The sequence below is a fragment of the Vanellus vanellus genome (genome assembly GCF_965231255.1).
Source record: "Vanellus vanellus genome assembly, chromosome: 2".
Classification (NCBI taxonomy): Eukaryota; Metazoa; Chordata; class Aves; order Charadriiformes; family Charadriidae; genus Vanellus; species Vanellus vanellus.
This window is the reverse complement of record NC_138906.1, coordinates 66,381,293-66,603,065: the sequence shown is the minus strand read 5'-3', so window position 1 is coordinate 66,603,065 and position 221,773 is coordinate 66,381,293. Positions and strand designations below refer to the sequence as shown.

Sequence of the window (221,773 nt, the reverse complement as noted above, 5' to 3'; positions counted from 1 at the left end):
AAGGGATGTCAGACTGCACACACAAGGGTGGCTTCATCACCCCCTGGAGCAGCAGGGTAGGGATGCGGCAGGCATCCACCAGCCATTAATGCACACATCTATTGCTAAAGAAGGGAAGTGAGGAACAACTCTTGCAATTAGAAGCACAGAGGTGATATTAAGTAGGTAAACTGCTGGAGCTGGTGACGTGCCAGAATGGGATTTGGCAGGACACAACAGCTAACACCTGCACGGATACAAGAAATGCTGTGGGATCAATGACTTTGAGCGCTCAGAGCCTCCCACCTCCTGTGTTGCCTCAAAGCTCTCCCTTCCAGTGGCACACAACATCTGGTCTGCAGTTGACACCAGAAACATCATCATTACGAACTGGTCCAGTGAAGACTCAGCCTGAAAACCACAGCCTAATGAACCTCCAGCCCCTCACTGAGTGAAGGCTCTTAGCCCGGCGCGGGCTGATCTAGGGAAGGTGGAGACTAATGGAAAACCTCCCCTGCACGCAGGCAGGCACAGCTATCAGGCCAGCTTGGTTACTGTAAAGGGTGAGCTCTGACAAGAATGTAGTGAAAAAAGAAAGAGCCAACCACAGGCAGATTTCTTCCTAACTGTGTCACTGGTGAACACCGTAATTCCAAGCCGGAGGTAGGAGAATGTGTCTGTTTTTACAAGAAACCTGTTGATGGAGAAAAGAAAAATTTGAGGAGCATTTAGCAACTGGCTGGATTTGGCAAATAATTTCAGCTGGAGAAAATAGCTAAAATAGTTCAAACTTGGAGGGGGGAGTGGGAGAAGAGAAATTCTGAAAATCCATTATTTGCACAGCTCTCCTCCAAAGAGCTTATATTATACTGCCCGCTACCAGCTGGCCTGAGACTTAGGTTGCCTAATATTTTCCGTTATAAAAGATTCTTTCAACATTTTTATTTTTTTAGAAGCTCTAACACCTCCATTGTTTGCAGCAGGCCCTTATAATTTGGCAGGGACAAAGCCCCTGGGCTAGAGAAGTGCCTTTTCTTTCATCCGTGAAATTCCAGTCAGGTTTGGCTGGATAAAAAAAAAAAAAAAAAAACCCCCCAAAAAACCTGTTAGAAATCACCATTTCCCTTCTCTCTCTTATGTGCCTCAAGAAAATATGCTGGCGGCCTGCCAGCTTAGCAAGTGAACGTGAACGTTCTCATTAAATTGAGCCCAGGTTGTCACCAAAGAAGCCGTCCAGACTCTGCTGGGAATGTCTGGGGGCTTCCAGGGCAGCTGCAGCAGCAGGAGAAGAGTTGAGAGAGACCAAGCACCAGCCCAAGCAGTTTCCCCAACAGGAGAAGGAGCCAGAGAGGGGAAGGAGCTCCTCCTGCTCCTCCCGTCGCTGATTTAAAAGACTTGGCAAGCCAGTCTTTGAGCCTTGGGGCTCCCATCCCTACTTAGGCTGGGAAGACTAGGCCCAAGTTCTCGCTCAGCCAGCTGTGAAAGAACAACACTAAGCCACGCTCCTCTTTCTCCAGCATCTTGCTCTTCTCCTTGGGAACAGCAATCTTATCCTGCCCTCCCCTAATATAATTAACCCTGTGGTCCTAATTGTATCAGTCTATTCTGCGATGCTGAACAGAGAATGGGTTTGGTGGTTGATGAGGAGGGGGTTGCAGCACTGAAGAGGGGATAGTTGTCTTGGAAAAGTTTCTGGTCTACAGGTTGGAATGGGACCAGGCCAGAAGACTGTGCAGGAAGAGACGAGAGCCCAGGAGCCAGACTTACTAGGGAAGCAGCTTCCAAATGGTGGTCAGGAAATAGAAATGGGACCATGTGTGCAGAAATGAGCCCAGAGAGCTAATGGGAGTGGAACAGGAAATGAGAAAATTTGGACATCATTGTGCGGCAGACCTGGTGAAGGCCTGGAAGATCTTTAGTAGCCAATATAATCCACTCCTGGCAGAGGACACTGTATTATGAAAGTCAACACTGAGTGGAATAAAGCAAGATGAGCACTAAAGCAGAAAGGAACATAGAAATATATCATTTGGTGGTCCCCTGGTCTAGTTTTTGGCCTCTACAAGTGACATTGGAAAGGATGGCATACAGAAGCTCTGCGGCCAACAAATTCTTGCCATTTGTGAAAATCCTAGTTCAAACCTAAATAGCAAGAAAGTGGTTTATGCCACAAAGTATCAAGTTTTATAAGTCTTCCCAAATCTGTTAGTATTAACTGAAAATTGGATTGAAAGCCAAACACCACACAGAAGAAGTTCAGCTTGCCTGTGCAGATCTCTTCATTTCGATAGATGTGTAGCTGTCAAGAGAATCTAGCTGACTTTGCAAGGGAGGTGCTTATCCACAAAAAAGCTGTTAGTGCCCATTTAAAAAGTTTGGGTTTTGCCCGTAGACATCAGGGAGAGAACAGAAGGTTGCCTCAGCTTTGTCACCCTGTCCCTGCTCTGTTGGCCATGTGTGCAAGGTTCAGGCACGGTCTGACCCTTTGCTCCATCCAGAGATGGAACACAGTGAAAATCCACTAGCTAGTCAGTCCCAAAGCTGAGCTTTGCCAAGAGGTATAACTTATTCCAGTGGGCATAGTGGACCAGCGCTACACTGCTTTTGAAACCTGTGCTGCTCTGTGTGCAGAGCATGGATGCATGGGCTAATGGGCTGGTGCTAACTTACAGTCCTCTGCATGGCAATCCATTGTGCCAAGTAGACACAGTGATAAATATGTTGATAAAACACAAAAGAAAGAATGAATGGTAGCAGTGAGAAGGCGAGAGTTGGTACCTACCCCTCTGCTTAAGCATTGCTTTATCCTAAAAATAGGTTTCAAAGTTAAATGAGAGATGGGTGGCCAAAAATATGCCAAAGCTTGGCTTTGCTTTGATGCACTTTAGAAATAAAACTCCACTCTCACATCTGAATTCAAACAGAGTCAAATTTGTGCCCCTCAAGAGAAAGTGGCAGTTCAAAGATGGGCCTTGGTACTGCTTCAAATTTGAATAGAAAAGAATGTATTTTCCGCTTCAGCTGGATATCATATTAATTAGCACGATAACTTCTGGATTGCTACTAATAAACCCTACGTTCAACAACTTTGGCAGTAAAAACCATCGAAGCAAGCATCAGCAATTCTTGAAGACAGAATATAACTATGAGTACCTGAAGACTCTTTCTTTGGATTGCAGGAGTGGGATAACTTGTCAGGAATTAGTAAATTGGCATCAAATATGTCCAGAATTCAGACTAGCTGAAGACGGAATAATCAAAACCATCAAAGCTTGGTGCATAATGGTTTGAGACAAGTGGTCCGGCAAATATTGTTCTAATATCATCTTAACCACAAGGGCTGCTCAGATGTGTTTCTTGAAGACGTTTAAGTTAGCAAAGAGTACTCATCATTAATCTTTTATAATGGCTTTTGGGAGCCACAGTTCATTTAAACATTTTACATTTTTATTACTTATGTATGCAGGGCAGCAATTAAAGCTGTCGTGGTCATATAATGAAGACTAATGAAAGCAAGACGAAGGCCGGTTTTCATTTTCTGTCAACCTGAATATCCATCTGCTGCTGCCATCTCCCTGCCCCCTTCCCCCCAAATAATATTTTTTTTCTTTGCTTGAAAGCCAGCTCCCCAGTCCCTAGGCATTTAACCAAACACCTTCATAACTGTCCAGGATGAACTATGAAGACAAGTGGTCCTTTCTTTTCTTACATGGAAGAAGCATATTTCTTAGTAATCGGACAAGTACCATAAAAGTCTCAGTCTTTCTCAATGCAAGTAAATGTGAGTGATGCAATAACAACATCTTTATGGTATGTTTTCCTGGTCACTGTGAAGTAATAGTTTTGGAGGGGAGACAGGGATTAGTCACCCCACAATTAGTCATTCTGCAGTGTAGTTTGATACTTGAGAGCTCTGTATTTCCGAAATGCGGTTCTGCAACCATAGGACCTATTTTCAAGTACTTTCTGCTTTCTCCCTCTTGTAATTGGGAAGAGTTTGTAGAAAGAAAAAACATTTACTCTTTACGTTTAATGTGCGTCTGCACTCATGTGTCTCTATTTCATCTTCATACAAACTTTGCTTTCCCTTTCTCAGGAGCTGGGACCACAACCTCAGTTAGGGAAGTGCCTCCATCCTATCTTGTCTAAGGGAGACCCCATCAGCTTGGCCAGTCATCCTAATGCTAGTGCTACAAAGGGCCGGGGACGGGGAGTGATACACATAGGGACAATGCTCCCTCACATGTGCCTCCAGTAGCCTGGGAGCCTGAGGGGGACCAGTGCTTGTTAGCGCTTGGTAAGGTCACAGCCGCTGCAGCTGGTGTGCCTGGATGGAGCTCTCCGTGAAGGGAGCCATGAACTGGGGCACCAGGAGACATGTCCTTCCCAAAGGTGATCTGCTGCTTTGGGAAGAGTAAAGGACAGAGATAGCTGAACTAGAAGTCTCCTCTTTTGTAACAGTCAGAAACTTTGCTCCAGAAAATCGGTTCCCTTTAACTGGAGTTCTTATGACTCCAAAAGGCAATGCAGATGTTTTAAAGTGTTAATCATAAGTATCAGGGGAGAGGGAGCTTAATGGCAGAGCTCCCAATGAGTAACAACTTAATGTTTGGCCTCAAGTATTTCAGCTGGTAAGATGTCACATACTTCACTGGTTTGTACGTGGCAGCTCTGCAGTTCTCTTAACCATTTCATTTTGGAGTAAGTAGTTGCAGTCTAGCCCATATGTTACAGAAAGGGTGCTACACAGCACTAAGCAGCACTAAGCACACATTCATCACTGGTCCAGGCACCTAGACCAGATCTAGTCCTCTCCTTATAAGATGGCTTGTTTCATCAAGTCTCCCCACCACAGTAAGAACCTGGATCTTCTTTCCAATCAACCTTCCTCCCAGCTCCTTAGTATTTCTCTGTTGTCAATCTCTCATCTCCTGAATGTACTCCATGCATACGAAAGCCTGCTTGAAATTTGGCACCAAGGGCCTTTCATAATTCTGCTTGTGCTGGTATAAATAGAGTTAATATCTTCTTGTTTCAGACACATTGTTGTCATTATTACTTACCAGCCCAAACTCCAAACACAAAAATCAAATCTGGCAAAAGAAATACAGAGTGAGTCATGGGCCAAATTGATTTGACTTAAAACAGCATTGAAACAGATGAAATACTGTGTTTCATTTGGAAAAACAGCAGCTGTGTCTGTACAGTAACTACTGTTCTTCTCTAAAGGGTTTTTCCCACATGCAGGGCCAAACTCAACCAAACGTAGCTTGGAGTTAGAAGGTAAAGCTCCCATGAAATTCCTGGATCAAACCATTTGAAGATGTAAACAGGGTTACTTGACTTGAAGTCAGCTGAAAGCGGTATGTGTCACACCAACTATGGGAATCCAGCGTAATGTCCCTGCTGATGACAGTCAAGAACTGAGTAGAAAAACTCCAGCCCAGAGGACACCAGCTAGAGGCAGAGTCTTGCTCCTCTACCCTGTCGTCTCTGTCTATAAGCAGATGCCAAGGTCTGTACTCCGCAGAATAGCAATCATCGTAATTTGCAATGATTTAATATTAAAATGTCAGCACCGAAGTGCAAGGAATTCTGTTTCTCCCACCCCAGTGTGTGGTAGCTATACACAGCTGGCATCTTCCCACAGCCCCGGCATGCTATAGGCTTCTCATGCCAAATGAGTGCAAACAAGCTACGATTACAAACTAAACTGTTTTCTGGTATACTGGAGAGCTCTGTTTGGTGCAAGTGTGCTGCATAGTCATCTTTTCACCAGTGATGTGGTTGAAAAGCTAAGCTAACCAGAAACAAAACTCTGAGTGGACCTAGTGGAATTGGTAGCTGCATGTGTAACTCAGCAAAGAGATTGGTTGTGTGACGCTGTCCTGGGAAGTCCCCCAGAGCAAGCACAATTCAGACTTGCTCATAGTGACACCTACACAAATGGTACCAGGGTCTGAGCAAGCACTTCGATGCCATTGTAATGGAAGCAGCATCTGAAGGGATTGTTATCTTAAACGTGTTTTAAGTTTTAAATCCTGATGGTTTCTCTGAGAATGGGATAGCTAAAATAGCTTGTAGATCCCCCAGGTGAAGTTTCATTTCTTTTTGCTTCACTGGTGAGTTTTGTGCTTCAGAGGGAAGGGGAGAAGCCAGTTTTTTGATGACAACCATAGACCTCATTTCCCTTTACTCAAGAGGGTGCGCATGGCACGCCTGCATTCCTGAAGTTGAACACTATCCTCCAGCTGCCATAGAGTCAAAAAAGGAGGCATATCCTTCAGGCAGCTTCGGCCCTTTTACACAGGAATGATGCAGGGGAGAAAATCAAGGCAGATGCAATTAGTGAAAATCAGAAACTGCAGTGTGGCTTCTCTCTCCGGCTGTGTTCGTGCAGGACTCAGCACAAACAAAGCAGCCTCCTCTGAGTCTTGGACTCCTTACAGCCTAACAGAAGGAAGATCACTACAAGCACCAGGTATTTCTGTTAGCAGGAAGCCTGGTAAACGCTCTTTCCGTGCCAGCAACACCTCCTGTTGGCAGGCTTACTTGGCAGGCTCCAGGCACCGAAGCAAATGCACTCTCTGTTTTGCGAGATTCACCAAAGCGGGGCTTATCCCTGTCATGCCTCTCAAGAGAGTCTAAGAAGCTGGTTGTGGCCCTTTAATGTGAGGGAATGAAGTGGCCAAAAAAATGGAACTGCCTGAAAAAGAGTTGCCCCTTAGTTATGCCAAGCAATATGGAAATAATTTCAGAGTGGGTTGTGTTTCACTTTTTTTTTTTTTTTTCATAATCTCACTGTATTTTAAGTCTGGGGTTTGCTTTACATTTTTTTTTTTTTTTTCACAATCTCACTATATGTTAGAAGAACAGAAAATGAGTACTGTGTAAAGAGGGAGACTGGGGAGCAGAAGATGCAAAAAGCCTGGGACAAGCAGCCAGTCCGAGCTGGCCACTCAGTGGCACCCAGAGGGATCACAGGGTCATTCAGGCTGGAAGGGACCTCAGGGTGTCTTTAGCCCAACCTCCTTCTCCCACCAGGGTCAGCCCTGAGGTGGAGCTTACACTGTCTTCTGGGCTACGCTGAGCCCAGAGCAGAGGCAGGTTACCTGTCACTAAGCTGCTTCATGGGGAATAACCCATGGTATATGAGATCAGTTCACTGATGTGTCATTGGGCATGGGGACTGACCCTTTCCTTCCTGGCTTTTGTAGGGGCTGCCATGCCATGTGTTAAGAAGATTTAGTTTACCAGTTTTCAAGCAGTGCAAGGGAAGGGAATTTGTTCCCCCACATCGAGACCAACCAGGGGTGATCTGTGCTCCCTCTCATCCCACTCATGGCCATGCCCTCTGAGGAGGACCCGGCCAAGGTTGGTGGTGAGAGTTCCCATCAGTGCTCTTCCTTCAAACAGAAATAAGAGCACTGAGGGCCTGTGCATCCAGCAACATCCTTGGCGTGCCCGGCTTATGATAACCAGTTCTTCTTTGTACTAAACCCAGCTGGTGGTAAATGCTAGTACCACACACATACCATTTTACTTTCTACTTGTTTCCTCCTCTCCCTTTTAATGTGTGAGTAAACAGAGGCACTTAAAACCCAGGCGACTTCCCTAAGATGGTCTATCCCAGTGGAAATGCAGGGCCCATTCACACCAGCTGCCAGCTCTTTGTCCTGTCTTCACATCATTAGGCCATTCTGCTGTGAGCACTTCCCTTCACGGTCACAGAGACTGGGGCAGCCATGAAAGTTATTCTGGGGGCAGTGCACAGACTGGGATGGGTGGTCCCACAGAGCGGCATCCCTCCTCCGCCTGGTCTGGATATGGCCTGGCTCTCCTCTGCCCAACCTGCCCCTTTGCCAGTGGCTGCCCTAAGCCAACGAACCAGAGGAGTCACCCCAGTGCTGCTCTATCCAGAAAAGGGTTATCGCTGCAATACGCTAAACTTTGTCTTAGAGTTTGTTTGGAAAGGGTGGGAAATGGCCATGCAGAAAAGAGACAGTGGCAAAAAAAAAAAAAAACCTAGAAAAATAAACTGCAGACAATATCTCATTGATACAGTGTCTGGGGCTGGCACTGTAATTCAGGCGAAACGCAGAGGAGGGAGGAAAGCCCTGGCCCTTGGAGTAGCCCGTTATTTTCACTGGTACTGCCCGTGCTTCCCCACCTCCAGGCATTGCTGGAGCCAGCGGGGGTGCCTTCAGAAGGGCCATGAGGGCATTTTTGCTACTGCTGCTTTGCCCACTCTCTCATTACGGCGAGACCACGCTGCCACCCCCGCGCCACTGCCGTCAGCTGGGGTGCTGCTGAGGGAGGCTCGGGACCATGCTGCAAGCGCATCCTTGTGTCCAGACCTTATCCGAAGGGCTGGGCCGGCAGCCGCAGCCGCAGCCTCCCGAGCGGGGCCATGCACACAGCTGGCTCCTGCGCCTGTTGAGTCACCCCACTGGCTACTTTTTTCTCGTTGCTTTAGCTAAATCAGGCGATCTGCCCTGCCCTGCCCTTGCAGGGCTACTTGGCAGCTGCTGAGGAGCCTGGTCCATGCCAGCCTGCGAGGGGCTTTGCTTGCTCTCGGGCTAAAGTTGCTGCAGTCAAGAGAATGGGCAAAGCTCACACGAGGAGAACTGCAGCCTTGTATATCTGTCATATAAAACTCAGAGCCCCCAGTCTGGCTCTTTATCAATTATTAGCCTGCTGCTAAAAGAAGAAAATAGATTTCGTAAGTGTGTTTCTGTTCCACACACCAGACAGATAGTCTGGCTAAATGATTTACGGGTGTGAGTTAGTGCGTGTGTATGTGTATATGCGCATATGGTTCAAATCCTATAAAACTGAGTCCTGCCTCTGTGTGCGTGTGTGTGTATTTAATGCTTTATATGGTACATCATTCCTTTTTTGTGTGTGTCTGTCTGGTTTTCTTGGGCAGCGCCAGTTAAATTTCTTTTTCTTTCTTTTTTTTCTTTTTTTTCATTTCACATGAAATGTGTGGTGGAAGCCAAGAGCATCTGCCAACTTCGCTGTCCCAAAAATAAAAGTTGACACTCTTCTCCTAGAAACAGTTGTCTCCTCAGTGTAGTCATGGTCAGACACACCCACACCCATCCCTTTCTTGAAACTGAGGCCGAATTTAATAATGTGCTTGGCTGCTTTTATTTCTGACTTGAAATGTCAAAGATTGAAAAGACCATTTTTTTAAGAATGCAGAGGATTTAAGTGATCCCAAGACATGGCACTTACTATTGTAAGTGTGCACAAAGGAGTGGACTGCTCTCCTCCACGCTGGCAGCTGGGAGCAGCACTGCAGAAGCCAAGGGCAAAGGTGGAAGCAGTGGTAGGAGAGTCACCCCACCTACTCTCCAAGTTAAAATTCCTCTCTTCTCTCATCTGTGGTAAATTGGTTGGTACGATTTTCAAATTTACTTGAATTTTTTGTTTTCGTTTTTGAGGTTTGGGACTCCTCTTCTTTCCATGCCTCTAGTTTACTCAGAGAAAGTAAACAAACATTGATTTCACCCCAATGATAAGTGCCACAAACAGACTCTAAGGTGGGAAAGCTGCTCAGCTGTGAAGCCAGTTCATGTCCCTGCCTACCACAATAGCAGGGAGGGGTTCGTAAGAGTTTTGCAGGACATGTCATCTACTCTTAAGTTATACTTGCTCTGTGCAACTTGTTTTCTAAGACACTTGGCAGAAAAGTAGCTATTCAGTGTTGCTGCCATAGGTATTTCAGAAATGGTGCTTTTACTAAGAGGTAGCAACAGCCCATGGAAATGTCTGGTTCAGATAGGAAAACATAACTTAGAAAATGAATGGACAATCTGTTTTCCCGAATCACGCCCATTTCCACCTGTACAATACCTAGACAGCAAGTGAGGTTCTTTTAAAGCAACAGTAAGTCATGAATGCAAAGCGACTTTTACCAGTGCTGTTGTAAAGAGTCATGACAAGATATATTCCTCGGCTTGCAGAGACAAAATATATTTCTTCTTGGCTTGTGGAACCCCTGCATTTATTTCTCTCAGTTTAGATACAGTAGTTTCAAGCTCTCATAACATGAAGACTCTTGGGCTAATTCTTATTCTAATTTTTCTCTCTGTGAGTTCAAGCAACTGTAGCTGTTTGGGTATTTTTAAGCTTCCAGGGTGGAATAGTTCTCAGTTATAGGAGTTGCTCCATGTGGTCAGAGCTGCGAGTGATTTGAAACCAGAGGTCAGATGGAAAAGGGTTGGCACGACTGAAGAACATTTTATGTTTTTCACTCTTTGGGTGATTGCCAGCTGGTGAGACCACTGGATATAGAAGTCACTGACAACAGGCATTTGTCGGTCTAAGTACCTGAGGAGGGTCTTGTGATCCTTCATGGTGGCTATCTAGTGGGGTTGTTGGTTCATTGTCTTTGCAGAAAAGGAAGTGTGTGTTTAAGCCTTTGGGGACAGCAATTAGTTCAGCATCAATTTCAGGATTTGTTTTTTCCCTACTGAGCATGGGAGAACAAGGCTCCAGAGCAAAGGGATGCATTTTATTACCCTACAAAGTAATATTTTCAGCACTGTAGGTACCATTGGAAGATGTGCTTTAGCTCTTGTGCCTGTGCTCAGCATTTGTAAAGGTACCATTAAGTGTGTTGGGTTGTTATCACTTACGTGTTTTTGCAAACAGACAAGAATTGTGTTATGAATTTGTAAAAGTCAAATACCAAGTTAGTCTTGGCAAACTTATAAACCTGGACAAATTAACTTTCTCCATCATGGGAAACTTGCATATTTTGTATGAAAACCAGCTTGGATTCAAGGCAGCTCTCTGCCTAGCCTCCTGTTTTGAGGACTGGGATGAACCCATCCACTTGAGTTGTAAATTATCAAATGGTAATTATCACATTACATAGATTGTGAAAACCAAGAGACATCCACGCTGAGATGAATACTGCAGTTTGACTGTAGACCAAGTGTCCTTTTAAGCATGTATCTATGCTCTGAGTTGCCGTCTGAAAATGTCTCTTTTTCACTTTACAATTAACCTGGGCTTCTAACTGTGGTTCTGCATGACACTCAAATTAGATGTCTGGAGGAAATGGTATGAGTAGTAGTCTGAATGTGTGACTCTATGTATGACTGTATCGTGCAGCATCTTGCCTGTAATGGGTAATAGCTGCTCACCTTTCCCATTTCTTCAATATCCCATCCACATTTCATAGATATTAAACATGTAGCATTTTTGAAGGGTGGTGTTTTCTTCCTCAGAACATGTTTGTTTTAATGAAAGTGGTAAACAGTGTGCTGAATGGGTCTGTTCATCATGGCTGAAAGGTACAGCAGATATGGTTAGGGAGACCAAATGAGTATTTAGAGCGTGAGTATCAGTAAACAGAGTCTGAATCAAACTTTAGTATCTGAGAGTTTTTCTGTGGCATTTTCCTGTGAAAGGTGTCCAATGTTGCTTTCAGTTGGAGATATGACCGTCTTTATATACCAACCCATCTGCGTATTGATGTGGTTAGAAGGAGTATGGGCATTACCTTTGAGTGCTAGCCCAACATCCAGAAGACTTCAAGTTGGTTTCCTGCTCTGGAGAATTTCTGGAAGTTTGGTTACTTTCTCTGCACTGTTTCTGTCCATCAGAGGGAAACTGCGTGAAATATGTTAAAGGCTGTGTGATTCTGAAGGTCAGCCAGATTGTTGTCTAACTTGTCAGAACAAAATGCTGAAGAGAAGGGCAGTAAGCATCTGAATGCTGCATCCCCATCTCTGAGGTGGATAGCTAGGGCAGATAACCTGCTAGTGTCAGGAATTCACAGTTAAAATAGAAATCAGTGACGTTGTAAGCGTGAGTGTTGTGGAAGGAATAGGCCTAGGCTGCTACTGGAGTAATAGAAATAGACTTGTACAGATACTAGTACCAATAAGCTGTGGTATCTCATAGGTGAAGGCACGTGTCTTGGACCACCCATCTTCCAGTAACTGAACCTGGCTTTCATTGCGGACTAGTGGTGAAAGATGATGAATTATGAGCTTACCCTCAGCAGGAGAGTCCATGCTATCAGTATAGTGAATTAGCTTCCCTTTGAGAGCTATATCAGAGTCAATGAGGAGGGTTCCCATTTTGTGAGTTGCAATGTTCCCCATTGACTTCAGGAAGCCTTTATCTAAGCAATCAGGGAAGGCCACAATAATCAAAGTAGAGGTAATGTTTAGGGGAAGCCACAATACTTGGAACACAACTTGTTTAAAAGCAGTTTGAATAGCATGATGCTGAGCTAACCCTTCATCTCTGTGCACTTAGGGGATTGCTGACCTGCATGCGGGACTAACGCAAGAAACCACATTGGTGGGTGGGGTGTTGCGGTGGAGAATTGCCATGAGCTGGAGTTGAGGTCTGCCCTAGCAGTGCCATAAGCACCTGCCTGCAAGAATGTGGGAATTCAGTGGGTATGGGCTACTGTGAGAGCCTAAGAGCTGATACGAAGGGTACCCAGGGGAAAGCCAATTACAGTGCACAATAATGTGTTTTATTAATCCTGTAAAGCCAAGGAGCTGCCTAGGATAGAGACCAATTGCTGGTGTCTCTCTCCTGGCATTTTATCTATTAATAACTATTTGCTTACAGAGTGATATAAAGCACTCCTGTAATGAAAACTGATCAGCATGGAAGGAGAGTGCTGCTGAGTTGTGATAGCATCTCTTTTAAGGAGGAACTTTCTCTCCAGTTTGCAAATGCTAAAGTTGCAAGTTTTCCAGTGTGTGTACACCATATGACAAGCTGGTTTATAGCTGATATTCCCACTAAATGTATTTTTTGAGATGGGCAGGTACTTACTAAAGATGTAGCCTTGTGTTGCCTTCTCCTGATATCTTCTGAAGTGGTTAGTGAACCTGAAATTTTAGATTCACTAACTAATCCTGCAGTGCATGGCTCTGGTGATCTGAATGAAGAACAGCATACATGTGAGGAACTGAAAAACATGTGTCACTTCACCACGAAGATCCAGTGACTGGGAGAAAAGCCACAAGTAAATGCTGAAGCCATGCTGAGACAAAGAAAGAGAAGGAAATAGAAACCCCTCCAAAACTGGTAGTACTTACACGGTAATTTCACAAGGTATATACATGAACATCTATATGTATGTGTATGTGTGTATATACCTTGGCAACAAATCTTTTTGTATATGGAAGGTGTGCCTTGGAAACTACCAACTAGAATTTTTTTTCTTAGGAGTATACCTGCAAAAAGGGAGAAATGTAACTTTTAAAAATTGACAGAAATTGTGTATGCATCTAAAATTCTAAGGTTGATTGTACCCTACAGTTACTTATTTTAACAGTCTGCATCAGGCTGCTGTGGAGTAAGAAGGATGTTTTCCTCCCATTCTAGAATTCTAGAACTATTTTGTACTCAGATAAATACAAAGCCAGTCTGCAGCTTTAATACAAAGCTGATACAAGACAAACCAGTCAAACTGATTTTTTTTTTTTGTAAGTAAATAAACATAGCACTTTGGGTTGCCATCTTTTTATTGTTACTGCACAGTAAAATCCAGCAAAGTCTGCATTCACAATCAGAATTACTTACTAATTGGGTTGAATGCTGTGGTCCCTGTAGTTGCAGAGCACCAGGTCATCAGGGGTGCACATTCCCTGTCTCTAACAGCATTGGCTATATACGCAAGGCTGCAAGATGGACCTTTCTCTTAGTGTTCTGTGTTTCAGCCATATTCAACATATTTTTTCTTTCCGGTTTCAATATTTTAATGAAATTTTGACTCAGAGCACCAATCTTCACTTTAAAAAAAAAATAAAAAGGTAAAAAGTAGTAGAGAAATCTAATCCTGGATTATCCCACCCATTCCTGAGTTGTGCTCTCAGGAGCACAGTGGGTGCTTTTTGCTAATCAAACAAATCTGAGTCATAAGAGCTCCCACTCACTCTCTTGCTGCTTTTTCTTTCTAGCATCCCTAATGTAAACAGCAACAAGAGAGCACCTAAGTAACAGCAGGGGGTAAGTGCTGGGAGAGAACATTGCAGTAGAACAGGCATAGAAAAAGAAAAGGCCTTTTTCTGAAGAATTCTAGTTTGGCATGTGATCCTTGTGCCTCTTAGATCAGCATGAATCAAGAGAAGAGGCTCTTAGCATCATAATGTTGTATGCTATTGCACAGAACTTCATGGGGATAAAAAAATCTCACACATTATCTATTTATTTGGCTCTATAATGGGCACATGGAGGGTATGTGGGAATTGTTGCTTCCTTTCAATGGGTTGCTAAGAAGCAGCAGGAATAAAGTTTTCCAAAGTTTGTTAGCTTTATCCCCTTGGGAACCCACTATGTATTTTATAAAAGGATGGGAGGTTAGTTTCTGTTTGTTTTCAAGAGAGAAAGGAAATCAGAGAATTTAGGTGAGACTTGAAGCTACCTGTTAAATGCAAGTGAAGTATCAAGGGCTACTGGTTAGACTGAGCCTACTCCCAGTATGGAACTGGTCTCCAAGGAGCTGCCACAGGTCAAGACAGCTGCTGTGGTGAAGGCCATGAGAGTCATGATTCACACAAAGAGAATGTGAAGTAAGTCTATTATTCTCTGAGAGTTTCACAATGGCAAAGAATGAAAACCAATATACTGGCCAAGAAAACAGGCAACAATGGGTAAGAGTATAAACATGTAGGGCAGACGTATAGGGGGCAGGCAGCCAACAAAGAGGAAGGAAGAAGCTAAAATAAGCCGATGAATGAACAGACAGGAAATATTTAGCAGTGAAAGAGATAACGTGTGACTTAGAGGGAAATAAGAGGAAAGAGTTACAAGGTTAAATCTATAAAATAATACAGTGGTTATTTAGGGGAAATTTTTCTGAAGTCTTGCTGCAAACAGAAAGGAGAGAACAAAGAAGTACAGGGGAAGTGCTGTAAAAGTACCAGCAAACAGCCGGCAGCATCACCTTGCCCCAGCAAAGACTAGCCAACCCTGCTTGAACTCTGGCTTATCTTGACCAATCACCATGCTGATTTATGCCTTCCCTCACCTGACTTGCAAAGCGCTTGCAGTGATTCTGGAGTCTTTTGAGCACTTCTTTGCTGCCTCAGGTCTAAACCCCCTCTTGCTTGTACTTTGTATAGGTCATACACTGTGCTCCACACTCCACTTTGGGGTTCTGTCAGGGACGACTGCTGGAGTTGGTAAATTTGTGTTCGGGTGATGTTCACATAGAGGGGAACAGAAACAACCATCCCAGCGTTGGCAAAGTTGAAAGGAGGTGAAAAAGCAGATGGGACTAATTGAGAAACAATACTCACTGTTTCAAGCAGATCAGGCTATTTCAACTGCCTTAGCAGAGCACATCCAAAACCAGTTTGGTATCCCTTCTTGGGCAGGGAAGAAGTAATGGCATCTCTTTGTCTCTAAGCCCCTGGCATGCCTCCAGTCCTATGCTTTCCTCCCATGTGGATGCTATGGGCTGGTGGAACCATCCGGTAGGCTGGATTCAGGCAGATCAGAGAGAAAAAGAATAAACTGAAAGGCCTGTTTTTACAGGTTAGTAAATAAGGTAATGAACTTTTATGGTGGAATAGAGCCACAATTCTAGGCAAAATTGCATGTTATAAAGCTGTATTTTTTAGACAACTTAATAGAAGAAACAGCTGGGTCTACACAGAACTCTATTATTTTAGCATAAGGCAATTCATGCAAATATGGGAGGGGGGTGTCCCTGTATGATTGGCCTCCCCCCTCTTTCTGCATTCCTTCCCACTGACTTGAGTTCCAGATTTGAATAAACTTGAACTCATAAAACCTTTAAATGCTTAGGATCTGCATGTTGAATTTGTAGCCTTCTGAAATTAAGCAAGTTCCACATTGTTCTAGTTTGTTTGGATGTGGCTTTTTTGGACAGCTCTGAAATAACATTTTGGGGAGATACCAGAAAATCATCAACCTGAGAAAACTACTCATCCATCAAAGAGGAACATACATTATGACACTAAGAAATAGGGGATGAATATGCTCCAGGACAACTTCCTTTTTCAAAATTAGAAATAAGGAAGTGGAAAGGGAAAAATTAATGACTTTGCTTTGCTCAGCACAATACTGTGATTTGAGTGTAGTGCCTGTCTTTGCTCTCAGTTACCCTGAGAAATTCAGCATAATCACAGTGGTAGGATCAGAATAAGACCTGTATAGTTCTCATATATGTTCACATCTCACAAAGCCTTTTGTGTGGGACTGGCAGCGTGCTCAATATTACCCAAAACACAAAGGCAGACACTGATTTTTGGAGCTTACTGGTTAAATGCAAGCAGCTCTTTCTAGATTCTTTTTCCTAGATTAAAACGAAAACCCAGAATAAGTTGTATGTGGCTATGGGAACTTCTTCTAGTCTTGTGCTTTCTGATTGCCTAGGGACAGGAGAAATCCCTGACCTGGCTGCACAGGGTGCAGAAATCCTGACATCTGTCTGAGACTGAATCTCGTTATCCTGGGCACTAAGAGCGATGAAGACTACCTCACAACCCAGCAACCAAAAAATCAAGGTCTGCGGGGCTTCGTGGTCCTAAGGAAGGTGCTGTGTAATCAGAAGGGGCTGATGCCTTGCCAGCATGTCTTATTGGCTGCTGTTATGTACCACTGCCAGACTAAAGCTATTACAGATACGTCTATCCACACCGCAATCACACCTTCTTTTTGTCGCGTAGGCAAGCACTTGGATACCCTCTGTAAATGGTGGCAGTCTTCCAGCTAACAATGGCGTCTGGACTCTCTGCAGTACTACCTGCTGAGGTGTTTCCTACAACATGCCACTTCTTTATTTACCTTTACTCCTGGCTCTTTCCCTTCAGACAGAGCTTGGCAAACAGCCCTGTGGCCATTTTCTGCACTGAACATGTGCCAGAGGGAACCTGCTTGGATGAGGACTGGGACATTTTGGTTGTGAGTCCCAATGGATATTCTTTTTTTATGTTTGCTAGCATCATTGCTTTTCCTATTTTTGCTGTATGAAATAGTTTTGTGTCCTTGACTAATGCAGTGAGCTATTATTCACAAGCTTTTCTTACACGTCCTTACTTTGGTATTGAGGACATCTAAATTTCATTCATTAGACTTCCTTAGTTCCTTGGAAAACAATATAGCAAAAACTGTATGGCAAAGACTTGAATGTATTTGAAGCAATGCTTTCTCATTTGCTTGGGTTTCTAAAAGTTAAATTGTTAAAAAATTGGTTTTGATAGTAAATGTGTTTTAATGATGAGGTGCTTTGAAGAAACAATTCACACCAGCCAGGCCAGCTTGGACAACCCTTGCTTACATCTGGACAGTACTTCATGTAGTCAGGTGCCAGCTTGAGACCTCCAGATGCTCCTCTGCAAGAAACAGTGCTAACGGTGGTTAGTTGCAGCATAAGAAAAGCTATGCCAATCACCCTTTTGATGAGTTATGTATTGGTATCAAAGATCAAAATGACTAATTTGTTCATAAATGAACAGAAGAGTTGCTGTTTCCATTTTCTTTTTTTCAGATCTAAGCTGTTCTTAAAATCTCTGAGCCCACAGTGTGCAAGTTTTTAACTTTCATTTTCTTGTTTTCCTTTAAAACATTTAGCTAGGAGACTTTGGCAACATCAGCCATGTTTATGAACAGCGATATTTGCTTAAGAAATAGAGTCATTGCCCTACCTTGTGAAGTGATGATAAACATCCTGAACTTGTACACAGAGAAAGGTCAAAGATCAAATAGATTTTCTCACCAGGGAATTGTTCTGTACAACACAATGATCCTGTTGTTTGCATGGTAACACAGGAGTTACGGACTGCAGACGATGATGATATGGAGTGGATTGAGAGATTTTGAAAGACACGTGTAAGATGTTGGATCTTTCAAAGACAAGAAGGTTGTTGCCTTGTCACTGTGGCTCCCCAGGTTTAGTCATCCTCATGATAATGGGGTGAAAGGTGTGTGAAATGAATAATTGCTACCGGCCTGTATCAGAAAGCAGTAAAACAATTCAGCTGGGTGACATATAATCTAAATAAGGCTCTCCTCCACTTCACAGGATAAGAGCTACTTTCAGACAAAAGAAACTTAACCTCTAGTGGTGTTATGAAGATGGTGGTGTCTATAATCATTAAACAAACTAACGGCAAGTGCTGGGCTGTGTCTGTGTGCATTCATGTCAGCACTTTCTTCACTTCTGCTGACTTGATTGCCTTCAGCTAGCTGTTGCTCAGACAGGGGGAACACGTAAAGTGAGACCACCTGAGTGTGCAGACAGCTTTGAGGCATTCCAGGGGAGCAGTTAACTTTAGTGTCTTCATGAAATTCCAAGTTTCAGTCAGCCTGGAGTTTGCATTTATTTTTGGGATGGAGTCAGCATTGGTGGGTTGGACAATTTCATTGTCGAATTAAATGTTAGTCCAAAGCAACTTTAATATTACTTAGTCCTACCTCTCTGCTGACTGTTGTGTAGCCTACAAAATCTGAGGTATGAGCTGCCTTTGCCTGTATTGGGAAAATTAATTTTTCAAACAAGACAAAAATGTTACTTGCCTATAAAAAAAAAAAAAAAGAAGCCAGGATGTTTCTATTTGAGTCTGCTTGGTGTTCATGCTGTCTTTCTCTGTTGTTTAATATTTGTTCACCTGGTGTTCTCATTATATCAAGGCACCATCCTATGAATATATACCAAGTGACAGATATCTCCTCTGGAGCTGAAAATCAAAATTATTACATGATGCAACAAGTTGGTGTGATAAATGAGTAGAGGGAGTAGAAGAGAAATGATGAGGCTAGCAGTGACAGGAAACAGAGCTATACAGACTGTGTATAAAATTTGTAACTTTGCAGTATGTATCAGGTTTGTTTCTCTAACATATAAAAAAAGAGGAAAAGGACTGACGGTGTCAGTAGTTCCTACCAGTGACCTGCTACACTATTATGTTGAAAAGATGAAGGTGCGTTCCTTTTATATATCAGAGTACATTTTATACTTTCTGTACCAAAGCATACCATGATGTTTTGCACAACTGCATCTTCTGTTTAGTTATAAGAAAGTGAATCTGAGAAAATGGAGTAGAAGTCATAGATCTCGAGCACTATGAGCCTGCTAATTTTGTAGTTAACAAATGTCTAGCATGCTGCTTGCTCTTTCCCTTATAAATATTTTCCAGAGGAGTGCTATCTCTTGACTGGACCATCTTGTGACCATTAACAGGGAACGGAGAAAATAGTGATGAGTGCTGTGTTTGGATGAAAGCCTGCCAGAACCAGTAGTACAGCAACACACAACACCCCTGTTCAGACTTAAAAGCAAACATCAGACTAAATAACCAATATTTCTAGGGTGGGATAGTGGTGCAGCTGACAGCTACATGACAGAACATATACACAAGTACATATAATATAATTTTTTGTGTGAGGGGGCCAAGACGGAGGGAGAGATCAGACTGCCGTAAATTTAGGTCCTGGTTCTAAGAAGAGCATGGAGCAGGAAGGAAGGATGAGGCAGGACCTCCTGAGGAAGGCCGGCAGCACTGCGCCCCAGACAGGCCGCTCTTTGCAGCCGATAGCTAAAATGACTTCTCTGAGTACATCACAGGGATTGCCAGCTACGCCAACAGTGGGGACTACCCCAGGTATGTGTAGCATGAAGGGCACAACTCTCTGTTCCCCCAAGCTAGCGTGCCTTTGAAGCACAGGACCACACCACGTGCTCATCTTTTTCATTCAAGCAAAAGGGAGGAGCCCTAACACAATCATAGAATCATAGAATCATAGAATTGTCTAGGTTGGAGGAGACCCTTGGGATCATCGAGTCCAACCATCTACCCTACTCTACAAAGTTCTCCCCTACACCATATCCCCCAACATCACATCTAAACATCTCTTAAACACATCCAGGGATGGTGACTCAACCACCTCCCTGGGCAGTCTATTCCAATAGCCGACCACTCTTTCTGTGAATAATTCTTTCCTAATGTTCAGTCTAAATCTACCCTGTTGGAGCTTGAAGCCATTCCCTCTTGTTCTGTCATTAATTACCTGTGAGAAGAGACCAGCACCAACCTCTCTACAGTGTCCTTTCAAATAGTTGTAGAGAGTGATGAGGTCTCCTCTCAGCCTCCTCCTCCTCAAACTAAACAGTCCCAGCTCCTTCAACCTCTCTTCATATGATTTGTTTGCTAGGCCATTCACCAGCTTCGGCCAGCAATCTGGCCAGCAAAATGGCCTCAGGGAATTACTATGAAAAAAGCTGAAAATTATGATTTCTGATGTGAGAAGTTTGATCCAGTCTTATACCAGTTACGGTTAGACACATCTAGATTTGCTTTCACATAGGATTAGGGTTAGGGTTTAGGGTTTAGGATTAGGATTAGGATTTAGGGTTAGGGTAATTTGTGTTAGGGTTAGGGCTTTGTGTTAAGCTTAGGCTTTGGGTTAGGGTTAGTGTTAGGCTTAGGTTTAGGGTTAGGCTTAGGTTTAGAGTTAGGGTCATTAGGGTTGTGGTTATGATTTAGGGGTAGAGGTTAGAGCTAGGCTTAGGGTTATAGTCATTAGTTTAGGGTTGGGGTTAGGGTAAGGGTTATTAGGGTTAGGGTCATTAGGGTTAGCCTTAGGACTTAGGTTTAGTGTTATGTCTTGGTTATAGTCATTAAAGTTAGAGTTAGGGTTAGGGTTGGGGGTTAGTGTTAGGGTTATAGTCATTACTGTTAGGGCTTAGGGTTAGCAGTTAGCATTAAAGTTAGGGTTAGAGTTAAGGTTAGGATTAGAGTTAAGGTTTTTAGGTTTAGGGTTAGGTTTAGGGTTAGGGGTCAGGGTTAGGATTAGGGGTTAGAGTTAGGTTTAGGGTTATAGTCATTCAGGTTAGGGTTATGTTTATGGTTAGCATTGGAGTTGGGGTTAGGATTATGATCATGAGTGTTAAATCAAGGGTTAGGGTTAGAGACTTCTAGATTTGCTTTCACATAGGACTGCTAAAGTTTCTGCACTCCTCTTTCATTATCTTATATACTTTTGTACTACTGGAAATCTTCAAATGTTAATTTATCTGTCCCTTCCAGACCTCCGTGACCTACTTGTCATCCCCATTATGGTCCACTCTATTTTGAATGTGGACCACGCAGCCCAGGCTGCATGAGCGTTGTTTTGTTCTTGTACGTTTATATCCAAAGAAGAGCTGCCTGCCCTACATATGAAGCATGTGGTACCTAATTCTTCCGATCAGGAGACAAATTTTTCAGGATCTAGGAAACTTCTCAGATTTTAACTGCTGTGGCTTTTGTTTGTGGTAGCACCTAATGGCCTCTGCGTTAGGGCCTTGCTGTGCATGGCACTACACAAATGCAGAGTAAGAGGAGCTGCCCATCCCAAAGAGCCAAGGAAATTGGGCAGAAAAAGGCCAGGCGTGGGAAGAAATGACACAGACTGGTAAAGCAATCATCCTGCATGCACACCACCCTGGGGCAGTGAGAGCCGGCTCTCCTGATGCCAGGGCTCTACCCAGCAGGCCATGCTGCAGGGGAGGTGGTAACGGCCCTTTGAAGAAGAAACTTCTAAACCTCCAGATGAAGGGAGCAGCTGTTTACCAATGATGCAGGACATGGATTCAGTGCAGTGCTTTTCATCGTGTGCCTCCTATTAATCTCTAATTAATCACAAGCTGGATGCGCTTGGCTGGATTGATATCCATGCATCGCATAAATCTTTTTCTTCGCCTCTTTTTTTGGAATCCTTCTTTAAATGAAACCCCTGTGGTAGAAACGTCTTGTGCGTAAAACAAAGCGAGTGGCTCAGAAGATGAAAAGTTCGCCCCTGGGATCTTCTCCCCGCACATCGTAGCACATGGCCTCTTCAGAAGGGTTTCTGCTGGCACTCCACCTGAGGGGCTCTCCATTTCCTGACCAAACACCACATGGAAAATTAAACTTCACAGAAAATATATATAAAATCCAACACCTCTCTATAACAAGCTATATGGAGTGGCCAGATATTAAGTCGTTAATTCTTACCACTGTTTAATACACAGTGTATAATTACCACTATATAACACTGTACAGCACATGATTCTTTTAATGTGCTGATCAAATTGTAATTTATTCCACTTTTTTTTTTTCCTTACCTATTCTGGGTCCTGCCTCCCATTTCCTTCTGACAATAGCTCTCTTTTCTCTCTCTCACTTGCTTTCTGTGCAGTAACATATGTGTTACGCAGTCCTGTCTCTGCAGTGTGTACAAGATTTCCTTAAACTTACCAGAATATGTACCTGGGACCAACTTAACTCTGAAACACCAACACTGTTTTTCTGCCTCAGACCCTTGCCCAGGGCAGCCCTCCTACCTTCAGCCTAAGCATGGCCCCAAATCTTGCTCTGTGGGGGAGGGAGGAATGGGCAATGTGGAATAAAGTATATATATAAAAAAGTTACTGCTTTACTTTCTTTTTGCTATAAAATCTATTCACCTTTATGAGCTTGTGCATCTCTACATCTGTACGGATACAAATGCATGTATGAATACATGTGTATATGCATATGTATGTACCTAGATGCATACACCTAGATACACACAGCTTTTTAAAGGTTATTGAGTACTCAGCCGGTGCCCCCTTCCTCCTTCCCTGTTTTTAAAGCCATTTTTCAGATTCATTAGGTATCTGACCATGCTGATAAATGACATGTCACTGAAGAGCATTCGGTGAATTTTCTGCCACAACAGGAGGATTGGAGCCGGCTACTTTTTTGTGCAGAGCTACTTCTGGAAACTAAAGGAAAACAAAAGGGGTCCTTCAAGGGAGGAGGAAAGAGGAACCCGGAGCAGAAAGACCTCTGTGACTCGCTGTGACTAGCACATGCTGGTGCTGCCAGCTCCGGGCGACCGGCACCCTGTACGCTGAGGGCAGGAGGGATGCCAGCCCCCAGAAGGAGGTGGCTGCCATAGGCCCCAGCACCTCTGCCTTTCATTTCGTTTTTGCCCGAGACTCTCTCCAGCCTCCCTTTTTTATGGCTTTATGTAAACTCTGGGGTTCTGCCGGATGAAAGTGCTCTCTGTTTCGCAGCGGAGCTGTGGCTTTTGGATTTTACAGCCCCAAAATTACTTCACGATGATCCAGAGCACACATCACAGCCCAGAAACCACACGGGAGCCGTGCTGGTAAAGGAAGCCGAGAGTTGCTGAAGTAGCCAGACTGAAATTTATAACCGTGACCTGGGCCTTGTCAGGCCTTTACGACACCGTGTAAAGTGAATTGCTGCTTAGTCACCAATTTGCTTGGCAAGATTGGCTGGATTAGGAAATACATAAAAGGTCAGACAGTAGGAGTTTGTCTAGACATCCTATTTTGGATTATATGCTCTACATGTTTCTGTGGCAACCCCTGCAAAACATTCATATTTTAGCAATATTTTGAAGGCTCCTTTTCTGTAATGAGCTACCGAAAGCTTTTGTGAGCAAAATTAACTTGTTTCTCTACTGCCCGCGGCCCAGCGGCTGCCCAGCTACACCCTTGTAGGAAGGGAAGGGGAGTCACCTTGGCTGGGCGGCTGCTGGAGCACCAGCGCCGCCGGCTTCCTCACCAAGGCAGAGGCCATGCCTGTGGGGGCAGGCCTGTGGACCTGCCACTGCTGAAGGAGCCGAGAGACGGGGACCACGCACTTCCCTACGGCTGCCAGACCGTGATCCGTCGCCCTGCACCGGGCTCCGCCCTGACCTTCCCAGCAGCAGAGGGATGGGAGGGACGCAGAAGCAGCACGTACTACCTCAGGTTCTCTGCTTGCGAGCAGCACACTGAGGTCTGTGAATAAAAGAAGCAGCGCCATGGCTTGCCACCTGCAACCGAGTCCACCAGGATTTGAGCTGGGCTACTCTGAAGTTCTAACAAAAGGAAATGCAAAAAAATGCAAAGTGTTGTAGCAAGAGAGGAAAACCACCCAGTCAGGCAAAAAACGGGCTCCCTAGCCAGGTTTTTTACTTCCATGACATGATTGTTATTTACTCCTTTCCATCCCATCCCTCTCACAAGTGAAAAGTGGGAACAATCTCAAATTCAGTGATCTGGAATTCTTCCTCTCAGCTTTTAAACTGAGGGGAAAAAAAGAAAAGAAAAAGTGAACTCCAGGAGTTTCAATGACACTAATTGGATTTGGCTGGGCTTTCCAGGTTGAATCAAATAGATGCCAATTTAAACTAAATAGAATGTAGCAAGAAATATTTTATGAAAACTAAGGGCAGATTTACTTTGTCTGCTCAAGTAAAAATTAATGAATAAATAAACACTCCAGACAGCACTTTTGACCAGGTTCATTAAAGTAAGTGTATGCTTTAACTTTATGATTCCCATCATCTGATACCTAGAAAACTGGCTTTCAAATTCATTCCTGAAAGGGCTGGTATTTATTAGGACTGGTCAGTTTTCTTTCCTTTTCCTCATAATTATCTTCTGGATAAGTAATACTGTGAAAGGGGTTTTGCATTGCTGTCTGCTGACATAGCCAGCACCTGGAGCCATGGTGGTGCTATTTCTGTGGTGCAGCAGACGTTCCTCTGAGAATATCATGCACCTTCCTTGGGCAGTGCTCTTCCTTGCCGGCCTCCAAGCCCTTCAGAAAAGTGGGTGTCATTATCCCCACTCTGCAGATGAGGAACAGCTGGAGGAAAGCAGAGCTTAGAGAAATAAGCACACAGTTTTGAGGTGTGGATTATTTGCAGCTTCCGTGACGCTCTTGTGGTGAGAGTGCTGTTTCTGTCACCGCTGACTTTTCATGCGTGTGTCGAGAAGGTGTGTAATTAGTTTACTTTGAAAATTAAACTGCAAAATACCATCCTGAGTTATAGCTGAGGTAGACGGAGTTGCTGAACCCAGCAAGATTTCTGAAGTAAGAGCAAAGAAAAATAGCTGCTGTGCTGATACCCTTTGAATTCGAAACCTAATGCTCCGGCACTTCCCAGGCAAAGTGAGTCAACATGCATTTGTAGTTGTCTCTGGCACAGGCAGAGGGATTGCACATGAATTTGGGGAGTGTAGCAACACCCCCAGGGCTGAGGGTGTGTGTGCTGCTGTATGTACTTACATGTATCAGATTCTACGCTCTAAAATAACTGCAGGCGAATGCATATTTCATGGCCTACCTGTTCACTGAGGCTCCCAGCTGACAGCCTATGAGTCAAATAATGTAAGGCTGAAATGCGCAGCGGAAGGGAAGTTCCAGGTTTGACCAAGCAAACACCTCTCCACTTCTAAATTGTTTTCAGCCATCTTCCTTTGGTCATACTTCCTTGGTGATTTGCTTATAAAATGAGCTTTTATTTAATGCTTTGAAATACTGCATTAATAAGGAGGCTATAGAACCACATCAGATATTTCTGAATTCCAGCACAAATCTGTTATCTATTATTATTATGCAAACAGCCATGTTTAGGCAAAGGAGTGTTGCAATGCAATTTGCCAAATGAGTAACAGGTCTCTGCCCTAAGGAGCTTACAGTCTAAAGGCAATTTTGGCAAGGTTTTCAAAGGTGCTGCATACCCACAGTTTACAGAGACTTCAATGAGAGCCTGTGAGTACAATGACAACTTTGAAATTCATGCCAAATATAAATACTTTTTTTTCCTTCTTTGATATCTGGAAGTCACTCATAACATTTTAATTACAAACATATCAAATTTTATTGTTTGACTTGTTTAATCCCCTTTCCACCTTTTAGGACTGAACTTCATTTGGTTGACAGACATTTATCATTTCTTCTCCTACAATGTAAAAGGAGCCTGATTGTCCTCCTATGGTTGGCTAGCCACCACTAGGGAATATCCTACTAAATGTAGCAGCTCTTGGGATGAACTACATTCCTATTATTATAGGTGAATAAAACCAGAAGGTTGTTTATTACTTGTAAAAGACAAATTGAGGGCACAGATTTCACTAATCCTTACAAATATAAGGGACAAGTAGGTGGGATGTTTTAGATGTGTGGTAGTATGTAGAAGTCTCAGAGTGCAGGGAAAGGAGGTTTTGAGTGCTGCTTGTGCATAGTTATTTTAGAAATAGGCTTCCTTGCAAGCTAATACCTTCAAAATGCTAGGGCAATATAATCTGTAGCAAAATATATAATTGAATTTAAAATTTAAGCAAGTTACACACAGCTCACGATGTTTTCCACTATTCATAAAGATAGCTGGTTGTGGGATATGCACTGTGTATTGTGGATGACCTCCAATCTCTCCATCCTCCCTAATGAACAGTGCAATGCAGTACATATTTCTAAAGTGGGGTAAAAGGAATTAGCAGATTATGTCTAGATTAAGAGGAAAGGTTTTCTTTATTTTTCTGGGGACTTGGATGATGTTACTATCACTCTGCTATAGGACTCCGTATTCTTCACTCTTTTTCTTTAATACTAGGCTATGAAATAACAGACTTTTGTGAAGTAGAAAAGTGGGTGCTAAGGTAAATCTATTGATGTGATCTAGGTACTAATCAGAACAGAAAAGCAATGTAGAACATGTAAAAGGCTTGAAAATTAAGAATGAAGTTCTGTGCACACAGGGGGTAAAGGTAATTTTAGTCACACCCAGCTCTTATTTAGCACTTTCCTCTTGTTGATCTCAAAGTACCTTAGCAAATCAGTGATTACCGTTACCTGATTTATGGATGGGGAAGGTGAGGAGCAAACAGGGAATTTCAGATGTTTGAGGCTGCCCAGTATACCAGATAGGAACAGCACCAATATCCTGCTGCATCCACTAGATTGTATTAACTACGAATGCTGATTCAGCTGAAATCCATGCAAAAGCACTGTTGAATTACCACAAATACTGGCATGCAAACTATAAAAGAAATTGGGTTTCTCTGACTCAAAATATGCCACGAGAATGGTCTGTTCCCTCTGACAGTGACAGGCTCACTTGAACCTGCTGTGAGACAGGAAAAGGCAGCAGGGTGTTTTGATGACCCGCTCAGCCCTTCCTCCTCCACAGGTGAGGAAAAAAGTTTCCAAATTTTCCACCCAGGTTGCCCTAGAGAGTTTCCATTCCCCTTCAGGAAAACTGCTGGATTGCTCTCCTGTGAGTTTCCCCGGTGCCTGGCATCCTGCCAGCACTACATTCTTTGGTAATCTCCTCTTCACCTTCACATTGTCCACATACTTAGCTATAGTTACTGTTATTAATGCATATATTATCTTATTTTGGCAGCAGTTTTCTAGAAGATAAAATAAGAAATCTACTGCTTTTGTTGATGTTGCTTGTCTCCCTTGCCAAGTCCTCACCTCCTTCTCTTCTCCTTTCTTGGGTCTTTTCCAATGTCTGTTTTCCCTCCACATAATTTTCCTTTTTGTTGAATATTGCACTGCATTAATACTTTTTCTTCCTATTTCCCTCTGCCTTTTTCCCTCTCCCACACTTTGTTTCTGTTCATGACCTCCATCCTTCTTCTTCTGTGTCTCTTTCCCACATTCCTCCTTTTCTATCTGGTTTGTCACAGTCTCCTCAGCCAGAAACAGATCAATCATGTCTGGAGGTTTGGGGAGTTTCAGAGCAAGTGCATGAGAAGCAGTTGGTCAGGCCAAGAGAAGCAACTGCATTCAGTGGTTTCTCAGCCATTTTTCATCTACCTTCTGCTTAGTTTGAGCATATGGAAGAAGGCACAGCTGCCACATCTGCTGGAGAAGTGCTCTGTAGTCATAAAGGTTGAAGAGGTGATACAGCTGCCCAGAAACTAGAGTGCGCATGCCTCTTCACCCTGTTTGCCAGAGACGAAGCTCACCTTCACCTTCCTTAAGGGTTCAGAAAAAGATTTTGGGCATGAGCTAGGGCAGGGGTGACTCGCAAAATATTTGCAACAACCCTCAACTCAGGTCATTTCTGTGGCTAACCTAGGAGAACAGCAAAGTAAACAATGGTATTCAATATAGAGAAACAGATAAACTGATACAAAATTGCCTGTCTTTAAAAACGTCTTTGGTGATAGTCTTCTGTGTACTTAGAGATACTGCCCAGTCAGTATCAGAAAAATATTATTTAATTAAAAATATTAATCACAGAGAGGACACTTGTGGTTTTAATTGCCCAGTCTGATTCAAAGGTATTAAGAACACAATTTTTACAATTGCCTGACTTCATACCTCGTTGTCAGTCTATGCAGAAGGGTGTATATGGCACAGTGTCTTGTGACTGCTGTATAACAGAATGATTACACCAGCATTGGAAACAGCATTCAAAGAACATAAACACCTCAAAGTCTGACTGTTTTGCAGGCAGAGCCAACATGACCAGAGGATTCACCTGATCCCCAGAACTGATGTCTCGAGCCCTGAGGACTGTTACCCCCCAAGCTAGCTGTTACACCCCTCTGCCTGCAGAAGCAGTCACTGTGGGAAGCATGGGAAAGCTGATGGTGCTTCCTGAACCAACAGCCTTTCAAGCACCTTCCCGTGCAGATGTACTCTCAGTGGGGAGAGATGCTTAAATTGCCTGCAGCCCTGCCTACCCTGACTCCCATCATCACTACAATCAGTGGAAAAGTTGTGGACCAAAAAGAGCTTCATGTAAATAGACTCTTGTTTAAAAGCTTAGTGCCTTCAGCTGTTTCTAACTGAAGCATGTCAAGGTGTAGGAGGGAAGCCCAAATGGCTTACAGGGAGCTGGGAAACACCAACTTCCGTGAAATGCCTGTGGCCAGCTTTAAATGTTTTTAGAGGTTTTATTTTTAACTGTTTCAGTAAGTAAAAGATCTCAAGTGGTTGTTTGGAGGATAAGTAAACGAAGTGTTGGTAATTTAATATCAGCTATGTACTTGGCCTCATAATTTTTCTCTTCTCTGTCTGTCAGTTCTTCATCAAGCCACAGAAACCAAACTTTAATCGTTGTGTCTTCCTCAAAACAATGTGATTGCTTTTGCAGTTCTCTCCTTCACAAGCTGCCAACGGTGCATTATCATATATGCAGGATCTCACAAGAGTTTTAAAAGCTGCATATCATCACAAGCTATCTTCTTGGTAAGAAATAGTGTAGTGTTGCTCTACAGAAACAGTAGTTAGCTGTGAGGTATAAATTTCTAGATGATGACTGCAGAGTTTGGATGATGATGTAAGGGCTGCAGAGAAGGCAGTAACTCTCTGAGAATGCCTGCCCAGGACTCCTCATCACTGAGGAATGGCTAAATATACCATAAATTGCAGGCTGATTGGCTGGAGGAGACTTCAGCTCCTAATTATCTCCTGCTAACGCACACACTAGAATGAGACATCTAACCAAGTTACTGTGATGCACGGGTTATCCTCCAACTGACCCCCCACCAACTTTTTTACATTCTGTTCTTTAATAAAAATGCTTACTGTTTTTCTCCCCCTTCTCAACTTTGCCTTTTTCCATTCTCCTCTCTAACGCTCCTTTGAATGGGTCTGCCTGCTGTCTACACCGAGTCACTAAACAGATCACTTCACAGAAGGTTTCCAAAGGGAAATTGCCCATTCGCTTCATCTGATTGGTGAGGTGAAACTTTGGTCTTTGAAACTGTGTTCAAACCAGTAATACATCCGTCCTCTGACACATATACAGATTTAGTATCTGCTTCCTATTAATGTCATGCTAAGATGCAGGTCATGTGGACTGCTGCTTCTGCTCATACACTTCCATAGAGTTGAGCTATCGGTAGTGTGCTCAAAGGTTGCTTCTGCAGACAATCTCAGGGCTGTAGAAACATAGTTTTATATAGTTTTATTTTGAGAAAGTGGTTCCATCAGTGGAATTATAGAGATCACTTCGGGTTTGCTGGATTTAGCTGTTACAAAGCAAGGTTATTTGTCTCTTAGAATTTGACAGGATATCCCCTTTTAGAGTTATGTTACTTTCAGTCATTTCAAAAAAACTGAGCAGTTAACTACTGTTTTCAGTAGAGCAGAATTTTGCTTGCTTTTATATCTGAAATCTTACCAATTAAGGTTTCTGCTTAACAGTTAATTCCATTCATAATTAGGCTCAACCAAACCCTGGTATATCTTTCCAAGTCATCATACCTCCAAAGTCATAGATTGGGATCCAGAAGGTAAAAGTAAACAGGCTATGTAATGGATAATCAGAGATAACTACAGTGCAGCGAAAGGAGGCAGTGCATGGACAAGAGTTATGTGGAGTAGTGGATATCCCAATAGCTGTAAGGATTTGGGCTGTCGGACACACACACTTTGTCAGCCAGACGATGGTGAGCTACCTGCTGCCATCAGTTCTCTGCTGCTGGACTCCAGACTAGGCAGAGCAAAGTCAGCTGGGCATGGTGCTGACTCCAGGGAGGGCCTTGCCGACCACAGAGGACAGGGGTTCCCCCAGCTCACTGGGGCAGTTGTTCCAGGCTCCCCAGTTTGGGACCACACTTAACAATGCTGAGGCAGTTTATCCTCTTTAAGAATGTCTCTGTAATTGGATAAGGACACAGTCTAAACTGACAAATTAAAACATGGTGCCTAATATTTAGTCAGTTAGAATAAATGATCTGAATTCTGTACCAGTTTCAAACATATCTTATTTAAAAGGCTGAGGAGACGAAACTATGATGTAGTATTGGAAGTGTTACATCCAGACATATTTGTTACTAAGCCGAGAGCTAAGAAGATAGTGCTGCTGTCTCTTCATCCTCTGAAATCTCTCCATGTACATATTTATTCTGTCACTGTCGGAGTATGTCAACATATGTTGAACCTTAGAAAGAATCACTTATATCAATAATTTCATGAATAAAACCTGCCAGGATCATCAAAATCAAGTTAACAGGTAATGAAAAGTTGCCTCAATCATGACCACTCAGACCTGATGCCATGCTTTGGGTCATTCACCTCACCCATATTAGGAATTTGCATAACTGATACAAATTGATTAAGAAGCAGCATGAGATGGCTCTAGTTTCTTCAAGTGCCGATTTAGTGCTTGTTTCCAGTAATGGAAACATATGGTCAGCTGGGATGGAGCTAGTCTTACAGTTAGTGCACAGTCTCCAAGACAGCTTTCTGTCTTCAATCCTTTCCTGTAACTCTGCTGGTTTGCGGGGGGGGGGGCAGCGAGTCTGACAGCTCCAGGCCATTGCACTGCTTGTGGGGTATTTGGACTCCAAAAATAACGCTGCAAAGGTCCTAAAGACATCAGGCAACATGTCTTGAGGACATTGACATTCATTCCCCTGTCTTTCTTAAAAATATTACTGAGGTGAACAGTGCCAGATGGGAAAAGCTTCTTTAGATAGTAGGTGATGGGCTCCGTTAGCACTCATGCCTTAACATTTTTTGCTTTGCTGTTGTTTAAAAGGAATATATAAGCCAGGGATCATTTTAGCATGCAGCTGGAGCTGTGGCTTCCAGGTATAAGGTGCAGTGAGTGAGGGCTGTGTCAGCACATGTCCTAGCTCTAAGGAGCTTCATTCATGTGAGCAGCTGCTGTTAATTTGCATTTGCAGGATCAAGCTCTCCGTCAATCTCCCAGTCATTTCACTTGGGTTTTCACAAGTGAGCGGGGGCATTTTATTTTAGAAGAGGAAAATACTGGTAATGGAAAGTGCAAAAAAATACTTGGAGGGCAGGGTTTTACCATCCAAAATGGTTTATTTCTTCTTCTTCTTTCTTCTTTTTCTTTTTTTAACTCAATGAGAAAGTAGAAAACATTGTCCCTTTGAGCATACTTTATCTTGATAGTTGGCCTTCCACAGAAATTCTCTGCTTTGTTTCATGGCTTTATCTGTTTTGAATGAGTAAAGGAGCAACGGTTGAAAAAAGTGCTTGGGTTTGAGAAGGATATAAGGCCAAACGTTGTTAGAGAGTTTTGCCAGATGTCTGCATTCAGCGATATTTTTTTAACAGAGTTGGTATATTTTCTTGAAAAATAGGATGTAGTTCTACTAGATTCTTTACATGAAAATATTGCAAACCAATTTCACCCTAGGATTCACTGGTGATATATACTTTTAATAAAATGGGTCAATAGAAATGGCCATTGATTTATGGTAGATTGGTTTTGAGTCCTAGCTGTGACACAGGTAAGTGAGGAAATGCTTTAGGAAGAGCTGAGTTAGTTTTCCAAGACAATCTGAAAGAATGAGTTCTGGTATTGCTGCCTCACAGTTATTCACTTACGACCTGGTGAGCATGACTAGGATGGCACACATAGCTGGAGGAGAGGAGGCATACTTGCCTCATTCCTCTTAAATCAAGAGGTAAGGTGGGAAGGATTTCAAGTTGTTATCACCGAGGCATAGTTTGCTAGAAAAACATTTTTATCCATGATCTAAACTCAGAGCCAAAATTAAAAACTTCTAAAGTAAAGAATAAAAAAATCCCGCGGGATCCTATCAAATGTTTTCTTGGAACCAAGACTGAGAGTTAGGCTTCTATTTTGTTCCACTGAAGGTAATTAATAATATTTAATAACCTCCTTATGTTATTGTTGGCCTGCCTCTGGAGGGGTTACCCTGACTGGTCAGTGTGGATAATGGATGTCAGAAAAGGTGCTAGGCTATTTGTATATACCTTGGCGAAGATTTTACCATCCCCATTCAAGAGTGATATGGGTCTTTATGAAGTGTATGATTCTACAGCTTCTTTGGAAAAATAGTCATTGTTGCTGCATTTAGGACAGATAGAAGAAATAATTTGGAGAGCTATCTACAAGGTGCACACAGGGGATAAGCCATTTCTTTAACTGGCAGAGCAGCTTAATCTGGATAGATTTCCCCTAATTATGATGGGGTTCCATGTCAGAGGCGTTGGCTACTGCCTCACCAGCAGGGCTGCAAAGCCTCAGCTTGACCTACAGCACCACCTCTCATGCCCTCTCGCCCCACGCCATATCCGCTCACCATCGGTTGTTCAGGAGCCAGTGGGTAGAGCCATGGTTGTACAGAAGAACAGTAGCTGAGTGCTCAGTCCCAAACAGTTGGAAATCACTCACCCAGCAGCTGTGCAACCAAAACTATCAGAGCTTCTTCTTTCTGAACGAATCCATAAAACAATGTCAAGTACCCCACCTCTGCTCTTGAAATGGTTGCCTGTAACGTAACCAAATGGTAATGTAAACCTCCGAGCAAATTTCAACCTCAGTTTCCCCTCTTCTGAAATTTTAATTTTTTTACAGCAAACAAAATTAAAGCTGTTCAAGTTAAAACAAAATGTCATGATGATTAGCTGGCATATCTCATATTTTTCTTCTTTATTCTGTTTTCTGCAAGTGAGCAAATGCATAGATTCTTTGGATAGCCCAAATGGTGTTTCTTGTCTCACTATGGAGTTTCTGCGCAGCACGTGATGATACAAACCATTCCTGTTCCTTTGAACACTTTCATCCTTTCATTTAGGGCTACTTTCTTTTTTTTTTTTTTATCAAAAGGTGCTGAAAAATGACAGCAAACTGTAACTGTTTTGCCCTCTTTTAGAGGGGACTTTGTATTGTTGCCCTGGGGCCTGCTGATCTGTCACCATATCTCCACAAAGCTGAAACTTTTATTTTTGAACTAAGTCCTCTAGAAGATTCTCTGCATTTCATCGTGTTATGTTTTACTTATGGTGACATAAAAAAAAAATTGCTGTTTCAGCTCCCCTGGTTTTGCTGTTGATCCCCTCATTACAAGGAGAAGGAAGCACCGTTTCATGCCTCTCTCCTGCCAGTGTCTCCATGTATTCCCCTTGGAGAGTCATCCAGCCTTGTAGCTAACAGAGGAATTCGTCTGGGGTCGCATTTTTTGTCCTTTTTAATCTAAGGGGAATTTACACCAGATTTTGCCAGTTTTGTTGTTTAGCAGCTGCAGTTGTCCAGAGCAGTCCTCACTGCCCACTGGCAGCAGGTCACTCAGATGCTGTGGGGTCTGAAGCCAAAGCAATCAAAGCTTCTGCTTTCTACAAAAAGTTCTGTTGGTTTATTTGGTCAGGTAGATTCAGTGAGAGCTGAGCACTTTCCCAGCAAGTATTAAGGCTCCTGCAGTTACAATATTTAAATGCTTACAGTTGCAGCTATCGATGTATCTCACAAAGTACACGTACAAGTTTGTTGTTGATCCAGATATCACTGGTGACTGCACAGAAAGCTCCAGCTGAGCCCAGGGCTTTGCAGCCCATTTAGTAACTGGCATTTTTATGCCTATTTTGGTAGAATGGGTTACCTGATAAGAATATAGTACAGCAGGGGTTTTATCCAGGAGATAGATAAAAGCCTTTTCCATAGATTTTTGCTTGGCGGTCGCTGACCACATTGTCAAAGCCACCTGCATTTGGCAGGCAGCTCCCCTGACTCACCTGCTCCCAGCACCACTTTCACCACCGCTTCTCTCCGCTGCCCTACCACAGCCCTCACATTTCAGCCAGCAGGAAGCTGACAGGTCTTTCCTGAACCCATCAGCCCCTCTTTGATATTCACCTCTCCCCACCAGGGGTGACTGCACCATCCCGCTGGCTGCGGGGCCCCTTCCAGCCTGCTGCGCACTGCTTTCTGCGTCTGCCAGCCTCCCCCGCCTCCGTGGGCAAAGCAGAAAGGGAAAATAAGAGGGTGTGAATGAGTAGACAGATAATGGCATTAGAAACTCCCTTCTGGCAGTGCATTAAATCTTCCTTAAAAGCTTTGAAGAGCTTCCTGAAAATATGAGCGCTAAAACCTGTGGTGGGAATGTCAAACCTCAGGCCAGCAAGGCACCACAAATCACCCAGCCCAGGTCATTGAGCCTACATCTTTTTCCCAACCAATCTTTCTTCACAGCCACTCAAAATTAGAGTGGGAAGAGGCTTAATAAAGTGTTTTGGAAGCCATTCTCTGCCAGCTGCCACCTTTGCCAGAGTACTGTAGCACCTCTGCTGTGATGTGACTAATTATACAGGTGTTCCTTCTGACCCGTGCTTATTCAGTACAGAAAAGGGCTCCAGGCTGTAGCCATGAGGGGCAACATCACTTGCCACAAGAGGACATATGGACGTCCCCGGTGTATGTCTTGCCCTTGAGTGTCAAAGGCTAAAGCTCCTTTTCTTGTGAAGCAACAGCAATGGGATAAATTCCCTGTATTAAATAGACTTTGATTCTCCCAGCTTTAAAATTGCACTGCCATTTGCAGAACAGAGAATACTATGATTTGTTGGTATTATGGTAGTGCTGAGTAGCCTCACTCGAGGGATATGCCCGTACACATGCTGAGTAAGAAAGACCTTAGCTACAAAGCTTAAACCATCAACAGCTGAGAAGATAAAAGAAGACCAAAACAGACAAACAACTAGGCAAAGATTAGAGAATGGAGAAACAAAAAACAGTTGATGATTAGAAAAACAAAACTGTAATTCACAAACCAGATCAGGATTTAATCTTTCTGCTTTCTTGATGGTAATAACTTAGAAGTTCACAAATGTGGAAATCGGTTCTTGCATTGCAAGAGCTATGGCTGTGGTGAAGCAGCTGCAGTTCCTGAACACGCATTCTGGGATGCTCATGGGGACGGCAAGGAGGCACCCTGGAAATCCCCTGCTGCTGCTGTGGCAGGGGTGAGCACAGAGCACTACCCTTTCAGTCTTGCAAACTCACTTCACAAAGAATTTCCCTCCAAGACCGTGCCATGCTTACAGCACCCCGTCCAAGACTGCTCTTGCAACTTAGTTTACGCACTGACCCCTCCTTTGCTGCCCTTCTATTTCTGGTCTCTAGATAACTTTTATGGCTCAGTCTTAAGTCACACTGAGTCAGCCCTTGGCTTCCCAGATGCACACAGGGGCTGCGCAGATGAATTTGTTATACAGCTCAGTGGACTGCACAACCTGGGAGACCTAATTCATAGTTGTTCTTTCGCTACACCCTTAAGTTCAAAACACATGAATCAGGGGAAAAATCATGGGACTCACTTAATGATCCTGAGATTTAATAAAAACAAACATGGGTTTCTTTTTATTTGCTTTTTAAAATTATTTCACTTTTACACTTTTAGATGGCTCTCAGATCAGTGTTCAAAGCTCTTCTCCATACCCATGAGAGCTGTAAGCAGATGTAAATCCAGGACCTGGAGTTTTAATTAAAAAATTGAATACTGAAAGATTTGTAATTAAGTCAGGGGCATTGGCAGACTTGAAATCACAACAATTTAGATTGCTTCACACCCCCCAGCTTTACCGCAGTGCTACCTAATGCCATGTTCAGTGTGAGTAGAGGACCTGGGAAAAGAAAACTAGGCTGGAATTGCAACCTCTGTTTGGTGTCCCTGTTGGAAAGTACAAGCCACATCACACTACTCCCAGATCCCCTGAATGTGTGACGCTGTTCAGAGAAGATACTTTCTGACAAGTCTTTTTTTTCTGGCCCAATACTTACTGTCTCTGCAATGCGAAGAAGCCATCTAATATCTAAAATCCCATGAACACTGCTGTGGTTCTGGGAGAGCTTGTTCCAAATGGGATATAGGAAGAGTAAAATTAATTTGCTTCTATAGCTTTGGGGGGTGGAGAAGAGCAAGGGTTGTAGTAAAATAACAGTAAAAAAATAATGGTTTAAAGTGAAGGTCCCCCCTCTCTTTGGATGGATGTTTCTACCCAGAGAGACAAAGAGCACTGGAAGTCTTAGTGATTTGGATCCATCACGGGAGTAAGACAGGCTGGCTTGTTGCTGAGGTTTTGTGCAAATGAAGATTCATCCAGGCCTTCAAATACAGCCTAATTGGAAGGTGGACTTTATGTAACGCAACTGAATTTGGTCGGACATGTTTCCTGGAAACTACAAATGAGTTCAAACTGCACCACTGCAAGCCAATTTTTAAACAGTTCAAACTCTAGCCTAGTTGATCATCTTCTCTTCTTCCCCCTTCCTTCAAATCCATTAAAAAATTGGCCTCTGCAAGTGCATTACAAAAGATAGGAGAAAACTGCAAAATGCACATTTGGAACCAGCTTTGGCTTTTGGAAACCTGATGTACTGAAATACTTAAACGCTCCTTCCTGAATACTCTTCACAAATTTGAGGTTTCTGATGTCAGTCTAAGCCTGGAATTTGGTCAAACAAAAATGAGACCTTCGCTTTGTTCAGTCTTTGCTATTAAAGTCTTGTGAGCAATGGGCAGACCCTGAACTCCTGTCCCTAAAATAGCAGATTTTATGAATTTTGAAGTTTGCAGAGTGATGCAGAAACTATAGGTGAAAAAATAATTTTTAAGTACAGCCCTAATGTGTGTACAAAGATGGTGAGTAATTCACATGAGGAAAGCAACCTAATTTGAATTGTGGGGTTTGGGGTCTTTTTTCCTGTGGTCATTTCCATAATTGGTTAGAAAATAGCTCTGATCAAGGAATGTTTTTATTTGTTTTAACTATGTCCTACTTAATGGAGATGTAATAATTCAAAACAATTACATTAAGGTAATTATGTTTTAATAAACATAAGCTTGGCACTTCAGACTGGAAATAGAACCTGTACCCTGAGCCAATTAGGAGCTGTGAAATGAATAGGAGACAGTTGATTGCAGTTTGTAGAGTGCATTTATTAAACCAGTAACAAATAATCTATTAATCTTTCTCTAAACATCAACAACATAAAAGAGTTCCTCACCTCAAAGTCAGTTGCATTAAATAATTTCACACGAACAAAATGAGACGCCAGAAGTTTGCATGTCGGGATATGATTTATAGCATGAATTAGCTGCTTTTGTGTGATGAAGGGTATAATTAAACTCCAGTGGCAGCGTGTGGTTGTAGCAAATGGCTTGGCAGAGATCTGATCTCTGGAAGCTGGCTCACAGGGAAAAGGGTTTGTGTGGCTGGTGGCACCGGCAGGTCAGCAGGACAGCCTGGTCCCTGGGCAGGCTCCTTCCTACCTTTGTCATGCACAAAGGAAACGCATGGGTTTACCAGGAGTGAGGCAAACCAGAAGGTACTGTACATGCCCAGCAAGCAAAACACAATAGCCTTTGTAAAAACAGAAACATTTCACAAAAGCCTTTTTACCAAGCCTAGAAATATTGCAGGTGAAAAGTGTAAAGGGAAGCAGTCAACTCACAAATGGCATTACTTTCTGAGTATGCTTTACTTGTGATGCTGGTGTTACCAAACTGAATGATACAGGGAAAGGCTTGTGTATTTTCCACTGGCTTCCTTTCACAGAATCATAGAATCATAGAATTGTTTAGCTTGGAAGGGACCTTAAAGAACATCTAGTTCCAACCCCAATCTGAACAATCTCTCAGCCTGTCCTCATAGGAGAGATGCTCCAGCCCTTGGATCATCTTTGTGGCCTTCCTCTGGACCTGCTTCAATAGGTCCACGTCTTTCCTATGTTGGGGGCTCCAGGGCTGGATGCAGTACTACAGGTGGGGTCTCACCAGAGCAGTGTAGAAGGGAAGAATCACCTCCTTTGACTTGCTGGCCACACTTCTGATGCAGCCCAAGATATGGTTTGCTTTCTGGATGGCAATCATGCATTGCTGGCTCATGTTGCGCTTCTCATCAAGCAGCACCCCCAGGTCCTTCTCCTCAGGGCTGCTCTTGATCCATTCTCCGCCGAGCCTGTATTTGTGCTTGGGATTGCCCCGACCCAGATGTAGGACCTTGCACTTGGCCTTGTTGGACTTCATGTGGCATGGGCCCACCTCTCCAGCCTGTCCAGATCCGTCTGGATTGCATCCCTCCCCTCCAGTGTGTCTACCTCACCACACAGCTTGATATCATCGGCAAACTTGCTGAGGGTGCATTCAATCCCTCTGTCCATGTCACCAACAAAGATGTTAAACAGCACCGGTCCCAGTACCAACCCCTGAGGAACACCACTCATAACTGGTCTCCTCTTGTACATCGAGCCATTGACCACAACTCCTTGAGTGTAACTGTCCAGACAGTTCCTCATCCACTGAGTGGTTCATCTGTCGTATCCATGGTCTCTCCAATTTAGAGACAAGGATATCATGCGGGACAGTATCAAATGCTTTACACAAGTCCAGGTAGATGATGTCAGTTGCTCTTCCCTTGTCCACTACCACTGTAACCGCCTCGTAGAAGGCCACCAAATTTGTCAGGCATGACTTTCCCTTGTTGGCTGCTACCAGTCACCTCCTCTTTTCCATGTACCTTAGCAGAGTTTCTAGGAGGATCTGCTCTATGGTCTTGCCAGGCACAGAGGTGAGACTGACTGGCCTGTAGTTCCCTGGGTCTTCCTTATTTCCCTTTTTGAAAATAGGGGTTATGTTTCCCCTTTTCCAGTCGGCAGGAACATCACCAGACTGCCACAACTTTTCAAATATGATGGATAACAACTTTTCAAATATGATGGATAGCAGCTTAGCAACTTTATCGTTCCTCCTCAGCCCTTTTTCTGCAGCCACATCTCATGGTTCTCCCTATTGTTTTTATTTCTGATGCAGCAAAGGATAGAAAAGCATTTAAAAAGCTCTAATATTGTGAATTCGTAGACTAGGCAGAGAAACGGGAAAGACCAGAGGCACTTGGCATAGCTTTCATTTCAAAAACTGCTTCTCACGTTCCCTTTCTATTGGGCAGGGTCTCTAAATAGCCAGGGGTCATCTAGCAAGGCCCCATTCTGAAGCCTCAAGAGTCTGCCAGAGCAACAGTGTGCACAAATAGCCAAGGCTTGTACGTAAATCTATCAAACGTGCTTATTTGCAATCTATCTGCTCAAGCAGATGATTTCTTCATTCATTTAACACTGTGCAAGGACACACTACTGCTATTGCTGTTGGTATTTTCAAGATTATATATGGATTGCTTTTAGTTCATTAAGATGATCTCTTTCATATGGCAGAAAAAACCAAATAGCTTAAGTTTGTTATCAGTGAATCACAAGCTTCTGATTTATTTGAGAAAAAAATGAAAAAATCTAATATTTAATTGGTCTGATGTACCAATAGAAAAATTGCAAGCCAATACCTTTTCACTGGTAGTGTCATTGCAAGCGATGGAGTTAAACTTCAAATTCCCTATGCAGGTAGCTTTCCTAGTTACACTGGTTCTCTGTCTTCACTTTTTCCTTCTCTAAATCCACATTGATTTTGTTTTACTCTCTGTAATTCCACATGGTCTTTCATGCCTTAGTTAACAATCTTAGCATCTTTGTAGGGTCTCCTATGTCTATTGTCCAAAGGGACTTTTCAGCAGATATGAAGCTGATTTATGTACTATAATAATTTATGTAATTTATCCATGAACTGGTTTTGGTATATCATAGAGGTTACCAGGGCGCTTGTTCTATGCCTATGTGCCATTGAATGCAACAGGGGCTGCTGGAAGAGTGGTTGAGGATCCAGCATGGCATCTCCAAAGACACAAACACTGGTTTATACTTGACAGCGCAGTAAACAAAGCTGGAGAGACAGATTATGGTTTGATTTTTTTTTTTACTCTAGTAAAAAGCATGACATGTGTCACTTAGTTGAAAACCTAGATTTTGAAAGATTGCTGAATACTTAGAAAACCTCTTTTATGAGATGGAGGTAGAGACAACTGCTGAGGAGTTTTAGAGGGACATCTTGCAGCGAGATTTGGGGCCCTTTCTAAGGAATGACAAAGCTCCAGGAAAAGGGAGACGTGCATGTAGATTGTACCGATATGCTGTTAATTATCTCTTTTCTCTCTCGTGTTTTTGTTTTTGAATAACTCTGATTTAGAAAGTCAGTTTGTTTTCCTGACTGCCATTGTCACGGCACCTAAAACCACAGACACTGAAGGTAAGTCAGGCTACTGAGGCAGTCACATGTAATGAGAAAGGGGTACAAGCTGTGGCCTTGCCTGACGCCACCTCAAGGGAGCAGATGTAGGTTAAGGTCTGAGCAGATACAGCTGGAAGGCAGGAAGGACAAGAGCTACAGTTAGCCCAGGAGCTGTGACCAAGGCTCTCTTAATCATAGCCTCAAGTTACTAGCCAAATGGCTTCTGGTATGAGCTGCTGGTGCCTCGTGTGAGGAAATGGTTTTGTTAAAAATGGTGGGTTTGAACGGGTAGCCAAAAACTCCATAACACAGTTTCCAAAAGAGCTGATCTGAGGGCAAGAGAGAGAAGGGTTCATTATCAAAATTGTCATGTGTGGTTTCCATCTCTCTCTTTTAGGTATCTGTCATCATTTATTGGTTAAAACTTAATACCTAAAAGAGAGTATAATTCTGCACTCATTGCCAGAGCTCCAAAAACAAACATTGATGCTATTTTTTTAACCACAGACAGCAAATCTTTCAGAGCACTTTCCTCAGCAGCCTGACACCCGCTCTCCTCTCCCCAGCATCCCTTCCACAGGAGGGCAGCTGAAGTAGCTTGTAGTCTTAACACTCAGCCAGGCCTCCTTGTCCCCAGCAGCAGCAAGCATGGCACAGGGGATCATGGCCATGCTGCAACCTCCTCGCGAGGCAAACACAGGCCAGCGAGCTTTGACAGCACCCCAGGGAAGGCAGGCTAACCCCACAACATCGTAATGAGGCCAGCAGGTCTCCATCAGTGCATTTTCTCCCCTCGTAGCACATGAGATAATAGTGAACTTCTTAACCTCAGTTTATCAACGATTCAGCCAGCTTAAAGGTATTACCACAATACATCCTTCAAATTATAATGAGCAATCTAATCCAAGTTACCTGTCATGTATGAATCAACAAAACAATTTCATTGGCAACCAAGCACTTTATTTTTGTTTTATGGGTTGGAATAAAGTCCCTCTTGATTGAGAGTGAAGTCATATATGTCCATCAATCTTCCAGCAAAATCCTCTGTGAAATATGAATTCTGGTGCCCTGTTACATACAGTTTCCATCTTCTGAACCATCAATGCTACAAGTTGTCATGGGAAGCCTCCCATGGTAAGCCAGGCCAGGAGCAATAATGCCTCAGCCCATTGAAACCTAAAACTGAGGGCAAGAGTGATTTTAAAAATACACCTTTAAAGATTGAGGATTTTTCCCTTTGCACAAAGGTTCTGAGGTATTTCAATCAAGCAGCTATACAGACACTTTAGCCCAACAAAATTTTGAATGGCATAGTAAGGCTGTAGGCAATCAGAATTTTATTTCTAGGTCTGTGCAACCAGTAGTAAGGAACTTACTGCAGCTTGATTTTAAACAGTTCCCAGTCCCCTCTGACTGCAAAATGAGCTACGGACAAGTCCACTCATAGTTTCTGCTATCCTGCAAGTTCAAACCATGTGGTCAAGGGTTCTGGCATCTCATTTGGTTTTTAGTGTCTCGCGTGATTTGCTTCCAGCAACTTAAAGAGGAATTCTTAGCACCCAAAACTGGTAATATCTGGCCAAAAAAAGCATCAAACCAACTTAGAGACAACCAGAATCAATGGTTGCTTTCTCATATACAGCCCTTTATTTCTCAGCATCTTAAGTTTGTCATAGTGACATGGAATAAAAATCTTGTTCTGCCTTCTGGGATGTTGAATGGCAAATCATTTAGGTGTTGAGTTGTGCAGACTCTATACTGACGAATGCAATAATTGACCATACCCACTTAGTGTTAGTATTGTGCTGCATCTTATTTCAGTTCCAGAAATTCTGGCACTTTATCTTAATTTGGACTGGCCTTTTTTTGCCACTTTACTACTTTTGTTATTTACATCAAGTGGATGCTCTGCTCTCCCCCTGCAATACCGACAATTAGTATGGTGCTATACATTTTGCATTTAATTGAATTCCATATACCTCTAACAAAACTGCTGATCTCATCCCGGTGCAGCAACCTCCTTGATATGAAATATCATTGGAAGAATGTTTTCTGTCTTATATGAACTGCTGCAACCAATTAAAACATTAAGGAACCTACAGTTGAATAAATATCAGTGAAAACACAAGAAGAACAGAGTGGTAGTTTTCAGCCAATTTTATGGAAAGTCAATAGGTATCCAGAGGTCCAATTACAGGAAATATTTTTGCAGTATGAAATAAAATTATAAGAAATAGAGAAGTAAATGAGAATGTTATAGGCACCTAGCATGCTTTTGGTCTTGGCATAACGAATTAATTAAGAAGAATCAGTATTAAGTAGTAAAGAAGAAATTCTGCTGTGAGTGCTGTGAGAAATTCTGCTGCTCTTTAAATCTGTCATAATTTCATAGACTTCACTGAAATCACACTGGATATAAAAGTGAGAAACACGGAAAACTCTCGCCCTGACAAGCCAAAATTTATTGTCCCTTTTGGCCTAAGGTCCACCTCCCCCTGCCTATTTAGTGCAGTTCAGGGGCTGGTTCAGAAGCCAATGGCCTCAGTTAGTAGGGAGCAGCAAGATAAAAGGTAGCATTTTATTCCCACTCAGCTACTTCTGGGTGTCTGAGCAATGAAGCAGCTTCTTTCTTTAGCTGTGTTTCAAAAAGAGTGATGAGGAAGTCTGTTGTTCCTCTCCTACATTCATTTTGGGCCATATAGTCTCCTCGGCTTTATATTTCTGCCCTTTCCTCTGTTTTCTTGCAGACAACCTGCCAGCAAGCCCCATCTGTAGCACACATGGGACGGCAGCATCACCCTGCCCCGTCTACCTGCTGTTTGCCTCATCGGCACCCACAGGCGCTGTTTGCTGTTTAGTCTCCGAGCTGCGCACTACTAGTGCTGCCAACTGTGCTTGGAAAAACGTCCTGAGCCATTCATTTGAATACTTGTTAAACAGGAAACTGCTGCTGGAAAGTTGAGCGCTGTTTTATATTTAAGCAAATAGTGGGAACAGGCATGAGTGTCATTTTGTGATGTAGTGGAAACTTTGAATGACGTGCACTATGCCACAAGTATCCCCTTGAAAACAAACCTGAAAGGCTGTAAAGGACCCTGCTCAAATATTTAAGCTTTGCATTGGTAACAGCAGCAAAAGGGTTAACTCGCATAGCTCTTTCACTGCAAATGTAGGCGTTAAGGAAAAGTGATGCACACAATGGTGTAGCATTGGTGTTTCCCTTGTGATTAAATGAAAGTAGTTATTAAGGTCAACCGTGCTTATTTTTGGCTGATGTGGAGCCCCTTTCAGCCTGAACACTCCTAAGGAGTGTATTTAAGGTCAAGAAAGTTGCATATTTCGTGAGTGAAGTAAACAAGGAAAGCAAGAATTGTTGGTGTGTTGTGTACCTCCTTATATTAGCTGTGGAATATTAGGGCTTAAGATTCTGATTTAGCCACTGTCTCCTGCAAATTTGGACATCAGTATTGTCAGGGATGCCGGCGAGGTCAGCTGCAGCTGTGGTGTCTTCAGAAAGTTTGAGGCATCCAGGGGGATGCCAGGCTACAGAGGCGTGGGAAGCTCAAAGATGCAGCCAAAGTGTGCGTGGGACGGGGTCATTTGCGCCTTCTGATGCTCCGGGAGGGCGTTGCTTCGCACCTGCTTTTTTTGCCAGCTCTTTCTGTTCTGCAGGAGGTTTTTGACTCCTCTGGTCTCTTTGCTTATGTTTTGATAGGCCGTCAGTCTGTAGAAAGTGCATGAACTCTTGGAAGAAAGCAGACTTTTTACTCCTCTGTCATCTGGTGATGGTGTGATAACTACCACAGTGACACAGGGTCTATTTTACTCACTGTAGGATTACTCCTTGACAGTGATAGTCATGGTAGTTTACACAGCTGACGGCGCCTGCCAAACTTCACAGCATAGCCAGGAGGGCTTTCCTGAGAATGTATTTCGAGACATGCATCAGGCTATCACGGAGACATGTATTAAGGTGAAAGCAGGAGAGAGTCTTACATTTTTCCTGAGCGACCGAAGTGGTTAGCAGCTTTAGTCAGCTTCCCAGATATATCACAATGTTTTTCTGTTTGTCATCACACTTCATTATTCATGCTCTCCTATTTGCCTCTCTCACTTCATGTTGACAAATCCCATGTAAACTATCTTACTATTAATAGAAAAAAGATACTATATTTATATATTTATAATACATATTCAAATTAGCATTTGAATTCTTATTTAGAATTTATGCTCTACAAATTAAGATGGTTATTGATGGTCCAATGCCATGAAAATACTTTCAATTCTAACCATTTTCTTGTGACTTTTTCTAATAATTTTCTTTTTGTGTTTAGGTGTGCACTGGCATTATAATATTTTGGAAGGATGCCCGTTTTCTTCAGTCTTAAAAGTCCTCTCCGTTTAACATTTAATAGATTCTTGTCTGCTGGCATGTTAGACTGAGCTCAGAAATGCATCACAAACTACAAGCTGAGTTATTTCTCCCATGAATGCTTTAAAGCACACACACGAAAAGAAAAGTTTTTCTAGTCTTGAAAATCTGGCCTGAAAAGCATGCAAAATGATTCTCCGCACAGTGGGTAAGATGCTGCAAAAGCTCATCTGTGGCCAGGTAGCGCCTGAAGCTGCTGGCGGTGTGCTTCCCCCCGGCAGCCCGAGCAAGCACTGATCCCTTTCCCCTGCAGAGCCCACCCTGATCCCAAGATACGTAGGTGAGGTAATGCAGCTGCATTTCATGACTGTGACCCAAGAGGGTGGTGTTTTGGGGGGTTTTGTAAGACTTTGCCAAAACAGAAAGTCAGAATTAGTGCATACAAAACACATCTAAACAATGGAACACATACAAATTAGAGTACCCACCCACAACGCCTAATACATAACCAGTGAGTCATGCCCGGAGCCCAGTGTGAGAAATCTGTGTAGGTGGGTTTTATTTAGTTTTCTTTTTGATTGCAGTTGTGCTTCTCTCTAGCTAATAATTATTGCACTCTGAACTAATAAACATAAGGATCTGAGCTTTCCAACATGTCCAAGCGGTAAATATTTCATTTGTTAGACTTAAAATTTGATCCCTGTGGAAACACAAATGAATTACGTCTTAAGACCCTAAACCCCTTGCTGCACATTTGAGTCCAGGGATTACAAGTGAGATACTAAACCACTGGGATGAACCCAGTTTGAAGTCATAGTGACCAAACCAGCTGCCATTAGCAAGTTATTCAATCACCTATGCAAAACGTGAAACAAAATGAACAGCGATAGTCTCCTCTGGATAAAAGGACCCATCACAAATATCACTGTCAGTACTGGCTTCTTTCTTATTAGGCTCAGCAAAGATGCCAAAGGTTTCAAAGGTGTGGAGCCTGAGCTGCCTTCTCACGCCCAGTGATGGTCCCTCCAGGTCAGGGCTGGGGCCCGCTGGCAGGGCAGCACTGGGAAGCGCGCGATGCCGCTCCCTCCTCTCTGATCGGCCTCTGATAAACAGGGAGAAGCCCAGTCCGCAGAGACATAAACTTGGCACTTTTCCTGAGTGCCGCACTTAGGAAACCAGAATAATGAAAGAGCACTTAGAAGCCTAAGCTGTTTGTAAATGCAATTTGACTTTTAGTGATTTGTTCTTAATTGTTATGAGAAACAGATTTTTCTAAGCTCCAAAACAGTGTATATTTTTACATTATTTAAAACAAGCGGGTTTTCTAACCAGCCTCTGAAGGCCTCAGAAAGTTCCTGAATTGTAATTGCTGCTGGGTGTCTTAATGCCACAGACATCTGAGGTTTTCCAGAACATCTAAGTAGACACTGTCTGTAATTTAGTAGCCATGAGTATTGCTTGACGTCATTGTGCAGCAGAAGTTGTAAGAAAGCAATGTAATTCTAAGGTGAGATTTTTTTTAAGTGCTCATTGCTAGCCTGACTCTGCCACCTCTACTTATTTTTGTTGCCAGCATCAATGGGAAAGTAATTACAACTTTTTAGGACAGCGAGGCACTTTTGAAAATCCTGTCCTTAATTTACTGCTTCTGCAGTGCTTCTACTTCCTTTCTTCTTTACTTCTAATGTTTCCACATCCATTCCCTCCATCTCTACTTCGGTATCACCCTTGCCTTCAATCTTAATGTCTCCTCTTTTTTCTTACTGTCTTTCGTGGCATTCTCCCAAGGTGGTTATCCTATTGCACTCATTATTGTCCATGGCTTATTGCGACCCATCCTCACATTGTGACAAGCCATAAAAATCAATACTTCCTTGCCTCAGTTGGAGCCTCCTTCTTTTTACATTCTCATTTATCCTACATTTCTGATCATATTTGATTGTTCATCTGACCATTAACAAAGTCATGAAAAGCAATGCATAACAAAGAAGATTTATTCCTAAAGTAATTCTAAAAATACAGTTTCTTTCTCAACCACCACTTATTTCAGCAAACTTTGGTGAGTGGATAGACTTGCTCTTGTCTACAGTTGCAGCAATTGAAGTATTCAATGAGACCAGGCTAAGTCCAGTGTTTTCTGACCCATGGAAATGCTCATGCAAGATACACAGACAGTGTTTAGGACCCCTGTAGTTCATGTTTAAGGTCTTGGTGAGAACAGCCCAGCTTATCTGCTGGTATGGCAAAGGCTGAATGGTATGAGTCACTTAGACCCTTGACACTCTGCAAAAATGCACATTAGAGGGAAACCTTTATTCAGTCTCTTGGATTCATGCAGCTTTCCTTTCTCCCATCCTGAATAGGAACACAGCCAGGGCTGACTAGTGTTTCCATGCAGAGTCTCCTTAAGTCATGGTCTAGACTCAGCAGTTTTGGAATGGACTGTAAATTATCCTCTACTACCCAGCCCAAAGCAGACACCACAGCAAGGAACTTGGACGCTGGGACTTTTGGTTCCCAATGAGATTTTTGTATCCCAGAAGGATTAAAATTCTTCCAAAGCAGATGTCTTGCATAGCCATAGCTCTGTGCCTCCTCAAACATTTTTTCAGAGTGTATGAGTTCAATGGAAATCTAATAACTCATTACAAGCTATGGAAGCTCCCTTTCACTTGGACACCTTTCACAGCCAGTCTAAACCATTTTCTTCAAATAGCAAATGCATTTTCTTCCCTCAGTTTTTTCTTGAAAAGAAGTGTCACTTGAAGGAAGATAAACACTTGGCAGCTTTCTCTCAGGCCATGATAGACAGCACTTCTGTGTGCTCATGCAGCTTGTTTACTGATGACCTGCTACACTCTGCACATTCAGAGCTCTGTCTGTCATACAAGCAGAAAAATAACATCTCTGTTGTACTGAAAACTTTAATTTTTTTTTTTTTTTACTATTTTCTTGGGGAGGAGAAAACGTTAGTGCTGCCTGGAAATCAGAAAGACATAGAACAATAAACCTCATATGACTACATATGCCAGATGCAGTCCACAAGTAGCTCTGCTTTTATTAGTTGTACTCTCAGTAACCTCTCCCTCTTGTGCATAGAGGAGTGCTTGCAGGCACCTGCTTCTCTGAGAACAGCAGGTAATTTAGCCTCTCTGTTAGTTATAAGAAGCTCCTCAGCCACTAAGTGGGGACTCATAGTCCCAAGAGTCAATCCCATCTGGAGCACAGTCCTCCTTAAAATACGGTGATAAGTTTAATACATGGTGTATTAGAAAGAAGAAAAGAAAAAAGTACCTTTTTCCCCCACATCCAATGTTTTCTAACTGTCCACAGAAGCAAATACAGGTAATAGGGCTCAATAAGATTATGGAATGCTACCAAACTGTTCCAGTGAAGTGTTTTCCAGATGTGCTGAACAAGACTTTCATTGCCACAAGCTGATTGTACAGATTTCAGCGGGTTGTTAAGGTTCAGATACTACAAATACAAAAGTTAATGGCAGTTTTGCCATTGATGTATAGGAAAACAGAGTATTTGCAAACCACATTCTTCTTTCAGTCTGCCCAGCAACATTACTGGGGTTTGGAAGTAGTATGTCACCTGAATAACACTCTGTCTGCGTCCAGCCTGCAGGGATGGAATGCCTCCAATGCTGGTGTAATGTCACATGTGCAAACACTAGTGAGGCACAGAGCCCCAAGCCCAGTAGTGTGGGTCTCGCTGATGTGGCATAGCTCCTCAAAACAGCAGCCAGCTAAAAGGAAATCAGCAGCACAAAGTGCCTGTCTGGACAGCAATGTCTGAAAATGAGGTGTGCAGGAAAGGACCCGCAGAAGTCACTAGGGATATGTGATTGAATCCCTCTCTGTGGACAAATACAGCTGGAGCATTCATATACGTTCTCAGTCTACCCTCTCTCAAACCATCTGCTGATCTCTTGCACCCTCCAAGCCTGTTGGTCTTTCTTGTAGGCTGCTCTTCATTCCTTTTCTCACCTGTTATTTTAACCTTCCCAGACCCTGCTTGGAGCCAGTTGTTTCCACTTTGATGGCTGCTGGAAGGCACCAGCACAGCTTTCTTGCCCTCTCTTCGTTGATGCACCTCTTGCTCCCTCCCAGCTGGCAGGTTTGGCTATATGAATTGCTAAGGCTGTGGGACCACCAGTTACTTTCCACACCAGTTCACTGGCAGGACAATAGATTTCCCTCAGGTGTTTCAGCCATTTGAACCTTTTGCTAGAGGAAATCCTGTACTCTGCCACTGTACTCCATCACTTTCTGTGACTCTGCTTGATGTCACTTTTATTTGGTTAATTTTTTAAATTGCATGATCTCCTGCAGGGACATAAAGTCTAAAATCAAGTAATGTGACTCTGCAGTCCACCACTGTTTAGTATTTAGGGTTTCTAAGTAGCATAATAAGTACCACACAGTCCCGTAGGGTTATTCAGTTTCTGTGTCTCTGGGCCTGTTTTTAGAAGGAGCTGAGCCAAATCCCTGACCAAAGGATCAAGGCAGTGATGTGTCATTCCTGATGTTCAAGGTCAACATCTGAGCTGGATGATTGGCATCATCAGCTACAAAAAAAACCCCATATATTCCAGAAGACTTCTGTAAATCAAGATGGTGCTGTTCCTGGTGACCCCTGCTAGGGAGAGGATGCTACCTCCTTGTTGTGCTTCTTCCCACCATCCCGCAGAAGTCTTTCATTCCACCAGTGCCAAGAGACAGTCTCAGCTCCAAAGTGCCAGCAAAGGTTAGTAAATACAGGTTCACAGCAATGCTTAAGCACGTTTTTTCAATGAGGTCATCCCTTTGGAGCATCCAATCCTGTTGCCTCTCCTAAAGAGAAAACTATACAAAAATTCTGAGAAAAATGTCCTTGATGTTTCAGCCTGCTGCCCCTACTTGAGAGCAATTGAACTTCCTAATTTATCCTTGATGGAAGAAAACTGGAGTTAGGCCTTAGGGTTTAATATGGCACCTGCACCTGTGCAGGTCTACCAAAAATCTTGGTGCCCCTTATAATGTTCCTCCAGCTGTTAGCAGTCAGGCTCAGACTTGGCTAGGCCTGTGCACAGGAACCCCCTACTTCTCTGGTCAGCTTCCTTCCTGGGTCCAGCCAGGACATATTTATTATGAGATGTGGAAAGGAATGGGTTGAGGGAGAGTCTCTGTTTCACATGTGTAGAAAGACTATCCAGGGCCACTGAGGCAGATAGACCTCAGGAGGGCAGGATTGAGATTTCCCATCTCTAGGCCAAGAATGGAACTAAGTAAGGAAAAGGTAAAAACTGAGGTGGGATCACTCAGTGAAGAGGTTTGGTGTCCATTGTCAGTCAACTGCAGACTAAGAGAAAAATCCCATCAGCTTTGTGGCCCCAAATCAACATTTCACATTGGGCTACCTCAGCCAGCTACATTTACACTTACTACACTTCCACTTCATGAGGTGGCTTACCTCGGTTTGTCCTTTGTGTCTTACAGCATCTCAGAAATTTTAGAAAATACAGTATCTTCTAGGGGTTTTACACCCAAAAATATTTTTCTCCTGTTGCAACTTAACTAAACTTCCTGCTGTCTCTCCTACAACCTAAGCTAAAATATGAAACAAATCACAGATGCTTCCTTGAAATTTTAGCTCATAATTTGCTCACAGTTGCACTTTGCTCTTCACTGGCTACTTCAATGTAATTTTTTTTAGACCATGACTCTCAGGTGGTGGTGAAACATCTTGGGTAAAACACCATGCAAGTTGCATTCTCATCTATTTTAATTTTTTGATTTGCCTGTCCTCATGGCTGCTGCTTTCCAAAATGGTTATTCTTCTAAAATGATGGGGAGAAATGACAATTTGGACAACCACTGAGGACTGGAAGCTTCCTACTTGGACAGAGCTCCCATTCTTCATATTCAGTGGAACATTATTTAATCATGAACTATAGGCTCAGGCGTGTAAATATGGGCTTGATTCTGCAATTAAGGCAAAACTCACATAGGCCTGAGATGAATTTTCACCTACAGAAAAGCTGTAGGGTTTTATTCTGTGCCTAAAACACATACAGCAGCCCTTTCTTCCTCCCATTTAATTAAAACTAATGCAGTGGTCCAAGTTTGTTTTATCTGCCCTTTCCTTCACTGGAATTCGGTATATTTTTCGATGGAAATACTTTAGATCATCCTAGATAGGCCTCCAATATTTTACTGATCCTATAAGAAGTATCTATCTCAGGGACGTTTTGGTTGTTAGAACTATAATCAGATAAAGCAGCACTGTATAGAAACTGTTGCTAAATAAAATAGAATGGGTGGTGCCCTGTTTGGCATCCATACAGCAAGTGATGTGTGTTTTATTATTAGCGAGACAAATACAAGAGGAGATTGTCATCCCAAGGAGTCTTGGGCTATGGGATTTGTCATGCATTTTACTTCCTGCTGCTCCGACGTTCTGGAGGGACGTGCACCCTCAAGTCCTGGAGGCACTTAGCTTGCACTACAATGAGGTGACCAAAGTGCCCCAGGAATGTGCAGCAGAGAGTTTCTTCCTGCCACAGCCCTGCTCAGAGTGTTTTTCTCTCAAAAATTGGTAACCAGCACTTCATGTTAGTGTGACTTCATGCAAGTAAAAGCATGGAAGTGGGCTTTCTGTGCTATATTATTTCCTTCTGTGCACCGTATAGGAGAATTCACTCCATCCCCACATTAGATGAAATGGGCTTATTAAAATTCCTGTTAACATTTATGGTAAACTTCCTACTGATTTTAATGGGATGTGGATCAAGTATGGGAGGCACAAGGATCTGGAACTAGCAGTAATGTGATCATACATTTTTAGTTTGTGTTTGTGTGCATGCTGTAAATACAAGCCAGCAGAGAGGATTGTTAGTGGCAGCAGATTAGCTCAAGCTTTACTGACAGATGAAATATGGAAGTAGAATCCTGTGGTGATGAGTGTTATTGAAAACTTTAAGACAGGCAGAATGAAAGAAAACACAAATGTAGAAAAACAGTCTTGATCTGTGCGATTACTGAATACGTGTTAAGAACAACCACAGAGCACTGGAGAGCAGAGCTGACCCAAAGTTGAGGAGAAAAAAAACGCAGAGGCATGGACAAAAGCCATAAATCACTCTTGACAGACCTATCATTAGATCTGTAGGAAAGACCACCTAGAAGGCCAGAGGGAGGGACTCACCAAGGCTGTGTCTTCTGCTGGAAAGCATTATGGCCAGAGATATGCTGCTTGCTGTAGAACTGCAGCTATTTTGAACATTAATAATAGCGTTTCTTTCCAGTTAGTATAAAGCAGGAATTATTTCCCATATGATAGTAGAACTATTTAATTTACGAGACTGGCCTGTCATAACCCAAGAGCAAAGAGTTATGAGGTCATTTCATTATCACTTCAGTATTAAACTATCTTGATGAGCCAGTAAAAAATTATTAGATGTGTTTTCTCACAGCTTGAAAACATTGTGTATATTTTCTTTCAAGGAGTTGTTATGACCTCTAGTACAGATAGGAGTTTTCCCTGATGGGGATAAAACAACTTTGTTAAATCATGTACCTCAGCAGCATTTAAACAGGGCATTTTGGCAGACAGAGAGAGAAAGAGAGAGATTCTGCCTTTTTTTCCCAGTGGCAAAGAGTGTATCTGACAAAAATGTAATCTTCTTTTCCTTTCTGTTTGTCAAAAAGATGTCTGTTGTCAGCTCAGTTTGTTTATTTACTTATTTCACTGGGAGAAGGAATCATTTATTAAAAAGTTCACTTGGGAAAATTGAAACTATGGTAACTTGTTTACAAATGGTCTATTGACAACTGGCCATGCTTAAATTTCATGAATTATCCTAATATGCCATAGATGACACACTAGGGTGTGTGAGGAGACTATCAAACACAGGCTACTGTTGGTCTTTCTTCCTGAGATGGTTGATAAACCTTGTGTTTTTTTCTCATGGTTCTTGAAGGTGGACTAAGCCTGCTTATGGACATCTTGCCTCTCTAAAAAGAAGAGAGCAAACTGCAAAATGCAGACAAGGGAGCGTGAAACTGAATGTTAATCTGATGTTTGAAAAGTTTAATGAGATTCCTTGTGCGTGGGTCATTCTTCATTCCTGGCAATAAAGTACTCCAGGCTGGGCTCTATATGGTTAAACTGAGTGACGCTCAACATGGGTGTGTAGCAAAGGATGAGGCAGAGCTGAATATTTCCAGCATCCTCATGTGTGCATTACTCAGCAATGGCTTGTCCTACAGTCTCGTACTAATTATGACCTGAAAGAAAGACTAAGGTGGTGTACGCTGGCTTTCTGAAGCATCGGACTATCAGTTCTCTGGCTGGTTTTTCACTGTACTAACTCCTCTGTTTCCAGATTCAAAAGGAAAATGCATGTGACATATGCATCTAGCAGTTTTGTCTAGCAGTACTAAGCATAACAAGATTTTAAGGACAGTGTTTTATGATATGGAGATACTAGTTTTATATTTCTTTCACCACAGGTATTGAGGGCTCCATTCAATACCGAATATAAGCTTCCCAGTTGGCGCTGAGCCCTGTGCTGCTGCAGTTCAAGTGCTACTGCTGTCACACCTGGCTAATTTAAAGCTAGCTCAGGTGTTGCTGTGCTACGCCAGGCATCCACAGAGAGGTTAAGTGACTGGCAGTTTTTCATGCAGGAATAGAACTGCATCCTATAACAATCCATTTAACATCGGTACTGCTTTTGCCACTGACTTCTGCTAAAAGACACTGGATTAGATGACACTGGGACACTGGATTAGATGAAAAATCTTGTCAATAGGCTAAGAAAGAAACAATAGACACTCTGAAGAGTTGACTAAAACAGTTTCCAGTTTAAAAAGACAAATCAATATGTGAAGTAACTTCTGTTTTTCTCTCTCAATGTTTAGTATAAAGTTAGTATAATGTTGGAGGAAAATGGGCAAAATTACATCTAGGAGGCTGTAATACCACAAAAGAGTGAATAAGAAAGGCAGTTTAGGCCTGGACATCAGTGGACCAGGGTGGTTTTTCTTCGTCTCTGCCACTAATCTATTGTGTGACCCTAAAGAAGTCACTTCTCTGAGCTGTCTTCTTGACAAAAGAATTGATAAAAGCCTAATTTCAGACATATAGAAACACATTTAAAGGAGCTCTACAGACAACAATGATCATTTCTCTAAAGTATTTTAAAACTGCTATCCAGTTTGCTGTTGTGCGATCTTAGTTGTGTCTGTCTCCACCACTGAAAAGCACCATTTCTACTTGATCAAAAGTAAAAAAATTTTCTTGTTATGACAGTCCTTGAATTTAATCAGGAGTTATTTTTCCATTTCCTATTAGTATTCCTTTAAAGTAAATTGTAGGTTTTGGTTGTTCTGAGTTTTATATTAATCAAACCAACAATCTGAGCTGGGGAAGGACTGCTCTGACTTGGGCAACCTATAATGCTTTTCCATAGCACGTGAGTCCTTGAATCAGATGAAACCCTCCTGTTGTTCCATGAAGCTCGTACCTAAAGTCACAGTCTGCACATGACAAATCCCCTGTCATAAGGAAGATGGTTCATTTTTTCCTCTGAGTTTCACAGATGCTGGGAAAATAGGATTTATCTATTTGGTGTGTTTGAAGGCAATAGGATCTCCATGTCTGCCCCATACCATCTGCAGTGATCCTCAGGGCTGAACATACCTGATCTGTGCAGCAGCAGTATCTTACTATTGACATCGCCCTGTGTCTGCCTGAACAGGAGCTCCTTGGGCACCAAGTTGAATTGCTTCTCCTTGTAGTAGCTACCTCTCATAATCCCTTTAGTAAATTCATCAGTCCAAAATGGTCTGTGGCAGTTCCAAATGGTAGTGTGGTGCCTGGGCTGCAACTTTGGAGCGAAGGAGGGGAGAGTGTTATTAAGAACTGAGTGCCCATCAGTTTTAATAGCATGAAAGCAGTTAAAACACCAGTGTTTTAAAACTTTTACTTCAGAGAGCAGCTGTTGTAGGGGTTTTGTACCCCAAAGAATATATGTTGCCAGCCACCACTTCTTATGTGTATAAAGTTAAGCTGAAATTGTCTACAGTTGTGAAGCTGTGTGTTAGTGTCAACAGGTAAAAGAAAACAGAAAAGAAAAAAGAAAAAAAGAAAAAGAAAAGGAAAACAGAGAACTGGCCCAGAGACTCCACTTCTGGCTGCGGAAGTCAACCGAGGTGCCAGCCACAGAGTAGGTCAGGCAAACTGAATTCAGCATGTGCTCCTCACCGCTTCACATGCACTCAGCCCATCACAGTCCTCTTCTGCTGGACCACGTCTAACACCCCAGACCTCAAAACAGCACCAAACAGCAAGCTCTTCTTTCCTCCATTCAGTCTGTTGCAAAAAGTGTCATTCTTTTAACCAGATTCAAAATTTTCCTTCTGAAAATAACAGCAACTTGAGATTTGGGCTGGGCAGTATTGAAACTGGGAGGAGAATGACAAAGATAAGACCTGCCATCTAGAAATGAATACTAGGAAGTGAAAAATATCTCTAGCAAGTACCTAGCGAAGCTCTCCTTTCCCCACAAACATAAAGTATTTTATTCTACTTGTAGACTAGACTTCAGTATCATAGAGAGAAAAAAAATCTTTTTTCTTCTTTTGCTCTCAGAGGGTCAGTTTATGTCATGTGTGTCACCTTTGCTTCCTGGACGTTTGACTCACCACATTAACCCTACAGCTTCATTTTCAACTCCAGGAAGCCAAAGGAACACACATTGATGTGGCATTTGGGTGTAGTGGGCTCTCCTGCCTAAACTATTTGTGACTCCGGCATTCTTGAACCACGTGGGCTTTCTCAAGCTCCTGATGAGAGCCTTTACACCATCCCTTCCTGGATCTTCACTCACTGTTTCTGTTCCCTTCACTCACCCACACCCCTCTGTCATTTATATATGTTGTAGGACTGGCAGCTGAAAGTGTTTATTGCTGATGTTTATCTTTGTGTACTGATTGTTGTTCTCTCCTGATGTAATTTTATTGTTTTTCTATCCTTAACGCCTGTTGTTCGTTGGTTCTTGGCAAAGAAAAGCTACTGAAAGAGCAACAAAAAGTACTCTAGCACAGAGAAGTGCACAATGAAAAGAGGGGTTGGACAGAGCCTCTTGTTTACTCTCAGTGGACAATGGCTTGCAGTAATTTGAAGTGGAGCGTTTTTCCCATTGCTCTTTTTCAAAAGCACATCTCGGCAAGGAGCCAGGTGCAGATGTGGTGGCCACTCCAGGACGTAGGGCCAGCGGGGTCCCTGGAAGTGGTGGCGCTCAGTGGAGCCGGGTGGCCAGGGGCGGCAACACCCCCCCAGCACTCCTAGTGCATGTTATTTAGTTAATGCTTTAACATGTGGGTTTGCTCACTTCTTACTTACTTTCATGTGTAAGAATGGCTCAGATTCAGAAATCAGCTCCCGATAATTTTTTCATGAGGTCTGACCTCCAGAAAGGCATCAACGCCAAAGAGGAGAGAAAGTGAGGGCAAAGGATAATGCAGCGCCTGACAGTATGGGAAAATGCCACACAGTTGAGACTGCTGTTTCTGATAAGGAACGACAGACACAAAACCTCATTGTAGATTTTCATTTGAACAGCTTTTGAACAGCTATAGGGTGCAATGTTTGAACCCAAACCTGATCTTCCTTGAAGTTTAGAGGCAGTCGGTTTAAGACCATCTTTGATGTCTGAAGCCTCATTGATCTTTTATTCAAAAATTTTGGTTTAATCTCATCGCTGCTGATCACTCCAGCCATAACCAGTAAATCCTGTCAGTATATATATGCTTAACTTGACTGCAAACACATATGCTGACCCGCAGTTTGCAGCAAGAGCATCAGAGCGCATTGCAGGTTTGACACATTGGTGGATCAGAGATTTTATTGCAGAAGTGGTGGAAGACAGAAAAAGAAAATTAAAAAAGGGTACTGGAAATTATTATGCAGTGACAGACGGTGTTAAACTACTTTGTTTCCTGTTCATACCATGAGCTTTAGCCTGCTGCTGATGTAAACGTTTGGGCATATCCTTAGGTGATGGACACAAAGGGATGGAAATCAGACAGTTTATACCAATGAAGGTGATACGTTTCCAGTAAAATTCCTGATCTTGTTTTCTGTTCACTGGAAAGCAAATTTCAGAATGAGAAGTAATGCTACCACAGAGTGTACTGAACCTTAAAGTTCTCAATAGCAGCTTAGCTCTCTAGAAAAGTCTTGCCCTGGCTCATCCCACAATTTCCTGCTCTGGTTAGGCGTTTTATTTTCTAACATTTGTACTCATCAGCTTTATTCTGAATCCCTTATCCAGCCAGATGCTCTTGTAGAGAACAAACCAGAAGCCCTAAAAAAGTCTATTCCGCCTTAACAATGCATTTAAGTACAGGATTGATATAGAGTATATTAGTAATTTCATGGGTAATAGTACATCAACTTAAGAAGTCTTGGCCATGATTCAGCAACATATCCATGTTCAGCAAAACATTTAAGCATGTACTTTAAATTCTGTGGACTTCAATAAGATTTAAGCCTGTACTTAGAAACCTAAACATTTAGCTAGATTTTTTTCCTTCTTTTCACAGCAGGAATTATTTACTTAGCCTTTTAGTAATTTAAGATGGAAAAGACCGTGTAGTTCATCATAGTTCATCCCCATGCAGGCATGCGAGAGATTAAACGGAGAAGCAACACAGAGCTAGGATCTAGAGTGAACTCACCTTTATTTCACTGTGCTCCAGGGGCGGGAGTCTGAAGCATCTCTTCCTGAGTCTTCAAGTCATCTCTTCATCATCCAAACATCCCATTTATCAGAAGGCTTCATGTGTCTCCCAAGACCTTGATATAAGCAGAATTTTATTGTCAAAGCCATTTGAAGTTGAAGAGAAGCCATTTCTCACTTTTTTAATAAATAGAGATACTGTTTATATGAATAAAAGTGAAAAGTACTTTCCCTAGATACTTTTGAAGCTTCCAAAAATAGTCCTAACTCTCAGCCAAAGTTACTGTTGCTGAGCTTCCCCAGGAGAGCATCAGTACATGGTACTGCTGTGTGAAATATTCTCACTGCCAGTTAAACTGGTGAGAAATCACGTTTTGGTGGTTTTGTAATAAAACAAAATATTTTGTGGCCTGGCCCCTAATTCTTGGCTTATTTCTAAAGAAACAAAAGACTATTTCCATAGCTACAAAAATAGGGAAATATCTCTGTAAAAAAATCAGGGCTGCAGTCTAAAACTAAGAAATTTCACAATTTTGCCCATAGTTAAACAGTGATTCAATCTGCAAATAGAGAACCTTGTTCTGTTTTCAGTAAAACACTGTACTGTTTCAAAGATGTGCAGGTGGGCAGTTTTCACACGAGTTACTGCAGAACCATGCTCTGTCACAGACCCTAACCCTGCAAGGTGCAGAGTGCTCTCATTTCCCAGTGGTGTTAGGAGGAGGAGATGTCACACAAAACCTAATTTTTTGCATTTTTTCACTTCTTTATTCTTTTGTTTTGTATCAAAAAGAGCTAGATTTCGGACTTGCTTCTGCATTCCTTACCTACCTGAATAATCCCACAGGGAAAACAGATAATAGAGTAAAAGCTGTGGTAATGGATCTTTTGACGTAGCAATAACTGTGAATAGGAGAGCCATTTGGACAAACTCTAAGGACCAGGGGATGCAGTCAGTGATACTTGCTTATTATTTTCTGTAATGGAGAGACTATTTACAAGCTAAGCAGTCTTTAAGGCTGGGTGTGTATAATGTGGAAAAATATTAAGTAGATCAATATAGTAAAGTAGAAGGAGATCTGCCGGGCACCAGTATCACTGCCATCAACTTGTTTTGAATGACATAACTTCTACTAGTAGGTAATCATTGTTAAAACTACCTGTGTGTGGCTTTATTTTCAAATATCATACTTATCCACTTTCTCTAAAAATATAGCTTTATGAATGCATACTCGCATGTGAATATGTAACTATTTGTTAAGCAGGAATTTCAAAAATTCCTATCACATTCTAGTGTTTTAAAGTGTGTCTTTAACATAGTGATATAAGCTTCTATGAATGTGTAAGAAGCACAAAAGTTATCAAATTATAGCACCTTCATGAAGCCTCAGAGCACTCCAAAGAACAGCAGTGGTTCCCCTGTAGAGAGAATCCATGATTATTTTTTCACAGGCATGATAGTCCCTTGGGGCAGAACAAGGGCTGCGTACTTCTTGAGCCTTCTCAATATGCAGCTTGGGATGATGGGAACCATCTCCTCCAAACTCTCCAAAGATCTTATGAAATAATTTCACACTTCAATTCTGCTTCATTACAAATGGGATTTTGTTACAGCTGCATCATCATAACTAGGTTCCTGTGCATGCTTCAGCATGCAACTGCCGCTGCATTTCACTTGTCACTGAAGAGAAGCCCCTTTTAGGGAGTAGAAATAGCCATTATTGCTATCAGTTTCTGCCTTGTACAGTGGCCTGAGAATTGTTTTTAACTCTACTGCTGCTTCATACTCAGGACTCTCCTTCAGTAATATGCATCAGTGCATTTTCTATTAGCACTGCGGATGGTAAAATCTAGTATTATAGCTGGGGTCACTTACACAATTCATTTGCTGCCAACATACAGATGCTTGAATGTTCAGCCATTTCTAGCACCCAAGAGAAAACACTGCGTTATAACTGGACTTTACGTTAACTAGCTCAGGTCCTGTTTTTCCACAGGCCAGGTTTGGAACAAGCACTCAGCACACGTCTCTTGTGTCCCGTTGACTTGATACAGACATTTCTCATTGAAGCACAGTAATTAGATTTGCTCTTTAGTACTTTGTAAGGTAAAACAGAGGTTCTGCTTAGATGGGTATGTCAAGCCTGCAAATACAGTAAGCCTTCATCTCAGGTGCTAACTGCAAGCATATTTTAATCTGTTTCAGGTATTGCGGGTTTGTTTACAAAGTGTGGTGAAGCCAGGTAAACCTATCCCAAGCTTTGGAATCAGCTCGTGAAACAGAAAAGACAGTTCATCCCTCAGATCATCTTTCTCCAAATTCTTAAGAAAAAAATCCGAGCTCAAGCAGCACGTCTGGCAGTTTAGTGCAGAGAATTGCTGAGCCAAGTCAGCTTTGGCAAACCATGCCCCACTGGCAGTCTTTGCTATCAGCTGAGCTCTGACTCAAATGCCTTTGCTGATGGCCGTCTGGGAGCACGCTTTGAGGAGAGAGCCTGCATCCAGAGTTTTAAAGGTCAGCACCAATACCTTGAATCCTGCTGGCAGCCAATACAGCTCGGAGAGCGCTGGTGTTACATGCTGCCAACTTAAGCTCTGATTAATATGTAACTGCTGCATTCCTGACTTGCTTCAGGCTCTGAATGATTTCAAGTGATAGCCTAAAGCAAAGCATATTACAGGAGGCTAATCTTGAGGTGACAAGACTGTGAAGAAGCATAGCCAGTTCCATTTAGAAGGATTTTTTTTTCTTAGTCCAGGTGGATCACAAATTGTGGGATGGAAATTAAAATGTGTACACACCTTTTGAACTGCAGCACGTGTGAGTGATGGCTGTTAGGTACATTGAAGTGATTTGATGTTAGACATTCTGGGGATGAAATGAGCAGCATTTCATTTTTCTGCAACTGCTATGGGTTTGCTCTGACTGCTGGCACGTACCTACAGTTTCTTCCCCTTCCTTTTCGACCCACTGTCAAAGGGATTCTGATTCGTACCCCAGACCACTAGTGAATGTTCTGTTTCGTCTTTCCCCTCTGCAAGACAGATGCACAGAGGTTTTTGTTTGGGTCCTGATAGCAGATTGCTGCTATTGTTCCAGCCAGTTAGAACAGACACTGAGAAAATAACATATTAACTCCACTGTAATAGGCTTGTATTTGCCCACAGCAGTAGATGAGTTGTGTATAGAAACGTGCATCTTATGTTACATGCAGCTTTTTTGGAATATAATATCCCACTAATGTTGGCTCAACTCCCATATTCATCAAAGGCCCCTGACTTTTACAAGATAAATGGGGATTTAAATTCTAGGAAGCAATTTGCTGTGTTGCATGAAAATTAATGAAAATCTTGCTGCTTCAACAGTGGTAGACAGAATGGTGGAAAAATATTTAGCTCTGGGACTAATTAATAAACCAAGGGATTTTAATGGATTGGGTAGAACTGAGCCAGAGATTAATTTGGCCCACATTACACATATTTTGTATAATGAAGGATATTAAGCCCCCTTATAATACAGTGGCATAGGGTACCTACACATTCAGTACAGGACTACACTGGTTTCCAGAGCTGCACCAGTTTCCAGTGAAAACTCAAAACTGAGCCTTTTGCAGAGACGGTGGCAGAGGCATGGTGTGTCACTTTTACTTTGAATTGAATTTTACTTTGTATTGAATTTCGTCTATGGTTTTATTTTCCTCTATAACATAATACTTTACGGCCAGAATCTTCAATTCTTTCTAACAAGGAGCAGTAGCTTGCCTTACTGCTTTCAACAGAGCATTACACACAGGTGTTGCTTCAAGACTGTATAGGTGACAGAATCTACTCCTTAAACAGGATCTCCAGTTAACGATAACTTAAATGTTTGTAGAAAAATCTGCAAAGCGCCAAATTGTTGCCACGGCTCTTTGCCTTGTTAGAAGCAAGCCGGTAGGAAAGAAACATGCTTGTTTGCTCTAGAGACCTGCCCCCCAGTGGCAACACACCCTAGCCGGGCTGGAAGAGAAGGAGGGGAACAGAGGCTGAGAAGAAAAAGTCAGTTTTCACAAAAGCAAAAGAAGATGCCAAAAATTAAATACAGCAATATAGCTGTTGCATGGCATTAGGTAAGACGCTTTGGTTACATCTGTACTCAGGAACTATGGGCCAAGAAGTACTGTGAAATTATCTGTAGCACATTTTGACCTGGGCCAACTAACACTCTCCCAGACAATATGTAGGCATGTTTTGGGGTATAAACACAGACTAAGAATCATTCCCAGTAGGTAATTTGAAAGCTGCCACCCTGTTTTGGCTGAAGTCTTTCACCATCTGTGTGGACACAAAATCTGTTCTGCCAGTCATTTTGGTGTCAGAAATTGGGCAGTGGCCCATTTTATTATCATTTTCTATTAATATGGAATTATTGTGTACTAGTTATTCTATGTCTATAGTAACAGGATGATTAGTATAGACATAGCCTCACAGACCTGTCTGCCTCAATTAATTCATTCTGTAATATAGAATCATAGAATGGTTTAGGTTGGAAAGGACCTTAAAGACCATCGAGTTCCAACCCCTCTGCCACAGGCAGGGACACCTCCCACTAGACAAGGCTGCTCAAAGGCCCATCCAGCCTGGCCTTAAACACTTCCAGTTCTTTCCATTGTAAGGATAATAATGTTTGTCTACCCACCTGCCTAACAAGGATGCTGTAAGAATTTCTACCCTTTTAATGCTAAAGCATTGAGGATTTGGGGACAGGAGGACAGGACACACACTAAATAGTACTTATTATTTTTTATCTAACTTTGCCTTTGCTTATAAGTATGCTAACAGCATCATTTCCTGTCTAGCACAGAGTGTATTTTGTTTTCTGATACTGAGTGAAGGGGAAGAGCCCTGGTAAAACATATTAGGCCCTCTAAATGAGAAGTAATTAATTTAAGAATTAGCCTTTTTACTCTGCTCGACAACTGCTACAAAACTGTTCCCAAAGCAAGGATGTGGTATAATGAGTTTGCCTTTGTGAAGGGTCTAGCACATAGACTGTGGGCACAGGGACAGGCACATACATATCCTAGTATACAGTGAGACCTGCTGATGTAAAGGTCACATGACAAATATTAGCTATACAAAATAACAAGTTGGCTATCAACTGTCCCTAGGGTCTACATTCTCCAAGACCTTATGAAATCAAGTTGGCAGAGTATGAAAGGTACGTTGTTGCTCCCACACGTCTCATGCAAAACTTCAGGAAATTGCATTCATGCTTCTTACACCAACACTCACGAATGAGATTCACTTTTTCAGTGCAAGGACACTCAGAAAGACATATTAAAAAACTGCTACCCTCATTCACTCTGAGATTTCACAGTATTAAGTATTGTCTGGAACAGTGAAACCAAGAATATTGGAAAAAGACCAGGAAGAAGAAGAAGACAAGAGGGCAATTTGTTTGCTGAAGATGAGAGAAATAGAAGAGGAGCGAGGCAGCAGGTCAGTCTGTGCAGACAGGCCCAGGAGAAAAGCCCTGGTGTTGCCCCTGTGTCAGGGCAGGACAGGGCATCACCAGGATAAAGAAGGCAGGAGGAGCTCTAACAGGAGCAGAGTGTGTGCCCATGCCTTATGTGGAAGCTGGGGGAGAAAACATGAGATGTTAATGCTCCAGAAAAGGCATCTCAATTTCCTAGTATTGTTGGAGTGCTTAAATGTGCTGTGGGTTTTGCATTATTTTTTTTCTTTACAACATCTTATAAATGCCTCTACTAGCGCTTAATGGAAGAGCAAGTTGAACATTTCCACTTCCCCACACCCACAGATATCACAGACAGTGAGAGGAAGAGTCCCTTGAGCAGAAGACATCATGTAAAGTAGAAGAGACAGGCAGTCTGTTGTGCATCCTTTCTTTCATCAGTTCAGGGAATTAATGCTTTCATTAATTCAGTAATCATAATTTAACAAATCCTCTAATTCTGACGCTGCCTTGCTTATGTTTTTATTTTCTTCTTTTAATCTAACTTCTTCAGGTAACTTTGATGGTCCAGCACATGAGTCATGTATATTTCATCACTGGAAAGCACTGTCTGGAAATTATTAATGGTATGATCTTGCTCAGCCTGGGTGGTTTTTTCTTTTGCACAGAAGCAGACACGGAGTCTTCATATTGCCAATGATGACACCGAGATAAGGAGCAGTAACAAACCAGAGAAGCAGGGAGGAGAGATTAACTTAAACTGCACCAGCTTAGCTGGCGATGCACATACACTTATACTGCCCAAAAAAGGGGTCTTTGCCATGTGAAGCTAGGTTAGCATACGGTTAGCATATACCCTATTGAGATTGCTGTCCCAGTCCAAGGGCTACTTATACACGGGAGAAGTTTAGGTCTGGAACTGTGCTTTAATACTGAGGTGGGGACAGCTGGCAGAGGTAGCTGTGGAGTGTGACCTGTTCCTCTGCTGGTGCTTGGAGATCTCTACAGACTAGAGATGAAGTCCTAGTAGTCTAAATGAATACTCAAGTTCAACTTCAGTGATGCGGTCCAACACAGAGTGTAGGTGAAATCTGTGGCTTAAAGGCCACATGAGATGATGCTAATTGTTCCATTTACCCTTCAAAAATCTATTAACTGCAAAATTTTCCAGTCCCTAGAAATGCTTTAGGAGATTGATTTGTCATGAAAACTCAGTCTAATGCACACAAAGTAACACACGCCTCCCGTTGCTGCCGTATGTTGATTGCTTAGCTCAATCTATTGAATCGCCTGTGTTCTAACGGAGCACTCTACCACAGCATGCAAGCTGGGACAGCCAGGCTCAGAAATTATGTGTTTTGTGGCGGTAGTTTTGCTGCTTGGTTTTTTTTAGGGATGCTAATTTTGGAAAAAAAAAAAAAAATCTTACTGATTCAAACACTGGGTTTCCAGTCTCGGGCAGGCACCTGGGGAACAAGCTAAAGAAACTGGTTTATAATTGTCATTTGCTGATGGCAAAGCTATGAAACAAAGTGACAGTGCTGGGTGTTCAGCCAACTGCTAACTACAGCCACACTGAAAAGAGGCTGAACCACAAGAGCCAGACTTAATTTGCACACTGAAGGAGGCCACTGAGAATGGACTGAGGGAAACTCGAGAAAACAAAATGCTATGATTTCATTTCACATCCTCATTGTAAAAAAAGCTTAAGAAGTCACTGCTGAAAGTCAGCTTTGCCTGGTGAATTTTTTCTTGTTGAACCAAGGGCGACGTAGCACAGGGCCTGAGTAAGAGGAAGGTTTGAAAGGTGACTCACCACCTTGTTTGCGAGCAGAGGCAAGCACTGGGTAATTATGGGGAATATGAAATTAATACCTAGACAGCCTCATTGCTGACTTTTAATAATAAATAAGAGTACTTCTTCTGGTGGCATAACACTGTATATCTGAATCAGCTGCCCTATAAGGAGCGTGTGCTTTCCCCTGGTGTTGGAAAGATGCTGCATAATCATCACGTAGCAATACATGTTCTGAGCTCCTGTGCTTTGTGCTCATAATAGACACAAAAAGGAACAATCAAGACTAATTATGACTGCTACTAAAGTAGGGATACATGCCTTAAGGCCTCTGAGTGCTTAGCTTAAATATAATTAAAAACAAGATTTTAAAGGAAAAATGCAGCCTGGTCCAGTAAGCAGAATGATCATAAACTTATCTTATGTCTAGGTAGATAAAACCTTTCCAGAGTATCAGAATATGCTTAAAATAAACCCCTACTAACCCTACAACACACTTAGATACCTTTGGTTTCTCAGTCCAAGCAGTACGTAGGGAATGAGAAAGGAATCTGGGCTGTTTGTACACATATGTGGAAACAGCACAGTTAAAAATCACTGGAAGTCAACCGTGTGGCTTCGGACTCCCGTCTTTTCAGGATGACACCACACCAGTGCTGGCTCGTCTTCCAACTCAGCTGATCTTAATCACCACAGTAAGAGGTAGGTCAACAGGCAACACCACAGATTTGCCCTATATTATTTTCAGCTTTGCGTGCTAAAATGGCTGTGAACTGTGTTTGCTGGCGACGCTATCAACGGCGACTATTTAGCGCAGCTTTCCAAGCAGTGCCGGCATTGCTGATTCACGGCCAGTGTGCTGCACGCCGTCATCCGGCCACGCTCTGTGCCATCTGCAGTTTGCAACAGCAGCTCCACACGCCGCACATTACAGCAGTCTACTTTACAATAATACTAGATGCAAACTCCTGTGATGAGATATAAATCTGGAATAAAGGCCATGTCTTCCAACATTTTCAAGTTGAAAGAAGTAGTTTCTGACCATACTTGAAATTTGTTCCCATATTCAATTGGTAGATAGGGGAAACAAGCATTTGCCTACCATGACTTGAGGTCCTCTCCAATGTTAGAGAGGGTTTGGTGCAAAACCGAATGCACTTCCTAGGAAAAATCTCTTTTCTGGTTCTTCCAAAGTTCTTTTCAAGGGTCTATCAAGAATTCTTGAGAAAATTAAATGGTGATATAGACAGATTGTCAAATAGCGTTACCTGTGCTGTACCTATCTGTACTGGGCATAGACAAAAAGCCAGTCTTCAGAGCTGTCAGCTTTAGTCATTAGAACATTATTCAGAGAAAACTAATGTACTAGGGGAAAACATTTGGAAGAAATGCCTATATTTCTTGCAGATAATCAATGTGTTTGCTGGCTTATGTGCATATCTTAATTTCCTGTGATTATTGTGCGCATTAAACAGTGTAAAATTACACACCTAAATAATCATGTGCACGGCTAATCTCTTTGTCTGATGAATACAGTTTCAGACCTAACTCTTCTTCATATAAAAATGTTTCCTTTAGAATGTACTTTCCTAAACTACTTTAGACACCTCCATAGAGTAACACATGACATAGGTGTCATTTTGGTTACTCTTCATAAAACTTAAACAGTAGTCATGATGGTAAGGGGTTTCTATGACTGATGTGCTTATTAGATCTTTCTTTTTTTTAATTAAAAAATCTCAATAAAAATGGTGTTTAAAAACCACCAGGGACTTTCCTTGTCTGAGTGTTGTAGCTTCTCTTGCAAAGACATTTCAGCAACCACACAGAAAACTATTTAAAGAAAAAAAGGAAACAGCACGTTTAAAGCAAGATGAAAATAAGCATGATTGATCTGAACTTCTTTGTTTTTAATTCAAAAGTTTGTCCTTCCCATATTATTCAGGAAAATGCGCCTATGTGCAAAAGTCTACGATGCCTAATTGGTTCTGAAAGTAGAATTCATCTGTAAATACTTCAGTGGGAGAAGACTATGACAAATCTCTCCCGTTACTCATCAGGATAGAGCTCTTGCTGATTGTCAGTGCATAGTTTCCTGAGCTATCACAATTCTGTTGGTTAAAGCTGTGTTTCCAGAGTACCAGGTAGCTGTTTCTGTACTTAATTTAGTACAGAATATTTTCAGCTAGTGGATGAGTTAAGTCTGAGAGTGCATTTTCTCCTGCTGGCATTTATGCTGGACCAGAAAAGGTGGGGGGAGGGAAGCAGAAAAAGTAAACCTTAACCTTTTAATATTTTAAAGCAATATTTTAAAAGCAAAATCAGGGAACCACAGTTAACAAAAATAACCAGGGAAATATAACATTTAAAATGCACTAAAGGAAGCGGATTTAGTAATATCTTTCAAAGACAGCGGAAAGTCAACAGAGTTGCAGTATGTATCTCAGTGTTGCATTTTTGTGGTAAAATTTTTAATAGGTTTTCTTATGGCTCAATCTTTCTCATTTTCCCCAAAATTCACCATTTGGGGAAGACTCAGGGCAGTATAAGGGCACTGGCAGATAAAGACTGGACCCATAAGGGTTCATCTCAATCAAAGATTTTTGTGGGACTCCTGTCTGTCTAAAGATAGTTCTTGTATCCAAACACTTTCTCCCAAATATCTCTTTAGAGGCATAACTTAGGGGTGATATAGGTACCAAGGGGTTGGTTTCTTTCCATCTTTACTGTTGGAAATGTTCCATTTCATATAAATTATTAACTACTACTGGTCTAGAAATTGAAGTAGAGGGAAGACAGCAGGGAGAGAGAAGACACCCTGACTCTCTAGCCCATTAGTTGAGAAATACAGCAGAGTTCAGAGTTCAAATACCTTCTCAAATAAGTACTTAATTATTGATATTAAGTGGAGCACCCCTCACAGGAGAGGATGAGAGAGATTTGTCCCATAATAGCCAGTAGCCTGGTCACTCAGGCAGTCACTTATAATACAAGGGACCAAGTTCAACTCCCTCTTTGAAACCGAACATATGAAACTGTGTGGGAGGGAGGGTACACATTTGGGTACCTAAGCGAGGAGGCTAAGTTAGGCTCAAAGGGCTCTACGTTAGGGCTAAATTAGGAATACTTAGGTTAGCAGGTACCCTTGAGAAGCTCAGCTGTTGGCCTATTTTAAGATGGGTCTTGGTGTTTTTCTGGACTCTTAGTAACTAAGAAAAGGTTACTTAGACAAACACTTTGCACAGTACTGGAAACCCACTTTTTAAAACACGTACCTCATGAAAGATATGCAACATTAAAAATGTTTAAATAAATAGCTACTATCTACTCTGCAAAAAATAAAGGTTCATGGGGTCAGACAATTTTCCTGCAACTGACATCTATTAATGCTGTTCTGGGTATTCCCCTGGCATGAGGAAGTGACTGTCATCTTGCTACTAAGGATGTATTCATCATACTCATTGACCACAAGGAATGAGTGTAAGACACCACTTGGGTAACTACATGAGGAATCTTTGGAACAACAGCTGGATTTATATATTTATATATATATATATACACACACGTGTGTATATTTTTTCCAGGTGATTACAGAATAAACATCCATTAAGAATTAGAAACTTGCTGAAGTACTTCCAAGACATTGTACTTATGCAATAAATGTAGACAATAATTCAGCCTATTTCTTGCAGACTTGAACCTGTGAATATTTATCAGGAGGGTCTGTTCACTGGCTAGTTGTGTTCTGCCAAATGCTGTTAAAACATTTTTTATAATGTATGTAAAATGTAAAAGTGGGGGATGTAACGAATTTCTGTTTAGATTCCCAGTAGTGAAACTAATGACAGGTACAAAAACCTCTTACCTTTCTCCTCAATATGTTTGAAATTTAAGGTTAATGTAAAGAATCAGATTGCTATTGGAAGGAGACAAGAGATATACATGTTTCAGCTGATCTACGCTTGCACATAAGAAGAAAGATGAGCCAATGATAGGGAAGGGAATGAAGCTATTAGTGGATTGTCAAAGGAAAGGAAGTGCTGGAGAAGAGGTTTTGGAATTAGGAAACTGATAAACATAAGTTCTGGTCAGAAAATTTGGAGAAGGGATTTCCCACTGGAAAATATACATCTTTCAGCAGAGGAGTGATAAGTTCAAAACTGTGGTCTATAAATGCAACTGCAGTATCTCATTACAGGTCAGAAGTCCCACCTGCCCAAGCAAGTCTCCCCATCAGCCCACACCTCCCAAGGCACAGTACGGCTGTCCCCAGCATTAGCAAGGCTCCCCCAGCGTGACAGGAGCAGAAGCCACAATGGGAAACTCGTTCATAAAGAGAATGGGGAAACCAAGTCACTGCATTACATTTTCTAAGAGGTACCACTGTGCCACATTCAAATGAAATCATTTTGGCTTGAATATGCTGGCGGAAATGTTGCATTTCCTTATATTTTCAGGCACATTTCCTTATATTTTGGGGCATTATCTTTTTAGTTACAGTCAACATTTTCCATAGTAAGCAGATACTCTTCTCAGGTCTACACTGCACATGCACAAAATAAAAAACCTCAACCTTCCACTGAAAACAAATTTGAAAATGTTCAAGGAGCAATCAGATTTAAAAGCTATATTTGAAAGTAAATTATGAAGTACTTCTATTTTTCAAATAATTTCTGAAATTTTGGTTAAGCAGTTGGCAGGCTTCCTGAGGAGTTGAATCAATGACATTGTAATCATTTGACTTTGTAAAAAGCAGCAATCTCCACAATGGATCCTTAAGGTTAGCCACTGAAACCAACTTTCCCTCTGATTGTCTTTCTACTTGCCTGGCACTGACAGAGAGAAGACAACCCAGAACGTGGTCTCTGAAGGTCTTCAGTAAATCATGTGCTTAACCCTTAGGCATCGCTTTAGTTACTTTGGAACAATCTTGAAAAAAACAGTACAGAAAAGGCAAACCCACTTCTGTTCCATTGACTCAAGCATTTGTACATTTGTCACCTCAAGACTGAATATTGCAAATTTGTCATTGGATCATTTCATCTGATGCTTGTTTTTCATTGTTTGGAGCTTTGAAAGTCCCAGTGAGAAAAATCTTTATTGCAGAAGTAAGCCTTGCCATTGAATCAGTACATGCTGCATGGTATGTTTTGCAAAGATGTGGCTAATGTGGGGGTGGCAGGAAGGGGAAGAAAGCTGATATTTGTTTCTTTAATTTCTTACACGGTTCCATCAGAAAAGCCATCTTGCTCTAAAGTTTCCCCTGATGTTAATCTCCTAATAGCTTGGTTTCCCTCCACCCCATTGATTCATTGGTCCAATCTTTCTTCAGATTTGAACAAAGAAAAAAAAAAAAGTGTTTTCCCGTCTGCAATAGAAATTCCTATGCTGGTTCTCTGCCTTTTACTATCAGAGGCCTATGGGTTAATACTTGATAAAAGGGAAGAGGTAGGTATTTGTCTCTTGCCTGGAGAGAAATTCTTTGCCTCTTTGCCAGGGAAAACATCTGATCCTGTTGCAATGATTTTTCTTTTAATTGGAATGCAAAGATCTTATCTTTTTATTACTCCTTTATTGTTGATAACCACTCCACTTGCTCACTCTCCACAAATGTCCACCTTATATATACAACTGGGGAAGCAGTTCATTTTTCCTCCTTTTTAGCTTTAATGATTTGCCTAACAACTGAATTGTGCCAGAGTGGTTCATATATCCCTTCCCGCACTGCAGTCTCTTTCTCAGATGCCTGGTCTGTGTCTGTCTCTCTCTAATTTCCAGGCACAGATCAGCCCAGTCAGTGACTGCCTCTTGCTCTAATAACTGCCTGAGGTGTGGGAGACCACTTTATGGGAATTCAGTCACACGGGCCTATGCAAAAATAACAGTAAATGAGAAATTTGCAGTGAAAGGGAAACATTGCATGCAAGTCATACGCCCACTACTCTCTTAATTTAGCTTCTTTGTGGCTTTGCGTCGCCATACGTTCTGTAATGTCAGATTAGTGCGTGGGGAAGCGACGGCCTCGTGGATAGAGCTGAGGCGCAGGAAATCTGGGTTTTATTCTCAGCTCCGCCTGGCTCCCACAGATGTATGGCTCGACCTGCTGGCTCGCCAGTGGCCACAGAGAGCCTCGCCAATGTCCACCTGCCTGCCGATCCACATTGTTGCTGCAGCTGAAGGATGCTTCAGGAGAGCAGCTGTGGACACCTCCAGGGCCTCAGGGTTCCCACAGCAGCTCAACTTGGTGCAGAGCAGGAAGCATTTGGGGCCACCTGATAACCAAGACAGCCACAGATGCCTTAACCCCGCTTCTTTCTATGTGAGATAGCTTCCCTCCTCCTAATACCCATTTTCTGTACCCATTTTCTGACATGTGTGTGAGCGTATGCTTGTGTAGGGGCAATACCACTTAGTCTGCTGCTCTTTGGTTATTGTTGCTCTTCAAGACCCCCGTCCCACCACTGTAGGTCCTCAGCCAGTATCTTAAGTCTCCGTGGCCTTTGTGTTTCCTGCCTTTCTCCCTTCTCTATCTTCCTCGTTCCCATATTCCTCTTCCCTTTGCATGTTTTCAGTTCTGGTTTTGACCATCCCTTCCCCTCCTGTCTTCAACTCCAAACTGCTCCTGCCAAAGCAAAGTGGTTGGAGGAGGCACTGTGAAGTGCACACAGGTGGAACAGGCATGCGAAATAGCACCTTCCAAGTGGGGCACTAGGCTCCAGCTCGAGTATTTCAAGGCATTAGAGGAAACAGGTAGTGTTTGCCCATGGTTGTGGTCTTCCTCCATCGCCACTGTTCAGTGTCTGCATCTTTCTGACCTCAGACGCCCAGTGCCATTGGTACACCCGTAGTCCTGATAACTACACTGCAACCCCCACCCCACCCACCCACTACTGGCCTGGTCTCTTTCATATTGCAAGCTCTCCAGAAGAAGAACAACTACTTCTACATGGGCTTGTAGGACAACAAGCCTAGTGGGACCCCATCCTAATGGTGTTTTACAAGGAGGCTGTCCCATTCCCCTTCTCCCCCTACCCCGCCGTGCAGCACCCCACACCAGCCCATGGTGGTGGCTGTTCACACTGTGGGTCACACGCTGCTGAATGGCTCCTTGCTTTCCCCCTCGCACTGCGGCTGCAGCCGGCCCTGCTGCTGGCTGCTATGGAAATATATCATCATTAGGAATCAAAATACTTCCCTGTGCCACGGGATTTTTTGTGAAGCTTAATTCCTTACAGGCTGTGTGACGTCCTGGGGGTCTGTGCAGTTGTGAACTTGCAGCATCTCTGTTTTGGGCTACTGCGTCTTGAAATATATGAGAATTTTAGCTGTAGCGCTAAAAGTTTGGTTTTGAAGGGTTACTGCCGTTGCACACGCACATGTACTCTTTATGACTACTTGTTACTGCTTTCCATGTATGAAAGAAGAAAACCCAAATTCTATCATGTCTGGAAAAGAAGAGAAAAGCTTTTGTATAGTTTAGAGTGAACAGGTAAATGTTTTTTCTCAGTTCTATTTAGACAAGATAGAATGTGGCCACATCTTATACTAAGGAGGCATTTCTTTCCACTTTTCAGTTATCACTACACCATTAGAAGAGATAGAAAGAAAGGTATGTCCTGAAAAAAAAAAAAAAGAAAAATGTTCTTTTCAGATAAAAAGGAGATTTGCCTGAAGTTAGCCTGCAAAGAAAAATACCAGATTTCAGAAATGTTACTGATATGGGCTGAAGTCAAAGACTGACATGCAATATAAGAGTAGCACTTCTCTCAGATATAGCTAAGACTGCTGGGTGCTACTAGCTGTGGAAAATGCATTTTTTCCTCCATTAAGTCTTCCAGTGCAGGCTCCTGCTAAGTACAGGCTAATTCTGCACCAGATCATATCAGTCATCCCAGAAACCTTCTGAAACATAAAACTGACCTTTATTGGGAAGGGGAGAAAGAAGAAGTAAGTGCTGCTCTGCTGCGTTTATGTGGAGCCTTTATTACACCTCAAGCAGCACTGCTGAACTGTATGTTTTGTTTATCTGTCAGTGGACTACTGGGACTACTAAACACATGTACACAAGCTTTAAAAAAGTAGCAACACTGACAGATAGCTGCCACTTGAAGAACCCTTTAGTTTTTGTGTATCAAACTGTCTCCAGCAGCGGTCTGAACAAATAGGTGAACATTGCCCATGTCTTGGTTGTGCCTCTCATTTTGCTCGATGAGAACAGGAATGGCAGAGTTCAGACCTAAGAGTGCACTTCTCTGTATTCAAACCAAGACCCTGACACCCCTCCTTTCTCACCCACTGGGATGATGAGAAAGGGAAGAAACCGTGGGGCTGCCAGTCCCAAGGATTAAAAATCATAAAGCAGGTCCCCAGCATTCAAAGCATTACCCTAAAGATGATGAATTTACAAATTAAATATGCCTTCATGTTTTTGAGCCAGAGAGTTCATATTTTCAACTCTTCTGTTGAACTGTGACATTTTTTAGTGACAAACAAGCTGTGAAATTACGAAAGTTGTCAATACAGCACCCGGTCTCCTGGAGCTCACCTGCATAGTCTTTTTGTAGAGATGTAGCTGTGCAGTCAGTGCAATTCACTAGCATGGACATATGTATCAGTAAGAAGTTGAGTGTATGGGTTTGTTTCAGCAGCAGTTCAAAGTAGGATGCAAATCCTGCATTGCCCTTGGCATTAATATAGCCCTGATGATACTTTACTGTAGTGCATACTGACAAAAATGTCACGTTGCAAGCTACGCCGTCAGCTGCGAATGCCATACCAGAAAATAGCACCTGTGATGGCAAGCCAGTTGAATCAACAACCAGCAGAGCACAGGCCTGCAAGTTTTCTTCAGCTCTGCCATCACATTAACCAGCTTGGGCATGAGGTGCGTCTGCAAGGTGGATCCCAGGCTCGCCGCTGCCTCCTCTTGCTGGTCCTGGGACCCAAGCTGCAGGCCAGAGGGGGGAACTAATCAGATTTAAAACTGTTTAGTTTTGTCAGGTACATTTTCAGGCAAACCAAATTCCCCGATTAGCCTCACAAAAAGAAAATGGGAATGTGAAGCTGGAGGCAGAGGAGGAAGGCTGAACTAACTTTCTGGCAGCTGCTCGCAGCTCTGTCGGCAGAATGTACTTTGGGACCACACCGGCAGGGAGTGTGCCTTAGCACGCAGGCCAAAGATGCAATTTTAGGACACTAGCTCCCTGAATTCAAAAGCCATTTAGAATATATCATCTAAATGATCTTGGCAATATAAGTTGTATACTGGGGTAAAAGAAAAGGAAAAAAAAAAAAGGCATCAATTAAATAAATGCAGAGTCAGCATAGGAACAAAGCTAAGGTGCCTTTCTGAAATGTGACATTTATGGCAATACCTCACATGCAGCAGCAGCATTGTTTTCTTATTGGTTTTGTGTTTTCATAATCCAGCTCTATTTGAAAGGAAACTAGTATATCTTTGTATTCAAAATGGAAAAAAGCACTACTGGTTTTAATTTTCTGTCTAACTATGCTGTCACACGCACAAGGCATGTACACATACAATAAAAACAGAAGCTGAAAATTAAAATCTTGCACTGCCATCCTGTGGTGATTGTTAGGAAAACATTAGGTTGTCCAGCTCATAGATACGGCGTTATCCTCTCTGAAACGTGGAGACTGCAGCAGAGTTAGCAACAGCTCAAGGACCAAGAGTTACGCCTGGTGTTACACCAGGAAGCAGAGAGTAGACCTTCAAATGCCATTATTTCTCATTATTCTTTCTGCAATGCCGTATCTTCTAGAGACCTTTCAGAAGACGCACAGTCCATGCCCAAGAATATAGGTTCTTTTACGAGAAAATATTCTGGGTGAGCAAATAGCGAATAACATCTACGACACGGCAGACCAGGTGTGGTAAGCACAGATGGGCTGGAAGGTAGTCCTCGGGAATCACTGAGAACTTGACACAGTTTCTAAAAGGCAATCTGCAGGGTACTTTGGGGGTTGACTTTGGCCTATGAAAAGTATAGTGAAGTTCACTAGTAAATAGGTCATAAATTCCTGCTCACTGGCTAAATGGATTTTTTTCCAGTGAATCACCACTAAGCTTAAAAAGAAGAAAAGGGACAAGCCAAAAAGGCACAAAGTCAGCCAACAAGGGAAAGAGAGAAAAGCTGTCATGCAAATAGTGTGCAAACTATGCAGTTGGAAAGTAAAATGTTTACCAGAAAGTCTTGATCGTTATTGAATTCAGCATGAGGATGGTTCTGACTTGTGTTTTCACACCTGAAGCTTGTTTTTCTACTAGATTATGATTTTGCTACTACAAAAATGTGCATTTAGTATACTGAACATTGCCTCCCCCCGACACATACCCTATTCATTTGCATTGCTAAGACAGAAGCATTTTTGTCAAACTGAGATGTATACAATACATACATTTGTCCAAAAACCAGTGATGGAGTACCCCAGTATACTGTGGCTTCTTAGTTGTTACTATATCTCCTTTGGGCGATTATTCTTTTAAACAGCTTCATATGCTAGGACTGTGCTAATTGAGACCTGGCCTCTTCACCTGCGTGATGCATCAAAAGCTATAAAAAGCTGGCACCCGGAGCAGAGAGGATGCTGATTGAGGCTCCTTCACGGATTGTCAAGAGCTTCTCTCCTTTGCTTTAAAACTGCTCATCAGCAGGATCAGGGTGAGTCCAAACTTTGCCTTCATGAGAACAGAACATAAAAAAGTCTCTCTCCCCCAAAATATTCCTGAAATAATGGAAAAGAAAAATCTCAGAACCATCCATACAGTAAGTTTTCAGATAAAGTAAAAGGGGAAAAAGGATTTAGCTCTCAGTTTGTGCAGACACCCACATTGTTTCTGCATGTCTCAATGGATGATTATGGGTTTCGGTAATGCATATGGACCTCCACTTTCACCAGTTCAGACACTCAGAACTAATGCTACTGCCATAATTTATGGTTTGTAAGATCAGCTTATGAAGCTACTGTGCTTGTCTCTTATGCTAAATCAGTATACAGTATGTCTTCTTTGACAGAAGTTTACGTGGTTGTACCATCTTACCCCTTCCACTTCAGATGTACTTGTTTTCATCCCTGCTTTGAAAAAAAAAAATGGTGCTTGCTTCACCCTGTTCTCACCTGCTAATGACTTCTGTCTCCAGGCACATCTTTCCTCAGCAAGGCACCAGACCAAATGATTTTTTTTGTTGTCACTTCTATCAGCAGCTCCATTCTTGATCACTTTTGATTCTGCTTATCTCCTTTGCAGTGCTATGATTTTTCTCTTTGATTAAAAATCACTGCTGACAGCTTCTCCCCCCCACCCACCCCCTTTCCTGCTTGGTTTTCTGAACTTTTTCCGATCCACCATAAGCAGGAAAGTATTACCTTAATTCCTCTTCTGAACTTTGAATCTTACCTGTTACATTTTGCCTGTGCAAATGAAACAACACACTTTTCATTTCCCAGTTGAGTGTTTTTTTTCCTGTCGCTCTAAATAGATATTTTTTCCCCCTCTTTAAACAAGAGTTGTCATACTCAGTATTTGGAACAGCATTTCTCCTTATGGATGACCCTGCAGCACTCTGCTTGAAGGAGACTACAGAGAAACATATGTCCTCCCAGGCTGGGGAAGCAGTCCAGCTCTGCCATCTTGCATGGACAGGTCATAGCACCACCTGTCCTGTTGCCAAAGGGGGGGGGGGGCAGCATCCCCCATTTTTTCCTTGGGCTGGAGACTCCTGCCAGTGGGAAGAGGAAGGGTAAAAGGGAAGGGAAGGATAAAAAGTTTTGATCCGAACAAACATTTCACATAAGTCCAATAAGAAGAGTACAGGTTTCATTATGGTGGGGCTTTTCAGCTGTTTGATGGTTTTCATGTCTATACGTTTTCCAGTGGATGTGAGTGAAAAAAGTTTCACATTAGTAGATTACTTAGTCAGCAAAGTGTCTTTCTTAATCACTGTCCATGGACTCACCAGCCCCGAAAGCCTGCAGAGCACAGGCTGGAAATCCCCACTCTAAAGTTCTGCAGTCACAAACAGCGTCAGTCATAAAAATTGACTATCCTGTCTGGTTGATGGCCTCATCTAGAGCTCGTATGAACTTCTGTTGTGACGGCACAGGAACCTGTCATCAGCTTCTCTTCTAAAATGAAAATGTTTAGATGTGTTGTCCTTCTGCAGAGGAGGGAAGGGATGTTAAATTGTACACATCCCTGCTAAGAAAGGGAGAAGTGTTGATTCATGCTTCTGAGTCAGGCATTTCAAAACTATGTGGGTTTCAAGATGTGAAACATGACCGTGAAGGCACCAACACAGTCCCCCAACAAAGTAAATAATGGTTTACTTTATGAGTAAGGACAGCTACCTGTAGGGTTTTCAAGGGCAGGACCAGAAGAAGGTGTCTATGCTGGGGTATGTACGAGTAGCCTCACTCAGGTGGGTGTATATGTGATAATCTCTTGTACAGATGAGCTGGCATGAGCCAGTTTGTATACTGTTATACAGAAAAATACTCATCCAAAAGTATCGCGCTGCTCAAAATACACCTGTGCAGATCCATCAGTGTAAAACTAACCGCCACTCATAGAGAAGGAGCTACAGGGAAAATATAACTAACTTTTACAGATGCTTTTTTTTTTATATCCTTTTCTTTCAGGTTGCCCAAGAAAAACAAAAATTGAGAAGCTAAATTAGTCTCCACTATATTTCCACTGAAGAGCACAGAGTTTTGCCAAAGGTGTTTGCCAGAAAAAAAGATCCTATGCGAACAGAGCATGAAAATCACATTTTCAAACACAAAGAGCCAGGTGATGTAAAAGCTGGTGACAACACAATTTAAACTGCCTGCTAATTGATTATTGTGGTGCTAAGAATTTTCATCATCTCCTTTTGAAGTGGGACCAAGTCCCAGATATGCATTTCATTGTATTCCATGTGTTAAAGTCATTCCCTGAGTTGCTCCTGTAAAAGCCAGCAGAAACCCTGGCAGAAGGTCCTTGGCTGAGAAGTCAAGAGTTTAGAAACAGGAAAGGATTGCCACAATGGAAACTACCTGTCCTGGTTTGACAAACCTCTTTTACATGGGGCGCTCACATACAGCAAAAGCTGCTCTAGTTTCTAATGGTAAGTCCTTCCGGCTTTTAAGGAGGGTAAAGCTTCCCTTTCTACTGGAAACACTAAAAAAACAGGATGAGGTTATTTCACTTCCCCAAGTGAAAGCTGTCACTGGTTATCACAGTGGATCCAATGAGGTGAAGAGCTGTGAGAGCTTCTGAATGTCTCTATATTTTGTCGTAATATTTAAATGTGATACTGCTTCGCAGACTTCTTGCACTGAGGAATTATTTATAAATAGCTATAAACTCCCTGCTGTAGGGACTGGCCAATCTGTGACTCTTGAATAACTTGTGCATCACTTCTGAGTAGTTCAGATATAGCTCTCATAATAACATTACCTCATGTAATTGGCAACAGGGCTGTCTAGCACCGTGACGGCTGGTTCATTCAAATCCCCAGCCACGTGGGAAAGCCGAGAGTGACTTTGCCCAGCCACCCTGCATCGCAGCTGCACGCCCAGGCTTCGGGCTGGAGCAGGGTCCATGGATCGCTGGTGAGCTGCTCCCACGTCCTGTCTGCAAGCCACCCCACAGCTCTCCTGGGAGCAGTGAGGTATATAGCGTGTGCTTTGTGGCTCTTGCACATTTGCAGGTTTCTGTAAGCTGCTTGTAGTTTTGGGGAGGTTGGCCACCTTGTGCTCTACAGCCTCACGAAAACTACTATGGAACGGGTATTACTGTGGATTAAGTATGCTGTGAAAGGCTTACAGTATCAAAGTCACCAGTCTGAATAGGAAAATACTCAGCGAAGTCACCTTTCAGAAGCATTATATAATGCATTTTGAATTTTCGTTAAAGCTAGAATACCCAAAGCAGGGTAACGTGTCTTTTATTTTAAGAGAAGTTTTAGCTAAGCATGTTTCAACCTTAAGTAAATAAACTGCAGATTATATCTTCTTTATTTTCTCAGAAGTCAGTTGTACTAAATGCACATATTTTTTAAAATCTATCACTTTCAAGAAATGCTTCCCCACAAGGCTGTATCTGTCACCCCAGTGCTTTCACTTGACAGTTATATGAAGCTGCTATCTACAGCATATGCTTTTGTTCATGCTACGTATTCAAATACAAAGGCGTGGTTAAAGTCTGATGTCCTTTTTGAGGGGAAGACTGGGGAAAACATCTGCCTCTTGATGGAAGCCATCTGGTATAACCAGACATGAAGTCAAGCATTTTAACACAGTGTGTTCAGTAGAGTTATGCTAACTAAAGAGAATTACAGATTCTTGCCCTAATGTTCTCATCACACACCATCTCAGGGATTTTCCCTTGCACCTACCTAGGATTGATCGGTGCAATTACTTTGTAAAGCTTTGTCTCTGCGCAATCAAAGTAACCAGAAACAATAACAATAATAATTAGGTAGACTTCTGTTGTCATTCTCCCAGCTGAGCTTTTCATCTGCACAATTACAGGTGCAGGGAAAATCACAAAACTGTTTCTGTGGAAAGAGGGGGCTGCAGAGGCTTTCTGAGATCAGCAGTACTGTAGAAGATGTGGCACTCCTTCAGTTTGTTTCAGAGATAAGAGTTAATGTATCAGGGTTGGTAAGGTGAGGTAAGCTCTTTTTACTTCATCCCTTACCTGTAACGTTGCCAATTCTAGCCCTGTGTGGCCATGCCGTGTCAAACTTCAGTCACTCAGTTCCTACATGCATCAAACCTGCTGGTGAGGGATCAACTATTGTCTATCCTTATCCATCCAAGGAGGTCTTCTAGGACAGATATGATGTTGAAAAATATAAAAGCTGCGTGGTGTGGCAGCTTTCAAGAAAATGTCAGGTGTTCAGAAAGCTGCATGACTTTAAATCTTAAATCTTTGGGTGAGGGAGATTAGCAGGCAAAAGGAAAACACACTAACCATCGGTTTGAGATATTTGTAGGGCAAACAAAGCCAAATCATTTTTATGACATGGTTCTGCTCTGCTGCCAAGACTATCATCTCCACATACAATAAGGGGACATTCAGTACCAACAAATACAAATAACTGAGCTAATCTTCAAACACAGGGTAAGATTACACTCAGGGAATCTGAAGAAAATTTGCAGTCTTTTCTGGTTTCCTTAAGGAGGTTATTTCCTATGGCAGAAATGGGGGGGGGGGGGGGGCGAAGATATTGCATGAATATAAAGCTCATCCCTGGTGCTTCATGTTATGTTAAGAAGATCCTGCCACTAGTTGCCCAGGGGTCAATACTGGAACCAATACTGTTTATCATCTTCATTAATGACCTTAACAATGAGGCAGAGTGCACGTTCAGCAAGTTTGCAGGTGATACAAAGCTGGGAGGAGTGGATGATAGGCCAAATGGTCGTGTTGCCATCCAGAGGGACTTTGACAGCCTGGACAAATGGGCAGAGAGGAACATCATGAAGTTCTAGAAAGGAAATACCAAGTCCTACCCCTGGGAAGGAACAACCCCAGACACCAGGACAGGCTGGGGGCCAAGTGTCTGGAAAGGAGTCTTGCAGTAAAGGGCCCGGGGACCCTCATGGACACGAAGTTCGCCATGAATGAGCAAATCTAACCTCTGGAGAGAAGAAGGCAACAGCATCCTATACTGCATTAGGAAGAGCACTGCCAATAGTTTTGAGGGAGGTGTTCCTTGCCATATACCCAGCGCTAGTGACACCACTTGGGGTTTGCTGGGTCCAGTACAAAAGAGGTATGGACATACTGAAGCAAGTGAGCAAAGGACCACAAACATTATTAAAGGGCTTGGAGCCTCTGTCATATGAAAAGAGGCTCAGAGAGCTGGGAGTGTTCCAGCCTGGAGAAAAGAAGGCTCTGGAGATAGTCAAAACACAACTGGACACAGCCCTGAGCAACCTGCTAGTCACCCTGCTTTGAGCTGGGGGGTTGGGACTAGATGATCTCCAGAGGTCCCTTCCCACCTCAACTATCATTTCAGTCTTTCCTTGACTAACATACTACCACTCTTGATGGAACAGGGTTTTGGTAGACTTGGAAATCTGTAAGTTTTACCAATAGGAAAATTCCTGATGAATTCTCCAGCTCTTTGAGGCAATCTCTTTTCCTCTGCACTCTTGAGGTAGGCCTCAGCCTTCTGCCCCTGAGCAGAACATTATCAATGCATCCCCCAAAAGAAAGAAGCCTGGGTGCGAGCTAAAAACAACTGTCAGTTGAGAGCTGAGGAGAAATGCTGCAAGTCAGAACTTCCTGGTGGAGCTCCACAGTGGCGTCATGTCTTGGTTTCAGCTGGGATAGAGTTAATTTTCTTCCTGATAGCTGCTGTGCTTTGGATTTAGTATGAGAAAAATGTTGATAGCACATATTGTTTTAGTTGTTGCTAAGTAATGCTCATATTAAATCAAGGACTTTTTCAGGTTCCCATAGAAGCTGAGAGGGAACATAGAGAGGACAAGCTGGCCAAACGATATTCCCTACCATAGACGTCATGGTCAGTGTATATATATGGGGGTTGGCCAGGGGACAGGAATCCACGTTCACTGCTTGGGCTGGGCTGGGCACAATCATCAGGTAATGACAGCAACTTGTGTTACATTACTTTATTTTGTGAAAATTTTAACTTTTTTTTTTCTTCTGCTACAGTTCTATTAAACTGTCTTTATCTCTACCTACAAGGCTTTTTTCCTCTCTCCTTTTCTCCCTCTTCTCCCTACCCTACTGGGGTGGGGGAGAGGTGAGTGAACAGCTGCGTGGTCCTAGGTGCCAGCTGGGGTTTAACCATGACACCTCCTCAGCGGTCACTGGTGGTGTAAACTTCAGTTTTCATGTACAAAAGGATGTGGACATGCTTCCTCAGTGATGATTATTTTTATTTCAGATTAAGAAATAGCAAAGAAGGCAACATATGTAGTAGAGAGATATTAGCAGTCTCCCCAGTGAGAACTGTGCAGCCTTATAAAGGAAGGAATAAAATGCAAAAACTAAACAACTCACCTTTTATGACGTAGCTTTACTGTATGCACAAGACAACATTAAAAGAATATTATTAAGAATAATACACACCAGGGAACATAAGAATTAAGGCTACTAGTTGAAATACAAAGAACAGCTGGGGCTCACATAGCTAACATTCAGTATTCAGTTTTAAATCCAGTGTTCAGTGCGTGGCCTTATCCTCTACTTATTTCTGACTGTTCAAACCCTGTTAACTGTTGTGGTTTGGGCTCGGCTGGCCACTAAAATGAATGACATGCTCCCTTTTACCTCTCTCCCTGTCAGCGAAGAGAGAGCATCTCCCTTCAGAGGAAAGGAGAGAAAATATGAGAGAGAGGCTTATGAGTTGAAAAGAAACTAAACAACTTTAATGAAATATTGATAATAAAATAATAATAAAAAAATACAATAATATTAATAAGAAAATAAAGAAATATATACAATATATACAAAGCCGTACAGAGCTCCCAGGATGACAATCAAGTCACCAGCAGGTACTGGGAGAGTCCCAGACTGGACTCAGTGACAGACGGGAGCTGAACTCAGGAACTGGATTCAGGAATACATGCATTGGGATCAAAGGCAGATGAACAGAGTCCTTAGGTGTCAGCCATTGAAGATAAAGGGCTGACCCTTTGTTCCCTCAGCTTTTCTACTGCGCATGAGGCAAATGGGATGGAATCCCCCGGTGGTCAGTTTTGGGTCACCTGTCCTGTCCGCTCCTCCCCGCAGGTGCGACCCCTCTATGCTTTTCCTCTTCCCACCCTCCAACAGGACAAATAACCAAGTTAGCTGCCTTGGGTGTTAGAGCAACAAGTATAAGCAGGAGCCTCTCTGCATACCATCCCTTGGTATTAATTATAAACATCAGGCCTTATCACTCTAGAAGCAGACACTGTATGAAAAATAATTTCAGAGAGTTCAGTTAGTTAGATGAGACTTAACTGAAAGGTAAAATTACTGAAAAGAAAATTGGTTCTGTTTTACCTCAAACCAGGACACTATAATAACAAAATTTCTTATGAGTAAATCCCTCCAATAAGGGCAAGGCAGTATTACCCCCTCCTCACACACCCCAGGCAGAGCATGTATACACTTTCTTAAAACTGTGTCTGAAGACACTTGCCTTGGACAAGAACTCTGGAGCAGAAAGAGAATGAGTAAATACCCTTCTCCTAAGCAGTGTCCAAATGCCTTCACCCTGAAACTTCACCTCTTGCAGTTCCTTAGCTTCATTCATAACTTACCTTCCAACTTCTCTTGCAAACAAGTGGAGGACTATGCAGCCAACAGCCTCCTTTACTATGTAACCTTGAGGCTTCCCAAAATGCAGCTCCCCTCAGTTCATTGTACAAGAAAGGGATCTAGAAAACACATGTGAACATGCAATGTGTCCATGTGTGATCGTGCTGTGTCCAGCTCTGGGGCCCCCAACATAAGAAGGACATGGACCTGCCAGAGTGTGTCCAGAGGAGGGCCAGAAAAATGATCAGAAAGCTGGAGCACCTGGGCTATGAGGACAGGCTGAAAGAGTTGGTGTTGTTCAGCCTGGAGAAGAGAAGGCTCTGGGGAGACCTTATAGCGGCTTTTCCAGTACCTAAAGGGGCCTACAGGAGAGCTGGGGAGGGACTCTTTATCAGGGGGTATAGTGATAGGAAAAGGGCTAATGCTTTTAAACCGAAAGAGGGTAGGTTTAAATTAGGTATTAGGAAGAAATTCTTTAGTGTGAGGGTGGTAAGGCACTGGAGGAGGTTGCCCAGAGAAGCTGTGGATGCCCCATCCCTGGAAGTGTTCAAGACCAGGTTGGATGGAGATTTGAGCAACCTGGTCTAGTGCAAGGTGTCTCTGCCCATGGCAGGGGGGTTGGAACTAGATGATCTTTAAGGTCCCTTTCAACTTCTAACCATTCTGTGATTATGCCTGCGTACAGGGAGCCGATAAAAGATGCATGGCAACTTTCATTCAGGAGTTTCCCTGTTGCTGATTGTTGGCGATGGTGGCGGCCTCACAACCCAATCTTGTCATGAATTTCACAGCCATGTCTTGCAGGCCGAATTTCAAACCAGTCTGTTCTCGTTTCAAGGTATCTCGGCTGACACGTTAGGAAGAAAAACCTTGGGAGGACCTGCTGTTTACAGACTGTGCGCTGCCAAACACGGCCTGCTCACCAGTCAGTCAAACGCTCCCTGGGAAAAGGACATTTTGGTGGAGCCCCTTGTGCCTGCTGCTCTGAGCTCCAAGGTCCAGACGCGTTAACTCTGGGAGTGCCAACGGGTAACGAAGATTAGGTGTCCCTGCTACACAAGTACCAGACACGCTGAGGAAGGTTTCCCGCGCCACGGCCTCAGAGCGAGAACTACAGTGCCCAGCATGCCCCGCGCGTCCCGCCCCGAGCGACCAGCGGGTCGCTCGGGGCGGGACGCGCGGGGCATGCTGGGGCTCGTAGTCCGCCCCGCGCTCCGCCTGCCACCGCCTACCCCGCCACCGTCCTCGCCCCAGCCCCGCCCCCGCGGCTCGATCTGGGTGAGCCTGTGCCTTTAAGCCCGGCCGGACGCCTTGTGTCCGGCGCATGCGCAGAGAGATCGTGACCTCGCTGCCTCTCGGCGCCACCGGTGACTGTTGGGGCGCCCCCCTACTCCCCCCCCCCTTCCCCGGCGGCAGCGGTAGTGCCAGCGTCAGGCTCCGGGCCCACTGCCGGGACGGCGGCGGCGGCGCGGACGTTGCCATAGCGACCCTCCCCCCTCCCCCCCCTCCGTCTCCCCGGCCGGGGACGATGGAGGGACCGGCGGAGAGGGGCGGCGGGCCTGGCGCGGAGGGCCCGTCGGGGGTGATCACGGAGATCCGGGCGCCGGGCCCGCGGCCGCTGCGGCTGCTGGAGTGGAAGGTGTCGGTGGGGGCGGCGGTGCAGATCGGGTCGGTGCTGGCGCTGTGCGCTCCGCTGCCGCCCGCCCTGCGCCCCGCCGCCGGCCCCGCCGCCCCGTCGCCCGCCACCAGCGGCGCCAGCACCCGGCCGCAGCGGGCCGGCCCCGAGCGCAAGCTGAAAGCGGAGCGGCCCGGCGTGGTGCGAGAGCTGTGTGCGCGGCCCGGACAGGTCATCGCGCCCGGGTGAGTGCGGGGCGGGGGGAGGCGAGCCGCCCGGGGAGCCCGCGTCTGGGACGCGGGTTTCGCGCTTCTTCCGCAGCGGCCGGGGCGGGCCCTGCTCCCTGCCCGCCCTGCGGGGCGCCCGGCCGGATTGCGGCTTGCGCCCGGCCCGGCCCCGGCGCGTCGGGGAGCGGGTAGCCGCTGGGGCCGGGCCGCCGGTGTGACCGGCGCTCGCCATCCCCTCCTTGCCGGCGCGGGGCGGGGAGAAGGCGCCACCGCTTTCTCCTCCGCTCCCAGTGATGGCAGGCGCTGGCGAGGCGGTGTGTAACAGGGGCCTTCTCCCGTCCCTGCGCTTCGCTTCCCCTTGGCGGCGGTCCGTGTGGATCGTAAAGCCCTGCCGTGCTCCGGTGTGTCTCAGCCACGTAGCTGACGGCAGGGGAAGGCCTTTCCTCCGGAGCTCTGCGCGGGAAGCAGCCGTGCGAGGAGGAGGAGGCGGCCGGGGAGGTGCAAGAGACCGTGTTCTACCTACTCCCGTGTTTTAGAGCCGAGTCATTCGCTGTGAGCTCTGCCACAGAGAGCTGAGCATCCCCTTCGCGCGTTTTGGGGTTCTCTGAAAACTGGCAGAACTACTTGGAAATACTTTCTTTTTTTCTTTTTTATTTTTTTTCTCCAGTTTGGCAGTTCACTGCTAGGTCGGTGCAGAACTCGGGTGGCAAAGGGATCGTTTCGTGCCTGATAGGAGGAATTTTAACGGGAATCAGTGCTGGTGTAATTTGAACTTTCAGAAGAGCAGGGGATTAAATAAGAGAGGTTTTCCATAGTTGAACAATGGCTTTGTCTTGATAAGACTGAATGTTGGTCGACTTTTAAATTCTTAAATGGCTAAGATGGGGCCTCCCAGATTTCTAGGTTAAATTGGGCTAATAGCTTGCAACCCTGTACTTCAAGCAGATTTTTTTTTCTCAACAGGAAACCATTGAAACACTCTACTTCCTCTGTTTTATGGCAGCAAATTATTTTCTTTTATTGCAGCTCGCTTGATTTTTTTTTTTTTTTTGGTGGATGCAGCCAGGCCTAAACTTTCTTGGTTGAAAATCACCAGTATATGCAAAACATCTGTGTACGGGGTGTTATCAAAGGTTTGGAAAAAAGCAATCTTTTTTTTTTTTTTTATCAGTCAGTAATGTTAGATGCTACAGAGGAGATATAAGATGTGTTTTGGTTGCTACGTAGAGTATTAATCTTTGTCAGATAAGACTGTGGCTTTCCTTTCATGCCACATCAGTATTCTGCTATTGCATCTTGTGCAACATGGACAATTTTTTGATATCTGATTTAGAACAAAGGTACCATAAATGCTAGGTCAGATGGTTTTACCGTCTTAAAAATACAGACTAAAACTTTAAAACACCATATGTGTGATGAAATTCATTTGATAGTGCTAAGTGGAAGAGGAGATAACTTCATCTTCTTGTTTTTTCATGATGTTTGCTAACCAAACCAAAAGGTTTTAGATGGCAAACGTAAACAATTTAAAATATACTGGTTCTGATGTAGCAGCATTTTTAGGTTTAGCTTTGTTCAATGTAAACTTCAGGACTTGAATGCACCGATTTTTATACAATGCTTTTGTTGGATTTGTATAGTCTTTATTCACTTGATTATAATTAGCAAGTCCTTGCTCTGAGACAATTGGATAATAAATACGGTTCTTTATTACTGTTGTTCTTGCCTTTTAAAACATTTGTATCTTATACTACTAAAAGTTGTTTCTAATATTGACCATTGTTAGACTTTACGCTTCTGGAATTCTGATGTGCATTCTCTGTAATGGTATTTACTGCGTGAATGTGAAAGAAAATTTCAAGTGGAGATGTAGAAGATGCATGACCTAAGGGTAGCAGAGCTGGTCAGCAGTTGGAGATGTAACTGCATTTCTTTGGTCACTGAAAAGATTTTTTTGGTGAGCATTTAATCTCTTGCCTGTGGCTTCCCATTTTGTGAAATGGAAATAATCACACTTCACTACCTATCAACAACATTTAAATATATGTTAAGGTTGTGCAGTATTAAGTACAGGTGTGATTAAGGCAGGTAACATAGCTGAAATTTATTCAGCATCTCCAGAATATACACTTTTTTTTCAGTCCAAACTACCCAGGGTGGTAGGTGCCATTTGCTGCCTTCAAAAGAAGTGGGTTTGGCCAGTTTAGCCCCAAATTATCTATAAACCAAAGATACGTGCAAATATTTGTCAGGCGCTTAAACACTGTAGAAATACTGTTTCTATTCCAAATATTTTTTCCTGTTCGTTAGAACATGAAAACATAAGTTGATTAAACCTTTTTATTTGAGGATAAATAATGTGTCTGGCCAAGTTTCTTCTATGTCAATTTGGTCATCGTTATTTCTGAAAATAAGTTCTCTCCCTCTTAAGTCTCTCAAGAAGATACATTTCCAACTTTTGGATATTTTTCTTTAATATCAGGTGTGACATGAAATCTTTCAATATCGGGAAGTAATTTTCCACATATATAGCACTTAATTTTCTTGTTGATTGATTACCCACTTTTTTGGCATTGGCAGTGGTATAAACTCTCCAAAGGGGAGAGGATGGTATGGGGTGACAGCCCGAGGCAGGCAGGAGGTGGCTTTTGCTTGTAGTAGCAGAGGTAGGCTTGCATCAAATGTCAAACTAGGACTCGAGAGAGGAAGGTGTTTGACCTGTTAGGACTGTAAATAGCAGGGGTGACAGTAAGCAGTTAATGAAAGGTCTTTGATGTTAATGAAGCATGGGTATGATGTTGATGAAGCATGAAGCAAGCTCCTACTATGGGTAGTAGGAGCAACAAATAAAATGTCAAAAACTGCTGCGCTGTTCAGTGTATTATTAATGCCAGTTACCCATCAAGGTTAATCATTCTGATGCTGCTACAGGTATGTAGGTATGTCAGGATTCTAGGTTGGGTCAGTATTTTGTTGTGTGTGAATATTTACATAAGCATTTCTAATATGAAACAATTTTCCCCTTTCAGGCCCTACTGATGGGATAGACTACTGAATGTCTTTTGGTTCACATTAGTAGTCTTCCAAAATATTTATCACCTGCGCATTTAAACTGGGTATCTTTGTGTCTTACTACATAGCTTTAATGGCTAAAACTTGCATTCTTGTACAGAACATAAAGTACACGAGTGGTGTAATAAAAATCTTGTTTAAACCAGTGTGATTCTAGTGAAGCAAAACTTGTATTTTCTCTCTTTGGAGAAGATAGCAGGAAAGAGGTGGGAATTTGTTCTCTAAAACTGTAGAATTTTGTGTTGTTGCTTGACACTTTTGTATCAAAAACTTGATTATATATTAAAAAAAAAATCGTCCCTTGGTTATCTAATGTCACAGAACCTCAGGGCTTAGTTTACCACCCAAGATGAGAACACTTAACCCTGGACCCTGGTACCTTTCATCTTACAGTCTTCAAGGAGAATAAAATGCTGATGAATTACAGTTTATTTTGAAGTGATGACACTTGTAATGAACTGCAGGAAAAACAACTTGCTGTTTCAGTTAGACACAAATGTTTTCATAATATCCTGTCAAATATTTAATGAGCTTATTGGAGTCTACAAAAAACCTCATTGCCAAATACTGAGGGTTGTTGAATAACACTTAACAATCCCATCTCACTACATCTCTCACCTAATTCCTTTTTACCCTTGGATTAATTCAAATTTTTTTTTTATAGTAAGTTTTGGTATGCATCTTTCCAAGCTGTTTCCTGTGTATCACCCCCCCCCCCCCCCCCCCCCCCCCTTTGGTTGGGTGTGATACTGGAAAAAGATCCAAATTCTAAATGAGGGGGTTCTGTCCTTCATTGCCTCCTTCTTCTCCTCTTCCTAGTTCTCTGGCACCTAACAACCTGGGCGTTCACACTATAGCTAATAGTGCTGAGTGGTAGAGTACAAAGTCTCTTTTCTTTATGTGACCATCTGTTTTCACAAAACTTGTAGGAACTTCCTTATCTAAGAGAATCAAGCTGCTCAGTCAGGTTTGGTGGAAACAGGCATCAGGCTCAGAAGTTTCCAGTGGTGTGGTTCTAGCAGCCTTGTGTCTGCAGTTCTTCTTGGTATGGCTTCCTCTGGCCACGTTTTAGTGCTTGCTTCGGGCTAATATGAGAGTTGGCTGGAAGGGATGCTCGTACTTCTGTGTGCCCGCAGCTTGCGTTGAGTTGGGTGTTGGAAATCATGTTGCTAAACGTGACTTGGACTCTCTCCTTTTTTTTTTTTTCTTTTTTTTTTTTCTTTCCATCCTTCCCACCCAGCCTCCTGTGAAACGGTCCATACTGATCAATTCCCTCGTATTGCTCAGTTGCTGCAACAGAGGTGTAGTGTAGAGAAAGGGAGGGTGATTTATCCTTTCAGCAGTAGCCTGTATTTAGGTCAGATCAAAGTGGTTGTGTAAATGCAGTAGAGTCATTAGGGAGATAAATGACATGTTGATACTGGGGAAAGAACGCTATTGAGGTTGTATATGTTCCATATGGCATTTTGTACAATAGTCTTTAGTAACACGTTACTTTTGTCCTTACAAAGTTCCTCCTGAACCAGGGGATTTACTGATCTCAGAGTTCTTACTGTGAGTTGCTTGTCTTACTTGAGCTCAAGGACTTTACCACAGTATATGAGCGTATGCAGAATCCGATGGTCCAACAGAGTGAGATAGCTCATGGGACTATTTTATGCATACAGTTGTAGAACTACAAGCTGGTTATAGCTCTCTTTTAAAAATGTGTATTGTTGTAGATGTCTGCTGGATATCAATTTTGCTTTTACCCAAATTGTAATGGATTTTTATTTAATTGCGGTCTAGTTTCTTTACTGTATTTTTGAGCTTTACTTCAATACTAGAGTTATTTAGAAAGCCATGGCCTTTTTCAAAGGCAAATGTGCATGTTATTTCTTCTCTGAATCTGCCATGTGGTTCTCCCTGATTTTAAAACAAATAGTCTTCTGAAAAGAAAATGTATGGACAAAAATTCAGACTGAGGACTGGAATGAGACCTTTAATTTTTGTGCTGCACAATACCTAGCCCTTTGTGATGGAAGGGATTGGAAAAGTTTGAGGAAGGAAGTGAGAGACAAAACTTCTGCTTTGAATTATCTTAAGAGTTTCTATCTTGACTTAAGAGGGTTTTTCCTTTGAGAAATCCTAGTGGTACAACTTGCACGCCTGCCTGGACCTTTTTGATTTCACGACTGCATGTTTGGTCTTAACTTAAAAGCTGACCCTACTAGGGATCACAGCTGTTTGGATTTTCAAAGTCAGTCTTACCCAGTGGAAGACTCCCCTTATGTAACTTCATAACCCAACACTTGAACTTGGTAAATAAAAGTTAATACGGAGTGATAGTATTGAAAATTCTTAAACATTACCAAAAGTATATAAAAAATATTTCCAGTTGGGACTTTCTAGCCTCAAGGTTCAGTAAAGAGCTACCAGCCTTTCATTTTGTGATCTCTTATTGAGAATGACAATAGACAATTCATTGCAAGTTTTCACCTATAAATATACTTATGAATATCTGTTTGGTGTAGTTAAAAATGTTAATTAAAGTTCGATCTAAAGTCTTCTAGCACATGTGGATAGTTGAATTTGCAGCAGTTGCCTTTTAAAGCATATAGGGGAGCATAAAATGACTTCCTGGAAAGCAAGTAGTATTGCATTACAGGTTACAGTTCAAGGATCTTGGTCATACATTTTGTCTGGGTTTTATTTTGTTGAATCTAGGCCTACGGAATTGAAAAACTCACCCCTGGCCTCTAGGGGAAGGATAGATACTGTCACTAACAGGAGAGACTTACTGGTCTTCAAAAGGCTTTGGAAGATGGGAAAGTTCCCTCTTTTTTGATGTGGACAAGAAAGTGCTGCCATATGTAACGTGTACTGTGAAATTTGGGCGAGAATTTCTCATCATATTTTGTAGGGTGTTACAACAGTGCTCAACAACTGTGTGTTTTTCTTCAGAATCTATATCTCTACTTCTAATGAAGAAGCACTGCTTGTCCGAAAGGATAAAACACTGTTTTCAGTCAGTAGAAGCTACTTGTGGCCTCAGACTAGGCTGTGGATGAAAAGGAATTAGCCAGAGTGAAATACATATGCCATTTGTGAGAGCACACTGTATCTTTTCTGATTTTTTTCTGAAACACTGGTCCTAGTGGGGAAAAAAAGAAAGGAGGGGGGGGGGGGGGAACCAATATAAAACCCTATTTTTGAAACAGAACAATGGTTTTGTGCTCTTTCCAGTGCTATTGGAAGGGAATTTTTCTTTAGTCATCCAATCGAGCTGAAATGATTTAGATTTAGGGTAACTAGGCTGATGCTGGATAATTTATACAAGATATCATTCATCAGAACCATCTATATCCAAAGGACTTTTTTACTTTGTGCGTTACTGTGTAAAAGGTGGCAGTATACCATGTAGATTACTTCTTACAAACATCATTTTTTTTTTTAATGGTATTTCCTTTTTTTAAGGAAAGGATGGGATATTGCCAGGCCACTGTTTCACTAATAATAAACTAATAATAAAAACAAATGCCTTTCTACAAATGTTTTGAGGAAAAACAGTAGAATAAGGGGGTGATTTAGACGTTTAGAGGAGAACTGAATAATGCCCATTTGCTTGTATTGTAATGCTTCCTAGTTTAAAAATTACATCTAAAACTTTGCAGCATTCTGCTGGTGTGTAAGGCAAAAGGTTTCAGTCCAAGATTAGTGGGGTGAACTGCGTGAATCACTAAACAAGAAGGGAACTTAACTAACTTTCCAGGTAACTTTCGTTTTATACTACTTTCCCCTTTATATGCTGAGCAGCTTTCTAAACTGTTGCGCTCTGCTCTCAGAGTGTGTGTCAGGATTCTGGACTCACGTGATGCTGTTAGGTGTCCCAACAGCACGCAATGTCACGTGGCTGTTGCCAAACGTGTGGCTGCTGCTCCTTGGTTTGAATGCTGCTGCAAAACTGTTGACAGTCTTGTTTATAATTGCTTTTAAGGGGGTTAAGAATTATTAAGTTTTCCTATATAAGTGTGTTCATTTGCCTTAACAGCAAGTCCTAGAGGAAAACATATGCTGAAGGCAGTGTCAAGATAAGTTTGCTGCAATATCCAAAGAGGGAAAGGAGGGGAGGAAGCTGTTAGACTTGAGGATTCTGCATCCTGCAGTAAGCCTCTTCCCATTTTATTTGTTGTTTGGAAGTGACAGACAAAGGGACCATGATTGCTTAAATGTCTTGTTCTAATGAAGAAGGCGATGAAACATTTAGAGAAGGTGTAATGTTATCTGTCAATAGATGCCGCTTTCTAAGGCAGAGAGGGAGAGATCACAGGATCCTCCCAGGCTCCTTATGCACAGGAAGAAGCAAAAAACGTATATAGTTTTGCTGCCAGCTGTGCGTGTGTCAAACCGTCTCATCTTTCTCTGCTTTGGTGCCCATGCTGTTTTGTTCATCTGTAGCTGTTCATCTCTATATGTGGGCCTGCAGGTGCAGAAGGAAAACCAAATCTGTTCAGATAATCACAGGTGATCTTGGCTGGGGATAGGAGGAATGCAGTGGTAGGTTGATCTGAGATGAGGAGAAATTATGTACCTTCACCTGGAGGAGTGGTGGGGGATCTGAGAAGGTATACATCTGAAAAGAACAAAAAGGGATCAGAGATGGAATTAATCCAAGACTCTTGTCACCTGGCTTTGCAGCAGTTCAGCTGTGACTACAGTTCTTTTGCAACTGATGTGAGTGTTGAAGTGTTGTTTGAGAAAACAATAATTGATCTAAAACTGCAGTTCTGTCAAGTAGAAGGATGTATAGTCACCACTCTGCCAGTTCAGCTTTTTGGATAAATGCCAGTTGGGTTGGCAGTGGTCATCATATATATGTGTGTGTGTGTGTGTGTATATATATATGCAATGGATTTGGAGTTTTGATCCTGCTGTCAGGTGAATGTTACTGAACCAATGTTAAAAAAAAAAAAAAGCTTCCTTAGAAAGCTTCCTTTTCTTGCCTTGCCAGCTTTTTGTGTGAACCCATATCACTTACTGCTTTTGCCCTGTGATTCTTATACAAGCAGGTGCTGATGGCAGGATACTCATGAAATGCTAAAAGAGGGGAAATTGTAAAAAATGAAACACCTTCTTTAGTGTAACAGCGAAAATCAAGGGTATTAATATTAAAACCACAAGTATGGTTCACTGTTTCTAAATTTGGACATGTTCTTAAAGCTACTATGTTTTAACTATTTTGGGACATCTTTTATACCCTGCGTAATTCTTACTTTTCTAAGATGTGTTAAGTGGTAGAAGTTATATGGCTATATGTGTTAGAGCCAGTTACAGCTGGAAACATAATTAGACTATTGCTGTGATGTTTGTATGTGGAATTTACAGATACCTCCTAGAGATGCTGTCAGCAGTTTGAAGTCCCACAGGGCTTTTCCAATAATATTTCTATAGTTGGTGTAAAGTTCTGATGTTAAGTGTAGTCAAGGAGTCAAAGGAGATGCATTCACTTTAATTTTACTGTTACTGCTTCAAGTGATAGTCATCTGTTCAGTTACGAAAATGTAACCTGTGTGTAAACACAGAAGTAATTTTCCAGTCTTTCTGGCCCTGTGCTGTTAGATGCAGTTTCTCAACTGGAGTTGTGCTGCAAATATTTGAGTGTTATGCGACTGCTAATGCTGCAGTTGGAGAGAGGTGGCAATAGAAAAGCAAATGCATAAAGCAGTAATGTCAGTAGTTGACAATAATGATGGGGGGGTGGACTGCAGAACCATTTGCAGCTTCAGTGACTGACTGAGACATGACAGCTTATTTTGTTCTGTTTCTGTTAGAAGTACTACTTAATACTAAAGACACAAGTTAGAAAAAAATGAGCTCTTAACTCTGTACTTTGAGTTCATTCTGTATGAACCTCATTATTTTGAGGGGTATTTATGTAGAAGTATCATAGAATCATAAAACTATATTCTTACTGTTACTTTTTTTGAAAAAAGTAGTTTTGAATTCTCCCAAATCATAAAATTTTAGTCAGAAATATTCTAAATAAAACAAAAAGCCATTCTAAGTAATTGTTGAAAGATTTACTAGATTTTATGTAAAGGGCACTGCAAACTGTTTTGTACCTTTTTATTGTACACTGTTAACAGTGGCTTTTTGAAACACGTAAAAAGCTGCCCTACATGTGTGTGCATGGAAGGTGGGAAATGAACAGAAATGCTACTAAAGGGCTTGCAAATCACGCAAAACAAGTAGACTTAATTCATGCTTAAGGTGTCTTTTGGTTTATAAATAAAATCCAGAAACTTTGGGCTTAATTTTCTCTTGCTATTCATGACTTATGTAGTGTTGTCAACTATATCTACATCTGATCTTGCCTGAAAAGTAGAAGAAAAATAACTTTTCAGCTTTTCTGTTCTAATATGTTTTTAAGTTCACACATATTTTAACTCATACCTGTGAATAGTTTGTGCTTAACAGGAAAACACCCAATGTCAATACCCATTATTTCCCCATTAGCTTTGAAGATTTGAGATGGTGCCTTGGAGTGTGAACTATGCTTTCTATGAGCTACTACACGTAGCAGTTATTATTATATAGTTGTTATAATTACAAATGTGTCTGTACCTTGATGTCTGCATCATGCTAGGATAGGGTGTGGGTTTGGGGCTTTTTTGGTGTTGTGTTTTGGTTTGGTTTTTTTGTTTGTTCTTATTTATTTCTATCAAAATGGCTGACTTGGTTGTGTTAGACCTCTGGGGCTCACACATTTGAAATACAGCCTTCTCTGCTTGCTTGTCCTTGAGTGTAAGTCAAGTGCCTTCTGTAGAGAGCAGATGAGACAAATTTCTTGCAACAGCTGGAAGAGGCTGTAGGCCATGAGTTGCCCATAGCAACAAGGGCTGTGTGTACTTGTCATCCTTGGTATTTTTAATCAGTTATTCAGGTACTCTCTGCTTCTTCACAGATATTGGTGAGGGTTAAATAAATAAATCTAGTAGTTAAATGTCTAAGGAATTGCTCTTTCATGGTGATTCCAAGGTGATTAAGGCTTTGAAAAATCCTTACTACAAAACTGGAGTCATAAGTAACAGAGGCTGTGGTTTGATGTAAATTGGGCTTGGGGGCTCTTTGTAGTGGTTTTAAATCCTGCAGCCACATACCACAAAATGTTTTTCTGGTATAAGCTAAAAAAAATGTCAGTGTTTCACAAATTTGAGTAAATTAAACTATAGAAAAAGGCTTTAAATTGAATCGGACTTTATCTGTCTGCAGTGCTAGTCTTATGACAGCTAAAAGATTATGTACTCCTATTTGTTCTAGATCAGTTGGTTGATTCAATAATAGTTGGTATTGATAATCACTGATGTGAGATGTTCACTTGGTATTTTTACCCCTTGACAATTTGTTGATAACACCCTCTTGACCATGCTGCAGAACTGGAGGGCACTTTTATTTACCTGTACATTGGAGTCTCACTTTGCTGCATTAGTATGGTTTTATATCTTCTAATGCTAATTGCTAGGGCATATGGCATCAAAATGAGGACAGCAGCTTTAAGTGATCACAGTGACAACTTGGATTATGTGACTCTTGTGGTATTTGATATCTTTCTTTATCCCAAACTGATGTGAGGAAACCCAGCAGTCCCTTGGCCCAAGGTACTGAAATAGCCCTTTCTGGAAGTGCCAAAGGAGGGAGTAGGCTTTTGGAGGAAACATGAGGTTGAGGGGAAAAAAGACAGTAAGGCATTGCCTTTCTTTGGCAGCAAGCATTAGAGCAGTTGTCTCTGGAAGCAAAGGTGAGCTGTAATAGAAGGACATGGCTAATGTGTGTGCTGGTGCAGGCAGGATGCAGGAACAACCACAAAACCATAGATGAAACGCAAAGAGTAAATTTATTTTCGTTACCTCACCAACCAGAGGATCCGTGAAGCAGCACCTGGGCAGAAGCACATAAGCAAGGATACAGGCACTGCTGAGCTCAGTCCATGCTAGAGGATTGCCAACCCTACTGTTTTTGCCTGTATATGAGGGATTCACACAGACATAGTTTACCACTGTCCTTTGGTCTTTCCCACAGCAGGGTAGAATCTCAAGCATCTTCAATAGGGTGCCCCAAAGTCTGCCACAGGCCTGTGCTATCTAACCACAGGTGTTCTGCTTGTCCACACACAAGGCCAAACAATGATTAGTATGATACCTGTGTTTTTCAGCACCCCGGGCTGCAAGTCGCTGAAGCATGTTTACGGTCCTCCTCACCAATCTTCCGTTATTTTCCCCACAGCTAACATACACTCATGTTAGACTAGTTCTGACTAACTAAGATAACATATCTGTACCATGTTATCCTTAGTACCCTTAGGTACAGCTCTTTGTCGTTTTCTCCAGTAAAGCTGTGTCATGGCCATTGCACTCATGTGCTGCAGCTGGCTGAGCGCCCTGGCTGCAGGTAGGTGTTCTCCATGATAAGCTAGCTCAAGAAATTCTTGCCCCTGTCTTCCTGTAGCTCCTGCACTTGCTGCCATCATTCTTTGCTGCTGGAAGTGTTCGATCATTCTGTAAAAACAGATTTAAAACATAATAAAATCTTTAGGGGACTGTTTTTTGTTTGTAGTGGGCTCACTTCTGTTATCTGGTTGACTAGTTGCTACAGGTGAGGAGTAGCAAATTGTAGCATAGATGTGAGAACTTTGTATGCTGGCTTTCCTGCTGTAAGTAAGGTACTGGAAACCACGATGGTGGTTGAGCTTGATACAAAGTTCTTAGACTTGGAGTCAGCACTAATGACCAAGTCTTAGAATTAGCAAAGGTATTGACTTTCTTTGTTAATAAAAGCAAAATGCTTGTGTTGCATTTCATGAAAACTTTTTTTTTTTTTTCCCCCTTTCCTGTAATGGTGATTGAAAGCAGATATTGTTAAAAGACTTGTTTTAGAAACAGGCGAAATGTGGAAGTGCTGGGAGAACAGTGGCAAGGTTATGATCATCATCATCCGGAGGCCATTAGTAAAATGTCTGTCCCTATCCATGATCATTGCAACAAAAATAAAATTTTGCTATAATGGCACACCTAGTGTCTCTGTTTCTTATTTACAAGGACATCTGGAAAGAATGTGAATAAGATCCTAGAGTGGGTTTCCTTATTTACTTGTTCAAGTTTCCCTAAAATCCCATTGTATTTTGTTACTTAAAAGAAATTGTTGGGGCAGTTTGCTGTCCTATTGCAGTCCTTTGGCTATCAGGGTGGGTGTTGGAATGATCTACCCACTCCACAGCCATCCCCCCCAAAAAAATGTGCCTTTCACAGCCCAAAGGCTCTTCCACAGTGTCTGGCTCACTTGTGCAGTTGTGACGGTTCATAAAGCTGGAAAAGGTTTGGGTTTTTTTCATCTTTTTTGGGAGTCTTCCTGGGAATGTTACTGTTGAAGTAGCCAATGAGTTCTGCTTGTCACCAAGTGCATCCTGGAGAAGTTTAAGGAGAAAGAGGAAGATGACATTAATGCTGCCAGCAGTAGGACATATTGTAGTTCTTCAGGCTCCAGGGGTGTGTGTGGGATTTATTTTTCTCTCCAGAAATTGAGTAGGGAGTGGCTCTGTTCTTTAAGTAGACTTCACTTATGACCCAGAGATGAGAACAAGCAGAAACCTGAACCCCTTTGTTATATGCAGCCATTTAAAAATAGATGTGCACACTTTGATACAGTTCACTCTTGTCTGATAATTTTCTTGGATCTTGGCCATTTGGTTTTTAAAATCCCAGCAGAAGGAGTATTCCCAGTTCTGAAATTCACAAAAGTCATTTTACTTGAGTTCTATGCTTGTTCTTCCACAGTATATTCCTTTTTAGCCATTAAAGCATATGTGCTAAATTTGAATGAGCATTTAAGCTTGCTTTAGTACAGTTCAGGCCTTTCTGCAGCATTAAGTGGTTTGTTTGGGTTTTTTTCTCCTGGGAGAAGTCCGCTTAAGATCTTGACAGTTGTACTTGAAACTTGACCAGCTTGGTTGTATGGTGGTCAAAAGTTTGCTGGTGCTCTGGAGACCTTCCTGTGTCCTCTGGGTTAAACATCATCACAGAGGTAGAGGTATGATATAGAGCCCATGGTAGAGGGCTTGGTATCAAGTACCTTTTATCTCCAGCAAGCATCATAAAATAGGTGTTCTGGTCACACTTAAATGTGCAGGGGCAGAACTGATATTTATCAGTGCTGTTTGGTATGTGACAAGATATAGAGGTGCTGTTTAAGAACAATATTGATGAATAATTTAGAACTCTAATTTTTGTGTAAGAATCTTTCCTTTGTTAAAATCAAAAGGACAAAATTATGTGTACCTATACATAAATGGAAACTCTTGCATGCCCTAATTTGAATCTTGCCTGAGCCCAGGAGTATACCACCCTTTCCTGTTGCATTCCTGGAGTGTGACATTATCTTAGATGCAAAGGAGAGAGTCCCTGGAGATATTTTGGCTTCTAAGATGGCATGAAAAAAAAAAAAAAAAAAAAAAAAAAAAAAAAAACCCACAACCCTACTTTTTTCCTGAACTATTGAAAACCAATTAAATTGGGGTAAAATCTCAGTCACTGTAAACTCTTATGCACAGTTGTGTAGCTCATATCACAGTGGGGTTTTGGCCTTTTTAGACGTCTGTGTAATTTAGAGCTCATACACTGAACACAGGTTAAAAATGAGCGATTCTGGCATGGTCCTTAATCTGAGTTGGTAGCCTAAGGAGAAGGAACTTAGTGATGAATCAAGGTAAAAGACTTTGTCAAAGGGTTGGGGGAGTAGAAGAGTCAAATGGAGTAATGCAGACATAGGGGCACGAGAGGAGAACTAAATAATCAAAAAATGAGTTGCCAGTAATGAAGGGCCACAAAAATAGTTTTGCCTCTTGTGTAGTCCTTGTACAAAACCAAAAATGACTATTTATTATTTGTGCTCTATGAAATACATACTGTGTTTAAAAAAAGGAGATCTAAAATGCTTAGACAGGAAGAGGAGGTGTAATTTCCAAGCAGATGATGACTGCCAGTGAGAAGAGACTAGATCTGCACTTTTTTGAATGGGAGTACTGGTAGTATGGTAGCTTGTACTGGTAGCTTGTGAAGACTTTTCTTCAAATAAACTTGACCCGAATCTAGTTTTTACTCACAAAGAAGTAAAAATCCTCAGCATGGGCATCAACTGCAGTTTTGTTAGTGGTGTCATCAGCCTTCTGGTCATTGAGAAATGAGTGTCGCACGGAAAGTAAGCAGTTGCAGGCATCATTTGAAAAGTGGAATTCCTTTTGGAATTCCCAAATGCTTAATAGTCAGATATATGAATGAGAGATTTGAGCATGCAAAATGGTTTTTCTCCTGGTGCTGTCTGCTTATTGCAACGCAGATTTGAAGCTAAAGAGAGAACACTACAACCAACTTATGGAAGAGCTTGGATTTGGGGCATTTTTGTCTGCTTGACTTTTTTATTTTTCTAAAATATGTGAGAGATGCTGCAGCTCATGGTCACAGAGTTGAGGAAATTTGGTAGTAGCTGAACTATATCTACTTATTATAGTTTTTTTTTATAATTAAAAAATACTTAAACTGAAAGATCAACTTTTTCAACTGTACTGAAAAAATTGTATCTTGTAATGACTGCTCAAGTAATTGAGACAAAATAAATTGCGATATTTTCAAGACCCTGAATTTTGGGAACTGGATTTGAACAAAGGAGTGCTTTAGTTGGGTGATTCAACTGAAAAGCAGACTTTGTCTTCCAAGCAGTTTGGAATAGTAAATGTCACCCTTCTCTGCATCTCAAGCTCTAATTTCTGATTTTTTTTTTAGCCATTGTTTGGAAGAAAGAACAAAATATCCTTTTGCATGTCTTTATTTTAAAATGTGGCAATCCAAGGCTTAAGGATCAAAATTTAAAATATTGTTGTGAGAAGACTGAAGCAATATATGTTTCTGCCATGACACAGGAGAATAAACTAAGATGAAATCAGTATATTAGAACTAAAGTTTCCATATTGATTTTCATGACTGTGTAGCTCTAGCATTTTAATGGGGAGTTGTATCTAATTGAATGTAAACTGTTTCTGGATAAGCAATGCTTGTTTTATTAATACAGGGAACTACTTTGCTCAACTAAGGTTTGAAACTGACATTAATATATGTTCTGGTGACTTTGGAAGGTGTGAAATTGAATAATTTGAATACTTAGTTTCTTTTTCCCGATGTTGGAACAAAAGCATGTATCTTAGGGGGCTGACACTCAAATCATAACCAGAAATTATTCTTTGAACTCTTTCAATCTGCAGTAATTAATTTAAGTGTCTGAAATCAACCTGCAATAAATGGAATGACTACATCTTTTTCAGGGGTGTCTTGGTGAGACTGGAAGGATGCAGCCATCCTGTTGTTATGAAAGGCTTGTGTGCAGAATGTGGCCAGGACTTGACTCAGTAAGTATTCTCAGCTATTTTTTCCAACTTCTCCTTGTTTATGATTAGGGATCCAAGCTCTTCCTTCTCTCACTTACTACTTTGCTTCTCCATTGTGGCTCTTGGTAGTTGTGAGTCATACCTATAAGGGTAACTGTGAAGTTGTAGATACTAGTTGGGAGGGAGAACAGTATTCATACTGCCTAACGTAAGTAGGTCTACTTGGAGTGCTCCTATAAGAAAAGTTGAGAGGGAGTTTCCTCTACAAGTTAAATTTCAGTATAAAGTACTTTTTCACATTTGCTTTTTTTAAAAAAACAAATAAATCTATTGAGATTAGCTCATGAACTTGTTGCTTAGAGTGGTCTGAATCTATTAATTCCTGATCACATTATTAATAGTGATATATATGTAATATAGTGGTATATATAATTTAATAAAGTATATTTCTTTACTGAAAAATTGCTGCTTGTATGCAGGAATTGGTATTCCTTGTGGATAAAACCAACACGTGAAGAGGAAATAGGCAAGATCTGTGCCACTGTTGCAAAGTGTCTTAATTTACTTTTGCTGTTTATACAAGGCACTTGTTTTGTCACCCTGGAATCTTCAAATATGTGCCCTCTTTCTCCTTATATGTCACTGTAGTCACAGATGCACTGTTTAGAATTGTATTTCCTTTGAGCCATTACAGGGATTCATAACTAGGAATATGGGTGAATAAGATGCTGCGTGGGTACTTGAGTTACAGTTCACGTTACAAATTTATGACTTAATAACTGTGCACACGCTCTTTCTGTGGAGATAAATCTAGGGTAACTTACTACCTTGGGTAGAAAATGTAAAGAGCATGCATACACTGTGATAAGAATTTATGTCTGTATCCTACTTCGTTTTTTCTGTACTCATAACTGAGGTTGAGAGTTGTAAGGTGTGTCAACAGAGACTTAATAAACCTGAGTTTTATCTGCAGTTGTAAATAGATGTGAGTTAATATTAATCTCATTCATGTGACCTTGCTTCACTTGTACTATGTCTGAATGAGAGCTAGCTTGTTTCCAGTGCTTTCAATTTAAGGCTTCAGAACTGTTTTCAATTTTTTTGTGAAATATTCTGCAATGGAACTAAAGAAATGTAAGCCTTAGGCCAAAAAAAGTAAACAAATTCAAATGATGATTTTGCTATGTCTCCTTGCTAATACAGTTGGTGAAGCTAATGCTGCTTCTGCATATCAAATTACTAATTCAACAGCTGTTTTCCAAAATGGGCTGTATAGTAGCCTGGATTTTAGAAATGAATGTTGCATGCTCATTTCATTTGGAAGGAAATACTTCGGTTTAATTTTAATTCATAGCTCACTGAGAATTATTTTATGAGCATTATCCCATAAATGAGCACAAGTGGACTAAATATTGAAAACATGGAATTGTCTGGGTTGGAAGGAACCTTGGAGATCATAAAGTCCAACCATCAACCTAACACTGCCTAAACCACCACTAAACCATGTCCCTAAGCACCGTGTCTACCTGTCTTCTAAATACCTCCTGGGACGGCGACTCCACGCGCTTCCCTGGGCAGCCTGTTTCAATGCTTAACAACCCTTTCTGTGAAGAAATTTTTCCTAATACCCATCCTAAACCTCCCCTGGTGTAACTTGAGGCCATTTCCTCTTGTCCTATTGCTTGTAACTTGGGAGAAGAGGTCAACCCCCCACCTCCCTACAACCTCCTTTCAGGTAGTTGTAGAGAGCAATAAGGTCTCCCTGAGCATCCTTTTTTTCAGGCTAAACAACCCCAGTTCCCTCAGCTGCTCCTCGTAAGAGTTGTTCTGCAGATCCCTCCCCAGCTTTGTTGCCCTTCTTTGGACATGCTTCAACACCTCCGTGTCTGTCTTGTAGTGAGGGGCCCAAAACTGACCGCAGTACTCGAGGTGGGGCCTTACCAGTGCCAAGTGCAGGGGAAAGATCACTGCCCTAGTCCTGCTCACAAGACTATTCCTGATGCAGGCCAGGGGGTGCTGTTGGTCTTCTTGGCCACCTGGGCGCACTGCTGGCTCATATTCAGCGGTCTGTCGAGCAACACCCCCAGAGCCTTTTCTGCCAGGCAGTTTTCCAGCCACACTTCCGCAAGCCTGCAGTGCTGCATGGGGTTGTTGTGACCCAAGTGCAGGACTCGGCACTTGGCCTTGTTGAATTTTGTACCATTGGCCTTGGCCCATCGATCCTGCCTGTCCAGATCCCTCTGTAGAGCCTTTCTGCCCTCCAGCAGGTCGACACTCCTGTCTGACTTAGTGTTGTCTGCAAACTTACTGAGGGTGCACTCGATCCCCTTGTCCAGGTTGTTGATAAAGACATTAAAGAGAACTGGCTCCAGTACCGAGCCCTGGAGAACACCACTTGTGACTGGCTGTCAACTGGGTTTAACTTCATTCACCACAGCTCTTAGGGCAATATGTAGTCTAGTTAATAATGGTTGGATATAACCGTTAATGGAAAGTTGACTGTTAATATTTTGTAAACAAATATTACTTGGCAAAATGGGAAACCTAACAAAAAGTTAGGATAGTAATGAATAGGGCTTTTTCTGCCCTGAATGAATACTTGATTTGAGATTTGAATACAGTCACATCTAAATATTCCTATACTACTATTATTTCATTAAAAATCTGAATAAATTCAGGGTATGCAGTGAAATCCATTCTCTCAATTAATACTACTCTACTTCAGATAATGTATTCATTTTATACAAAATGGCTTATCCATCTGGTATAACGCGTTAGGTCTGCTGAGCCTATGTCAGAAGGCAATTCAAAAGCATCAATGTTTTTCTTGCCTGAAGAAAAGCAAGTATAGCCAGTTCACTGCCAGCTTGTTGGGTCGTAGTGGTGCATCTTTCTGGTAAACAATTCTTATGCTTATTCAATAAATAGTCTGAAAACAGTTCATCCTTTTTAAAGGCTCATTTAAAATACCATTCAGTGTTATAAATGAGGTGTTCTGAACTCTGAAGCAAAGGATGTAAGATGCTAAAATGCGGGTGTAAACTTTGGACCAAATGAAGTAATCTCTCTTGTTTCTGAGTATCAGTACTTCCAACCACTATGGTACGGTAAAAGCATATCTGTCTGTGAGTGTGTCTACCTCAACACACCTCAGTACCATTTTTTTTCCTCAGGAACTTGCTTGTCATGAAGTGAAAACTGGGTGAAGTTTAACTCTGGCTGTAGATCTGATACCAAATTTTGTCCTTGGTAGGACAACTACTTGGGAGAATTAAAAGTTGTGCACGTGTCACTTAGGACAAAATTTTATGATAGTATTTTAATTTTGGTGAACCATAAATAATGTCTTTAAAATTAGATATCAGAGTTCCCAACACTCTCTCCTATATATATAAGGATTATGTGTTCTGTATGCATTAATACTTATCTGTATATACATAGAGCTATATATTATACAGATATGTACATGAGTAAGACTGTGCATAATATACACGTAAATGAAATAAATACAGGCACACACATATAGCACCTCATTCTGTTTGTGCCAAAGGGAAAAGCATGTATGGAGACTTTTTTGAATGCTTTTTGTGAAGCAGCGGTCACATGTAAGTCGCTCTGCTATGTGTAAAGAGTAACTTTTCCTATCTTTTGCTTAAATTGATTTCATAGTCTAACTTGGAGAGAAAAGGAATTGTTTTAAATGCGAATGATTTGGTAGTTATGCCTAGTTTATAACTGTTTTCAAATGCCAATCAATATATAGATATCCGTTTCATCTTAGTGTCACTTTTCATGAAATAATTAATGGAAGCATACCTAATTACAATTATTTTCTGTAAGGTCATTATGGTGAGCTGCTTTGATCTCTATCCATTTTGTTTGGTAACTTGCATTAACAAGAATTTGAAAGAGTGTATTAGTCAGAATGGCTCTTCTTAATCATAGTTGTTTGGTGGTGTCTAGTTTGATACCACGGATTTTAGCGTGTTCACTTTTCACTAAACTATTACTCTCTTCTAACGTTTACTACTTTTCTAATGTTTAAACTATTACTCTCTTCTTTTCTAATGTTTCTTTTCCCTGTGTGATTAGGATACGAAGCAAGAATGGAAAGCAGAATGTGCCACTATCCACAGCAACTGTATCTATGGTTCACAGTGTTCCAGAACTGAAAGTTAGCTCTGAGGTAGGTACCATCACGCTTTCTTTATTCATACCTTTCACTGTAGCGCCGCAGTTGAGAAGCTTAATTACAGGAGTTTCTTCAGTGTTTTATGTACTTCATACAGAAAGTTTGGCTTCACTTTGAAGAGTAATTTGGTATTGAATATCCATAGCCAAGGGTATTTGTGTGTTTACCCTAATGGAATTTGATTGTTAGCGGGTTTTATAGTGGATTTTTTAGAGCTGTACACTGAAAAGATGGTACTTCTGTGACAGCAGAGTGAAAACTTACTACTTTAATGTTTTTGTCTCTAAGAATTAGCAGTTTCTCGGCAGTTTAGTTTCCAGTAGTTGAAATGTGTTCAAAGCTTACAATGTCTCTAAACCTAGCTTCACCCTTCACCTTGAAATACAGTAAAGCTAGTTTGCAACTTAACTGTATGCTAAATTTATTTCATTATTTTGCAAATATTCCATTCAGCTGAGTTATCAAAGTATGCTTGTTCATCCCTCAATTTCTTTAGAGGAAAAGGTATGTTTATTTTGAAGATAAACACTCTATCTTCCTTATGGACTTCATCTCTTTTTATACTGCTGCTCACTTTTTTTTTTGTTAACTCTTCAAAGAACACCAGTGAGAAGAAATGTGACAATACAAGCAACTAGACTTGTTCTCATCATGGTGGAGCATTTCAAAGGGCAGTTTGCACTTGACTCCTGCTTCTTCATAATGCTTCACTTAACTTTGCTTTTAAGTTTAGCAGCCTGGTGGATAACTGCAGCTTGCTATCAGAAGTGGTTATAGTGAACACAGAGCTTAATATGGTTCTTTGAAAGTTTGTAAATATGCACAAGAGGAGTAAACTTCAACTCAAATTTACAGGAGTATAAGGTCTTTGATATCAGTGGCCAGACAGAACTACATAATCTAACTATTTATGTCTGAAGTCATATATTCTTTAAGCTCAGGTTGACAGTTATAATAATTTCTGTCATTAGCAGCTTCAGTTTAATACTCGGCCTAGTGTTGTCAGCCATATTATACCTAATTGATACAAAATTGCTGAATGTAGCAGCCAAAGTTTTCACACTTCCTGAATTTGTCCTTTGCCTATCCCAAAGCTACTGCTATTTCCTCTTAAGACTCTTGGCCTTAATTTAATTTAGTGGTTACTTATTTCTTAAACTTGGAAGTTGTTGTGTTGATTTTGTCAATTTTAAGAGTTACTAGTGCCACAAAGATCTGAGAGTAGACTATGGGAGTATTTTTCTCCTGCAGTAAATTTGCTGACAAAGCTACCATCACTACTGTTATGTTGAAGCATCATTTCTTAAGCATATAGTTTGTAGCAGAAATTCTCAAGTTTACAATACACAAAAGGCAATAAACCTAACTTATTTCTTCTAAGCTGAGCTTAGTTGTGAATATTTTGTTACAGCAAGCTGAGCAGCTAGGAAGAGAAGACCAACAGCGACTACATCGAAATCGAAAACTGGTGCTGATGGTAGATTTGGACCAGACATTGATCCATACTACAGAACAGCACTGCCAACAAATGTCTAATAAGGTATTTGGTGTTAACTTTTAAGCCAAAGTAACAACAGGAATATTTCTAATGATATTTAAATGATGGTTCTTTTAGAAAGCATTTTGTGGTTAGGTAAATTTGTAGTTGAAGAGTAGCAGAAAATGAAAAGCATGTTTCCTGAAATATGTTCACTTTTTCCCTACATTTAAATTGATGGTTTTCTTTCTTCCATTTATGCTTTTCTGCACTTTTCCATCCCTGGCACTTTAAAAATAGCTACCTGAAACTTCTCACTTAATCTCTGCTTTCTTTTCTCTACAATTCACAAGCGGAGGTCTCATTACTGAGACTTTTTTTCCCCTCCAAGTCTGAGGCAGATATAGCGAATTACTGTTTGAAGTCCCTTTTTGGGTAATCCTGTGTGTTACTACATCTGTCATTCCATGAATAGATCAAGTGATTATTTTTTTTTTTCTTCAACTTCATTTTTGGGGGGGAGTTTGAGTGTTGCTTTTAATTTCTTCATGAAACATCATTGAACTGATAGGGACTACTGGCGTGTAGTTTTAAATTTTAAATTTTCCAAATCAGAAATACAAGAAGCATGTTGGAATGTGTCTACAGTGTGGTGTACAGGAGAATGCAAATTCAAACTCCAGTGTCATGCAAACTGTGGTTCCTTAATTCCTCTTTCTTTCCTCTTGCCATTCTCTCATGTCCAAGTTCAGCATGTGTTCACACCTGCTAGCAAAAAACAAGCTGTAAATGTACTCTGCAGTTGAGGGGAAAGGGAACAGTGAATATTCAGCATAGAGATTTTTAAAAAAATTGTATATTTGAAAGGCTACGTCTTCACCTGTATAAATGCATGGTTTGAAGAAAAACAATTTTTAAAAAGATTTTCAGATTTTTAACTGGGATCTTTATCTGCAAACTTTCTTCCTCGTTTGCTATCTTATGGTATGTTTCCATAGACATAATATTTTTCCATCCAACAAAGTCTGTCTTTGAGCTTGATGCATACTGAAACTAATCTGAGTGAAGTTTTCTGAGTAGTACTGATTGGAGTAAGATCCTGAACTTTCAGAGAAAATTCTCAAGTTGCTTTTTCCAGATTGGTTTGCCATGAGTAAAGATTTCGATGAAAGTTGCCTTGATCATGAACTCTTCAACAGTGCAGCTTCCTGCCTTTGAAAAACTTTGGACTGCCTCACACAGAGCAAAAATGTGCTTTGGATTTTATTCATCCACGTAATCTTTGTGGCCAAAACTTTCTTTAGCCTCATTGGACCGAGTAGAAGTTGTGGAAGTGATGGAAGAGGGCATTTTTGGAATACTGGCGTTTTTGTTTGGTATTTTGATAATATGAAATGTGCTTTTTCTTCTAGGGAATATTTCATTTCCAGCTAGGTCGAGGAGAGCCTATGTTGCATACTCGTTTGCGTCCTCATTGTAAGGAGTTCCTGGAAAAAATTGCCAAGCTGTATGAATTACATGTTTTTACTTTTGGCAGCAGACTGTATGCACATACAATTGCAGGTGAGTAGTACATTACATTTAACAATATTTACATAATCAGCCTTCATACTCCTTTTCTTTCTGTGGTTGTTTTCAAGTATTTGTTCTTTATTTTGTGCAAAAACACTTCATAAATAGTCCTATAAGCAGAATTCTTGGCTTGTTTACAATGCAGTGCCTGTATGGCCTCTAATTTTAGAAATAATCCTTCTTTTTTTGGTGTTTTTTTTTTTTTCTTCCATCAGATGTCCTTTTTCTGCTTCCCTGATGGTTAGAGAATCACATTGTGGCATAAGAACTAGTGCCTTCCTATTGAATTAAGTAAAAAATCATGCTGATGAGATGTAAAAATGATCTGCAACGTCACTTGTCTTAAAAATCTGAAGCAACAGTTCCATAAAAATCAACAACATGAAATTATCTCCTCCTATGGGGAACACCCTCCTGCCCTCCCCACTCCTCTCCCCCTGCTGTTTCCTTTCACCAAAGGAAGTTTGGTGCTATAAATCAATTTACAGCAGTTCTATTTGTGTCCTGGAGCTGAGATGCGCTTATTTGAGGAAAAGCACAGATCTAGCAGTATTTTCACATATACTTCTCAAGAACTTAAAAATATTTTCTCCTAGTAACTGAAAACTTGCATTTCAATTATAGCAATAGTAGTCTATCGTGTGGGTCACTGGCTGAAATGTTTTAGGTTTTTCCAACAAGCAGAAAATTACCCTATTATGCAAGCATATAGGTCAAATTCATGTTAGGACTGTGACCATGTGTTTAAACTGTAAAATTTGCATTCACCCCATCTTGACTCTTCATTGACAGAATAGCATTTTCACATCAGACTTTCCTTTATTAAGTCTGTCAGACTAAGACAATACAATTAATAATGTTGTAGGTTATGACTCTGCAAGTCACACTGTCCTTGCTGTTCTTCCATGTCTCCAAGCTTTTTTTTTTTTAAGTTGTCTTTCACATCTGCTTGCCACAAGTATCTTGAGCAATGCTATCCCAACGATCCCACTTCTTGGCAAGAAAGGAAGATTCCAAAATTGTTAGCTAACTATACTAGTTAGCTCTAGAACAGTTTAGAAAAGAATTGTCTAATTAGAGAATGCTTTGTACATGTTATATAAGACACAGAAGATGCTTATAGTGACAAGCATAAGAGACTTCTGTAATCGGAAAGCAAAACCTACTTGTGGTCTCCAACTAATTCTCCTTGAAAGAAAGTTCAGGACAGGCGTGTTCTGTCCTGCCCATCCAAGTGAACGTTTCTACATTACTTCCTATTTATTGGCTGAGTTGTTTGAATAATGATCTTCCTAAAGCTGTCAGTGTCATTGTTGGATTATACATTGCATCCTGCTAATGCATTAACGCTTTTGTACCCTGCTGTCCTAATAGTGTGGTTATTTCTTGTGTAGCAAAAGGGGAATGGTTTTCTTACACACAAGGTGTAAATACCTGGTAGTAAGAAAGTGGGTGGGCAATCTTCCTCACTTGGATCTATATGCCAAAATCTGCGTGTGGTCTAAGGTCAGATGTATACCAAATAAGGTCAACGATGTGTAGCTTCAGAGCCAGGGGGAAGAATGAGTTGCAGAGGTAGTTAACTCATGGTGTGTAAGTGCTTTTCCAGTGATTCATCTTCTTTCAATGTGTGATTTGGTCCTGTTTGCTTATTTTAATCTCTGAGCTAAAATTTGAATTATCCTGCAGGCCCCATGCTGGCACAGAGTGATACTTAAAATGTGACAAGCCTCTTTGTGGGCATCACACTTGAGCTGCTCCATCTGTTCCATAGAGGAAGTAGCCACCAAAAGGTCAAATTAGGGTATTATTGCTTCCTGACATCCCCAGACTTCTGGATTTTTGCCTGAAGCTGTCTAACCTCATCAAAACCATTCAAACTACGAGTGCATTACTTGTACAGTGATGATGGTAGTTTCAAATGAAATATGTTGTATGGAGAAACAATTGATAGAGCCTTTGGTCCACATACTCACCTGTATAACCAAAATGCAATGATAGAGAAATATATAGCTAATGCATATAGAGAACACTTGATGGCAGTATTGGTTAAGTGATTTCTCACAGAAAGCTGTCAGTCTGATATTTTACTATTATCCCTATGTTACATAAAGGAAGGACTTGTAATAAAATGCTGGGAATCTTTTTTTTATAAGAAAAAGGTTGTTTTCTTAGGCCTTCCATATACACCCTAGATTTCTTTGTGGAATCTGAACTCTGAGCTGGTTCTTCCATGTCCTGAAACATTTTTTCCTCATTTTGCAAACAGATGACATCTTGTCAGTCCTTTTCTCTCATACCAGCTGACTCCTATCGGATGTTAAGTGAGATTGCTGATACTTGTAAGCACCATTTGTGTCTGCTGAAGTCATTTATCCTAAACCCTTTCTTAGTTTGAGACATTTACAAAGTGGTATCTTGTAGTGCGTTTATTAAGATGAGCTTGGAATTTGTAATTTAGAACTTCCTATAGTATTTCCTTTCTACACAATTATTTTGGCCAATTGTTACTTAATTTTTTTCCTAGTCTTCATAAGAGAAATTTGGTGTATTTAATACTGAAGTATTAAATGCTGGTTGTAAAAGTCAATGCCGCTGTGAATTTTGAGTTCAGAGGCCACTAGACAACAATAATGCACTCTGAAGATTTAAAGTGGAATTTAGAAAGTAAGACTCAGCTGAGGGCATTCATATGTATGGTTTGTTCCAGCAAGTATATTACAGTACGTATTTCAATAAAGAATTGACAGAATGCTTGTGTATCTAATCACCAGTGTCTGAAGGTCTCCAACGCTATTGAAAGATTGGGTCAGTGGCTCTTTCCAGGTTCTAAAGTAGGACCTAAAGCAGAACTGGAGATGACCTGATTCTTCAGAAATTCAATTTTAGATTTGTTTTTAAAAGGACTTACTCAAATTCATGTTGAACCCTACTGTTACATCACTTCTACTATAAATTGCTGTTTAACTCAATATGCATCTAAGATTTGAGATTTCCCCAATATGAGTTAGGTGCTTTTGAACATTGCATCTTTTAATAGTTTTTTAACTTTACAAGTCTTATTTACAAGTTTGCTTTTCTAAGAGAGTCTATATAAGATAGGTAACACAGCTTGATAAAACTGTATGTGCAAAGACCCAGTCTGAGATACTGGAAAATAAACAACTGGGTGGGGGGGGATGGGGAATAGCCTCTGCTAGGTAAGTCTACTGAATAGTCCCTTGTAATATTGCAGTCAGGAGATAATGATACGCTTTTTGGCTTGTTCAAGAAACTATTTAGAGGCATCCTTAGCACATTGTCTATTTTATCAGAATAAATGGAAGGTCAGTTTTCATTTGAAACGGCAAGTCTTTGTTTTCAATCATTTTTTACTTCTACAAAAGTCTTTAATTTTTTTTTTAACATGCTCACAAAATGAGAAATTCATCAACGTTTATCCTTCTGCTGGAATGATTTGTGCAAACTGATACTTCGCCAATAAAAAAAAGTTCTGTTAAGGAAAGAATTCATTACCAACAGTAAGGCAGTAGACAGTGACCGTAATCATTGTTCAGGATATGGTGGTGGGAAATGGATAGGAATAAATAAACAAATGAAACAAAGCTAAGAGTACATCTCGGGAACACTTTTGCTGTTTCTGTATACTCGATGAGTTTATACATAGACCTTTTCATTGCTCTTAAGTCATAGAAACTTGCAACAAAATGCTCCCACAGAAAAGTGACATCATCTAAACAGATGGGGATTTTTTGGTGGTCCCTATTGACTTTTCTTGGGGGGAAAAAAAGCCACCAGTACTTTGGAAGCTATCATCCATTTGAAACCCGTAGCTTTGTTATTAAATGTTAAATATCCAAACAGTGCACTATCATCATATTCTAAATCTTTCAAGATGTAGGTTCTGAAAATGTTTTCATTTTGAAGGTAGTAGAGTCTTTCATATTGAGGGTTTCCCAGTTCTTTTTGTTACTGAAAGCAGTATAATAATTTATTATTTTTTTTTAATAAAGAAGTTAAATCTTAGCCTTTGCTTAGATTTATTTTGGAGGGCATATCTGCATCTACTTATTTTTAATGTAAAGTTTTTAATTCTTCAGATTTATGTTCTATTTGCAATTATAAACCAATTAAAAGTTAATGTTTTAACTAATAGTATGTGATCTAGTCACTAGGTGTCTTGTTTGCTCTTGCATGGAGTATTTTTAGTGAATTACCAAGGGGACAAAAGTATTAAAATTAAGTCTTTACGAAAGCATTATTGAAAAGCTCCAGAAGACTACCTCATCTGTAATCCCTGGCAGTCAGGGTTTCTGTGTTTGGGCTTTCTGAGTTCAACTTTCCTTTTCTTACAGTTTTAGCTAGACAACACTGCAAACGAATGGCCTCATTGTGGTTTTGCTATTTAATCAGTCCACTCCTGTCCAATTTAGTGTAGTGAGTCCCTGTGTATTCAGATAATTAGTAGAAACGAATTTGGTTGGGGAGAATAGCAATTTGTGTGACAGCTTATGTAGTTTGTCAAAATATCTGTGTGTATGGCAATAAATCTTTGTAGCTAATTCTCTCAATTCATTATGCCTAGGTACTGCAAGGGTCTCACTACAGGGGATGATTCTACGAGTTTGCAGCAATTCTTAAGCATAGTCGGGTGAGTTAAGGTTGAACCTCTGTCCTTAACTCGGAATTTTCTTGCTTTTATGGGTTTTAAGTTATTCCAATTACACATTATTAAATACATACACGATCAACTTTTCAGAAGTGATGACTGATTTTTTTTTTTTTTTTTTTAATTTATACCCTCTGTTTCTGAAAACCCAACTTAATGTACTCCTAGGAGCTTGACTTCTAAAAGGAGTTGAACATGTGTTCTCATAGCTCCTTGAAAGAAATTAAAGTTGGTCCTTATGGTCTGTACTAATTTTGAAATCTGGTTCTGGCTGTAAGATGGCCACCATATAAAATAAAGTAAAACTTTAAAAAATTATTCCCAGATTAAGTATTGACTGCCTTATATTATTCATAAGAATAACGAGAAGTTGATTTGCTTCAACATAAAATCAGTAAAATTAAAAATTCAGATTAGCATGTAAAATGCCAGTTTTTCTAAGCAATTACATGGCTGTGATCTGCTCATGAAGATGAACTTCATTGTTGGAGGCTAGGTTCAGAAGCATGTGCATGTGTGTTTGTACACCTAAGTCACCATTTTCCTAAATAATGGCATTTTATCTTGCTTTAAGATCAGCTAGCACAGCTTCTCCTGTTTTGTTTTTGGTTTGTCTTTTTTTGAAGTATGCAGTCAGAAAAAATACTGCAACTGGGCCTAAATATTTCCAGGGATCCCAGGATATATTCATTATATGTAAATGTATTAAGGTATTTGTTAGAGGTACAACTTAAAACCTACAAATGCAAGAGCTCCGGCTGAAGCTGTCCCTTAACTTGCCCATTGTGCTTAAGTATTGCAGCACATTGCCGACTCTTGTGAGACTTCTCTGCAGTCCCTAGGCATAATGAGCTAAGGAAAGCATTTAGCTTTAAAGAACCAGCTATAGAGAGATAAATGTAAGTTGCAAATATCATGTGTATCTATAACCTGCTGTATCTCCTTCAGCCTAATCTATTTGGCTGTCACAAATTTAGTTACTTTCATTTCAATGTTGTTGCTAAGTTGGAAGAAAATGACATGGGATTTTTAACATTAATCCCACTGCATTAGTTACAAATACTTGATCCAGTGTGCTTACCCTTTTCCCCATATATCTCTTACCTTAAAGTTATGTGTTAGTTAAACTGCTATTGCACAGATTAAAATAGCTGATTATATAGAACATAAACAAGGAACAAGCATCTTGAACATTAACTTTTTAATTTCTTCTTTCAAAAGGATTTTTGGACCCTGAAAAGAAGCTTTTTTCCCATCGAATATTGTCAAGGGATGAATGTATTGATCCATTTTCTAAAACTGGGAATCTTAGGTATGTATATGGGTCTTATGCATTAAGCAAAACAGGACAACAAAGAGGATATGCTAAATGTAATGAAATTTTTTCCCTCTGTACTGAACATGTTTATAGTCCTTCCTTATCTGCCTCTTAAATATCAACATCATCTCAATAAAACTGAGATATTAGGTATTGCAGCATTTCATCTACTTAATGTGTTCTGTGGTACTAGAACAGCAAGAACGTGAAGTAACGGCATCCTGTTTTTTACTTATACTTTTTGTTCTTGTAATGACCATATTTCCACCTTATGGCCTGTGATCTTGTAGAAGATCTTGTAGGTTGTGGGTTTTTTTTAATTAAACTAAATATAACTTATATCTTAAGTACTCTACCTCATCCATCGTGGTGATAAAATATTAGTACTTTTTGCTCCCTTTGTCTTGGACTGAATGAGTCTACTCTTCAAAAATGGTTCTCATGTTTTTTTCCTAGATATATATATAGATAGTGTATTGTCTATGTGATAGTTGTCTTTGGGCTCTTTGTAGACATAAATTGTGAAAACTAGACTGAAATATTGCAAGATTTTGTTCTTGCAAAGGCTTGTTGGTTCTTGCTTCTAGCTGTTGGAAGAGAGATTTTAAAATAGCTGTTTCCTTTTTTATTTTTATTAGTTCGACTATTGTATATTGAATTCTGCAATATTACTGTCGCTTTTTTTTTCAAGTTCGTATATATGCATGTCCTGCAGGCATACTCATAATAAACCAGAACATCAACAGAAAGTACTTCCATTGATAGTACTGATTTCTAAAACTGGATTCATCTTATCAACTGTTTTGTCTCTTAGAGATCTCTTCCCATGTGGGGATTCCATGGTTTGCATCATTGATGATAGAGAGGATGTTTGGAAGTTTGCACCCAATTTGATAACTGTGAAGAAATATGTATACTTTCAGGGGATAGGAGATATTAATGCACCTCCTGGATCAAGAGAAATTCAATTGAAGAAGAAAGGTAATTATATAATTTTCAAACTGCTTTTACAACTTTTCCCACTTTTCAGTTGTGATTGATTTAAGTCATTGGGGTAGTCTTGCTGTTGTGCTCAGATGAGCAATCCTAGACTATGGTAGTCGACAGAGTGCTCCTGCAGCACAAATGCAAGTAGCTTAGTAAAACTGGACTGTGCTTGTTGTTAGCTTTTCATGGGCGACCACATCAAAAGTGGAGTACTGGTAATAGTACTTTGGCTGTTATGGCTGGAGAGCCGATGTGGCAACACACCAAGTTGTTCAAGAACATGTAGAGAGGGCAGTTTCTCTATTTCCCCCGCCATGTAAAACAAGGCAGTGTTTTATTCTCTGTGGGTGGTCAGGGAACCAACTTCCTCTTCTTTCTCCTTTTCTGTCCCTTTCCCTGCCTCATTTTGGAGCAATAGTTAATAAACTCTGGTATCAACATATTGCTGAAACTGAATATTTTGATCTCTGCTTACCTCCCTGCCTAAATCATGCTAATGAAATTAGTGTGGGATTTTTAGTGTCTACTGAATGTGGCGTTCTGGCATTTGACATGAGAACCTTACGTTCAGCAGCATAATACAAATAGTGGATTTAGATGTACATCACTATGTTAGTATTAATTTAGGGTCAAAATGTATTTGAAAGACAATGGCTAAGAAAGAATTGCAGGATTTTTTTTCCAGTTTAGCCTAGGGTTGTTCGTTTTTTTAATTTAATATATGTGACATCGCTCTTTTTCCCTTGTTGAACTAGAGATGCCTAATATGAAAACACTAGGGTCATAGAATTATCTAGGTTGGAAGGGACCTTGGAGATCATAAAGTCCAACCATCAACCTAACACTGCCTAAACCACCACTAAACCATGTCCCTAAGCACCGTGTCTACCTGTCTTCTAAATACCTCCTGGGACAGCGACTCCATGCGCTTCCCTGGGCAGCCTGTTCCAATGCTTAACAACCCTTTCTGTGAAGAAATTTTTCCTAATACCCATCCTAAACTTCCCCTGGTGTAACTTGAGGCCATTTAGCAACCAATGATAGGACAAGGGGTAATGGATTCAAGCTGGAACACAAGAGGTTCCACTTAAATTTGAGAAGAAACTTCTCACTGAGGGTGACAGAGCACTGGAACAGGCTGCCCAGGGAGGTTGTGGAGTCTCCTCCTCTGGAGACATTCAAAACTCGCCTGGACGCCTTCCTGTGCAACCTCATCTAGGTGTTCCTGCTCCGACAGGGGGATTGGACTAGATGATCTTTTGAGGTCCCTTCCAATCCCTATCATACTGTGATACTGTGATTTCCTCTTGTCCTATTGCTTGTAACTTGGGAGAAGAGGTCAAACCCCCACCTCCCTACAACCTTCTTTCAGGTAGTTGTAGAGAGCAATAAGGTCTCCCTGAGCATCCTTTTTTTCAGGCTAAACAACCCCAGTTCCCTCAGCTGCTCCTTGTAAGAGTTGTTCTGCAGATCCCTCCCCAGCTTTGTTGCCCTTCTTTGGACATGCTTCAACACCTCAGTGTCTGTCTTCTAGTGAGGGGCCCAAAACTGACCGCAGTACTCGAGGTGGGGCCTTACCAGTGCCAAGTGCAGGGGAAAGATCACTGCCCTAGTCCTGCTCACGAGACTATTCCTGATGCAGGCCAGGGGGTGCTGTTGGTCTTCTTGGCCACCTGGGCGCACTGCTGGCTCATATTCAGCTGTCTGTCGAGCAACACCCCCAGAGCCTTTTCTGCCAGGCAGTTTTCCAGCCACACTTCCGCAAGCCTGCAGTGCTGCATGGGGTTGTTGTGACCCAAGTGCAGGACTCGGCACTTGGCCTTGTTGAACTTCGTACCATTGGCCTTGGCCCATCGATCCTGCCTGTCCAGATCCCTCTGTAGAGCCTTTCTGCCCTCAAGCAGGTCGACACTCCTGTCTGACTTAGTGTTGTCTGCAAACTTACTGAGGGTGCACTCGATCCCCTTGTCCAGGTTGTTGATAAAGACATTAAAGAGAACTGGCTCCAGTACCGAGCCCTGGAGAACACCACTTGTGACTGGCTGTCAACTGGGTTTAACTCCATTCCCCACCACTCTTTGGACCAAGTCATCCAGCAGGTTTTTTACCCAGTGAAGAGTACACTCATCCAAGCCATTAGCAGCCAGTTTCTCCAGGAGAATGCTGTGGGGAAACTGTGTCAAAGGCTTTACTGAAGTCCAAATAAACATCTACAGCTTTTCTCTCATCCACTAAGGAGGTCACTTTGTCATAGAAGGAGATCAGGTTTGTCAAACAGGAGCTGCCTTTCATAAACCCGTGCTGACTGGGCCTGATCACCTGGTTGTCCTGCATGTGCCCTGTAATAACACTCAGGATGATCTGTTCCAAAACCTTCCCTGTCACTGATATCAGATTGACAGGCCTGTAGTTTCCCAGATCCTCCTTCTGTCCCTTCTTGTGGATGGGCATCACATTTGCTAACCTCCAGTCAACTGGGACCTCCCTGGTTAGCCAGTACTGCTGATAAGTGATGGTTAGCACTTCTGCCAGCTCTCTCAGGACCCTTGGGTGGATCCCATCTGGCCCCATAGACTTGTGTATGTCTAGGTGCTGGAGCAGGTCATTCACCGTTTCCCCATGGATTATGGTGGCTTCATTCTGCTCCCCACCCCTGTCTGCTAGCACAGGGGGCTGGGTACTCAGGGAACAACTGGTCTTACTGTTAATGACTGAGGCAAGGAATGCATTTGGTACCTCAGCCCTTTCCGCATTCTTGGTCACTATGTTTCTGCCCCATCTACCGAAGGACAGATTATCCTTGGTCTCCTTTCATTGTTAATATGTTTATAGAAACTTTTTTGCTGTCCTTAACTGCAGTAGCCAGGTTAAATTCTAGTTGGGCTTTGGCCCTTCTAATTTTCTTGCTACATAGCCTCACTACATCTTTCTGGTTCTCATGAGTGGCTTGCCTTTTCTTCCAAAGGCCATAAATTCTCCTTTTTTCCCTGAGTTGCAACCGCAATAGTAATGTCCTCAAACTGAATCAGGCCACTGTGACACGGGACCTCTGCCCTTGACTGATGTGTTACTGGGCAGGGACATGCACACAAAAGAGAGTCAAAATAGGGTGACTTCATCCAGTGTTCCTGATAAATGTCTGTGTGCAGATGTCTGGATGCCTACAGCTTCTTTGTCTCTCCTTCTGCAGACATCTGAAGATGCATCATAAAACTATTTTTCTGCCTCTGAGTCTATTACCCTTTACTTGTGTTCCAGCAAAGTCTCAAATGAACCTCAAACAGCATCTTTGTATTGTGAAAACATGTATATCTTTTCAACTTTTAAAATACAGTTGGTTTGGTTATGAAAAATAGGAAATATATGAAAGCAATGGAGGTTTATATAGGAAGTTCTTGTAGTTGTAGTTCTGGATTGGGACCTTCTGAAGTGAATTCTGCCCTGTTTTTCTTCTCTGCAGTAGTTTCATTGCCCTGAGATGTAATAATAAAACTCATGCTACAAGATAAATCCTCTAATGTTTGCATAGTTAAGAAATAATTACTTATGATCTGTGATGTAGACTTACACAGCTTCTTTACAAAAGTAAAGTTTGTTAGGTTTGCCAGTTCTTTCTAGTAATCGTTGACACCTAAAGTATCTTAAGTTTGAAAAGCCTAGTTGTCACTTCTAAGCATAGTGAAGTCTAACTGCATATGTAAACTGTGTGTTTAAGGAAAAAGAAAATTAAATTTTGGTTAAGTTTAAAAAAAAAAAAAAAAAAAAAACAAACCGAAACAAAACTGAGAAAATATGTATGCTTTTTTTCTTTTTCTTGTGTCTTAGTAAACCACTCTACAAAACCAGAGGCACTTGTTTCAGCAGTGACATCAGCAAAGGATGCTGAAGAAATAAAGAATGTTACATGTATAGAAGAACAAAGCAATGGTCTCAAGAAAGCTACAAAGGACACTTGCACTGCAAATGGAAGTACTTCTGTAAGCAGTGAAACATCTGACTGGGATATGAACTCTCATGATAAAGTTAATGCCCAGGACTCCTTAAATGATAACACTGATCACAAAATGGACAGTGAGGTCACTTATGATTTGACAAATACAAAAGAATCTCAAATTTCTTCAGAACAAGTTGATAAAACAGTGATAGAGAAGCAGCAAACCCAAGACAAGACAACAAATGACTTGGACTTTGAACTGTCTAGTGACAGTGAAAGTGACGGTGGATTGGATACCAGAAAGTCATCCACTTCTGTATCAGATAGTGAGAACGAGGAAAAAAGGAGCTGGAAGAAATCCAAACAACCTCTGCAGGAGGAGAATTTGCAGAAAGGGAGTTGCACTGATGTGAGTGAAAAAAAGGATGGTCTGGTGAACCATTCTGGGGACACGCAATCTCTACCTAGTGAAAATATTCATGACAAAACTGATCTAGAAGCACAAGAAGAAAGTGAACAGGAAAGCCTTTGTGATTTAGGAAATGGGTGTGCAGACAAGAAAGAAGCTGAAACAGAGTCTCAGAATAGTGAACAATCTGGAATTACAATGGGTGAGTCCTTAGATCAGAGTATGGAGGAAGAAGAGGAGGAGGATGATACAGATGACGACGACCATTTAATATACCTCGAAGAGATCCTTGTGCGGGTTCACACTGACTATTACACAAAGTATGATAAATACCTGAAAAAAGAGATTGAGGAAATTCCCGACATCAGAAAAATAGTACCAGAACTGAAAAGTAAAGTGTTGGCAGATGTAACCATAATATTTAGTGGACTCTACCCAACAAATTTCCCTATTGAGAAAACACGGGAACACTATCACGCCACAGCACTTGGAGCTAAAATTGTGAAGAATCTAGTACTGAGTGCTGATGATCCTGACAAAGCAACGCATCTCATTGCAGCAAGGACAGGTAGGTAAATGAGACTTGAGTTTTTCATCAACCTTTTTCCTGTTACATTTGTTTATGCCTTGAGCTGGTTTTTGTATAACATATGGGCTTTAATGTAACTGAGGTTAGAATTGAAATTCTAAGGATTTTAAGAAGGAAGGATTAAGAAAGGAAGATTCTTTGTAACATAACTTAGAAGACTTTTTTTAAAAAAAGGCTTTTTTGCTTATTTTGATCAAGTGTGGCTTTTTAGTGTTAAAAGGTGGGCCTGCTAAATAACATCTGATGGAATATGTCATGTCTCACTTCTTGGTTAAGAGTGGGTGGTACAATGTCTCTGACTGTTAAAGACATTGAAGAGAAACTTTAACATTTGTGTTGGAGAAAAGTTTGTAGTGGTCTTGCTATAAAGTTACAGCAACGATTTCTTTCTTGGTTTCTCATATTTCACCTCACATGGTTCAGTTTCTCACTTTGTATGGAATTCAAATGAATTATCTTGAGACTGGAATCTGATGACACCCTGTCACTACTGACTGCATAGCCTGGATATCTTTGTCACGGGAGATGTAGGAGAGCTTAGCCTAACTTTTGATATGTATTTCACAAAGCTGCCTGGTTTTACATATCTATAATGTACCATTGGTTAGCTGCCACAGAGGAGATAACAGGCACCACTAGCTTCAGGTACAAGTTTTTTGTGTGCACCCTGACCCTTGGTTAACTCATTGTTGGCCTTTTGAAGCTGCAATCTAAATATCTGATAATCAAACCCATGAAATCCAAAAGTAAAACTGCATGTTTTAATTAATCTGAAACTTTTTAGGTAGCTTTAGGAGATCTTTAGAGATTGTAAGCAAAGAAATGCACATCTGCTGCCTATTGGATTATTTTTTTCTTGACTGCTTCATGTAAGCTTTCAGTACATCAGAAGCATCTTTGTTTCATCTGCTTGTATTATACAAGGATGGCCGTAATATAGATGTGTATATTTTTTTTTAAAAGTGTGTGACTTAAGAAATGGAACAAGATATTTCTGATATAGCTGACTGGGAATCACTTCTTCCTGTTGAGGAGGCAGTGATTAAAAAAACCTCCAGTGTTTAGTGACTAAAAGGAGACTGGTTTAGTTCCTTAATTTCTACTCCTCTAAATAGGAGTAGTGTTAAAAATCTATGGATTGAAACCAGCCAATTTATCAGTCTATGATATGCTAATCAGATAATTTTTTATATATATATTAGCCTAAATAACAATAAGGCTGTATATTTGCTAGGCTAGTGTAAACTTACCTCGCTCTCCAGTTATCTCAATATATAGTTCTAGTGAGAAAAAGCACCGGTAGCTTTTATTAAAAAGTTGGTAAGGCCAACTGTAGGAAAAAGGGGCTGCTAGTCCAGTAGCATCAGAATAAAACCTCTACCAATGGACCTGTGGTGAAGTAGCAAGTTTGTATTATTTGTCCTGATGTAGATAGGCATATAGTAGTGAAAACAACCTAAAAACCAGAAGAGGCTGGGATTAGTTTCATCAGATCAGCTGGGATTCTGATTTGTGAAAGTGTGACAGTTGAAATAGTGCATGGGAAGTGTTAAAATCGGTGGATACATCAGTTTGGGACTCTAGTTTTACTACAGTGGCTGAACAGCTCTTTTCAAAACCACAGGACTAGCAATACTCTTATCAGCAAAGAAATACACAAGTTTGTCATACTTCATTGGAGACATAATAGCTGTCAAAGTTACTTCCATGTTTTTCCAATTTCAAATCTTAAAATGCTTCATTTCAAAGTTGCTTTGTCTAACTTGCACTAGATGGCTTCTGAATGTCATTATATATTGGATGCAACTATTATGTGATGTGGTAAAATTCATAGGATAAAGGTAAATGGGACAGCCCCCTCCCCCCCAAACATCCGCATTTCTCTAGAGGAAAAAATATTGAATAACATTATGTTAAGGTACACAGCATGTGATAATGAGAAGCAGTTGAGGCTTTTTTCCTTTTTTGCTTTTTTTGAATGTACAGTTTGAGTGGGGTTTGTATGTTTATATAAACACACGTGCTTATCCTTGTTTTTTTTTCTTTTATGAGCAAATTATTCACTACCTGCCCATTCTTAGTGAACCAGCCATTACTGTTGATCTTAATACAAAAAACTATTTTAAGTTTAGGTTTTGATTACATTAATGTGCTTTTACAGTACTTGAATTGAGTTTATTTTTAAATTAATTTTCAGTGCTCTTTTGAAAAATAAATAGATTTCAGGGTGGTCCATATTTTTCAGACTTTTTGCCAAGACTGAGACTCTACTTCAAAACAGTCATGTAATGTTGGTGTTGCACTTGGTACTTAAAACATATTCAAATATTGCCTGCTAATTAAAACAAGAAATCACAAGAATACTATTCTTGAATTACTAGGGTGAAAAATATTTATTGTCAGCATGTAGAAGCTGACCCCTGCTTTTAGTAAGGAAATAACTGCACTATCTAATTCTAAAAGAGGCAACTTGGGAGTCTTCTGCCTAACAAGCAAGACTATTGTCATCTTTCATCATTTCTGTAACAATGTCAGTGAAATAGGGGGATTTTGAGTGGAAAAAACTGTGTTCTCCAATAACCCTTTTTGGTAAGATTCTCATGGATAGCTTGTGGTTTTGTTCTGCAGTGGGTTTTTGGTTGGTTTGTTGTTTGGTTTTTTTTTTTTTTTTTTTTTTTTTTTTTTTCAACTGCAGACTATATTTTATCACATCTGGTTAGATGGGAGTAATTACATTGCATCATCCTAATTTCATGAGGGGAAACTGAAGTCTAATCAGAGATTTTAAGGGTATAAATTGTGTCCTGTCACAGCTGGATTTGTGATAATTCAGCTGTCAGCGTGATTTTTCATACTGATTGTCATGTGATTAGAAAGCAAATTCTACAAGTCTCTATTACTGCTGGTAAGCTACACAAATACTGCATCTCTGGCTCCTGTGGCAAACATCTGAAGCCCTGCTCGATGTCTAATTGCTGATGAAAGAGGGAAACAAAAGTGTGTCCCTTCTTGAGTTTTATTCAGAAGTCAATGACCAGACAACGTTGTTCTTCTCTTTTCTTTTTTTCTTTTTCTCTTTTTTAATGTGGATGTGAAAAGGTGATTTTAAACCATACCTGTCAATTTAGTATTTGTGGATGACCCCACTAACAACAGCATACTTAGGACTAAGACATGCAAGTTAACTTACATGTTTACTTTGCATTAACTGAGCTGTAGTAAATGCTGTGTACTTAATCTGCAACAGTGATGGGTAAGTACTGTTAGCTTTTGAATTTTGAAGACGGAGAAAAAAATTGTCAGAGGAAATAAAAAAGGAAGAAGTCAGTGTGAAACAGAGTACCCCCTAGGTCTTGGAGGGATGGGATTTCCCCCTGCAAAGTGACCATATCATAGCTTGGTGTATGGGATAAACAGCTAGGGAATACCATTTTAGATAATGTTTACAACATTCTTGCCAGCCTATTGTAGTAAATAAAAGAAATTTAAATTATCCTTTTTATATGCTTGTCTTTTCTCTGCTGATAGGCAGCTTGTTTCTCTGCAGATAGACAGAGATACTCTGAATTCTGAAAATAAACAAATCCTTAGTCTTGAAGAAAATTAGGATTTTTTTATTATATAGGGAGGAAAATACAAGAATCTTTGTATCATCTAATCAGATTTCATAAATCTGTATGACTGAGAAAAGGCTACCCAATAGTCCTTTCCACTTACCTATGGGCTGCATAAATCTTCAGTTTTTGAAACACTTGCTGTTTGCTTTAAGCAATGGTAAACTGCATTGACTGATGAGTTGTTATAGCTTTGTACACACTTGACTAAGCAGTTACCACACTATTTTATGAACCTTGTTATGTTCCTTTCTGAACAAATGAATGATACCGTAGTTGATTTTTGTATTGAGTTTTTGCTGGTGAAGATAAATCTGTTCAGGTCACTTAATTTTCTAGTGGGGTAGGAGTGGAAATGTGTCAGTTCAGGCCCTGAATTTTTCTTTTCCTTCCTGCCCTCTTTAATATATTTAATTCTGTGTCTTTTCCTATACTTTGAAAGCTATATGGGAATAATTTCCTTACTTTGGGTGACTTGGCCTATGTCAAGTTTTGCTTAATAGCATTAAATATCAGGTTGCTTAAAATACAAATTATACTATGAACTATGGCTCCTCTTATTCATCCTCATCTACCTACTTAAAAAATGCTTGCTCTTAAGTCCGGGTCTGAGGCACTGAGAGAGTGCTTCAGCTGTCACCACTGGACAGTAACCTGTCCTGTGACTTGGTGTGAGGTCTTCACCAGACACAGCTATGATGTTTCCACAGATATTTTTTTTTTTTTTCTTTTTCTGAAGAATGCTTTCAAAGGCCATGTCTTTAAAAAAATCCAGTTAAGCACTGCTCTAAACTCAGGCACTGACCAGGTAAGCCTGTTGCTTTTGCTGGCAAAGCCTATGCTTTGAGTGTTAAAGCTGAACTCTAGATGTAGCCTACAAACAGCACATCTATCACTATTTCATGGTCACTTAATTCTTGTAGGACAAAACACTGAGGTCTGTATGACTAGTCCTAGGTTAACATTGTTGAAGAGCTTCAGGATTTGATCATAAATCAAGATTTATATATAAAAATGGGCTGAAGAGAAATAAACTTCTAGTGATCAGATTTTCCAAGCAATGTCTAGCAACCTGGTTACAAACTGTCATGAGGTTATGTTGACTTTCTGTTGCAATCTGGAGAGTATTTTGAGAGTGACTCAAATTTTTGAGAGTGACTGGTGGTCACTCCTCCCCATCGTGTACTTTGGTTTGTCCTGGCACAGCCTCGAGCATGCGTGCTGAGTTCCTCATGGGTGAGATTGAATTGGAGGGTGCAGTCAGTTGAGTGCTCATGTGCATTCGGTCCACAGGACTGGACACAGCTAATCTAAAGCAAAAATCCCTGAAATGCACATAGGAGTGGGCGTCACTCCTCCAGCACCCTTTTGCCCCGCAGATCTCCCTGTTGGGCTGCACTGCTTGGTAATGTGAATGTAGCCAAATATGCAGTATAGCATTTCTTCTTAGTCTTTGTAAACATGCATCTTAGGTTGCATTTATTGATGTTGCTTAAGTGCCTAGAGTGCTTCATACTTTGGATAAGACAAAATAAACTGCTGTAGTGAAACTGTATATCCGGGAGAAAGCTGTAGAAGTTTATTGTTGCACTATTGATTTTGGTCACTTCTTTAGTAATGAATTGTCAAGATTAATAGGATGCTGCTTTTTGTGTTTTCAACCTCTGTTTGCATGTTCAAAAGTAGAATTGATGAGTCCTTTCCCCAGTCTTGAAATAACCTCCTCCCAATATTATGTGCTTCAGGCTGTACCTATCAGAGGATAGATCTGATGAGTTTAGACCTTGGCTGCTTCACGTGGAAAGGCTTGTGTGCCTCTTTACCTTTTTGGAACAATTTTAGACTAGAATTTGAAGTAGGGAAAGGTGATTATAGGAGAATAATGCAAAAAAAGTAGTCCAGAAAAAACATTTTTTTTCTCTTGAGTGACTTTAGTCTGGCTGGATGATTCAGTTGTTCCTAACTGCATCAGAAGTACTATTGCTTGGATGGATTAAAGTCCTTTCTGCTGTTTCTTCTTAATAAGCATACTTCCAAAAGGGGAAGTTACACTGGGGAAAGGGTGAGATATTAAGTGTTGCAGTACTATTTCTCCTACCCAGTTAAATTTGGTGTTCTACCAAATCTTGCTCTAAGAACATTATAACTGTGAAATCTTGATTTGTGAAGAAGTCAGCTAGAAATAGAAGGGAGCCCCTGAGATGACACAATTGTATTACTTCGTGTGATTTTTCAGTATGCTGGAGCGTGCAATAGGCAGAAAGCCTTGGTGTTGCGGAGGCGAGAAAGGTAAGGCTTTTGACCCTTGGGAGGTGGATTTGGTTACACGCTGGTCTTCTTGTCGCCAACTTTAATTTTAGATTAATGGCTTATACCTTTTGGAGCTATTGTTTCAGAACCATAAAAGTTTCATACAAAATAGTCCCATTTTGACTTTTATGTTTAAGGCTTCTGTTGCAATCCTGTTGACTAGAAGAAGAATTTATTTAGCTCCTCAGTGTGCATCCGGTATGAAATGATCAGATATACTTGAATGCAGAACGTGTATCTGTGTGGAACGGGCTGCAAGATGAAGCACCTGACAAATCATCAATGCAGAAACATCATTTTTAAAAATAGTTGGAGGAAGCCATCTTCTCACATAACTTCACATATTTAACATGAGATGAAGCTTCAGTTTTATGGTTTTGTTCAGATTCCTCCTGATGAAGTCCAAAAGGAGCAGCAATACCTTTAATCAGGCGAATGGATGTACTACGGTATCAGATGAGCTTTTCTTCAGGGTATTATAAGCACAGTCTGTCTATCTAATAGCACCAGCATCTCTGGTTAACTGTTCTGTATGCTTACTAGTGTAATCCCATGCTGTATTCAATCAGCTCCAGAGTTACATGCAGGACAGTATTGCTAATCGTGTCTGATATTTGATTCAATATCTACTACCAGGCACAAGTACCTAAACTTCCACTGGACTTCTTGCTCTTGTTCCTTTTTTCCCTGAAACTTGTGTGCTTATGAACTGGATTTCAGCATCCTCTTTGTAACAGCTGTCTTCTTACCTCTTTGTTCTATTACGTTGTCATAGCTTTTCTCCTGTGTTCTCAAAAGAAAGCATTTTCCAAGCCAAGTCTCTCACTTTTTTTTTAATCTCCCCCTCCCCCCCCGATCTCTTAATCTGATTCACTTTCAAAGCCTCTGCGTTCTTTCCTCTGAAACGTACCCTGAGTATAAATTAAGTATAGCTTTATACTTGCCAGTTTCTAGCTGTAGGTATTTCTACAATTCCTACCGAGGTTATATAAATCATAATAATACCCTATGGAAGCTGACAATGTAAACTGGCTCATTTCCAGCAACTGTTGCATGGAAGTGCTCTGGGTCACTGATTGCTTTTGTAACTGATGATTAATTGGAAAATGGATTTCTTGTGTCAGGATGAATGATCTGGGTGCACTGACCTCCCTTCTTAACGAGTTTTGCTTTTTAAACAGTTAAAACGTCATGAACAGCAAAGGTGTGCTACGATTAACATGGCGGAGTTCTAAAGTTTTCATTGAGTGTTTGTTGGACAGTGTTTTTATTTTTATTTCATGGCAAAATTTAAATTATGGCATTTCTAAATCGGTTGTGGTTTGGAAAGGGCTTCATCTTTAAATACTTGTGTTTGTGTTTATCTTGGATTCTTAATTCAACACTTTTTTTTTTTTTTTGCAAAGATACTAGTGTGGAGAAAAGGATTACATTTATGGTACAGCTTTTGAATCCTAAACTGTGGAATTGCTTGCATTTGCTGCTGAGCAGAAATGTATTTGTGCACAGAACAGCTTTTTCTTAGTCTAAATTGAAGGAAAAAAAAGTATTTGTGTCTAAAGATAAAGGAAAAGGTAGCTCTACTGCTGTATTCTGTTGAGTTTGGGGGAACAAAAATAGGAAAACAGAGGCTTTCGGCACTTTGGTAAGGGACAATGATCACTTGCCCTTTCTGTTTATTTAGTCTTTTGAATTTACAGAAACTGAACTGTCTAACTAGTTAGGTCAATCCTCAAGAGTATTTCAGCTGATCTGTCTACCCCAGTATTTTCTACCCCAGGTTGTACACAGGCCTTTAAGTATTTGCTATTACCTGTTTGCTCTCATCTTCAAGTGTTGTGGGGAAGTATGGGTATTTCAAGACTTATTAATCTTAATTGAAACAGGTACAGTCATTATGTTAAATGATGGATGTGCATATCAAACTCCGGGGAGTTATGTTGAAACCATCAAATTAATCTACTGTTCTTGCTTTCTTGTCAGAGTTGCTCTGGAATTCGTTGTTTTGGTTTTGGTTTTGTTTTTTTTTTTTCTGGAGGCTTCATTCCTGAAGGCACATGTATGAAAATAGACAAGGGCTCATAAATTCTAACTTTTTAATTTCTTTTAAGTTTATTTAAACTTTACTTAGATATTTTTTTTTAGTCTAGCCTTGTTAACTAGACTAGAGCATTGTCTTTTTATATAGGCATCTATAGGAAGAAACCCCAGGGTCTTTGTGCAGAATTGACAGGCTTCAACAGGAGTGGGTAGTATTTGAAGTGATGTATTCTTCACCTTCAGTTCTGAGAGCTCTGCTCTTAACCTAGAGGAGAGGGCTAAGTTGTTAACTGACCTCCTGCCTTTAGTTCTTGATGGTATCCTTTTATTTTGCATTTCTAAACAAAAAATGTAGGGCAATATTAAGTGTATTATTTTCTCTTGGTGCAAAGACATTTAATGGACAAATGAGTGAGTTTGATAAGCATTTTAAGTAATGTGTAAATAAGATGAAATGCTATAAATTATAGGGATAAAACAAAAGGAAAGAGCGATGGCTTTCAGCTATGAGGCAGACCATCAGATTGATGGGAGTTCCTTTATCATGTTACAGCTACACTGGTATTTGTGCAGTGTAAAAATACCATGTGTAAGTGTCAAGCATGGATATATCAGGTCAGAATCCTTGGGGTTTTTCTCTATTGTGTATATATTTAGGGATTTATTGGCAGATTGTATAATTTTGTGTTGTCTCCAAGTGTTTGGTCCCTCCATAGATCTCTGATGAAACAAGTACCACGATTGGTAAAATTAATTTTTGCAATCAAATAGAAGGAATATAATCTTGAGACATTTGGACAGTCAGCTGTTTCTGGGAGCAGACTACACTTAAACGCTAATTTCAACCTTTTTTTTATTCACTTCTTTTTGCTTACTGGTTTTGGAGCTTCTTGGCAAAGATTTATAGCAACTTCACTGAGTTTCTCGTTTGTTCTGGCTTCTCCAGATGGTGGAATTTGAGATCACCTGTCACTTGCACACGGCATTGTTGGTGGTTTCATGTGTACTTTGTGAATTTAAATTCACATTCATTGTTTCCCTTTGGCATGAAATAATCCATTTGTCTGCTTTGCCCCTGCTTCTGGCAAATGGAGGTTGAGTGACTGGCTGCTAAAAGATAGTAAAGCATGTATACAGGGGACTGTGCATAAGAAAGTTGGTATGGTAAGTTAGTGTTAGGCTTTAATGGCATTGAAGAGTCACTGCTGCTTGGAGTCTGACAAATAGAAATGAAGGAGATGGAATACAAAAGTGCATGTATATTGTTTGTTCAGTTAACACAGAGATGTAAAGGTTTTCCATATGCATTAGTTTTAGTGGACTACTTCCACAGTGCCAGTGCTTTAGGAAGTTACAGATAACCTCAGTCTCAAGCTGCATGAAGGTATCGCATTTTACTTAGTCTCACTTTTATCAGTTATGATTGTTTTGTTGGATTAGGGAGGGTGTTTCTTTTTTTCTGTAAGATTGATCTTAAACCTTCTTCTTAAACCGCTATGTACTTAAAACTATCTTCTGTGTTTCTGGCAATACTGTAATGTTATGTTTAACTTTGTAATAGGCACAGAAAAAGTACGGCAAGCTCAGGACTGCAAGGACCTCCATGTTGTAAACCCTGATTGGCTGTGGAGCTGCCTGGAGCGCTGGGACAAGGTTGAGGAACAGCTCTTTCCCTTGAAGGATGACTACATCAAAACACACAGGTAAGTGGGAACTTGGGGGACTAGGGGCTGTGAAAGTAGAGTATTCATACACTGATGCTAATTTGTTAATGCAGCTGTAAAATCAGTTTCTGATGAATTCAGAATGGTGTGCAATGCTTATCGATTTTATGAAAGAACCCTCAATTTTTGTCCATTTCTACACTTGCTGCTTAAACTGAAGACTCTTAAGGGATCAGGAGGCAGTTCAGCAACCAGCAGAATCAGGAGAAACCTGTGGTACCTGTAGCTTCTTAAACAGTTGTTCTAGGGAGTGCCACCAAGGCACAGGATCATTCATGCTGCCAAATGAAGAAGAAAATATACACACTCCCACAACAGGAAAAATTGGTAAAGTATGGCATTTTTTTCTGAGACTTGGTAGTGAGAAGGAAAAGAGAACCAGAAAAATAAGGCAGAAAAATCTAAGAGGCATTGGAAGACATGAAGGTGGAAGCAAAAACTAGAAGAAAGGAAGCAGTGAGAGAACAGGGTTTCTGATGAGAAGAAAAAGTATTAAAGGAGAAAGGGTTAAAAATAATCAGTACACTAAGATGACAGCAAATAGAAGGGACAGCCAAAAACTTCATTAACACAGAGGAAGTCAGAGGGCCATTAAGAACAGTCCCCTTGAGAAAGATACCATGGTTAAAATAACTCATGACAAGATACTGTAGAGCCCACTTCTGCTTCTTGACTTGTTTGTTTGGATAGACTCAGGTTAATATTAGCATCTTGCAAGCCTAACAGAGGACCTTCCCTTCTGTGTTTAGACAGGGAGGGGCATAGCATATTGGGTTTTCTGTATTAAACTGATACTGGTATGATTGACTGAGTAGGCTAGAGATTTGCTTTCTGCTTAGAAGATGCTACCCCTTTGAGGGCAGAATGTGTGTGTAAGTCCTCATATGCTCCAAAGACACCAAAAGTAGAAACATCTGGAAGCAAGGTCACTAGGTAGAGACCCAGGATCTCTAAAACTTAGGGAAGAGATGTAGCCTACTTATAGCTTGACTAGAATACTTTGTTTTTAAAAAGCGCTATCAGATTTTTTAATCAAACTTTGGAATATTTGTATGGGATGTTAACCTTGTCTCAGAGGCCTGACACTGCCAAGTTCTCAGTACAAATCTAGGCAGTGACCTGTAAGCATCATTTTTTGACGTCTAGATGAATGTTGGTCTTCCTACCTATCTTAATTTACTCTTCCATTTTATCAAAATGCAATGATATTTTTTCTTACTTTTGTGTTTCAAATACAATATACCTTAACTTCATACTTTCCTTCACCGTCACCTCCCCCCCACTCCCCAACTTCAGTCAGTAAGACATCTATCTTAATGCGGATACTTTCACTTATTAACCTAACATTTGCAACTACTTTGGAGAAGATTTTTCTCCGTAATGAAGCTACATGAAATAATGATTACCAGCCAAAAGCATTTCACATCCCTCACCTAGTGAGGGAACTCTGAGAAAATATTTGCATATAAAATGAGCTTAAGAATAGCAAAAAAGAATAAGTAAACTTGGAATCGGTTGACCCGAAGTATTGATGCTACAAGACTACTTCAGAAACACCCATGAAAGCATATGGTAAAAAAATCGGTTTTGTAGCACTTCTAATATTTGTTACAATATAGTTTAATTGTTTTTCCATAGCTTTGGTTTCATGGTGCACAACATGCTGTTTTATTTTTTTTTTGTGGTACTTCATCATAATTGGATGGTACGCTGTAATGGTGATTCCTGAAGACCAATTTCTGAATGTTTCTGCTGGCAATTCTAAAACTGTGTTTTAAAATGCAGCAGGGTGATCAGGCAGTTTTAGTATTTTAACAAATGAGTTTGGATGACTTGCAAACTAATACCGTGTGTGTGTTTTCTCTCAATTTGGAGAGCAAATACTAAGATTGATACAATAACATGCTTTTCTCTTTGTTGCATATATGCAGATTATCATGCTACACTCATTGTGCAATTGTTACTACCTGGAAGCAATTTCACTAACTTTATATGTTAAGACAATTTTTAAGGCACATTTAATAATTTTTTAATAATGCAAATATGGCATTATCTGTGTCTTTGTGTTTTTCTCTCAAATTCAGTGAGACTCGACGGGGGTGGGGAGAAGAAATGTTTCTTCAGAAATCTTCCAAACTATTTTCCCCACACACTTTCTCCTTTAGAAATAAGGATTGCTCATTTTTTATGTTCTGGTTAGGTAGCTCACTTAAATTTCTAAAGTAACTTTTTCTGAACTTTATCCAACAGAGAGAATAGCCCTGCCACATTTCCTGATACTCACAGCACATTTCAGACAGCTCTGTTTCACCCAACACCCATCCATCCAAAGTCTCAACCTGGTCCTGAAGTTCGACTTTATGATCCTAACACTGGAAAGCTAATCAGGAAGGGCGCTCAGACCTCTAGCCAGTCGATGTACATCCAGTCTCCAGCTCCTCCCATCACCTTACCAGTCCACGGCGAACACTCATCCTTCAGGTACCTAAAGCGTAGCTGAGTCACTTCAACTATATTTTCAGATGCTGTAGTGAATTTAACTCTTGTTATCTTTGCATTTGATCAAATTGTCATCTTTGCTTTAGTTACTTCGTTTGCTTTCTAAAAAGCCAAGGAAATAAGTGAAAGTGAATAGTCAGCTGAAGTGAAATCATGATGCTAGAATTCCAGATGCCTTTTGTGCCTCACCTAAGTGCGGCTAGAAGCCTCAAAACAAATAAATGCAGCGTATAGCTTGTGCACTCTAAAGGATGTTAGAATAAATCATCTCTGAAGCAAGGCAGCCTAATGTTTTTTAACGAGTCTTAGAATACTGGATTGGTTTTATGTCTATAAAATGATAGCATTTGGCTCTTGTTTTGTTAAATTTTCCTCTTCACCCAATTCCTTCAGATAGACATTAGGTTTGTGTTTTGTTTTGAGAAATATCAGAAGTGGTAGAAGAGGAGTGTAGCTAACCGAGCCTTATTAAATAAGGCTATATGAATGCATGCTAATCAATAATCCTTAGGTCACTAAATCAAGACACTAAAGCAGCAGGAGGAGGAAGCAGCCTGCTTTTTGAAGTACAAATGCTAGCATCTGGACTTTGTCAAAATTTGTGGATTTGGTTTAGCTACTATGACAACACTTGTCTCTTAAGGAGGTGTAAAATATCTAAAATTCATCTCTAAGTATCTACGTAAAAGATCTCACTATCTGGAATGCTAACAAGTTTAGCAAGGCTTGTTGACTCCAGTGATAAAGAAGTATCCAGTTGAAGGCAAAGCTTTTCTTTTTGTAAAATGAGATCAAAATTCCTTTGCACAATGTCATCAGAGTATAGAAATTGTTATAAAGCAATTCAGTTTTCCAAACCACAAAAATACAAGGCATAATTATAAATGCACAGTTTTCTACCTTTCTTCTCCCTCCCCTGCCACTTTTGCAGTGTATCACTTATAAAGGTTTTGTATATTAGTGTAGCTTGTTACGTTTCCACTCTATCTTCCTGGTGCTGAATTATTTCAACCTATGTTTTTTTCAGTTGTCATCTTTTTATAAGCTTTTTCTTATTTCAGCTTCTCTATTTCTGTCAACGCAGGTGGGGGTTTTTTGAGTCTCTCTTGTTTGTGAAGACATTTTGTTTTCGGTTCCTTTTTAACTGTGTCTTTAAAGTCTTTATTTTACTTTACTATGACATGTTAAATGAACAGGAAAAACTTTAAATAATCAAGACGCAGCATGTATCCAGAGAGGAGCTGAAAAGCTTTTGGTTTCGTTTCTTGATTATTGTGTAAAGGAATTTGTCTAGAAATAGAGCTGGGAAGGTTGTACGTGTATATAGCTGTCATGACACTTCTAAGATGCTTCAATATAATGGTTTATGTTGATATTAATGCATCATTCAATACTTTAAAAGGAATAGGTTTTTATGTTTGTTCTGCCTTTGTCAACAACTTAATTGAAGACTTAGGTCCACACCTAAGCCTATTTTTCTTTAATGTAGAGGTGCTTCTTCATTGAATATCTTATGGAACAGGAAAGAAAGATACTTCAGCTGTCCACTTAGTTGAGTTTCTCAGAGCCCCAGACAAGTTTTGGGGTTGGAGCAAGACTGTATCTCTTTGCTCCCTTATTTCACTTAAGCGTTTTTTGACTGTCCATGGTCAGGGTTGAGATGCTTTAATCTAGGAAAGTAACTCAAATTACTCAGTGCTGCAACTTCACCCCATAACTAAGCAGCTGTAAGAAAAGAGATTAGTATAAGATATATGCTGGGAAATAGTATTTTTGTCATAATTTCCTGTTGATTTGGTTCTAGTGGTAAAATTAGTGACCTGTAAACACTGATCTCTTAATTGGGACGTGTCTATATCCCTCAGAGGAGTTCTGCTATCTTCAATTAAGATGAGGAGTGTCTTTGCAAAGTCTAGGAAGAAAGCAGTGCCATGATCAAATACTGCTTTAACTGGTTTTAATGGGTAGGAATTACAGTGCAAGCAGAGCATGAAGGCTGTAAAGAAGTAAGAAAAAGCTGAATAGGAACAGCTTTGCTGTGCTTTGACTGAGCAAAAGTTGAGGCAGAAGTACTGTATCGTCACCTTGCTTTGTCTTAATACATACATCAATGATAGCTTTTTAAAAAAAGCTTCACATCCAATTTAAAAATTGATGTGATTTGACTTGAGAGAAACTGACTTTAGTGCAGCAATTTCTAGGTAGAGGGCAATGTATTTTTGTGTCTTGACAGACTTCATGTGCTCCTATGGTCACCTCCTACAGAAAGATAAGAGTATTCGTAAATAAGCTGTTTAATTTAAGCAGAGTTAGATAAAGCTATGAACACTCACAGCTGCTCCTGTTGTGGGTGGGTGTAGTCACAGGCTCCAATAATCTTTGACAGTTTCTAAAAACTTCATCTCAGTCTGAATTTCAGGCAGTGGGCAAGAAAATTGCACTGCTGTGAGAGGAAACCTTTGTGGACGTGGTAGCTACACGTGGCATAGCGATGGTACTCAGTCTTTTACTGAAAGAATAGACCTTCTTGTCCTCAGAACCTCTTACAAGGCTGGTTACTGAAAAGGGCTTCAAGTTATCCAAGTACGATTTCATAAGAACTGTTTCAGTTCTCACTTTTTTTTATTTTGGGTTCAACATTTTTAATTTCTTTCTGGGATTCAACTTGAAACATTATTTAAATTAGGATATGATTAGTTTAGATATCTACACACAATTTGCAATGAAACTGTCACCAGTGAGTTACAGATGGTTCAGTTACTTTGGCCAACGTTCTGTGCGACAGGCATAGATCTTGCCATCGTGCTCAGCTCTGAGACTTGAACGCCTGCTTTTTGTCATGGCTGTTGCAGCCTGAGCGGAAGGGTGGCAAAGAGCGTGCAGCTGTACTAGGAGGGAAGGGAATGCAATGCAGTGCTGCTGGGTGGCTGCTGACAGCTGGCAAGAGCTCTTCTCTGAGAACAGGAAGGATTCCTCTTTAAAAATAACCTGCGTGTCAGAGCTTTGACACTCCGTATGTATCTCAACAATTTACATTTTCATATGGAAATAGTATTCTACAAACATTACAGTAAACACTGAAGTTGTAACAGGTCATGAGATGTGTAATGTAGCGTTGTCCAAAAAAATGTTAATGGCGTTTTGGACTAGAATGAAGTAAAAATAATATTACAAGTTAAATTCTAGTGAGTCCTAATAATACACTAACAGATGAAGCAAGGCTTAAAATATGGATATAATTTACATGTGAGAAGGTAAAAGTGGCACTCTGGTTTTAAATAATGCCGAGGTGCACCAAATGTTTGGTTTGAAAAGGTGTGTTGAGCAAATTTTGGTGGCTGAAGCAATTCTTTTAAGATTCATATAAATTAATTTCACTTATAAAATTTTTGTGTCTTAAATTGTAACAGCAAGCATGTAAGTTTTCATATCTGATGTTATCAGTCTTGTTATGACAACAAAAATATGAGGTACCAAATTGAAACCATGAATGGAATTTAAATATTTTTAACATTTTCATGATGATAATGCTATTTTTAGCTTTTGCCTTGATGCTGTATCAATGAAAGTGTTAAGATGCTTGTTACTTCCACAAATGTTGAACTCGCTGTATATGCAGTGAGTTCTAGTGCACGTGCATGTCCTTGTGCGTGCAAGACTGGCAAGCACCAACCAACTTGTGCAGGGTTGAATATGGTATTATTTTTGAAAAAGTAGTCATGAATCTCATCTGATTATAAGTAAATGTAAATACCTGCATTTGTACGTCTTTAAATTTTAATCAACGTAACAAGCAACTGAAAATGTAAAGCCTGAAAAATGTCTTTGATAAAATAAAAATGTTTCTTACAAACCTTAAAGAAGTCTTTGTTTTATATTGCCCTTTGGAATGCTTTGACAAGTCCCAGTGTTTCTTATCTAGTAACAGTTGGAAAATACTGGAGGAAAAAAAAAAAAACTGACAGAAGCCTTTAGAAGCTATTGACACAGTTATTTTACAGATAATATTTGTGTATAATAATGTGATCAAGGATGGCCTGACACTTTATTCTTGGGGGGGGGGGTATTTTTTTTAACAATGATGGAGTCTTTAACCTGAAATTTGTAATATCTCTGCATATTACTGCTTCAGAATAAAGAAGTTCATAACTATGCCTCATCACGGATGCAGTATCTCCAGAATTAAACTGTCAATACAGTTTTTATTAAATAATGATGCAAAATAATTCCTGCCTTTGCCACTTGTTAAGGTAGGGGTGATGTCCTCTGAACTGTTCAAAAAAGAATATAAGTAAGAATACAATGATACAGAAACTGCAAAAGAAGGAGTTCTTGCTGTCATCAGTACGATGTGTTCTTAAAAATATATACAATATTTATTTCTAGTTTAAGCAAATCTGCTTGGCTGCTTGCTACATTTAACTTGTGTATAATTCTTGGCATGGTCAAGCTTGTCATGTTTTTAATACAGTTGTGTAAGATGCTTATACATTTTGTTTTATCATTCTCTGTTTTACTAAGAATGTAAATGACATCACCACCTTTCTTTTGGCTAGGGTACCTATTAAAAACGCATGGAAATCCTGTTTTAAAAGAAAAAATATAGTGGAATGCTGTATTTTTTTTCCTTTTTTACCTATGAAAATTATTATCCGGGAGCAGTTTAATAGCAAAAGAAAACCATGTGGTCTTGTAAAATAGAAAACTTTGGGGGGGGGAAGCTGTTCAACTGTAATGAAAATCTCTAACAGAAAACAGTTTGGTTAATTCATTTCCACAACATCTAAATCATTGTTTTGGCTTCACAGGAAATTCCAGTGTACAGAAATTCCAAACTGCAAAGGGGAACATTTCTGCTCTGCTGCTGAGTAGTGCTGAGCTGATGGGGGTCTTCTGCAGCAGATTGCTGTGCTAGCCAGAACAGTGCTGTGGTGTGGCTCTCTTCCCCACCACCCCTAATTCAAAAATGAATTTGCATCTCCTGCACCTATCCATGGGATCTGAGAGGAGAGAGTTGTATATTTAAAAAAATATAAGCCCTCAAAATGAGCTCTATTCACAGCTTTGTGTGGCTTTCAGATTTCATACATTGAAGGACCGATGTAGAAAAAGTTATTGAGGTGGCCTTCTTAAGAACCTGTCAAGTTCACAAGCGGAGAAATTATTTTGTAGAACCTTATGTGTGACTGGATTTATGTAATTTAATGGCTTTTTTGGGTGGAGCTGCTGATCTAAAGCTATTTCTTGAAAATCCAAGCTCAATGAGAAGCAGCCATCCTGCTCCGAAACTCTTGTCAACAGAGACCACGCTGTACCCTTTCTTAATTGCCACCACCTTCTGAAACAACTTGATGGTGTCTCACTTGGTAGTTACAATTTGAAACAGCTTCTGATTTCAAATACAGTCACTTTTATACTTTTTTGTGGTAATTATTCCACACATGCACAATCTTGTGGCTAACGTAAATAATTTGTGATTCATGAGCTTTATGACCTGACATCTTTGAATAGGATTCTGGGTGGTGTTGAGCTACGATAATGTGTTCCAGGAGGTTAGTGTGACAGCCCAATATTCATAGTTAAACTGTATTGTGTAGCAGTTTTAGCTTCTCTGAGACTTTAATAGTTAAGTAATATTCACAAAAAAGGTGCCCAAGAAAGGTAGAAGTCTCCTGCTGTTGTTCTAGACGTGATCTATCTTTTTATTACTGTTATAAAGCAATTCTCATGAAGTTATAATTATTTTATCCATTTTTATGAACATTTTGACATTCCTTTTTGTATCTGCATGTTCTGGTTAAATACAGTAACGAGATAATGAAATACAAACTTAAGAGAAAATGCTACCATATTTGAATACACTAGCCAAAAAAGAAATATGGTCTGTTTCGCATCTCATCCAGGCTTAGCATCTGGGAAGTGTCTGAGGACTGAGGCTGCAGAAATGAGCTTTCTACTTGCAAACCCTCTTGTCTGTAAGGTTGAGAGATATAAAAGTATACTTTGAGACTCACAAACACAAGCATAACATAGATCAGGAAAATACATTAGAATATAAGAATTGTTTCTTGAATGTTAAATGTGTCAAGTGACAGACAAACTCTGATTGAGTACAATCTTTAAAGTATTTTAGGGGCAATGCACCTGCAGCTACTGAAACTCTTAGCCTCAGGAAAGGTTTGGTTATTTACAAGAACAATGGGAAGGCAAGAGAGTGAGTAACTTGTCAAAGGTAGAATAAGAACTTAAGCAATCCAACTGAAAATAAAAGCAATCGTTAGGAGACTTGATCTTTCTTCTGTTGATGAGCACAGAATCCTATTAAGCAAAGACATAGATATTCAGCAGTCGTAAATTGTTTATAGGTTTTTATTTCTAAACAAGCTGTAAATCAAGTAAATATTTCTTATGTGGGACCCCTGAAATTTTTCAGAGTTGTTCAACCACATCAGCAGCAGATGTTTGAAGAAGACCTACCAGTGAGTGAAAATGATGAGCAACCTGGTCCATCTAAGCGGAAACGCCAGCCGAGTATGTCTGAGACAATGCCCCTGTACACCCTATGTAAAGAGGATTTAGAGAGTATGGATAAAGAGGTGAGCTTAACTAATTCTGCCAGGTTTCTAACATAATGGTTGTTAGTTATGCATTACAGTTTAACCTCTGTTAAATTATGCATGTATGTGAACTGAATGTGAGCAGAACTTCATTTAGGTATAGACTTGTCACACAAAACATGTTATCACATTTGCTGTGTGTTTAGCTTTGCCAGCTGTCGCTTAAAACTTTTTTTTATTTTTAAAGTAAATCTTTAAATGATCTGGACAAAATCAGTGGCAAAATGGGAGAAGAGAGGTCTGTGGATGTAAAAGGCACAGGCTGTAGAGAAGATCAAAGAGCCAAAGGGGAGCATGGGGCCTCGTTATCTGTAGACATGCAATTGCAGTGCTTCTGCATCATGGTTCTGCAGGTGAAGGGAGCTTTCTGTCACAGAGTGAACTGTACTTTTTTCATACAAAACCACATCATTTGAAATTCATTGTGGACCTCTAGCAGCCGCCTATTTTTGACTTATCTTTGCGCTTTTTTCAAATGAGCCACCATCTTACATGATAATAAATGATACATATAGGAAAAAATGCCTATCATTGTACACCATGTTTTCATGAAATCATTGCACTCTATTTGACTTTACTATAAAACCTAGTGGCCCTGGAAGTTAAATCCATTTTTGAGCTCAGATCATTCGCTGGGGTGGGGACAGGAAGTTATGAACTGGCTAGCTTCTGGCAGTAAGTTGATTACAAGGTTACAGCCATAACAGGCCTTGAGAGTTATCGTCAGAAAATATAATAAAACTGTGAGAAGGAAACTGCGTATTTGACTAAGGAAATACAGAGTGTATGTATACAGTATAGCACAACTTTGAGACGTACTGTTGCTAGAGAGGGTCCTGGAGGAAGTTTGACCTGGTATTCTATGGAAAGGTCCAATAACTTTCAACTGCTGTCATGATCTAATCTGAATCATAGATGAGTGCAAGCTTTTAACTTCACCTGGTATCTCTTGGAGTTGATGACTTTTGATTTCTTTTTGCTTTTTGTTCCGAAGTTTTTTGTCCATATGATCTCAGACTTTTATAAGAAACAGTATTTCTTCTTGTCATGATGCCAGTCTCTGAATCCATCTGCCTCTTCCTTCTGTGTTGGTGGTGGTACTTAAAGCAAATTGTTATTATGGGTTGTTCCTATGTTTTTGTGTACTAACACTTTTCTAATGGTATGGCGTTTGGAAAACATTCATGAATTGCTGCTGCAATGTGTGCACTGAGCCAAAAGAAAGTGTGCATGTTTTCCAGAATTACTGCATAAAGTATTTATTGTTCTGTTTTTAAAGATACTGTTTGGACCTTGGTAAAAATCTGAATGTTCTGGCACTGTTTGTTTTGTGATTGATTACTCAATATGCTGCTACAGTTAGACCAAAGAAATTAAAGTTTTCTACCTATCCTACAAATATAAACATCTTAAATTACAATGATTTGGTTTTAAATTATGCTTTTACTTAAGCTGCATATTATGCTTGGAAACTAGACTACATGAACTTCAGAAGAAATGAAGCCCAAGTTCCAATAGATTTTATTCATAGTTGACTTAGCTTTGGTTCCCGGAGTATGATTTGAGGTTATAGTTGCTGCCAAAAGGTTTCCCTTCCACCAGTGTCTGTTCCCACCCCATCTATTAAATTTACGTTTCTCTGAACCTTGGGCAGCTGAATCAGTAGGAAGTCTTCAGTTTTATTTGGGGGGGAGGGGAGAATGTTTTGGGTTGGTTTGGCGGGGAAGGGGAGTATTTCTGGTATTTAGCTCCCCAACATGGTTTGATCAGGGATCAAACATTAGCACTGACAGGGAGAAGGGAGCACAGAGGACATATATTGCAGAGGGCGAAATGGATGTGGTAGTGCCATCAGGTCATCATCTCCTTGGGGGTGACTATAGAGACAGCCAAGGGAAACTAACCTTCGTGGACCAGCCTTGGGACTGTTAGCTTCACCTTGGTAAAGATAATGTATTAATGTAGAAGAAATGTAGAGTAGGTAATTAAACAGGATTTTATGGCATTGTGTGGGAATACACTTATGAAACAGAGGGAGGCCGTGTAGTAATGTAGTCCATAAAATATGAAAGTTTAGTGGAGCATACATAGGAGATTCTGCTGTCAGGAACCTTACCAAATAAAGTGAAAATAAGCTTGGTAAGGATTGCCTGTTGGTGCTCAGTTTGCTGTGATGACACTGTGACTAGTTTAAATTCCACAGAAAGGTGTTTTCTCTATCTCATTCTTTATCAAAACATGTTAAAGAGTGAAAACCTTTTGCAGTGATGTCACTAAGAAGTGTGAGAATTCTGTGCTCTGCCACAAGAATACTTTTGCCTCATTTGTATCCATTCTAGTGGCTATGACAGCCACAAGATCTACAGCTGATTGCAGACTACCATGGTGGAGTGAGGGAGCCTGTTTCAGTTGCAACGGTGATGTCTTACTCCAAAACTACAAGTGCTGGTGCCGAGACTGTTGGGGTCAGGTGTACGTGGTCCAAGAAAAGTGAAAGCAAGTCATGGTGTGACTTTGCAGTGTAAGCCAACCCAAGTCCTGACTGCTGTGTTCCTGTCCCTGAACCACTGTTGATAATCATGAGACCATACGGCAAGCCAGTTCAAGGAGCTGGTTTGGTCAGAAAACATCGCTTTCCAGGTTAATCTTCATCATTAGCAGCCTCCTGAAACAACTCACAATTGACACTGCATGAGTGCTAATGCTAGGAGTGGGAAGAAGATGGAGGAGCTGGGAATGAGCAGTGAAGGCTGAACTGCAGCCCTCCAGCGTTAAAGCTGCATCCTCGATATTTCTGCTGAATTCCCTGGCAAATTCAGATAAGGATTTTTACTAGATCAAAAGGAGTCTTTTAGCTTTAGGCACTGGGATATTTTTTTTTCCATTAAACAGGAAATGCAAGCATTTATATATACTGTTTCTATGGACATAACAAGCAATAAGTAACTCCTTTGTGCTTAACATTGAAAGGAAATCTTGCTTTTTCTATGCAAAAATCTCTGAAAAGGCCACACAGCCCCAAGCAATACAGCATTTGCCTGTAGTTTATACATGGGAGATTTTTGTTAGAAGAATCAAGATGGAAGCCAATAAAGAGAATTTAATTATGATATATTCCCAAATTAATTCCCTTTCCATCCTTAACCTATTTAAACATCTGTGTGTTGCTTTTCCTAGTAAAAAAGCATATCTGTTCCAGTATTCCATGGGGAAGAACTGCTATGGATAGGCATCTCTACTAAAATTTGTTCTTACGTGGATTTTTATCTTCTCTTTAGCTGTAGTTGTGCTATGGATACCAAATAATTCAAAGGAAATTAATAGCATCCCAGCTGTTGGGTTGCTGTTTAAGGTCACTTAGCCTTTTGTATCTTTTTCAGTGCCAAAGATGTGGGAGACCAGATCCAATGGTAGCTTCTTTTCCCTGTGACGTGAGGGATTGTTTGAACTTTAGGAAAGTGCAAGAACAAGAATATTCAATGCAATGGGATTGCTGTTCAAAGAGCAATTGCCAAATTAGAGGAAATGAATAAGGAATGGATCCCTACTTGGGAAATATACAACTTGCTAATGCTGGTGCCTGACAGTTGAGAGAACACTCTTTTTTTCTGTGCTAGACACAGATGCTTTGCAACTGGTGCTGCTGTTTGTCTCTGCTATGGAATGGTAAAGGGAAGCAGAATTAAATGCTGCCAGTTAAATTAGTTATATGGATAAATTTTTATTTCTAAATAACTGGTTATCTGATATGTAACCTGCAGAGGATTACTCTGTAAAAATACTGTTTATATCCAATTGTATCTAATATGCTGTAATCCTCCTGGTATGTTGCTGTTTCCACCAAAAGGCAGGGATTGAAAACCATCTTTAAAGAGGAGCTTTCCAAACAATTAAATGCAGTTGATAACTAACTAAAAATACCTCTTGTCCATAATACTTGTTCACAGTATCACAGTATGCTAGGGATTGGAAGGGACCTCAAAAGATCATCTAGTCCAATCCCCCTGTCGGAGCAGGAACACCTAGATGAGGTTGCACAGGAAGGCGTCCAGGCGAGTTTTGAATGTCTCCAGAGGAGGAGACTCCACAACCTCCCTGGGCAGCCTGTTCCAGTGCTCTGTCACCCTCACTGAGAAGAAGTTTCTTCTCAAATTTAAGTGGAACCTCTTGTGTTCCAGCTTGAATCCATTACCCCTCGTCCTATCATTGGTTGCTACTGAGAAGAGCCTGGCTCCATCCTCATGACATTCCCCCTTTATATATTTATAAACGCTAATAAGATCACCCCTCAGTCTCCTCTTCTCCAAACTAAAGAGACCCAGCTCCCTCAGTCTTTCCTCATAAGGGAGATGCTCCACTCCAGCATTACTTTTGTTTTTTCAAAACCAGTAATCTCACTTACAGGGAAGGTATCTACTTTTCCCTTCTTTGACTGTGTTGGAAAATAACTGTTGCAGAAGTGGGGAGAGGGAGCTGGGCTCTCTGCAGGTCTTCCCGTCCCCCGTTACTGCAAGGGTCCACTTGCCCACCTGCTTACCACAGAGGTATAGGGCATGCTTTTGGTGTGATTGCGTGGCATCGCTGTCCTTCCCCTGGGCTAGGTTGAAGTTGCTGACCTACCAGTCGCTACAATGTTGTGCAGATCTGCTGGTAGTTTACTGACAAAAACCAGAAAGTGGAATCCAGGCTTCAAATTAGTTTCCAGAAATAAGATTTATTATCTAAAGCAAGTTGCGCGAAGGAAGGTAATGAAATACAAATCATATGAAGACGATATACGCGTCTTTCAATTCATAACTGATTATCTCAGTACAGGGTGACGTGCAGTTCTCCTTCCCAGAGGTTACTCATAGATCATCTTGTGAGGGTATTTCTTCAGAATTCATCAAGAACTGTTCCTGTGAATTTCTAGTGTATCGATTCCTTTCTGCACTAATACAGTTACTTAAGTCTTTAAAGAAGGCCAGCAAAAACGATCTATGATCAATATTTAGTACGTGGTCAGTCCTGCTGATTTAGAAACTTTTATTTCACTTAAGCTATTGTTAATTCCTCTTTATTAAGGATGGGTTTCTTGTGAATTTGTGTTCCTAAGTGATATTTGGAGAGAACCTTATGCAACTGGGCTAGTATCGTGTCCAGTTACCTAGTCAAGTTGATCTAATCTTAACACTGTCATAACCTATGTGCTATAAATAAGCTGTTTGTTTTTACATGCTAATTGCTTCCTGGCAGATCTTGACTTTGCTTTTCTGTAAAATTTATCCTTTCTTCATGAATATCTGTTGCAGACCCAAAAGGTGATATTTTCTTTTTTTTAGCCCCGTGCATTGTGCTAACTTCTTTTTAAGATTATATAAAGCTGAATCAATTAAACATTTCTAAGATTTGTCCCTTTCATAAGTTTGACATTCTTGTGTATGCTAAATCACTTGTCCACGAGATAAATAAGCAAGGTCAAGACTTTTCGTTCCTCTCTTCCTTTCGGCTACAGATTATTCTCTTTTCTGTTCCTTTAAAAGCTGTGGCTGGCAGTACTGTTCCTTTATTTTTCAGGTGCTTTCTAATTCACCAGCCTGTGTAAATTGTAGAAACGCATAGAAAGATTCCAAGATGCTCCCTTATAAGATGGCAGTGGCAAAGGAAAAAGAAACTACTCTCTTGTGTCTTTTTTTCTTTTTCTCCCCCTCCCCCCTCCCCCCCCCCCCCCCGAATTATAAGCCTGTGCTGGGCTCAAGATCCTGTTCTCACTTGCTCATATATAGGCTGCTGCCACATCCATGGTAGACTGGAAGTAACAAGTACCCATGGCTGCCTGTCTTCTACTGTATCTGTCACTGTCACATCACAAATGCTTGCAGGACCAGTCTTAGGCAGATACCAGCTTCACTGATGGGAAGTTTCAATATGGCAGAAAGATTTCTAATTATATTTCGCAGTGCCTTTTCATCCAAGATGGCCTGGGATTACTGATGCCCTGGAACAGCTGTGCACACGTAGTCTACTAGTTTTATGATCCTTATGCTTTTGTGTTTATTACTGTGTTTTTGTCAGGGTGTTTGAGAGCAGCATCTGTATCTTGTCAAGTGTCATAATCTCTGCTATCTAAGGTAAAATATTTTGCTGGTTTAAATTCCTCTCAGTTTGAAACTTGGGAGAGGGGAAGAGAAGGAGTGAATCTGATACCAGTCAGACCTCCAGCTTTCCCATCTCTCACTTCAGTTAGTGGAGATGCAGAGATTCCTACCGTTTGGCTGGATATGTACTTAGCAGCTGCAGAGTGACCACATTGCAAAGGTATGTTCTGTGCATCAGTGCATTTAAGTATACAGATTTTTCTTGAGTGGGAATTGCCTAATGAACTACTTCCACATCAGAATGGTTCTGTTGATTTGGTACATATTCTGCGCATTCTTTTCTTTTTAACTAAGTTGCCGTTTACGTGCCATATATAAAGACTGAAATTACAACATTCTGCTCTTACATGAGGCCATTTTGTCACTCTGCATTTTGCTTTCATCTAAGCAGATTTATCCCTTAATTTCTGTTCTGTATTTTGAGTTAGTGGCTATACTGTGCAGTGAATTAAGAGGCAGTGTTTTTCTCCTTCAGTTTAGTGAAAGCCATTATCTCAGTAAGTGGTTAGCCTCTTGGTTAGTTGAAAAATACTAATTTAATGCGTAGGATGTGGTCTGTAGTGCAAAATAATAGCTGCCTGGGGCTCACTTGGGTACTGGATTGCACATTAACAGTTCCTTGAATTTCCGCAACTCCTTTTCTCATACAAAATTTCTTTTGTAACACCTTAACATGTAGTATGTCATAAATTGTACAGATGCTAAATTTAGTTAGCAGTCTCTTCTTCTAAATTGTAGCCACTTTTGAAGTTAAAAGAATGAGCCTGTGTGTACACTTGCTGTTGTCAGTGATAGTTCTCCAGGTGCCTTGGCCCTTGGAAGTTACGAGGTCTGCTTTACAGTTATTAGACTGCTTCCACTTGAACTTTTAAAAAAAATTTTTTTGAGGTAACTATTGGTGAAAGTATACATATGGAGAAGTATCAAAAGTAACTGTGCTACTCCTCATCAAAAACTTATGAGACGGTAAGAGTCTGTATGAAAACAACTTGCCAAAACATCTTGTGTCATGAACAGACCTGAGGACACTCAGACTGGCTGGCCTGGGTCTGTTGTGGGCCTTGGTGCTGTCTGTGTCCTCCTGTCACCTTCCTTCACACGCCGCCTCCTGTGTCCCCACCGGCCCCCGTGCCCTGGCCAGCTTCTCCCAAACAGAAGAGCGGGTGGTGTGAAAGCTGGAGAAACTCCAATTCTGCAGCCCTGTCACCTTCTCATTTTCAGTGTGGAGCGCTTATTACCAAATGGCTTAACCCAGCAAGATTAAATGTGTCCATTGCTTGCTTTCACTCTGCAATTAGTTTTCAGGAGAGAAACTGTGAGGCTGTGGGGCCAGGATTTAGGGTGCTGGTTTACCTTCATTGAGAGCTTGCTGTGGCGTGGTGACTGGCTGATAACACCAAGAAGTGTTACCTTGTTTTGTAATTAATATATCCTAAAGCTACTGTAAAAACAAGGAAAGTATTTTTACTGTTTTCCCCTGTCTAAGATTTTGACATTCAACTGTGTCTAATATGGTTAAATAACACAGAAGTAATTGAACATTAAAATACTATAATGTTAAAGCAATGATTTCACCCATATCTCATCTGGTTAGTAGAGAAAACTGAGTAAAGTTGTCCAGTACTATTTTTAATAGTTTGGCAATGAGAATCAGCAATGTAGAATTATAAGAGATCAGTACAGTGGAATGGAGAGAGGAAAGACAAGCACTTAAAGGAAGCTGGATATCAGTCATTTGTTTCTGCCTGCCTTTGTTTTGCTTTGAAGAATTTGTTTTCCACTGGAAAATGGAAACAATTCTAAAAAGTAGCAATTATTTTTAATTACAGAAGATATGTAAACATATTAAAAAACAGAAAAGAAGAAAAATCAGTATTGGTCATGTTTAAGTTGTAGGTAAAACATCCTGACAAGAAACATTGACACACTGACTGTTTTTCAGCTGATTGAAAGAACACTAAAAGAAATGCAGTGTAGATAAGCCTAGTGAAATTGGAATGGATTATCAACATGTGAAACATATATTTTCCTTTTTTTTAGTCTGATATTTTAACTGCAGACCATTAGTTTATGCACTAATTGCATAGAGCTGGTTATCTGCTTGTTTTTGTTTATTAAGATGGCATCATGGTCCAAGCTTGCCCTAGCAGCTGTTTTAAGTGTTTGTAAAGAGTTTTTTATGTAATACCATGTTTTACAAGGAGACAACTGACTACCAAAATAGGAAAAGGATTTTTATCTAATTTGATACTGTCTCAAGTAGGTGGTCAATTTTGAATGGCTTCTGTTTTTCTACACAGGTTGCTTAGAAAACATTATTTAACTGCAGTTTCTGGTGTACTTGGACATCTTATTTTCATTTTAGTCGTCTTTTTATAATTTATATACCATGGGGGAATATGGGAAACATTGGAACCTTTTGGCATTCAGGTGGCATACTGTATAAATATCTGTATTTTGTAGATAAAAATGGAAGCTACCTATATATGTAAGGATTAGTTTGATGGCACTCATGACAAGTTGTTAATTAAAAGGTGATATTATGTAGAATCTTGTGCGAAATGAACATGATCAGTCAAATTCTTGTCTGGTCAGGCTATTGTTAGGAGAAAATAAAAGAAAATGTATGATTGAGACTGATCCACTTTTATTACGCCCAGATATTTTAACAGGTAATTTAATCATCAGATAAGTAGAAATGGTTGTGCTACAATAGATATTATTAATGGGCTGCACCAAATGGACACCAACTAAAGAAGCAGTCGTGCTTACTTCAGAGCTAGCCTCTTTTTGAGGAATCTGATAAAATTTATAGTAATGATTGACTGCCTGAGTTTTGTCTGGATTTCCCTGCTTATTCTATTGACAATCAGTCAAAGATTGATTTGATTTACTTGTCAGCAAAGATGCTTCTGCCGTCTTACATATTCTTCATACTTTCCCGATGCAATCAGCATTTGATTCGGAGTCTCTGCCATTCTTCCAAAGGTGTTCTCAAAATTGTTTCCTTGTAAGTAATCTTGGATTTTTAGAGGATATTTGCATAAGTTATTGAGAAAAGTAGCTTCTTTTTACACGTTGCTATCATTCTGCTAAGCAGAGTAAAAATTTTGCAAGTAAGATTAAATCTAAGCTTTGTGTGTTTGTTTCTCCAGATATGAACAACTTCTTTTGGCTTTTAAAGTACACCTGGTTAATATAACAAATGCATTATTCTAATGTTATTCCATATGAAATGGAAAATAGGTCTGTAAAGTTTCCACCTCTAGAATGTATGTACTAAGTGTTTAAAAAAAAGTGAAGGTTGGTTATTCTATAGGGAAGAAAGCTTTTCCATAGATTCTGTTTGGTTTTTCTACCAACACTGATAGTACATTATGTATCTGCAGCCTTCTCTGCTTGGGCTTAGTAAAGAGAAGCTGTAAGCCTTCTTCAACTGTTTTGCTTGCTCACTGATAATGGGGCAAAACTTCTTTAAATAGAGTTCAGTAACCTCATTTTAACATATGTGTCTACCTCCAGTATTCTAAATCAAATGCAGCTAGGCTGTCAACACTAATTGGCCACAGTTAAGAATGAATCGTCTGAGCCATGTTAAACAATTTGCAAGCTGATCCCTACCATAATTCTGAACAGCTGCATATAGGGCCTGACTGAGCCTCATCACAAGTCTAACATGTTTTTACATTTAAATTTGAGCTGTTATTCTCCACGAGTGATATTTAAAAGTGTCTGCTCAAGTCCTGGTCTGTCTGAACTGTTTCTTCATAACTATTTATTTGTTTTATCGAGATGTCCTGATACTTGTATTTCAACATAAGAATAAATATAGCTATGCAATATAGCATAATATATGTTAGGTGCTATGGAGAATCTTACAAACACTTGCATAATACTAGTCTGCTATAATTATTTACAGATTTATTTTGTGTTTGGAATTTATGGGTTATAAAAATGCACGTCCATTTTAGTGACATAAAGACCAGGTTATTTATAAATGCAGTGTTGAATGACATTTTGTACCATTACCCTTTAATCAGCTGTTATTGATCAGTTATCATAAGGTGACTTATTTTTAAATTGAAATTATGCATAATTGCAATTGTTCACTTCTAAGGTATCTTCAAGATAAAATATCTTTCCTGTGCTTTAGTAGTCTTGGTTCTTGTCAGGCACCAGCTTCAGAGAGCACTGAATCTATCTGCTCAGCTCTGCCTCTGTGTGATAGTCCTGCAGCTGCAAGCGTTTTCGCTCCTGTGTCGGCGTCACCAAGAATACTTCCATTCCATGTACAACTTTGAGATTATGAAAAGCTGCAGAACTGGAGCCCCCTACTGATGTAAAAAAATCCCTGCTGCAATGCAGTCACAAAATGAATAATTACATGAATGGCCATGCTGCTATAACGTTTTCATGTCTACAGTAGTGGTATTAATTTTAGATTTTGAGAGATTGTCATTGTTACTCTAAATTGTTATGGGTTTTGTATATGAGCTTGCACTTTCTCTTTGCCAGGCATCACAGTCAGCTGTAGACAATATTCTCTGTCGGTCCTCATAGCAAATATGATGATACTGCTTTCTCCAAGATGAACACAGACAGCTGTCTATCTCAGATATTTTAGTACTCCAACATCAAACTTGTTTCATCACAGAGGTATTGAGGACTGGATATAGCTGATATACCATGACACAAAGATCATATCAGAACCTGCATAGTATCCATCACCTTAATATTAAGGTTCTTGTAGAAACAGACTACTCTTCAGCTGCTGGGCTTATCTGTCACTGTTTTGGATTGTCTTTTTCTTTTTCTTTTTTTTTTTTCCTTAACTTATTCCATGCCTAATTCTGGCTAGTGAGTGGGCTAACTATGCAGGACACTTACACATTCACAGTGCTCATATTTCTTTACTACTTCACTTAAAAGCTGCGTGCTTGTCTGTATGGGGTCTTTTTGCAGTCCCATTGCCCAGTTCAGCAGAAACCGTGTCAAAGCTGACCTGTCTTCACTGTCATCTTTAAGTTTCTGGTAAAGCAAATTCAGAAAGAGTTTTTTTCCCCAGTGCTTATTACTTGAGGTGGCTTTTTTAGCTTGAGCACATTGTGGCCAGTAGGTCAAGGGAGATCATTCTCCCCCTCTACTCTGCACTGGTGAGGCCACAACTGGAATACTGTGTCCAGCTTTGGGCTCCCCAGTTCAAGAGGGACAGGGGACTGCTGGAGCGAGTCCAGCGAAGGGCAACTAAGATGATTAAGGGCTTGGAGCATCTGCCTTATGAGGAAAGGCTGAGAGAGCTGGGACTCTTTAGCCTGGAGAAGAGAAGGCTGAGGGGAGACCTTATTAACACTTACAAGTATCTAAAGGGTGGGTTGAAGGAGGATGGAGCCCTCTTTTCAGTGGTTCCAAGTAACAGGACAAGGGGTAATGGGCACAAGTTAGAAAATAGGAAGTTTGGTTCAAATACAAGGGAAAACTTCTTTACGGTGAGGGTGACAGAGCACTGGAATGGGCTGCCCAGGGAGGTTGTGGAATCCCCTTCTCTGGAGATTTTCAAGACCCGCCTGGATGCAGTCCTGAGTAATGTGCTCTAGGCAATCCTGCTTTAGCAGGGGAGTTGGACTGGATGATCTCTAGAGGTCCCTTCCAACTCTGAAAATTCTGTGATCCTGTGATAAACGTCTCTTGGCTCTTGTGATAATGAGACCAAGCTCATCAGGCTTACTGAAGAGGGAAATTCATTGACAACCAAGCAATGCTTCATGAAGCCAGCTGATGTCTGGCAATGCTGGTGCCAAACAGGTTAAAATTAGTAAGTTATGGCAGATCCAAGCTGACTCTGCTTATAGCTTGGATCTGCCACTCTTGGATCAGAGTGGGTTTACTAGCTTGTTCATAGTATGTGTGAATAAACCTATACTGAACACAGCATATCTGTGTTTATATAGCAGTGGTTTTGAGCTAGTAAGGCCTACTGTATCCCAATTGCTCAACACAGTGGTAGTTTAAGTTCCTTGGCAGCTGTGATACCTGCAGAAAACCTGCACTTGCAGATAAATGAAAGCATACTTTTGCCTGTGTGTTGTTCTCACCTTAGTATTGTCGTAGGCTGACTTCTGAACAGCTTTATATGATGCTAAACAAGAAGTTCAGGTGTTCAACCTTTGAAATGGAAAAAAACTTATTTTTTTCTGAAATATGTGTGTAGCAATGAATATTTATTCAGTCTCTCTAAGTGAAAGATGCTTTCAGTTAACCTTGGGATGGTAAAGCCTAGCACTGTGCTAATAGAGTTGTTTAAACATCTGGTAACAAGGATTCATTTTGAGAAAGCTTTGAAACAGTTGAGGTGCAAAAATATAGGGATTTTTTGTCTGCATATGGTGTATATCTGAAACTTTTTGCTTGTGCTTGTATATATTTCTGTTTCAGGGTAAAGATTATTTGGGTTCTCATATCTATTGGAGTAAAGTCCATAGCATAACTGTTATTCTACAAAAAAAAAAAAAGTTTTCTGATCATGACACTGTTCAATAACAGACTGCATTTTTAGTTGCAGCGTTTCAGAAGTTTGGTGTTTGTCTCTGAGCTGAAGCACATTAGAGCCTTAAATGTAAACTAAATAATTGTAATTCAGGTTGAAGTGATTCGAAATCAAGCTCCTTCCCACTCTTGGCTTTTTTATTTTAAGGGAATAACCAAATGGGTTAAGCCCTAAATGCTTCTCAGGAGTTTTCCAAATAATGTGTACTTGCAGGTTGGTTACAGCATTAATGACTTGCAAGAGAACATGTGGATAAGTATCCCAGTATGTTTTTCTCGGAAAAAATGAGATTTTCTGTTTAGAAGTGCAGACTGTAAAAAGCTGTATCACTTCTCATATTAAAAAAAAAAAAAAAGTATTATTTTAAAGCTTTTCCACCATTTCAGCGGATGTTGCCAGATAAAATAGTGAGTATATAGAGAAAACTATTCCATTATTTTTCAAACCATTGGACAGACAACAAGCTGGATTGATGGAGACCTACCCACACCTGTTCAAAGCTGCCTCCGTGTGTCAAGAAACATAATATTAACTGGGTCAGAGTGGGAGTGAATTTTAGCAGTAGATTACACTTCATCCTAGTCTATGTTATCTAGTAATCTCATTGCTTCTTAGGTTTGGGCAATCAAAATGCTATCCTCTACAAAATGCTTGTGAAGGTAAACACTGTAATAGATGTGTTCAGCATCTATGGATTTTTTCATTTTTGTTTTTAAGTGGAACTTCACGAGAGCAGATGCTGTCAAGAGGGCACTTGAACATAGCTTGATGATCAAAAAATTGTTGTAAAATGAAGCTTATGTCCAAAGAAAACTTGGTGTGAGGGAATGACTGTAAGCAATACAAGTTTTTATGCTGAGTCATTTGTACCCAAATTTCTGTTGTTTGTTTGTTTTTTTTAAATAACGTAAACAATATAAAACTAGATTAGGAGCTCAGAAATTGTACAACCTCTTGATGCTGACATACTGATACTGTGGTGCCCTCAACAATTCATTAGCGTCTTGCTGCAGATGTCTCCCCTTGGCAGTGAAATGTGTCAGAAAAGATCACTCGGAGCCTCGGCACTGTGCCCTCTCAAATTGCCATGTGTCATTTTTAATAGTATGTTAAGATTTCTAACTTAATGTGTCAGTGATATTTTGTGATAGTATTTAAACACCTTTTTGCAAGCGTTCTTTCATTAGCAGATTAGATTAATTTATGTTACTAAAAAAATCTTGATCATTAGACTGTGCATGTCTCTTGCTAAGTCTCTAGGAAAAAGAAGAAAGGTATGACTTCTTCTGGCAAAACTGTGCCTCAGTTAATAGCCAGACTGACCATTCTTAGGAGAGACTTTCAAAATTGTAAAACAAAGATGTTTCTTGCTGCCTATCAGCAAAATATACTTTCTTTAAAGTATAAAGGATGGTTTTGAGAACAAAAAGTATTGTGATACTGTCTTGTTTTAAAACAAGGGTGAGCAGTACTACTGTAACCTGTTAACGACTTTTCAATGTATTGCTATAAAGGTTTACAAGGTGGGAGCTATACTGATACATATTTGCAGCAGGCTGAAATCCCTGCAGTGTCTACCTGTGTTACCTTTTTTGTTTAATAGGTATGGATACTTCTAGTCTGTACCAGGCCTTTTTGTTGGCTGGAAAAGATTACATTAATGTTAGTTTCTCTTCATTTTGCACACCTGCAAGTTAATTTCTATTGATTAAAGATCACTGAAGGTCTGTTTGTATAAGAATTTTCTCCTTGCTCCTTTCCCTTTCATCTATGGGTTTGTATACATTAGTGTTCTATTTGTATAGCATCAATAGACTCTCCAGGTTTTCCAGTCTCTGGATATTTAGATAGTGCTTATCTCTACAAAAACAGTGTAACAGAATTTGAGTACAACAGACTATTATCTGTGGATTCACTCTCTAGCTTATTCCTTTAAGGTGAAGGTTTGCCCAAGGTGAAATCAGGACACTTAGTGAAGTGTGGCACTTAAACTTGAGCATGCAGCTTGGGTTTCTGTTCCATTGCAGGTTTTCTGATTTTGTTTTTCAAGATTTGCAGGTACGGAAAAACTTGAAAGATTGCCAAGTGACAAGAATTTTAACTATCCATAAGAGAATCTGCTGATAGTGCCAGTAAGCCGCAATAGTAGCAGATGGTTCAGTCCATCAGTTTATGAAATTCTGTATTGGCCACAAAAAAGCATGTGATAATACTTTTAACATAACTTTTCCAAGTCATCTTTCTTCTTCCTGTTATAGACTTCCACTATTCAGGTGGAATAGTGGTTCTATTCAGGTTGTGGTTACACATCTAATAGAGATGCTTATTCAAAGTCTGTTCCCAGGTTTGTTCCTGCTGTCATGTACTGTTACGGCATGGGTGTTTGTGTAGACATAAAATGAAGCGAGACAAAGAACTGGTGTAGCCTGAGTAACTTGATACAACTGGACTGGCTTCAAGCAGGCAGCTGGACCAGGTGACCTTCAGAGATCCCTTCCAACCTAAATTATTCTGTCATTCTAGGTTTTTACAGACTAACAAACTCTCAGATGTCCCATAAGGCGCTTTTATTTTTTTAAACAGGTGGGGTAAGTGAAATAGAAAAAACAAGATTAATATTCTGCTTAATGGAAATACTGAATACTCAAATGGTTTCCATTTCCTTCAAGCTTGCAAGTATTGAGCATGTTTGCTAGTCAACTCCTATGATTTTCAGTAGGGAAACTAATACTGAAGAATATGCAGTTCGTGGCAGAGTGTATAAATGTATAGCCTTTTTCTGACTGACTTTGGTTTCACCAACTGTTTCAGCAGAACACATTTTAATTTAAATTTAGTGATCCAAGAAATGAAAGTCAATCTCTCAATGAATTATATGTGAAATAAATCTTATAAAAGCTTTTTTCTAAGGTCTGGTAATATTCCCTAAACTGTTTACAGCAATTTTTTCTAACCTATCGAAGTAGATATAATAGCACTGCTAGACTTGATTATTCTAATCTGAAGAATGCCTTTATCAAAAACAGGATAGTACGAAGACAGTTTTTAGGGTATGGAGATTTAATTAGAGGAAAATGTACTTTTTTTTCAGTGATGACAAGACCAGTTTTTGTTACATTTCTGATGTTACTGATTCACCACCTGCTCAGATGAGCCAGTGGTAATTGTGATAGAGAACAGTAAAATCTGCATTTGAAGTGCTTGAGACAAAGGGGTGTTGAAGCACATGCATAAATGCATTATGTGACTCTAAAAATCAAGTCAGAAATTTGAAAGGAAAAAAATGCTCTAATGCCAAAGAAAGAAAATAGATTAAACAGAATGTGAAAGGCGAGTTCTTCTGAGGTTACGCAGAAGAAATGGGACTGAGTTATATCACGCATTCTCCCTCAAATTTCATGTACTGAGGGATGACTTAACCTACTTCAGACAGTTTATCCTTCCAGTGACATCTTTGCAGAAAAAAATGTTTTGTTTCAATGTGACTTCAGCCCAAATCTCTCAATACAGACTTTGTGTATTGTAGGAAATTTTAATTATTCACATGCATAATGTCATATATCACCTCATAAAGCATGTTTAAAAAGCGGCTAGCTCTTTTGAAGACATGGGTGGTAATGTCTTGCTCCTCAGATAACTGTCCTAAACATTGAGGTGGTAAGAATATAATAAAAAGCTATTCAATCAACTGAGACAAAAAACGTGAAATGAAAAGTTTCATATACAGAGGAAAAAATTAAGATCAAAGATAAGTTAAAAGTTATTAGATTAGTTACCATATTTGAGGAAAAAAAAAAAATTCCTGATGTCAAACTAAGTGGATTCTTCTCTATCCAGTAAGAAGTGGTCTCATGTTGCAGCCCATAGCAACTTATAGCTATGGAAGTTAGAAGAAATTAATATTGTTAGCTCGTTTCAGCCAAACTTAATAGTGGACTCAAAAAATATTACACCAAGAAGTGCATAAATCCAGGCCCAAAATGGGGTTTTTCTTCTATTTAAGGTCTTGCAGCTGTGCTGCAGAGTACATGCATCCAAGTAGTCTAGTCAGTGAGGCTTCCACTGATCGCTCCTAGCATGCTTTCTGCGATCATCCAAGTAAGCTTGGAGAGGGTGAAAGGGTCTTATTTGACTCTGTCTTACCACATCTGCAATTCTTTAATGGTATTTAGCTGTTAATGACTGGATAAAGTAATACTAGGCAACCCATGAAAATGGTGCTGCAAAACTAAGCTCTACAGTTTAGCAGAGTGGAAGGACAATACTCAACTGAAAGGCTGCTTGCTACTGAGGAGGCAGCGTTCCTCTCGTGTGAGCGGAGGACTGCTTCCCTGCAAAGGACACCAGGGCAGACCTCGTCCTACTACTGGCTTTTTGTCTTACCTAAAGCCAGAACTTTTTGTAAGTAACGTTCCATAACAGACTAAAACCACATTCTTTCTTTAAAGGGTAGCTGTAGATCATCCTCTTACTCACTGGCCTTTAACTCATGTCGTTGGAGTCTTTTCTGGAATTTTGGCATGGATGTTTTCAGCAGTCTAAATTGAAGAATCATTGCATTTAGCAGCCAGGGAGCTCCTATTTCTGTTAGGGTATCATCGTTTTAGAAATGCTGCAACCAAAGAAACGGAGCCTGCCTCCGGTAGGCTCAGGCTATCATTCCTCTCCGTCCCAGTCATAAGCTAATGTGCAGTCCAGCCAGAGTTGAAATGCTGTTCTCGTTTTTCAGTGATGCTCATGAAGTCTGTCCTTTTGAATAGGTGAACAGCTGTATTCTGGCCATAGATACTATGGTAATTTTGATTTTATTCTCAGACTTCAACATTTAAAAAAAAATACAATGTAGATTTACAGGCCTATTACTATTTAACGAACTTCTGGCAGAGGATTTCTTTTGAAAGCAGAATAAAGGAAAGGAAGATTAGAGGTATGGATGGCTTTTTTAATCGGATAAAGCTGTAGCTTCCAGGCTGCAGCGATGTCACTGTCTCAGGAGGGCTTTGGAGAAGTCATTGTGTTATCTTCCTTGAGACATTTTCTCTTCAGAGATTTTGAATTAAAAAACCATTGTGAATTTTACAATTAGTACTCTTAGTCCATGCAAATTTATTTTATAATTCAGAAATTGGTAGTTAGGCATGGGCTTTTTTTCTCTTTCCAACATCGTGAAGTGTTACTGATTTAATTGAAGGAAGCAATTTTTATTATGCTAATAATAATGTTAATGATTTAGAATCCTTAAGTCAGCACTTGAGGCACCCTAATTACCAAGGAAAGATTTGACCTTATGTTTCTTTTAGCAGTTTCAAGTATTTGTCCTAAAGATCTCAAGAACGTTTACGAAGTTTCTACTCAAATGTAGGCATTGCTTTCCAGATGGGAAATTCAAAGATACTCAGAACTTCTCAATGGCATTCTTTGAAGTATTAACAGCCTCACTCGATCATAATCAAGGTTACAGGATTGTTATTAGTGTTGTGTTTTAATAACAATACTGGTATGTAATCTCTAAGTGACATTTTATTTCATTTCTAGTTTAAGTATTAACTGCAGTAGTAAAATCCAAATGTAGTGAATTGTATAGTTGTAGTCACATTTGCCTTACCTTTTCATTTGCAAAAGTTAAGTGGGCAAATTAATACAGGCAACCTGTTTGGTTTTGTTTTTTTTGTTGTTTTTTTTTTTTTCCCCCCTGCAGTATCTGCCTTTTAGGAGCATGCTATATTGCCCAGGGCTGCAATTAAAACGTGTGCAGACTTTATAGCTAATGCCGTGCAGCAGAGTTGGGAACTACATCTATTGGGACTGCCATTGCCAGTGTTTGTTCCCTGGCAGGGTCCCAGTACAGCCTCCAAGGTTGTCGGTGGGAGCTCCTTTAAGTAACTTCCACGTGGTATTTTTAAATTGCTGTTTTTCAAATCTGAGCATAAGCAGCTGCGCCTAGCGTAGGGCCAAGGCTTGAAGCTGTTGGTTTTTTTCTTACTTAATTGCTTTTCATCCTAAAACTGTTAGGTCTTCACCAGAGGCTGCTAATATTTCTATGTGCAATTCAGTAACAGTAGATGAGCAGAATTCCAGACCACAAGTGCCAGGAAGCACACTTTACAGGTTTGGTCTTGCTCTTGTTGTAAAGCCCCGACTTCTAATAGAAATCTGTTCACTGCCTAAACTAGAAAAAGCTATCCGTGGATAATGCCCCTTCACAGAGGAAAACAAGGCAGTCACCTGCCACTCAAAAATATACCATAAGGTATTTAGAAAAGCAAGGTGTATTTTAAATAATACATTTTGAGAATGAAGATCTCTTGTTCTGGGACTTTTGCTGCTGAGTAACAAAGCAATAATGTCTTTGATTTCATTAATATTGTTGTATTACAAAAACACAGTAAAATGTTTTCATGATTCCTTAATTGCTAATGGAGAAACTACAGATTTTTTTACTTTTGGGTGGGTGGGGATCTTTTTGCTGAAAGGTAGAGAGAAACACACAAAGTGTGTTTATGAATAGAACAAAGAACAAGAATAATTAAATATAGTAGATGGTAAAAGTTATGAAGAAAAATGTTTCCTTATTTTGAAACTAATTGGATGTTCTGAAACCTTGTCATAAAACTTTTTTTAAACCATTAAAACAGGTTCTACTTTGAATTTTTTCCACAGTGTGAATAACTGGTTGTCTGTAATTATTAAGATAAATTCACTTGACTTCAGGTATAACCTTTCTATAAAAGGTTTGTTTACTTTTGGAATTTCAGTGGAACTGTCTTCAAGTACAACTTAAAGTTGTACTTAAGTGGTTTTTTTTTTTTTTACACTTAGGTGTTGAGGTGGCGCTTTTTTTTTTTTTTTTTTGCTATTTGGCTTCAGTTGAAGCAAACTAGGCAGCCTTGCTTGAACCTTTTGAAGAACATAACTTCATTGAAAAAGAGTTCTCATTCTTATCTTCTTTGACTGTGATACTTTGTCAATGAAATGTTCTCAGTGACCCACATTGCCATGGGACGGTGTACGGCTTGTATGCATGTTCAGAAGCATTGCTTCCAAATTACATGTACCTTTTGGCTGGTATTGAATCTTCCAGGGCTGCAGCACTGTGGTAGAGTGCTGCTGGGTGACCTCTTGTAAATTGGATTATGGATTATTTAGTTATCAGTACTGTATTAATTCCTGCTAACTACTTAATAGTGTAGAGTTAGGAAACTTTTTACAATATTATTTCCATTTACTTTGCCACTGACAGAACAGTTTTGTTCTCATATCTCTGTGCTGGAAGGTTAGGAAGTTCAATGCGCAGCTCCAGGAAGATGGAGCCACCACTCTCTCTGATTTGATTTGCAATCTAATACCATTGTTCACTGTTAATTTCACAGGCTCAGAAGTGCCTTTTTAATTTGTAATTTTCAACATCACTTTTTCCATTTACTGTTTCTTTTGGCTTCTCTTTAACTGCTGTGTTAGAGTTCCTTAAATAGTCTGCTGATATTTCTAACACTTCATGTAAAATATATGTAAAAAATGCACTGATGTACTAAAAAGCAATAGTTTGGGACAAAGCAGAAGGGAATGTTGGAAGTGGAGGCAGGGGTAAAAATTATAGGGTCAAACAGAGAATTATGGGAGCTTATAAAAGCAAGCTCTCTGTCCTCTAGGGAAATTTTTCATATTTCACAAACAGCCTGCCCACCAGTTCTTCTGGAGAAACAATGAATTACATGGAAAAGCATCTTTAGACAGTATTGCTAATGCACTTCAAAGCAATTAGGATGTTAGCAGCATTTGGAAGGTGCCCATGTTTAAAGGACAGCTTTCTAATGCATATGTGGCTTAAGATACTTTAGACGTAGAGGGTAGAATTAAAAAGAACTGACTTTCATGTTCTCTCCCTGTTTATGCACATTTATTTGATAACTTTTAAAATACATCTAGGATATTTACAGCCTTGAGCAGTTTGTGTCCTGTAGTTTAGAAGTAACCTGTAAGACCAAAACACCGGCTTTTTACTTTTCATTTTTAATAACAAATAAAAAATCTTCACATCAGTCTCAAAATATGTTTCGGTAAAAAGATAAAATGTCCAGCAAAACCAGCCCCAAACACTGAACTGGTTTGGTTCTTAGGAACAGTTTTGAGCACACTGAGGTTTCAGGTTATCAGCAATGTATTTAAGTATATTGAAAAAAGGTGTGGTGTACATTTCATTATTAACTTTTTCAAGATCACCAGCCTATTACATTTCAATTAATTTATTATTAATTAATCAATTAATTAAATACACAGTTTGAGATGTGTATTAAAAAAAATTGGTATTTGTCATGTTTACGTTAGGTATACAATCCTGACCAGAAACACTGAGAGTCAGACTTACTCAGCTAATTGAAAGAATACTAAAAGAAATGCAGTGCAGACAAAGCTAGTGAAATCTGAATTGGCATGTGAAACCTGTTTGCCTTTTTCAGTCTGGTATTTGTTTGCAGAGCACCAATTTACCCACTAATTGGATAGAGTTGGTGGTCTGCTGGCTTTTATGTTTAATAACTACTAAGAGGGCATCGTGGTCCCTGGCCCCAAACATGGCAGCATTTTAAAGTCTTTCGAGAGAATACCATGTTTTACATGGGGATACCTGCAATTACTGGTGTACCTGGACATCTTAATTTCATTTTAGAGTTCTTTTTATGAATTTATGTGCCAGGGGAGAGGGGCAGATATAAGGTATGTATTGAAACCTTTTGGCACATTCAGATGGCAAATTATATTAGTATCTGCAAGTTCTTCCTAAAATGCAGTGTACTCAACTTAATCTCAAATATGTGCTTAGGAGACACAGGCTTTATGCTGAAATGCAGTTGGTTTTTATCTGTGCTTACTGTCAATAATGGTTCAATTGTTTCCATTGCTAACAATGAATAGTCATTTTCGTGGCAGTAGAAACAAACCTAATGAACTCTTTGTAAATACTTGGGTTTTTTTTCTGGTTTTCCCTTAACTTATGCAATCAGTTTGAGCAAAAGTATAATTGGTCCTTTGGGAAGGACTGGGGGGGGAAGGGGACGCAGAAATTGTGTGTCTTTCATGCAAAACTGGAGCACAAAACGAACAGCTGTATATCAAGCTTCTTGTAAAAATTTATGTAATTCCAATAAAGAATTGATTCAGAGTATTTTACTGCTTTTAAGAGAGATCATTTAGGTAGTTACATATGTGGTCCAGCTACTGTCTAAGGTAGTTAGTTTCTTGGTTCTATTAAAACTTGAATTTTTAAATATTTGCTAGTTTAAAAACAAGAATTAAAGTTTATTTGCAGCTCACTTCTTTTTAATATGTAGTTTACATTACTGCATATGTAATTGCTTCTTCAAAAAAAAATGTAAAGCATCATGATAGGTCTCTGTCAAATCCATATTGCTGTCCCAAAACATTGCCTGTAAGTTATCTTTCTAACAAATTGAGGTTGCTCATGACAGTTTCTTTTTTGGTGTTTTCTCAGAGTCTTGATTCATTTTGAATGTGTAAACTCAACTTCTGGAGTAAGAACATTTTCCAGCTGACCCAGTTTGTTAATAGTACAGAAGGTTTTGGCTTTCTTTTTAACAAAGCTTTAGGTATTTTACAGCTCATAATCAGAGAATGAGACTGAAAATCTCATTGCTCTTTGGTCTGTATTTTGTCTGCATGAGTGTATGCTGTGTTCCTCCTAAATGAGAAATAAAATAGCTTTGTCAGCTGAGGACTTTTGCTGGCTTTTATAATCAGGTGCTTAAAAGAATTGTCAGACTTTTCATTCTCTTGCTAAATGGAACAATTTGACATCTTCAAGGGATGAATCATTTTTCTTTTTCAATGTTAGTCATTCTTGCTGTGTTATAAAAGTCTTTAAGTATTATAAAGATAGCTGCTATGGTAGTGTTTAAGCAGTAAACATCCCATCAGTGTATTTTAGCAGTAAAATTTGGTATTAGCTGGCATTTTCTTCTGAAGTGCTATGTTCCATTTGTATTAATCACATAAAATCTAATGTTATAAGCAGAAGTTGTAGTTGGTACATCAGTATCTGTCTTGGTCTGAACCAGATTGAAAGTTTCCCCTTTCTTTAAACTTTTTGATTTGTTTAAAGTTAGTGATGTGTCTAGGTAGATAGTTGCTGCTTAAATGATAATGTGCTTTTGTTACCTATTAATTTGTTGAAGTGAAGAGCTTCAATCTCGCTGCCTCAATGAAAACATAGTTTATTTTCCATTTCTTTTGAGAATTCTGGAAGATGAAGATGGTAATCTTTATTTTTTCAGCACTGCAATTTAGTCAATAGTTAGGAAGGAATCTGTATTTTGGGAGTCTTTCTACTTAAAGTGGTTGGTAAGGACCATCCCACGTTAATTGTTTTCATGTGCAATGGTTTTCAAAACTTGACATATTCCTATGATTTAGGCATACATTTTTAATGCTTTTCTACAGAAATGGGACATGTATGTTCACAACTAATTTAGTAATTCTAATATTAAATGGCATTCCAGACTTCAAAAGAGTAATGTCATCTTTGTGCAAAAAGACATGGCAATAACTAGACTGCTAGTCTGTCAAAACTGTTCACACAAAGTAGATTTTTAAAAGACTATAAAAGTTCAGTTTGAGAGACATCTGAATGTCTCTCAACCTGACTTTGTCCTTGAAAACCTTAACATATTTTATAGTGAAAACATAGTTTTAGGCATATGATTTTCTGGAAAAGCATTACTTTTGGAATGAAGGAATTTAATTTTAAATGTGAGACTTACTGGAAAGCAGTTGTTAGAGCTGTAGATCTGTGCTGCCATTTGATTGTCAGTTGCTGGCCATGTTGTCTACAGGGAGTATCTTCTAACAGCGATACACATCAATTCTGTACACATCGAAAAATCCCTACCTTGTGTACTTTCCACACTTTTACCAGGTTCACTGTTGGCTTATCTCTAGCCATGTTTTCAGTCTTCCTGACCCTGGATTGCGTTTCGTGATTCTTATTTTCTATGGGTATGACAACTTCTGGTCATTTTTGGACTAACATGATTTGATTTGACACAGCAATTCCTGAAGTTTCTACCTGAAATACCATCTGTGTTTAGATGCACTAAGCTGGTACAGTGTTCTTTTTTTATTATGGTTTCTTTACAGCTTTCACAATGAAAGGGCTGGGCATTAGACAGCGATGTTTCAGGTAGTAAAAATGTACCAAGACAAGGGCCAATGGAAAACCAGCTTAAGTTTTAAATCTAAGAAGCCTGCAAGTTAGTTTTCATTTTATATAGAAGTCATTCCATCCAAGGATAGTATAGCCCGCATTTTTGAATCCAGTTTTAAAGGTTCAGTTGTAAAACTCAAACAATTACATATTTAAAGAAATTGTTTTTCACAAGTATACCTTGTAACAAAATGTCCTTGCTTTCCCTTACACTGGCAAGTCTTCTCAAAAGTATTATTTTAGGATGTTTTGAAGTACTGCTTACCTTTTTTTTTTATTATTATTATTATTCCTTCTACATCATTTCTCTTTTGCAACAATATAAATTGGCACAATCCTCAGTGGAAAGTAGCACAGGATAAGGAAGAAAAAATATCTGCTGCTACTCTCAAACAGGAATAGCTGCGTGAGGCTTGTGGAATGATAATAAATCCCCTAAATCTGTCTGTTTAGCAGAGGACTGAAGACAGATGCCACATATTCCATCTTTCTGAAATCAACAGGAGTGTGGTGGGAGTCACCTATGGGCTTGGTGAAATTGCTCTGTGAAGCCCCTTCATCATCATGGGTCATACACCTTTACTCTCTGTTAGGACATCAGAAAAAGAAATGGAATAGGTCTTTGACTGTTACTGAACTTCGGTATTTTCTATTTCCTCTCCCTCCTTGCTTGTAAGCTCTCCCTTAAGTTCACTTTCTCTGAAAAAAGGTACTTTATTTACCTTTACCATATTTCTAGTAGAGTACTGGTGAGTTGTAGGTCTTCTGCATTTAGTTTGGTAAAGAAAGGGCAGCTTTGACTTTCCTTCCATGCATATCAAAGTAAACAAAGAAATTAGAGGTGCATTTATGAAAGATGAGATATAAGTGATTTTCTTACAGCTTTCTTCTAGCTTTTGGGATTATCAGTGTAAAAGCAGTGGACAAGCAGTGTAAAATCTTATGGGCCATGTTCATATACAGAGTTTTTCTTCTTGATAAAGCAGGTGTGGCACTAGTGAGAACAGAGGGTAGTTGTGAAGCCTGTTTTAACTTACGCTGAGATAAGCTGCTTTTAGGAAAACTTCTTAAATATCAATAGTGAAATACTCACTCGTAGCTTCTTTCCATGTCCTCTGGTATTCACAAAAATAGAGACACTGTGGGGTCTTCACCTGTGTTTTCTCATGCTTTCATCTCTTTCTGAAGGTGGAATGCTGACTCAAAGAGAATACAACCTTTTGAAGCTCAGCAGCGTAGCTCATGAGTATGATTTGCTTTTAATGATAGTTTCAGCAGTTCCAGGCCTGTCAGAGCAAATTAGTGTGTTCTTAAAGGAGTATCAAATCCCATGTTAACTTTTCAGAAGCAAAGGCCAAACAATTATTTAACGAAATGTGTAAACATTTTGATAGATTTGTTTTCAGTAATTAGCATAAGCAGACAGTCAGGTTTGAATGGGCTTCTGTATGTTCTGTTCTGTTCATACTGTATTACTTAGGAATACATGTCTTTAAAGTTATACATCTACCAGGGAATACCTGTAAACATAAGAATACTTAATAGCTAGAGATTTTAATATGCCTTGCTCAAGTGATTCTATAGGTTATACTAGTATAAAATATGTATAGTATAAAGTGTATGTTATGTGTTACAATAGTATAAAGCATCTATCCCTTTAATTTTGTAAGACAGCACTTTTTTCATAATATGGTTTCTTGTTTACAGCTGTTCATGTTATAATAAAATGCAAACACCTTCAAATGTGACTGTATCATGAATGTGAATATAGGTATATCTAAAATTAAATGTAGACTAAATATATTTCAGTTGAATAGAAAGTAGCTAGACCTGTTACAAGAAACTGCGTTGAAGGCATTGGGGTTTAATTTGAATTTTGAAGGAGAAGGTCAAGGAAAGTTGAAGCATGTTCTTACCGATTATTTAAGAGCAATCCAATAATTATGCAAGATTGATATAGAATAGTCTGTTAGCAGATACACTGACTGTCTACTCTTTGGCAGGTGGATGACATCTTAGGAGAAGGCAGTGATGAAAGTGATAGTGAAAAAAAAAAGCCAGAAGAAGGTGAAAAACCTCAGATTAGTGCAACAGAGCCTCTAGGAATGAAAACAGATCAGAGACCTGGATCATCATCGTCATCATCTTCATCGTCAAGTGCAAGAAGTTTAACAGGCAGTGTGCCCAGGTATGAGTTTTTCAAATGTAAAAAGAAGCGTTAATAATGTTTCATTGTGTTTGTGCGCTATTCAGCATGCTCTTTGGCAGTGCAATCTTTACATTGTTGTTAACCTCTGTGTGTAGGTAACTTTTTTGTAACTCAGTGAAATTGTCGTGCTTATCTCTGCAATGGTTTTGGGTTTGATTTAGGAAATTGTCATAGTAAATGTATGTTGAGAACCAGGATATCACCTGTTTTGAAAGAACTGAAGATCACTGAACCACGTTGATTTTAAAGTAGTCTTGATCCTGAAGCAGACGTAGGACAGTGTCCTCTGCAGTGTTACTTTAAGTAAAATAAAGCATGGTTTTGGAAAGCTATGTTTTTTTCATCCTGAGTTTTTGAGATATTTTTGTATGGAAAACTTGTAAAAATGAGGATGTTGAGATGGTTTTATGCTTTAGTCTTTTGGAAAGAAAGCTTAAGGGCTTATTATACTGCAGGAAGTTGTGGAGAAGTAAAGAAGTGACGGCTGCTCCTTTGTGGGAAAGACTATTTGGGTGTTAAGACTACAGAAAGCTTCCAGGTCTCATGCGTGAGGCCTCCCTGAAGCACAGGGGGTTGGAGGCAGCTTGCTGGTTTTGCGTCCCTCTGCTGCCAAAGCATAATTCATAGCATGTCCATGAGCTCTTGCAGCTTGATGTTTGGTAAAGGGCAGTTTTCTGGTGTGGGGAGGTGGGTTGGTTTTTTGTTCTGTTTTTTTTGCACAGGTTGGCCACCAACAGGAGACCTTACCCTGAGGCAGAGCAGGAATGAAGGAGAAAGGTTGAAAACATGAAGCAAACTGACGCAGTGATGCAATGAAGTGTTTGAGTGGATTATTTTAGTCATGAAAGGTTACAGCTAAAAAAGCAGGGTGGTTATTTGAAGTAATCTCATAAACCACACTGTTTAACTTCATTTAGACTCCACATGCGTCAGATAGGTTTGATCATGTATTCACTGAAAACCTTTATGGATTTTTTCATTTGATTTTCATAGGTTTTGTTCAGGTTCCCAGTGCATTCTTAATAAACTTCTCTCTGAATGCTTTCAATTCACAGTGCCAAGGCCAGTTTTTTACAGGGTTTAGTTCCAGTCTTGGTAATTTCAGTTTGTGTAAATCTGATATAAGGGCTAAGGGTTGCTCTGCTGAGAATTTCTTTACTTTGGAATGGAAATTTTAATACTTGTGTTAAGGCATGTTTTTCAGTTTAAGAAGGAAGTATTCTCCTCTGAATAACTAGTGAGAAGAAATCTAATAACTAGAAGTTTTATCTATTAGCAACAAAACTTTGCTTGGAGAATTTGAACCTCCTTTACAACAGTATAGCTCAATGAAATGTTTTCTTTAGCAAAATTTCTTACTGATAATTTCTGCATCAGTCCTGAGTAGATTATACTTTTGACTGATGGAGGAATCGTAATTTTAAGAACAAATGGGTAACTTACGTATATGAAATGGTACTTTGTGCTCAGACTTCAGCTTAATTTCAAAACATCTGAAATGCTTTCTGCTTTTGTACAATCACATTTTGAGTTTCTGCTATGTATTTCTTACTAAATTCAAGAAAAGCATTTTAAGTTACTTTGCTACAGAGTAGTATTGATCTGAAGTCTTTCAGGGAGCCTCCAGGCTTTGAAACTCTACATAGACTAAATCTTTGAACTCTGGTTGAACTAAAGCACATTATTTTCCTCATTTTTAGCTCTCTGATCAGAAAGAATCTGCATATTAAAGCTGTCCTTTGAGTTCTTCCAAAACGGGTTTTGCCAATCTGCCTATGCTTCATTGTCCTAATGAATGAAAATAGTGGTTTAATTTAATGTACAGCTGTGTTAGATGATTCATGATGTAAGGTAAAACTTCAGCTACCTATAGAAAGGGCTTGCTAGTTCATAATCAATGAAAACTGATCTCAGAATCACAGAAATTCCTTGATTGTCTTTTCTGTACCTGTTTGCTAGGCTTTTAAAAGGAACAGTGATACTTTATGTACTCCCTTAAGAATGTCTTCAATTTTTTTTTTAAATGTTTTCCTTTCAAAAATAATAGCACTTCCTTTCAACAGCCACTCTGCTAGAAGACAGAAATTATAGTTTTGCTCACATTCTTGCTGCCAAAAAGACTGCTGCAAATTCCTGCGCTGAATTTTGTTGATGACACCTTTCATCCTAATTGAACCACTATATTCACTGTCACTATAACTTTCTTCCAGTTCCCAGTCTTCAGACACTTGTTTTTGGTCCCAAGATTCTCAAAGTTTTTACAGCTTGATGCTTCCCAGGCTGTCAGCCTTGTTTGTTATTAATAGTCCACTAATTTTTTTTTTTCAGTAGCAATTTCAGTGACAATCTATTCAAAATGTATTAAGGAACTAACTGATATATGGTCAAAATCTTGTTGAAAGTACCCTCAATAGCCAATAGCACATCAAATATGGCTGACAAAATAACTGTAGAAATTCAAGCATTCTGCCAAAGAATGGTGGTCCTCTGTTTTGTTATCCAAGCAACTCATTGCATTATTTCATGAAGAATTCCTCTCTAAATGATGCAAGTATACTGTTGATCTGTTCTTTAGAATATAGAAAAGCTGAAGATCTGAATTTAGAAATATTGGTGGTTTAAAGTCATCCTTTCCTGCCTCCTGGATTGCTTGCTGCATCAGCATAGCTCACTTAATTGTCAATTAGTCTGTTTGGTGAAGAACCTCTCTGTAAGGTCACCCTAGACAGAACACATTGTGTGAAGTTGCTTTTAAGAATTATATCTTTCATTAGCTCCTTTCCCTTGAAGTAGATTTTATTTAAAGAGACACTCAGTATGGCTAACTGCGAAATGAAAAGGGGATCGATATTCCTGTATTTGGTCAACACTTCGATGTTCAAGAAAACATGCTTTGTTCTGGAGAGAAAAAAATCGTAAAGTAAACAATTACTTGTTGTTATAGGTAATTGGAAAATTTTGTTTGTCTGAAGAAAAATTTAACTTTATTTTGCTCTCGTTGATACATCTTTTCCCAAGTAATTGCTTCAGATATGGTGTGTGGTTATTCTGAACCACTTAAGTTTCTGGAGCAGTATTTCAGTCGTGCTGAGGTCCTTTTGTAAGTCTCCTGTTCAGATCTCCCTCTGTAAGAACTGGAGTTAATTATTGGAATTGGCCAGAATTATAGTATAAGCCCGTTTCTAAAACTGCACTGTGATTTTTGCCTGTGGGTCTGCCATGTCAATGGTTATGGGATTACAGAGGAAAACAGCTCATTTTAAAGACTGTGTTCCCTCGAAACTTGTTGTGTCTATCTTTGTATTGCAGAAGCAGCATTTCAGTTAAGTGTTAGTGAATTAGGTTGAATCTTGCAGCTTGTTTGCATGGTTTAACATCTGTGCATGGAATTAAGATTGCTGGAAAATTTCAGAAAGCAAGTACAGCCCATTTATTGATACTGGTATCCGTGTATCCATGATCAAACAAAATACATTTGATAGGAGCAGCAGTTGATTATTGTTCCTTGATGTAGTTTGGTAAAATAAATGCAGTTTTCCTACTAGAGTACTACATGTTTATGAGCATCTCACTCCATTTTAGTGATACAGTAGGTGTCCTCACTAAAGGAGGAAACCCACTCAGCCTTTGAAGACAATGAGTAATCACTGAGGGGAAAAAAACAGACCTAAAATCTACAAAATTAAAGATCCCTGACAGGCAACTAACTCCTCTCCCAGTTGTGGAAAAGCTGATTTGCTTTAAGAATTTGCAGTGATATGTGGCATTTGTCAGCTTTGAAGATACTTCCCTGGAAATTCCTGTTCTTAAGGTGGAGCAAGTAAAGGAAGCTTAACACAGATGATGTGATGGCTCCAATTTAATAGATTGTTACACTTCCCAACAACTTGAAATTTTAGAAAAGATTGAGTCTGTGTCACAGAGAAGAGCCCAAATTTGTTTCTTTAACTATTGCCATGATTAGTCCTGTAAATTCAGTCTAATTCAACATCTTAGAGAAAAAAACATGCTTCTGGTAATAAGAGAATGTGATTAATATTTGGTTTATAGAATAGAAAATTCTGATTAAAAATTTTGCAAGGTTACCACAAGTACTTTTTTCTCAGGTTTAAAACTTAATTGATATGGGTAATAGAACGCCTGAACTAGTTAGCATGTTTCAAGTCTGCACAATACTCTAGTGAAGAGTTTAAACAGCTATTAAAGAAGGGTATTTTGAGGCATCAAGAATTGAAACTTTTAACTTCCTTTTCCCCACAAGTGTTGATTGAATGCAACCTCTGAAGTGGAAATTTTTGTTGTTTTCTGGTGGTACAAATTTTTCCTGATACGATAGTTCTCATAGTTACAACAAGGTAAGAGTATGTTTAAATAGCTGAATTTCCTTGCATTTCTAACAGTTTGGAAGTAAACAGATTCTTTATATGTAGTACACATAAGTGAACAAAAGACAGAATTTTAATGTCACTTCTGTTTGGAAGTGATTTTGATGAAGACTCTAAGAAGGAGGATGGGTCTGGGCCTGCAAAGCATAATTTGCTTTAGTACTGTCATTATTGAATTGAGTGTCCACTGTAAACATTAAAGATATGTTTACATTTAGGAATGTTTTTACTTGAAAGCTCTTGTGTTATCCAGAATTTCTACACAGAAAAATCGATCCTGGAGCAATAACAGCTTTTTGAAGCAATTTTAAATAAATCAATTTGTTTCTTCCAAGGGTGATTTTCTTTTTTCTGTTGTTCTTTTGTTGGGTGTTTTTTAACGTTTCTAGTCCCAAATGCTCTGCCCTCTGTACTATGTTGAACCAACAACTCACTTTCACTGATTGACAGCTAGAAAATTGTAGATCCTGGTTCCAGAGGGTTGAATAAATGGAAACACACAAAGAGGCAGAAAGCATTGATAGATCCTTAAATTAAACAATAAAATCAAAAACACACAGGAAATGAGTGAGTGATTGTTGATAACTATGGGTTTTTTCTTAGCACAGAAATTTTTTGGAGTTTATATACATTTTCTCATAAAGAAAACATGATATTGAAGTATCTATACTGCATCTATCCCCTTCTTTACCCCACTTATTCACACTGTTTCTGACTAAGATGATAGAATCAGAATATTCCTAATTACCTTTATTTAGGGTTGTAATGAAATACAGATATAAAACTAACTGCTGATGTGCATGCAGTTGTCTTGTAAAAATGTGTTCTAGTGGTGTGAGGAGATGGGCAACAAAGAGTTGCTGCATAATTATTAAACTGCAGCCTGGTAAAGAATTCTTTGATGGGGGGGCAAATATCTAAAATACTTATCCAACCTGAACTTTTTACTTGTTGTGCCAACTAGAAATCATACTGCTGTAGTGCTTACAAGCCTGTTACATTCCAAGTCCTTCCAGACTTTCTTAGCTTAAAAGGGCTAAAAAGCAAAGCAGGGCAGAATGGAGGCTTTGGCAGGTGATAAATTGTTGTGATGGAAGGCATTTGGCTTTGCAGAAATGGTCCTCAGGTAAACATTCTAATAGGTGGGATCAGTAGCATTAAGTTGCCTGACACTTCCTTCTTGCATAATTCCATTTTACTGGCTTTAACTTTGCCAGGCAAACTGCTAGAGCTAAAATACTCTGACTTGCTCTGGGCTTCACACTTTATTGCTTTTGGAAAACTGAAGTTAAAAAGATTCGGCCATTTAAGAAAAAACAGAACTCACTAGTTTTCCAGTATTGAAAAAACTGCAGCTTGGTAACCCTTGATTTTTGGAGTGCTGGATCTCAGGTGACAGGTTGCATATGTATCAACGATGTGCAGTTGTTTCAGTCCCCCGTGAAAATTGTCCAAATGTGGCACAGTGCCAAGTATGTATGTTTCTCCCAAAAATTTGTTAGGCATGTGTTAGCCTATCCTTAGTCACGTTTTATGCAATTAGTAAAGTATTTTACACCAAGTATTTCCTGCTGGAGAAACTGAAAGTACTGTAATCCAGAACACATAGGACTCTGAAGGTAAAGACATATCCTAAAAAACAAGAGTTCTACGGCTGTAATCCTTGTCTGATTAGGTAAGGTTCCGATTAGCAACCACCTTCAAAGGTTCATTAGGGTCGCTTTAGGCAACTGGAGAACATCCCATCAATATTTAACCATATTCTTTAAATAGTAAGAACGTTATTTCTTTTGATAATTGATAATTTTGTTTCAAATATATTGTTAAGGATGATTCTCAGCTTTTTATTGTTGTGTCTCTCTCACATTCCTGCTAAAATTGACCTCTCCAAATCTATGTGTATCTGAACCAGTCATTCTATCCCCATCTCTCCTTGGAGAAAAACAGGTAGTTTGGGGAGACAGTTTATTTCACCAACTTCAAAAGTCTACACCTAGTAAGGTACATCTTACCCTTTGGTACTACTTGACTCTGTTTTAAGGCATAAAACTTTATTTTTAAGAGCAAACCATGCAAAGGATAGCTATACTTGAAAAATGTAGTTATAGCCTGTGCTTTGTTTCCTTTGAGTAGCTTTGTTTCATGAAAAGTAGGTTTGATTTGAAGTGAAAGACTGTCCAAGCTCTTAAGGGATTCCTTCCTCATAGTAATCTTTATCATAAGGGTCAGTATATACTGGTGAGTTATTCTAAGTCTGTTTTAACCCGTTGATTTCTGCAGCTCTAACTGAAATTCGAAAATCTAGTGGATTTTTAAGCAGAAAAGTTGAACAGTATTAGAATGTAATTGCAAATGTCTAAGGAAGTCACTGACAAACTCAACTGTTATAACACCATATTGGAAGCTTTTTATAATTATCAGTGGCAAATTAAAAAATACAGGAGGAATCAAGAGAGCTGGAAATCTTACTCTTAAAATTGCATCTACTAAACAGCGTGCTTCTGTTTATCATGCCACTTACTATCTTTAAACTAGGTTCCTTTTTAAAGATGCCGATCATATTATTTGACTGTAAACATACTTCTAAAAATTATTCTTATACTATGGCCTCACAAATAATGTATATAATCGGTTGTGCCTCATTTGCAAGTGTAAATAACATTGCAGTTTTCTAAGCCATTCTTTCTTTTGAAGGACTATTTGAAGACTTCTACAATACAGAAAACAAGTATTTGAATGTCATAAGTCTTTAAGTTTGCATGCGTATTTTCACCAAAAGATTGCCTCTAAAATTTCATTTTGATCATATAAAGATAAAAGCAATCTTAAACAACTGCCTGAAAGAATTTCATGTTTAAATTTAGCTATATATTGCTCAGTAGACTTGAATCATTGTAGATGCAAACCTGTAGGCTTCTTAACAAATCAGGAAGAATTTTCACTGTATATTGTTTAAAACTTTTCCTTGGTTTTAATTGTCATTTGTTTGTGAGGCAGCTGCCTGTCTTACAGTACTTGCACTGTCAGACACAAACTGAAGTGGCATGACCAGAAAGGCGGGGAGTTCTGTCTCCTCATTAATGAGGTTAATCATCATCAGTTTTCCTTGTAAAATGCTGAGTTATTCCATATTTAATTTAAAGCTATTACAGAATGTAGTATTTAAGCTGTCTTATTAGAGAAAGTGCTTGGTTTTTTTCTTCTGATTATTAGAGCAAAATGGAAGATCCAGCATGACTCCTGTCCCGAGGAAGGAGTCAGCTGCAGGCAGCGCTTCTCTGAATGTTTTCTCAGAGGGGAAGGGCACAGCAGAGGGTGGGTTTTTTTTTTCCGCCACCATGCGAGGTCATGTTGTGAGAGCAAAACTACTTTTTGCCTCCACAGCAACCAGGAGAACTGCGAGGCTTGTTTGGTACTCCTGGCTTGGAAAACAATTTACTACTCAGACCGCTTGCTGCTCTTCAGTGTCTCCTCATATTAGAAAAGTAACAGTTGTCTTGTGTTCAGGAGAAGTATTGTTACGGGCAAGTCATTTAGTCAAAAGAGGGGAAAGGAGACCTTCCTGCGGGCAGGGACTGCAGAAATCTGTCTTCTTTGTCAGCCTAATATTCCGACGTTTTTCCACTGGGAAGACATCTAACTTCTAAAGATGCTACTAAGCAGAGTTTATCTGGAATTTCTCTTTTTGTTCTCCAACAAGGTTTGTAGGGCTCAGTGAAGAGGGTTAATGGTATGAAGGATCCCGCTAACTCCTTAGGTCCCTCTGCCATCACGCTTGTCCAACAGTATTCAGCTTTTGGCTGTTCCTAGAGCATTGTTCACTTCTGTTTAAAGCCTGGTTTTGTTCTAGAGGTTTGTTCTTATCTGGGTAGAAATACTACTTTCTTTTAAAGGAATTCGAGGAACACACAGGTGGGGTAAAAGTCAGTGAGGGATTCTCTCTTTTAGTCTACATTCCAGGTGACTTAAGGAGTTAAATATGTATTTCTACACCTGGTTTATAGACACACACACACACACCCTCCATGAAAATGTTGCAGCATCTTATGGCTTTGCATTAATGTTATTTATTTTATTTGAAAAATATATATGCTGAGAAATTCCAAAGTTTTCTGACTTTGGCCAAAATAGATGTCTAGAGAAATTAGTTTGAAAATAGTTTTGTGTTAAAGGTTTAAGACGTTAATGCTACATACTGTTTCAGAGCTACTTTATTGATTGTCTTTTCCTAAGATTTAGAGAAAACTTCCTGAATTTAAGATTGAATCATGTAGCTCTTTTATACACAATATTTGAAATAATGGTATTTGTAAAATAACAACAATATTCTAATTGTTTGCTGTGCCTGAATTATGTCTTTTAGCTAACTTGTTCACTTATCTTTTCTTTATCGGATGCACAGGAGGAGTTGTAATGCTTCATAGATTGCTTTTCACAGAGGATTCAAAATTCTATTGCTGTAAAAGGATTATACCTAATTTGCTCTGCTTTGTTCTGTGTAACCTTCCTAGAAAGTTTTTACTAACAGAAAGGTGTTTGTAGGTCTGTCTTTGCCAAAAATTCTATTTTCAAGTTTTTTTCAATATTAAATTAAATTAGGTCTCTATTCTGCTATAATGAGCGCCCTATAAAACTAGAGGAATTTTTTTTTCCTCCTCCACAGCTATGAGGTGTAGCTATGGTATATTATGCCTGGGGGATCAACTTTAAACCATATGGAAATGTTGGGCTGAAAAATGGGTATGTGTTAGTTTTATTGGGGGGTTGTGGCATTGGTGTGCCAGTAGCATGTGCAGAGGAGTGGGTTTTCTATACCCATGTAAACCCGCAGGTGGATGGAAAGATGCTGAAAGTTATTAGTAGGTAGATGTGGTATAAGGAACATAAATGTGTGATGCTATTTTCAACATGCTATTTTATTTCGTCTTATATAAAAAAAAAAAAAAAGCCAGGCATTCCTGACTAAGTTGATTAAGGAATATTACATTTCTATTTAAAAAAGAAGGGAAAGAAAACCCCACAATAACTTCCACAAATGAAAGGACATTTAGGCGATCTGCCACAAAAGAGGACAACGATGTTAGAAAGGGAAGTTGGCACTGAATGTTTCTTTTTAGGAAGACTGGATGGAGTGCTGTAATACAAGTAAAAAAACCTCAAAATTATCCTCTCAGTGAAAAATATTTTTCCTCTTTATCTGCTATTATATGCTATCTGATTGAGGGAACCGTTCCCACATTCCCACGGGGGGGGGTGGGGGGGGGTGTAGATATAAGCTATACCATTTTACGTGTTTTTTAGAGAGAAGTAATCTTTCTATTAATATCTTAAACTTCCAGACCTGATCTGTGTATCCTTCACTTTTAGTTTTCTTCTGCTGCTGTGGTAAAGAAGTTTTTATTCCTAATTTAAAGGAATTAAGCTTTATGATCTCATATGGAAAAATTCAGATCGACAAGTCTAAAAATTCATAAATCATAAAGCACAGTTTGAACTACTCTAGCTGTTCAGGAAACAAAATTAGCAAAATCATAAAATAAAATTGTCAGTAATTGGGGTGTAATTTATTTCTCTGTTAGTTTTAAAGAATCTTCTGGTTTATATCTGTATGTCATTCAGCTACAAAAAGAAAAAATATTTTGTAACACTGCTGTTTGATAGGCTATCACTTGAGGTATGCAGGATTTGGCTCCTTTATGTGCTATCAAATCACCTTTTCAGCTATGATTTCATTACTTTAATGAACAGCACCCTTACACCAAATGTACTGGCGTCATGACCAGCCAGCATTATAATAATGTATAATAGAAAAATATTGCGTTGTGCAGAAAATTCCAATACTCTCCCATTTACAAGGGACTTAACAAAACGTAAGTTATTTTCTCTGTGGAGCAGTTGAACGTTTTTCTTTTTCCATTTGCCTAATCTCAGTTCTGATGATTTCCCAGTGGTCACACTTCCAAAGTTGGTGTAAACCAGATGAGCATTAATGATGATGATGTGACTGGGTGAGAAGTAGAGATTATTGGTAGATTAAACCAAAAGTACTGGGGCTCTGCAGATGTATGATTTCTTTCAAATTTCTTCAAAAATAAATCAGAAAAGAAACTCTAGCACATATGGTGGTAAATGTTTGAAAGAAGCTGTGGGAAATGAAGAAGCAGTCTCTGTGTATGTAGCAGGTACCCAGCTCTCAGTGGAGAACCAAATGGTGGTAGTGAACGTGCGCTGTGGTACTTAAAGGTTGTGTCTACATTAGCGTTTTAGCCTAGGTCAGGACTGTGCCTCCCAGATGGGTCTTAGAGTTCACCCTTTCCTTTAGGTCAATCTAAGCTGGGATTTAACTCCAAGAGTTTCACAAAATCACGGAGTTTCAGAGTTGGAAGGGACCTCTAGAGATCATCTAGTCCAACTCCCAGTTTGCCTGCTCTGCTCTAGCCACTAATACACCTTCAGTCCACAGGATGAGCTAATCTCTAGTCTAAAGTAAATCTCTATTTCTGTCTTTAATCAGCCATATGGTCCATGTGCAAGAATGCCAAATGTATTTTCTTGGTACAGTGTCAACAGAACAGTGGTAAATAAGTCACCTGGAATATTATTCTATTTAAACTTTTATATGCTTTCAGGGTTGGATTCCTTTTCTGTCACTTTTCATAGTGTCTTATATCTAGACAGTAAGCACAACTTTGTATTATTCCTTCTTGATCATTTGAATTGGAGTACACTGCTTTATTTTAAAATTTCAAGTGGTAAATTACTTACATTACAAGAGTGGCACTGATGAATGGCAAAATCAGCTATATAGCCAAATGAATGCATGGCTTAGTTTCATATAAAAGCACTCAATTAAGTAGATGAGACATTCATATCTTCAAGCTTGTTAATGAATTTAATGGCCTACATTTTCAAGCTGTTACTAAAAATACACCTACTACAACTTCAGTTAAGTTGCAGATTAAATTACACTTGTGTTCCAACTGCTGATTAGTCTTGTTGGTACACAGTGTGCATGTGGATGTCAAGAAAATTGTAAGAAAAATACTTGAGAAAATGAATCTGAATATTCAGTAAGCTGGGGACAGAAGTGGTTGCAGCTCCCCTCAGTTGTTTTTTGTTGTGGTTTTTTTTTTTTTCAGAGTTTTCTCTGCAATTCTACAACTGGCTTTACTCCTATATTATGTTGTATGTAAGAATCTGCTGTCATCCAATTACACTGGGAAATTATAATTTATATTAGAATGTCTTTTCTTGGCTGTGTGTATGAATTGTATATACAGCCTGCAGGAAGACTTAAAGCTGAAAAGCTGCAATAATTAAGAATCGGTTCTCCATAAACTAAGTTCCTGTTTAGGATGCTTACCGAAGAAACCAAGCAGCCCACCACAATTTTGATGTACCCAACAGAAGCTAGAAATCAAATTCATGTTGTCTGTACATAGATGGGCTTCTAAGCAGATGATAGCATTGCTCCAGGAGAGGAGTATCTGTCACAAAAAGTAGCCATGCAAGTGATTTTTGTACTCTGAACTTGTAGAAGATCCAAGAATTTGGGTGAGGCATGAAACTAGACCTAAGTCTGAGATGGCAAAGAAATTGAGAACCAGTACGTTGCTCATTCATTCAAATAAGTGTCTTGCATTCTTCCTGTTACCAGACATCATCTGTATCAGTAACCAGCTGGGCTGTGTCTTGAGATGAGAGAAGAGAGTACTATAACATGGCACGTATAACATTTAGTTATGCTTTTATTTTGAAGTTTACTTTTGGACAAAGCTTAATTATCTGTAATGTGTACAAACATTTTCTTATACTGGAATATTGTTTTATGAAGGCAAGTCAAATGTTTACTACATTATTTCATATGTATTAAGCTTGATTATAATGTCAGCTCAAAAATCTATCAGACAGTGGCAAAGCTGCGTTTTATTTCTAGCCCTGGATCTGCTTGGATCTAGAATTTAGATCTTTCTGAAAAAAATATTAGATTTGGTTTTCACAGGGCCAGTACTTCTTGCTGGAGGTAAACTTGCTGTGAGGACCTCTCTTTTTTTCCTGACCGTACACCCCTCTGTTGGGTGTACTTTCTCACTGTGGTTTATAATTTCATAGACAACAGGAACACTGTGTAAACAAACACTCAGGGAATAATCTAACAGGCAGTTTGTACTATCTTCTGTTCTAGATATGTGACCTGCTGCTGCCTTGAGAAAATCAGAAAGCTGGATCTGTACTGATTCATTTATTCACTCTGTTCTCTGTAGAGCCTTAGTCATGCATTACCATACTCTCAATGTTTTCAGTGGTATAGTGTTGTGTGATATAATGTATAGTATATAGTGAAATTTGCTGGAAAGGCAGCACAGCCAGGCACACACATCTCAGGAGGTTTCTGCAGAGCATTGATGATAACGCTTTGACACAGGTGGTGGAGCACCCAATGAGGAGAGGTGTGCTGCTGAACCTTGTACTAACAAACAAAGAAGGACTAGTTGGGGATGTGAAGGTTGGGGGCGGCCTCGGCTGCAATGACCATGAGATGGTGGAGTTGAGGATCCTGTGTGGAAGAAGCATGGCAATAAGTGGGATTGCAACCCTGGACTTCAGGAGAGAGAACTTTGGCCTCTTCAAAGGCCTCTTGGAGGAATCCCATGGGTTAGGGAACTAGAAGGAAGGGGGGGGTCCAAGAGAGCTGTTTAATATTTAAGCGCTACTTCCTCCAAGCTCAAGATCAATGCATCCCTATGAGTAAGAAATCAAGCAAAGGAGGCAGGAGAGCTGCATGGATGAACAAGGAGCTTCTGGAAAACCTCAAATGGAAGAAGGAAGTTTACAGAATATGGAAAAAGGGACTGGCCACTTGGGAAGAATATAGGAACATTGTCAGAGTATGCAGAGATGCAGCGAGGAAGGCTAAGGTCCACTTGGAATTTAATCTGGCAAGGGATGTCAAGGACAAGAAGGGCTTCAAGTACATCAGTAGTAAACGGAAGACTAGGGAAAACATGGGCTTGCTGCTGAATGAAGTGGGTGCCCTGGTGACGGAGGATACAGAGAAAGTGGAGTTACTGAGTGCCGCCTTTGCTTCAGTCTTTACTGCTAAGGCTGGCCACCCAGGAATCTCAGTCTGGAGAAAGGAAGACTTTCCCTTGATCAGGGAGGATCAGGTTAGAGATCATTTAGGCAAACTTGATGCTCACAAATCCATGGGCCCCGATGGGATGCACCTACAAGTGCTGAGGGAGCTGGCAGATGTTATTGTATTATTGGATTGACCTCCATCATCTTTGAAAGGTCATGGAGAACAGGAGAGGTGCCTGAGGACTGGAGGAGGAAAGCCAATGTCGCATTGGTCTTCAGAAAGGGCAAGAAGGAGGACCCAGGAAACTACAGGCCAGTCAGCCTCACCTCCATCCCTGGAAAGGTGATGAAACTGCTCATTCTGGATGTCATCTCTAAGAATGTAGAGGAAAAGAAGGTTATTGGGAGTTGTCAACATGGATTCACCGAGGGGAAATCACGCTTGACCAATCTGATAGCCTTCTATGATGGCATGACTGTCGGGGTAGATGAGGGGGGAGCAGTGGATGTTGTCTTCCTTGACTTTATCAAGGCTTTTGACACAGTATCCCATAACATCCTCATAGGTAAGCTTAGGAACTGTGGGTTAGATGAGCAGACAATGAGGTGGATTGACAACTGGCTAAATGGCAGAGCTCAGAGGGCTGTGGTCAGCAGTGCAGAGTCTAGTTGAAGGCCTGTAGCTAGCGGTGTTCCCTAGGGGTCAGTACTGGGTCCAGTCTTGTTCAAAATATTCATCAGTGACCTGGATGAGGGGACAGAGTGTACCCTCAGCAAGTCTGCTGATGACACAAAACTGGGAGGGGTGGCTGACACACCAGATGCCTGTGCTGCCATTCAGTGAGACCTGGATGGTCTGGAGAGTTGGATGGAGAGGAACCCGATGAAGTTCACCAAAGGCAAGGGTAGGGTCCTGCACCTAGGGAGGAATAACCCCATGCATCAGTACAGGCTAGGGGTTGACCTGCTGGAAGGCAGCTCTGCAGAGAGGGACCTGGGAATCCTGGTGGACAACAAGTTGACCAGGAAGCAGCAATGTGTCCTTGTGGCCAAGAAGGCCAATGGTATCCTGGGGTGCATTAAAAACAGTGTGTTCAGCAGGTCGAGGGAGGTTATCCTCCCCCTCTACTCTGCTCTGGTGAGGCCACATCTGGAGTACTGTGTCAAGTTCTGGGCTCCCCAGTTCAAGAAGGACAGGGAATTGGAGAGAGTCCAGCAGAAGGCTACCAAAGATCAGGGGACTGGAGCACCTGTCTTATGAGGAAAGGCTGAGAGACTTGGGTCTGTTTAGCCTGGAGAAGAGAAAACAGAGGGGATCTCATCAATGCTTTTAAATATCTAAAGGGCGGGTGTCAAGAGGATGGGGTCAGACTCTTTTCAGTGGTGCCCAGTGACAGGACGATGGGCAATGGTACACAAGAAATTCCATCTCAACATGAGCAAAAACTCCTTTACTTTGAGGGTGGCAGAGCACTGGAACAGGCTGCCCAAAGAGATTGTGGAGTCTCCTTCTCTGGAGATACTCAAAACCCTCCTGGACACAATCCTGTGCAATCTGTTCTAGGTGAACTTGCTTTAGCAGGGGTTTGGGACTAGATGATCTCTAGAGGTCCCTTGCAACCCTTACCATTCTGTGATTCTGTGTATAGCCCAGGTTTCTTTAGCTGTAGTCCTTTTTTTTCCTCTGAAAGCTGATGCATCAGTCTGTATACACTAGAGACTGTGCAATGATTGATTATGATAGGCATATCTACATCTGAGAAGTATGTAATGGATGAGTTTGAGTGGTATTTGAGGCAGTGGAGGATGAAAATGCTGAGAAAAGTAGATATCATTATAGCAAGTTGTCTGTCTGCCCGTCTCTGTGCTCTAGTGCTGCTGCTGGTTTGTTGTTTTTTTTTTTTCCAAAAGATTTAGAATGTGTTTGGGTGGAGGACAAAGAGAACCGACAAGGAAGTGCCAGAGATCAATGCTGGTCAATACTCAAAGTCTACTGGCCCTCAGATGAGTGCCAAGGTGCTCAGCATTGGGAGCATATCCCATGACAGAGGAGATGAATGATTTCACATCTCTGCAGTTCTAATCTAGCATATGTTGAGCATCAGGCTCTTCATGTGATCATAAATTTTCTGGTGTTTCATGACTGAGAGGTATGAAATACTTATGTCTAAGACAGGAGTTCTCAAAAGGTAGTAGTGCTCTCTGGACTGTGCCAGTGCTTAGTCACCGTCGCAGTGAGACAGTGTTTCCTGATATTCATATGGCACCTCCTGTCTTTCAATTTGTGCCTGTTATCTCTTGTCTAGTCACTGGGCACCACTGAAATGAGCCTGGCTCCATTTTCTTTACAGTATCCCTTCAGAAATTTATACATGTTGATGAGATCCACACACCACACCACCCCCTGCCCCAAGCCCTCTCCAGTCTAAACAGTCCCAGTTCTCTCAGCCTTCTTTCATAGGAGAGATGCTCCAGTTTCTTAATCATCTTTAGCCCTTTGTTGGACTCTCCAGTATGCCCATGTCTCTCTTGTACTGAGAGCTCAGCACTGGACACAGTGCTCCAAGTGTGGCCTCACCAGTGCTGAGTGTAGAGGGAAAGGAGCATGTCCCTCAGTCGACCTGCTGGCAGCACTCTTACTGCAGCCCAGGATGCCACTAGCCCTCTTTGCCACAAGGGCACATTGCTGGTTCATGAACGAGGGGTTCAACTTGGTGTCCATTAGGAATCCCAGGTCCTTTTCCACTTTTTAGCTGGTCAGCACCCACCTTGTGCAGGTCATGCAGTTATTCCTCCCCAGGTGCAGGACTTTGCACTTCCCTTTGCTCAACTTCATGAGGCTCCTGTCAGCCCATTTTCTCCAGCCTTTTGAGGTCCCTCTGGATCATGTTATCAGCCATTCCTCACAGTTTTGTATCATCTGCAACCTTGCTGAGGGTACGCTGTGCCTCATCATCCAGATCACTGACAAAGATGTTAAACAGGGCTGGACCCAGTATGAACCCCTGGGGTACACAGCTAGTTACCAGCCTCCAGCTAGACTTTGTACCACTGATCACCACCCTTGGGGTCCAGCCATTCAGCCAGTTTTCAGTCCACCTCACAGCTTCTTTATGAGGATCTTATGAGAGACAGTCTCAAAGGCCTTAGTGAAGTATCCTCTGCTTTCCCTGCCTCTACCAAACCAGTCTTTTCATTGTAGAAGACTATCAGGTTGGTCAAGCACAATTTGCCTTTGATTAAGCCCATGCTCACCACTCCTGATCACCTTGTCCTTCACATGCCTGGAAATGGTTTCCAGGATTAGCTGCTCCATCACCTTTGTAGGGACTGAGGTGAGGCTGACCAGCCTGTAGTTCCCTGCATCCTTCTTCCTGCCCTTTTTAAAGGCAGGAGTGACATTTGCATTCTTCTAGTCATCTGGAACCTCTCTCAGACACCGGGATCACTTAAAGATTGAGAGTGGTCTCGCAGTGGCATGTGCCAGCTCCTTCAGCACTCGTGGGTGCATGCTGTCAGGGCCCATGGATTTAATGTACGTCCAGTTTAAGTGTTCCCTGACCTGATCCTCTTCCACCAAGGGTACATCTTCCTTGCTCCAGCCCTTCCCTGTGCTCTCTGGGACCTGGCACTCCTGAAGACCAGTCATGCTAGTAAACACTGAGGCAAAGAAGGCATTCAGCCTTTTGCATGTCCTGTGTCACTGGGTCCCCTGCCCCATTCAGCAGCAGGCTCGCGTTTTCCCTAGTTTCACACTTATGGTACAAGACCGTCTTGTCATTTTTGACAGCATCAGCATCTTGTGATCACTGCAGCCAAGGCTGCCTTTGATCTTCACACCCTCAACAAGCCCCTCTTCTCACTTGTGAATACGAGATCCAGCAGAGCACCTCTCCTCATTGGCTTCTCTGTTGCTTGAGTTCAGTGCTGTGCAGCACTGTTGTAGGCACTTGAAGGAAGGCTGGGGCCATACTGTGCCATGAAGGAGTAGGGAACATGGGGTAAACAATACCTGAGCAATGTAACTTAAGAGATAAGTACATAATCATGGACACAGAAAGGCTGAAGCTGAACTAGTACAGTACAAATTCAGGTCCAACACCTCCAAGCTGCACGATTTCCAGCAGGGCAGCCACTTTTGGATAGCTTATAGAACCCCCAGAACTGAGGTGGCTCCATGCAGTCCAAGATGAGTGTTCCCAGGGTGCTATCTCTGTGAAGGGTTTGTTTTGGTTGGGTTTTTTCCCCTTTATTCCATGGATTTTTCACCTGTCTGAGAATGTTTTCTGGAGTTGCAGTACAGAAATCTGGGGTCTTACGATGCCCCAGCATCTATCAGTGGATCTAAATTGTGCTTGGTGTTTCTTGCACTGTGCTCCAGCTGCACCTGATAATACTTATATTACCTGAGTTTTCTATTGTCAAGGATAACCCGGCACACAGAGTCTGCTGCCCTTGTTTTGTACAGCTGTAAAACTAAGGTGCATTGCAGTCAAATATGTTCTTTGGAAGGATAGTTTTCTTTTAAAATATTTGATCAATAGCAGCCAGTTATTAAAAGCTGTTCTCAATGAAAATAACTTTCTCTAGTTGCTATTGACATATAGCATCAACGTGTGGAAGAAAGGAGGGGAAATTACATGGTCTTCTCAGTAGAGAGGTTCATCTTCCAAAAGAGGTCAACCGCAGTGACAGAAATGCTTGCAAGCCTTGTAAGTTTTCCTTTACCAATTAAAATTTCTTTGATATTTGCTGTCACCTTTTGCAGTTTTAGCTTTGCTCAATTTTTAATACTAAAAACAACCTCTCAAACCCTTACCATCTCCTGTGTTCCTTAAGTTCTCCTTCCAGCTCCTCATACAGATTTAACCTTCATCACTGTTCATAAAGGAAGTTATATGAGCTTTAAGCTGATGCTTTATTTCCAGAACCTGAGGGCACAAGTATAATTTATAAGGTTAATATTAGGGTGTCATGCCTGTGACATCCGTATTGCTTATCAAGGAATGTCTTTTTCTTTCCAGTAACTGAAAAATAAATGTTTTTTTCTGAGCTTGGACTCCCTTCTCTGTTTCCTCACTTTTCAATTTTTACATGGCTGGATGTCTTGGCAAAAAGATGGGTTTCTCTTGTGAGGATGAGGGAGAATTTGGATTAGAGAAGAAAAGAAGGTACAAGAAGAAGAAAGGAAAGTACAAGTTTGTGGGAAACTAATAGAAAAGATGTCAAGTGCCAGGGATGTAAGGAACCGGGTAGTCCTGGAGGGGGCAGAGGGGAAAGAACACAGCAAAATCAAATCCTGAGGACAATGGGGAGGAAAATACAGCCTTTTAAATCAAAATTGTGTACTTTGGGTTTAAAGCACCACATATCTTGCATGCCAGAATCATTGCCAGAGTTTCTTCCTGCTGTGGTGCACCATTTCTGAGTGGTACAACCCTTTCAGGGACTGCATTTTCTATTAGATATGTTTTTCAGTGTCTCCCAAGCTGGTGGAAGAGAAGTTTCTGAATCATACTCTTAATGTCTTAGGAGTTCAAGTACAGTAGTGCCTGACCTAGATATTCTCTGTCAGTTAGTCCCTCTGGGAGCATTTTAAAGCCCTGTAATTGATCAGACTTCCTATTACCTGAAGCTACTCTTCTAGATGAAAATGCCATAGCATCTTTCTAAAAATAAAAATTTGAATGAATAATTCCGATGAGCTGGCTGAGGCTTTTATACTCCCTGTGTTCCTGATTGCTTATTTTATCCCTTCAATATAATCTCATCTTCCTTATTTCCTTAGGCTTCAGTTCTGTCAGCTGTTTCCATTACAGGAGAGAGGTCATTTTAAGATTTTTTTTTTGAAAGGACAACTGACAAAACCCTGCTTTGATTTTAAAAGAAGTCTGTCAACTCTATTATGCCCTCAAAATGGCTTCCTTTTAAAAATCAGTCTGTAATGCACATGTATATTTATGTGTGTCTCAATTGTCCTTCCTACCTGGGGTTCCTAAGATATGGGAAGGGAAAGACTGAAACCCATGATTTCCTGGGCATCATGGACATAAAGCTATGTTCCACGCACAAAAAAAAAAAAATTAAATAACATTCTCTATAAGAAGAAATTTTAGGTGATTGATGTCTTGTATATGTGGTAAAAACAAAGCATTTTGAAGGGAATAGTTTTATAGTGAAAATGGCAGCTATTAATACAAAGAGATCAACTTTTAATATATGCAGCCATAGTTTCTTATCTTAACCAGTTATTAAAAAAAAAAAAAAAAGAGGGGAAGGAACTGGGCAACTCTCCCCAAAACCCAGGCGTCAGTTCTGAGGGATAAATCTGGGTCAAACAGAAGGATCTGTGCTGCTCTTGACCTGGGCAGTTTTGCCCTGAAGACTTATCAGTGAATTTTGTAGAAAACTGACTGTAGTCTTATTAAAATACATTTCATATGCTTGTCTGGAATATAATCTTATATATTCTTGTGCTTAAGAAGAAATTGATGAATAGTATGAAAATCAGAGGATTTAAGAAAGGTATGTTGTATGATTAAGCAAGCTTTGTGCTTGCAGCTTAATTTGGTAAGCATGCATCACTTTAGTTTTCTTCTAGTATGTTTATTGATGGTAACATATTTTCCTTATTTATGTGGTTGTCCTGGTTTCAGCTGGGAGAGTTCATTCCTTCTAGTAACTGATGTGTTTTGGATTCAATATGAGAATAATGTTGATAAGGACTATTGTTTTAGTTGTTGCTAAGTGATGTTTATTTTAGTCAAGGACTTCTTCAGCTTCCCATTAAAGCTGAGAGGGGGCATAGACAGGACAAGCTGGCCAAAGGAATATTCTATACGATAGACGTCATGCTCAGTATATAAATGGAGGTTGGCCAGGGCGTAGGAATCCACGATTGCTGCTCGAGACAAGCTGGGCAACTGGTCATTGGGCGGTGAGAGCGACTTGTGTTGTATCACTTTATTTTGTATATTCTTTTACCATTAATATCAATAACATAATTATTATTTTCCTCTCCCATTACTGTTCTAGAAAACTATCTTTATCTCAACCCATTCCTTTTCTCCCTCTTCTCTCTACCCTACGGGGGCAGGAGAAGCAAGTGAGTGAGCGAGCGGCTGCATGGTCCTAGTTGCTAGTTAAACCATGATACTGGTAAACTAAGAGATTAAACAACAATGTGGACAGCTATTAACCTTAGATTCCTTTATAATTGTATTATAAATTTATGGTAGGATTCTATGAGGGAAGAAAAACTGTGAGAAACTCTTCATGGATTCCTTATGGAATACTTAGGGGAGATTACCTTTTCCTATGGCACATTTGTGCCTTCTGAAGTATTACATCGTGTTTCAGATGAAGGCACTTAATGTGTATTTCACAAATGGGAGAAATGTGTAGATTTCGCTTATCTTCAAAAGCAAAGTAGCAAAAAGAACACTGGTCACTGGAGAAGAACAAATATGAGGAAGCACACACCAATTCAAAATATACTTTATTTTTTTTCCCCCTTAAGGTATCTCAGATTGTTCCAACCAGTGTTCAAGGAAAAAATATAATGTTTTAAAATGAAAATAGGAAGACAACATTGCAGATGCAAAACTACAACTCATGCAGACCTAGGTACTACTCATATTTGTACATTTCTTTTCTCTTTCGCATGAATAGATTCTTAATACTGTGGAAAGCAGGAAACTCTAAGTGTAGATTTGTAATTACTCAGAAGGTACAGTACCAGTGGAGTAATGGAAATAATGTGTGTGCATGACTAGCCTTCTAATGTGTCACTTTGCGTGCTGCGATGGGAATTATATAAGCACAGAGTAAACTAGTTTTTAGAGAGTGATACAACCCTTAGAATGACATAGTAATTCTTTTCTCAAGTCACCTTTTGTTTAAAAAAAAAAAATAATCTTTTTAGCCTTGCTCTTACTTAACATGCGTAATAGTAATTCCAGAATAAAGGCATGGAAAACGTGCAGTATTTAAAGTACTAGCCTAGATTTGAAAGTACTGTAGTATGATGAAAGCTGCTTTTGCCATCCAGAACTTGTAGTAGCAAAGTTGGTTTTGCAAGAGACTAAGGATACTGACAAATGAATTGTCGTAGGTAGAAATCTAGGGGAAGTTAACATATTCATTGTATTCTTCTGGCATGAGTCACTGCTCCATAATGAAAGTGGTTGCATGAAATACGGAGCTGGTCTTTGGCACCTGGCCCTCAAACTTTTGTTTTTGAAACTTCAGGTTCAACAAAGAGGCGTTTGAATGGGAGTTCTTTGTCAGAAAAACATGGAAAAATCTTCAGTAAAGCCTTTCAAGCATGATATAATTCTCTGAAATTCCACTTTTCCAGTTACTGCACTAGGCTTACTATTCATGTCAAAATGGAGAAACAATATACATATATATATCTTCTTACTGTATTCTTGCATGAAGTTCTACAGTTCTCTATCTCTTCTTTCTATTTGTCAGAGATGTATCTTGAATTTTTTCTTTCTTGATAAAATACTTTTCCTGTGTTGAAATTACTGATGTGCAAAGAAACGAGAATGGGATTTCACTGTGCAGGAGGATGTTGAGATACTCAAATTGGTTCCATCCCCATTTACAGCAAAATCAAAACTCTCAAAATTACAGAAAGATTACTGAGAAAAAAAAAAAAAACAGGTCTGACTAGGTCTGTTGTATGTTCAGAGATGCATAGATCAGTTGGGAAACAAAGGTATGCTTATTCAGCTGCTGAAGAGGAAGGTCCAGGCACATGTACATCACCGGTATACAAAGCACAAGAGAGGGGTGCAAAGTCTGCTTCAGAAGAAATCACAGGACATCGTTCACTTCATAGCTGCTGCTTATAGATTCTGAAATAGTTGGGGCTGCTAGCTGATGAGTTATTGCAAACCTAATACAGTATCTGTTAATTAAAGAGGAGCATGCATTTTGGAAAGCCTCAGATCGTTAACTGGATAAGAAGAAAAAAAGTCACAGGAGAGAACAGTGAGAGTGTAAAGTTTCACACATTTAAGCTATTAACGAGAGCTAAAATTAACCAAGGTGCTGGTTCGCATTTAGATCATGAGACTGAAATGGTCTTGTATTTCTCTGTGTTTGCTACAAGGAGCAAGAGCACAGCTTGTGCATGTTTTCTGAAATTGCCAAACTGCTAGGTTTCCATTGCAGTTGTTTTTTTCTCCTCTAATATGGAGATACTCATCCTCCTAGAGGCCTTTAGAAAGTGAACTGTGCAATCTAAAAGTTCTCTGGCCAAACCAAGCAAACATTGGTGCAGAATTAATGCAAAAAGCAATGAGCTTAATTATACTGTGGACTGTCCTAGACCCTGGATTAACCTCAAGGCAGCTCTGTAAGGTATAGCTGGGCCATTCCCACAGTCCTAAAATGACAAGTGGTGTAGTTACGCGTATTAGATCCATGGCATCTCTCCTAAGAGAGCTGGCTCCACCCTCTAGCATGCAGGGTCAATGCTTACTTGCTCTCCAAGGGCAACTTGTGGCCTGCTCACAACTGCAGTAGCAGAACCGAGTGGACGCGAGTATGTATGCTGCTGACTACTGTTGTATGGTCAGTGGTGGGGGTCTTGTTCTTATAAACTTCAGTATTATCACTAATACAGGCTTTTTTTATATAAATCTTACATGGTAGGTGCTATAGCTGAAGTTCAGGGAGACTGACTGGTTTTTGCTGGTTTCTCCTGGGACGGCTCTTTCTGGGGAGAATATCTTGAATTATTTTTCTTGTACAGTGTTTCTAAACAACTTGAATAAATTGTTTCTGAGTAACATTCATATCTGCAAAACATGAGGTTTTTTCGAATCAAACCTATCAAATATAACCAGCAGTTGAATTTTTTAACCTTCTTTCCTTTTTCTAAGAGATTTTTTTCCAAAATATCTCTCCATATGGGTATAATGTTGCTTTTATGCCAAGTTGGTTTTTTTTTTTTAGCATTTGGTGGTATAAGTAGTGAGGTATTCTCCACTTTAACTATCACCTAAATCTAATAAATTTTACATTAAGAATTATGTAAATTGTTATAGTTGTATAAATATTTTTTTCATTCTTCACTAAATACCTGAACAGTGGTGCTTTGAACTTGTGTGAGATATTTTAACATGATTCTGTGGTATCTTCACATTTTCCTCTATGATGTGGAAGAGTCAAATCATTGCAAATTGCTAAAGGCATGTAAACTGCACAGGCCTGTTTTTCTCACAGAGTGGTGGTTTATAATACATGTGTTTGTGTTAGACCGTGTCAGATGGGGAGTTTGAAAATGCTTTGAAATACAGTCTGGTTAAAGTGACCATCTGCCTTCAGCTTCTTTTACTGTCTGCTATGAAAATACTTAGAAGCTGGTTAGATGCAGTAATATAATATTAACCAGTCCAGGTGTGTTTGTGTGTGCAGTTAATATAACTTGAATTGTATATGATATTGAGGTTATACCTATTAATGGACATAGTGATGACGCAATTGAGATCAGGAAGAGAAGTGTCTTTGGAAAAGTGAAAAATAGCGTAAACTTCTCTTATACTGTTTTCAGTGACAGATTTGAAAAGCAGTGTGTCTTAGTATATAGAGAATTCATTAAAAACAAACTAAGTCTTTGATACCCTTTTTTTTAATGAGTTTTCCTACTTCAATACTAAGTGGCTTAACCGTGTAAGTCTGCATGACACTTAAGTTCTAACAGTTCTGTTACTTCAGGGGAGGGCTAGATGGGCAATTAAAAGTCGGTATGTTACTAGAGTTAGGAAAGTGCTGTTAAAATATATCTTTATTTTCTCAGTTTACTTTAACACTGAATAGGCTTCACTTGCACTTTCCCCAAGAGATGTGCTGGTATCTGCAAAATGAAATGAGAATCTAAGATTCTACATTTCTTCTAGTTTACACAGGAGCAAAAGTTTGGAACTGTAATGTAGGTAGTCAGGCATAAGAGTATTTACCTTGTTCTCCTTGTCTCCTTAAATGTGCTAAGAAATGGTAAAGTATGTAGGAAATGCTGTTACATTTTCTTTTCTAACTCTTACTTAATGATTTAGTGAATCTGTGTATAAGTTAAGAGTTCTGGGTGAAGTAATTAAATTGATTTCTCACTAATGTATCAATGTATTTGAAGTAGAAGTCTTTCTGCAGTCATTGCCTTTTATCACTGCAGAGCCATTAACTAATAGCTTCCACTCCAGGACAATGGAACGACTAGAGCCTGAGGAAAAATAATTTTGTATAATATATCTGTGAGAAGCACCAGTCTACAATAGCTGGATTTTGTAGAAGCAGATTATAGATATCAAGTATTTGTTACTATCATTTTAGACAGAGGGCTGAAAAGTGATGAGAGGCATTCAAGTAATCAGAGAGAAAGAACAGAGATATGTGCTTTCTAGCAGAGGATTCTTGTTTAACTGTGAGACCAGCTGAAGAAGAAAGTGCTTCAGTTTGGAGAAGAGTCCATGTGCAGCAGGGAGGATCCTGGCACCCTTCAAGGACCCTGACCTTAAGCCTAAGGAGTGATCTAGACTAGTGAGAGAAAACAATTAGGTGGACATGTTTGTCTTTTTGTCTAGCTCTGTTTTTCTTGTGCTTCTGCAGTAAAGATGATTTTGTCTCAGAATCAAGAATGAGTGTTTTGTTTTCTTTAATTAGCATATCACCATTAAGTCAACTGTAAAATCAGCATTGCTGAGGTCAGAGTTGGAGGAAGTAGTTTCCATAAGCTACCCGGGAGTCAGGAGAGCCCTGGGCATGTCCTAGGAGCCTACAGCAGAGGCGCATGAAGTGAAGGAGGAGGAGAGCCTGTGCTTGATGAGATCCCAGCTTAACCCCAACCCAGGGAAATGAGAGCTAGCTGTTAACCCCATCTGGGGAGCCCTCAGATAGGGAGAACTCTTGATATATAATGCTACCCCTTGAAATAGTTGGCTGTGGGACTGTTCAAAACAATCTCACAGATGGGAGTGGAGAGTTTTCAGAACACCACAAGAAGGGCAGTTATCTGATGCTGGCTATGTAGCCCTACTGGGAGAGGTGCTATTGTGTGAAACGTTTTATTTAGGTATTGCCTGGAACCAAAAAACGCCCATAGTACAAGTCAAGTCTGAAGAAATAAAGACTGCAAGAAATTAGGATAATGGGAAATGAGTTGCAAGTTCTTTACTTGGGGACCTGAGCAAGCTTGAGAAGTGGGTCCATTTGAACCTCATGAGGTTCAACAAGGCCAACTGCAGGGTCCTGCATCTGGGTCGGGGCAACCCCTGGTATCAATACAGGCTGGGAGATGAAAGGGATTGAGAGCAGCCAGCCCTGCCTAGAAGGACTTGGGGATACTGGTGGATGAGAAGCTCAACATGAGCCCACAGTGTGTGCTTGCAGCCCAGAAAGCCAACCGTATCCTGGGCTGCATCAAAAGAGAAATTGTCCAAGCAGCCAGCAATCAAGTTAGGAAAGCTAAAGCCCCGTTAGAGTTTAATCTGGCCAGGGACATGAAGGGCAACACGCTAGAAGGAAGGGATGCCATCCAGAGGGACCTGGACAGGCTGGAGAGGTGGGCCTGTGCAAACCTCATGAAGTTCAACGAGGCCAAGTGCAAGGTCCTGCACATGGGCTCGGGCAATCCTGTGCACAAATACAGGCTGGGTGGAGAATGGATCGAGAACAGCACTGAGGAGAAGGACTTGGGGGTGTTGGTTGATGAGGAGCTCAACATGAGCCAGAAATGTGTGCTCGCAGCCCAGAAAGCCAACCAAACTATTCTATGATGACTTGATCTGCTTAAGGGTCTGTTACCTGTTCTGCCACCTTGTAGAATCAGCAGCTCCAGCTTGGCTCCTGTGGTTCCCAGAGCAAGAGGGGGAGAACTAGAAACCTGAGTGGATTTGAAAAACCTGAGCTCTTAGTGTTCACTCACAGGAGGAGGAGTAAGAAAAACATTTCACTCTGTCTTTGGCTTCAGAGCACCTGTGCCACACACAGGGGGCAGTTCCTTCCTCTGATGGAATCTGAACTCAGATAAGAAACTCTAAGCATCAGGTTGTTTTGGAGTTATTTCTGTTTCTCCACAGGAGCAATTAACAATACCAGGCTTCAGTATCCTGCTCCAACTCGCATAACAGGTACAGTTCCCCCAGCATTGGGTGAATATTTAAGCACTTGGTATTTCCATCACCACCACTAGCCCGTTTCAGCAGTTCATGGGTATTAATGTTGGTTTGCATCTGTGTCTTTGAAGGAATGGAGAGGGGTAAGGAAGACGTAAAGTAGAAGTTCAGGATGAGGGAAACTGGTAACACACTGCTACAGTTTACCTATCAGTGAGAGAGCTGGCCTGAAGACTCTGAAGAATAGCCTAGCATTGGCCTTAAGATAATTTAGGCAGCATTTTTTCCTTTAGTCAGGCTGAATGCTTCAGTGCAATTTATAAGCTATTAAACAATTTAGGTTTTTCCTCACTATGATGTATGGAAATCTAAATATCTCTTGAGAATAAGGAATCCAAGAAGTACATCAAGTTAGTGAAGGCTTTTAATCCTTCATTTTATGCCACTGTTGAGACCTAGGACATTAGCTGGAACACTGTAAGGCAATGTTGTTCTGATTAGGAAAAATAGCTGGTATATTACAACCCTCTGGTTTCCCTAATGAATTCTAAAAGTACTTTAAATTTCACATAATAACTAATATGCATTAATCTTGACCCCTGCAAGACTGTAATGGCTGCTAAACAGCAGTGTATATCAACAATTAAAATGCCTGCTTGAAGCATGTGCTAAAAATGTTGGTAGAAGAGAAGCAGTGCTGCTTTTTAATGCAGGGGGTGAAAAAAAACAGTAATTAAAATGGGTAGATCTTCCCATTTGTGAGTAGTTTATTAATCATTTGAACTCCTAGTAGGTTTTTCCACTAGGAAACAAGAAAGTCAGTTTTTTGAGAAAACTTGAACTTACTTCAGAAGTCATAGAATCATAGAATCAGTGAGGTTGGAAGGGACCTTTAAGATCATCAAGTCCAACCATTAACCTACCCTGATAAAAACACCACCACTCCTAAACCATGTCCCTAAGCAGCTCATCTACCCTTTTCTTAAACACCTCCAGGGATGGTGAATCCACCACCTCTCTGGGCAGCTTATTCCAATGTTTAATAACCCTTTCAGTGAAAAAATGCTTCCTAACATCTAATCTAAACCTGCCCTGACATAACTTGAACCCATTTCCTCTTGTCCTATCACTTGTCGCCAGGGAGAAGAGGTCAGCTCCCATCTCTCTAAAACCTCCTTTCAGGTAGTTGTAGAGGGTGATAAGGTCTCCCCTCAGCCTCCTCTTCTCCAGGCTAAACAACCCCAGATCCCTCAGTCGTTCCTCATAAGGTTTGTCCTCCAGACCCTTCACCAGCTTTGTAGCCCTTCTCTGGACACGCTCCAACACCTCAATGTCCTTCTTGTAGTGAGGGGCCCAAAACTGAACACAGTACTCGAGGTGAGGCCTCACCAGTGCCGAGTACAGGGGGATGATTACTTCCCTAGTCCGGCTCACCACACTATTCCTGATGCAGGCCAGGATGGTGTTGGCCTTCTTGGCTGCCTGGGCACACTGCTGGCTCATACTCAGCCGGCTGTCCACCAACACCCCCAGGTCCTTTTCTGCCAGGCAGCTTTCGAGCCACTCCGCCCCCAGTCTGTAGCACTGCATGGGGTTGTTGTGACCCAAGTGCAGGACCCGACACTTGGCCTTGTTGAACCTCATACCATTGGCCTCAGCCCATCTGTCCGGCCTGTCCAGATCCCTCTGCAGAGCCAATCTACCCTCAAGCAGATCAACACGCCCCCCCAGTTTAGTGTCATCTGCGAACTTACTGAGGGTGCATTCGATCCCCTCATCCAGATCGTTGATAAAGATATTAAAGAGAACGGGCCCCAGCACCGATCCCTGGGGGACACCACTCGTCACTGGACACCAACTGGATTTAACTCCATTTACCACCACTCTCTGGACACGGCCATCCAGCCAGTTTTTTACCCAACGAAGAGTATACCTGTCCAGACCATGAGCAGCCAGTTTCTCCAGGAGAATGCTATGGGAAACGGTGTCAAAAGCCTTGCAAAAATCCAGGTAGAGTCTGTTGTATCCAGTCTGTTGTATCAAGCTGATAGTGGTGAATTGTCCCTGCATTGTCATCAGTCAAGCATGTGAAAAGCAGAATATGGATGTTTTAATTCCCCATTCCACAGTAGATGTCACAGCAGCAAAAGTGTCCTTTGCCGTGTGGCTCAAGCATATTGCCACCACGTTGTGCAGAAAGGGTCCCTGTTCACTGAAGGAAACATCTCCTGGGCAGAGCCTCGTTTATGCCATTTCTCAAACTACTGTGGCTTTCGCTATCCCAGGAAATGTTGACTGGAAAACTATATTGAATACATGACAGTATTTGTTTTGCCAGTTATGGTGAAATAACCCATCAGACAAACCAGATGCTCATACAAAATATATTCCTACTAGGCAGAGGACCTGTAGAGCTTGCAGGCGCAATCAACAGAAATATAAAAGACATGTCTCTCAGCTGACGTTGCTGTGCACCTCAGACCACTGTGTCTGGAAGGGTAATATCTGAAAGTTTGACAAGGAGGTTTTTAGTGTTCCAGGTGTTAACAAGTGTGGGTAAACTGTACCTGAGCTGCAGGGCCAGAACTGCCTGCAAAATCTTGGTACGTGGCCAGGCTTCTCCTCTCTGCCATGGCTGCACACATGCACTGCCCCCACGAGTGCGGGCTAGAACGGAGCAGGGGTATATCTGAGACCTTGCTCCAGATAATTCAGCTGTGGAGCATGTTCAGTCAGTTTGGAGATGGCCTGAAAAGTGATTTTATTCCCGAAGTCAAGCAGACGGAAGTGTCTGCTCTTTCTTCCAGTCAGGCCCCTGCCTGGCATGTCAGACCTTGCTCCTGTCCCTGCACCAGTGTGGCTATCTCATTCTCAGATAGCAACTAGAAAGAGAACAACTTGTTGCGGTCTTAGTTTTTGTTAAATGTTTGAAGTACTGTGACTCTCTGTAGTCATTTGGGGCCCAGAGAAACACCTTTTCACACATTCCTCTTGCATGCATCCATATATCCACATAACTTGGTAACCATACTTTATATCGATAAGACCAGGCTCAGTAGCAACTTGGTCCTCTGGATTGATAATGGATATAAAGCATCTTCTCCTTCAGATGTCTTCTTCATTAGAGGTATGGGAAAGACTGCAGCTGAACAATACAGTGAATCTCGGTTTTGGACAGCACCATCAAAAAAATTTGCAACTGCGCAACAGAAGGTACAGATCAAGTATAAACTGACTTTGCTGCTTCAAATTTGTTCCAGAAATATTGACAGAAAAAATTGTAGAGCAGACTGTAGACGGGATCAAGTACTGTTAGTCAGCAGAGCTGCGATCTGCTGCACTGGGTAGTTTGTCATATTTCAGCTAGTGTGAAAACACAACAGGTACGGTGAATTCTTTGTGGTGTGATTTGATTCGGCAGATAAGGTTGCATATGCCAGTTTGATCCAGATTGAATTTGTGATGCTTAGTGACCCAGTATTGTAGAGATTAAAATTTAATTAATGTAGACCCACTTTTTAAGGAGTTTGTTAGTATTGCACAGTTTATGAAAGATTCTATTTTGAACATATTGCATGTATTGGTATGCTGTATATATCATTTATGTAAGCCTTGTAAAACTGATGTAGGAGTCATGTAGTTCTGTCAGATACTCTTATAACTTTAATTAAAATTTTTCTTATTTGTAAATCAAGCCTTGACAGCACTTTCCTCTGTTTCTCCTGGAAACCTAGCAATTTCTAGCCAAATTTCTGACAAATTTAAGTTCAACATTTGTTCTACCAAGAGGTGAATTCCTACCTTGATGTTAATTCATCTTTTAATTTACTGATTTTTCTAAAACAACTTGAAGCATACTGGAATGTCTGAAGCAAAATGTTGACTTAAAATACAACTTTTTAATGCTGATAAATTATTTTCTAGGTTCTTTGTAGCTCTGTATTTCACTGCTGTAGTATCTCCAAAACAAACTCTTTCCAAACCTGTTTTACTCCATGGAAAAAAGATTTATTGTATAAAATGTCTACCAATAAATAAAGAAAAATCTAAACTGACAGGGCTGGGAATTTGGGGAAGGAGGAGGTGGGGGGATAGCATGTCTTGTCATTGGGAGTGCTGAAGTTTTCTGATAAAGAAACAGTAGTAGTAGAGGAATGTAGTATTCCAGGAAAACGTTGTATGATACAGAAGAGCAAATCTTGCAGCTGATTGCCAGACGAAGAGATCTCAGTCCCATGTTCCTGACAGTACCACAGCATCACCCACACCCTCACAACAGCTGTAATGCTCCAACACCTGCTCAATAAGATTAGGGTTAGGGGAAGGCCAATGGAATCCTGGGCTGCATAGGGAAGAGTGTGGCCAGTAGGTCGAGGTAGGTCATTCTCCCCCTCTACTCTGAACTGGTGAAGCCACAACTGGAATACTGTGTCCAATTTTGGGCTCCCCAGTTCAAGAGGGACAGGGAACTGCTGGAGCGAGTCCAGCGAAGGGCAACTAAGATGATTAAGGGCTTGGAGCATCTCCCTTATGAGGAAAGGCTGAGAGAGCTGGGACTCTTTAGCCTGGAGAAGAGAAGGCTGAGGGGAGACCTTATTATGGCGTACAAGTATCTAAAGGGTGGGTTGAAGGAGGATGGAGCCAGGCTCTTTTCAATGGTTCCCAGTGACAGGACGAGGGGCAATGGGCACAAGTTAGAACACAGGAAGTTGCGTTCAAATACACGGAAAAACTTCTTTCCGGTGAGGGTGACAGAGCACTGGCACAGGCTGCCCAGGGAGGTTGTGGAGTCCCCTTCTCTGGAGATTTTCAAGACCTGCCTGGATGCAGTCCTGAGTAATGTGCTCTAGGCAATCCTGCTTTGGCAGGGGAGTTGGACTAGATGATCTCTAGAGGTCCCTTCCAACTCTGAAAATTCTGTGATTCTGTGAAGTCATGACATCACAGCGCTTGGCAGCCAATGACGCCACAGGCCGGGGCTTGGTGACATCACCTGTGAGGGCCCCAGCGGTGGCTGATGATGTCACGGCACTGAGGTGATGTCACAGCCTCGGACTCAGCAGTAGACAAAGCTGTGCTCTTGGACTTGGCGGCTGATGATGTCACAGCCCCATACGCGGCAGTCGATGATGTCATAGCCTCATACACAGCGGCTGATGATGTCACAGCCCCGTACATGGCAGTCAATACTCACTGCAAGCTAACTAGAAAGACAGCGGACAACTTGCTATGCGAGAGGGTTTAACTGGTTTAGCACGTCATTAGGCGGGCAGCAGAGCCAATAAACTGAGGGAGTATCCAATTAGATAATCTGGGAATGTGAGGAGGATGAAGGGCTTCCCTTTTTTGGCAGGAGTGATCTAGTACATTTCATGAAAGATTATATCTGCATGGAAAAAGTTCGTGTATTTTACCCCCTTGGAGAGCAACATTTTAAAGGAATTTTAAGTCTTTGTTGTGCTCCAGTGGTGATGGCAGTGTTACCGGTATCCATACAGAGTCAGTGATGTGTTTTGTGTTATTTTTTATATTTTAGAGAATTTTAACTAGAAAAGAGATGTTCTTAGTTAATATTCTTGTGAGCAAAGCCATTATACAGTGAGCGAACATCCCAGAAGGATGTTGGGTTTAGCTATTTGCAATTTAATCTCCATAATTTATTGAAAACAATGACAAAGTAATAGAAGAGTTAGTAAAAATCAGAGTTAAAAGCTTTGACAAAATCTTCTTAGCTTTCAATATAGCTTAGTGTAGCCCATAACATATGTATTAACAGACATATTAAGATAATCTGTTAATATCTAACTTAAAAAGCCACCGCCTAAGTAAGAGAATACCAAATCCTACTTCCAGGCTCCTTGGTTAGCACAGTCAGTGTGTTATGAGCTACATTATATCTTTAGTTGTTAATATGCCCAATGATGCATCTCGAAGAATGTTCTCAGTGTTTGGGTGATGCTGGCAAATCCGACCAGGATGACAGGGTGTGTGAATTCCAGGCGTTACTTTGCAGCACTGCATCTTTAAACTGTAGTTGTACGCCACTATATTGGCACAGGAGCACCTCCACATATGCTCACAGTATAAGAAAAATGAATGTAGTTTGATTTTTCTCAGAGATATCAGGTGTGTTTTCTTTTTCAACTCCTTATTTTGATGTATATTTTTGAATTTTCTAAATTGCCCACGCATCTTACATTTTTTGCCCATTTTTAATCTTATTTTTCTTATTGCACATTACCATTTTTAAAACAATAGCTTATATTTAGATCTGTAGCTATTAAACTTAGAACATTATTCTTCATCACTATCTGAGACGATCTCCTGCAGTGCTTCCTGTAACGGAAATTATTTGAGTGACAGCGTTTACAAAGGACTTTTTTCAAACCAAATCCAGGTAGAGTTGCTGTACTGCACCTATTAGGCACTGGTGAAAGAAGGCTTGAAGCTTCTTTGCTCACTGCTGATCGTTGGTATCTCCTATTATGGCCTCCCAAAGCTACCCATAATCTCCACAGAGCTGTAAATGTACCATCTGACGTTTGTTGTCAGAAAGGGTAATACTTGTAAACTAGAAGAAGCTGAAGAGAGAACTTAATTCAAACAACAAAAGCCTGGTTTAGCTTTAAAAATATTGATACGCTGATGGACGTGTATTTTTTGGTCCGAATTTTGGCTCGTTGCCCTGTTGGGAGGTTATTCAAATTCAGTTGTCTAGAAAGGGGGGGTGAGGACAGTCAGGAAAGTTGAATAGATCTTCGTGTTTCTGTTTGTTTACAATAGGATTGAGAGATGATATGCCAGAGTGCATCTGTGCATTTTCCATTGTGGAAGTGTCAGGTAACAGTCTGGCACTCCACATATTGAAAAGTATATGTAATTTTTGGTTGTCTTTTACAAGTCAATGACAAGAGTATTTGTTACGTGATATAAAACTGCCACTGTCACATTTGCCTTTTGAAGAAATAGTTAATGTTTGGGTGTTGTAAATGTCGTCTTGTAACAACTACATGCATTATTTTTAAACAACTTGAAGTTAATAAAATAGCAAGTAACGTTTTAGAGACATAGTTTACTTATCTGTGATTTAGTTATATAAGCAAAATTGTAGGTTCAGCTTCTTAGTTTTACATTATCCAATTTAATTATTATCTGTATCTAATTAGTTCAGTGCAGAGAAAATTAGTTCAGTGCACAGTCTTTCATTTTAAAGCTTTATTGCTACACTTTATTTTTGAAATACCCCAGCCAAAGGTTTAATTGTTAAGAAATAACCATTTTCAATTAATTGGGGTGGGGTTTTTGTTATTAAACTTTCCCATTGGTCTAAATATCAGGAAAATACAACCTTGCCAAATGTACGATCTTAGTAAAATTTACAAAATATCCTTGTTGACACGTTGTTGTAATTTCTGGATATATTTTAAATTTTCTATGACTTGCAGATTTCTAAAACTTTCTTTCAATTCAGATCTACATTGAGTTTTTACTTCAACTATGAAGCTGTTAAAATAGTTTTTTAAGTTTTCAGAATAGTTTCTCACTGTTAAAATAGTGTGCAGATGTGCTAAATTTTAAAGCAGAAAGGCACTGAAGCTGTACAGAATTTAATTAGGTCTCACTTTACCGTTGTGTTAGTTAAAATACATTTTGGAGCTGTCAGTTTGAATCGGTGGATTTCTGCAAAGATGTTTTTGTGAAGAGCGTTAAAAGCATGCTGTTCATCCGACTGCAGGATCTCTTTCTGCATGCTGGGGCTGTCCAATAAACATTCTCTGTGCATTTTTCTGCATATTAGATTTCTGGATCATTCTGTAATCCTGCAGACAACATTGGATGAGTTCATGAGGAAATATGCGGGGTGTCTGGCATTTGTTCCTGCAATACTAAATATTGTCTTGTTTGTCATAGCATGAACCTAAAGTAAAAATCCACACTCTCCAGGCTTGCCAACACGGGGCTAGTGTTATTTGTTGCTCTTACGGCTGTGTGCTTGGAAGCATGCTATGCTAGGGCTAGGGAGGAGCACCAGGACAGAAAATTCAATGTTCCTGCACAGATGTATGAGAAAAATTGCCAGAGGGTAGACATCTGGTTTTACAGCCCTGCTACGGACAATTGCTTGCTCTTGTATCAAGCGTACGTAAAAGATGTTGCCGTGTATCCCACGTTAAGAAAATATAACTGCAAAACTTGGAACATCCCCCTGAAAATTTAATCGTCTTGTCAGTCCCATGTAATGTATTAATGCTTACAACGTTGACTTTCAATCTGTATATTCTCAGATCTCACATCCTTTAACTTTGTTAGCCACGTACTGGGCTGGCGTCTTAAAATTTGGTTGAAGAAAAGTTTTCCTGGTTTACCAGCTCTAATTCATAACAGCTGAAGGACATTGTGACAGATATATTTTATCTAAATAAATTGTTCTCATAGTCAAATTCTTGTGGAAGGGAGCCAAATTCCTGTTGCGTTACCAAACTCAGCATCATCCTTCTCTCCATTATGGAAGGAGTTTACGGAAAGCTGTAGGCTTAGGTGTGTATGGAAACTGGGACAGACCTTCCACATCGGACTTCAGAGGCATGCCTGCCGCAGCGTAGGTAATCTTGCAGGGTTGTAATGTTGTTGGAAGGCACCAAGCTCTTTCAAAATGGCCTTTTCAAACTATTGCCTTCCAAACTGCTTACGGCTCCTATGTGAGTATTCTCATTAGAGAGTAACTTGACTGTATTTGGTACCAAATTTAAGTCCTGATTTATGATGTCAGCGCTATAAGCTGCATGCTTGTAAAAGACTGAACACATCTAGTCTGCAGACTCTACTTTGTTACTGTACCAATTTTAGAAGCTATTGAAAAAAACAAAGCAATTTGCAATAATTTAGAAGTATACTTCTTATCGGAGTAGGGATGGGGGTTGGGGGTATTTGGAGTTTAAAGTATATGTGAATGTTTCTTTAAATACTTGCTGTAGTTTTCTTTTGCAGGTTTAAAATAAAGTTTGGGAAAAGTTTAGATTTGCTTTGTTTGAAACAAGGGTTATGTTGCCCTTTGAGTTCCTTTTAGGTGCTTCTATTTGAATGTAGCCCTGTATTTCTTTTTATCCATTGGGATGCAAAACTGATCAGAGACAATTTGCTTTTCAATTATTAGAAAAAATGTTTTTTCCAACATTATTTATTTTCATCTAACTATAAATTAAGGCCTTAAGATAATAGAAGCCATGAACACTGGACTTTTTTTCACTGCTTTATTCTTTATGGCTCTTTCAGTGTACTACACTTGAATTGGAATTATAAGAATGAAGTTTTCATTCAACCTTATAGTTGTAATTGTATTTTACTGATCGGTTTAACAGATCAAGAATTGAATAAATTTTCATTTTCCGTCATTATCCTTGTGCTATTTTTCACATGCATACACCATGCTCTATTGGAACATAGTAACGTCTTCTCTTCCTATCTCTTCATTTGGAATACTCCTAGGTATATTTCCCATTATCATTCTGTAGATTAAATTATCCTAAGCGTAACTTCTATACATGTATAATTACAAGTGTTTTTTTATTATATCATTATGAATTATATTTGTAGTTTATTTAAATGCATGTTTTTTAAAAAACTAGTTCTCTCTTAAAAAGAAAATATTTAATGCAAAGGAAATATGTATTGTACAAGTTTTTTCACAGAGTTGTCAGGTATTTAAAGTTCTAGGTTCAGTCTTTTGGAAATTTTAAGTGTTCATTTACGAGGTTAAAGATATTCAGTTATTATCCATATGTTTCTTTTTTATTATCACTCAAGCAAAGTTCCTTTTAAAAATACAAATTACACTAATGGAAGCCTGCAACATACTGCTGAATCATTTTCTCTAAATATTAAGAAGGAATCCTGTACATGCTTAACTTTTCCACTCAAAAGTGTTATGCACTATGGCTCTGAAACTGGAAATGACAAGGAGTGGGCACAAAATAATGAGGAAAATACACATTTTGAATTGTTTTTTATGTGAATAAATATGCTGCCATGGGGATATACTGCTTTTCTCTGAAGATAGAAATGATTAATGGGATGTTACCTCTCTTTTCTGAATTTGCAAATAAAAAATGCAGCACTATGTTACTGATGTTCTTCCTTCATACTTTTATCAGCGTTAGCTTTGCATTTGATTTCATAATACTCATTTAAATGTTTTAGGAATAGCTATGAAGCCGCAGTTTTTAGTACACAAATAGTGAAAGGTGTTCATATCTTAATAAGAAGAATACTTACATTCTTGAGAGATTTTTTTGTTTCTTCTAGCAGAGGACTAACACTTAGTTGTGTTTTCCTTTTCGTTTTTGAAGTTTTTTTCCTCCCCATGAGCGAGGAAGTTTTCATATCTAGATTGAATAGAGCTGTCATTCTAGCCTTGCCAAAAGAACAAAAACTGACAAAATAGATCACATTCAGTCTTTTGCATTTACAAAGGTACTGTTTATTGCGACCAGATGAGAGATTAAAATAGGTCAGGACTGTCCCTTAAAGTTCTCTGGAAGGTCTCCCTGTAGACTGGAACTCCATTCTTTAACTAACTAGTTACACTGAGTATTTTGGATCCCTGTATTTTGTTGATTGTCCTCACTGAAATCTAGTTGCTACGGAGTAGATTTCAATTTAAATAAAAAGGTGGCTTTGTTGCATAAATCAGTAATTTTGCTTGTCTTTGCCTTAATTATTTAGTAAATGAACTGTTCTTCTCTTCTAAGAAATAATCAGCTGGCAGTGAGATAGTGTTTCTTCATAGACCTTTTTTCTACAGGATCTTTGCTATTGATTTAGGTCCCAGAAAACTCAAGAGTATCTGGGCTGGCTCTAAAAACCTGCTTGTCCTGCCACGTTATTTAATACATCATCTGTGGTTGTGTGTATGTGTTTCACATGTGTAAATTATAGCTGTCAGGTTGTTAATTTTCTTTTTCAATTGGTAGATACCATCAGTTACAAACAGATGAATACAAACGTTTTAAGCTATGAACATTGTGCTATAGATTCCCTCCGTATCTGTCTATCGTTATTTTTCGGTTGGCACGACGTGTATACTTCTTATCCACTACTCATTAAATACACACAACTTTTTTCAACTTTCTTTAATTCTCAATTAGCTTTTCTCCAGCTAATGGTATCATTAATTCCTAAAATAGTGCTGTATCTCTGAAGGCTGAAATCATCATGAAGTGAGCGAGTGAAACTCAAGCTCCGTGCATTTGTACAGCTTCTAATGGAAAAGTGCTATAGATTTCTTCCAACTGGGCATTTTTAGGCTGAGTGCTTCCTCGTCCAAACTGTGTGCTAACGTAGGCTGCGTGGAAATCAGCGTTATGCCTGAGAAACTGCTTTTTATTGTGTATTAGGCTGCATTTAGTGCCCTCAGCAGGCCACATTTGAGTTTCAATAGCAAAACATTCAGGGAATGCTTTCCCCTCATCCCATGTTTCCTTGCTAGGGATTTTGACCCCAGACTGAATCCCAGGGCTTCAACCTTACCTCCCTGCAGTATTACTCCCTATACCGAACAGAAGAACCCACCTAACATCACGGTGAGGAAGCACCTGCTAAAGCAACAGCAGTGTATCTTTTGGTCCCTCTGGTGCAGCTGAAAGGAAAAACAGGGTAACATAGTCCTGCTTGCTTCCCGTTTCGATTCGGACTCCCCTCCTGACTTCACACCCCGTCTCGTCCATCTCCCTGAAAAGCTGAGAAAGGGGAGGTCAGGTGTCACTCAACCAGCCTACGAATCGAGTAGTCTGGGCCCCTCACAATTATTGTGTCTCAGAAAACGGCGATAAGGATGTCCGTATAAATAAAAATTGCTTTGTATTTCAGTGTTGCTTACAAGGTCACAAGTTTGACTGTTAATCTTTGTATTCATTTCTTTTGGATATACATAGTTTAGAACAGGTATATCAAGGGTCTTTCTTGCTACTTCTCTACACTCCCAGAATTAAAGGGACCGTTGTTAAATTACTCCTTTTTTGCTAAAAGATAAAGACCATTTTCTTAATTTTTCATGATTCCAAGTGGATGCATTCTCCTCTTAATGAAACCTCACCCAGCAATGAAAAAGACAGTTATTTAAGAGAGCGCCCCTTTGCCTATATTTCTCTGCTTGAAATTTGATCAAATGATCAAGGAAGGATTTTAAAGGTGTTTCTACAGCTCATTATGAATTCTGTGCAATGCAAAGTCTCAACTCTATTTTTGTCTCAGAAGTACATGTCTGATATAAAATTCCCTTTTGGCAAGGAAAAGAGATTTTAGGATTCCACAAATCCAAATTCTTTTGCTTATGTCTATGTCTCGGTTGAAGTGTTAGATTTTCCTTGGAGATCTTTCACAACCAGGAACATGATTCTTTCGGCAGGGTATGGTGCACATCAGCTTCCTGTTTAAACTGGTTAATTCTCCGGAGATGCTAAGAAATGTGTTGTTCAGCCTGGCAGTACTAATCCAGAGATACATAAGGGAAGAATAAGGCCCCTCCTACGTTTTGAAGCATGAAAGTGTAGAAACTGGTGCAATGAGATCTGGTTAATGAGTTAAGGTTTTATTTTTATTAAAAAAGGAGAAACTTGGATATTTCAAAATGCTATAGCAACATATAATGTATTTTGGTAATCTCTCATTCACACGATGGATTTCTTCTTCCTTTTGGGATATGAGAGGAACGTAAATCAACTCATTTTCCAACAGTCTTATACTCTGTTTTCATTCCTTGTTCGGAAGAATTGGAGAAATAAATTAACGGTACTTTGCACCTACAGCTGGCAGTAAATAACAGCAATTAAAAAATCAATTGTATGAACTAACTACTGTTCATTCATTTACAAGCAAGCGCAATACTTTTTGTCTAGACCTGGAAAAAAGTCGAGTCCTTTAGCCCCTTTTTTACTTCTGTTAAATAGTGCACTGTGTTAACAAGCAATGAGATACCTCGATTCATGGATGTTATTTCTGTTTACCCTTCCAGGGGTCAAAAGCGCAAACTGGATGAAGATGATGCTGCCAGTGAATCCAGTAAAGAATCTAGCAACGAAGACGAGGAAGGAAGCAGTTCTGAAGCAGATGAAATGGCAGCAGCGCTTGAAGCTGAATTGAATGACTTCATGTGACATTCATGCCGAAGATGGAATTTGTAATTATATTTTACTTGTCATAAACAGATGATTGGACTTAAGATGAGGCCCTTATGTCAGTACTCAATGTTTTTCCAAAATGTGTGTGTATATTTTGCAAAGCAGAACGAGAGGTGACACATTATTTTACAAAATCGGAAATAGATGTTTTTAAGGTGTTTTACTAAAGGAAAATATACTTTTTTAAACAAAAAAAGTATTAAATGGGACTTGGTGTGCTATGCCAAAGACACGCTAGGAGCTCTGCAGAACCTTCATCTACAGAACAGTGGTACAAAGATTTGTGCTTAAAGAAACAGCAATTTTTTTTAAAATACTGCAGTCTGGTTTATGGGTAATGGTCCTCACAAAAAAGGAGGAGCTAAAGGCTGAAGGAGATTGCATTGTCTGGGTAGTACAGCAGGAACCTGATGAACTCGTCATCCTTTTCCACAAATAAATGCTATCAAATATAAAAGGATTTTTAAAATAAAAAAGAACGATTTATATTTGTATAGAAACAGAGAATGTGATATGCGAGCTTTGTGAACTCTGCACTTGACCCACCTGTCATTTGCTTCTAAGAGAATACATAATGATCAAAACTCATGTTTTTAAGTTACTTTGTGGAATAGTTGGGTTCTTTAGGGACATCATTTAGATTTTTAACTTTTCTTCTCTGTAACCGGAAATTTAGCACAGCATACTGTGTGGTCCTGTACTGCCATAAGAAGCATAGTCACCCATTCGTGTTGTCTTGGAAAGAACGAGTGCTACTTCAGTCTAGATAGGATTTAATTTCTTTGACAAGAGATCTGATGTAAAGTTTTTGTATATTCTATTTCATATTTGACCCACGAAACAGATTTTCTTTCATTTAATAAAAATTCATTTTGTACGCTTTGTTCCACTTTCCTGTTCATTTGCGTCCATCAAATACAAGGTACCTTTCTGTATTATCTTTCCTTTACTCTGTATGAAAATAATGAAAAACACTGAAAGCAACTGCAAATCTGTAGCAAGTAACCGAGGCAGAGACAAGAAACACTGGCTCAGAAGATTCCCTTTTCTTTAGTATGTGAACTCTTACGTTCTGACAGTTTCTTGGGTCTCTTTGGCTGACCTCTGAAGATACTGTAAGAGTTATTGCTCTGGTGTTGAATTTCTGAGGCTAGAATCATGGTTTATTCTCGATTGTTAGCAACTGGAGAGACAAATCCTTTTAAAACATGTTAGCAAAAAAGGACTCATTATTTCAGATGTCATGGTTAAAAGAAAGTACTTTCTGGTGCAGAAATACTTAATTTTGCCACAGAGAGAATATTTCAATAGAATCTCAGCTCATTTACAAAGAACAGCTTAGTTTTCAAAGCTTCATAATGGCAATAAAAGTAAGACTGAGAAAATAAGAGAATCTTTTCAGATTGATACTGCTTTTCCACTTCAGAATGCAAGATCCACCAGACAAAAATAGTGTTTTCTGTGGGAAAATGTCAAACTTCCTGGACATTCACACAGGTGCCACATAGCTGAAGTCTACAGTGGCCTGCCTGATGTAGCTCTCCATGAAAACAAGGAGGATGTCTCCCAAGTGAGTTGCATTGTATAACAAAAGAAAAACTACTAGTGCTTGTAAAATGGGAAGTCAAAATACTTTTTTTCAGCAACTTAAATGCCGCCTCCCCAGCTATCGGAGGATAACTTTTTGCAATTAAATACTGAGATGTCAGGGGTTCGTGAGGTATGTTTTGTGTTTTCTTAAATCAAACTCAGTTGAAATAATTTGAAATACCAACTTTGCAGGTCCCTGTGATGCTGCAAATGACTTGACAGCACAAATTTCAGTAGAGGCTCGTTCTGGCTGATGATCTCTGCCATTCACACAGCTCTGTGGCAGCATTCGAGCTCTGAACATAAACACAGCCAGTGAGGAAAACTGGGTAGGTTGCTGTTAGCTCAGCAATGTTCTGCCTTGGTTCAAGCTGCTTGTTGGGTGCCGCATTCCCGGCGCAGCAGCTGTCTCATAGTGCGTATGGAGTGATTCCATACATGTAAAGTTTGAGAAGCTTTTTGGTGTGAAAGGCTGTGCCCTCTTCCCAGTTTTATTTTATGGCTGCTGCTTTAGGTTTAGCTGGTGGTGTGCGTGACTGGGCGGGAGTCCTAAAAGCAATCAGCACTCCACCAGACCCAATATCACCTGGGCTGCTGTGGAAACACTGAGCGAGGGCTCTGCACCAGACTGAGTTGCATCTATCTAGGGGTCTGCTGTCAGTGAAGACTCCTCCACCTCTACGAGAGCTGTGAAAGCCTGGAGTGAGTGCTGCACGCAGAGGCCCAGGTAGCGGGCAGTGTGCTGCCAGAACCAAAGCCAAGCAGTTCTCTAATGATCGTTACACAGACAATTCTTAACTTTGACTTAAATTTTTCTGGTAGCTCTCCAAACCCCTGCTATCCAACCCAGAGTGGGGGGGTGGCTAGTGCAGGGGTTTTTGAGAGGCACCAACCCATTGCAACCCAGAAGCCATTGAGCCTGCTTTCTGTCTAGAAGAAGACTCCTGCTCATTCGGGTAGCTGTATCTGGTGAACTGGTCATCAGCCTCTCTGCACAAGTGGGAGAGAGAAATAGAAACTGAAAATTTAACAGATGATAAGTTGAATGCCCTGGTTAACCTGCCAGCGAGAACTCTTTTGACAAATTAAATTGTCACTCACTCCCACTAACTTATGCTTTTTTCAAGATGCAGGAGCATCCTAGGAAATGTGCTTTGTGAAATGGCTTTTAACTCTTTATTAAGTGACCCACATCTCTTGACTAGTTGCTTTATCCTATCTTCATGACCTACTTCTGTACGTTAGGTAGCTAGCAAGGACCTGCTGCCAGGAAGGGATTTCTCAGCACAGAAGTGAAGATCAGACCCCCACTGAGGCTGTTGAACTTACTGGGCAGTGCTGGTTTCTGAAGGAGTACCAGGCGTGGAAGTGAGCACAGAAGGGGCATACAGCATGCCTTGCTTCATTAAGCTTTCTGAGCCTGTTCTATTGCTGCTGTCCGGGGAATTCGGCTCCGAAGGTCTAATGTTTGTTTAAAAACAGGTAAGAACAGTCATTTCAATTTAAAGACTGGTAGTTTTACTTTTTCCTTCTCGACTTCCTCTCAGCAGTTCTTAAAAGAATGGGAAGACATCACAGCTCTGTGTAGGGGAGGTAGTGGGACCTGTGATAAAAGCAAAAAGCATCAGGTAGTGGCCAAGTTTTTCTCTTTGTGCATGTGTGCTGGGCAGGGGGAAAGACAAGGGAACAGTGTCGCTTAGCGCTGAGATGTGAAAAACTCCAAGCATTCAGATACTTTCCCTGTCGGGTTTTGTGCATATGTGTTAGATAGTAACATCCTCTGCGGAGGGTGGAAAGTCTCAAGTTTCCTTCTCGGCACTACTGCTTGCAGAATAGGTGACTATCTTACAAGCGTGAAAATCCACACACACAAACCTGGAGCTGCACCTAAAGATTTCTCAGCTCTGCCTATTTTTACTACAGTGAACATTGCAGTAGATGACAAGTCAGAGAATGAATATGTAGTGGTGCTGTTAAGAAAGTGGATCTCCTCATGTAGCTGAAAATTCAGCATGAGAAGTATCCCATAAATTATTAAATCAGGCTTAGCCAAAAAACATTGCTGAATCATTTTTAATTAAAAAAACAAAATAGAACTTCTTAAAAACAGATTTTTTTTAAGTAGAAATGTTCCCTGCTAGCTAAGCCTTCAAGTCAAATTCATACCACGAAAAAAAAGGTGTGTTTACGTGATACAAAAATTAAAATAGGAGGGAGGCTGTGCATTATTTCTTTTATTTCTCTTCTGAGCAGAGCCTCCAAATCATCTTTTCCTTGTCCAATTCAAGTACATGTACACCACACGGGCCACTCCACAGCTCATCAGGGCCTGTCTCCTTTATTTGTGTACTTCACTGAACCATAGCCATCGTGTGCCCAAATCTGTCACTGAAGTAACATTTCCCCATCACTGTCATTATACAGTAGGTCCCAGTTCTCACTACATGCACACAAGCTTTTTATATATTTGTTTTTCCTATCCAATACCACCTTCTGTTGTCATTTCAGAAGTGTTTGGAGCCCAGTGCCTAACACAGCCTCTTCTCTCCTCCCCCTCTGAGGAACAGGACGCAGCAGTATCTGATCCCCCAGGCAGCATCACCTACAGCAGGCTGATTTGCTGCAGCTGCATAGCCTGGGCTCTTCCTGTTGACCTGGCTGGGGTTTTTTTCTGCACTTTCTTTCTAATGAGATCTTTCTTCCTACTCACACATCATTAATAGTTATTATTTTATCATGTTGTTCTGATTATACCAGCCTTTCCCCTCCCTATCTAAAGCACGCTAAAAGAACATGCGGCTTACGCAGTGCCTCTTGCGATCACATCACCTACCTGATCTCCCCATAAAATTTACAAAACCAACACTAGATGTAAGGCTTCCTTCCCCAGCACAGCTTCGTCAACAGGGTCCTCTGCATCCTGGCATGCTGCTGCTCTCCCAGCTACCAGCCCAGCAAAAGCCTTGTGTTCCCCAGCAGATACAGAGGCAGCTCTCAGGCATGGCCACACAGGTAAGGTATAGAATTATAGAATCATAGAATGGTTTGAGTTGGAAGGGACCTTTAAAGGTCATCTAGGCACACCCCCCTGCAATGAGCGGGGACAACTTCAACTAGATAAGGTTGCTCAGAGCCCCGTCCAACCTGACCTTGGATGTTTCCAGGGATGGGGCATCTTCCATTTCTCTAGGCAACCCGTGCCAGTGTTTCACCACCCTTATAATAAAAAATTTCTTCCTTATATCTAGTCTGAATCTATGCTCTTTTAGTTTAAAACCATTGCCCCTTGTCCTATCATTAAAGGCACTATTAAAAAGTCTATCCCCATCTTTCTTATAAGGCCCCTTGAAGTATTGAAAGGTAATCCTGCTCAGGAGCAGCAGGAGGATGAAGGACCCGGTGCTCCACCTGTTGCACACACAGTCATTATGTGAGGTGCCAGAGGTTTCACAAAGCCCATCTAGGTAAGTCTCATTTTCTTCCAAGTGGGAAAGTAGCTACCACAGTTGTTTCAATTAAGAGTCTTTGGCTTTATTTTATATATATGAACTATGGTAACAGAGCAGTAACAAATAGTACAGATAAGGGAAACCACTCCCTTTCTGTAGGATGAGTGTGAATGCTTCCATGTGGAGGGAGGAACATCTTTCACGTAAGGAAACTTTGTTCCTCAGTGCCGTACAGCTCATATCCATAAATGGAGAAACTCACCTTTGACTCTACTCTGGACTGCCATGTAAGTATCTCAGCTGTTTCATTCCCTGCAGCTGTAAGGTCTTTTTCCATGAGAGCTAGGCCAGCTGCTTTCCTGGATCTCCACTGTGCCCACATGTCCCCCTGTGATCTTTCTCCTCCAAGGAAAAAGACTGAGTCTGTTGTCATCATTATATGCGTATCATAGAATCATAGAATGGTTTAGGTTGGAAGGGACCTTAAAGATCATCTAGTTCCAACCCCCTTCCATGGTGTCGTGGTTTGGGCCGAACCGGCCACTGGGCGACTGACAGATGGTCTACCCTACCTCTCCAAAGAGAGGCAGGAGAGGGAGAGACTTACGAATTTAGAAGAAACTAAACTACTTTAATGAAATATTAATAATAAAATAAAAAGGAAATAACGAAATATATACAAAACCATATCAAACTCCCAGGATGACAATCACGTCACTGGCTGGCACTGGGGAAGTCCCAGGCTGGACTCAGTGACAGATGGGAACTGGATTCCAGATCTGGATTCAGGATCGGGATCACAGGCAGACAAACAGCCAGAGTCCTCCTCGGACACCAGCCATTGGGGAAAGAGGGCTGGCCCTTTGATCCCTCAGCTTTTCTACAGAGCATGAGGCAGATGGGTTGGAATCCCCTGGTGGTCAGTTTTGGGTCACCTGTCCTGTCCGCTCCTCCCTGCAGATGGTACCCCACTGCGCTTTTCTGCTTCCGACCCTCCAATGGGGCACGTAACCAAGTTAGCTGCCTTGGGTGTTATAGCAGTAAGTCTAAGCCAGAGCCTCTCTGCATACCATTCCTTGGCATCAGCTATAAGCATGGGTCTTATCACCCTCAAAACGAATAGTGTCTGCAAAATATGCTGCTAATTTCAGTAGTTAGAAGAGGCCTAGCTATAAAGCAAAGTTACTTAACAGAAAATTGGTCCTGTTTTACCTCAAACCAGGACTCATGGGCATGGACATCTTCCACCAGACCAGGTTACTCAAAGCCCCATCCAACCTGGTCTTGAACACCTCCAGGGATGGGGCATCTACAACTTCCCCGGACAACCTCTTCCAGTGCCTCACCACCCTCCTAGTGAAGAATTTCTTCCTAATATCTAATCTAAATCTACCCTCTTTCAGTTTGAAGCCATCATCATGTAGCTATCACTACACGCCCTTGTAAAAAGTCCCTCTCCACCTTTCTTGTAAGCCCCTTTTCATACTGGAAACCTGCTATAAGGTCTTCCCAGAGCCTTCTATTCTCCAGGCTGAACAACCCCAACTCTCTCATCCCACTGAACAACCCCACTCTCTCATCCCGTCCTCACAGGAGAGGTGCTCCAGCCCTCTGATCATTTTCGTGGCCCTCCTCTGGACTCACTCCAACAGGTCCATGTCCTTCTTATGTTGGGGGCTCCAGAGCAGGACACAGTACTCCAGGCAGGGTCTCACAAGAGTGGAGTAGAGCAGCAGAATCACCTCCCTTGACCTGCTGGCCACACTTCTGATGCAGCCCAGGATACGGTTGGCCTTCTGGGCTGCAAGTGCACATTGCTGGCTCATGTTGAGCTTCTCATCCACCAGCACCCCCAGGTCCCTCTCCTCAGGGCTGTTCTTGATCCATTCTCCACCCACTTGTATTTGTGCTTGGGATTGCCCCAACCTACGTGTGAGAACCTTGCACTTGGCCTCATTGAACTTCATGAAGTTTGCATGGGCCCACCTCTCCAGCCTGTCCAGGTCCCTCTGGATCTAAACAACCCTTCCCTCCATCATGTCAACCGCTCCACACAGCTTGGTGTCGTCAGCAAATTTGCTGAGGGTGCACTCGATCCCAACATCCCTGTCACCAACAAAGTTGTTAAATAGTACTGGTCCCAGTACTGACCCCTGAGGAATGCCACTCACCACTGCTCACCACTTGGACATGGAGCCATTGACCGCAACTCTTTGAGTGCAACCGTCCAGCCAGTTCCTTATCCACCAAGTGGTCCATTGGTCAAATCCATGTCTCTCCAATTTAGAGACCAGGATGTCGTGTGGGACAGTGTCAAACGCTTTGCACAAGTCCAGGTAGGTGACATCTGTTGCTCAGAGAAACAGAAATTCACAGAACCACAGACTGGCTGAGGTGGAAAGGGACCTCTGGAGGTCATCTATAGTCCAACCCCCTATTCAAGCAGGGAGTGCCACCTACAGCTGGTTGCCCAGGACCATGTCCATTCAGGTTTTGGATGTCTCCAAGGATGAAGACTCCACAGCCTGTGCTCTGTCACCCCTACAGTAAAAAGATAGTCTTTAATTTTTTTGAGGGGATGTGCGAGGGAAAAAAGAATGAGCGCAAGGAGCACGATTGCTGTTGCATCTGTGATACAAGCTCCTTAACTATTCCATGCTGGTTAAGACAGAGGAGGCATAAGGGAGGTGTGGTCCTCACTCTTCAGTTTCTCCAAGAGCTGAAACTTTTGGATGAATGATTGCCAGAAGCCTGTTTTGTTCCAAGTCCTATACTAGATAATTCCTAACTCATGTTGAGGCGAGTGTGGATTTTAATATATATACTTTGGGGTTTTTTGAGCCACTTGAGATTTTCATATGGGAACAAGGTTTGAGAAGGATGCCAAGCACTTGGAATGCAGGACTACTAGAACTGTGGAGGAATGGAGATGAGCTAAAAGCCGAGGTCCTATTTTGCATGACCTCTGTTTCTGGTACAGCCAATTATTGCTTTCACACTTCTCATTCTTCATCATTTTCTCGTTTTGCTGGAGGACCAGAGGTCAGGCCATATCCCAGGTCATGATGTTCATATACCCCAACCCAAGAGTGCTAAGACCATTTACTTGGCAAGGTAGGGGCTGATATTGAGACAGATTCTGTATGGTGTGCTGAGCAGAGGACAGGTTTGTTGTGTTCACATTACTCTACATTGCTTACATGCACTGGCACTTTTTAACCACCCTGGAGTTCTCTCACCTCTGCAGGTCTCATGCCCACAGAGCCTGTGCTGGCGCGTTAATGAAGCCAAGCTGCCCTCGTGAGACAGAGCTCCCTTGGCAGAGGATGTTTCCCCTGTGATGAATTCTTTGTTCTTTCCACCCACCATCTTAATTTTGTTTCCTGACAAGACAGGGAGCCTCATGCGGTAGATACAAGCATTTCTAAATATCTCTGTCCCAAGAAGAAGCTAGACTGATTTAGCCATTGGGTGGGTTTAGAGACACTTTAAAGGTCGAGCAGATGCTAGCCTGTAACACCAGAGGTAAGAAAACTGCATTTTTCTGCCATACCTGTGGGATGGACAGGTGTGTCCACAGCTTGCTACATGCTGCCCTCTTCTGCTGAGCTGTCCTCCGTGAGTCAGTGTGGTTCATTAGGAGATTGGGAAGGGGACAGACCTTCCTCCTGAGTCACCCTTCTCCAGCCTGCCCACTGCTCTCTTCCTGGGACAAATCCCCGCCAGAGTTGGCAGACAGTAACTGTATTGCAAAGCCATGTAGGTTTGGCAGGCGATGAAAAAAAGTCCATCCTTCTCTAAGTTTGCTGTGGGACATGAGCAATGCAGATGTTTCTCCTCTGCTCCTTCCACATCTGCCACAGAAGTCTTGAAAAAGAAAATCACAGTGACAGGTCTGTGCTCACAGGAATGTAAGGGAGAAAGCCTGGCCAAGACCCTCAGAAGGGCTATGTCCTCCTCCCTTTCCCACCTCTATAGGAGACCAACATCTCTAAGTCCCCAAGAATGTTTGCCTGCCTTGTCTGTCAGATTTTTGATGTTGTCTCTCTTTCACAACAGTCAAGCTGTTCTCACTAAAGCACAACCTACCGTTGCTATTGATCAACTGTCAGTGGCAAAGCCTGTAGGCAGCAGCTTCCTCCTCCTCATGCTGCCTTCAGCCCAAGCGCCAGTGCTTTTTGGCAGGGAGTACAGCAAGAAGTCAGAAAAGCTCTTTATCTTTTCAGATCTACAGCTATGGATATGTATGACCCTTTCAGGATACAAGTATTAAATGTGTCAGTGCCAATATAAATGGTCCTTGGGAAGTTCTCTGTTTTAATTAAGTGGATGCATTTGGTCCTTGGAGAGCTCAACATGTACTTGGGTGAATAAATGTTTTAATAATTCAACTTTGTCTCTCCTAATCTTATAGCTGCAACCCACAGGAAAGCTTTCTTTTCCTTGACACTGAATATCAAATTAAGAATGCTCCATTTTATTTCTCTGTTTTTTTCCTTTCTGTCCTTGGATCCAAGTTCTCAGCCATCCTCTGAGACCACAGAGAAGCCCCACCATGGGACCCCCATGCGCAGCAGCCCTGTGGTGACTCTACAGGACGCAGCCATCAGCTGGCATCCTCCTCAGCTCTCCCTCTGGGCACTGCCTGAGGAAGCAGTGCCACCTCTGAGCATATCTCAGAGTGATGGCTGTGTGTCTTTCACCATCCGTCTGCTTCACTGACCAACGCTTTTGCCTCAGTCGTGGAAATACCCTTTCAGCTTGCTTGTGTGAAACACTCACAGCTTCCCCCGCAGCTGGTTCCTCCTGTCAGTAATTCAAGCCACTTTTCAGCACTTTGTTTTTGCATCGCACTTAAAAATCTCTCTTCCTTTTTAAAATTCAGAAGACAGCTAAAGAGGTGAAAGCAGGACCCAACAGTCTAAAAGTTGTGCATTGCCAGAAGAACTCGTCTGTCGTAACAGAGACTATGCTTGGCGTACATTTAACCTGAACGTACCCATCAGGCAAGGAAAGGTATCAGTCAGTCATTTTTCCAGCTCAAGGTACAATCTACAACTATTCCTGATGGCCCAGAGATGTGCATTGGAATTTAGCACCACAATTTTTTGATGCTGGTGTTCTCTAAGATTGTATGTTTGCAATCTAAAATAGCCTGTCCACAAAACACGTGTTTTCTGGGGAAATACGGACCACACGCCTCACTCCTCGATGCCATGTCCACCCACATTTATAAAAAAACAGAACACAGATGTCTGCATGTTACAAATCTGGGATGTGTTTAAGGACATTTAAGAGGAGGGGTGGAAATCTGGTGCTGTGAACAAAGGCTGGGCACTGTTCCCTTATGTGACGGAGTCATTGGTCTACAAGAGGAAGGGAGGATGGAAAAACAGCAGTTCATCAGACTAGAAATTGTCCTCTACAGCACATGCCCAGGGCTGTTTGGAGCTCAGTGAGACCGTATCAGCCCAGCATCTATTACTGTCCGTGTAACTTGAACCGAAGCCGGTGCACAGGTCATCGAGCAGAGGCCCCTCGTTTGATTCATTACAGGAAGGTGGCTCTGCTCATCTGCGTGCCCTCCGCCTGCCAATGGGTGCAAACTGCTGCATGGCAGGGGTTAATTTCAGCTGCAACCGTACCTAACTTTTACTTTAATTGCTTGCATTTGACATCTGTGAGGCTAAGGCACTAACAGCCTCGGTGGAAGTGCCGAGGAATAAGTCCGTGAGTAATTCCTGTTTTCTCCCCAGCTTGTATCGTTTACCTCATTACGGTACTGCCTGCAGCCTTCAGCTGCTCTTTGCTTATTCAGAGTTAACAGATTTCACAGGGCACTGTGCCGTGTCCCCCTCTTCATCAAACTAACTCTCCACATTCGCACACCAAATAACTTCCCTCTGTGTGCACTGCTGGTGGGTTCACGTAAAGACAAGCCAAGGGCTCTGTAACGGGGATGCAGCGGCTGTGGGCTGGAAATGTAAGAGAGATGTTCAAAGAGCAACCCCTGGCCACGGTGTTTTGCTGTGACGCAGCACACGCCATGACACGGGCGGCAAGGCAGGGACGACTGCTGCTTTCAGAGAGCAAACACTGAAAATGCTGCCCTTGCAGGTGAAGACCAGATTGCAACTGAGCTGCAGCTGTTACCTCGGGCTGCACCTAACCTGGAGCAGCCCCAGAGCAGGGACGTGCAAACAGGCCCATAACTCTGGTCTCTGTCGGGGTTTGGGTAAAGCAGGCCCTCACTGCTTCATCACCCTGCACCCTCATCTGGAATCCAAGTGTTGGCATTAGGGGCACAAAATGTGTTACTTTTTTAGATCCCCCCCATTGATTGTTGTCTTTGTGCATGCCCCTAGTGCTGCAAAGGGCTGCAGGACACCTCAGGACTCTCAAAAGGGGCAGCTCCTGTGCGGTGGAAGCTGTCATGGCTCCCTTGACGTGAACTCTGGAGCCCTCCAAGGGGTTCATGCTGGCTGAGGAGGTGCTCTCTGGCATCTCTGGAAGCTGTTATGGGCCACACTCTGGATGAGAAGTAAGAATTCAGAACTAATTGAGGATCCTTTTCTGGGTCATTGCGGAAACACGTGTTATTTAGAAACCTGGAGAGCACAAGGAGAAAATACCTTCATTGCTCAGAGTTTCCTGATGTGACATTGAAGGCTCAGTGCTTGCAGCTCTCAAGTTACAATGTTCACTTGGCTTTCTTGGAAGATATTCCAAGATAATCAGTATAATTTAATACATTTGTGTCTGTAAATATAGCTGCACAACTCTTGCGATGCACTTTTGCTACAAAGTCTGCTGTTACCAACCCTCTTTCTGTGGTTTTTGGAGTCTGCTAACTACAGGAATTTCAATTTGCACTTTAAAAAACTGTAAATTATTTCAGTACTCCTTCAGGTTGTGAAGCAAAGTTTGAAAGTATGTTGAAAAGCACAGCACCAACAAGTATACCTGGTGAATTTAAGCTAAGCTCATGGCTTTGCAGGGGTTTACGTGCAATTGTGAATGCGAGGGGCTATGAATAATAATTGTGATCTTGAGGCAATGAGGTGTAAAGGTGTAAACAATGTGAAATTTCCCCACTGGGTTGAAATGAGACTCCTTCAAGTCTTTTGTGAAATTTCAACACAGCTCAAAGAAACAATTTCTGAGCAGCATGTGGGCTGCAATATTGGGAACAGGTTCTTCCAGTGTTAACGAGCAAGCATCCTGCCTCAGAAATTACATCCAAGCATTTTCAGAGCAGAGGATCTTATAAATATATTCTTTATGTTATGATATGTGATATCGGGCACTGGAGGATGCATCTGTTTTCCAGCAGAGAGGAACTGAATGATGTAGTTTGAAGAGTTAGAGCTCAAAAATAAAGTCTCTCTATGAAGTATCTTACAAAACAGGAAAGCTAGACCAAGATTCAAAGATATTTGGGGTGATAGGCATTTCCCACTTGCTATTTGCTATCAGGCATTTTGAGCCAAATGTTTTTAAATATTTTTAACATCCCATCTTGAAATTGTCAATATGCAGTTCTTCATCAGTGCTTTCAAGAGGTCTGAGTTCAGCTGGCCAGCTATTGTGCACACAAACCAACTAAAGCAATGGTATATTGCTACAGCATTGTCAAAGTCTTATGTAGACTCCTGGACCAACAGGAACCAATGGGGAGGCACTGTTAGTACACGGCACAGGAATGCCGCCTGGAGAGCAGCACAAAGTAATTACAGCTGCTCCAGCCAAGTCAGCCTGAACGAAGACACGGCTGAAGTGCCTCTATGCAAATGCATGGAGCAAGGGGAACAAAGAGGAGGAGCTAGAGATGCGTGCGCGCGTCCAAGGCTACGATGTCCTTGGCATCGTAGAAACTTGGTGGGATGACTCCTATGACTGGAGTGTTGCCATGGAAGGCTACAGGCTCTTCAGGAGGGACAGGCAAGGGAAACGAGTAGGCGGTGTTGCCTTATATGTGAAGGAGCAGCTGGAATGCATGGAGCTCAGCCTAGGGATGGATAAAGAGCCAACTGAGAGCCTATGGGTCAGGATTAAAGGGAAATCGGGAGCAGGGGACATTACAGTGGGGTCTGCTACAGGTCACCCGACCAAGAAGACCGAGTGGATGAAGCCCTCTATAGACAGATAGGGGTGGCATCACGTTCACAGACCCTGGTTCTCATGGGTGGCTTCAACCACCCTGACATCTGTTAGAAGGGTAACACAGCCAGGCATAGGCAATCCAGGAGGTTCTTGGATTGCACTGACGACGACTTCCTTCTCCAAGTGATTGAGGACCCAATGAGGAGAGGAGCTATGCTGGATCTTGTTCTTACCAACAAGGAGGGGCTGGTAGACAGTGTCAAACTCAAGGGTAGCCTGGGCTGTAGTGACCATGAAATGGCTGAGTTTTTGATACTCAAAGGAGCGAGGAAGGTGCGCAGCAGACTGACCACCCTTGACTTTGGGAGAGCTGACTTTGGCCTCTTGAAGAATCTGCTTGGTATGGTGCCATGGGATGAAGCGCTGGAGGAAAGAGGGGTCCAAGAAAGTTGGTTAATATTCAAGGACCACCTCCTCCAAGCTCAGGAGCAATGCAACCCTACAAAGAGGAAGGCAGGCAGAAAAGCCAGGAGGCCTGCATGGATGAACAAGGAGCTCCTGGACATGACCAAAAGGAAAAAGGAGGCCTATAGGGAGTAGAAACAGGGGTGAGTAGCCTGGGAGGTATACAGAGGAATCGTTCAAGCAGACAGGGATCGGGTTAGACAAGCTAAAGCCCAGATAGAACTAAATCTGGCCAGGGACAAACAAAAACTCATTCTTTAAGTATGTCAGGGAGAAAAGAAAGACTAGGGAAACTCTGGGCCCTCTCTGGAAGGAAATGCAAGAACTGGTTACCCGGGACAGAGACAGAGCTGAGGTACTCAATGACTTTTTTGCCTCAGTCTTCACTGGCAAGGAACCACCCACTGTACATGAAGATCAAATGCAAGGCCACCTGAGGAATCTGAAGGTGCACAAGTCCATGGGACCTGATGAGATACATCCGCAGGTCCTGAGGGAACTGGCAGATGAGGTCACTAAGCCGCTAGCCATCATATTTGAGAAGTCGTGGTGGTCTGGCGAGGTTCATGCCGACTGGGAAAGGGGAAACATAACCCCTGTTTTCAAAAAGGGAAACAAGGAAGACCCAGGAAATGACAGGCCAGTCAGTATCACCTCTGAGCCTGGCAAGATCATGGAGCAGATCCTCCCGGAAACTCTGCTGAGGCATGTGGAAAACAAGGAGGTGATTGGTGACAGCTGGCATGGCTTCACCGAGGGCAAGTCATGCCTGACAAATTTGGTGGCCTTCTACGAAGGGGTTACAGCAGCAGTGGACAAGGGAAGACCAACTGATGTCACCTACTTGGATTTGTGCAAAGCGTTTGACACTGTCCCACACGATATCCTGGTCTCTAAATTGAAGAGACATGGATTCAACAAATGGACCACTTGGTGGATAAGGAACTGGCTGGACGGTCGCACTCAAAGAGTTGCGGTCAACAGCTCGATGTCCAAGTGGAGAGCAGTGATGAGTGGCATTCCTCAGGGGTTGGTACTGGGGCCTGTATTGTTCAACATCTTTGTCAGAACATGGACAGTGGGGTCGAGTGCACCCTCAGCAAGTTTGCCAATGACAGCAAGCTCTTTGGTGAGGTAGACATGCTGGAGGGGAGGGATGCCATCCAGAGGGACCTGGACAGGCTGGAGAGATGGGCCCAAGCCAACCTCATACAGTTCAACAAGGCCAAGTCTTACATCTGGGTCGGGGCAATCCCAAGCACAAATACAGGCTAGGTGGGGAATGGCTGGAGAGCAACCCTGAGGAGAAGGACCTGGGGGTGCTGATTGACAAGAAGCTCAACATGAGCCAGCAGTGTGCGATCGCAGCCCAGAAGGCCAACCATATCCTGGGCTGCATCAGAAGTGTGGCCAGCAGGTCAAAGGAGGTGATTCTGCCCCTCTACTCCATTCTCATGAGACCCCACCTGGAGTACTGCACCCAGCTCTGGAGTCCCCAACATAAGAAGGACATGGACCTGCTGGAGTGTGTCCAGAGGAGAGCCACAAGGATGATCCGAGGGCTAGAGCACCTCTCCTATAAGGAGAGGCTGAAAGAGTTGGGGCTGTTCAGCCTGGAGAAGAAAAAGATCCGGGGAGATCTTATTGTAGCCTTCCAGTACCTAAAGGGGGCCTACAGGAGAGCTGGGGAAGGACTTTTCACTAGGGCATGTAGCGATAGCACAAGGGGGAATGGCTTTAAACGGGAAGAGGGCAGGTTCAGATTGAACATTAGGAAGAATTTTTTCACTTTGAGGGTGGTAAGGCACTGGAACAGGTTGCCCAGAGAGGCTGTTGAGGCCCTATCCCTGGAGGTGTTCAAGGCCAGGCTGGACATGGCCTTGGGCAACCTGGTCTAGTGGGAGGTGTCCCTGCCTATGGCCAGGGGGTTGGAACTCGATGATCTTCAAGGTCCTTTCCAACCTAAACCATTCTATGATTCTATGATTCTATATTCTGGTTTGCACCTGCTGCTGTCTTTTCAGGCCCCAAATTGGAAGTCCAGTGTGGCCAATTGTGTTAAAAACATCAAGGCCCTGAAGCTGAGCTGCTGTAGCAAGTTGATTTGAAGCCTAAATTTTGAAAATATAAAAATAGGCTTTTAGCAGCCTGCCTGACAGAGGCACAGAGATTGTGTGGGCAATCTGTTCCAGAAGACAGCTGTGCAATGTGTAATGGTTATTAGGAGCTGTACTTCCATAATAACAGTGCTTGGAGGTTTCCTTAGTAAAGAATGATAAGCAAATTTCAAGTTCTTCCTCACTGAGACCTGGAGGCAGCACTGTGTTTAGTTAGCTCTGGTGCATTATCCTTTAATAGCTAAGCAATATACTCCACTTGAAGGATGAATAATAGTGTTTTTTCTCCCCGCACCCCCCCCACACACACACTTTCCTTCCCAAATAGCATCTTCCATTGTTGGTTATTGTCATTATCAACTAATTTCCCCAACCACTGCTTTAACAATCATTTCCTAGCTTCTAGGCATTAAGCAAAGATTGCTGCAGCATAATTGGATTAATTTAGAGACTGACTTTGAACAGCATAATTGATTTGAATTTTATTCTGTTTTCTCTAGCCACTTCTTTCACTAAAAATCACAATGTAGCAAGGCCTGTGAGCCCAAGCATGGGCTCAAGTCTTCTGCAGGTAAAGCCCTGGTGAGTGGGAGCCCCCCTTGCTACATGGGTAACTTCATCCATGCTCCATGCACCCCAGCTCTGGGGACGGGGTCCCTGCTGGGCTTCATGCCTCTTCCTTCTGCCACCCCTTGTAGGGCTTCAGGTGCCAGAGAAATCACAAACCAACTTGCTTCTCAAACATCACTGCAGGGGTTGGGTTTATTGTTGCTCGTAGAGGAGAAAATGAATTGCAGAGGAAGTGAGAGCCAGGGCCAGGGTGGCCATGGTGTGACTGCAATTGCCTTTTTATGATGAGGAGGGCAAGTCCCCAACTCTCAGAGCATCAGTCAGGGACCTGTCAGGCACAAGAAGGAGCAGCTCCGTTAGCTTGAATGTTTCAAAGGCTCCCGTTCCAGCACCACCCTCACCGTGCCCATCGGACCACTGCCCTTCACAGCACTGGCTTTGCTGCCTGCTTCTGCTTCAGGCTCATCAGTTCTCCACCTGAGGCAGTGAGGGCTCTATAAAGCCCCAAGGGGTGCGTGGCACCAGGAATGCAAAGAGTACAGTTCATGATGGGAGGAAGGCCAGAGAGTTGAAAAGAAACATGTTATTTTTTCATCTGCTGATAAATACCACCATATGCATATGTGTCAGAAGCTGGTGGGACCGAGGTGACAACTGACCCAAGGCAGCAGCTTGTGCGGCTCGGGGGTACCTCATGCTGCACAAAGAGTTTTGTTCTCTGGCACAGTGGGTTCATTGCTGTGACATGGAGTGCAGGTGATGCTATACCTGGGGACCTACCTGCCTGCCTGGCTGTCCCCGCATGGAGCCTGCTTCAGGGATGCTCTGCAGCTCTGACATCACTGTGGTGTTTCCAGGGATTTAGCTGTGTTGCTGCGGTACCCAGCACAGGAAACGTTGCATTTTGCCATGATTTCTTACTGGGGAGGGGAGGGGAAGGGATATGGCTGTGTTACCAATTCCCATTCTAACACCAAGAAACAACAGCACTAGAAGCTGTGTTGGAAGAGGGCTTCAGGCCCTTGTCCTATTGTTTTGGCCAAAAGGAGTGATGCTGCCCAACATAAAACTCAGTCCCCTGAGAGCCA

At 40.7% G+C, this 221,773-nt stretch overlaps 1 protein-coding gene across 1 annotated transcript; it reads left to right on the top strand.

Annotated features, from left to right (window-relative positions):
• Positions 1-84,772: 84,772 nt before the first annotated feature.
• On the top strand, positions 84,773-205,267 carry CTDP1 (CTD phosphatase subunit 1; the record flags this gene model as incomplete). Its single annotated transcript, XM_082499664.1, has 13 exons — positions 84,773-85,104; positions 100,505-100,588; positions 104,660-104,753; positions 106,171-106,299; positions 107,649-107,799; positions 113,699-113,789; positions 114,610-114,776; positions 118,608-119,693; positions 129,240-129,381; positions 131,653-131,883; positions 138,335-138,497; positions 164,418-164,602; positions 204,226-205,267. 13 exons carry the CDS (start codon positions 84,773-84,775, stop codon positions 204,365-204,367), a joined length of 2,997 nt encoding a protein of 998 aa, XP_082355790.1. The 3' UTR covers positions 204,368-205,267.
• Positions 205,268-221,773: the final 16,506 nt, after the last annotated feature.